Source organism: Vipera ursinii, assembly GCF_947247035.1.
Source record: "Vipera ursinii genome assembly, chromosome: 1".
NCBI lineage: Eukaryota > Metazoa > Chordata > Lepidosauria > Squamata > Viperidae > Vipera > Vipera ursinii.
In genome coordinates, this window is record NC_139512.1 from 15514788 (window position 1) to 15768425 (window position 253638).

General features: G+C 46.5%; 5 protein-coding genes across 6 annotated transcripts in view; 1 reads left to right on the forward strand and 4 right to left on the reverse strand.

Annotated features, from left to right (window-relative positions):
- The window catches only part of PIAS4 (protein inhibitor of activated STAT 4), a gene marked incomplete at its 3' end in the record, with an annotated part of 46286 nt that extends 18137 nt beyond the window's left edge, over window positions 1–28149 (reverse strand). The window contains exons 1-3 of the mRNA XM_083350352.1: window positions 28112–28149; window positions 11525–11990; window positions 235–319 (exon numbers count right to left, since the gene is read on the reverse strand). Of these exons, the coding sequence (XP_083206478.1) occupies window positions 235–319; window positions 11525–11990; window positions 28112–28138 (578 nt within the window). The 5' untranslated portion in view covers window positions 28139–28149. The remainder of the gene's footprint in view (window positions 1–234; window positions 320–11524; window positions 11991–28111) is intronic.
- Window positions 28150–75608: 47459 nt separating this feature from the next.
- ZBTB7A (zinc finger and BTB domain containing 7A) lies at window positions 75609–146029 on the reverse strand. Of its 2 annotated transcripts, XM_083363853.1 has the most exons (4): window positions 145701–146029; window positions 144478–144608; window positions 83959–85157; window positions 75609–76199 (listed from the first exon to the last, which is right to left on the reverse strand). In XM_083363853.1, the coding sequence occupies exons 3-4, from the start codon at window positions 85140–85142 to the stop codon at window positions 75761–75763; spliced, it is 1623 nt and encodes a 540-aa protein (XP_083219979.1). In that variant the 5' UTR covers window positions 85143–85157; window positions 144478–144608; window positions 145701–146029; the 3' UTR covers window positions 75609–75760. The 2 variants fall into 2 exon arrangements, with proteins under 2 accessions (XP_083219979.1, XP_083219980.1); XM_083363854.1 differs by lacking the exon at window positions 145701–146029 and having other exon boundaries at window positions 144478–144633.
- An 18097-nt stretch (window positions 146030–164126) lies between these two features.
- Window positions 164127–207507, reverse strand: MAP2K2 (mitogen-activated protein kinase kinase 2). The gene is made up of 11 exons (XM_083364291.1): window positions 207214–207507; window positions 197899–198109; window positions 191421–191567; window positions 184020–184097; window positions 183494–183545; window positions 180825–180949; window positions 177394–177607; window positions 173921–173985; window positions 170666–170727; window positions 169462–169507; window positions 164127–165716 (listed from the first exon to the last, which is right to left on the reverse strand). Exons 1-11 carry the CDS (start codon window positions 207312–207314, stop codon window positions 165606–165608), a joined length of 1212 nt encoding a protein of 403 aa, XP_083220417.1. The 5' UTR covers window positions 207315–207507; the 3' UTR covers window positions 164127–165605.
- Window positions 207508–224389: 16882 nt separating this feature from the next.
- CREB3L3 (cAMP responsive element binding protein 3 like 3) lies at window positions 224390–243227 on the forward strand (the record flags this gene model as incomplete). The annotated part of the gene is made up of 9 exons (XM_083364165.1): window positions 224390–224512; window positions 225878–226181; window positions 231374–231492; window positions 233416–233550; window positions 234704–234810; window positions 235797–235865; window positions 237437–237521; window positions 240056–240152; window positions 242908–243227. 9 exons carry the CDS (start codon window positions 224390–224392, stop codon window positions 243225–243227), a joined length of 1359 nt encoding a protein of 452 aa, XP_083220291.1.
- Window positions 243228–252531: 9304 nt separating this feature from the next.
- On the reverse strand, window positions 252532–253430 carry LOC310632381 (NAD-dependent protein deacylase sirtuin-6-like; the record flags this gene model as incomplete). The annotated part of the gene is made up of 1 exon (XM_083349581.1): window positions 252532–253430. One exon carries the CDS (start codon window positions 253428–253430, stop codon window positions 253071–253073), a length of 360 nt encoding a protein of 119 aa, XP_083205707.1. The 3' UTR covers window positions 252532–253070.
- Between the last annotated feature and the right edge of the window lie 208 nt (window positions 253431–253638).

The following is a 253638-nucleotide window of genomic DNA, read 5'->3' on the forward strand; positions in this document are numbered from 1 at the left end:
TGAGCCATGCTGGCTCAGGAATTCTGGGAGTTGGAGTCCACGAGTCATAAAAGAGCCGAGGTTGCCAAAGATGGTATTTTTAAAACAAGGCCGGACTTTCCGCCGCTGGATTGGCTAGCCTGCCACAAGACCTGCCAAGAAAAAAGAATTTTTTTCTCTCTCTTCATTTTGCCATTCACCACTCCAACGGGGGGGGGGCCTTCAATCTGGCATGGGACTCGCAAGGATATTTACCTGGAATTCCTGATCAGCTCGACCTGTCGTGGCGTCAGGGCAAAGACACAGGGACTCTCTTGAAGTTTCTCGTTGTTCTGCGGGACTGGACAGGGAAGGCAAAAAGATCGTCAGGAGAGCAATTCGAAGGGAGACAGGCAGCTGCCAAATCTCATCAAAACGTCACTGCCACGGATGACACGAGACCAAGGAGATCTGGCTGAAAGCCCGACTACTGGAAGCGGAAGCAAGAAAATTTATTTTTATTTATTTATTTATTTTAATCCCATTTATATCCCGCCCTTCTCCGAAGACTCAGGGCGGCTTACAATCTAAGAAGCACAAATCAACGTGCTTAGCAATAGCCTTCATTCTATGTATATGCCTGCTTATTAGGGCTTTTGCCCACCCCCCAAGCGGCATTATTACAAAGTCAGCTTATTGCCCCCAACAATCTGGGTCCTCATTTTACCTACCTCGGAAGGACGGAAGGCTGAGTCAACCTTGAGCCTGGTGGGACTCGAACCTGCACTAATGGCAGGCAGCTGGTGTTACGTAAGGAGGCATTAGCCCACTGCTCCACCAAGGCTCTTAAAATGGATTAGAGGTTCCTCTGCGGGATCCTATAGCAACACCTGCCCTGCAGAGGGACTTCCCAAGCCAAGAAAAACTTTCATCGGTCAAAGAGAGTAATAGCAGTAGTAGTAATAATAACAACAACAATAATAGAGGAGAAAGAACTGGAGAAGGTAACAAAATACAAAGGCCTACAAATAGAAATAGAAAGACTGTGGCAAAGGCAAGCAAGGGTAGTACCAATAGTTACAGGCGCCTTGGGTGCAATCCCAAAACAACTGGAGTGCCACTTGAACACCATCATCGGCATTGACAAATTTGCCATTAGTCACTTGCAAAAGGCGGCCTTGCTAGGAACTGCTTCCATCCTGAGACGAGATCTGTAATACCATCCAACATCCACATCTGCCTATCCCGGGTGCTTGGTAAGGACTCGAGAGGTAGACAAAAATGCCAAATCCAGTCTGAACATCTGGCTGACTGCGCGATGATTAATAATAATAATAATAATAATAATAATAATAATAATAATAATAATAATAATAATAATAGGAAGGGATCTTGGAAGTCATCTAGTCCAACCCCCTGCTCAGGCAGGAGAACCTATACCATTTCAGGCAAATGGCTGTCCAGTTTCCTCTTAAAAACTTCCAGTGTTGGAGCATCCACAACTTCTGGAGGCTTCTGGGGTCTGTAGTTCATGGTTGAACTGTGGGGGTGCTTGGCGCTCTCTGAGCTTGGTGGACCCAACTAGGTCACATCTTCAGCACATGGCCCTGCCTACTTCGGGCAGGCTAGGGCCTGGGCAGTGTCGCGCTTCTCTTCGGATTCATGCCACCCGGCTCAGCCTCTTGGCACTGTGTGGAGAGCACCCCGCTGCCTGCCAAAATCGGGCAGGCTGGGGGCTGGGCAGCATTGCGCAGATAACATTAACTCTCATGCTGTTCATGGCCACTTCCAGGCGATGGTGCATTTCTTCATTCCTCACCAAGGATGACACTTCCCTAGCTGCGTTTCTTACTTGTTATTCTCTCTCAACTCAAATATTTTCCCACTACTCTTGGAAGGAAGGAAGGAAGGAAGGAAGGAAGGAAGGAAGGAAGGAAGGAAGGAAGGAAGGAAGGAGAGGAAAGGTCTGAGGGAAGTCCTGCCTTAGTCCTTCCCTGCTGCCCTTTCACCATCCCCTTGCCCCCTCCTCCTGGCCTATCCTGGGGGGGGTCTCCCATCCTATTGCTTAGGAAGCTTTGGATACAAAGCCAGGTCTCCTCACATGGAGAAGGAGTGGGCTTCCCTCTTGACTTTGCCCTCATACCCATCATGAGCAACCTGGCTAAGGAGAGCAAGCACAGCAGCAGCAGCCTTGAGGAGAAAGGGGAAAGTGGGGCTGGGCTTAGTGCCGCGGGTGCTTGAGGGCTGGGCTGGGCATTTGATCTCCATGCCACCATCCAGGCCCCCCCACCACCACCATAGCCTGAGGAACAATGAGGCTCCTCCAGTGGACCATGCCTTGGCACTTGCCCCGGTCCCATCTCCTTCTGCCAGAGACCCTCAGATCTGTCCCACTCCTGCCCAGGCCCCCACAGGCACCCTTGAAACGAACAATGTAGAGCTGGCCACGCCCACCCAGTAGGCCACACCCACTCACCACGCCCACCCAGTAGGGCACACCCACCCTGGCCACACCCACCCGGCCCTCCAAGGGCAACCGCAATGCTGATGTGGCCCTCAATGAAATTGCGTTTGACACCCCTGCCTTATTCTATTTTGTAATTCTATTCTATCCTAGTCTATTCTAGTCTAGTCTAGTCTAGTCTAGTCTATTCCTATTTATTCTCTATTCTATTCTATTCCTATTTATTCTCTATTCTATTCTATTCTATTCTATTCTATTCTAGTCTATTCCTATTTATTCTCTATTCTATTCTATTCTATTCCTATTTATTCTCTATTCTATTCTAGTCTATTCCTATTTATTCTCTATTCTATTCTATTCTATTCCTATTTATTCTCTATTCTATTCTATTCGTCTATTCCTATTTATTCTCTATTCTCTTCTCTTCTGTTCTATTCTATTCTATTCCTATTTATTCTCTATTCTATTCTATTCTATTCTATTCTATTCTATCCTGTAATTCAATTCAGTTCAGTTCAGTTCAGTTCAGTTCTATCCTATCCTATCCTATCCTATCCTATCCTATCTTATCCTATCCTATCCTATCCTATCCTATCCTGTAATTCAATTCAATTCAATTCCATTCCATTCCATTCCATTCCATTCCATTCCATTCCATTCCATTCCATTCCTCAGTGTGCAAGGAGGCCGTTCTCCTACCTATGGAAAATATTCAAACCTTCAAAATGCAGCTGGAGCACAAATGGTGCTGCATGTTATTTACCGTCAGTTTTTCATCGGCTGTTCCCGTGCCCAGAGCCTCCCCTGAGCGGCTGGAGAGATTTGGGAAAGAAGAAGAAAATCAATAGAGCCGAGTAGAAAAAGGATTGTAAATGGAAGGGAAGCAGCTGCATGACACAGCCGCCGAAGTGGGGCAGGCATCATTTCTTTTTATTTTTTAATGGCCCTTCCTTTCCGCCACGGCTGCGTGGCCTCCGTAGCAGACCAGCCCAAGAGGAGAGAACTTTTAAGGTCCAAACCTGGCAATCCGTTTCTCATCTAGGAGTCTCTGCGTTCAACGTCTGTTCGGTTTTAGATTTGCCAAAACACGTTCTTACTTTGTGCATTTGCAGGTAGCCGCTGCCTTACGGCCACAATTCAACCCAAATGTCTATGGAGATTCTCAGTCATCCAGACTACGGTCGTCCCAAAGTTGCTTTTTCAACTGGACTTTCTCTTGTTTTTCCTTTGAAGAGGTTTCGCTTCTCCTCCAGGAAGCTTCTTCCGCTCTGACTGGATGGTGGGGGAAATGGAAGGATTCACACTCCTTGCAGACAGCCGGTCATTTGCCTTGTTGTCGTGCAGGGGGTCTTCAAACGTGGCCCCTTTTTGACTCGTGGACTTCAACTCCCAGAATTCCTGAGCCAGCATGGCTCAGCTTGGAAACCTCTCCATTTCTCCTCAGCGGGGCTGGCTCAGGAATTCTGGGAGTTGAAGTCCACGAGTCATAAAAGAGCCAAGGTGGCCTACCCTGGATAGGGTTTCCTGCCTGAGCAGACGGTTGGACTAGATGACCTCCAAGGTCCCCTCCAACTACCCCTGGCCTAGGCCTAGGCCCCTTCATGACTCGTGGACTTCAACTCCCAGAATTCCTGAGCCAGCCACGCTGAGGGGAAAGGGAGAGATTTCCAAGCTGAGCCATGCTGGCTCAGGAATTCTGGGAGTTGAAGCCCACGAGGCATAAAAGGGCCAAGGTTGCCCACCCCTGCTGTAGACCAACTACATCCGGTGGAACTACTGGTTTGTACCTTTAGAGGAGGGGGTCTCCAAACGTGGCCCTTTTATGGCTCGTGGACTTTAACTCCCAGAATTCCTGAGCCAGCCATGCTGAAGGGAAAGGGAGGTTTCCAAGCTGAGCTATCCCTCGCTTTAGTTCAATCAGGGTTGTTTCCAGGTTAATGCTGAGCCCAGCTGTTTTTTAAATGTCTCAAGGCTCTGATTTAAAAGTTTAAAAAGTAAGGAAGTGAACAGCACCAGAAACTAATCTTGCCAACATCCACCACCCCCTTCCCACCCCCACCCCCCGAGTACAGGTAATCCTCGATTTACAACCATTTGTTTTGTGACCGTTGCAGCATCCCCGCGGTCACACTATCCAAATTTAGACTTTCTCTAAGGGGGTTACTGAGTCAGCACACTGCACGCACACACACACACACACACACACACACACACACACACACACACACACACCAACAATCTGGGTCCTCATTTTACTGACCTCGGAAGGATGGACGGTTGAGACAACCTCGAGACGGTCAGGATCGAACATCTGGCAGTCGGCAGAATTTGAGGGAAGGAGGGCAATAACAATAGCACTTATATACTGCTTCACAGTGCTTTATATCCCCCTCTAAGCGGTTTACAGAGTCAGCCTGTTGCTCCCAAAGATCTGGGTCCTCATTTTATCCACCTTGGAAGGATGGAAGGCTGAGTCCACCTTGAACGGGTCGAAGTGCTGGCAAAGAGTAGAGTCAGCCTGCAATGCTGCATTCTAACCACTGGGAAGGAAGAAAGGAAGGAAGGGGAGAAAGGGAGCTAAAGGAAGGGAGGGAGGGGAAAAATGAAGAGGAGGAGATGGGAAGAGAGAGAAGGAAGGAAGGAAGGAGGGAGAATGGTGGATAGAAAAGGAAGGGAGAGAGAGAAAGGGAGGAAGAAGGAAAAAATGAGGAAAGATGCAGGGATAAGAGAAAAGGAAGGAAGGAAGGAAGGAAGGAAGGAAGGAAGGAAAGAAAATGATGATAGAAAAGGAAGGAAGAGAAAGAGACGAAGGAAAGAAGGAAGGAAGGGAGCAAAAGGAAGGGAGGGAGGGGAAAAAGTGAAGAGGAGAGGACAGGAAGGAAGGAAGGAAGGAAAAGGAAGGGAAGGAAGGAAGGAAGGGCAATAGCAATAGCACTTAGACTTATACACCGCTTTACAGCCCTCTCTAAATAGTTTACCGAGTCAGCCTATTGCCCCTCATTTAATCCACCTCAGAAGGCTGAGTCAACCTCAAGCTGATTGGGATCGAACTGCCGGCAGTTGGCAGAGTCAGCCTGCAATACCGCGTCTAACCACTGCGCCACCGTGGTTCCAATGGAGCAAGATTTGGTTTAACAACTATCTGGCTTAGCAACAGTAATCTGGAGCTCACTGGGGGTCGTACGCCGAGGACTACCGGTGCCGAGGACCTTGAAAGGAGACCGTTTCGACACAACAGCTCATCCCTCTCAAGCCGAAAAGATTTTAAACCCAGGGGCTTTAGACGGCGAGGAAAACAGTCCAGGCCTCTTTGCCACGGGAAGATCGCAATAAACGCAAGCTTCCTGCCTACGTTCCCCACTTCGCCCGCCGTTGCTGTCCTGGCATTTTGCTAAATTTAATTATGCTAATTATGAGGTGTTAATTCACAGCAGGGTTTGCCAAGGCCTCTGCAGCTGAAGGGGAGACGTTAATCTGAGCGGATCTAGAAGGAGGGGAGGCATCTCTCCGAGCTCGCTAAGAGCGCCCAGGAAAGTGGAAACGTTGGCCAGCCCCAAATGGCAAGCTTTTGATTTCCACCTTTTTAAACACAGCTCATCCTCAAGATACGATCACAGCTGAGTCCGACCTTTCTGTTGCTAAGCCGAGAGACGTTTGCGAACGAGAATTTTGCCCCCCATTTTATGAACACTCGAGTCACGGGTTGTCAAGGGAACTAACCCCTGCGGTTGTTAAGTTAGGGACACGGTTGCTAAGCGAATCTGGCTTCCCCCATTGACTTTGCTTGCGTCAGACGGTCGCAAAAGGGGATCGCGCCGAAAGCGTCATCAATAGGAGCGTCTCAACTTTGATCATGTGACCATGGGGGGGGCGGGGCGGGGTGTAAGGTCGGTAAGCGTGAAAAATGGTCACGAGTCACTTTTTTTGGGGGGGTGGGGAAACTTTGAACGGTCACTAAATGAAGTGTTGTCAGTCAAGAGCTACCTCTAAGGATTGAGGTATTTATTTAAAGAGCTTAGATGAGGTTGTCCCAAAAGTGCTTTTTTCAAGAGGCAACTGGAGTTTCTGGCTTATTCCCGGGAAAACAAAAACGAGGGCTTCACAAAGGCAGGGCACAACACAGGACAACAAAATCCATCAGGAGGAGATTCAGCCGCCCATCTGCATTGGAAAGACAGAGGCCGCTCTTTCGAGGACAGCCGAGTCCACATTTTGGACAGAGAGGACCGCTGGTTTGAAAGAGGGGTCTGTTGTGATTCAGGGTCAGCCTGTGGGTTCGGCAGTTGGGTCGGACGACGACTCAGAGGAGGAGGGGGGTGTTGAAGATCTTGCTGATGATAGCCCTCAGGCAGGCCCCTCCCACTTGGTCACCACGGAGACCCAGCTGTGTGAGCCTGACAGCGTGGATGAAGAGGACCCACAGCTGGCCCTGTTCAAGGACGCCCGACGCAGGAGGCAGTCAATCAGGAGTAAACAGAGGAAGGCAATGGGGCACCTCGGAAGGAGGCAAAGAGAGGCCACGCCCTGAACTCTTTATAAAGGGAATGTTTGGGGAGGGCTGGTTTGCTGAAAGCAACCGCTCAGATAGTGTTTCAAAGCTCCTGTATCTTGGTACGTGTCTTGTTTGTTTTTGTAATAAATTTGGCAGACGTATTCCAGCCTCTTGCCGTTTATAAAGGGGTTGCCTTTTCTGCAAGGCCGGTAGCAGGCTGGTACAGAACAGGGTCAAAGAGGCCATCTAGGTCAAAACTGAACAGCCCTCTCTCAACCTAGAACTAAGGAGAAACTTCCTGACAGTCAGAACAATTAACCAGTGGAACCACCTACCTCCAGAAGCGGTGAATGCTCCAACACTGGAGGTTTTCAAGAAGAGACTGGCCAGCCAATTTGTCTGAAATGGAATAGGGTTTCCTGCCCGAGCAGGGGGTTGGACTAGATGAACTCCAAGGTCCCTTCCAAGTTTATTATTATTATTAATTATTATTAACAGAAAGGGATGCGGTGGCTCAGTGGGTTAGGACGCTGAGCTTGTCGATCAGAAGGTCGGCAGTTTGGCGGGTCGAATCCCGAGTGCCGCGTAGCAGAGTGAGCGCCTGTGACTCGTCCCAGCTTCTGCCAACCTAGCAGTTCGGAAGCACGTCAAAATGCAAGGAGAAAAATAGGGACCGCTACGGTGGGAAGGTAACGGCGTTCCGTGCGCCTTTGGCGTCTAGTCATGGCGGCCACATGACCACGGAGACATCCTCGGACAAGCGCTGGCTCTTCGGATTTGAAACGGAGATGACTACCAGCCCCTAGAGTCGGAAACGACTAGCACGCATGTGCAAGGGAACCTTTACCTTTACCTTTTTATTATTAACAGAAGGGGAGGGACATGACATGCTTCACCTCCTGTCTACAACACGGTCCTTTCGGCAGCTCCAACAAGGCTCCACGGCCATTTGCCCCACTCAGGTGACCCTGAGGACACAGATAAGCCTCCAAGTGGCCTCAAGGACTCTCTCAAAGGATGCAAATGACCAGCTGTCTGCAAGGAGTATAAATCCTTCGCTTCCCCACCATCCGGTCAGAGCTGAAGAAGATTCTTGTTTGTGCGGACCGGTTGCTAGCATGCCGTGGCCCGGTACCAGTCCACGGACCAGGGGTTGGGGACCATCACCCCCCCCATTACAAACTAACAAACAAACAAACTGAAGCCCAGGTCTTAAAACATCCTGCCCAACTACGAAACTGCCAAACCACGGCTCGGAAACTGCCACGGCTGAGTCCGCACAGGGCACGAAGTCAAAACAAACCACAGATTGGCTGAATGCGACCTGCAAACCAGGCCAGAGAATCTTGGGAGCTGTAGGCTGGTTTCGGAGGCCAACTTTGGCCGGATGCTAGAAAACAGGAGCTTATAGCGGAGAAGGACGGAGTAAAAAAATAAAAAATGAAGTAGATCAAATTGAAGTACAGGTAGTACCCGACTTACGACAGTTTAAGTGACCGCTCGAAGTTACAACGGCGCCGGAAAAAGTGACTTAAGACCATTTTTGACACTTTACGACCGTTGGAGCATCCCCCCCATGGTCATGGTGGAGCAGTGGGCTAATGCCTCCTTAAGTAACACCAGCTGCCTGCAATTAGTGCAGGTTCGAGTCCCACCAGGCTCAAGGTTGACTCAGCCTTCCATCCTTCCAAGGTAGGTAAAATGAGGACCCAGATTGTTGGGGGCAATTAAGCTGACTTTGTAATAATGCCGCTTGGGGGCCCCCGAAAGCCCTAATAAGCAGGCATATACATAGAATGAAGGCTATTGCTAAGCACGTTGATTTGTGCTTCTTAGATTGTAAGCCGCCCTGAGTCTTCGGAGAAGGGCGGGATATAAATGGGATTAAAATAAAAAAAAATTCAGACCCTTGGCAACTGACTCATATTTATGACGGCTTCAGTGTCCTGTGCTGACGTGGTCCCTAGCTGCCAAACAGTGAGGAGAATTAACCAGTGGAACAGCTTGCCACCAGAAGTTGTGGATGCTTCATCACTGGAGGTTTTTAAGACGGGAGTGGACAGCCAGTTGTCTGAAAAAGTATAAGGTCTCCTGCCTGAGCAGGGGGTTGGACTAGAAGACCTCCAAGGTCCCTAACCCTGTTATTCTTTAAATGAGGAAGGAAGGAAGGAAGGAAGGAAGGAAGGAATTTCCTGACAGTGAGAACAATTAACCAGTGGAACCACCTGCCTTCAGAAGTTGTGGATGCTTAAACACTGGAGGTTTTTAACAATAGACTGGACATAGGATCTCCTGCTTGAGCAAGGGGTTGGACTAGAAGATCTCCAAGGTCCCTTCCAGTTTCTACCCTGATTCTGAAATCCTGGTCCTTCTAGATTTGAGAAGGCCAACCTCTCCTGTCCCACCTTGGTTTTCTCTTTCAATTTATCTGCATAAGCCTTGCGATCCTTCCTTCCCACCTCGTTCCGAAGCTTTGCTACCGAGAACTGGATCTAGCACCCTAGGTGCGGTTTGACAAACACACAATAAAAATGCCCCTTCACTGTTAGTCCTCGCGACTTGGGAATAACAACAACAACAACCCACAGTTCTATTAATACAATCGTAAAGAAGAGGGGACATTTTCCTCCCCCCATAGCGGCAACCTGTGAAAATGCGGCCGCCACGCGATGCTCTCGTTCGGTTTGCTCGTATGAAACACCGCAGCAGCAGCAGCATTGGCTCATAAAAAGCCTCCATCTCCATCCACCCTGGTCTAAAACAATCGGCAGCAGCGTAAAAACATTTGGAGAATGTTTGGATTTGGAATTTCTCAAGAGGACACACCGGAGCGGCCTCTTAAATCATCTTGCAATCAAAACACAGAGATTGCCTCAGCCGGTTCGCCAAAGAAGATTCCACCGAGCTATGCGCAAACAACAGATCCACTTCCCAACAATACCCCTTGGGAGGTAAAGACAAGCCAAGCAGAAGCCAGGAGTCCCTGTTACAAATTCACCGGTCACTCAGTCCCAATCGGTTTACTCAAAGGATCCCTCAAGGACAGCAAGACGATTGTCGGAATGGGACAACTCGTTGCGGCCAGCTCGCCACGGCCAACTTGCTATGGCCGACTTGCCACGGTCACCTCGCCATGGCCAGCTCGCCACGGCCAGCTCGTCACGGCCAGTTCGTCACGGCCAGCTCGCCACGGCCGACTCACCATGGTCACCTTATCACGGCCAGCTCGGCATGGCCAGCTTGCCCCCGGGACAAGTCACTGAGAAGCCATTCAACCATTCAGTTATTTAAAATAATTTGGGGGGAAAAATTATGTTAATTTTTGTCATTCGCATTTTATTTTCTCCCTCCTTTGGCATCTTTCCCTTAATGATTCCATTAGACCAGGGGTGTCAAACTCGCAACGTCGCGTGACGTGTCGCGACCTATCGCAACTTTCCCCCCCCCCCCCTTGCCGGCAATGAGGTGTCCGCGCTTTCGCCCTGACGCGTCCGGCCCGCAGGCCGGCAGTATTAGACTAATACTATCCCGGTATTAGACTATCTCTTCCAAATTTGCACAACTCTTGTCCTGCAATGAGCTGTCCCACAGCAATTGGCCAGGGCGAGTTTGTCTTGCGAGGAATTGAGCCGTGGCGAGTGGGCCGCGGCGAGTTGTCAAAGACCTCCACATTTATACGCAGTCCTCCAGATACAGGACTGCAAGGAGCCTCGGGACCCCCAGTTAGGAAAAAAAGAAAATGTTCGCTTTTCTTTGACCTCTCCCAAAGTGGACGGCATCTGCTAAAGAACTGGCCAACTTTTAAGCAGGACCCAAAGCTTTCCAGTCCTCTCTGCCCACAACTCTTGTTTTCTGGGCCACGATAGTTCCAAGCCAAAGCTGCTTTTTCAGGAGGCAACCGGACTCTCTGGTTTTTCTCTGATCCTCTTTGCAGTCAGCTGGTCGTTTGCATCCTTTTAGAGAAAGATGTTGGGGCCAGGTGGGGTCACCTGAGTCTTGCAAATGAGTGTGGAGGATGTTTTCTGCCCTGGGTCCCTTCACTGTCGAAGAGGGCCACAGGCTGTTGGGGATGAGTCTGTGTTGTCTGAATCTCACTCGTGCTTCAGCAGACTCATCCTGCACCCCATTTGCCCCACTCAGGTGACCCTGAGGACACAGGCAAACCTCCAAATGGGCCCAACGACTCTCCGAAAGGATGCAAAAGACCGGCTGTCTGCAAGCAGTATAAATCCTTCCATTCCCCCACCATACAGTCAGAACTGAAGAAGCTTCTTGGAGGAGAAGCAAAACATCTTCAAAGGAAAAACCAGAAAGTCCAGTTTAAGCACCTTGGGGATAACCATGAGCTGGACGGCCGAGAATCTCCACAGACAATTGTTCCAAGCCACCTTGGGATCCAGCCAGCCGGATCCACCCATCGGTCCATCCCACAAGAGGCAAACCACAGCTCGGAAGAGAAGCAAGGGAAAGAGCTCTGAGGCTCAGGCAAAAGAGGCCCGGCCGCTGGATTTCTCCTCCAGGCCTCATCGGTGGTCCGTCCCCACCTCCGTCCGTGAGGCCCGGAAGGCCAGAGCTCCAAGGCCGCCAGCGATCGTCCGGGCCCAACTCACCGAGTTCTGTGGGCTTCAACAGTTCGTCCAGGATCGTGTAGAAGGGAAGTTTCACCAATCGGACCTCAGGCTTCACAGGTTTGACTGGCAACCGTCCAAGTCCGTTTAAATATTTTCCGTAGAGGGAGGGGTAGTCTATGTTGGGGTTAGAAAGACCAGTCCTGGCTACCGTGCTGTTGCGGTCGTAAGAAGGATGGATGGAAAGGGCTTCGGAAGGAGATCGGTGCTGCGGGGGTGGCGGGAGCGGCGTTTGCTGCTGCTGCTGGGGAGTTTGTCCCGGATCGGAGATCTTGGCGTATCGAGTCTCGTAAATCTCTTTGATCTTCTTGAACAGTTCCGGGCTACAGTCAAACTGGACTAGCTGCAAGGCCCGCGTTACCAGTTCGTGTTTGAGTCCGCTCTTGCTCCGACCCACAAATCCCAGCAACATCTGCAAGTCGGAGACCCGGAAGCTCATCACCATGTTCTGCGAACGAGATGGGAGGGCAGAGAGAAGACAGACAAGCCTTGAGGTCAAAAACAAAAGAAGCAATCAGAGAAGGATCGAACTAGCCCAGGGGTAGGCAACCTCGGCTCTTTTATGACTCGTGGACTTCAACTCCCAGAATTCCTGAGTCAGCATAGCATAGCTGACTCAGGAATTCTGGGAGTTGAAGTCCACGAGTCATAAAAGAGCCGAGGTCACCTACCCCTGAACTAGCCCAAGGATCTCTACGACCATCAACGAGTTGCCCACCCCCAGCTGCAAAATTTTAGACTCACCCAGGTAGTCCTTGACTTGCAACAGTTCGTTTAGTGACTGTCTGAAGTCGCAACGGCCCGGAAGAAAGTGGCTTATGGCCGTTCTTCACGCTTACGACCGTTGCAGCCTCCCCACGATCATTCACTGAGACACTGGACCCTTGACTCACGATTTGTGACCGTTGCGGCGTCCCGGGGATCACGCGATGGCCTTTTGTGACCTTCCGACAAGCGAAGTCAACGGGAAAGGCAGATTTACTTAACAACCGTGTTACTAACTTAACAACTGCAGTCATTCACTTAACAATTATGGCGAGGGAGGTCGTAAAACGGGGCAAAAACGCACTGAACAAATGTCTCACTCAGCAACAGAAATTTGGGGGTTGAATTGTGGCCGTAAGTCGAGGACTACCTGTTTTATGGAAGGTGGCCTGTTCGGAGTTTCTTCTTAATAACTCTGAAGTTTTATTCTGTGTATGACACATACATGTCACCGGAAGACATCTCTGCCCAAGGAGCCTAGAATTCAGGACTGATCAAACTTTTATTATTATTATTATTCAAATAGGGTTGGTCAAAGTCAACACTTAGCTCTACCCTTATACCAGTTTCCTGGGCAACTCTAGCTTTTAAAAAAAAACAAAACACAGTTCTGGAAGCCAACATCCTTCTGCTTCATTTCCCCCATCCTGCTTTTCAAAATATCTCCAAAGGCAGCTGACGCCTAAATAAATAAATACGGTATCTCTGGATCACAGCAAAGGACAGGACAGGACAGAATAGATTTTTTTTAAAAAAATGGAATGGAACAGAACAGAATATAGAACAGAACTAGAACAGAACAGAACAGAGTAGAAGCTGGAAGGGACCTTGGAGGTCTTCCAGTCCAGCCCCCCACTCAAGCAGGGGACCCTATACCATTTCAGATAAGTTACTGTCTACTCTCTTCTTAAAAACCTCCAGTGATGGAGCGCCCACGATTTCTGGAGGCAAGGAGTTCCACTGGTTAATTGTCCTCACTGTCAGGAAGTTTCTCCTTAATTCCAGGTTGCTTCTCTCCTTGATGAGTTTCCAACCATTGTTTCTCATCCTGCCCTCTGGTGCTTTGGGGAATAATTTGACCCCCTCCTTTTCTTTGTGGCAACCCCTCAAATACTGGAACGCTGCTATCATGTCTCCCCTAGTTCTTCTTTTCTTTAGACTAGCCCAGGAGTAGGCAACCTCGGCTCTTTTGTGACTCATGGACTTCAACTCCCAGAATTCCTGAGTCAGGGAGATGAAGTCCATGAGTCACAAAAGAGCCGAGGTTGCCTACCCCTGGACTAGCCAAACCCAAGTCCTGCAGACGTTCTTCTTTAGAGCGCTCTTCAAAGGTGGCCAGATGTGTAGCAGACCTGGGCATTTTACAGCTCCCAGACCACATACTGAACCCTTAAATGTCCCTGTCCGGCCTGCGGGAGGTCACTTAGATATCAAATGTAACAAGAGGCTGTCTTTGAGTTACAACCATTTGTTTAGTGACCATTTGAAGCTGCAATGGCACTGAAAAATATTCACTTAGGGACTGTTTATTCCTTACTTATGACCAGCGCAGCCCCCCCAGTGGTCAGGTGAAGAAAATTCGGACACTTGGCAACCGGTTCCTATTTACGACGGTTGCAGTGTCCCGGGAGTCACGTGAACACAAAGGTGCCAAAGTGCATTTGCGAAAGCAACGTGCACACACGCAAAACCGTTCCTTGTAACCCCGGAGCTGCTGCTACCGTCGCCGCTATCGCCGCTCCGCCACGCCGGAAAGGTTGGAGATCACTGACCAAGATCTCCCGGGCTAGGACTACGGGCAAAACGGGCGCCGGGAAGGTACTAAGGCAAAAGCCCAGGGTGTCACCTGCTCTTCAAGGTGGATCCAGGAATTGTCCCGCCAGGTAAAGTTAAAGATGGAAAAATCTCCACGGATTGGGAGAGGGGAGGGAGGGAGGGAGGGAGGGACCAGGAGCAACTCAAAAGCCACAGCCACTCTAGGCCTGCTAGGGTTTAGCGGAAGCCCGGTTGCGGCTAAAAAAAAATAAAAACAAATAGGAACGCACAAAGCTGCCTTGTTCTAGGGAGCTGAGTCAACCTATAAATAACTCCACAATCCAGGTTAGGACTTGTAGCAACTCTGCAGTTGGTTCTTTAGGCCGGGGACTAAATAGGAGAGATTCAACAGGCAACGAAAAGCGCTAATGTGCTTGTCTGACAACCGCAGGCAATCCTTGACTTACGACAGTCCAGACACCGTTCAAAGTTACGACGGCGCTGGGCAAAAAAACCCGACTTAGGACCGTTCTTCACACTTACTTGACCACTGCGGTATATTCCCCAGGGACACGTGATCAAAATTCAGACCCTTGTCAACTGACTCATTTTATGACGGTTGCGAAGTCCCCCCGGGGGGTCACGTGATCCCCTTTTGTGGCCTTCTGACAAAGTCACTGGGAGAGCCGGATTTGTTTAACGACGGTATTACTAATTAACAGCTGCGGTGATTCACTTAACAACGGTGGCAAGAAAAGTTGTAAAACAGGGCAAAACTCACATAAAAAAATGTTTCACTTAGCCACAAAAAATTTGGGGCTCAATCGCGGTCGTAAGTCAAGGACTAGCTGCAGTTCAGATTTGTGGTTGTTGCGGACTTTCTCAAGCCACAGCAAAAGGGATTTCTTTCCCCATTTCTGTCAAATGATCCTCTATAGCCGTGTTTCAGAAGTCGGGGATGACAAGTACAGGTAATCCTCGACTTACAACCATTTACTTAACGACGGCAGTTACAGCAGCACTGAGAAAAAGGAACTTGCGAAGAGTCCACACACTTTCGACCGTTGCGGGAGCACCATCCCCAGGGACGCACAATCAAAATTGGGCCACTGGCACGTATTTACGACGGTTGCAGTCTCCCGGGGGTTACGTGATCCCCATTCGTCAGCAGCTTCCACCAGGTCAGCAGAGGAAGGCGGACTCCCTTAATGACCCCATGACTCACTTAACCACTGCAGTGGTTCGCTTAATTATGGCACACAAAAAAATGGTTCTAAAATCAGGTGTGGCTCACTTAGCTGCCTTGCTTAGCAATGGAAAATCGGCTGTCAATTAGACTGACAGACAGACAGACATATACGTACATACATGCCTTGGTGGAGCAATGGGCTAATAATGCCTCCTTAAGTAACACCAGCTGCCTGCAATTAGTGCAGGTTCGAGTCCCACCAGGCTCAAGGTTGACTCAGCCTTCCATCCTTCCGAGGTGGGTAAAATGAGGACCCAGATTGTTGGGGGCAATTAAGCTGACTTTGTAATAATGCCGCTTGGGGGGGGGTGGCTGAAAGCCCTAATAAGCAGGCAATGTGCGAAGCACATTGATTTGTGCTTTAGATTGTAAGCCACCCTGAGTCTTCGGAGAAGGGCGGGATATAAATGGGATTAAAATAAAATAAAATAAATAAATAAATAAATAAATAAATAAATAAATAAATAAATAAATAAATAAATACAGAGGTAGATAATAGAGATATTATAAATAATGATAGATAGATGATAGATAGATAGATAGATAGATAGATAGATAGATAGATAGGACAGACAGACAGACATGATAGAGGTAGATGATAGATAGATAGATAGATAGATAGATAGATAGATAGGACAGACAGACAGACATGATAGAGGTAGATGATAGATAGATAGATAGATAGATAGATAGATAGATAGATAGATAGATAGGACAGACAGATATGACAGAGGTAGATGATAGATATAGATATATAAATATAGATATAGAGCAACTATTGTCAATTAGAACAGGCAGGCCCATTCATTACACGATCAATGAGTAGGGCGCGAAGTCAATTGGGTTTATAAGTAAAGTCCCCACCCCTAATGCCTACTCTGATGACGCTGACAGTGGATCAGCGAAAGCTAAGACAGTCGATTTTTAGATTTTATAAATGGTCAATTTTATTGTTTTATGGTTCTTAAACAATAAACAGCTGTTTTACAATTATCCCAGAGTTCAAGGAATTTATAAAAGGTAAAGGTAAAGGTTCCCCCACACATGCGTGCTAGTCGTTTCCGACTCTAGGGGCCGGTGCTCATCTCCGTTTCAAAGCCGAAGAGCCAGCGCTTGTCCAAGGACGTCTCTGTGGTCAGGTGGCCGGCATGACTAGACGCCAAAGGCGCACGGAACGCTGTTACCTTCCCACCGGAGTGGTCCCTATTTTTCTCCTTGCATTTTTACGTGCTTTCGAACTGCTAGGTTGGCAGAAGCTGGGATGAGTAACAGGCGCTCACTCTGTTACCATTGCACAATTTATACCATTGCACAAATATGCTTGGAATTTGTATTTTTAGAGTTATTAGGGACAGATAATAGATAGATACGATAGAAAGATAACAGAGATAGATAACCTTTATTGTCATTTTTTACTGGGGTCACACTGGCACACATTAAAGATGAAATTTAGTTCCTTGCTCTCAAAGTGCACACATACACAACACACATTTAAACATCCTATATACAACATTTGTATAGACTTCCTACACCCTTACATATAAGTAACATATAAACGATAGTCCTAAATCGAGGAATAACTGTGAAAGCAAAATCTGAAATTACCACCTAGCCCGCCCCCATCCCAGACCTCTCTTATCTCTAACATGGTTTGTGTCCCGGTAAATCTGATTCAGACCAACTAGCTCTGGCCTCTCAACCAGCAGCCCCCTCGTTTTGCGGTCTGTATCTGGCAGAGTGCCCCCCCCCAATCTGCCAGCCACGGTTGGTGAGCAGGGTTGGACTTGCTGAGTCACAATCCGGACAGGCTTGCCATAAACCCAGCGGCGGAACTGGAGACAGCCCAGAAGCCGTGATGGCCCAGGAACAAAACAATCCAGCATCACCACCCGCAGTCCCTAAAATAGAGGCTGAGAAACCTTGTCAAACCTTTTCAGTGCCAGGTACGAGATCTTAAAACACCCGGTGCTAGCTCCTAAAAAAAAAACGCGGGGTTGCTAACTTGAAGCCCGAAGCACACTACAAGCAGGGGAGAGAAAATCAAGCGTGTTTGCCGAGAATATTCAGAAAGACAGCATAATCTGGAAAGCTGTAAATAAACCTTCATCCAGCATAAGAACAACAATGAGGAGGAAGGAGAATAAGAGGAAGAATAGGAGAGGGAAGGAAGGAAGGAAGGAAGGAAGGAAGGAAGGAAGGAAGGAAGGAAGGAAGGAAGGAAGGAAGGAAGGGGGAGGGAGGGAGGGAGGGAGGGAGGGAGGAAGAAAGGAAGGAAAAGTTAAAGAAAGGAAGGAAGGAAGGAAGGAAGGAAGGAAAAGTTAAAGAAAGAAAGGAAGGAAGGAAGGAAGGAAGGAAGGAAGGAAGGAAAAGTTAAAGAAAGGAAGGAAGGAAGGAAGGAAGGAAGGAAGGAAGGAAGGAGGGAGAAGGAAGGGAGGGAGGGAGGGAGGGAAGAAAAAAAAAAGAAAGAAAGAAAGAAAGAAAGAAAGAAAGAAAGAAAGAAAGAAAAAAAGAAAGAAAGAAAGAAAAAAGAAAGAAAAAAGAAAGAAAGAAAGAAAGAAAGAAAGAAAGAAAGAAAGAAAGAAAGAAAGAAAGAAAGAAAGAAAGAATGAATGAATGAATGAATGATGGAAAAGCCTGGGACAATACAACAGCTAAATTTCCAATTCAGACTTCAACTTTGCCACCAAACTGTGTGGCTCTCTAAGCATGAATAAGGAAAGGTGGTGATCAATCCTTCTATATAGAAATAAAACTACAGGTAGTCCTCAAAATACAACAGTTCATTTAGCGACTGTTCAAAGTTACAACGGCACTGGGAAAAAATGAGTTGGGAAAATGAGTTTTTTTCAGGCGTACAACCGCTGCAGCGTCCCCACAAAATTCAGACGCCTGGCAACTGGTTCATATTTATAACGGTCGTGTGTCCCCGGGGGGGGGGGGGTGTCACATGATCCCCTTTTGGGACCTTCTGCCAGATTCCCTGAACAACCGTGTCATTAACAACTGCAGTGATTCACTTAGCAACAGTGACAAGGAAGGTCGTAAAATGAGTCAAAGTTCACTTAACAAATATTTCACTTAGGCGCATAAATTTGGGGCTCCACTGTGGTCATAAGTTGAGGATGAACTGTATACAGCCAGTCCTCGACGTACGACCATAATTAATCCAGGAATTGCAGCCGTAAATCACGACGATGGGTAAAATCAAAGGACCCACATTATTAGAACTAAATTTCTGGCCTTTTTTTCACAGTAATGGTTAAGCAAGCCCAGCGGTCGTTACGCCAGTGCAGCGGTCTTTATGTGAACGGGCATTTTTTGCGGAAAGCCAGTGGGGGAAAAAAAACAAAAACCCACACTTGCAAATCGCAGTCGTACCTGACTGCAGAATGCGTGACGGGTCGTAAAGCTGACCTGCCCGAATATGCAGCCGCATGACCGCTGGGTGAGCAGCGCGAGGGTTTATGATGTCTGGGAGTGCTTGATGGGCCATGAAGGTGTTCCAGGGACTTTGTAACTTTCCTGATAAAATGAGAGGTTGTTAAGCAAAGTCGGCCTGCTTTTCTTTTACAAATCCCTTCAAATCTTTGCTAGTAACCACGTCTAGGTCCTCAGGCAAGAAACCACGGAAACAACAACGCTCCTGCAAGACCTTAAGAACTGCAGAGGGACGGATGGATAGATAGATTGATATAGATTGATAGATGGATGGATGGATACATGGATGGATATAGGTAGGTAGGTAGGTAGATAGGTAGGTAGGCAGGTAGGCAGGCAGGCAGGCAGATATGCCAGATAGCTAGATATATAGATAGATCGATACAGATTGATTTAGATGATAGATGGAAGGATGGATACATGGATGCAGATAGATAGATAGATAGATAGATAGATAGATAGATAGATAGATATGGATGGATAGATAGCTAGATACATAGATCGATATAGATGATGGATGGATACATGAATGGATGGATGGATATAGGTAGGTAGGATATAGATAGATGATAGATAGATAGATAGATAGATAGATAGATAGATAGATAGATAGATAGATAGTCAGAGATGGATGGATGGATGGATAGATAATGCCAGATAGCTAGATATATAGATTGATATAGATTGATCAATATAGATGATGGATGGATGGATACATGGATGCATATACGTAGATATAATTAGATAGATAGATAGATAGATAGATAGATAGATAGATAGATAGATAGATAGATATAGATAGATAGATAGATATGGATGGATAGATACATACATAAATCGATATAGATGATAGATGGATGGATACATAAATGGATGGATGGATATAGGTAGGTAGGATAGAGATAGATAGATAGATAGATAGATAGATAGATAGATAGATAGATAGATAGATAGATAGATAGATAGATTGGATGGATAGATAGAGAGAGAGATAAGCAGTCAGAGATGGATGGATGGATGGATGGATAGATAATGGCAGATAGCTAGATATATAGATAGATCGATATAGATGATGGATGGATACATGAATGGATGGATGGATATAGGTAGGTAAGATAGATAGATAGATAGATAGATAGATAGATAGATAGATAGATAGATGCCAGATAGCTAGAGATATATAGATCGATATAGATGATAGCTAGAGATATAGATTGATCAATAAAGATAGCTGAGAGATCAATATGGATAGATCAATATAGATGATAGCTAGATAAATACAGATTGATCGATAAATATAGATGATAGCTAGAGATATAGATTGATATAGATGATAGCTAGAGATAGAGATATAAATAGATGGATTGATCGATAAAGATAGATGACAGACAGATGTCCACATGACTAGACCGAGGGCAAAATTTGTCAAGGAAACGGGCAAAATAACCAGCCAGCTTACAATACAGGCAGTCCTCGACTTAGCATCAGAACTGAGCCCCAAATTTCCGTTGCTAAGTGAGACATTTGTGAGTTCTGCCCCATTTTCTTGCCCTAGTTGTTATGTCAATCACCAGTCCTTAAGCGAGTCACACTGTTGTTCAGTGAATCTGGCTTCCCCCGATGATTTTGCCTGTCGGAAGGTCGCAAAAGGCGATCACGATGTGACGCCCCCCCCGGGGATGCTGCGACCGTCATAAATATGAGTCAGTTGCGCAGCATCTGAATTTTTGATCACGTGACCACAGGGACACTGCAACGGTTGGTCGCACCTTTGAAAAACGGTCCCCAGTCGCTTTTTTCCCCCAGTGCCATTGTGACTTTGAATGGTCACTAAATGAACCGCTGTTAAGCCTGTACAGAATTTAGCCGCAAGCGAAACAAACACAAACGATTGCTGGGGATAAGCGCCGATTCCTAGTATCGCTTAGGCAACCTTGGCCCTTTTATGACTGGTGGACTTCAACTGCCAGAATTCCTGAGCCAGCCTGGCTCAGCTTGGAAACCTCTCCCTTTCCCCTCAGCATGGCTGGCTCAGGAATTCTGGGAATTGAAGTCCACAAATCTTACTAGACCAGGGGTAGGCAAACTCGGCTCTTTGATGACTGGTGGACTTCAACTCCCAGAATTCCTGAGCCAGCTACGCTGAGGGGAAAGGGAGAGGTTTCCAAGCTGAGCCATGCTGGCTCAGGAATTCTGGGAGTTGAAGTCCACCAGTCATAAAGGAGCCAAGGTTCCCCACCCTTGCTATAGACCAACTCTACATCCGGTGGAATTACTCGTTTGTACTTTTAGAGCAGGGGTCTTCAAACTTGGCCCTTTTATGACTCGTGGACTTCAACTCCCAGAATTCCTGAGCCAGCCATGCTGAGGGGAAAGGGAGAAGTTTCCAAACTCAGCCACGCTGGGTCAGGAATTCTGGGAGTTCATTTCATTTCATTTCATTTATTATATTTGTACACCGCCCTTCTCCTGAAGGACTCAGGGCGGTGAACAGGGCACATATAAAAGTACAGAATACAAAAATTAAAAAAGAATTAAATAAGAGCTCGAGCTAAAACAGTAAAATAATATAAAAATCCCCAATAAAAAGTTGAAGTCCACGAGTCATCAAAGAGCCAAGGTTGCCTACCCCTGGCTTAGCTCATCTTTCTTCAGTTAAATGGGATGGAAAACTTTCATTCTCCAGTGAAGGAAGCAGTTTGTGACAAGCCTTCTATTTTATTTTATTTTTTTAAAAAAACTTCACGAGATTGCAGGTACGTCCTCGACCACGACGGAGCCCCGAATTTCCGTTGCTAAGCGAGACGTTCGTTTAGGGAGTTTTGCCCCATTTTACGACCTTTCCTGTCGCAGGGCTTAAGCGAATCACTGCAGTTAAGTTAGTAGTAACACAGCCGCTAAGCGAACGTGTCTTCCCCCTTGACTTTGCCGGTCAGGAAAGGTCGCAAAAGGGGATCACGTGGGCCCCCCACCCGGGGACACCACAACCGTCATAAATGTGAGTCAGTTGGCAAGCGTTGGAATTTTGATCACGGGGAGGCGGCAACGATTGTGTGAAAAAAACGTCGCTACCCGTTGTAACTTCAAACAGTCACTCAATGGCTGCAAGTCAAAGATCACCTTACTGACCTAGAAGGCGTTACAACGGGGCCCTGACTTTACGCATTCCCTTTCCGAATATTTTCTTTGAAATCACACACACACACACAAAACACAAAACCCCACAAAGCAGCTTCGTTCCTTCGTGTGGAGAATCAAAACAGTGGCTCCATTGATGAAAGGAAGAAAGAAGATTAGCCGTTAGGTGAAGCTTTTTATCTTCATCGATAGGAAAGGATGTTTTTTTAAGAATAAAAACAAAAACAAATCAAAACCAGACATCGAGTTTATTAAAGAGCTTGCTTGGAAAAAAAAACTGCTTTTGTACGAGAGGGTCTCCGAACACAGAAATGTTGTGAAACGCAGAGAGCACCAAATACAAACACACAACCCCCAAAGAAAAACGACCAAGGCTTTACGCAGAAATAGACAGAAGAAACCAGACCGAGGTTAAAGGAATTCTGCTGGTGTTTTTTGCCCACCTTTGGAAAGAATTATAACTAATACTGACGGTCTCAAACGCCTGTGGATTTTTCCACAGGAGAACAGGTAATCCTCGGCTTACGACTCACAACTGAGTCCAAAATTTCCATAGCTAAGCGAAACAGTTGTTAAACAGCGAGAGCGCAGACTTATATACCGCTTCACCGCACCTTTATAGCCCTCTCTCAATCGGTTTACAGTCAGCATATTGCCCCCCACACACACCAACAATCTGGGTTCCTCATGACTTTTGTTGTCACCGTCGTTAAATGAATCACTGCAGTTGTTACTAACACGGTTATTAAGCGAGTCTGGCTTCCCCACTGACTTTGCTCGTCAGAAGGTCGCAAAAGGGGATCTCGTGACCCCGAGACGCTGCAGCCATCATAAATACATGCCAAGTGCCAAGCTTTTGAATTTTGATCACGGGACCCTGGGGGACGCTGCAACGGTCGTGTGAAAAACGGCCGCAAGTCCATTTTTTTACGTGGCTGCTGCAACTCTGAACGGTCACGAAACGAATCCTTCTAAGCAAAAGGACTACCTGTCTGAAACGCAAGGCTGCTTGAACAAACGTGTCACCCGCAACTTTCAAGATTTCACAAAAGCACCCCTTCGGGCTGTGTTCTTAGCCTCTTTCCGAACCGATTCAAACTTGAAATCCCAATAATTTCAATCCACTTTTAACCAACCTTGAAACCACCACGCTGCTTTTCCCTCAGTATCTTCCCTATTTTAAAAACCTGGTTTATGACCTGTAGTACCAATCATGATGGCTGGATCCTCTCACTTTACTCTAGAATCCAGTTAAGCCTCCATCTACTCTAGAGGGGGGAAGGGGGGGGAGAAGACACCCACGCACCCACCCACACCCCAAACCACTCTGAGCCGCTTGGAGTCAAAGGTGTTACGACACGTAGCTTATCGAGTCAGCTTCCAAAGACCAGGAACATACTGTAAAGTTTTGAGATCACTCGTGTATTTTATTATAACTTAAGTCTGCCTTAATTAGGAGCAAGCAATTGCATGGAAATAAATACCAAAGAGAAGAAATAAAGCCGGCTAATCAAAATAGGCATTTAAAAAAAAAACAAAAAACCCGCTCTGAAGCCGCGTGAATAATGAAGTATTTGTTCTCACCTCCTCCTAAGAAGATTTAGTCCTAAGTATGTGGATAAGCAGCTGAGCCTCTATATTTTACTTTATGCATTACAGACACACAATTATTCTAACCAGATATAGCTTGATGACAAGAATAAATTCGATATAGCCAACGAGCTAAAGATGATGCATGCTGAAGTTGTTCAGTTAATACAGGTAGTTCTCAACTTACAACCATTCGTTTAGAGAGGGTTCAAAGTCACAACGGCCGTGGATAAAGCGACACGACCGTTTTTTCAGGCTTGCAACCGTTGCAGCACTCCCCGAGGTCAAAACTGACCGCTGGCATGTATTTATGACAATTGCAGGGTCCCACGATCACGTGATCCCCTTCTGCGATCTTCCGACAAGCAAAGCCAATGGGGGAAGTAAGATTCACTTAAAACAACCGTGTTTGTTAACTTCCCTTAACTGTGTGGCAAGAAAGGTCGTAAAATCGGACACTTGACAACTGTCTTGCTTAGCAATGGATATATATATATATATATATTATTCCATTTATATCCCGCCCTTCTCCGAAGACTCAGGGCGGCTTACAAGCTTAGCGGTAGCCTTCATTCTATGTATATGCCTGCTTATTAGGGCTTTCGGGCCGCCCCAAGTGGCATTTTTTTTTACAAAGTCAGCTTATTGCCCCCCAACAATCTGGGTCCTCGTTTTACCTACCTCGGAAGGATGGAAGGCTGAGTCAACCTTGAGCCTGGTGGGACTCGAACCTGCACTAATGGCAGGCAGCTGGTGTTACTTAAGGAGGCCTTAGCCCACTGCTCCACCAAGCCTCAGTTGTGGTCATTAAGGTGAGGACTAGCTCTGAGGGCAAAGGCATTTTTAGCACTCACTTTTCATAGGGCCCTCTCCCCCCCCGAAACATTTAATATTTGCCTTGGGACACATCTAGGAAAAAACAGTGCACAACATTTGCTTTCAGGAGACACCACAAAGCCATTCCAGGAGCTTTTGTCACTGTTAAATTACGGGTAAAGCAGCAATCAAAAGGCGGTCTATAAATACAAGGTCCCAAAGATGCTTTTTTCCCCAAAAGGCAACTGGACTTTTTTGTTTTTCCCCCTTTGGAAACATTTTGCTTCTCATCCCAAAAGCTTGAGCAGGGGGCTAGACAAGAAGACCTCCAAAGCCCCTTCCAATTCTGTTATTCTGCTTCTTCAAGTTCTAAGTGTTCTTACTTAGAAGAGGCTTCTTGCCCGAGAAGCAAAAGGTTTTCAAAGGAGAAACGACCAAGAAAGTCCAGCCGCCTTTTGGGAAAAGCACCCTTGGGACAACCATAACTTGGATGACTGAGAATCTCTGTAGACATTATAAAAACGAGGGACTGAATCTGGCAGGTTGCTTTCGGCTCCAGATAATAATACTTTTTTTGACATTAAAGCTGTCCATTTGTCATCCTCCTCTCAAACAGATGGGTTTCTTCTGCCTTCATGAGGAACACAGATGGGATGCCACAGGAGCATGTAAACTCATACACACATATACACATACACAGGTAGTCCTCGACTTACGACAATTGAGCCCAAAATTGCTGCTGCTAAGTGAGACGTTTGTGAGTTTTGCTCCATTTCAAAACCTTTCTTGCCACAGTTGTTCAGGGAATCACTGCAGCTGTTAAGTTAGTAGCGGGGTTGTTAAGCGAATCTGTTTTCCCCATTGACTTTGCTGATGAAAAGCTCACAAAAAGCTCACATAACCCCCGGACATTGCATCTGTGATATATATACACCAGTCAGTTGCCCAGTGTCTGAATTTTGATCCCCTAACGTGGGGATGCTGCAACGGTCGTGTGAAAAACGGTCTAAGTCGTTTTGTTCAGCGCCACTGTAAGTTCAAACGGTCACTAAGCAAATGGTTGTTAAGTCAAGGACTGCCTGTATTTAGATTTCTAATTTCCAACTGACCTCCCACAGGCCGGATAGGGAATTCTAGTCACATGACCACAAGGATGCTGCAAGAGTTGGAAGTGCGAAAAACGGTCCTAAGTCACTTTGCTTGTGGTGCTGTTGTAACTTCGAATGGTCACTAAATAAACTGCTGTAAGTTGAGGACTCACTCTCTCTATATATATATATATGTGTGTGTGTGTGTGTGTGTATGTGTGTGTGTATCCACATATAAGATAACCTTTGTCATTTTTTTACTGTGGGCACAGTGGCACGCATTAAAAATGAAATTCTGTTGCCTGCTCTCAAGTTACATACATAACACACCCAAAAGACATGCTATCTACATACATATGTATATACCTACACCCTGACATATACAAATATTCATCAGTATACATGCACACACAGAGACATGTAAACACACATACACTGTCCACACACACACACACACACACACACACACACACACGCCTGTATATGTGTATAGACCAGGGGTAGGCAACCTCGGCTCTTTTATGACTCATGGACTTCAACTCCCCGAATTCCTGAGTCAGCATAGCTGACTCAGGAATTCTGGGAGTTGAAGTCCATGAGTCATAAAAGAGCCGAGGTTGCCTACCCCTGGTATAGACGAATATGTATGTGTATATACGTACTGGTATGTATATGTATATGTGTGTATACAGATCGATATCTATACACACACACACACACACACACGTCTGTATATGTGTATATACGAATATGTATGTGTATATATGTACCGGTATGTATATGTATATGTGTGTATACAGATCGATATCTATACACACACACACACACACAAACATCTGTATATATGTATATACAAATATGTATGTGTATATATGTACTGGTATGTATATGTATATGTGTGTATACAGATCGATATCTATACACACACACACACAAACGCCTGTATATGTGTATATACGAATATGTATGTGTATATATGTACTGGTATGTATATGTATATGTGTGTATACAGATCGATATCTATACACACACACACACACACACAAACATCTGTATATATGTATATACGAATATGTATGTGTATATATGTACTGGTATGTATACGTATATGTGTATACAGATCGATATCTATACACACACACACACGTCTGTATATGTGTATATACGAATATGTATGTGTATACATGTACTGGTATGTATATGTATATGTGTGTATACAGATCGATATCTATACACACACACACACACGCCTGTATATGTGTATATACGAATAGGTATGTGTATATATGTACTGGTATGTATATGTATATGTGTGTATACAGATCGATATCTACACACACACACACGTCTGTATATGTGTATATACAAATATGTATGTGTATATATGTACTGGTATGTATATGTGTGTATACAGATCGATATCTATACACACACACACACACATCTGTATATATGTATATACGAATATGTATGTGTATATATGTACTGGTATGTATATGTATATGTGTGTATACAGATCGATATCTATACACACACACACACACACACACACCTGTATATGTGTATAGACGAATATGTATGTGTATATATGTACTGGTATGTATATGTGTGTATACAGATCGATATCTATACACACACACACACACATCTGTATATATGTATATACGAATATGTATGTGTATATATGTACTGGTATGTATATGTATATGTGTGTATACAGATCGATATCTATACACACACACACACACACACCCCTGTATATGTGTATAGACGAATATGTATGTGTATATATGTACTGGTATGTATATGTGTGTATACAGATCGATATCTATACACACACACACACACATCTGTATATATGTATATACGAATATGTATGTGTATATATGTACTGGTATGTATATGTATATGTGTGTATACAGATCGATATCTATACACACACACACACACACACCTGTATGTGTGTATAGACGAATATGTATGTGTATATATGTACTGGTATGTATATGTGTGTATACAGATCGCTATCTATACACACATACACACACACACACATGTACGTGTATGTGCAAACACACACGGATATTACTATCCCTTTGAGGCCCCTGGCACAGTCATCATACTACTGCTAAGCTTGTAAGCCGCCCTGAGTCTTCGGAGAAGGGCGGGATATAAATGGAATTAAAATTAAAAATCAATCAATCTCCAGCCTGGGAGCCCCGCTTCCTCCTTCCTAGGGCCGGGCATCCCTCTCCCTCCCAGGCTGGCATCCCCCCCTGTGCCCCACCAGGCGCCCCCCCCCCACTCCTGGCCCTGCCTGCCCCAGAGAGACCCTTCCCCACTGGGCTCTCCAGTTTCCCGGGACCCCCACCCCCCCAGCGCCCTGGGAGGGGAGGGGGCCGCCTTGGGCCAAGGCTCCCCCCCCACCGAAAAGTGGTAAGGGTCCGTGCCCGGAAGGGGGGGAGGGGGAGCCTGAGGAAAGGGAGGGGGAGGGGGGGGGCTTGCCTCCCTCGGGGTCAGGGGGCGGGGCCTGCAGCGCCCTCCCCTTTGGCCCCGCCCCTCCCCTCCCAGATTGAGGGGGGGCTCTCTGACAGAAAAAACGCAGCGCGGCTCCCCCCCCTCCCTCACGCCCCCGTCGGGGTGGGGGTGGGGGTCGAAGGAAGGGCGCCCTTTTTCGGCCCGCTCCCCGCCTCCTGCCCGGTCCCTTCCGTCTCTTTTTCACTCACTCACTTTCGCCTCCACCAGCTCCGCCGCCATCTTGGCTTCCAGCGTCCAACGCGCCGGGGACAGGTGGAGGGAGGGGGGCAGAGAAAAGAGAAGAGCCGCCGCGGTCACGTGACGAGGCGAGGGGGAGGGGAGGGGGAAGGAGGGCGCAGCCGGCCCCGGCCGCCAGCCAATCCCGGGGAGCGCCGGCTTTTGGCGCCGGCGCAAAGCGAAGGCGAGGCGGCCGGCGCTTAGCACCGCTCGCAAACGTTCGCAAGCGCATGCGCGGGGGCCGCCGCGGCGCTTTAACCCGTCCGGACTTTGCCCGCTTCACTCCCTCGCCCGAACTGGGGCAAAAAACGCGCATGCGTCTATGGAAAGCGGAGCTGGGAGGGGGGGGAAGAGTCCCGGCTGGCTGCTTCCCCCAGTGTGGGGGGGGAGGGAAAACGTATGCGCAAGGAAACTTTGAGGGGAAAGCGCGACGCATGCGCGTGGAGGCTGTCATCAATCCACCAGCGTCGGGCTCTGTGCTTCCCTCAGGATTCGTTGGATCCCGTGGCCACGCCCCTCCCTTTGAGCTCTTAAAGGGCCATAAGTCCTTAATTTGGAAAAGGGAAATAGGAGGGTTTGGGGTGGGAGTTTATTTATAACGCTTTTGTATCATCTGCGTTTGCTTCAGCTTGGCAGGGAACTATGGAAAGACCTCGATGCAGGGAAAACCCCCCCCCCCATTCCTCGGTGAAGCAGACCTACCCAGCTTGGGTGCAAAACTGCGGAGGATCGATAGGGGGCGACAAAGACAGAGAGAAAGGGGAAAAAACTCTCCTGCCATCTAGCGGCCATTCTGCGGTTTGCAGCCTAGATCTGACAGCCACAAGCTAAGAGCTTTCCAGCGTCTGCTAGAGCCATAAAGTTGGAAGGTGATCTCTGAGGTCATCTAGTCAAGCTCTCTGCACAGGGCAAGACTTGAAATCACTTGGCATGTCCATTTAAACTTTAAACTGCGAAAGTATCCAGCCGCCTCTTATTTGGAGACCTAAAGGGAATCCTGGCTGGGGAATTCTGGGAGTTGAAGTCCACAAGTCTTAAAAGTTGCCAAGTTGGGAGACACCTGTTTTAACCCATTGCTCCTGTTTAAATATTCCTCATTAAATGATGGGTAACAATGTGGTTACCTAATGAGAAGGAAGGACTCACTGGAGAAGAGCCTAATACTGGGAGAGATTGAGGGCAATAGAAGAAGGGGACGACAGAGAATGAGGTGGCTGGATGGAGCCACTGAAGCAGTAGGCGTGAGCTTAAGTGGACTCCAGAAGATGGTAGAGGACAGGAAGGCCTGGAGGAACATTGTCCATAGGGTCGTGATGGGTCGGACACGACTTCGCAACTAACAACAACAACAACAACAATGTGGTAGCGGTTATCAACACATAACATGAATTTATCAAGAAAAGGATCTTGCCAGACTACTTTTTGTTAAATTAGATAACTTGTTGAGTAGACTGTGGGAATTCTGGAGATGTAATATATCTTGAGTTTGGAAAAACTCAAAAACAGCACTTTGGCAAATTAAGTAAAAGTTGGGACAACTAGGAGATATACACGTGGTCCTTGGCTTACGACCACAATGTGGTAGTCCAGAGTTTCTCACCATCAGCCACATCAAGATATGTGGACTTCGACTCCCAGAATCCCCCAACTAGCATGGATTGAAGTCCACATACTTGGAAGTGGCTGAGGTTTGGAAACACCGATCTAATCCTCTGTCCTGCCCAATGTAGGGATACACTAGACCACAAATGGAGCATTATATGGAGGATTATCCTCTTTGGAGCCACTGTTGCATGACAAAGGTAGAACATGTGAAAAATACGCAAATATTAAAAGGCCATGACATGAAAAGACAATTGAGGCAGTGATGGCTTAGCCACAGGGACTCTATGACAAACTGTTATTGACTGGATAATCATTTATAAAGTTAATACTTAATCAATCCCCTTCATGGATTACTGCCTTGTCCTGGTGAAGGGGCTTGCGTAATTCAATGAAGCTATGAGCTATGCTGTGCAGGGCCACCCAAGATGGACAGGTCATAGCAGAGAGTTCTGACAAAACGTGATCCTCTGGAGAAGGAAATGGCAACCCACTCCAGTATCTTTGCCATGAAAACCCTATGGACAGTACCAAAAGGCAAAACGATATGACGCTGGAAGATGAGCCCCTCAGGTCAGAAGGCGTCCAATATGCTACTGGGGAAGAGCAGAGGGCTAGTACTAGTAGCACCAGAAAGAATGAAGCGACTGGGCCAAAGCCAAAAGGACGCTCAGCTGTGGATGTGTCTGGTGGTGAAAGGAAAGTCCGATGCTGTAAAGATTTTTTCTCCATAGAAACCTGGAAAGTAAGATCCATGAATCAAGGAAAGCTGGACGTGGTCAAACAAGAGATGACAAGACTGAACATCAACATCTTAGGTATCAGCGAACTAAAATGGACAGGAATGGGTGAATTTAATTCAGATGACCATCAGGTATACTACTGTGGGCAAGAATCCCTCAGAAGAAATGGAGTAGCCTTCATAGTCAATGAAAGAGTAGGAAAAGCAATACTGGGATACAATCCTCAAAATGACAGAATGATCTCAGTTCGAATCCAAGGCAAACCATTCAATATCACAGTAGTCCAAGTCTATCCCCCAACCACCACTGCTGAAGATAATGAAATTGACCTGTTCTATGAAGCCCTGCAGCACCTTATAGAACTAACACCCAAAAATGATGTCCTTATCATCATGGGGGATTGGAATGCTAAAGTAGGAAGCCAAAAGATAACTGGAATAACAGGCAAGTTTGGCCTTGGAGTACAAAATGAAGCAGGGCATAGGCTGATAGAATTTTGTCAAGAGAATACGATGGTCATAGGAAACACTCTTTTCCAACAACCCAAGAGACGGCTCTACACATGGACATCACCAGACGGTCAACACAGAAATCAGATTGACTATATGCTCTGCAACCAAAGATGGAGAAGCTCTATACAGTCAGTAAAAACAAGACCAGGAGCTGACTGTGGCTCAGACCATGAGCTTCTCATTGCAAAGTTTAGGCTTAAACTGAAGAAATTAAGGAAAAGCACTAGGCCACTCAGGTATGAATTAAATCATATCCCTGTTGAATATACAGTAGAGGTGACAAATAGATTTAAGGAATTAGATCTGATAGACAGAGTGCCTGAAGAACTATGGACAGAGGTTCGCGACATTGTACAACAGGTAGCAACCAAAACCATCCCAAAGAAAAAGAAATGCAAGAAAGCAAAATGGCTGTCTGAGGAAGCTTTGCAAATAGCTGAGGAAAGGAGGGAAGTGAAAGGCAAGGGAGAAAAAGAAAGATACACCCAATTGAATGCAGAATTCCAGAGAATAGCTAGAAGAGATAAGAATGCCTTCTTAAATGAACAGTGCAAAGAAATAGAAGAAAACAATAGAATAGGGAGGACCAGAGATCTTTTCAAGAAAATTGGAGAGATGAAGGGAACGTTTCATGCAAAAATGGGCATGATAAAGGACCAAAATGGCAGGGACCTAACAGAGGCAGAAGAGATTAAGAAGAGGTGGCAAAATTACACAGAAGAACTATACAAGAATGAGCTTAACGTCCCTGATAATCACAATGAGGTGGTCACTGACCTTGAGCCAGACATCCTAGAATGTGAAGTGGGCCTTAGAAAAGCTGAGCAACAACAAAGCTAGTGGAGGTGACAGTATTCCAGCTAAGCTATTCAAAATCTTAAAAGACAATGCAGTAAAAGTAGTACATTCAATTTGCCAGCAAATTTGGAAAACTCAACAGTAGTCACAGGATTGGAAAAGATCACTTTACATTCCAATTCCAAAGAAAGGCAGTGCCAAAGAATGTTCAAACTATCGCACCATTGCACTCATTTCTCATGCTAGTAAAGTTATGCTTAAAATCCTACAAGCTAGACTCCAGCAGTATGTGGATCGAGAACTACCAGAAGTACAGGCAGGATTTCAAAGAGGCAGAGGAACTAGAGATCAAATTGCCAACATACACTGGATCATGGAGGAAGCTAGAGAGTTCCAGAAAAACATCTACTTCTGCTTCATTGACTATACTAAAGCCTTTGATTGTGTGGATCATAACAAACTGTGGCAAGTTCTTAAAGTGATGGGCATACCAGACCATCTTATTTGTCTCTTGAGAAACCTATATGCGGGCCACGAGGCAACAGTGAGAACTGGACACGGAACCACTGATTGGTTCAAAATTGGAAAAGGAGTCCAGCAAGGCTGTATACTGTCGCCCTACCTATTTAACTTATATGCAGAGCACATCATGAGAAAGGCAGGGCTAGATGAATCAAAAGTTAGAATTAAGATTGCCGGAAGAAACATCAACAACCTAAGATATGCAGATGATACCACTCTAATGGCAGAAAGTGAAGAAGAACTAAAGAGCCTCTTGTTGCGGGTGAAGAAGGAGAGTGCAAAACTTGGGTTGAAACTTAACATTAAGAAAACCAAGATTGTGGCATCTGGCCCTCTCAATTCCTGGCAAATAGATGGGGGAAGAAATGGAGGTAGTGACAGATTTTATTTTCCTGGTCTCCAAGATCACTGTAGATGGGGACTCTAGCCAAGAAATTAAAAGACGCTTGCTCCTTGGGAGGAAAGCCATGGCAAATCTAGACAGCACATGAAAAAGCAGAGACATCACTCTGCCAACAAAAGTGCGTATAGTCAAGGCTATGGTCTTCCCAGTTGCAATGTATGGCAGTGAAAGTTGGACCATAAAAAAGGCTGAGCGCCAAAGAATTGAAGCCTTTGAGCTCTGGTGCTGGAGAAGACTCCTGCAAGTCCCTTGGACTGCAAGGCGATCAAACTGGTCAGTCCTAGAGGAGATTAACCCTGACTGCTCTTTAGAAGGCCAGATCCTGAAGCTAAAACTCAAATACTTTGGCCACCTAATGAGAAGGAAGGACTCACTGGAGAAGAGCCGAATGCTGGGAAAGATTGAGGGCAATAGAAGAAGGGGACGACAGAGAAGGAGGTGGCTGGATGGAGTCACTGAAGCAGTAGGCATGAGCTTAAATGAACTCCAGAAGATGGTAGAGGACAGGAAGGCCTGGAGGAACATTGTCCATGGGGTTGCGATGGGTCGGACACGACTTCGCAGCTAACAACAACTTAATCAAAATCACATAAATTATTAGTAATGCTTTATAAATCCTTAGTAAGACCACACTTAGAATACTGCATCCAGTTTTGGTCCCCATATTATAAAATAAGATGTGGAGATTCTGGAAAGAGTGCAGAAAAGAGCAACAAAGATGGTTAGGGAATGAATAGAATAGAATAGAATGAATAGAATAGAATAGAATAGAATAGAATAGAATAGAATAGAATAGAATAGAATAGAATAGAATAGAATAGAATGCTAAAACATATGAAGAACGGTCGCAGGAATTGGGTATGTTTAGTCTAAGAAAGAGATGGACCAGGGGTCAAATGATAGCAGTCTTCCGATATTTGAGGGGATGCCCCAGTGGAAGAGGGGGGGGTCAATTATATATTTAATCCTTTTTTAATTTTTGTAACTTTGTATTTTTTATTCTTGCCCTGTTCACCGCCCTGAGTCCTTCGGGAGAAGGGCGGTATATAAATATTATTAAATTAGAAATTAGAAATTATTCTGCAAAGGACCAGAATGCCGGACAAGAAGCAACGGATGGAAACTACTCAAGGAGAGAAGCAGCCAAGAACTAAGGAGAAATTTCCTAAGAGTTAGAACAATTAAGGAGTGGAATGGCTTTCCTCCAGAAGTTGTGGGTGCCCCATCACTGGAGGTTTTTAAGAAGAGATTTGACAGCCATTTGGAATGGTATACAGTTTCCTGCTTGAGCAGGAGGTTGGACTGGAAGATCTCCAGGGTCCCTTTCAGCTCTTGTATTCTGGATTGAGAGAACCAACTAATGCCAAACCAAAGGCAGCTGTTTAGGACACAGAGTGACATGTGGATTTGGGCTACACTCAGCAGCCAACCCATCCGTGTCCATTTGATACCCAAGTCCAGAAGCATTGGAAGGGTGGGTCCAAAACACATCAAGAGAGCGGTCACCACAAGGTGATCAAAGCCCTGCCTCTTTGTATGTGGGTATACTGTTGGTGTTGCAGAAGGCTCCTGCGTATTCTTTGGACAGCAGACAACAGACCAACAAGCAAGCACTGGAGCGCATCACACCAGACGTGTCACCGGAAGGCAAAATCACGAAATTGTGTCTCATTCTGGCCATGCCAAGCAGGGGGAATTTACTGGAGGAAGCAGTTGTCTTGGGAACAATTAGCAGCAAAAGGAAACCAGGACAGCAAAGATGATGGCTGGACACAATCAAAGCTGACACCAGCCAGAGCATGGAACAATTCAAAGAAGTACCACAAGATTGGAAGAAGTGGAGAGAGACCAGCTGGCAAAGAGAATCGCCAAGAGTCAGACATGACTGAATGGAGAACATGGTCATCAGTCATAGAATAACAGAGTTGGAAGGGACCTTGGAAGTCATCTAGTCCACCCCCCTGCGTCAGCCGAACCACCATCTAGTGGCTGATGGTGAGAAACTCTGGACTACCACGTGGTGGTCATGCTTGAGCAAGGGACCCTTACCATTGCAGACAAACGGTGGTCCAGTCTCTTCCTAAAAACCTCCACTGGTGGAGAATCCACAACTTCTGGAGGCAAGTCGTTCCACAGGTTAACTGTTCTCCCTGTCGAAAAATGTATCCTTAATTCTACGTTGAGTTCTCTGCTGGATTAGTTTCCAACCGTTGCTTCTTGTCTTGCTTTCTAGGGCTTTGGAGGATGGGTGGAGCAGCTCTTTAACAGAATAACAGAATAGGAAGGGACCCTGGAGGCCTTCTAGTCCAGCCCCCTGCTCAAGCAGGAGACTCTATACCATTTCAGACAAATGGTTGTCCAGTCTCTTCTTAAAAACTTCCAGTGTTGGAGCATTCACCACTTCTGGAGGCAGGTTGTTCCACTGGTTAATTGTTGCTTCTCTCTTTAATGATCTCCCACCCATTCTTTCCTGAAAAGTGGTTTCTGTAGGGGGGGGGGAAGAAGTCGGCTAAACCAATTAGAATAGAATAGAGCTGGAGGGGACCTTAGAGGTCTTCTAGTCCAGCCCCCTGCTCAAGCAGGAGAACCTATACCATCTCAGACAGGTGATTGTCCAGTCTCTTCTTGAAAATTTCCATTGCTTAACCTGCATAGAAAAAAAAGGTCCTGTAAGGTTTTCAATGGTTGCCTAAGTTTGAGGTGGTCACCATTTCAAGGAAGAGTCGCCTGCCCATATCAAGATGACAATCTGGGGGCCTTGGTGCAAGATAACAGTAGACAATCACTTCAATATGAGCCAGCCGTGTGCTGCAGCTGCCAAAAAAGCCAACACAGTGCTGGGCTGCATTAACAGAGGGATAGAATCAAGATCACGTGAAGTGTTAATACCACTTTACAATGCCTTGGTAAGGCCACACCTGGAATACTGCATCCAGTTTTGGTCACCACGATGTAAAAAAGATGTCGAGACTCTAGAAAGAGTGCAGAGAAGAGCAACAAAGATGATTAGGGGGCTGGAGGCTAAAACATATCGGGAACAGTTGCTGGAATTGGGTATGTGTAGTTTAATGAAGAGAAGAGTGAGGGGTGACATGATAGCAGCCTTCCAGTATCTCAGGGGCTGCCCCAAAGAAGAGGGAGTCAAGCTATTCTCCAAAGCGCCTGAAAGCAGGACAAGCAGAAATGGATGGAAACTCATCAAGGAGAGAAGCAACCTGGAACTAAGGAGAAACTTCCTGACAGTTAGAACAATTAACCAGTGGAACAACCTGCCTCCAGAAGTGGTGAATGCTCCAACACTGGAGGTTTTTAAGAAGAGACTGGACAGCCATTTGTCTGAAATGGTATAGGGTTTCCTGCCTGAGCAGGGGGTTGGACTAGATGACCTCCAAGGTCCCTTCCAACTTTATATTATTATTATTATTATTATTAACAGAATAACAGGGTGGGAAGGGACCCTGGAGCTCATCTAGTCCAACCCCCAGCACAAACAGGAGAGTCTGTATCATTTCAGACAAATGGCTATCCAGTCTCTTCTTGAAAATCTCCAGCGATGGAGCAGCTACAAATTGTGCTGTTGCTGCATGTATAGAAGAGGGGAAACCTCAATTGTGGAGGCACCATCGTCAACTTGACTTTTTTTTTGACTCTCCTCATGGTCCTGGATGGACCTGTTAACAGGCAAGGAGAACACATAATCCTCCTGAGGTTGGTCAACTACAATTCCTAGCATCCCCATTGTTGGCCCTGCTGACTGGAGCTGTTGTAGCTTAGCTACTTCTGAAGGGTTCCTACAGAGTTATAATAGTTATTATCTGGGTAATTACAAGTTTATGGCCAAACAAGCAATCATCCCCCACACCCGGTCATCGTTCCCCCACTCAACCGATTGGGCTTAGAAAGTGGTCCCGCTGAGTTTTTATTTAAAAAAAATGGAATTAAAAAACATGTTGCATGCAATTAAAAGGAAAGAAAATCCTGGGAACCAATAGCTTTTAATCATGTGGGCAAAAGGCTTCAGCCATCACAATAAGCAATTTAATTGCTGGTAAACAAGCCATTTTCGTTGCTTAGAGGTTAAATGAGACAATCTGTTAATTGCCAGTTGAATGCTCATTAATCACTGGACAATTATTAAATCAGATTTAACAGTAGTGTTCCAGCCACATATTTACGTAAATAAAAGGAGAGCAATTGATTATTCCATATTACGCTGACGCAGTCATACAGACTGGAGTCTATTTCTACTTTTTAGAAATTTGGGCCGCGAGTTAAAATCAAAGATTAGCAACCAGTTCTTCTCCTTAAACTTATAATTATCTTCCTTCATGCTGTTTGTCAAATCTTAAACTTATTTTACTTCTATATCACTGGAAGAGTCTTTGCCACAATAAGCAAATTATACCAAGAAAGGAGAATATTTGTACACTAGCATTGATGATGTTACCTAGCTGGGTAACGTAATGTCTTCAAGAAAATAACCCAGCTCAGAGAGCACCTTAATACGCAAATTATAATTAAGCAAAAGGAGGGCTTTTCCGAAAAAGTGTGTACTTTTTCAATCCACCTACCTTAGATCCATCCAACTTGTTGAATGGTATATAGGTTCTCTTGCTTGAGCAGGGGGTTGGACTAGAAGACCTCCAAGGTCCCTTTCAGCTCTATTCTGTTGTACCCTACCTTACCCTACCGTATCCTATGCTATCCTATCCTATTCTATCCTATCCTATTCTATTATTCTACTCGATTATTCTATTCTACTATTCTATTCAATTATTCTATTCTATTCTATTCTGTTCTATTCTATTCTATTCTATTCTATTATTATTCTATTCAATTATTCTATTCTATTCTATTCTATTCTATTCTATTCTATTCTATTCTATTCTATTCTATTCTATTCTGTTATTATTCCATTCCATATTTTCTATTCTATTCTACTCTATTCTTCCATTCCTTATTCTATTCTATTCTATTCTATTCTATTCTATTCTATTCTATTCTATTCTATTCTATTCTATTCTATTCTATTCTATTCTTCTATTCTACTCTAGTATTATTCTATTCTGCTCTGCTCTGCTTTGCTCTACTCTGCTCTATCATTCTATTCAGTTATCCTATTTTATTCTACTCTATTATTTTTCTATTCAATTATTCTGTTCTGTTCTGTTCTGTTCTGTTCTATCAGGAAACACTATACCATTTCAGACAGATGGTTGTCCAATCTTTTCTTGAAAACCTGCAGTGTTGGAGCAACCACCACCTCTGGAAGCCAGTCGTTCCACTGATTAATTGTTTTAACTCTCATGAAGTTTCTCCTTGGTTCCAGGTTGCTTCTCTCCTTAGTTAATTCCCATCCATTGCTGGTTATTCTTCAGGTGCTTTAGAGAGTAGGTTGACCCCCAACCCCTCTTCTTTGTGGCAGCAGCCCCTGAGATGTTAGAAGACGTTTTATTCCTTTTTACATTGTACATATGGATATGGATGGCTGCGCTCTTGACCACTGCAGGGGCAAAGAAAGTACAGGAGATGCATGTAGAATAGTATATCAGAGCTGGAAGGGACCTTGTGGGTCATCTAGTCCAACCCCCCCCCCGTCCAAGCAGGACCCTACCATTTCTGACAGATGGCTGTCCAGTCTCTTCTTGAAAGCTTCCAGTGATAAAGCTCCCACAACCTCTGGAGGCAGGTTGTTCCACTGTTTCATTGTCCTCGCTGTTAGGAAGTTTCTCCTTAGTTCCAGGTTGCTTCTCTCCTTGATGAGTTTCCATCCATTGCTTCTTGTCCTGCCTTCAGGGGCTTCGGAAAATGACCCCCTCCTCTTCTTTGGAGCAGCCCTTCAAATACTGGAAGACCCCTATCATGTCCTTCTTTTCTATAGACTGGCCAAACCCAAACCCCTGCAACTGTTTTGTCATATGTTTTAATCTCCAGGGCCTTTAATCATCTTAGTGGCTCCTCTTTGCACTTTTTCTAGAATCCCAACGTCCTTTTTTTTAATAGCCTGGTGACCAAAAAGTGGTTGCGGTATGCTAGCCGTGGTCTTATGGGGGGGGGGTGCTGTTAGTACCTCAGGTGATCTTGATTGAATCCCTCTGTTAATTGCAACGTAGGACGGCATTTTTTTACACCCTCATCAGGCCGGCGATTTCCACCCCACCCACCCCCAACTAACCATCGCCAGATGCCACCAAGCTGGAGGCTCGCCCCCTTCCAAGCCCCCACCTCCCACCCCTCGAGGGGATTCATTAATATATATGTGGCTTAAGCGCCCAATCCTGCTAAAATCCAAGATGTGGCTGGATAAGCCGGCGGCTTTGCAAGCCAGCCCCTCTTGTGAGAAGGCAATTAAGGGAACTGCCAGTCTTGGGCCTGCAAGCTGGCCTGTAGGAGGTGCTTTCAGTTGTCCAACGTGGTGGGTGCTGCTGCTGGAGCCAGCCAAGAGGAGCTAAGGTCAAGAGAGTCCTACTCGCAGGGACGATGGAGGCAGCTAAGGCTGAAAGGCAGGGGCGCCCCGGAGCCTCCTTCACCATCGATTGCCTTCTCTTCAATCAAGGCAAGCCACCTTCTCAAGCTCCAGAGCTGGTGGCTTTCCAGAAGGAAGCTGGAGAGAAGCCCGAGACCCCAAGACGTGAAGCACCCGAAGCTCCAGGGTCCGCCGATCTGTCAGATAAGCCAAATCAGTCTTACATCGCTCTGATTTCTAACGCCATCCTCTCCTCCCCCCGGAAAAAGTTGCTGCTTTCCGACATCTACCAGTGGATTATGGACCGCTACCCCTACTTCAAAAACAAGGTGAGTCCCACAGAGATGTTGAGGTGTCGGTCCATGTCGGTGGAGATTCCCCGTCCTCCAGCTCGCGGTTATCCGAAAGGCGCTCTTTCAGGAGGCAACTGGACTTGTTTGGTCTTCTTTGAAGATGGCTTTCTGGAAGGATCAAAGAGGGGAACCTGCAACAGATCTTGTTTGATTTTTTTCCTGGGTGGAGAAGTATTTCTTTAGAATGGAATGCAATGCAATGGAATGGAATAGAATAGAATAGAATAGAATAGAATAGAATAGAATAGAATAGAATAGAATAGAATATAGAATGGAATGGAATGGAATGGAATAGAATATAGAATGGAATGGAATGGAATGGAATAGAGAATAAATAGGAATGGAATGGAATAGAATAGAGAATAAATAGGAATGGAATGGAATGGAATGGAATGGAATGGAATAGAATAGAATAGAATAGAATAGAATAGAATAGAATAGAATAGAATAGAATAGAATAGAATAGAATAGAATATAGAATGGAATGGAATAGAATATAGAATGGAATGGAATGGAATGGAATAGAGAATAAATAGGAATGGAATGGAATAGAATAGAGAATAAATAGGAATGGAATGGAATGGAATGGAATGGAATGGAATAGAATAGAATAGAATAGAATAGAATAGAATAGAATAGAATAGAATAGAATAGAATAGAATAGAATAGTTGGAAGGGACCTTAGAGGTCTTCTAGTCCAACCCCAACCACAATGTAAAAAAGATGTTGAGACTCTGGAAAGAGTGCAGAGAAGAGCAACAAAGAAGATCAGGAGACTGGAGGCTAAAACATACAAGGAACGGTTGCTGGAATTGGGGGTGTTTAGTTTAATGAAGAGAAGGACGATGGGGGACATGATAGCAGTGTTCCAATATCTCAGGGGCTGCCCCAAAGAAGAGGGAGTCAAGCTATTTTCCAAAGCACCTGAAGGCAGGACAAGAAGCAAAAGATGGAAACTAACCAAGGAGAGGAGCAACCTAGAACTAAGGAGAAACTTAGAACAATTAACAGTTAGAACAATTAACCAGTGGAACTACCTGCCTCCAGAAGTTGGGAATGATCCAACACTGGAAGTTTCTAAGAAGAGATCAGATAACCATTTGTCTGAAATGGTATAGGGTTTCCTGTCTGAGCAGGGGTCTGGACTAGAAGACCTCCAAGGTCCCTTCCAGCTTCTATTCTATTCTGTTCTGTTCTGTTCTGTTCTGTTCTGTTCTATTCTATTCCTAGTCTAGTCTAGTCTAGTCTAGTCTATATAGACTCTAAGATCACCGGATTCTGCAGCTGAAAGGGAATATGAAGATCCAACTGTCTGAATTCTGCACCGAAGACCAATTCAACTGGGACTGGCTAGTCTCTTCTTACAAGCCTCCAGAAATGGAGGACCCACCACCCCTGTAGTGAGGCCATTCCTTTCTTCTTCCTGATCCTACCATGAGGAAGTTCCTCCTTAGTGCTTCAACAACAATCTAGGTTTAAAAATAGGCTGGAAAACCATTTGACCGAGACGGTACAGTATAACATCTCCTGTTCTTTTTTTATTGAAAAGTTTTACAATACTTTTTTTTAAAATAAAACAAAACCCCTCCCCACCCCCTCCCCTCTCCCCAGCCCTCCCCAACACCTCCCTCCCTTCCCCCACCCCCCTCCCCGACTTCCCAGAGCTCAATACAGGGTATAAAAATACAAGCAGTCATAGTCTACCTTATGCAAACAACAATAAAATATTAAATCTATCGCACTTTGACTCTTATAAAATAACTACAAGCAATATAAATGTCCTATCAATACTTATTCAAATGCTAAATGAAACTTTTTAGTCCCATATTTATTCTGGATGTAATCAATCCATCTTCTCCACTCCACAACGTATCTCTGTTGCGACTGGTCTTTCAAGTACGCTGAAATCTTTGCCATTTCCGCCAGGTTGGAAACTTTTAAAGTCCATTCTTCTATAGTCGGCAGTTCTTCCTTCTTCCAATATTGCCCTACTAAAAGTCTCGCTGCCACATCTCCTGTTCTGGGCAGGGGTTTGGACCAGAGGACCTCTGAGGTTGCTTCCGGCTCTATGATTCTACGTTCTATATACTAGGTAGCTGTAATTTGCACCTGCTATTTCTGGTGCTGTTTTTCTTTTTTTGGTGGCCATTGAACACAATTCTAGCTGTCTTCTCTGTAGCTACTTTTATGGAGCTGCCCCTGGTTTTCACACCTTCCTTCCATCTTTCCTTTGACCAGACTGAGCATCCCAAGTTACTCTCTGGGTGTTCTGAAACGTTCATGCATTTTTAGAGGCATGGGATCCTAGAACAAACAAGATGTTGAGACATTGGGGGAAAAGTGCAAAGAAGAGCAACGAAGGTCATCCAGGGCCTGGAGACTGAAATGTCTGAAGAAGGGTTGCAGGATTTGGGTTTGGCTAGTCTAGAGAGAAGAAAGACTAGGGGGTGACAGGATAGCACTCTTCCAATGTTTGTGGGGCTGCCACAAAGAAGAGGTGTGTGTGGGGGGCAACCTAGTCTCCAAAGCACCAGGAGGCAGGACAAGAAGCAACGGATGGAAACGAATCCAGGAGAGAAGCAACCTGGAATTAAGGAGAAACTTCCTAACAGTGTGGAGAATTAAACAGCGGAACAGCTTGCCACCAGACGTTGTGGGTGCTTCATCACTGGAACTTTTTAAGAAGAGACTGGACAGTCAACTTGTCTGAAATGGTATATATAGGGCAAGGGTAGGCAACCTTGGCTCTTTTATGACGCGTGGACTTCAACTCCCAGAATTCCTGAGCCAGCATGGCTCAGCTTGGAAACCTCCCCCTTTCCCCTCAGCGTGGCTGGCTCAGGAATTCTGGGAGTTGAAGTCCACGAGTCATAAAGCGGCCTAGGCCTAGGACAGGGGTAGGCAACCTCGGCTCTTTTACGACTCATGGACTTCAACTCCCAGAATTCCTCAGCCAGCATGGCTCAGCTTGGAAATCTCTCCCTTTCCCCTCAGCATGGCTGGCTCAGGAATTCTGGGAGTTGAAGTCCACACGTCATAAAAGGGCCAAGGTTGCCTACCCTTGGTATAGGTCTCCTGCTTGAGCCGAGGGCTGGACTAGAAGACCTCCAAGGTCCCTTCCAGCCCGGTTCTGATTCTGATTCTGAACTGTAGGGTTGAGAGGGATCACATGGAACCAACTCTTATAGGGTTCAGGAGAATCCATTCCATCAGACTTGAGAGCTGGTTTTCCAGCTTCTTCTTAAAAGCCTCCACAGATAGAGACCTCACCCCTTCCCTCAAGAGATTGTCCACCATTGAACAGAGCTTGCCTTTAAATGAGATCTAAGAGGGTGCTAGTAATACCTGTTAGGATTAAGATGGATTAAAATGCTCTTAACTAGACAAATACCAAGGTTGGGGTAATGGTTAGAAAGATTGCTACTTTTTGAGCACCGCACCCGAGCTGCAGGTGTCAGCTCTACAAGATAAACCAGATCAGGAATCCAGCTCTGTCAGAACACTAGCGGTGGACGTTGTCCTTGACTTAAAACCACAGCTGAGCTAAACATTTCTGTTCCTAAGCGAGGCAGTTGTTAAGTCAGCTGCACCTCATTTTTATGACCTTCCCACCACAATGCATTGGAGATGCTAGTACATTCTATTAGATCAGCGTTTCTCAACCTTGCAACTTGAAGACGGGTGGACTTTGACTCCCAGAATTCCCCAGCCAGCATGCTTTAAGATGGGTGGGTTTCAACTCCCAGAATCCCCCAGACAGCATGCTTTAAAAGGGGTGGACCTCAACTCCCAGAATTCCCAAGCCAGCATGCTTTAAGATGGGTCGACTTCAACTCCCAGAATTCCCAAGCCAGCATGCTTTAAGATGGGTCGACTTCAATTCCCAGAATCCCCTAGCCAGATTGACTGGGAATTCATCCATCTTGAAGTTACCAAGATTGAGAAGTGCTGTACTAGATTTATTTTTATCCCATCTTTATTGTTTCTTATAATGAAGGCACTGTGGCAGAAAGGCTACTAATATAGGCGCAACCCCACTTAATAACTGCTTCGCTTAGCAACAGAAAATTTGGACTCAATTGCGGTTGTAAGTTATAATTTACAACCATTTGTTTAGTGGTCATTCAAAGTTACAGTTAGGGATGTGGTGGCTCAGTGGGTTAGGGCACTGAGCTTGTCGATCAGAAATTCAGCAGTTTGGCGGGTCGAATCCTGAGTGCCGTGTAGCAGAGTGAGCGCCTGTTACTCGTCCCAGCTTCTGCCAATCTAGCAGTTCGAAAGAACGTAAAAATGCAAGTAGAAAAATAGGGACCACTACGGTGGGACGGTAACAGCGTTCCGTGCGCCTTTGGCGTCTAGTCACGCCGGCCACATGACCACGGAGACGTCCTCGGACAAGCGCTGGCTCTTCGGCTTTGAAACGGAGATGAGCACCGGCCCCTAGAGTCGGAAACGACTAGCACGCATGTGTGGGGGAAACTTTACCTTTACAAAGTTACAATGGCAGTGAAAAAAATGGCTTATGACCAGTCCTCACACTTATGACTGTCTCAGCGTTCCCCATGATCATGTGATCAAGATTCACCTGGCAGCAGCATTAATTTACTACTGTTGCAGCATCCTGGATCATGTGATCATGTGCCATTTGCGACCTTCCCAGCTGTTTTCTGACAAGACAGTTAATGAGGGAAGTCGGATTTCCTTAGTGACTGCGTGATTCACTTAACAATTGTTGAAGGAAAAGTTTTCATCAGGGTTCAGTCCAAGCCGGGAATAAACAACATGATGACTGCTTTAGAAAGAAGGTTGCAGAGGAGAGCCAGACAGGAAGATGGCTGTGGAAGAAAAGAGAGGGAGCACATGTAGGGAGTGGGTTTTTATACCCTCTAGAGCCTTTTGTTTGGAGTTGTTTCCTGTTCCTGTTTGAGGCTTTGTATTTCCTGTGTCATGTATTCTGACCTGTGTCCCTTTGGCATCTGTGGATTAATCCTATTACGTTCTGTTTTAGAGTTTGGGTGGGGTATGTAGATTTTAGGTGTCTTTGTCTTCTTAATCTTCTATCTGGAGGCCTCTAACCTTCCTGAATGGATTATCACATCTGCATTTCTACAGAGCTGGTTCCTGCTTGGGGGAGGGAGACTTGGGGCTATTAAAAAAAAAACTGGGCATGCTTTTCTGCCTCTTTAAAATCCTTTAGGGAAACATATTCTGCCTTTTAAATATTTCCTTTTCTAGTGGGGGCTGACTTCCTACACAGCCATGGCAAAAAGTTTGTAGAATTAGGCACAACTCATTTAACAAACACCTGGCTGAACGATGGGAAATTCTGCTCCCAGATATGGTGCTAAGTCAAAGACTTAGTTGGGTCTGTGCTCAGTTCGCTGGGCTCAGTGAAATAAAAGGAATTTGTTTATTGATGAGATTTGTTATAGCTACTCTACTTGATGTTACGAAATCTTGATTCCAGAGCCAAGAAGGGAATTCTCTCTGTTGCTTCTCTCCCCCTCCCCTCCCCCCCTGCTCAGTTGATGTAGGGGAAGGAGTGGCAGAACCTGGGGTCAGAGTCAAGAGAGGGATCAGCCTAGAATCCCTCCATAGCCACAAGTGAACTAAGTCGAACTCCCCTTGAATTCCCTTGACCCTTATCAATCCTCTAGCCGTGTTAACAATGAGCTGGGAAGATTCCTATGCGTACACATCAAATCAAATCAAATCACATCAACCTTTATTGTCAGAGTACAACATATGTACAATGAGATTAGCTGAGCCTCCCTTCGTGCACCCCGCCCCCAACACAATGAATCCTACTAACAAACACACAGTCTTATTGCACTGTGCGTGAACTTATTGCACAACACACCGGCCCCAGTAGTCTATCATACTATGTTGATATAAAGTTATTTCCCGTTCAAGAGCCTGATGGCCCACGGATAGAAGCTGTTCTTCAGCCTGTTGGTATGGCTGGCTATACTCCTGTATCTCCTACCTGATAGTAGGAGGGTAAAGAGGTACCGACCAGGGTGCGAGTTGTCCCTGAGGGTTTTCCTCACTCTTCTGAGGCAGAGGGCCCTGGCGAGGTCATCCAGTGGTGTCAGGGAACAGCCCCCGATGTTTTGTGCTGTGCTCACCACCTGTTGTGATTCAGGGTCAGCCTGTGGGTTCAGCAGTTGGGTCGGACGACTCAGAGGAGGAGGAGGGGGGTGTTGAAGACCTTGCTGAGGGGGTTGAAGATCTTGCTGATGAGAGCCCTCAGCCAGGCCCCTCCCACTTGGTCACCACGGAGACCCAGCTGTGTGAGCCTGACAGCGTGGATGAAGATGACCCACAGCTGGCCCTGTTCAAGGACGCCTGACGCAGGAGGCAGTCAATTAGGAGTAAACAGAGGAAGGCAATGGGGCTCCTCGGAAGGAGGCAGAGAGAAGCCACGCCCTGAACTCTATATAAGGGGAATGTGTGGGAGGGCTGGTTTTCTGAAGGCAACCGCTTGGATAGTTCCTGTTTCTTAAAGCTCCTGTTTCTTGGTTTGTCTTGTTCCGTTTGTTTTTGTAGCAATAAATTTGGCAGGTGTAATTCCAGCCTCTTGCCTTCTTGTAAAAGGGGTTGTCCCTGCCTTTTCTGCAGGGCCGGTAGCAGGCTGGTACAGAACACCACCCTCTGTAGTGTCTTTTTATCCACGGCTGTCAAGCCAGCATACCACACCGTAATGCAATGTGAGAGGACGTTTTCTATAGTGGACTGGTAAAAGGAGGTCATCAGTCGTCGTTTCACTTTGTTCTTTCGCAAGGCCCTAAGGAAGTGGAGTCTCTGTTGGGCCTTTCTGGCCACCTGGGTTGTGTTGAATTCCCAGGTGAGATCTTCGCTGAGGTAGACTCCCAGGAATTTAAAGGAGGAGACTCTCTCCACACAGCACCCCTCAATGTAAAGTGGGGTGGGTTCCTCTCTTTTCTTCCGGAAGTCTAACACCATCTCCTTTGTCTTGCCAATGTTCAGGTGCAGGTTGTTTTCTAGGCACCATGAGGATATTTTTTGAACCTCCCCCCGTACGCTATTTTGTCTCCACCTGTAATGAGACCCACTACGGTGGTATCATCTGCGAACTTAACGATCGCAGTGGATGGGTCGGACGATACACAATCGTGTGTGTAGGGACCGAGCACACAGCCCCGTGGCGAGCCAGTGCAAAGCTTCAGGGGGCGGGGTGGATGAGACAGACCCGGCTCTCTATGTTTGCAGCCGGTCCCCCAGTCTCTGATCCAGTCGCAGGTGGAAGAGGGAAAATCCGAGTCAGTCAGCTTTTCGATAAGGATGCTCGGCCGAGCTGTAGTCAGTGAAAAGGATCCTGACATAGTTTCCGGGTTTCTCCAAATGGCTCGCTACTACAGAACGTAAAGCAGTATTTATTTATTTATTAAATTTTTATACTGTCCTTCTCCCGAAGGACTCAGGGCGGTGTAAAGGTAAAGGTAAAGGTTCCCCCGCACATGCGTGCTAGTCGTTTCCGACTCTAGGGGCCGGTGCTCATCTCCGTTTCAAAGCCGAAGAGCCAGCGCTTGTCCGAGGACGTCTCCGTGGTCATGTGGCCGGCGTGACTAGACGCCAAAGGCGCACGGAACGCTGTTACCTTCCCACCGTAGTGGTCCCTATTTTTCTACTTGCATTTTTACGTGCTTTCGAACTGCTAGGTGGGCAGGGCAATAAATATAAAAACGAAATACAAAAGTTAAAAAACAATTAAATATTATGCCCAATATAAACAATAATTAAAAACCATGTTAAAACCCCAACCCTTAACCCATCAAACCAGGCTGGATTGCTCAAATAAATAAGTTTTTAGATCCCGCCGGAAGGAGCGAAGGTCGGGGGCCATCCGGAGCTCGACCGGCAAGCGGTTCCACAGGTCTGGCGCGCCCACAGAGAACGCTCTCCCCCTGGGGGCCACCAATCGGCATTCTTTGATCGGAGGCACCCTGAGGAGGCCCTCTCTATGGGAACGCACGGGGCGGAGGGAAGTTGACGCCGGCCGCAGGTGTTGCCGTAGGCAATCCGGATCCATGCCATGAAGGGCTTTGTAAGTCATTACCAACACTTTGAATCTCACCCGACTATGGCGTCGTCTGTTGACCTATTTCCCCCTGTAGGCAAACTGATGTTTGTCAAAGTCCGGCGGGAGGCATGTCCTAAGGTTGTTGGAGAAGCATTTTTGAAGCACCGCAGACGTTCATTTGATAGGTCTGTAGTCGTTTAGGCAGTTATTTGCGGTTTTCTTCGGGACTGGGACAATAGAGGCCACTTTCAGACATGATGGAACACAGGCCGTTTGCAGGGAGATGTTAAAAAGATCCTTGTCAGGATCCCTGCTAATCGATCGGCACAATTCTTTACCACTATCCCCAGCACCCCATCTGGGCCTGCAGCTTTGCTGGGATTCACAGCCTTCAATAGAGCTTTCACTTGATGTTCATACAGGGTGAGTGGCTGAGAGTCAGAAGGCCGGCCAGCTGAGGCTACATACGAGGGTCTGGTTTTTTCACCTCGTAGCGAGTGAAGAAGATATTCAGCTCCTGTGCCAACGTGGCATCGGTATTAACCACGTTTCTCGTGTTACCCTTGTAGTTGGTTAAATGCTGCAGTCCCTGCCACACGTGCTTCGGCTGAATAGCAATAGATCAGTGTGAGACCTTCAGCTGTGGACCCGATCTTTAGTAAGGCCACACTTGGAATCCTGCATCCAGTTTTGGTCGCCACGATATAAAAAAAGATGCTGGGACTCTAGAAAGCGTGCAGAGAAGAGCCACAAAGATGATTGGGAGACCGGAGGCTAAAACATACAAGGAACGGTTGCTGGGATTGGGGATGTCTAGTTTAATGAAGAGAAGGATTAAGGGGGGGACATGATAACAAGTCTTCCAGTATCTCAGGGGCTGCCCCAAAGAAGAGGCAGTCAAGCTATTCTCCAAAGCCCCTGAAGGCAGGAGGAGAAGCAACGGATGGAAACTAATCAAGGAGAGAAGCAACCTGGAACTAAGGAGGAATGTCATAACAGAGAGCAATTGACCAGTGGAACTCCTTGCCTCCAGAAGTTGTGGATACTCCATCACTGGAGGCTTTTAAGAAGAGCTTTGTCTCAAATGGGATAGGGTCTCCTGCTGGGACATGAAGACTTCCAAGGCCTTCCACCTCTGTTGTTCTGTTGTGTTATTTCACACCTGGCCATTAATGTGGTTTGGTTTCCACGCAGGAGAAAAGTTGGCGCAACAGCGTGAGACACAACCTCTCCCTGAACGAGTGTTTCGTCAAGGCGGGCCACAGCAACAACGGGAAAGGACATTTCTGGGCCATTCACCCGGACAACCTGGAGGATTTCTCCAAGGGCATCTATCACCGTCGGGCAGCTCGGCGAGGGATCCGGAGGTGAGAAGTGAGGTTGGCTGCTGCCACCTGGGGGAGGGGGGGACAAAGGGCAAGATGGTGGGTTGGGTGTGGCCTTGTGATGCAAGCCCCCAATTTTGACCTTTTTTGACCCACTTCCCCCTCCAAAGTCCCTGGCGTGCTCCTCAATCTATTCTCTTCTCTTCTCTTCTCTTCTCTTCTCTTCTCTTCTCTTCTCTTCTCTTCTCTTCTCTTCTCTTCTATTCTATTCTATTCTATTCTATTCTATTCTATTTATTCCATATTCTGTTCTGTTCTGTTCTGTTCCGTTCTGTTCCATTCTATTTATTCCATATTCTATTCTATTCTGTTTTTCTCTGTTCTGTTCTGTTCTGTTCCATTCCATTCCATTGCATTCCGCTCCGTTCCATTCTATTCTATTCTATTTATTCCATATTCTGTTCTATTCTATTCAATTCCGTTCCGTTCCGTTCCGTTCCATTCCATTCCATTCCATTCCATTCCATTCCATTCTATTCTATACTATTCTATTCTATTCTATTCTATTCTATTCTATTCTATTCTATTCTATTCTATTCTATTCTATTCTATTCTATTCTATTCTATTCTATTCTATTCTATTCTATTCTATTCTATTCTTTCCATATTCTGTTCTGTTCTGTTCTGTTCCATTCTGTTTTGTTCTGTTCTGTTCTATTCTATTTATTCCATATTCTATTCTGTTCTTTTCTGTTCTGTTCTGTTCTGTTCCATTCCATTCCATTGCATTCCGTTCCGTTCTGTTCTATTCTATTTATTCCATATTCTGTTCTATTCTGTTCTATTCTATTCTGTTCCATTCCGTTCCGTTCCATTCCGTTCCGTTCCATTCCATTCCGTTTCATTCCGTTCTATTCCGTTCCATTCCATTCCATTCCATTCCATTCCATTCCATTCCATTCCATTCCATTCCATTCCATTCTATTCCATTCTATTCTATTCTATTCTATTCTATTCTATTCTATTCTATTCTATTCTATTCTATTCTTTCCATATTCTGTTCTGTTCTGTTCTTTTCCATTCTGTTTTGTTCTGTTCTGTTCTATTCTATTTATTCCATATTCTATTCTGTTCTTTTCTGTTCTGTTCTGTTCTCTTCCATTCCATTCCATTGCATTCCGTTCCGTTCTGTTCTATTCTATTTATTCCATATTCTGTTCTATTCTATTCTGTTCCATTCCGTTCCATTCCGTTCCGTTCCGTTCCGTTCCATTCCATTCCGTTTCATTCCGTTCTATTCTGTTCTGTTCCGTTCCATTCCATTCCATTCCATTCCATTCCATTCCATTCCATTCCATTCCATTCCATTCCATTCCATTCCATTCCATTCTATTCTATTCTATTCTATTCTATTCTATTCTGTTCTGTAATTCTATTCTATTCCATTTCTATTCTCTTCATTAAACTAGACATACCCAATTCCAGCAACCGTTCCTTAGATCCTTTAGCCTCCAGTCCCCTGATCATCTTTGTTGCTCTTCTCTGCACTCTTTCCAGAGACTCAACATCTTTGTTTACATCGTGGTGACCCAAACTGGATGCCGTATTCCAAGTGTGGCCTTACCAAGGCCTTGTAAAGTGGTATTTTATCCCATTTTTTAAGGAAAGATGGGACAGCCACTTGTCCAAAATGGTCTAGAGTCTCCTGCTTGTCCAAGAGGTTGGACTAGAAGACCTCCAAGGTCCCTTCTAGCTCCGTGATTCTATTATTCCGTTATTCTCCAGTTCTGCATCCCCCACTGGGTGCAACCGGGCTTTCAGAATTGCCTGCCAAATTGGCAGCAAAGAAAGTTAGTGGAGGATTGTCTGCAGTTCTCCAAGATGTTGGAAAAAGAGTGGCAGAACCTGGGGGGGTGGCGTTAAAAGAGGGATCAGCCTGGAATCCCTAGGTAGCCGCAAGCGAACTAAGTCCCGCCTCCCCTGAATTCTGTTGCCCCTTATCTAAATCCTAGCAGGTACTAACCATGAGTTGAGAAGATTGCTGTGCATAGGTTGATTAGCAATAAATCAGTTTGATCGGACCTCCACGTGTGGCCTGACCTCACAAAGGGAAGGTGATCATCACTAGCTACTTTTCTCCGTCGTTCTAACCCACCGTATCTTGGAGGACCTTGGCTCAAAAAATCTAAGTTCTTTTTGTTGTTTCTTTTTCTTGACTTGAAATCAGATGGATCTGTTCAGTGGACTTTTTTCAGATTAGCGTATTTTATTAAAAGGCTTAACCTTACCAACCACAGGGGACCCAGTGGCTCAGTGGGTTAGGACGCTGAGCTTGTCGATCAGAAGTTCGGCAGTTTGGCGGGTCAAATCCCGAGTGCCGCGTAACAGAGTGAGCGCCTGTTACTCATCCCAGCTTCTGCCAACCTAGCAGTTTGAAAGCACGTAAAAATGCAAGTAGAAAAACAGGGACCGCTACGGTGGGAAGGTAACAGCGTTCCGTGCGCCTTTGGCGTCTAGTCACGCCGGCCACATGACCACGGAGACGTCCTCAGACAAGCGCTGTCTCTTCGGCTTTGAAACGGAGATGAGCACCGGCCCCTAGAGTCGGAAACGACTAGCACACATGTGCGGGGGAACCTTTACCAACCACAACCTTTTTTTAACCTGAAAAATATGTATCTGGGTTTTTTGAACTCTCAGAGATTAAAACAACTCTCCCGCTGTTTTCTTGCTTGTCTTCCCCAGGACGGCAGTGAATTTGAGTTCCCACCATCCCTACAGGCACGGACTCTCTTGCAACCTTCTGGGCCGGTGGTGTCTTTCCTGCTCTTCGTTCCCCAGCTCCCCGCATCTCAACCTTCCTGGACCAAACCGGCCTCTCTTCCTGTTGCCCTCTTCGGTCTCTCGCCTTCAGCCCTTCCTCGCTGGGGGAAGTGGAGAGAAAGCCCAAGCCGAAAAGACGTTCAGTTGCTGGGGCAGCAGCTCCGGTCTACAAATCACACCTCCATCTTGGACCATCCCAGGTCATCCAGCCTCAATCCTTGGACTTCTTCCACCCTAGAGGCCCTCATCCTTTTGTGGCGACTTATTTGACGGTGCGTGAGAAAGAAGGTGGGAGGTGGGTGAAGTTGTCTCTTGGGTAAGAGGCATCTGAGCCCACAGCTACCTAACGGATGGAGAAAGAAGCTTCGAAGGAGCTCCCCTTGTTTCCTAGGTTGTAAAGGAGATAGCGGGAGAATTGGACTTTCAGACCTGCAAGACTAATGTCAGCCTTCTGAGCATCTTCCTCTACCCATTATGCAGCTTCGGGCTAGGCTATCTTTTACCTGACCATTTTCTTAGCATCATTTCTTTTTCCCGTCTCCTTTACATCCCAAGAAACTAGGGAGGGTCCCTTCTAAGCTTTTTTTTTCTCTACCCGTTATACAGTTGTGGGCTCAGCACTCCCTTATTGTATAGGCAACATCTCTTCATCCGTCTCCCAAGGTCTTTCCTACAGACCATTGTAATTTTGGTGGAAAGATCTTCCCTGTAGGGATGGTCTGTTAGAAGGCTTGGAGAAGGCTTGGTTCAGCCCTTCAGTGGAAGAAACACCACAGATTGAAGGCAGGATCTTCCCGGTCCTTTGCTCCTGAGCTACATTGCAGGATCAAAGGACACCCGAGGACACCCATACCTCATTTGGCAAGCTACCTTGCGCACATTTTGAGCCCTTCTTCCTGTGTTTTCTATTCCTGACTCCACCAGCTTTCAAATCCCCCCCCCAATTGGCAGGGAAGGAAATTGGTTGACGATCTCTCTGTGTTTCTCCAAAGGATGGAGATCTTCTCCAGTCCTTTCTGAAAAGCAGGACATGGTCTTCATGGAGACAGCATTCCTTTGAGGTCTTCTGGAGACCGAGCTGAAGCATGCAAAGGCAGAGAGAGAGAGAGAGAGAGAGAGAGAGAGAGAGAGAGAGAGAGAGAGAGAGAGAGAGAGAGAGAGAGAGAGGGAGGATTATGGGAGAGAGAGCAGAGCTGGGGAAAGCAGGGTGATCACGCACTCGTGAACTGCAAGCTCTCTTCTCCTCACAAGCTTTAAAGCTGGGTTTCTCAACCTTGATCACTGGAAGATGCCTGGACATCAGCTCCCAGAACGGGTAATTCTGCGAGTTGAAGCCCAAGCACCTTCCAGTTGGCTAAGGTTGAGAAACATTGCCGTAAAATTTGCAAAACCAACATTTCCTTCATGAGCTTGAATGAGAACCAAGAGCAGAAAGATTCAGATGGTGGTCCACTTGAGTGAGCAAGGTTGGTGAGCCTTGGGTTGGCTAAATGACCCCTTGCTCCATCATTCCAGTTTTCCGCTGAGATGGGATGAAGAAGGGAAAAGAACAAACAGAATAGGCTGTAAAGATCTCCCAGGAAGATTCAAGCCTCAGTTCATCAGACGAGGAAGACTGAAATGCTTTCAGAATAACTTCTGAAGGTTATTCTGCAACTCCTTCTCCCATGCAACTCCATCCTCTCCTTCCCCATCTCTCTTCTCTTCTCTTCTCTTCTCTTCTCTTCTCTTCTCTTCTCTTCTCTTCTCTTCTCTTCTCTTCTCTCCTTCCTTCCTTCCTTCCTTCCTTCCTTCCTTCCTTCCTTCCTTCCTTCCTTCCTTCCTTCCTTCCTTCCTCTCATTCCCATCTCCTTCCTCTCATTTCCACACGTGGAGGTCCAATCAAACTGATTTATTGCTAAACAACCTATGCACAGCAATTAACTCATGGTTAGTACCTGCTAGGATTTAGATAAGGGGCAACAGAATTCAGGGGAGGCGGGACTTAGTTCGCTTGCGGCTACCTAGGGATTCCAGGCTGATCCCTCTTTTAACGCCACCCCCCCAGGTTCTGCCACTCTTTTTCCAACATCTTGGAGAACTGCAGACAATCCTCCACTAACCTTCTTTGCTGCCAATTTGGCAGGCAATTCTGAAAGCCCGGTTGCACCCAGTGGGGGATGCAGAACTGGAGAATAACGGAATATTAGAATCACGGAGCTAGAAGGGGCCTTGGAGGTCTTCTAGTCCAACCCCCTGCTCAAGCAAAAACCCTACACCATTTCAGACAAGCGGCTGTTCAATCTGTCCTTCAAATCTTCCAGTGATGGAGCACCCGCAGCTTCTGAAAGCAAGTCGTTCCATTGTTTGTTCTCACGGTCTGGAAATTGGCCGTTAATTCCAGGTTGCTTCTCTCCTTGATTGGTTTCCATCCGTTGCTTCTTCTCCTGCCTTCTGGCGCTTTGGAGAATACAGGTCACCATGATGTTGAAGTTGCCCTAAAGGAGAATTTCTCCTTGCCTCTCCTCCCTCAATAAAGGTAGTTCTCAAACCTATGAGCGATTGCTTAACGACGGTTCAAAATTACGACGAAGCACCCAGAACGGGTGTTTTACGGCCCCTAAACCCCTTCTGATTCTGCGGTAGTAAAACGTGGGTGTCATCCAACCCCAATTCCTGCAGTCACATGACCACATTTTGAACGCCTGGCAACCAGTTTGCATTGATGACCAGTTGTAACGTTCTGTGGTCATGTGACCACAATTTCCAATGTGGTGTTTGGTTTCGTTTTTGTCGGTTCCCAGCAGGTTTTTTTTCCCCAAATATTGGCAAAAACTGGCAGTTTGGAAGAATGGGTTCACACTTACAACTACAGCGTTTGCTTAGCGACCGACACAAAAATGTTGTCAAATTGGGGTCCGGTCACGCAGGTGCCTTAACCTTTGACCCCAAGAACCTGGCTGTAAATTGAGGACTCATGTGTTTTTCCAAAAATAACAACAGGGCAGTAAAGGGGCTTATTACGGATGATAATGATAATGATAATGATAATGATAATGATAATAATAATAATAATAATAATAATAATAATAATAATAATAATTATTGAGTCCTTCGGGAAAGGGTGGTATATAAATCCAATAAAATAAATAAAAACAAATAATAATAATAATAATAATAATAATAATAATAATAATAATAATAAGAAGAAGAAGAAGAAGAAGAAGAAGAAGAAGTTGGAAGGGACCTTGGAGGTCATCTAGTCCAACCCCCTGCTCGGGCAGGAAACCCTATACCATTTCAGGCAAATGGCTGTCCAGTCTCTTCTTAAAAACTTCCAGCGTTGGAGCATTCACAGCTTTCGGAGGCAGGTAGTTCCACTGGTTAAGTCCTTGACTTACGACGGGTTGAAGACACGCTGGAAACCCCCCCCCCCACACACACACACACTCTCCAAAAAAAGCTACTTATGACTCAGTTTTGAAATTACAGCGGCTGCGATTCCCACCCCCCTGCAGTCACGTGACTTCAATTTTCAACTTTGTTGTTGTTGTTTGTTGTTGTCAGTTTTTGGTATTTGCTTCCGGTTCCTGGCACAAACCGGGTAAAATTGGGCAAAATGGATTCACGGCACAACTGTGACATTTGCGTTCCCTTAACAACCGCTGTGAAGTGTCTCTTAAAATTGGGACCTGTTACATCGCGACCTGCTTAATGGCCACAAGGACTTACGGCCATAATTCCAGGCTCAATGATGGTCGTGAGTGTGTGTGTGTGTGTGTGTGTGTGTGTGTGTGTGTACTCCCTGGGTTAATATTTATCTTGCATATGTTTGAGGCGTTGGCCTTTCACGATCAATCCTCAAAGCTATTGGAGAATCAAGCAGGCATTCGGTCAAGCTACCTCAGCCTAGAAACCAAACCAGGTTAGAGGTTACGCATCCGATTCTTCACGTACAGGTCGCCCTGACTTGCAATGGTTCATCTGATGACCGTTCAAAGTTAAAACTGCGCCGGGAAAAAAAAAGGGATGGGGACTCAGGACCGTTTTTTCACACTTACGACCGTTGCCGCACGCCCACGATCACGTGACCTACAATTCCAGGACACCCATGTTCTTTGCCACCCCCCAGCAGTCCTCTGGGTGTTTTTTTTTTTTTTTTGCACTCCAGATATGGCAGGAGCAGTTATTTATCTTTTTTGCAAACTCTACGTCCGACTTAGCTCAGTCTGTGAACGACGCCAGTGGTATGGCTTGTTCAGACAACCAGGTCCTACAGGAGGGCAAGGTAAAAATGCAGGGATGGTGGCTTATTTGTCGTTCAATTTATAGTTAGCTATAGCTGCGGATGCCGTGGATTTCCTCAACCCAAACTGAATCTCAGGTTGAAATCACCCAACTTAGTGTGAGATTCTGTGAAGCTGGCCAAGGGAGATTTAATCGATAAACCCTGATTAAGCAAACACAATCCCCCTATAACAAATACAGGGAGTCCTTGGCCAAGGGAGATTTAATCAATAAACCCTGATTAGGCAAACACCATCCCCCTATAATAGGGGTAGGCAACCTTGGCTCTTTTATGATCTTGGACTTCAACTCCCAGAATTCCTGGGCCAGCATGGGGGAAACTATGGCCCTTTCATGACTGGTGGACTTCAACTCCCAGAATTCTTGGGCCAGCATGGGGGAACTATGGCCCCCTTTAGGACTCATGGACTTCAACTCCCAGAATTCCTGAGCTAGCATGGCTCAGTTTGGAAACCTCTCCCTTTTCGCTCAGAATGGCTGGCTCAGGAATTCTGGGAGTTGAAGTCCACGAGTCATAAAAGAGCCAAGGTTGCCTACCCTTGCCCTATAACAAGTACAGGGAGTCCTTGACTTACAACCGTTCTTTTAGCGACTGTTAGAAGTGACAGAGGCACTGAAAAATGACTTGCGACCCTTTTTCACACTTAACGACCGTTGCAGCCTCCCCAAGGTCACACGATCAACATTCAGACGCTTGGCAACTGACTCACATTTGTGACGGTGGCCATGTCCCTGGGGTCACACAATCCCCTTCTGTGACCGTCCGACAAGCAAAGTCAAGGGGGAAGCCAGATTCACTTAACAGCCGGGTTGCTAACTTTAAAAAAACGCAGTGATTCGCTTAACGACTGTGGCTAGAAAGGTCGTCAAATGGGGCAAAACTCACTTAGCAACTGTCTCTCTCGGCAACAGAAGTTTGGGGCTCGGCTGTGGTCGTAGCGCGAGGACCAGCTGTACACACGGTTTCACAGTCATCTTTCCAAGTGATCGTTAATGAAATTGTACCCATAAGCCAGATAGGTAAATAGAGCTACAGAATTGAAAAGGAATCTCTTTTAGGACAAACTGCATCCCGACTGCCTGTTTTCGTGTTGACGCTGAAACCTTGAACGTCCAAAGTCCTTCCCTGTAAAGGCGATTTAGGGACATAACTTAAGAAAGAGGCTCGCTGCCACGGGCTGTCGTGCACTCTTCTCTCCAGAGAGTCAGAATTCAGCCTGACACCAAAAGCAGGTGTTGGGGCTCAGCTCTAATGAGCTTTATCTCCAATAAAGCCCTTCTTAATTCCTGTTAATTATATTATTCCGTGGGGAGATTTCCTTAAGGCACTTCTGGGAAACCTTCTTTGGCACCCAACAAGGAAGGAAGGAAGGAAGGAAGGAAGGAAGGAAGGAAGGAAGGAAGGAAGGAAGAAAGAAAGAAAGAAAGAAAGAAAGAAAGAAAGTTGAGAGAGGAAGGAAGAAAGGAAGGAAGGAGAAATGGAGGGAGAGAAGGGAGGGAGGGAGGAAGAAATGGAAGGAGAGAAGGAAGGAAATTGTGAGGAAGACAGGAAGGAAGGAAGGAAGGAAGGAAGGAAAGAAATTGAGGCAGGGAGGGAGGAAGGAAGGAAGGAAATTGAGAGAGGAAGGAAGAAAGGAAGGAAGGAGAAATGGAGGGAGAGAAGGGAGGGAGGGAGGGAGGGAGGAAGAAATGGAAGGAGAGAAGGAAAGAAATTGTGAGGAAGACAGGAAGGAAGGAAGGAAGGAAGGATGGATGGAAGGAAGGAAGGAAAGAAAGAAATTGAGGCAGGGAGGAAGGAAAAATGGAGGGAGAGAAGGAACGAAATTGAGGAAGGAAAGAAAGAAGAAAGGAAGGAAATTGAGGGAGGGAGGGAGGGAGGGAGGAAGGAAGGAAGGAAGGAAGGAAAGAAATTGAGGCAGGGAGGAAGGAAAAATGGAGGGAGAGAAGGAAGGAAATTGAGGAAGGAAGGAAGGAAATTGAGAGAGGAAGGAAGAAAGGAAGGAAGGAGAAATGGAGGGAGAGAAGGGAGGGAGGGAGGAAGAAATGGAAGGAGATAAGGAAGGAAATTGTGAGGAAGACAGGAAGGAAGGAAAGAAATTGAGGTAGGAAGAAAGGAAAAATGGAGGGAGAGAAGGAAGGAAATTGAGGAAGGAAAGAAGGAAGGAAGGAAAGAAAGAAAGATTGAGGCAGGAAGGAAAAATGGAGGGAGAGAAGGAAGGAAATTGAGGAAGGAAGGAAGGAAGGAAGGAAAGAAATGGAGGCAGGGAGGAAGGAAAAATGGAGGGAGAGAAGGAAGGAAATTGAGGAAGGAAATTGAGGAAGGAAAGAAGGAAGGAAGGAAGGAAGGAAGGAAGGTCCATTCACTCTGCAAAGTGAAGTTTCCAGACACCTTTTAAGAAAAAATGCTGCAACTTTCTATGAATTCCAGGAGACGGGATATTTGCAGCCTTGTCCTTTGTTTGGAATCGGAGCCAACAGTTATCTGAATGCCTCGATATTCAGTCCAACCGACAATGGGGTCCCACTTGTGCCATTGTGTGTGTGTGTGTGTGTGTGTGTGTGTGTGTGTGTGTGGCAAGCCAACCCAAAATGGGTCACGTTCTGCCCCAAGACCATCCTAAACTGTGACTTTTAATGGTGGTGGTGGTGGGGGGGGGTGAGTTGCACCTTGGAATGCCTCCTCTGGAGTTTGCAAAGACAAAGGATCAGCAAAAATGAATTTTCTGCCAACCATTTTGGATTTTTTCTTCTGACACCGGTGTGGATGCATTGCAAGATGAGTGGCACACAAATCTGATAAATTAGATGATAGATGATAGATAGATAGATAGATAGATAGATAGATAGATAGATAGATAGATAGATAGATAGACAGACAGACAGACAGACAGACAGACAGACAGACAGATAGATGATACATTATAGCTAAAAGAATAGCAGAGTTAAAAGGGAACTTGGAGGTCTTCTAGTCCAGCCCTTCCTCAGACAGGAGACCCTATATACCATTTCAGACAAATGGTTCTCCAATCTCTCCTTAGAAATTTCCAGTGTTGGAGCATTCACCACTTCTGGAGGCAGGGAGTTCCACCGGTTAATTGTCCTCCCTGTCAGGAAGTTCCTCCTTAATTCCTGGTTGCGTCTGTCCTTCGTGAGTTTCCATCTGTAGCTTCTTTCCTGCCTTCAGCTGCTTTGGAGAATAATTTGACCCCCCCCCTCTTCTTTGGGGCAGCCCCTCAAATATTGGAAAACTGCTATCATGTCACCCCTCGTCCTTCTCTTCATTAAACAAGATAGATGAGAGGGAGGGATGATGGGGGTGGAAGATGCCACTCAGAAACACTTGCACAAACGCACACGCACGCACACACGTGCTCTCACACACACACACACACCACTGACCCCCACCCCCTTCCAAAAGCTGGGCTTGTGGGGGCTAATTGTTCCTGAGGCCCTTAATGAAAAACAGGGATTGCGGTCCTAAGTGGCCTTAGAGACGTGGCTACAGTCCTTTAATCCCCGGGGATCAGCTCCTTTATCTCTCCCAGGAGCTTGGAAAAAATAGGAGGCTTATGACACAAGCTACTTTAAAATAATAATAATAATATGGTTGCCTTTTCTGTCAAAGGAACGGTGGGAGGGTGAAGGCTAGGCAACATCTTCAGCGGATCTTAGGGGGTGTCTGTGTTCTTCTGCTTACCAAGGCTTTAGGGGCGTGTGTGTGTGTGTGTGTGTGTGTGTGTGTGTGTGTGTGTGTGTGAAGTGAGGGTCTTGTGATGGGTCCTGTGATGGGTCAAGTAATAAAGATACATGAGAGAGAGAGAGAGAGAGAGAGAGAGAGAGAGAGAGAGAGAGAGAGAGAGAAATGGATGGATAGATAGATAGATAGATAGATAGATAGATAGATAGATAGATAGATAGATAGATAGATAGATAGATAGATAGATATAGAGATGGATGGATGGATGGATGGATGGATGGATGATGGATGGAGAGATAGAGATGAATGGAAGACAGACATAGATAAAGGTAAAGGTAAAGGTTCCCCCGCACATGCGTGCTAGTCGTTTCCGACTCTAGGGGCCGGTGCTCATCTCCGTTTCCAAGCCGAAGAGCCAGCGCTTGTCCGAGGACGTCTCCGTGGTCATGTGGCCGGCATGACTAGACGCCAAAGGCGCACGGAACGCTGTTACCTTCCCACCGTAGTGGTCCCTATTTTTCTACTTGCATTTTTACGTGCTTTCGAACTGCTAGGTTGGCAGAAGAGACATAGATAGATAGATAGATAAATAGATAGATAGATAGATAGATAGATAGATAGATAGATAGATAGGAGGATAAAGAGAAAGAAGATGGTAGATAGATAGATAGATAGATAGATAGATAGATAGATAGATAGAGATAGATAGATAGATAGATAGATAGATAGATAGATAGATAGATAGAGATGGATGGATAGATTAGATAGATAGATTAGATAGACAGACAGACAGACAGACAGATAGAGATGGATGGATGAATGGAAGACAGACATAGATAGATAGATAGATAGATAGATAGATAGATAGATAGATAGATAGATAGGAGGATAAAGAGAAAGAAGATGGTAGATAGATAGATAGATAGATAGATAGATAGATAGATAGATAGATAGATAGATAGATAGATAGACAGATAGAGATGGATGGATAGATAGAAGACAGACAGACAGATTAGATAGATAGATAGATAGATAGATAGATAGATAGATAGATAGATAGATAGATAGATAGATAGGTGAAGGTTGGTTCTCTGAGCTTGTGGGTTGGTTTGCAAACGTTTCATTACCAGGCTCACTAACATCTTCAGGGCTTTTCAACCGGTAGTACGCACACCACCTGGCAGCTGGTGGGCGGCCCTGCCCTGCCCAGCCAAGTCTTAGTGGAGGGGGCAGCAGCACAGGACTTGCCCTGAGGGATTCCTGAGGAGCTGCAGGGCTGCTGGGGGAGACAAAGGCCTGCTGGGTGAAGAGTGTGTGTGTATGTGTGTGTGTGTGTGTGTGTGTGTGTGTGTGTGTGTGAGAGAGAGAGAGAGAGAGAGAGAGAGGAAAGGCTTTTGGGAGGAATGTGCGTGTGTGTGTGTGAGGCAAAGGCTTTTGGGGGAAGTGTGTGTGTGTGTGTGTTTGTGAGTGTGAGGTAGAGAGGAAAGGCTTTTGAGGGGGGAATGTGACTGCACTTTGGCTGCTCAGCAACCAGGCCCTATTTACGGCCTTTTGCAGCGTCCCATGGTCAGGTGGCCATGTTTTGTGAGGGGTTTTGGTGAAAGTCGGCATTTACTTCCTGATTTTGGCCAAACAGCATCCATAGCAAACCATTAGTTTACTTAATGACCGTGGCAAAAAGAGATGGTAGAAAGATTTACAGCTGTCATGATTTACGACCTCATTTGCCAGGCTCAATTATGGCCATACGTTGAGCTCTCCGTGGTGCTGAACTTTGAATTGGCCTCCAGCATCTACAACTTCTGGTGGCCAGCCCTTCCAGTGGTTAATTGTTCTGTTAGAAGTTTCTCCTTAATTCCAGGTTGCTTCTCTCCTTGATTAGCTTCTCTCCGTTGTCTCTTGTCTTGCCCTCAGGTGCTTTGGAGAATAAATTGTCCCCCTCTTCTTTGGGGCAGCCCCTCAAATACTGGAAGACTGCTATCATGTCCCCCCTACTCCTTCTTTTCTCTAAACTGGCCATGTCCAATTCCTGCAACCGTTCTTCATATGTTTTAGTCTCCAGACGTTTGATCATCTTAGTTGCTCTTCTCTGCACTTTTTCCAAAGACTCAACATCTTTTTTTTTTGTAACATGGTGACCCAAAACTGGATGCACTTTTAGCCTTTAGCTCCCTAGTCACTTATGTTGCTTCTTCTCTGAAGACATTAGCTTCCAGATAGTTTCCAAGGGCAGCCCCATCTAGAACCCATTGCAGTAGTCAAATCTGCAGATGTCTCAAAGCTAGAAGGGAGAGGAAACATTTTAATTTTTTTTTATTTTTATTTTAATTCCATTTATATCCCGCCCTTCTCCGAAGACTCAGGGCGGCTTTACAAACTTAGCAGGATAATTTTGTTCTCGTTGTGAACCACCCAATGTTGTGTTTTAACGTGGGCGGCCACACAAATCTTTTGAAGAAACATGGCGTTTTATCATTGTTTTTATCCCGTGTTTGCACTCTGATTAGACATACGTGCATGAGAAGTAAATTTAATATGACCACCATTTGTGGTCCTTATCATGGGACAGTGGTGGGGGAACAATCAGAATGAAATCTTGAGGCGGACAAAACTTGGGAATATTTTGTTCAAACTTGGGCTGGGTCAAAATTGCCCTTTGGGGGTCAAAGGCAGCCCCTTCACACTGTCCCCATTGCTCAGGTTTTGCCTCTGGATATCTGTGCCTGCATGTAGGAACTGCCTCTGATGTGAACAGAAGGAAAACCCTTCATCTATGGAGATTCTCAGTCCTCCAGATCATGGTTGTCCCAAAGGTGCTTTTTCAGGAGACAACTGGACTTGTTTTGTTTTTGCTTGAAGATGTTTCACTTGTCAACCAAGAAGCTTCTTCAGTTCTGACTGAATGGTGGAGAATGGAAGGATTTATACTCCTTGCAGACAGTTGGTCATTAGCCACAAAGAAGAGGGGTGGGTGTGTGTCAAACTGTTCTCCAAATCACCTCAAGGCAGAACAAGAAGCAACGAATGGAAACTAATCAAGGAGAGAAGCAATCTAGAACTAAGGAGAAATTTCCTGACAGCCAGAACAATTAACCAGCGGAACTCTTTGCCTCCAGAAGTTGTGGGTGCTCCAGCATTGGAAGTTTTTAAGAAGAGATTGGACAACCATTTGTCTGAAATGGTATAGAGTTTCCTGCCTGAGCAAGGGGTTGGACTAGAAGACCTCCAAGGTCTCTTCCAACTATGTCTGTTCTATTCTGTTCTGTTCTGTTCTATTCCTGAGTCATTGAGGCCACTTGATGCCCCAAGGTAGATAACCTCCAAGTGGCCTCAACGACTCTCAGAGAGAGTACTAACGACCAGATGACTGCAAGGAATACAAATCCTTCCATTCCCCACCATTCAGCCAGAACTGAAGAAGCTTCTTGGTTGAGAAGTGACATGTCTTCAAGGAAAAACAAAGTCCAGTTTTCTCTCTTGTAAAAACACATGTAGGACTTTGAGTATTTGGAATGTATGGACCAATATATCCCATTATGATATTGATGATGATGATGATTTATTGCACAATCAGACTGAATTTGACATTTTTGTCCGCAATACAAAAACAAGTAAATGAAGACACAGCCAAGATTCGAGAGAAAGGAAATCTATTAGTGCAAAAAAATTAACAGTTCTCTAGTACAGTACAATAAATGGAAGGAAAAAAAAAGAAGAACATACAATTGATTTGATTTTAGTCAACAACCAATTCTGAACAAGAAGAGAAAATCAATGCAACTTTGCTTGTATTTTTAAATTTCTGCATGAAGTCTTATCTTTTGCATTTTTCTGGGTTTTTTTTTAGAAAACAAACACAAAATAGCCAGGGTGAGGGGAGAAAACACCTTCTCTCACCCCTGAATGTGAAGTTAGTGTTGGGTACCACAGCCTGGGTGTCCATAAAAATAATCTGATTTTTTTTTTAATATATATATATACGAAAGAGTTTCCCAAAGCTTCCCAACCAACCTCAGGCTTTCCTGAATTCACTATTCTCAAATTTAAAACAACGGCGGGCAAATCTTAAGCGAAAAAGTTCAGTTGCTGATTTAGGATGGAGAAGAAAGAGAAAAAAAAATTAAGCCATTAAGAGATGTGTTTATTTCCCCATTCAGGAGGGGAGGAAGTTTAAGAGAAAGGAAGAATAATATCTGGGCCCAATCCTGCGCGCATCGGATTCATTGCTACTTTGGGGGGAAAAAAGACAACGAAGGAAGAAAGAAAAAAAGAAGAAAAGCTTTGCAACAAAATGATTTTAGGAAACAGATTTCCCGAAGAATTAACGCTGAAAGACCACACAGTTAACAGACGGTCTGCTTTTTTCTGAACTATTTTGCTTGTCATTATCGGGAAAGAGATTTTTTTTAATTTTTTCATTGTTTCTGAAAAACAGTTACCTCCCTTTCCCGAGAGTTTGCCAAAATAAAATAAAGTAAGATAAAAGTAAAAAAAAATAAGCGTGGGATATTTGCAATATTAACTGACAAGGTGCTGAATACAAGGCAGAAACTAGAGACAGACCTAAGGCGTAATTTACACTCTGAAGCACGGGTGCTGGAGAACTCTCTCCAAGAAAATTTGGATGGCGTGTCTACGCAGCCACACGTTACACCAGTTTTTGAGAAAGTCACACAGTCACACACACAGAAAAACCCCTGAGACTAATCCATCTGCGGAAAGAAGAATCTGCAACCAAACTGCACTTCCTAGGAAATTCTGCAGAGACCCTGGGCAGCTAAGCCAAATTTAAGCCAGGTTACATTTGGAGGAGAGATGGGCTCTCAAGTCACGTTAAGAGTGCGGGCCTTCGCCCAGTGTGGAACTACAATTCCCATGAATCCTTGAGAGAAGCAAGAATAAAGCCAGGAAGGTCAAGCTCTACGTGCAAATTAAGAGTTCCGAAATTAGTTTCCTGAACATCGAACAAATGTACTTTGAATGGGGTGAGAAAAATCCCATTTTAATTGAGGTGGTTGCTCAGTTTTGATCGTTTGCGTACAGAAAGGACTTAAGACTTCTCCTTTATGACTTGTATTTATTCCTTGTCTCACGGATGAGTCCAAAAGCAAAGCTTTGGAGAACTGGGACAATTACGTTTGTAAATAAGCCAAAATCTCTCTGTACTGATACCATTCATTTCCAGAACCACGGACAGGCTTCTTCAAAACTTTGTCTTGGGCCTTGTTAAACCACAGTTGTTGCGATTAGACCCGTGTTCGTCTTCCACGCTCAAGGATTCATTTTGGCTGAATACCTGAAAGTATGAGGCTCAACATCTCAAGACATCAAGATGTCACCGATTCCAAATCAGGAGAAAAGAAACTGGTCAGATAGCACCATCATGAAGATAGTCCAACTCTGATTCCCAAGTAACCTGCCTGGTAAGGGGCAAGGGCTGGAGTAGATTCTAGGCACCATGGAATTGGGTGAACATGGCTTCCTTCTTCCTTGTCGCTCAAAGGAGCGTATCTGGAAGAACCTAATGGCTTGGTTATATTTTGGAAAGGAACTTTCCAAGTTAAGAAGGGTGGGTCCTTTGTCCCAGAGTTGAAAAAAAATGGTAGTAGAAGCTGGTCAGTAGCTTCAGCTCAATTTACGATCCCCATCAGCTTTCCCTTCCTCAGCAATCAAACACACAACTGAGAAAACTCTTAGTGGGCTCAGAGGCCCAATCTAAAGGGACAGCCCAACGAGATATCTCTGTTTCCCCTGATGTTCTGCTACACTTTTAACGTCCTTCAAATCCGCTCGGTCCAAAGTTGGCCACTGCTCGACGATCTGGAGGCTATCTCCTTCTCTTTTCGTCAAAAGTGAACACGACAAATCTCACACTGAGGGGATGACATCTCCCAGGATTGGGAGAGGAACACAGGTCTCCAGTGGAAGGCCATCAACACTATCCTGCCGCAAAACCAAAATGGCATCCATCGGGGAAGAAACTGGTGCGGGGAGGTTTACAGGCCCAAGAGACGAAGAAGAAAATGGAAGTCACTCCCTTACCCCACCTATGGAAGACTACCTGATGCACATGGGTTGTGTGGTTAATGATTCTCAAGCTCCTGCACTGTCTTCCTGGATCCCGAAGGCCAACGCTGTTGGCAATCTTGACTTTGAACGGATGCCAAAAGAGAACCTCACAGGCAAATGGTTAAGTCTAAAGCTTTCATGTGATGGGTTACGACAGACCTTGTGGGAAGTAAGTGACAACACTAACAGGGAACACAAAGTTAAGGCCATGGTGTGCTAAATTTCACTGAGTTCGGGGAGGGGGGGGGAAAGTTGCTCTTAAACAAGCATGCAAAAGGTTCAAGCTCTTTCTGGATTTCAAACGTATTCAAAAGCCAGCTCAGGTTGAGCTGGGCCGTTTGAGCATCCCAAATCACATATTCTGAGAAACTTTGTTTCGAAATCAGCACAAAACCCGTTTCGACAAATCTCAGAGGTTCCTATTGGCAGAAGTGCATCTGGCCATAGATAAGGAGGACAAATAAGATCATTGGAAACCACGGTTTGCTTTTTTCCATAATCCTGGCCACTTTTAAGATAGGTAAGACTTCAACCCCCAGCATTCCTGCCGGCGGAGGGATTCTGGGAGTTGAAGTCCATCACGTTTAAAGGGGCCAAGGTTGAAAAAAAAAAACACACCCCCACAGTTTAGTTTTGTTTCAACTTTGAAACAGGACAAATTCCGTTTGATGAAGTCCTCGGGATGTCTCTAATTTTGTCCTAGCAGCAGGCAGCTCAACAGAACGTTTTTGAGTTGGGCTATTTTATTCCAAGTGGAAAACTATTATTATTATTATTATTATTATTATTATTATTATTATTATTATTGCCCCCCCCCATCTCTTCGGGAAACAGTCAAAATATTTTGGTCTCGTCCTGTGAGTTTCTATCCAAACTTCCCCAGCTCTATTTTCTCACAAAGGCTCAGCTGCTCCACAAATGAAAATTCATGATGTTGGGTTAAATTCCCTCCCCTTAACTTCCCTCTAAAAATTTGTGAGCCAACCAATGACGTATCGCCATAGGGGCGGGCAAATAAATAAATAAATAAATAAATAAATAAAAATTCTATTCTCATTCTCTCTCTCTCTTTTTTTTTTTGAAAGAATTTTATAGGATATTTCTCCAATACCTCGGACTGTCTCAAAGGCACCTCTGGATGCGACAACCCTGTTCGATTGCTATTGGCTGCTTATTTTATTTTATTTTTTTTGAAATAAAAGTGCTTAGGAATTTTTGAATTATTATTATTTATTTTTTTTTAAAAAAAACCATGTTAAAGAATTGGGCCCTCCGGGGCAGATGGGAAGCAGATAAACCCTGCGGGGTTCTCAATTTGGGGTTCTGAAAATGGCATTTTTTTAAAAAAAATGGCATTTTTTTAAAAAAAAAAGAAAAAAAGAAAGAAATTGCAGTCATTCCTAAACGGTCCCTGGAGTCATCTGCTGAATGGCCCCATGGGCGAATGCTGACAATATAAATAACGTGAATTCATCTATTGGGATACGTGGGGAAAGGAGAGGGTTATAATATCTGGGAGAGGGGAAAAAAATGTCCACTTTGCCTGGTTATGATAAGAAAGCAAATTTATAACCGAAGGTTCAAAGTTGGCTTCTATGAAGGGACCCAGTTAGTTTATAGATTATTTGGCAAGTCCCATAAGTTTCTGCAACTATTTAAAAAACCCCACAGTGATGTAGACAGACAACAATTGACAGTCATTCCCTAGGTTGGCCTTTTGATCCTTCACCTGTTTCCCCCCCCCCTTTCATATTTTCAACCAGAAGATCAACATTTCAGAGCTCTTTATTTATTTATTTATTTTTAAAAAATTAAGATATCAAAAAATAGGCAATTAAAATTAGCATTTATTACATTAGCTTTTCAAGGGGGGGTAATCTTATGTACAAGAACAAAAGAGCAACTGCATTTTAAATTTTAGATATATATATATATATATATTAAGCCCCCTCCCTCTGCAAAAAGTGCATTTAATGTTTTTTATATATATCCACTCTGTATTTATCTCCCAAAATTTTATTTATTTATTTATTTTCTAAGAAAGAAAACCCTATCCAACAAACACGGAATGTCTTCTCTGTGCTTTTTCTCTCTCTTTTTTTTTTGCTCACTCAACAACAGTAAATTAGTCATTTAAAGTCGGTTTATTATTATTATTTTTACAAGACAACGAACATTTAGAATGCTCTGAATAATAACAACAGTAATAATAGGATTTAAGAAAATTGGCTTTTTAGCTGACGGAATCATCACTTTATCTTCCCTGTAGCTAAACGACATTTTTATTTTATTTTATTTTTATTTGGTAAAGGGAAAAAGAGAGTTCTAGAACCAGCTCTCAGAAAAAAACCCTCAAACTCTCTTTTTGTGTGTGTGTGTGTGTATATTTCATATATCATAATATATATTTCTTAAGAACACATAGCTTTAATAAAGCATTTTATTAAAGTTCTCCATAGGCTTAAAATAAAAAAGGGATACTTTAAATGGACACCCACCTAGGAAACTAATCTCACATGGACAGTTAGAAGAAAAGCTTTTTTTTTAAAAAAAAAAAATTGGGGTGGGGGCAGAAAAACCCTACAAAGAACAAAAACCCAGAGTTTACATTGAAAAGGTTCCTTTCAACTTCAGCAATGATCCTGGATGGCCAAGAGATTAGAAGAGAAAGAAGCCACGATGAAAGAACTGGACGTAACTTGACATTAAACAAGATACTCTCTAAGCACAGAGGAGAACCTGATTTAGCCTCTGCCTTATTGAAGACCTCAACGAGACACAGTGGAAGAAGGGAACCACCGCCGCCACCAACCCAGAAGAAGCGGAAGCTGTCCAAAGGATGAGCATCTCCTTTTACATTGGGGTGATGATGGTAAGGATGGGACGAGGGGAGAGAAGGAAGCGTGAAAAGCATCAGATTTCAAAGAGAAGAAGCAATCCATTCCAACCCGGGGGCGGGGGATGGGGCGAAGAGTTCTCACTCTACGTCAACTTGCATCCGGAAGTGTCCCCAAGTCCTTGCTTCATGTTTTCATGTTTCTCAACCGGGGCAATTTTTTTAAAGACCTGGGGACTTCGATCCCTGGAATTCCCCAGCCATCTATGCTGGCTGGGGAATTCTGGGAGTTGAAGTCCACCCATTTTTCAGCGGGCCAGGTTGAGAACTCCTGTTTTTCAGCACATCCTCAAAAGCATTTCCCCCTCCCCCCATTTCGTTTCATTTTTTTTTTGTTGTTCGAAAAGTGCAACAGAATCGGCCCACGGAATCCAATGGGTCAACATTAGTGCAAAGAAGAAAAAAGTCCTTGACCATTTAAAGATGCCGTGTTCTTTTTATTCTTAGCGACTATGCTTAAGGCTTTGGGTAGGTGAAGTTGGGTTGAGCTAGAGAAGGAGGGGGAGGAAAAGCAGGACCAACACAGCCTCCTCTCATCAAGACCCGACGGGGAAGTAATTGGGGGAGGGGGGAAGGAAGTTGGTCAACTGGTGTGGCTGCTGGAGGGTGGGCTGTCCCCGTGCCGCCATCTTGCTAGCGTCATGTGATCCTTCTCCACTTTATCCCTGCCGGGGTCCTCGCTACAAGCTGTAATGGAGACCAGTCACGTTTCCAAGGGTCTTACAAATCGAGAGTCTCGGAAGAACGCAACCAACGTTGGGTGAAGAGGAGGAGAAGATGTAAGAAGTGGTAGAACGTTGAATGAGTTGGGGGTCCTCTCTCTACAACAGGCTTTAATGGAGACCAGTCACGTTTCCAAGATGCTTACAAATCGAGAGTCTCGGAAGAACTCAACCAACGTTGGGTGAAGAGGAGGAGAAGATGTAAGAAGTGGTAGAACGTTGAATGAGTTGGGGGTCCTCTCTCTACAACAGGCTTTAATGGAGACCAGTCACGTTTCAAAGGTGCTTACAAATCAACAGTCCCGGAAGAGATTCTTCCAACTCAACCAACGTTGGGTGAATAGAAGATGTAAGAAGCGATAGAACGTGAGAACATGGAACTGGTTGGCTTTCCCATAAAAAAACCCCCATTCCTGGATGCTACAAATGATGCTGGTCCAACCCCTGACAGATAAGCTCCCTTCCCACCACAGGAGACAATTATATCTGGCAAAACGTTTACCCCGTTTGCCATTTTGGATCTGATCCAAATGGGCCAACCTTCTTGGTGTTCCTCAACGTTGGCAAGTCACCTTTTTGTTCCAGCTTGGGTGATCATCTCTCCCAAGTTCATTCACACCACAGCGAGGACAGTCCCTGAGAACAGCTAAGGGTGTCAACAAGACAGTGTGTGTGTGTGTGTCCTTCTCGGTCGGGGACAAAAGAAGAATTTTTGGGGTTCTCTCCTATGGTTGTCATGTTTCTTCAGATCAAACTCTTACACCCATGTTAAGCACAACAGTATTTTGGAGGGAGCAAAGAGGCAATTCCTGCTTATTTTTCAACGGAATCAATCCCAAAAGCTCCCAGGTGTATTTGAAGCACCACAATATCCAGCGCCCCCCCCAAAAAAAGTCATTCCTAATTTTCGGAAACCAATCAGTGGCCGTCGAATTCAGTGCCCCGCATCCCTGCCAAATGTACGAAAGCAAACAACGGGAAAGACACACACAAACTTGGACCACTTCAAGCACCTCGTTGAAATCCACAATTAAATCTACCCCAGGAAAAAAACACATTCTATCAGTGAACACCCTTCGAAGCGAGAAACGCTTCTTCCTGAAATGTGGTTAAAAAAGAAATCAGCAAGTTTCTTTGGCAACACTTTACCACAACCTTAATATATATATATATATATATATATGGATTGGAGGAGAACGCTGCATGCAGTCATTTTTATCATCGCTCGTACAAAGAGGATTTGAGATGAATTTAAGGCAGAACAGAGAGGCCAGCGCAGGACCGAATGCAAGACAGAAATGCAATTCTTTTTTTTTTAAAGTGCAAACGCATCAAAGCTTATGTTAAAGTGTTGCCGTCACACACAGCTCGCTCCCGATTCCATGACCTCCAATTTGGGATTTCGTTCCGGTCCCGCTGACTTTCAATGGGAGAAACACCAGTCCAATCGGTACAAACTCTTTGAAGGGAATATTGCGACCACAAAGGGACACCAAGGACAGACACAGCTAGAACTGTGCTCTGGATTGGTTTTGAACCAGGGTAATCTTCCCTCCAAGTAGCGCTGGAGTTACGACTGGTGAGGTCAAGGTGGGTGGGAGGGGACAGTATGCATTTTCATTTTGCTTTTTTTTTTTTTGGCTAGTTCCTCATTATAAAACGAAACACAATTCCTCGCACTCTCTCTAGGGAGCAGGGATAACCCAGATTAAAATTGGATTAAGCACCCTTGGCCAGTCTTGCAGACAATGATACAGGAAAGGGGGCACTAAGGAAGTGGGGGCACCGGCTGTGTTTGGGGTTGGGCAGCAGGGTTGAGTTGCACCCAAGATCAAACTTTGGTTCGCCGTCTTGCAGAGAATTGGGGAAGAGACCTTCGGTGTCCCTCGGCAAGGGGAAAAAAAGAGAAACTTGAACAACAGCGACCAAGAGTTTAAATATATATATATATATATATATATATATATATCCCTATAAAATGCTAAATTGTGCTCATACCAAAACGACATCCTGCCAAGTCTTCTGATGTTTCTTTAGCCAAAGAGTACCCTCGGGTCTAGTGGAAAGTAGAAGCTGGATTTAAGAGAAGAAGGCATCAAACAGGCAAAAGAAAAACGTGGTGGGATTTATCAATTGTGAGGAGACTTCGGAAGGGGGGAGAGAGAGAGAGAGAGAGAGAGAGAGAGAGAGAGAGGAGAGAGAGAGAAAGAAAGAAGGACACACAAACAGTCATGGAGACGGGTGTAAAAACAACCTGGGAGAGAAACCACAACTTTTGGTTACAATAAGGAATCTCATGTATCTACTACCTATTTACAAAGTCCACGCTAATTTTTGCATATGCAATCATTGAAAATCAGTGCGAAGCCGAGGATCTCCGTGGAAGAGAAGGTGGAGGACGGGGCGGGGGGGGGGAGAGGGGAACATGTCCATCTAGGCCCCGCCCGGGCCGTCTTTGGCTCCCCTTCCCCTCAAGTGGACAACAATGGTACAGAAGAAAGGAAACCAACAAACAAGAGGACAAAATGGAGCCCGGGAACTTGACATGTCCAAAAACTTAAAAAACGGATTACCCTTTCCCCGTTTACCCCTTTGTCTTTTTTTTTTTTTTAAGAAACTAGGTCAGGGGTCACCGAACTTGGTCAATTTAAGACTTGTGGATTTCCAACTGCCAGAATGCCCCAGCCGAAGGAATTCTGGAAGTCGAACTTCACAAGTCTGAAAGTGGTCAGCTTTGGCGGCCCCTGGCCTAGGTGGGTCAGTAGGACGAGTCGGAAGATGCTCCACTGGCCGCTGAAAAGCGGTTTTCGGATTTGTGCTTAGTGTGAATTTTTAGGGTGAAGCGGTCATTCCTGCAAAAAAATTCATCATTTGCGGGGGGGGGGATATTTTTTTTTTTGGTGGAGGCAGGTTTCCCCCCCCTCTGGCTCTGGGTTCGAGAGAGAGCGGGTGAGAGAGACTTTCAATTTTGCAGGTTACCAATTTTTCCCCCATCTTGTACGAGTCGGAAAGGAAAATCGGTGGATGGTAACTCTACCGTCCCAGTGGAAAGAGGAAGATTATGCTGATCTGGATTTATGGGACAAACCCGCCCCCCCCCCCACTCCCGAAAAGATTAGAAGGCTTGGACATTTAATCTTGGCCTTACTCCACTCCGCAGCGGCCAGCAAGGACATCTGTTTGGTCAGCCCTGCCGCCGAGACGGTCCTAAGACCCACGTTGTGGTTGGGGAACGCACAGCCCAGCACCAGCAATGAGACATGTATACAAAACCAGAACGACAACAAAACAGGAGGGAGGAAAAAAAAATAAACATACACAAGAAAAAAACAACACCCCATGATTCCTGCTTAAAAATTCAAGCTTCCATTTTTATATATATATATATATATATATATATATATATATATATATATATATATATATATATATATATATATATATATATATATATATATATATATATATATATATATATATTTCTGAAGTGCAATCCACTTTCGAGGGTTGCTTTAGATATCTGCCTAAATTTTGCAACGTGTCACAGAATCTAATTAAATCCAATCCTCCCCTTTTTTTAAATTTATTTCTATTTCCCTATCAAGCCAACAAACCAAAATGGTAAATTCCATTTGAGTCTTTTTCTTCTTTCTTTCTCTCTCTCTCTCTCTCTCTCCCTCTCTTTGCAAATATATAGACATATATATATATATATATATATGTACATATTTGTTTTTTTTCTCTTACAAAAATAAATTCAATTTTAGGAATTATTTTAATAAAAACAATAGACAACAATAAATTTTTCTCCGTAGAAGATGGTTTCGACGTGTAAACATATTCGTTTCTTTGTTTTTTTTTATATAGATATATAGATATATATTTTCTTTTAAATTAAGATAAAGTGATTTTTTTTAAAGTACCCGTTCCATTTCAAAGTGCTAAGACTTCTTTGTTTCTAATCTCTTTTTTTGTGTGGTTTTTATTGCTTTTTTTTGTATTAAATAAAATATCCATCTTGTTCTGCTTATTTTATATATATATATATAAATCCTCTCTCAGTACACACATGCTCCCCTATTTAATTACATTCGGCCAAACAGTTCACCTTTTTTTAATATATATTTATATTAAAAAGGAAATCTAAAAAGTGCTTGTCAAAGGAAAAAAAAGAACAAAAAAAGGAAATGACTAAAATTCATATATATATATATATATATATATATATATATATATATATATATATATACATATATATATATATATATATATATATATATATATACATACATACATACATACATACATATATATATATATATATATATATATATATATATATATATATATATATATATATTCTTTAAACTGTGCATTTAAAAAATTCTGAAATAGCTAAAGGTGCCCTTATTTATTTTTTTAGCTTAGAGGGAGCTGTGTCTTTAAATTTATTTATTTTTTGATACAGCTACTTACTTACCGACAGGAGAGGATAAATAGGAAGAGATTTGGTAAATCACCCCGAAAGACAATTTTGGACCCCAAACCTTATCACGATCCAAACAGACACCCTTAAGCATAAATCTGGCTATCTTAAGACTTCCAAACGAGGGAACATACTAAAAAAAAAAAGGAAGATTACATAATGGGGGGGTGGGGGTGGGAAATGTAAACCCTGAATTAACTAGGGTTTAATTTATGCCAGGAACAAATCATTTTTCCTACAAAGCCATCGCTGGGCATGTATTTAGGGCTTGTTTTGTGCCAAATGAGGTACAGACAAGGTCTTTAGGAAAAGCTGGAGGCAGAGATACATCTGGACGATTTGCTGGCACCTCTGATGTTGGGAGTGTCTCGCATCGGCGTCCCTGGCACGCCGGCTAATTAAAGGACAATATTCCCACATGTACAACAAGGCTGGGATATTTGTACCAGCCCGAGAGGAGTGTGTGTCGGAAAGTGAGGAATAGCGGATGAAGCCAGCACGTAGCTCATGCAAGCGAGCCATGCCGCGAGATCTTTTCTTCCGCAGATCTCGGTGAGGGGGAAAAAAACCCGATGCCCTTTGAGGAGAGGGAAGAATAACTTGTACTGCAACTTTCAGTACCATTTAAAACAGGGCTTCGCTTGGTCACCTCCGGGGAGGAGGGAAACGAAGAATGAGATTTTAATGACTACTATTAAAATCCTCGCTGGAGCATTGAACAAAGCACCAAAGATCTCAAGAAGTTTATCTGGTTTGGGAGGGTGGGGGGAAAAAAGCGATTCAGACTGAAACGGATGCAAATCAACTCCAGAAGGAAAAACTAATAAGCCGAGATGTAGCCTTGCTTGCAACGCAACAGTCTTGGCCTCAGCCAGCTTTGGAAATGGTGGCTTGGTATAACGGTTGAGGGCGTTGTGGTTTGTCTGATCACAAATAATCCCCCCCCAAAAAAAAGCTAGCACTTGTAATCCTTTGGCCCACGTAACACTATGTGGGTTTCTCCCCCCCCCCCCCCGGGTTTGGAAGAAACTCAGGACACCAACTTGAGTTTTCCCTGCTCGACAGGCCAACATCCTATCCCAGAACCTGACATTGGGGAATTGTGCCCAACGAATGTCAAATCCCCTTTTTGCCCTTCACCAAACTTTTAAAAACAGGCCTGAAATTCTCTGCCAACAGCCTTAAGAACTACGATTTGACTTAAAAGGAAAGCTCTTCCAAGAAGCTTTGTAGAAAAAAAATGAGAATTTTAGAACAGGGGAGGAGGGGAGGGGAAGGGTGATTGGGAAGAAACAAGATATATTCCCCCCCCCCAAAAAAAAGCTTCCTCTTTTTTCTTTGCTTTTTTAAGTCAGCCAACTCACTGACCACCCTCATTGTGTCCCTTTGGAACAGCAGCTTCTAAAATACTTACAAAAAAAGGCCATTATAATATATATGTCTTTATGTCTGTATGTATATATATATATATATATATATATAGTTTTAAAACTTAAAAACTAAAATTCTGGAAGCTTCGTTTCATGTTTTGCAGACCTCTTCTCTTCCACACGTACTCCCCGCCCCGCCCACGACCCCTGGCTCAAAACCTTGATCACTGGGTGGTCTCCTTTCATCCATGGCTAACAAGAGTTTATAAATCGAACGGGAAGATCATAAACAGAGATACATTATACACCTATAAGGCTATTCTGACTTTTTTGTGGGTTTTCTTTTGTTTTTGTCCCCCCCCCCCAAAAGGTGAGGAAACCATATATATATATATATAATATTTTTTTTATCAAGAGGAACCGGAGGAAAGTTATAACTAGATTTTGTGACACTTTTTTTTTCTTTTTGGTTTAGGAAAGTCCTTGTGGTTTTTTTTTTTAATACCCTCAGACAATTCCCCCAGCTACATTCAAACTTCCCGACGCCTCGTTGGCGTTCGAACTCTCTTCAAAGTGCTGTTCTAACTCGTCCTGGGGCGCGGCGGGCCCCTGCGTCTCCTCGGCCTCCTCTCCCCCCGCCAGGCTGCTGCTGTCATCGGGATTCGAACTCGGGACCGGGGCGACGACAGCCGCTTCTCTCACCCGGGGTTTGCGCCCCCTGCGGGAAGGGATGCCGTTGCAGCCATCTTTCTTAAGGTGCCGATGCAAGTGGTCGGATCGGACAAAAGTCTTGAAGCAGCTCTCGCACTGGTACGGGCGCAGACCCGTGTGAACGCGCATGTGGTTTTTCAGATCGTAATTGTGGGCGAAGGCGGCGCCGCATTGCTGGCACAAGTAGGGCTTCTCCCCAGTGTGTTTCCTCATGTGGACCTTCAGCTTGTCTTGCCTGCGGGAAAGCGGGGGGGAGAAAAACAAAAACAAAAAGGGAGTCAGGGCGAATTGGCTCGCTGACTGAGCTCGCTCTTTTTCTCATCTTGGCTCAGCTAGGTTATCTGCTGAGATGCAAGCAGTGTTTTTCAAACTCGGCCATTTGAAGGTGGACGGACTCCCAGAATTCCCCAGGAACCGTCATGCTGGCTAGGGAATTCTGGGAACTGAAAATTGCCCCCTGGGTATATCCACATATTGCGATAGCCATTTTCAACTTCCATGATAGCTGGGGAACTCTGGGCATTGCAGTCCATGCTTGAGGAGAGCATCTATATTGGAAAGGCACTAACTTCTTCCTGGGGCAAAGCTCACTTAACAACTATCCCACTTAGCAACAGAAATGTCAGCCCCCCCGTCTTGGTCGTAAGTCGAGGACCTCTAATCTTTTGGGACTCGATCCTGGACAGATTCGGTTCTATCCTGAATCTCTTACACTGTTCTGGATATAAAGCAAGATATGGGGCTGTGGAGCTGTGGTGGCGCGGTGGTTAGAATGCAGCGTTGCAGGTTGACTCTGCTCAGAGTCTGCAGTTCGACCCTGATGGGGCTCAAGGTTGACCCAGCCTTCCATCCTTCCGAGGTTGGTAAAATGAGGACCCGGATTGTTGGGGGGCAAGAAGCTGACTCTGTAAACCGCTTAGAGGGCTGTAAAACACTGTGAAGCGGTAGATAAGTCTGCGCTAGTGCTACCGTATCTATCATCTATCTATCTATCTATCTATCTATCTATCTATCTATCTATCTATCTATCTATCTATCTATCTATCTCTATTTATAACTATCTATCTATCTATCTCTATTCATATCTATCTATCTATCTATCTATCTATCTATCTATCTATCTATCTATCTATCTATCTATCTAATCTATCTACCATCTTATTTCTCTCTCTATCCTCTCATCTGTCTGTCTATCTATCTTCTATCATCTATCTATCTATCTATCTATCTATCTAACTATCTATCTATCTATCTATCTCTATTCATATCTATCTATCTATCTATCTATCTATCTATCTATCTATCTATCTATCTATCTATCTATCTATCTCTATCCACCATCTTATCTCTCTCTCTATCCTCTCATCTGTCTGTCTGTCTATCTTCTATCTATCTATCTATCTATCTATCTATCTATCTATCTATCTATCTATCTATCTATCTCTATCCACCATCTTATCTCTCTCTCTATCCTCTCATCTGTCTGTCTATCTATCTGTCTATCTATCTGTCTATCTATCTGTCTATCTATCTGTCTATCTATCTGTCTATCTATCTATCTATCTATCTATCTATCTATCTATCTATCTATCTATCTATCTCTCTATTCATATCTATCTATCTATCTATCTATCTATCTATCTATCTATCTATCTATCTATCTATCTATCTATCTATCTATCTATCATCTTATCTCTATCTTCTCATCTGTCTCTCTCTGTCTGTCTGCCTATCTATCCTATCCATCCATCCATCCATCCATCCATCCATCCATCCATCCATCCATCCATCTATATTATCTCTCCCTCTCTCTGTCTATCTATCTCAAGAGATCTGGTGCAGTGGTTAGACTGCAGCATTGCATTTGGCACTTAATTGTGATCGTAAGTCGAGGACTTCAGGACTGCCATTCGGAAACTTTTTCCTGGCTGGCACAGCCAGAGGGATGGGAAAGAAATGTCCAGCAATGCCACCCTGATGTTGTGTTCTGGAGGCAGTCAGGGCTTTGGGTAGCTCTCCAGAGTCCCAGAGGGGGGGTGGCGCTGATTGGATGTTCCAGTTTTTGTAACCATCTTATGTCGTTCCAGGCTTCAAAAACCTTTTAATGGACTCCGGATGGCTCAGACAATTCCCCTGACTGGACAAGCTAAAAGCATCATCAACCAAAGCCAGGACAAAGGAGTGGAAGTTCCTTCTCCCTGTTAAGTTTATGAGGCCTGTTGGTCGAGCTGCATATTAGAATAGAACAGAATTTAACAGAGTAGGAAGGAACCGTGGAGGTTGTCTAGTCTAACCCCCTGCTCAAGCAGGAAACCCTATAACATTTCAGACAAAATGGCTGTCCAGTCTCTTCTGAAAAACTTCCAGTGTTGGAGCATTCACAGCTTCTGGAGGCAGGTTGTTCCACTGGTTAATTGTTCTATCTATCAGAAAAATTTCTCCTTAGTTCTAGGTTGTTTCTAGTTCTAGGCCAGGGGTAGGACACCTTGGCTCTTTTATGACTTGTGGACTTCAACTCCCAGAATTCCTGAGCCAGCCATGCTGAGGGGAAAGGGAGAGGTTTCCAAGCTGAGCCATGCTGGCTCAGGAATTCTGGGAGTTGAAGTCCACGAGTCATCAAAGAGCCAAGGTTACCTAGCCCTGGTCTAGGCCTGGGCCGCTTTATGACTCGTGGACTTCAACTCCCAGAATTCCTGAGCCAGCCATGCTGAGGGGAAAGGGAGAGGTTTCCAAGCTGAGCCAGGCTGGCTCAGGAATTCTGGGAGTTGAAGTCCACCAGTCATAAAAGAGCCAAGGTTACCTAGCCCTGGTCTAGGCCTGGGCCGCTTTATGACTCGTGGACTTCAACTCCCAGAATTCCTGAGCCAGCCATGCTGAGGGGAAAGGGAGAGGTTTCCAAGCTGAGCCAGGCTGGCTCAGGAATTCTGGGAGTTGAAGTCCACCAGTCATAAAAGAGCCAAGGTTACCTAGCCCTGGTCTAGGCCTGGGCCGCTTTATGACTCCTGGACTTCAACTCCCAGAATTCCTGAGCCAGCCATGCTGAGGGGAAAGGGAGAGGTTTCCAAGCTGAGCCAGGCTGGCTCAGGAATTCTGGGAGTTGAAGTCCACGAGTCATAAAAGAGCCAAGGTTGCCTGCCCCTGTTCTAGGCCAAGGTAGAGAAACAGTGGCCCAGACAATTTCCAAATAACCAATGAAGTCCGTGGCAGCATAGTAGGAATACAGAAGGTGGGAAAGAAAATTAGAAGCTCCCTGAGTGAAAAGCCTCACCACTTATGGTGGTCAAACTGGAAAAGCTGGATCTGCAATTCTCCTTGGCAGGCAGTGGGAGACGGAAGGTAAGAGTCCGAAAAAGGCTTTGTCATCATAGCCTATGACTGTCTTAACAAACCTTCAAATCTTTAAGGTTGAAGAGGATGAACCCCACAAAAAGAGGGGGGGTCCACCTATTCTCCAAAGCATCTGAAGGCAGGACAAGAAGCAACGGATGGAAATTGACCAAAGAGAGAAGCAACTTGGAACTAAGGAGGAATTTCCTGACAATGGGAACAATTAACCAGCGGAACTCCCTGCCTCCAGAAGCGGTGAATGCTCCAACACTGGAAGTTTTTAAGAGGAGACTGGACAGCCATTTGCCTGAAATGGTATAGGGTTTCCTGCCTTAGCAGGGGGTTGGACTAGATGACCTCCAAGGTCCCTTCCAACTCTGGTATTCTGTTCTGTTCTCTCCTGGATGCAATGTCTGGAGTGGAACAAGAGACCAGCTTTGGGGGTCAGGGGGTGGGATGGTGTAAGAGGACAAAGCATCTCCCATCCTCTTCCGGTTCTCCCCCCCCCCAAAAAAAGAAGGTCTTTTGCCAAAGGAAAAGAATTCACTTTGTCCTCAGCTTACAACCACTGCGTTTAGCGAAGCTAGAATGGTACTGCCCAAAGTGATATGTCGCACATTAAGTCACAAAAGTGACGTTTGATCGCTTTTCACACCCCCGTGGCAGCATCGGGTCGTAAATTTTGCTCGACGGGATTCAAAATTCGGGATGTTGGGCAACCGGTTCGTACTTATGACGGTCGCAGGGTCCTCTGTGTGTGTGCGCGCGTGCGTCACGTGATTTCCCCCTTTGGTGACTTTTTTTTTGACTAACAGAGTCAATCGGGAAGCTGTGTATTCTCTTGAACCGCCTTGCCAGACTAGGTTAAGAACTGTTAAGGGATTCGCTTAATCACGGTGGCCAGAAAGCAGGGCAAAACTCACGGAGCGACCGTCTCGCTTAGCCACGGAAATGTTGGGATCGTTAAGTCAAGGCACAGTCTGTATTGTGCCAAGCTTTTCACTCTCCCTCAGGTGTTGTACAGTAGATTTCCAAAACTTGGCTTCTTGGTGTGTGTGTGTGTGTGTGTAATCCCTACCCTCTTCCCTTTTTTTTGCCCCCCTCGCCCCGAAAAGATTTGGCAAATGGGTTTAGGGCACCAACTTCATCCTGCTTGGAAGCAGTCCCACTGTCCATTCTCATAATGCACTGCACGGCATGGAAGAACAATTTTAATGCAAAGAGACACACGGACACACACACACACACGAGGGAGAATGGTTCTAAAAACATTAAAAGTGGGGGAAAAAAATAATTTGCATTCTCTACAAGGTCCCGAAGAACCAACCCAGAAGATCCTTCTGGAAAATACGAAACAAAACCGAGGCTGCATCGCTTACTCCAAAACTCACTTAGTGACCAAGTGAATCCAGTTCCTGGATTTGCACAAGGAGCAGACTTGCGGAGTGAGCTGGGTTGGCCCAACCCGCTCAGTCTCTCTCTCTCTCTCTCTCTCTCTCTCTCTCTCTCTCTCTCACACACACACACACACACACACACACACAAAACCACAGCACAACCCTCCTCCCCAGGAGTGAAAACTGGTCCAACTTGTGTTGGGTACGGATGGAGAGGCGAGATTTTAACCGAGTCCCGATGGCTTTAAAATGGGTCTAACAACTCCAATCCATCTATCCCAAGTCTCTTTCTCAGACTCGGCAACTTTGAAAGGCCTGGACTTCAACTCCCAGAATTCTAGGTGGCTGAGGGAGGGGGGGTGGATTCTGGGAGTTGAAGTCCAGGCATCTCACAAAAGGTTCTTAAGTTGAGAAACACTGCCGTAGATTCTCAACTGAGAATAATGGTTAGAGGGGAAGGGGAAAAAAAAACTATTACTTTTCTTTCTACTTAGAAACCGCTTCTGGATTTTGTGCTCGAGGTGGGGGGGGGGGGCGAAATGAAACTTCGATTTGGGGTTTTACTGATGAATAGGTTCGTTGTTACAGAAATGGCTGGTTTACATTATTATGGAAAAGTAAAAAGTTGAGGCTATTGCCTTATTTTTACTGCACCAAAGGGAGTTGAAGTCAATGCCTTTTCTTTCTCCTTTCCCCCCTTCTTCTTGCACTTTTTCCTCCCTTATTTCCCTCTTTTTTTGGGTGGTATTTTTGTATTTTATAAACTAATTTTAAAAAAAAAGAGAATAGTGGTTACAGTCCCTCCAGGAGGAGGCAGGCTGGCCCCACGGATATATCTGGGGCTCTATCCCGCCTCAATTTCAGCAGGCCTGACCATCAGTAAAAAGTCTGTGAAATTTGGAGGTGCAAACATCTGGAAAAGGCTTGTCTCCAGAACAGCTGGAGTTGGGGGTTATTGGAGATCAACTATCCTGTTCAGTTGGGGTCCTCACGATTCAACAAACACCCATGGGTTACCTTCTGCTCAGCTTGTGATCCGCCACCTCTGCTTATAGGTAGTCCTCGATTTACGACTGTTTGTGTAACGACAGATCAGGGTGACAACGGGCTCACAAAAAGTGACTTATGACCCATCCTAAAAGTTAAAACCACTGCACCACCCGTCATATCATCGCCATTTGGGTGCCACCTTGTAATTTGTGACGACTGCAGCATCTTACAGCCGTGTGATCACAACGGGCCCCCTTCCAATCAATCAGTCAATCGGGGAGAGAAGCTGGCTTCCCTTAGCGACCGTGTGATTTGCCTAACAACTGCAGTAAAAAAAAGAAAAAGAAAAAGGGTTTCAAAACAGGATGTGGTCAGATCACGGCTCACTTAGCTACAGAAATCCCATTTCTAATTGTGTCGTAAGCCGAGGACTACCTGTAGACCGCCCGTTTATCAGCCAGAGGAGTCTTCGCCGTGCAGCAGCCAAAAATATGAACAAGCACATTCTGATCTTGAAAAGGGGGCCCAGTCAAATTTGGGAACGTCTTCCGACAACCAAATTGTTGGAAGGAAGTGTAGGAAGAGCAAATTAAACAACCATCTTCAAAATCAGACTGAAAATGGCCTGGGATTCTCCATATGGAGGGGCAAATGTATAAGGTAAAGATTAAAAAAAAATCCCTGTTCTGACTCTAGAGGGCGCTGCTCACTTCTGTTTCTTGGCCGAGGGAGCTGGCATTGTCCAAAGACATTTAAGACACACTGAACACTGTTACCTTCCCACTGAAGTGGTACCTATTGATCTACTCGCATTTTCATGCTTTCGAACTGCTACCGTGTTTCTCCAAAAGTAAGGCCTACACCAAGGGTAGGCAACCTTGGCTCTTTTACGACTCGTGGACTTCAACTCCCAGAATTCCTGAGCCAGGATGGCTCAGCTTGGAAACCTCAGCTGGCTCAGGAATTCTGGGAGTTGAAGTCCACGAGTCGTAAAAGAGCCAAGGTTGCCTACCCCTGGTCTGCACCAACAATAAGCCCTAGCTTGATTTTGGGGGGTGGGCCTAATATAAGCCCTACCCTAAAAATAAGCCCTAGTTTTGGGGTGAGGCACACACCCAAAAATCAACCTAGGGTGGGAGCAAGGGTGTGGAGATGCGGCCAGGCCTCTCCTCGCTGGCCCACTTCTTCTTCTGAGGCCTCTTCTGCAGCCAGGCCTGCATTTCTCAGTCACGGGGCTTTCCGGAAGGCCTCTGCAGCTGAGACCCGAGCTATGGCTTCCATCCGTAGCTCAGTTCTGCAAAGATCTCAGCAGCCAAGCACCAAGCAAGCTATTGAATCCATAGCTCGGTACTCAGCTGCTTAGGCTTTCTGGAAAGGCCTGACTGCAAAATACAGGCCCGAATGCAGCTGCACAATTTCGGCTCCAGAAGAAGTGGATCGGCTGGGTGGGCCTGTTGGTGCCGGAGGTGAGGTAAGGCCTACCCCAAAAATAAGATCTGGTGCCTCTTTTGGAGGCAAAAAATAAAATAAAATAGGACCCGGTGTTAATTTTCGGGGAAACACGGTAGGTGGGCAGGAGCTGGAATAAGAAATGGGAGCTCACCCTGTCCAGCAACACTCAGGTCTCAAATCCAGGCTAGAAAGCTGACAAGCTCGGTGTCTTTACCTGCTGAGCCATTGTGCCCTAGCAAATGAGCATCATGAGGGTATAACCAAAAAGCTAAAAAAAGAAAGCAAAGTGGAAGAACAGCCAATCTCAGTCAAATTCTAGGAATTTTAGCTACGTTTTCCCTGGGATTGGTTTAAATACGGGCCGTCCTCGACTTATAGCCGTTCATTTAGTGACCATTCAAAGTTACAACGGCACTGGAAAAAGTGCCTGATGACCATTTTTCACACCACCATTGCACCATCCCTCCTGGTCACGTGATCAAAATCCGGACACTTGACGAATGGCATGTATTTATGACAGTCGCGGTGTCCCGGGATCACGTGATCTCCTTTTGCGACCTTCTGACCAGCCGAGTCAATGGGGGAGCCAGATGCATTTAACAACCGTGTTGCTAATTTAAGAACTGCAGTGATTCACTTAACGACTGTGGCAAGAAAGGTTGTAAAACGGGGCAACATTCACTTAACCGCTGCCTTGATTAGCAACGGAAATTTTGCACTCATCCGTGGTCGTAAGTCGAGGACTACCTGAAATTTCTTGGCAAGGGAAAACTCCCCCCCCCTTCCTCTGGCGGCTTCTTCCCCCTTCTCTGCGGTTCCCCCTCTTACCTTGTAAACCGAACTTTGCAAATGTTACACTCGTACGGCTTCTCTCCGGTGTGGGTTCGAATATGGCGGGGGAGCTTGCCGGCTCCCTGGATGACTTTCTCGCAGATGGGACATTTCTGGAATGCTTTTGCACGGATTTTCTTCTCCACCTTCTGAGACCAGGACGGATATTCGCCGCCCTCCTGGGAAGTGCTAAAATAATTCAAGTAATAATCCATGACTCCGTCGTCGTCCTTGCGGTCCTCGTCGGCCAACTGCTGCCGTCCCACCGAATTGATCATTTGCTGCAGGAGCGCGCTGGCGGCCAAGCCGTCCACTTCCTGCGAGTCTTCCTCCCGCTCGGCTCCCCTGGAAGCAAACGCCGGAGAATCGCCCGCCTCCTGCTGGTCCAACTGAATGCTGGCTGGCCCGTCATCCTCCCCCATAGACACCGGCAGGCCACGTCCACCGAATTGTCCATTTTGAGCGGCGGGGAACAAGGACGCCTGGCCCTTCACCTCGTCCTCGTCCCACATGGCGTGCTTGGCATCGGGATCACAGTCATTTGCCTTTGGTCTGTCACTGAGAGCGGCCTGCGAGTAGAAGTCCATGCCGTTGCATTCCGGCTCTTCATCCTCCTCTCGGCCACGGAAGGTGAGCCTCTGAAGGTCTCTAAAGTCTTGGTTGGTCCATGAAAAGGTGCCCTGTTGGCCGTTGATGGGATTACTCTGGAAAAACTCCAGGTATTCTTTTGCTCGGAGATGGTTCCTTTGATCAATTTGATCTACTGTATCCATCTGGTCCGTTTTGGCCAGAATCTTCCTGTCCAGGAGATCCGTGCAGACGTCCCTCACCGCCTGGATCTCTAGCAGCTTGGCGGCGTTGAGGATCTCGCCGACGTTCGAAGTGCTGACGGTCAGAGTGGCGGTGTAGGCGAATTCCAGCAAGGCCGAGAGGGCGTCCCCGCTCACAAAGTCTATCTCGTACACGTTCTGCTGGTCAACCACCAGCCCTGAGGTGAAAAGCTTCTTGAAGTATTGGCTGCAGGCCGCCAAGACTGAGCGATGGGTGGGGAACTCCTGCCCGTCCACCAGGATCACCACGTCGCAGAGCAGCCCGTTGTTTCTCTGTTCGTTCAGGCTGCTCAAGATGTCGCTGCTGTGGTCGGGGAAGGGGATGCCAATGGGGCCATCTACACCCTCCATGCTGGCACCAGAGGGCTGTCAAGAGAGACAAGACACATGCGGTCAATTAAGGAAGTCGGTCGGGAGTGGTTTCCCCAATCCTCCATTTTGTACAGCCACACCGATTATTCCCCCCGCACAACCAATCAGAGTCACTACTCACATTTCCCTGAAAATAAGACCGGGTCTTCTATTAATGTTTTGCTCCGAAAAAGACGCATTAGGGCTTATTTTGCAGTTAGGTCTCATTTTCAGAGAAATACGGTACTACTGTATGTCCCCAAAAATGAGACCTAACCACAAAATACCATATTTCCCTGAAAATAAGTCAGAGTCTTCTATTAATTTTTGCTCCGGGCTTATTTATTTATTTTCGGGGAAACAGGACTAGTATCCTATTTTCCCCCAAATAAGACCCAGTCTTATGTTAATTTTTGCTTCAAAAGACATTTTAGGGCTTATTTTCCCGTCAGCTCTTATTTTCGGGGAAATACGGTACTATTTCCCCCAAAATAAGACCGTTCAGGATGCTTGTAATATAAGCCCCACCCCCAAAATAAGCCCGTTAAGATCCGTCAGCCAGACAGACGCATTTAGTACCGTATTTCCTGGAAAATAAGACCTAAGCACAAAATAAGTCTAATGCGTCCTTTGGAGCAAAAACTGATATAAGACCCAGTCTTATTTTCAGGGAAATATTGGTAAATGTGTCCCTCTGGCTGATGATCTTAACTCGGACTTATTTTTCAGGGGTAGGGTTTACATTACGAGCATGCTGAAAAAAAAATCATGCTAGGACAGTTAGGTCTTATTTTCAGGAAACCAGGGTAGCTCCAGTTAAAAAGGTAAAGGTAAAGGTTCACCCGCACACGCGTGCTCGTCGTTTCCGACTCTAGGGGCCGGTGCTCATCTCCGTTTCAAAGCCGAAGAGCCGGCGCTTGTCCAAGGACGTCTCCGTGGTCATGTGGCCGGCATGACTAGACGCCAAAGGCGCACGGAACGCTGTTACCTTCCCACCGGAGTGGTCCCTATTTTTCTACTTGCATTTTTACGTGCTTTCAAACTGCTAGGTTGGCAGAAGCTGGGACGAGTAACAGGCGCTCACTCTGTTAAGCGGCACTCGGGATTTGACCCGCCAAACTGCCGACCTTCTGATCGACAAGCTCAGCGTCCCAACCCACTGAGCCACCAGTTAATTAGGGTCTCCAAATCTGGCCACTTTTAAGATTTGTGGATTTCAACTCCCATGCATGGCCGGCTGGGGAATTCTGGGAGTTGAAGTCCACCGTACTAAAGGTGCCAAGTTTGGAGAAGACACCACCCCCACCCCCCGGACTAAAAAAATAAAATAACCAGAAGATCCTTCAATCTTTAATCGGCGACGGGGAGATGCCGCTTGGGGACATTTACAAAATGGTTGCCAAGGTCTTTCTGGGCAAATGGTGTGGTATTGCCGAGAAAGCTGTTTCCTTTGTTATTGTAGCTTGACTAATAGAATATTTGAAGCTCAGGGTTGAACTGTGGGATCCCTGGTGCTCTCTGAGCTGGGTGGTTTCCTTGTAGACGTTTCATGACCCAACTGGGTAACGTCATCAGGGATAGAAAGCAGTGGGGTTTGTTATACTGTTTATATACTAGCAGTCTAATGGCCCAATCAAGGAACCATCCAGAACACTCGGACCAAGACTGACAGTATAGTATATAAAATGAGAGCAAACCCCACACCCTTCAAGCAGTGATGAGGTTACCTAGTTGGGTAATGAAACGTCTGCAAGGAAACAACCAAGCTCAGAGCGCACCAAGACTCCCTCCCTCCCTCCCTCCCTCCCTCCCTCCCTCTTCCTTCCTTCCTTCCTTCCTTCCTTCCTTCCTTCCTTCCTTCCTTCCTTCCTTCCTTCCTTCCTTCCTTCTCCCCCCTACAAACCCCACTTCCTTTTTGCACTGATCAGGTTGCCTAGTTGGGTCATGAGACGTCTGCAAGAAAACCACCCAGCTCGGAGAGCACCCAGGAGTCCACAGCCCTCTTCCTCCTCCTCCACAACTCCCCCTCCCTTGTAGCACTGATAATGTTACGTAGTTGGGTCGTGAGACGTCTGCAAGGAAACCACCCGGCTCAGAGAGCACCCAGGATCCTCACAGTCTTTTAACTTTGTTATAACTGCCGACTCCTGTACACCCTGGGTGGCTTTATACTGTAAATGCCAAGCCAGAAAACTAGTTAAAAACACGCAAACCTTTCGGGGTTAAACCCAAAGAAATCAAGCCAAACTGACTAAAATAATCAAGCCACAACAAAGGAGAGACACCCCTCCCCCAAACACATTATTCTCCTAGTCAAGGAGAGAAGCGACCTAGAACTAAGGAGAAACTTCCTGATAGCGAGAACAATTAACCAGTGGAACAATCTGCCTCCAGAGGTGGTGGATGCTCCAACACTGGAAGTTTTTAAGAAGGACTGGGGAGCCATTTTGTCTGAAATAGGATAGGGTTTCCTGCCTGAGCAGGGGGTTGGACTAGATGACCTCCAAGGTCCCTTCCAACTTCCTCTTATCATCATCATCATCATCATCATCATATATTATTATTATCTATCTGGTGGCATCTATCTATCTATCTATCTATCTATCTATCTATCTATCTATCTATCTATCTATCTATCTATCCATCCATCATCCTATCTATCTATCTATCTATCTATCTATCTATCTATCTATCTATCTATCTATCATCTATCTATCCATCATCTTATCTATCTATCTATCTATCTATCTATCTATCTATCTATCTATCTATCTATCCATCCATCATCTAATCTATCTATCTATCTATCTATCTATCTATCTATCTATCTATCTATCTATCTATCTATCTATCTATCTATCTATCTATCTATCTATCTATCTATCTATCTGAATTAACAGAAGAACAGAGTTGGGAGGGACCTTGGAGGTCTTCTAGTCCCACCCCCTGCTCAAGGCAGAAGACCTTATATCATCCCAGTCAAATGGCTGTCCAGTCTCTTCTTAAAAACTTCCAGTGTTGGTTCACCCACGATTTTGGGTGGCAAGCTGTTCCACTGGTCGATTGTTCTCTCTGTCAGGAAAGAACAGGTTGCTTTTCAGTCTCTCCGTGGTCACATGATCAAAATTTGGGCACTGGGTCCCTGGCAGGTATTTATGACACTGGCAGCGTCCTGGGATCACGTGATCACCATTTGTAACATTCGCAGGTGGCTTCCAGCAAGCCAAGCCAATGGGCGAAGCCAGATTCACTTAATGACTGCATGAATCAGTTAACAACTGCAGGGATTGGCTTAGCAACCAGAGAAGAAAAAGTTGCAAAATTAGGGGCGTCTCGCTTAACGTGGACATTTCAGGCCCAAATGTGGTCGTAAGTTGAGGATGTTTTGCCTACATTGTTTGGATTTGTGCTGTGATTGACAGCAATGACATCCAAACCCCGAAGGGGAAACCTGACTTGCTGTCCTTCTAAAGATTTACACGGGCATCTTCAAAAGCCTACAGGACTAGCAACTTATATTTCAGGCTTTTCACAAATCCTAAGAAGCATACAGGAAGTCCTCGAGTTATGACCACAACTGAGCCTAGAACTGGAACAGGCAACCTCGGCTCTTTTATGACTCATGGACTTCAACTCCCAGAATTCCTCAGTCAGCATAGCTGACTGAGGAATTCTGGGAGTTGAAGTCCATGAGTCATAAAAGAGCCGAGGTTGCCTACCCCGGCCTAGAATATCTAAGCCAGGCGGTTGTTAAGTCAGCTTTGCCCCACTTTATGACTTTTCTTGCCGCAGTGATTAAGTGAACCACTGAAGCTGATCATTACTAACGCGGTCATTAAGTGAATCTGGCTTACCCCATTGACTTTCCTTCTCAGAAGTTCATAAAAGGGGACTACGTGATCCCGGGTCACTGCGACCGCCGTAAATATGAGTCAGTTGCCGAACGTCTGAATTTGGATCAGGCGACCGCAGGGACGCTGCCACGGCCGTAAGGGTGAAAAACGGCCGTTAAGTGCCAATGTAACTTCAAACGGACGCTAAATGGACAGTGGTAAGTCGAGGACTTCATTCTGGGGTCCCAGACATAAAAGCCAAGCCCAGACAGTTTGGAAGCGAAGCTGCCTTGTGGTACACAAATCCCTTCAGCATCCTTGTCGTGTGGCTAAACACCACAATCCTACAATAAAGCAGCACCCCAACAGGAAAATCGGGCTCCCCACTCACCACACGCAGATGCAGGAACGAAGAAAAAAACAACTCTGATTTCCCTAACCACAGTTTGTGGAATACAACCCTCCCAGGATGCTGCGGAGGCTGCTAAAAAACCCGTCAACAAGTCAGCTGCTTGAAAAATGAGCCCCTCCCGTAACAATTGTGTTTTAAGCAACCCTGTTAAACATTTCATGCTGCTAGTCACCATGTATATCTGTGTACACACACACATAATACATATATATACATACACACACCATATATATATATATATCTACTGTATATCTATATCTATCTATCTATCTATCTATCTATCTATCTATCTATCTATCTATCTATCTATCATATCTGTCTATCTGTCTATCTGTCTATCTGTCTATCTGTCTATCTATCTATCTATCTATCTATCTATCTATCTATCTATCTATCTTATCTATCATATCTATCTATCTATCTATCTATCTATCTATCTATCTATCTATCTATCTATCTATCTGTCTATCTGTCTATCTGTCTATCTGTCTATCTGTCTATCTATCTATCTATCTATCTATCTATCTATCTATCTATCTATCTATCTATCTATCTATCTATCTATCATATCTGTCTATCTATCTATCTATCTATCTATCTATCTATCTATCTATCTATCTTATCTATCATATCTATCTATCTATCTATCTATCTATCTATCTATCTATCTGTCTATCTGTCTATCTGTCTATCTGTCTATCTATCTATCTATCTATCTATCTATCTATCTATCTATCTATCTATCTATCTATCTATCTATCTATCTATCATATCTGTCTATCTATCTATCTATCTATCTATCTATCTATCTATCTATCTATCTATCTATCTATCTATCTATCTATCATCTATGAAGTTGTTGAGACTTTGGAAAGAGTGCAGAAGAGAGCAACGAAGGTGATTAAGGGATAGAGGCTAAAACATATGAAGAAGGATTGCAGGAATTGGATAGGTCTAGTCTAGACAAAAGAAAGACCAGGGGTGACATGATAGCAGTGCTCATATTTGAGGGGTTCCTAGAAAGACAAGTGGGGTCAAACTATCCTCCAAAGCCCCGGAAGGCAGGACAAGAAGCAACGGATGGAAACTCATCAAGGAGAGAAGCAACCTGGAACTAAGGAGGAAACTTCCTAACAGTGAGGACAATCAACCAGTGGAACTACCTGCCTCCAGAAGTTGTGGGTGCTTCATCACTGGAGGCTTTCAAGAAGAGACTGGATGGCCATTTTGTCCAGAATAGAATCTCCGGCTTGAGTAGGGGGTTGGAGAAGAAGACCACCTCCAAGGTCCCTTCCAACTATGTTATTCTGTTGTTGTTGTTGTTGTTGTTGTTGTTGTTGTTAAACTTCAGAGACCCTCAAACGCCCAGCCTGAATCCCAGGGTCTCAGAATAAAGGCATCTTTATTCCATTCTGGTCTTCACAAGACCGTTCAACCCCCATCTTTTCTCCAAGGAAGGGGTGTGGAAGAAATGGGGCTGACCACCATCCCTCTCGTCCTCCAAACAAACCGCAGGAGGGGGAGGCCGCCGCCAGGCAAACCAGCTCCTGAATTTTGCAAGCCCCGGCACTTGGCACAGGGCTCCACACCGCCTGGAATGCTTCCAACATCTGTCAGAAACTAACCACTGGAGAGGGATGACACCTTGTGACCAGAGGGGGGAAACTATCCACGTGGTGTGAGAAGTAAACAGCGAGGGTCACGGGATGGGGTGGGAAAATGGGCCGTTGGGTGTGCAAATTGCACGCCCTCTAATGCGTGACTGCGGGCGAAGGCACCAACTCCTTCCATCCCAAAGTGCCCGTTTTGCTGCACTCAAGGCACGGAAATGCCATCCCCACCCGGGGTTTGTGCCTGCCACAAAGAAGAGCTGTGTGTGTGTGTGTGTGTGTGTGTGTGTGTGTGTGTGTGTGTGTGTGTGAATTCTCCAAAGCATCTAAGGGCAGGACCAGAAGCAATGGGTGGGAACTCATCAAGGAGAGAAGCAACTCAGAACTAACTGAAGGGATGTAAATCCTTCCTTTTCCCCCACCAGTCCGGTCAGAAGCTGAAGAAGCTTCCTCGGATGAGAAGCGAAACCTCTTCAAAGGAAAAACAAGAAAGTCCAGTTGCCTCTTGGAAAAACAAGCGCAACCAGGACCTGGATGGTGGAGAATCTCCAGAAGACAAACCTGGAACTTAGGAGGGATTTCCTGACAGTGAGAACAATCAATCAGTGGAACGACTTGACTTCAGAAGTTGCGGGTTGAGACTGGACAGCCATTCGTCCAGAGCAGGGGGCTGGATTGGAAGACCTCCAAGGTCCCTTCCATTTGTTTCTCTATTCTAGATTCTGCTCTGTATTCTGTTTCCTATCCTATCCTACCCGATATTCTGTTCTACAGGATATTCTATCCTATGCTGTCCTATTTATTCTCTATTCTATTTTATTCTCAATAAAGATTCTATTCTATTCTAATTCTATTCTATTCCAATATCTATTCTATTCTATTCATTCCATTCTATTCTATATACTGTTCTATTTTATTCTATTCATTCCATTCTATTCTCTATTCTCTATTCTACATTATATATTCTATTCTATTCTACTCTATTCTATTCTTCCATTCCATTACTCTATTCTCTATTCTACATTCTCTTCTCTTCTTCCATTACTTATTCTATTCTATTCATTCTATTCTCTATTCTATTCTACATTCTATTTCTATTCCATTCCATTCCATTCTACATTCTCTTCTCTTGTCTTCTTCCATTACTTCTTCTATTCTATTCTATTCATTCTATTCTACATTCTAATTCCATTCCATTCCATTCTATTCTTCCATTCTTCATTCTATTCCATTCTATTCTATATTCTGTTCTATTCTATTTTATTCTGTTCATTCCATTCCATTCTATTCTATTCTAATTCTATTCTAATTCTATTCTATTCTCTATTCTACATTCTACATTCTACATTATATATTCTATTCTATTCTATTCTATTCTATTCTATTCCATTCCATTCCATTCCATTCCTTATTCTATTCTATTCTATTCTATTCTATTCCATTCCATTCTATACCATTCCTTATTCTATTCTATTCTATTCTATTCATTCTATTCTCTATTCTACATTCTCTTCTCTTGTCTTCTTCCATTACTTCTTCTATTCTATTCTATTCATTCTATTCTACATTCTATTTCTATTCCATTCCATTCCATTCTATTCTTCCATTCCTCATTCTATTCCATTCTATTCTATATTCTGTTCTATTCTATTTTATTCTGTTCATTCCATTCCATTCCATTCTATTCTATTCTAATTCTATTCTATTCTCTATTCTACACTCTACATTATATATTCTATTCTATTCTATTCTATTCTATTCTATTCTATTCTATTCTATTCTATTCCATTCCATTCTATACCATTCCTTATTCTATTCTATTCTATTCTATTCTATTCTATTCTATTCTATTCTATTCTATTCTATTCTATTCATTCTATTCTCTATTCTATTCTACATTCTCTTCTCTTGTCTTCTTCCATTACTTCTTCTATTCTATTCTATTCATTCTATTCTCTATTCTATTCTACATTCTATTTCTATTTCCATTTCTATTCCATTCCATTCCTTATTCCATTCCATTCCATTCTATTCTATAGCATATTATATTCTAAATTATTCTACATTATATTGTATTCTACACTCTACACCAGAGGACCCCAACCTTTCGGGCACCAGGGACCAGTTCCGTGGAGAGAGGTTTTTCCGTGGACTGGGAGGGGGGGGAACTGGTTTCACAGGATACCTGCATCCCATGGATGGGGCTTTGCTTGTTCACACGGACCAGTTTCTGGCATGCCGCGGCCCGGTGCTAGTCCACAGCCCGGGGACTGGGGACCCCTGCTCTACACTACTCTACCTCCCACTACATAAGTTCCAAATGAACGTTGTGGCTTTGCTGAGAAGGCGGCAGCTACGGCACTTAAGACTAATCCTGGTTTGTGGGGAGCAGCAGCCCCCAAGGCTTTTCTTTTAATGGGTTTATTTGTACCAGTAGGCTTGGCAACCAGCACGTATTTATGATGGTCGCCGTGTCCCGTGTCCCTTTTGTGACCTTCTGACAAGCAAAGTCAGATTCACTTAACAACCGTGTGACTCGCTTAGCCACTGCACTGATTCCCTTAACAGCCGTGGGAAGAAAGGTCATAAAGTGGGACAAAATTCACTCTGTCTTGTTTAGCGACAGAAATTTCGGGTTCAATTGTGGTCTGAAGTCGAAGTCTATCTGTACAGTAAATTACAAATATAGCCAAAAGTGGAAACAGAAATATGGGATGTTGTAGACCAAGGACTAGGCAACCTTGGCTCTTTTGTGACTTGTGGACTTCAACTCCCAGAATTCCTGAGCCAGCCATGCTGAGGGGAAAGGGAGAGGTTTCCAAGCTGAGCCATGCTGGCTCAGGAATTCTGGGAGTTGAAGTCCACGTCATAAAAGAGCCAAGGTTGCCTGCCCCTGTGACATACAATTTCTCTACTCGCTACTAGGACTGGGGCCAAAAAGCATTGTGGATGGGATTTATGGGGTTTGTAGCCCACCATCTCTGCAAGGGGAAATGGTGGATATAGGCAATCCTGAGGGACAAGGGACTTATGGGACCTGTAGTCCACCCTCTCCACAGGGAGAAAAACACCTAGGGGATCTGCAGGGGATAGGGGACTTATGGGACCTATAGTCCACCCTCTCCACAGGGTGAAATGGTGGACCTAGGGTATGTGCAGGAGTGGGGGACTTATGGGGCCTGTAGTCCACCATCTCTGCAGGGAGAAAAACGGGATCTGCAGGGGTTTGGGGACTTATGGGACCTGTAGTCCACCCTCTCCACAGGGCTAAATGGTGAACCTAGGATACGTGCAGGAGTGGGAGCTTATGGGACCTGTAGTCCACCCTCTCCACAGGGAGAAAAAAAAACTTACGGGATCTACAAGGGACAGGAGACTTATGGGACCTGTAGTCCACCATCTCCCCAGGGGGAAATGCTGGACTCAGGGGATCTAAGACAATTCGCCGTGGCCATCTGACCAAGGGATGAGAGCGACGCCAATATCAAAGAAATAATGGAACAGAGTCATCAAAGAAAGGATGCCAAAGGAGGGGCAGAATAAACAAAAATTTAAAAAAACAATGCTTTCGTTATTTTAAACAATTAGATTGAATTGCTCCGCTGCGAGTTATCCCAGTTGGCTGCAGAGAATCCGGGGACGTGCAGCTGGCCATCTCTGCACGGGAGTGCTGGTGGCTGATGGGCCCTGTAGTCCACCCTCTCCGCAAAGCACCAAGCCCACCCTTTCGGCATCACACTGGCAAGGCGGTCCGTGAGCTGGTGGAGGCGAGGGGAGGCTAGCCACAGCTGGATACCAGGAGCCGGACAGAGTTCTCCGCTGGGTCCTGCAATAGGTTTGCTACCTCCAACATCTGGAAACCTTCAAAGACCCAGGGGGACCCCAGTGAGGGCCCAAGCCTTCAGCCCAGCTGAAGCCGAGGGGGGGGTGCTGTTCCAGGCCTCCTCCTCTACCCCCCACCCCCCACATCTCTGCCTGCCAAGGGGAAGGTTGGCCATGCCTACCACTATCCGCCATGGCACCAACATGTCTGAACAAGTTGCTTTCTGCTTGGGCACTCGTCCCCGTGTTCGGCTGGCAGGCTGAGAGCCGCGGCGGAAGGAGGCCGCTCAGCAACTTTAATCTGCCCGCTAAGCAAAGGTGAGACGGGTCTGGGTGTGTGTGTCCACGTTTTTTTTTCAAGTCAGGAGCGGCAGCCAGCCAGTCGGAGGGAGCCCCTGTTCTCCGACTCCATTCCCTCCCTGAAATCGCAGCACCTTGCCGAACAAGACAGGCCACATGCTGACATGATAGCAGCCTTCTAATGTCTTGGGGGCTGCCCCAAAGAAGAGGGGGTTCAACCTCCCCTCCAAAGCAGCTGAAGGCAGGAGAAGAAGCAACGGATAGAAATTAAATCAAGGAGAGAAGCAGCCTGGAACTAAGGAGGAATTTCCTGACAGCCAGAACAATTAACCAGCGGAACTACCTGCCTCCAGAAACTGAATGCTCCAACACTGGAAGTTTTTAAGAAGAGACTGGACAGCCATTTAATTAATTTAATTTATTGAGATTTCTATACCGCCCTTCTCCCTAGGGGACTCAGGGCGGTTCACAGGGCATATATAAATAACAATACAAAAATTAAAAGACAATTAAACCAATGCCCAAATTAAAACAAGAATGATAAAATAATAACAAACCTATAAAAACCCATATACCCCCATCAGGCCAGACCCGCTAGTTCAAATAAATGGGTCTTCAACCCGCGACGGAAGGATCGGAGGTCCGATGCCGTCCGGAGCTCAACCGGCAGTTGGTTCCATAATGCCGGAGCACCCACAGAGAAGGCCCTCCCCCTGGGGGCCACCAGTCGACATTCCTTGACCGGAGGCACCCTGAGGAGGTCCTCTCTGTGGGAACGCACTCTAATGGGTACATTTGTCTGAAAGGGTATAGGGTTTCCAGCCTGAGCAGGGGGTTGGACTAGATGACCTCCAAGGTCCCTTCCAACTCTGATTCTATTTTATTCTATCCATTCCATTCCATTCCATTCCATTCTATTCTATTCTATTCTGTAATTCTATTCTATTCTATTCTATTCCATTCCATTCCATTCCACTCCACTCCATTCTATTCTCAATAAAGAATTCTATTCTGTTCTGTTCTGTTCTATTCTATTCTATTCTATTTTTTATTCTATTCTATTCTATTCTATTTTTTATTCTATTCTATTCTATTCTATTCTATTCTATTCTATTTTTTATTCTATTCTATTTTTTATTCTATACTATTCTATTCTATTCTATTCTATTCTATTTTTTATTCTATTCTATTCTATTCTATTTTTTATTCTATTCTATTCTATTCTATTCTATTTTTTATTCTATTCTATTCTATTCCATTCTATTCTATTCTATTCTATTTTTTATTCTATTCTATTCTATTCTATTCTATTCTATTTTTTATTCTATTCTATTTTTTATTCTATTCTATTCTATTCTATTTTTTATTCTATTCTATTCTATTCTATTTTTTATTCTATTCTATTTTTTATTCTATTCTATTCTATTCTGTTCTGTTCTGTTCTGTTCTATTTTTTATTCTATTCTATTCTATTCTATTCTATTTTTTATTCTATTCTATTCTATTCTATTCTATTTTATTTTTTATTCTATTCTATTCTATTCTATTCTATTTTTTATTCTATTCTATTCTATTCTATTTTTTATTCTATTCTATTCTATTCTGTTCTGTTCTATTCTATTCTATTTTTTATTCTATTCTATTCTATTCTATTCTATTCTATTCTATTCTATTCTATTCTATTCTATTCTATTCTATTCTATTCTATATTCCATTTTATATTCCATTCCATTCCATTATTTCTATTCTATTCTATTCTATTCTATTCTATTCTATTCTATTCTATTCTATTCTATTCTATTCTATTCTATTCTATTTTTTATTCTATTCTATTCTATTCTATTTTTTATTCTATTCTATTTTTTATTCTATTCTATTCTATTCTGTTCTGTTCTGTTCTATTCTATTCTATTTTTTATTCTATTCTATTCTATTCTATTCTATTTTTTATTCTATTCTATTCTATTCTATTCTATTCTATTCTATATTCCATTTTATATTCCATTCCATTCCATTCCATAATTTCTATTCTATTCTATTCTATTCTATTCTATTCTATTCTATTCTATTCTATTTTTTATTCTATTCTATTCTATTCTATTCTATTCTATTTTTTATTCTATTCTATTTTTTATTCTATTCTATTCTATTCTGTTCTGTTCTGTTCTATTCTATTCTATTCTATTTTTTATTCTATTCTATTCTATTCTATTTTTTATTCTATTCTATTCTATTCTATTTTTTATTCTATTCTATTCTATTCTATTCTATTTTTTTCTATTCTATTTTTTATTCTATTCTATTCTATTCTATTCTATTCTATTCTATTCTATTTTTTATTCTGTTCTATTCTATTCTATTCTATTTTTTATTCTATTCTATTTTTTATTCTATTCTATTCTATTCTATTCTATTCTATTCTATTCTATTTTTTATTCTATTCTATTCTATTCTATTCTATTCTATTTTTATTCTATTCTATTCTATTCTATTCTATTTTTTATTCTATTCTATTTTTTATTCTATTCTATTCTATTCTATTCTATTCTATTCTATTCTATTCTATTCTATTCTATTCTATTCTATTCTATTCTATTCTATTCTAAATATTGCAACAGCCCTGGAAAAAATGACTGCTTTTCAGAGTTCACAGGCATTGGAACATCCCCGTGATCACATAATCAAAATTCGGACACTGGGTAACTGACTCATATTTGTGATGGTCGCAGCGTCCTGGAGTCCTTTGATCCCCTTTGGCGACCTTTTGGCAAGCAAAGTCAATGAAGAGGCTGGATTCACTTAACAACCAGGTTACTTAAGAGGTTCACTGATTCACTTAACAACTGTGGCAAAAAAAATGTCATAAAATGGGGCAAAACTCACTTAACCGTTTTGCTTAGAAATTTTAGGCTACAGGAACTATCTCTAATGGGTACATTTTACCTTAGGATATGGAGTGCTTTGAACGTCTAGAAACGATGGAAAAATTGTGCAGAGAGCCATTTTCTTCAGAATGGAATGGAATGGAATGGAATGGAATAGAATAGAATAGAATAGAATATAGAATAGAATAGAATAGAATAGAATAGAATAGAATAGAATAGAATTTAGAATATGGAATAGAATAGAATAGAATAGAATAGAATAGAATAGAATAGAATAGAATTTAGAATATGGAATAGAATAGAATAGAATAGAATAGAATAGAATAGAATAGAATAGAATAGAATAGAACTATAGAATTGAATTGAATTGAATTGAATTACAGAATAGAGTAGAGTAGAGTAGAGTAGAGTAGATTGGAGTGGAGTGGAGTGGAGTGGAGTGGAGTGGAATGGAATGGAATAGAAAAGAAAAGAATATACCAGAATAGAATAAACTACAGAATATAGAATAGAATAGAATAGAATAGAATAGAATATAGAATATAGAATATAGAATATAGAATGGAATGGACTGGACTGGACTAGAATAGAAAAGAAAATAGGGAACAGAACAGAATAGCAGAAGTGGAAGGGACCCTGGAGGTCTTCTAGCCCAACCCACTGCTCAGGCAGGACATCCTATTCCATTTCAGACAAGACCATTTTAAGTACCGATAGCATTGAGAAAAAGAGACACAACCTGTCCTCGCACTTACGACCGCTGCAACATCTCCAGGGTCACATGATCAGAACTGGGAGGCTTGTATTTTTGACGATTGTAGCATCTCAAGGTCACGTGGTCCCCATTTTGTGACCTGGCCCAGCTGCTTTCTGACCAGCAAAGTCAACAGGAAGAATCTGGATTTGATTAACAACCAAACAATTCACTTAACAACCACATAATCCACTTAACAACTGCAGCAATTCACACCACGACCGTGGCCATAAAAAGGCCATAAAATCAGGAACTCACTGAGGGGTCAGGGATACTCTCTAGCAGTCAGAAGACCCTTTGATTTCACACCATATAGACAGATGTAGCCATAGCTGCAATGGGGAAAATGTGACCGTCCTAGAACCAGGCCAAGTCCAAAAATGCCAGGGAATTTTCTAGAAGCCTGGCACTCTGACCGATCAGCCATCGACGGGCACGTAGGCGTTAACCACACCTACAGACGATGCGAAAGAGGCAATCAACCAGCCCCCCAAAGGGAGCAGAAAGACTCCAGCACTTCTCCGCCACCAGCAATCAGCACCCGGATCAGCAGAGGTTAACTCCAAGGTCACCTTCGGACCGAGTAAGCAACACCCCAGTGAAGATACGGCCAAGGAGCTCTTAGTCAACGGCCCAACTGAAGAATCCCTAAGACCGCCCCCCCACCCCCACCCCCCGACAGACAGGCAAGACACCAGAATATAAAGTGACAGCAAAGCCCACTCCTTGCTTGCACTGATGACGTTACCTAGTTGGGTCATGAGACGTCTGCAAGAAAACAAGCAAGCTCCGAGAACACCAAGGACCCCACAGTCATTGTTTTCTTCCTCCTCTTCCTCTTCCTCCTCCTCCTCCTCCTCTCCACACACCCGTCTCCCTTCTAGCACTGATAATGTTCCCTAGTTGGGTCATGAGACGTCTGCAAGAAAACAAGCAAGCTCAGAGAGCACCAAGGACCCCACAGTCTTTCTCCTCCATCTCCTCCTCCTCCCCACACACCCGTCTCCCTTCTAGCACTGATGACGTTACCTAGTTGGGTCATGAGACGTCTGCAAGCAAACAAGCAAGCTCCGAGAACACCAAGCATCCCACAGTCATTGAATCCTCCTCCTGCTCCTCCTCTCCACAAACCCCACTCCTTACTAGCACTGAAGATGTTACTTAGTTGGGTCATGAGACGTCTGCAAGAAAACAAGCAAGCTCAGAGAGCACCAAGGACCCCACAGTCATTGTTTTCTTCCTCCTCTTCCTCTTCCTCCTCCTCCTCCTCCTCCTCTCTACACACCCGTCTCCCTTCTAGCACTGATGACGTTACCTAGTTGGGTCATGAGACGTCTGCAAGAAAACAAGCAAGCTCAGAGAACACCAAGCACCCCACAGTCATTGAATCCTCCTCCTCCTCCTCCTCCTCTCCACAAACCCCACTCCTTACTAGCACTGATGATGTTACCTAGTTGGGTCACGAGACGTCTGCAAGAAAACAAGCAAGCTCAGAGAACACCAAGCACCCCACAGTCATTGAATCCTCTTCCTCCTCCTCCTCTCCACAAACCCCACTCCTTACTAGCACTGATGATGTTACTTAGTTGGGTCATGAGACGTCTGCAAGAAAACAAGCAAGCTCAAGAGGGCACCAGGGAACCCCCTCAGGCCAACCCCGAGCTACAAATATTCCCCTTTATGAGGAACTTACTTAAGCCGCTTGTTCAGCTTTGGAAAAATACCAATTGGGATCATAAGTCGCAAACTACCTATATATATATATATCTTCTACCCAACTCCAATCAATTCTTTTCCACATTTGGACAGAAAACCTGAAGAAACGGCGATGTCGAGGAAAGCAGGAGATCCAGGCAGTTCAAAAGGGTATAAAGATTTATTGCAAATTTATTCAGCTCTCCACAAGGACCCGAACGGGCAACGCAACTTGTTGGTAAAGAATGACTTCCCAGTGAGTTGGATTTATGTCCCTTCTGGGCAGAAAAGGCATCAATTCTGATGATGATATATTTGGCCCCTCTCTTGGTTTCTGCCTGGTTACCTCCTGCAGGCTACTTAAAGATTTTTGCAACCTGCTTCAGAAAACCTACACCCTAAAATAAAGGGAAGAAAAAAAGAAGGAAGCTTAAAACAACAAAAAAAAAGTCTGCCCATTCTTCTCAATAATGCAAGTCCACTAATTTGTCTGTTAGGCCAGGGGTTTCCAAACGTGGCCACTTTTTAAGACTCGTGGACTTCGACTCCCAGATTTCCTCAGCCAGCTACTTTTAAAACGTGTGGGCTTCAAGCCCCAGAATTCCTCAGCCAGCCACATTTCAGACTTGTGGACTTCAACGCCCAGAATTCCTCAGCCGGCCAAGAATGGCCGGCTGAGGAATTCTGGGAGTTGAAGTCCGTAAGCCTTAAAAGTGGCCAGGATTGGAGACCCAGCCCTGGGTTAGGCTGATTAAGCGGATTAAATGCCAGTCAGTGAGTTCATCTATGAACGACACCGCAGCCATTTCCTCAGCTTAACGCCTCTCCCAGATGGGATGCCGTTCCATCTGCCGTGAAAGGAAATCCTCTTTCCAGCCTGCCAGCTTCGCAAATACATCTGTGTCAGGTGGGTTTCCCCCCTGTGGCAGCAAGACACAAGTGGGACAGCCCTTTCGACCTCCTCCTGCTGGATCACTTATTCTGGCTTCGCTTCCCGATCTAAACGAAGGCTTCTAGATCTCCTGGTGGTCTCCCATCCAAGGGACATCTAAACAAGAGTGACCTCTATTGGCATCTCCAGGAGCTGCACCCTCTGAAGCATGAGAGTAAGAGAGCTTTAAAGCAACTGCCGGAGACCCCTATCTCATAGACGCCCCCATCTGGGGGAAGGGGGAAGTGCAAGGGGGGGCTAGAATGATTAGCAGATGATGTCAGAAACCAATCTGATGAATTCTGGGTGGGCTGGGGCAAGTTCCTGCATTTCTTTTAACTCCTGAGGACTAGAAACTTGATCAGATGGATGGGGAAACAGGATCCACCAGTGGGATACAGGTAGTTCTCGACTCGCACCCATTCGTTTAGCGACTATCCGGAATTACGACGACACTGAGAAAAAAAGTGGCCTGCGATCATTTTTCACACTGAATGATCGTTGCGGCGTCTCCAGGGTGACGTGGTCAAAATATGGACACTTAGCAACTGATTCATACTGATGACGTGACCCCCCATTTGCGACCTTCTGGCAAGCAAAGTCAATGGGGAAGCCAGATTCGCTTAACCACCGTGCTGCTTGCTTATTGACTGCAGTGATTCACTTAACGACGATGGCAAGAAAGGTCGTAAGCTAGGGCAAACCTCACTGAAAAACTGCCTTGCTTAACAATGGAAATTTTGGGGTCCATTGTGGTCGTAAGTTGAGGACTCCCTGTATTACAGTCACATGAGAAATGTGCTGTCTCCCCAGCATTGTCTCACTTAGCAACGGAAATTTTGCAGTCCATTGGACCATAGGTTCTTGCAGTTCTAGTGGACAATCCCTTAGATATGAGCCAGCCGTGTGCTGCAGCTGCCAAAAAAGCCAACACAGTTCTAGGCTGCATTAACAGAGGGAGAGAATCAAGATCATGTGAAGTGTTAATACCACTTTACAAGGCCTTGGTAAGGCCACACTAGGAATACTGCATCCAGTTTTGGTCACCACGATGTAAAAAAAGATGTTGAGACTCTAGAAAGAGTGCAGAGAAGTGCAACAAAGATGATCAGGGGACTGGAGGCTAAAACATACAAGGAACGGTTGCTGGAATTGGGTATGTCTAGTTTAATGAAGAGAAGGACGAGGGGGGACATGATAGCAGTGTTCCAGTATCTCAGGGGCTGCCCCAAAGAAGAGGGAGTCAAGCTATTCTCCAAAGCACCTGAAAGCAGGACAAGAAGCAACAGATGGAAACTAGTTAAGGAGAGAAGCAACGTAGAACTAAGCAGAAATTTCCTGACAGTCAGAACAACTAACCAGTGGAACTCCTTGCCTCCAGAAGCGGTGAATGCTCTAATATTGGAAGTTTTTAAGAAGAGACTGGACAGCCAATTTGTCTGAAATGGTATAGGGTTTCCTGCCTGAGCAGGGGGTTGGACTAGATGACCTCCAAGTTCCCTTCCAGGTATTCTATTCTATTCTGTAATTCTTTTTCTTTTTTCTATTCTATTCATTCCTCTTTTCTATTTCTTTTGTAATTCTAATTCTAAATCTAATTCTTTCCTATCCTATCCTATCATTATATATTCTATTCTATTCTATTCTGTAATTCTTTTTCTATTCTATTCATTCCTCTTTATTTCTTTTCTAATTCTTTCCTATCCTATCATTCTATATTCTATTCTATTCTATTCCATTCCATTCATTATTCCATATTCTATTCTGTAATTCTTTTTTTCTTTTCTATTCTATTCATTCCTCTTTTCTATTTTTTTTGTAATTCTAATTCTAAATCTAATTCTATCCTATCCTATCATTATCTATTCTATTCTATTCTTCTCTATTCTGTAATTCTATTCTGTAATTCTTTTTCTATTCTATTCATTCCTCTTTTCTATTTCTTTTCTAATTCAAATTAATTCTAATTCTTTCCTATCCTATCCTTATATATTCTATTCTATTCCATCCCCATCCCTAATTCTCTTTTAATCGCAACCCAAGGACGAACTCTACCCGGTTCAGAGGGGGGGGCTCTTTGAAAGAGGCCCCAATCCCTTCCCGGCCCCCCTGGGGGTTTAAGAAGGGTCAGCAGAGAATACCACCCTGGTAAATCCAATGAGAGAGCGGCTTCTTCTCCTAATCCCTGCCGTGGGTGATGGACAAGGTGACAGGCCGTGGCCGGAGATAAGCTTTCCGGCTCTCAGGACACAAAGTTACGCAAGCCCCCTTGTCCCCGTGGGGGCTCCTCCAGGCCTTCCCTTTTGCTGAGAGGAAAGGAGGAGGAGGAGGACGGACGGACTCTCAGCGGAAGAGCAAGGGGTGGGCCCACACGCATTTTGAGGAAGTGAAGAGTTGCACAACGCCAGCTGCAAGCTTGCCGGTGGGTTGAAGAGACGGAAACAGGACTTCAAGATGGTGGCAGATGGAGAGCTGGAGACAAACAAGCAGAGCCAACAATGGACCGTCTGCAAAGGCTAATGAATAAAATAGGAATGGGAATGGGAATAAATAGGGATAGGGATAGAGGAAGAATAGAATGGAATGGAGTAAGAAATTTGAAATACAGAATTGGAAGGGACCTTGGAGGTCATCTAGTCCAGCCCCCTGCTCAAGCAGGAGAACCCAAACCATTTCAGACAAATGGCTGTCCAGTCTCTTCTTAAAAACTTCCAGTGTTGGAGCATTCACCGCTTCTGGAGGCAGGTTGTTCCACTGGTGAATTGTTCTCACTGTCAGGAAGTTTCTCCTTAATTCCAGGTTGCTTCTCTCCTTGGTCAGTTTCCATCCGTTGCTTCTTGTCCTGCTTTCAGGTGCTTTGGAGAATAGCTTGACTGCCTCTTCTTTGGGGCAGCCCCTGAGATATTGGACCACTGCTATCATGTCCCCCCTGGTCCTTCTCTTCCTTAAACTGGACAGACCCAATTCCAGCAGCCGTTCCTTATATGTTTTATCCTCCAGTCCCCCGATCATCTTCGTTGCTCTTCTCTGCACTCTTTCCAGAGTCTCAACATCTTTTTTACATCGTGGTGAGCAAAACTGGATGCAGTAATGAGGAGGGGGCCGTTCCTCGCACCATCCAAGGGCTGCGGAAAATTTGTGAATTGCACAAGTTTGGATTGACCCATGAAGGTTCCTCAAACAGGCCTCTCCAGCAACAAGCCTAGAATCTCGGTTTGATTGCAGAGCAATGCCACCAGGAAAACTGTAGCTCTGGGCTGGCTGCACGTCGATTGCTCTGCTTGTACTCCAGAACGACGAATTGGTTTTGGATGGTTCTGATGCAAAAAAAAAAGGCTGAGAAGTGTCTGGTTTTCTGTACCTTTTACTATCGTGGATTTTTTTAAGGGTCTCTCGTCAGCCCTGCTAGGTAGGCCAGGTGGAGCAGTGGGCTAATGCCTCCTTAAGTAACACCAGCTGCCTGCAATTAGTGCAGGTTCGAGTCCCGCCAGGCTCAAGGTTGACTCAGCCTTCCATCCTTCCCAGGTAGGTAAAATGAGGACCCAGATTGTTGGGGGCAATTAAGCTGACTTTGTAACAATGCCGCTTGGGGTGTGTGTGAAAGCCCTAATAAGCAGGCATATACATAGAATGAAGGCTACTGCTAAGCTTGTAAGCCGCCCTGAGTCTTCGGAGAAGGGCGTCCTCCTGGATTCACGGCTCAATTTTGAAGACCATATAGGAGCCGTGACCAGGGGGGCTTTTGCCCAGGTTCGCCTGGTGCGCCAGTTGCGTCCCTATCTGGACCGAGACGCCCTACGCACAGTTACTCATGCGCTTGTGACCTCCCGTTTGGACTACTGTAACGCTCTCTACATGGGGCTGCCCTTGAAGACAACTCGGAGGCTTCAACTGGTGCAGAATGCGGCCGCGCGAGTTGTAATGGGGGTTTCCCGATACTCCCATGTAACACCTCTACTCCGTGAGCTGCATTGGCTTCCGGTTGCCCTCCGGGTGAAATTCAAGGTGCTGGTTATCACCTATAAAGCCCTACATGGCCTGGGTCCGGGATATCTGAGGGAACATCTGCTGCCGGCATCAAATGCCCTTCGCCCAGTGCGCTCCCACAGGGAGGGTCTGCTCAGGGTCCCGCCGGTAAGAGACTGCCGGCGGGTGACACCCAGGGATAGGGCCTTCTCGGTGGGAGCGCCTGCCCTCTGGAACCAGCTGCCGGTGGAGCTGAGAACTGCCCCCGACCTTCGATCATTCCGCCGGGGCCTGAAGACCTGGCTCTTCGAGCTCTCGGGCCCAGACTGAGGAGGAATTTTTAATTTGGGGTTCTTTTTAACTGACTACAGGGTTAATTTAATATTTTTTAATTTGGTTCTTAATTTTTGTATTCTGGATTTTTAATTCCCTGTAAACCGCCCTGAGTCCTCAGGGAATAGGGCGGTATATAAATATAACTAAATAAATAAATAAATAAATAAATGGAATTAAAATAAAAAATAAATAAATAAACAGAATCTTCCAGGCCTGAAAGTACAAGTCTCCTGCCGTCTCTTTTACAGCCTGAGGAACTAGGGGCCACGGCCCACTACCGGGCCATGGCCTCTTGACCACTGGGCCGCGAGTGGCTGGTCAATGCACGCGTGTGTGCACACTCACTCCTCCTTGCACCGGCACTAGGCGAGCCGTGAGCCAAGCGCCAAGGCTAGCCAAGCCACAAGACTTGTGCCGGCACTAGCCAAGCCGCGAGCCTGATGCCAGCGCATTTGCAGATGGAAGGCTGAGTCAATCCTGAGCCGGTCAAGATCGAACTGCTGGCAGCGGGCAGAGGCAGTCTGCAATATCATACGCTAACCACTGAGAGGGAAGGACGTGGTGGCTCAGTGGGTTAGGACGCTGAGCTTGTCGATCAGAAGGTCGGCAGTTTGGCGGGTCGAATCCCGAGCGCCGCGTAGCAGAGTGAGCGCCTGTTACTCGTCCCAGCTTCTGCCAACCTAGCAGTTCGAAAGCATATAAAAATGCAAGTAGAAAAATAGGGACCACTCCGGTGGGAAGGTAACAGCGTTCCGTGAGCCTTTGGCGTCCAGTCATGCCGGCCACATGACCACGGAGACGTCCTCGGACAAGCGCCGGCTCTTCGGCTTTGAAACGGAGATGAGCACCGGCCCCTAGAGTCGGAAACGACTAGCACGCATGTGCGGGGGAACCTTTACCTTTACCTTTAAGTGTTTTACAGCCCTCCTTAAGCGGTTTGCAAAGTCAGCCTATTTCCCCCAAACAATCTGCGTGATCCCCTTTTGCGACTTTTTTTTTTAAATAAGTTTGTTTTATCATAGAGAATAAAAATACAGAACAGTAAAATAAACAAAATGAAACAAAAAAAACATACATTCAACCTTAACCACAAAAAAAAAGAAAAGAAAAAAAATCATGTACAAAAAAAAGGGTTCAATTAAATTTAACATTTAATGTGTAGGATCCACCCTGGCTGAGTGCTGAAAGAAAAGAAAAAGCAATAAATTCTCCTCCCCTTTTACACGTGTGTGTGTGTGTGTGTCTGTCTGTCTGTCTGTCTGTCTGTCTATCCATCCGTCCATTTGTAAAAGGGGAGGAGAATTTATTGCTGTTATATACGTATATATTATAATACATATAAAAGAGGAAAAAGCCAGGCAACTGACTCGCATTTATGACCGTCGCAATATCCCAGAGTCACCTCATCTCTTTTTTTTTCGCCACCTTGTGACCGGAAAGTCAAGGGGGGGGGGGGGGAGAGCCAGGTTCATTTACCAACCGTACGGCCAGTTTAACGACGGCAGTGATGCCGCTTCGCAAACCGTGGCCAGAAAAGGTGGCACGAACGGGGCAAGGCTCTCACCGGACGGCCGTCTCGCTCAGCAAGAGCGGAGTTGAGGCTCGGTTGTGTCGCAAGTCGAGGACCAGGTGTTAAAATGAAAGGCGTTTCATTAAAAAAAAAAAAAACCCAACAACCCAGGGCAGCGTGCCAGCAGGGCGTCTTGTCTGCGCACTAACCATGTTTGAGCCTGTTTGCTTTGGGATGCCGGTGGTGGCACCCCCCCCTCCCCAAGAACGGGCATCTCTCCCTCGACGGGCAGGTGTTTAGGCAGGGCTGTGAGAACGAGTCGGGCAACTTCGCCGAGCGCCAGGCTGCTTCCCCAAATCAACACATGCCAACATGAAAGGCAGGCCGTGCCAGGCGCTGGGCGAAATCCAGACGAGCCGGCTAGTCTGCTTAGTGGGCACTCGGATTGGGGCGGGGATCTCTCTCTCTCTCTCCCCCCCAGCTTTGCCACCAACGTTTTCTTTCAAAAGTAGGTTACGGTTGGGTGTCGCAACGTGGCTGTTGCCCAAAAACAGGTTACTCCACCCAAAGCCCGCTGTGCCAACACGCCCCCGGTGTGTCAAAAGGGAGACCACACGGATCTGCCTGGGAAACGCAGTGCCAGCTGTTGAGAATTCAGACTGCTCTGGTGGGTTGGGTTTGTTCTGGAGCCCCCCGTGTCTCATCGGACACGCGTGCAGGGCCGGAGACGGGCACATGCAAGCCAGAGGCGGGCCTTGCCTTAAGCCTTTAAAAGGGGGCGTTTTTTTTGCCCGGTGGGCTGTTCCATGGCTTGGTTGTCGAGATGCCGGCTGATTGCAGTTGACTGAACAAACCATGGTTAGGTCAGACACACTCTGCCCGAACCGAGCTGCAGTCCCGATTCTGCCTCCAGAAGCGGTGAATGTTCCAACACTGGAAGTTTTTACGAAGAGATTGGACAACCATTTGTCTGAAATGGCATAGGGTTTCCTGCCTGAGCAGGGGGTTGGACTAGATGACCTCCAGGGTACCTTCCAACTTTGATTCTATTCTATTCTATTCTATTCTATTCTATTCTATTCTATTCTATTCTATTCTATTCTATTCTATTCTATTCTATTCTATTCCATTCCATTCCATTCTATTCTATTCATCTGCTTGACATGTGGTCCTTGACTTATGACTACAACTGAATCCCAAATTCTGGTTGCTGAGCAAGACATGGTTGTTAAGCAAATTTTGCCCCATTCCACAGTACAATTCGCATCATTTACAAGGTCTCTCAGATAGCGTTGGAGCTTCTGATATGACATCTACAGCGGCAAATAAATGTGAAATACGGGAAGTCCTTGACTTACAACCATGACTGTGTTCAGAACTGCTAAGGAAGACAGTCGTTAAGCGGGTTTTGCCCCATTTTATGTGCTTAAGTTCTTAAGCGAATCACAGCCGTCGTTCACTTAGGAACACGGTTGTTAAGGGAATCTGTCTTCCCCACTGCTTGTCAGGTCGCAAAAGGGGAACCACGTGAACCTGGGACACTGCCGCCGTCATAAATATGAGTCAGTTGACAAGCATCTGAATTTCGGTCACATGACCGTGGGGGGGGGAATGCTCCAATGGTCACGTGACAACTGGACCAGTCACTTTTTACAGTGGCCAGTGTTACACTGAACGGTCACTAAACAAAACGGTCATAAGTCGAGGACTACCGTATTTGTACAATTGGAATCTCATGCATCGACAGGATTTCCTTGAGAGAGAGAATAGGGTGTCTCTGGCACCTGTCATCGGCGTCAGAGCCATTTTCATTCATGGAGGGTCAAAATCTGCTGGCCAAAATCTCCCACTAAATCGGGAAAAGGACTAGCTGGATTAAGAATAGAATAGAGCTGGAAGGGGCCTTGGAGGTCTTCTAGTCCAGCCCCCTGCTCAAGCAGGAGATCCTGTAACATTGTGGACAAATGGCTGTCCAGTCTCTTCTTTAAAAAATTCCAGTGATGGAGCACCCACAACTTCTGGTGACAGGCCGTTCCACTGATTAATTGTCCTGTCAGGAAATTTCTCCTGAATTCCAGGTTGATTCTCTCCCGGGATCATGGGATTCCCTTTTGGGATCTTCTTGCGACAAGCAGTCAATGGAGAAGCCGGATTCGTTTAGTGCAGGAGTAGGCAACCTTGGCCCTTTTATGACTCATGGACTTCAACTCCCAGAATTCCTCAGCCAGCATGGCTCAGCTTGGAAACCTCTCCCTTTCCCCTCAGCGTGGCTGGCTCAGGAATTCTGGGAGTTGAAGTCCACCAGTCATAAAGCAGCCTAGGCCTAGGCCAGGGGTAGGCAACCTTGGCTCTCTTATGACTCGTGGACTTCAACTCCCAGAATTCCTGAGCCAGTCTGGCTCAGCTTGGAAACCTCTCCATTTCCCCTCATCATCACTGGCTCAGGAATTCTGGGAGTTGAAGTCCACGAGTCATAAAAGGGCCAAGGTTGCCTACCCGTTTTAGTGACTGCAGTGATTCGCTTAACAACCCCGACAAAACATAAAATCGGCCATGACCCACTTAATAACCACTTTGCTACAGAACGTCTGATCCCAGTTGCAATCATAAACCAAGGATCACCTGTATGCCTAAACTAAGATTCTCTTCATGCCTTCAATCCCTCTTTAGAAATGAGGCTGTTCTTGACAAGAGAAACACAGAAAACCCACAGCAGAAAAAGACCCAGGGGCCCATCAAATCCGAGTTTATTTGCATTTTGTTTCCTTTTTAATTAATTTGTGTGTGTTTGTGTTTGTGTGTGTGTGTGTGTGTATAAACTCCCAGATGAAGGGCATGTGTTTATCATCAAACATGTTTGTTTCGTTCGTCTCCCAGTCTCTCCCAGTTTCTCTGAAATGAGAGACAAATGCCAGAAATTTTTGTCAGGTTACTCCTCGACTTACAACAATGCATTTAGTGACCATTCAAAGTTACAATGGTGACTTGGCACCGTTTTCACACTCTGCTGCGTCCCCAGGGTCAGGTGATCAAAATTCAGACGCTGGGCAAACGGCTCGCATTTACGACGGTCAGTGTGTCCCCGGGGGGAGGGATCACGTGATCCCTTTTGCGACCTTCCGACAAGCAAAGTCGATGGGGGGGGGGGGGGAAGCTGAATTTGCTTAATGACCGTGCGAATAACTTAACAACCGCAGGGATTCACTTAACGCCTGTGTCAAGGAAGGTCGTAAAAGGGGGCAAAACTCGCTTAACACCTGCCTTGATTAGCAACGGAAATTTTGGGCTCAACTGCGGTCGTAAGTCGAGGACTCTCTATAGCTTAACACAACAGGCAGGGCCTTCTTGAGCTCCATAGGCTCATGGGGCAACCCGAGCGGGTAATAAAAAGGTAGAAGGAACCCCAAATGGGGCAAAAACCCGCTTAGCCTATGTCTCATTTAGCGACTGGGCTCGATTTTGTCGTAAGGCGAGGACTGGGAACTTTCCGGGAATTGTTTACAGAGCTGAATGGCTAAGTAAGCACTACTAGGAGGAGGAAAATGGTGGTTGGTCGTTGTAGTTTTGTAGTCTGTCCGGATTCTTTTTCCCGCCCACAGGCAGGGCTGAGTAGGAAGTGACTTCAATGGTTTTACAAACAGCCCAGGAAAGCAGCAACCGCGTGGATCCAATTCCAGGGAAATAATTATGCTAAAAAGCCCAGGTTTCACAATTTTGGCAACCTACAAAAAACCCGCCCGTCTTCCAGTTGTGTTAAGGTTGAGAAACTCTGTGCTGAGGTCTCTCAGTACGACGGATTTAACCCCGGCGTCGCCACCGGTTCTTCTAAGAAAGCGTTTGGATTAAGCTTGTGTGTTTTTTTCTTCTTTTCTATTGCTTTCTGCGCAAGGGTGTCCCTCGAACTCAGCGCCACCAATAAAAACGGCATGGTCCAATCCAATACAATCAGTACCTCCACTTACAAAACTAAGGAGGAATTTCCTGACGATGAGAACAATTCACCAGTGGAACAACCTGCCTCCAGAAGCTGTGAATGCTCCAACACTGGAAGTTTTTCAGAAGAGACTGGACAGCCATTTGCCTGAAATGGTACAGGGTTTCCTGCCTGAGCAAGGGGTTGGACTAGATGACCTCCAAGGTCCCTTCCAACTCTATTATTATTATTATTATTACTATTATTACTATTATTACTATTATTACTATTATTATTACTATTACTATTACTATTACTATTACTATTATTATTACTATTACTATTATTATTATTATTATTATTATTATTAAGTGGCCGTTCGAAGTTACGACTATTGCCGTCGTCCCTGTGGTCTCGTGATCAAAATTCGGACGTTTGGCCACTGACTCGTAGTTGTGTCCCAAAACTAACGACCAAAATTAACGGGGAAGCCGCATTCACTTAACGACCAGGGTTACTAACCAATCAGCTGCAGTGGTTCACTGAACATTTGGGGCAAGGGAGGTCATGAAACGGGGCAAAACGCATTTAACAAATGTCTCACTTAACAATGGGAATTTGAGACTCCGTTGTCTTCGAGGGCTATCTTGTAGGCGGTGCCAAAATAGGGAAAATTGGGGGAAAAAAAAGAATGGAAGGAAACGAAAGCCGAGGCAGTCCTCGGCTTACAAACACTCGTTTAGTGACCATTCAAAGTTACAACGGTGCTGGAAAAAGTGGCTTACAACCGCGTTTCACCCTTACAGTGGCTGAAGCATCTCCGTGATCACCTGATCAAAATTCAAGTGCTTGGCAACTGGCTCGTATTTATGACGGTCGCAGCGTCCCAGGGTCACGTGATCCCCTTTTGCGACCTTCTGACAAGCAAAGTCGTTAGGGCAAGCCGGCTTCACTTAACAGCCGCGTGACTAAGTTAACAATTGCAGTGATTCGCTTAACAACTGTGGCCCCCCCCAAAAAGGTTGTAAAACGGGACGCAACACACTCAACTGCTTGGCTTAGCAGCAGGAATTTGGGGCTCCACTGGGGTTGTTGAGGATCACCTGTACGGGTGGTGGTGCTTGACTTACAATGGTTTGCTTAGTGACCGCTTAAAGCTATAAGCAAAAATGACAATACAGGAAGTCCTCAGCTTACAACCGTTCATTTAGTGACCATAAAAAGTTACAACGGCACTGAAAAAAGCGGCTTGCGGCCTTGTTTTCACATTTACGACCACTTACAACAGCTCGTTTAGGGAACATGCAAGGTTACAACGGGAGTGAAAAAAGCGACTTATGACCACGTTTCACGCTTACGACCGTTGCAGCATCCCCAGGGTCACATGATCAAAATTCAGGCACTTGGCAACTGACTCATATTTATGACGGTCGCAGTGTTCCGGGGACTGTGTGATCCTCTTTCGTTGGTCTTCTGCCCGGCAAAGTCAATTCTCTTAACAACCGTGTGACTTAACAAGCGCAGTGATTCACTTAACAAAGGTGCCGAGTCAGGTCGTAAAAAGGGACAAAACTCGCTTAACAAATGTCTCACTTAGCAACCTAAATTCTGGATTTAAATTCTGGGCCGCCCACACTGAACTCTTAAGACTGGCACGATGTGTTAAGATCTTCAACAGACAGAGATCTGTTTCAACCCCATCACGTTAAACCATGGTTTGTTCAACCAGGAATCCCACACCTTCCGACAGAGGCAGACACATCCTGCAGTCACATGACCCAATTTTGGGTGCTTCGCAACTGTCTCACCTTGATAGCCGGTTCCGCGGTCACATGACTGTGATTGAAAACACCCCCCCCATCACATCCATTTGCTTAACGACTGTCGCAATTTTTTGTTTTGTAAAAAAAAATAAAAAATCAAGTCCAGTCATGTGAGTGCCTCGACTTACGACGGACATTCCAGCCTCCTTTGCGGTCTTAGGTCGAGGACCCCCTGTAGTTTTCCGACGGGCTGGACTTCAACTCCCAGAATCCCCAAATACAGGTAGGAGTAGATGAAAGAAGTCACAATCGATAAGCCCAATGGCCCCACTTCAAACCAGATTCTAAGCCATGGAGGAGAAAGTGGCATTCTGCATTGTGTAATCTTGGAACCCAGTTGCAGAGTCCTGACACACATAAGAGGATGTCCGGGGCCAAAACCCCCAGAAATTGAGGGGTGGGTGGGAATCATAAGTTTCCCTCCTCTTGGATGACCTTTTGGATGACCTTTTGGGTCATCCCTACGGATGGAGGAGGCTGGAGGCTAAAACATATGAAGAACGGTTGCAGAATTTGGGTATGGCGAGTCTAGAGAAAAGAAGGATTTGGGGGGGAGACGATAGCAGTCTTCCAGTATTTGAGGGGCTCCCCCAAAGAAGAGGGGGGGTCAAGCTCTTCTCCAAAGCGCCTGAAGGCAGGACAAGAAGCAACGGATGGAAACTCATCAAGGAGAGAAGCAACCTGGAACTAAGGAGAAACTTCCTATCAGTGAGACTGATTAACCAGTGGAGCACCCTGCCACTAGAAGTTGTGCTTCATCACTGGAGGTTTTTAAGAAGAGATTGGGCAGTCTCAAATTGTCTAGGGCAGGGGTCGGCAACCTCGGCTCTTTTATGACTCGTGGACTTCAAGTCCCAGAATTCCTGAGCCAGCATAGCTGGCTCAGGAATTCTGGGACTTGAAGTCCACGAGTCATAAAAGAGCCGAGGTTGCCGACCCCTGGTCTAGGGGGTCTCCTGCTGGAGCAGGAGGTTGGACTAGAACAGGGCTTTTCAACCAGTGGTACGGGTACCACCTGTGGTACATTGGCACCTGACAGGTGGTACGTGACCATCCTAGAGAAGTGGTAGCGGGGGAGGGGAATGAGCTGAACCGGTGGCAGCACCGCGCAAGCCTGAGCGAGAGACGGCTGGAGGTGCGGGGCTGTCGGGGCTCAGCGGAAGCACCAGGATCAGCGCCAGTCTCCAGCTGGAGCTCAGCACCGATCCTGGCCCTTCTGCTGAGCCCAAAAGAAGCGCCGATCAGCTGGAATGTTGCAGCATCTGCAGGGTCTTGTGGTTTACATTCAGATGCATGGCAAATGATTCGTATTTATGACGGTCACAGTATCCCAGGGTCATGGGAAGTGACCAAAACCTGCTGCAACCACCTAGTAGAGGGTGGGGGGGGGAATAAAAACCAAACACCCCCCCCACCCCCGCTGCCAATCCTCAACAGAAATGCTCACAACGATGAAAACCTCGGACTGGAGGAAGAGCGACGCCGGGCAGGCAGGCAGGCGTCTTGCTTGGCTGTGGCTTGGGGGGGCCCACTTTTTTCAGTGCTGTCGTAACTTCGAACAGCCACTAAGTGAACTGTTGTAAGTTGAGGACTACCTGTACTTCATCACTTTTTTTCCTTTTTTTGGTCATCAGGTTTTTGACCCCTTGCTAGGCGAATGGTGGTACTCCGATGTTGCCCTATCCTAAAAGTGGTACAATGGGTGAAAAGGTTGAAAAGCCCTGCTCTAGAGTCTCAACACCTTTTTTACCTCGTGGTGACCAAAACTGGATGCAGTATTCTGAGTTCAAAGCAGCGGGTGCTTCTTTAGAAAGGCCCCCTTCTGGCTTTGCCATTGTGGTTCTAACTTCCGGGAAAGGTGTCTGGAACATTCCAGAAACACGTCCAGCTCCAAACATCTGCTTCACATCAGGCACTTCCGGAAAGCTTTTGAGAAATGGCCGTAAGGGCCCTAACGGGGAAAGATGCCACCACTTCTTCCTCCAAACGCAACTTTCTCTAGCGCAGGGGTCCCCAACTCCCCAGGCCCGTGGACCTGTCCCGGTCCGTGGCATGCCAGCAACCGGCCTGCAAAAAACAAGCAAAGCCCCATCTGCGGGATGCAGGCAGCACACAAAGCCGCGCAACCCTCCGATCTGCGGGATAAAAAAACCTCTCTCCACGGAACCAGTGGTCCCTGGTGCCCCAAAAAGGTTGGGGACCTCTGGACTAGCGTGAAGAACCTGGAAGAGTCCCTGATTCTCCTTCACGGCCCCCTTCGGGACTGTCTTCAAGGGCAGTCTCGTGAGGGGGAGCACTGCGGTAGTCCAGCTCTTCCCTCACTAAAATCCAACAGGCCTGGAGAGAGGAAAGGAAAGCCAAAGCATCCTGGGAGCAAGCAGCCGGCTCTTCCCGTTCGGCAACCCTCCCTTGCCGAGAACGTAAGGGAGAGATTCGCACTCGGCATCCAAGGATCGACGGGACCGCTGGCTTGCGGTGTTCACGCGCCTGTGCGGTTGCTCTCCTCTTCCTCCTCCTTAAAAAATGTACTTAACCCACTTTGGGGCAAATTTGGGCCTGTGTCTCCCACCCCGCCCCGCCCGCCCCCATAGCGTGTTTCCCACAAAAACAAAACTAATTTTTTTTAAAAAACCACAAACCCCGCCCGTTTGGCAGCTGCGATGCCAACCGGCTCCCCAGCCAGTTGCCAGCCTGGCTGGCAAGGATTCACCGAGGGACTTTTGGTATGCACCGGAGGGAGGGCGGGGGGGGGGGGGAGAGAGAAGAGAAACGGATCCCAGAGCTGTAAGTTTCCACTGGAGTCGAAAAACCAGGCTTATGAATCACAAGTGATGGGCTGTGTTGCATTTGGTGTTTGTGTGTGTGTGTGTGTGTGTGTGTGTGTGTGTGTGTGTGTTTCAACCCCCTGGCACCAGGAGGAAGAAAAACCAGTTTGCTTCGCTCCTCTTCCAGCGTACCATTTTGGACTGAATATAAACCGGGCTTGGGTTATAATTTGAGGAAGAGTCTTCCGGCGTGAATTCGCACAAGCCAGCGCGTAATTTCCCAAGCCCCAAAACTTGGGGCTAGCCAATCAGAGCGCTTGGAATGGAGGAGAGTCGACATTCCAACTCCCAGCATATATATATATATATGGGGAACTCCCTGCCACTGCTTACACGATGCCGGCGTCGCTTGCGGAGACAGGATGCCTCCTTAACAAAAAAAATGATCGATTCTCTTTTTCGGGTCAGATTCTCACCTGGGGTTAGCCAATTTCCATTTGTTCCGCTGCATTGGCTTAGCAGATTTTCCTATCCCGGGCCAAACTGTGGCTTATTTCACAAACCCTGGTTCAAATAAACTGCATATAGGTCATCCTTGACTTACAACAGTTCGTTCAGTGACCGTCCAGCGTTACAACGGCCCATGGGAAAAGTCACACGATTGTTTTTACGTTTGCAGCGTCCCTGTGGTCAAAATTCAGGCTCTTGGTAGTTGACTCACAGTTTCGACGGCGGCAGGGTCCCGGGATCACGGGATCCCCTTTTGCGATCTTCTGACAACGAAGCCAATGGGGAAGCCCGGTCTACCTAACAGCTGTGTGACTAACTTAATATTATTACTGCATTGATTCGCTTAACAGTGGTGTGAAAGGTCGTAAAATGGAGCAAAACTCAACCCCTGTCCCGCTTAGAAACGCAAACTGTGGACTCAATGGTGTGGTCGTTAAGTCAAGGTCTGTCTGTAGCTTAACACAACAGGCAGGGCCCGTCCTAGCTTCACAAGCTCATTGGGCAAACAAAGCAGGTTTATTTCACAGCAAGGTAAATGTCACATAAATAATACAATTAAAAATGCTGCTTGGCAGCTGATTTAAAAAGCAAGCAGCTGGGAAATCTCGCTCTGCTTTGCCAATCACTTTTCTGTACATTAACACACAACACACATTTCTAGAAGCCTCCGTCGTTATTCTTTAAAGGGACTGTTTGAAATTGGACTAACTTCGAACTATCCCTTTGTATCCGTCTTCTATCAGAGGCACAAGGATGGACCAGTTGTGTCCAATCCAGGTGGTCCTCGACTTACGGAGCCCAAAATTTCTGTTACTAAGCGAGACACTTTTTAAAGTGAGTTTCCCCTCCATTTTACGACCTTTCTTGCCACAGTGGTTAAGGGAAGCACTGCAGTTGTGAAGTTAGTAACACGGTTGTTAAGTGATTTTGGCTTCCCCATTGACTCTGGAATTGAATATTGAATGGAATGGAATGGAATGGAATGGAATAGAAAATAGAATAGAATGGAACGGAACGGAACGGAACAGAATAAAATAATAGAATAGAATAGAATAGAATAGAATAGAATAATAAATAGAACAGAACGGAACAGAACAGAACAGAATAATAAATAGAACGGAACGGAACGGAACGGAACAGAACAGAAAAATAAATAGAACAGAACGGAACGGAACAGAATATTATAGAATAGAATAGAATAGAATAGAATAGAATAGAATAGAATAGAATAGAATAGAATAGAATATTATAGAATATTATAGAATATTATAGAATAGAATAGAATAGAATAGAATAGAATAGAATAGAATAGAATAGAATAGAATAGAATAGAATAGAATAGAAAATAAATAGAACAGAACAGACCGGAACAGACCGGAACAGAACAGAATATTATAGAATATTATAGAATATTATAGAATATTATAGAATAGAATAGAATAGAATAGAATAGAATAGAATAGAATAGAATAGAATAGAATAGAATAGAATAGAATAGAATAGAAAAATAAATAGAACAGAACGGACTGGAACAGAACAGAACAGAATAGAACAAAATATTATAGAATAGAATAGAAAAATAAATAGAACAGAACGGAACGGAACGGAACAGAACAGAATAGAATAATAAATAGAACAGAATGGAACAGAACAGAACAGAATAGAACAGAATATTATAGAATAGAATAGAAAAATAAATAGAACAGAACAGAACGGACCGGACCGGCCCAGAACAGAACAGAACAGAATGGAACATTATAGAAGAGAAGAGAAGAGAAGAGAAGAAAAAAGAAGAGAAGAATTGGAAGGGACTCTGGAGGTCTTCTAGTCCAACCCCCTGCTCAGGCAGGGAACCCTATCAGACTTTGCTCATCAGTTGGTTGCGAAAGGGGATCATGTGACCCCAGGACACCGCAACCGTCATGAATATGAGTCAGTTGCCAAGCGGCTGAATTTTGATCATGTGAGCGCGGGGATGCTGCAACGGTCATAAGTGTGGAAAAACCCAGCGCTGTTGTAACTCCCAACAGTCACTAAACGAACGGCTGTAAGTCAAGGGCTACCCGTACCAACAGAGGGACGAGGCTGGACCGGGTTTTTACAACGTGTACGTCCACACAAGCGCGCCTCCTCAATGCACAAGGCAATAATTTAACCCAAGTCTGCCGTGCCCACTGCATTTAACCCGGTTTCCTGAATTAACCCCTCTTTTCCGGGTTGACCCCACGCCCTGCGCGGTCATCTTAACGAGACAGGCTGTGGATTATCAATTCCTTCCTCCAAACAGATTAGGATGACGTGTGCCGTTGATTTAACCTAGTTAAGGCCGTTGCCCAAAGGAAGCCAGACAGTGAAACCTAAACGCTGAATCTTTCTTTTTTTTTTTAAAGGAAGGTCAGCCGAGTTCAAGGAAGTGACCCAAACAGAAGTCTCGTCTGTCTGAAATCGGCCTCCGCTTCTTTCTATCTTGGTTGAGAAATCGGCCCCATTGAGTCAACTGGATTGAGCCCCACATCACCCCCCCCCAGAACCCTGAGCGGAGGGGGCTGGACTAGAGGACCTCCAGAGGTCCCTTCCAACTCTTTGTTATTCTGTTCCAACCCCACCGGCTTAACCAGAGTCGATTTCCAGAGTTAAGACGACACACACACCTTTCCTCAACAAGACAAACAAATCACTCAGTCGCTGGGCTTTGAATTAATCACAGGCAGTCCTCGACTTACGGCCACAATTTCGGTTGTTCAGTGGGTTTTGCCCCGTTTTATGACTTCGCTTGCCACCGTTAAGGGGATCGTGGCGGGGAGGGGGGGGTTCAGTTAGGGACCCGGTTGCGAAATCAACCCGGCTTCCCCCGTGGAGCTTGCTGGCCAGAAGGTCACAAAAGGGGATTGCGTGAACCCCCCCCGGGACGCTGCAGCTGTCATAAATAGGAGACGAGTGCCAAGTGTCCGAACGTTGATCACGCAACGATGGGGATGTTCCAGCGGTTGTGTGAAAAAGGGTCCTAGAGAATTTTTTTTTTCAGTGCTGTTGTAAATTTGGTCACTAAATGATTAGTCGTAAGTCAAGGACTACCTGCAACTCCCCTTCCCCAAAGGCTTGTTCCCACCTTCGCGGTTATTGTGAAGCGCGTCACTGGATCCATTTTACAGAGCGTGCAAAAGAAGGAAGGGAAACAGAATGATAGAAGAACAGAGTTGGGACCTTGGAGGTCTTCTAGTCCAACCCCCTGCTCAGGAAACCTTCCTTCCTTCCTTCCTAATAACAGACTTGAAAGGGACCTTGGAGGTCTTGTAGACCAACCCTCCTGCTCAAGAAGGAGAACCTCTACCATTTCAGACCAACGGCTGTCTAGGGATGGAGCACCCACAGCTTCTGGTGGCAGGCCGTTCCACTGGTTAATTCTTCTCACTGTTAGGAAATATCACCTTAGTTCTACACTATTCAACATCATTCCCCCACATTATTAGGTGCCCCAAGTCTATTTCAAACAGCAACTTTATTTCTTAAAAAAATAAATAAAAATAAAAAGCCAATCCAAGAAGTAGGCTTCCTCAGGGCAGACACTTCCGATATTCAGAGAGACTGCTCCTATCCAAGGAGGATCCTAATTTCTCAAAAAGCACTTAAAAGAGTTACAGGCTAAATGGACGCCTCCCTGCCTTTCTCCCCATAGCCAATCCAACTCAACTGGCAGCCGGAGGGGGACTGGATCGGAGAATGACCCACCCAAACACAGCTAGTCCTTGACTTACAAGCATTCGTTTAGTGACCATCCCAAGTTACAACGGCGCTGGGAAAAGCGACTGACGGCCGTGTTTTCACACTCACAACGGCTGCGGCATCCCCCAGGGCGATGTGATCAAAATTCAGACGCTGGGCCACGGACTCATCTTTATGATGGTCACAGTGTTCGGGGGGGGGGAGATGGGGGTGTCACGTGATTTCCCCCCCCCCCTTTGGCAACCTTTTGATAAGCAAAGCCAATGGGGGAAGGCAGATTCGCTTAACAAACGCGCTTGTAACTTAACAACTGCAGCGATTCATTTAATAACGGTGGAAAGAAAATCTAACAACTGTCTCACTTAACAGAAACTTTGGGCTCATTTGAACAAAATGGAATAGAAAGAATGGGAAGGGAATGGGAATAAATAGGGATAGGGATAGGGATAGGGCAGGGGTCGGCAACCTAAAAAAGAAAAAGAGCCACTGGGAACCGGTTCCATCACAAATTAAAAAAAGAGGGAGCCGCGTGCGTGTGTCCATGCACGCGCATGCGCAAAAAGGTTTTTTTGCGCATGCGCGGACGCACGCGGCTGCCATTTTTTAAAAAATGAGATGGAACCGGTTCCCGGTTGCCCGATGGCGACGGCCCGTCTGCAAAGCTGCCGCTTTCGGCAGCTTTGCAGACGGGCCGTGGCAGCTTCCTCAAAGAGTGGCGCCCCTGCCCATTCCGAGAGGTGCGCGCGCACCTCTCCGAACGACCGGAGTTGCGCGCGCACCTCCCCAAACCTTTGGGGAGGTGCGCGCGTACCTCCGTGCGAAGGGGCAGCGGCGCCGCTCTTTGAGGAAGCTGCCGAAAGCGGCAGCTTCCTCAAAGAGCGGCACCGCTGCCCGTTCGCGCGGAGGTACGCGCGCACCTCCGGTCGTTCGGAGAGGTGCGCGCGCACCTCTCGGAATGGGCAGGGGCGCCGCTCTTTGAGGAAGCTGCTGCGGCCCGTCTGCTAAGCTTCCTCAAAGAGCGGCACCGCTGCCCATTCGCGCGGAGGTACGCGCGCACCTCTCCAAAGGTTCGGGGAGGTGCGCGTACACCTCTCCAAACGGGCGGTGCCACTCTCCATTTGGAGAGGTGCACGCGCACCACTGCCCGTTGGAAGAGGTGCGCGCGCACCGGGCGGCTGGTTGCTGACCTGTGGGATAGGGATAGGGATAGGGATAGGGATAGGGATAGGGATAGAATGGAATAGAATAGAATAGAACAGAACAGAACAGAATAGAATAGAATAGAAAATATGAAATGGAAGAATAGAATAGAATAGAATAGAATAGAATAGAATAGAATAGAATAGAATAGAATAGAATAGAATATAGAATAGAAAATAGAATAGAATAGAATAGAAAATAGAATAGAATAGAATAGAATATAGAATAGAAAATAGAATAGAATAGAATAGAAAATAGAATAGAATAGAAAATAGAATATAGAACAATAGAAAATAGAATATAGAACAGAAGAATAGGAATAGAATAGAATAGAATAGGAATATAGAATAGAATATAGAACAGAAGAATAGAATATAGAATAACGTGCCACTTTAAATGTACATTAATAAATTGAGATTTCGTTGCATACAGCTCTCAAAGGGTAAGCACCTCCAATATACACTACATAAACATGACCATGACAACAACAACATGTGAATCATGTGGATAAATCAAGGATTGCCTGGACTTTCAGCCCATCACCAGCCTTTGATTAATTAAAAAAAAAGGAAAAAATAAAAGGAAAGGGAAAAAGGACTGACGGGTGGGTAGACGGGCATGCTGCATGTCGGGGACCCCATTTGACGCCGTTCCCGCTTGGCTGCAACGAGAAAGTTTGGACTTTGCAAGGCTCCCCACATGACGTGAAGCTTTCCAGAGGGGCAGGGGGAAAAATAAATAAATCAATAAATAAAAAAGCGAATTGCAATTTGGGCAGGAAGCCAGGCCAGCACGAAATTCCTAGGAACTGGGCCCTCTTCTCAGGCGTCTCTCCTCTCTCCTCCTTCCTGTGCGAGGCAAAAATCGGGAAAGGGAGCAAGGCCAGAGACCAGATTTATTTATTTATTTTACTTGTTTGGACAGGAGGAGAAAAACAGAGGTTGGGCTGGGGGGGGGGCGGGAAGGAGGGAGAGAAATGACTCGTTAAGTACGGAAAAAATTAAATTCCGTGCAACTTTGGGGTTGGGAGAGGTCCCTTCAGCACCGAAGGAGCAGCAATTTTCCGCTGCTTGGCCAAGTGCCAAGCTTTCCCAACTTTCTCTTTCACGGAGACTCTTCCGCAGGAGACGGGGCGGGGGAGGGGAAAAAAGCCCCACCTTTCCCAAAATGTGGAATTGCGGTTTGGATATGGCGTTTTTTTATAAGCCAAGGCCACCCACTAACAGGGAAGCCGGGCGGGAAGAGGATTACGGCAACAGGCAACTCACTATTATGCCCCCCAGCAAATGTGACCGTTTAGGGTAATATGTCGGAGGTGTTGGGCTTAGAAACCAGGCGACGCAGAGTTCTAGTTCTTGCCTTAGATGTGAGAGCCAGCTGGGTGACTTTGGGCTAATCGGCAGGAGAGGGCGAGTTCTAGTCCCGCCTTAAGAAAGAAAGCCGGCCTGGGTGACTTTGAGACAATCACAAGGAGACAGCGAGTTCTAGTTCTACTTCCATCTTAGGCGTGAGAGCCGGCTAGGTGACTTTGGGCCAATCACTAGGAGATGGTGAGTTCTAGTCCTGCCTTAGAAGTGAAAGCTGGCACAGTGACTTTGGGCCAGTCACCAGGAGATGGTGACTTCTAGTCCTGCCTTAGGGCACAAAAGCAACTGGGTGACTTTTGGCCAATCACCAGGAGGCGATGAGTTCTAGTTCCACCTTAAGGAGGAAAGCTGGCTGGGTGACTCCGCCAATCAGCAGGAGACTGTGAGTTCTAGTTCCCTCTTACGGAAGAAAGCCAGCTGGGTATCTTGGGGCCAATCACCGGGCTATGAGTTCTAGTCCCAACTTTTGGCTTGAAAACGACTGGGCAAACTTGGGGCAGCCTCTCCCAGCCTTACATATACATATACATATACATATACATATACATATACATATACATATACATATACACACACACACACACACACACACACACATATATATATATATATATATATATATATATATATATATATATATATATATATATATATATATATATGTATGTATATGTAGGGATGCGGTGGCTCAGTGGGTTAGGACGCTGAGCTTGTCAAGCAGTAGGTCGGCAGTTAGGCGGGTCGAATCCCAAGTAGAAAAATAGGGACCACTCCGGTGGGAAGGTAAGAGTGTTCCGTGCGCCTTTGGCGTCTAGTCATGCCGGCCACGTGACCACGGAGACGTCCTCAGACAAACACTGGCTCTTCGGCTTTGAAACGGAGATGAGCACCAGCCCCTAGAGTCGGAAACGACTAGCACGCATGTGCGGGGGAACCTTTACCTTTTTATATGTATATGTATAATATGCATATACATATATATATATATATATATATATATATATATATATATATATATATATATATATATATATATATATGTAGATCTAGAGTCTCAGGTTTCTTCCCGCGTTCCTTTCATCTTCAGAAAGTTGTGGCGACGTTTCGACGAAATCCCATCCGCCATCATCAGGCCGGAGTGTTTCTCCTGCTGCAGGAGAAACACTCCGGCCTGATGATGACGGATGGGATTTCGTCGAAACGTCGCCACAACTTTCTGAAGATGAAAGGAACGCGGGAAGAAACCCGAGACTCTAGATCTACACATACAGACACCCGCGAGAATCTACGAAAACATACATACATATATATATATATAAATATATATATATATATATATATATATATATATATATATATATATATATATATAGTTATATAGTTATAGTTTTAACAGCTCTGCTTCTTTTCAGAAAAAGAACCTCATCCTGTTAATTTAAGTTAGGGGCAAGTTCTTCCTTTATGTTGCAAAAAAAACCCAACAAGGAAGCCTTTTTCTAATGCAACTTATCCGGGTCTGCCGAGAAGTAAATCCACCATGACTCAAGAGGGTTTTCACAGAAGTGATCACGGAGTTGCTGCTTGTAAGAGACTGGACAACCGTTTCTCTGACATGGTAGAGGGTTTACTGCCTGAGCAGGGGGATGGACTAGATGACCTCCAAGAATCCTTCCAACTCTTTTATTCCATTCCATTCCATTCTAAAATATTTATTCTATTTCTTATTCTATCTATTCCATTCCATTCCATTCCCTAAATTCTGGTCTCTATTCTGTTCTATTCTACTCTATATTCAATCCTATCCTATCCCATTCCATATTCTATTCTATTCTAAATTCTATTCTATTCTAAATTCTATTCTATTCTATATTTTATTCTCTGTTCTCTTTCTGTTCTATTCTGTATTCTATTCTATTCTATTCTATTCTATTCTATTCTATTCTATTCTATTCTGTATTCTATTCTATTCTATATTTTATTCTATTATTCTACTCCATTCCATTTTCCATTCCATTAACCTAATTTCAATGGACACCACCTATCTCCAGTGGCTCAGTGGGTTAGGACGCTGAGCTTGTCGATCAGAAGGTCGGCAGTTTGACGGTTCAAATCCCGAGTGCCGCGTAACAGAGTGAGTGCCTGTTACTCGTCCCAGCTTCTGCCAACCTAGCAGTTCAAAAGCACGTCAAAATGCAAGTAGAAAAATAGGGACCACTATGGTGGAAAGGTAACAGCGTTCCGTGCGCCTTTGGCGTCTAGTCATGCCAACCACGTGACCACGGAGACGTCCTCGGACAAGCGCCGGCTCTTCGGCTTTGAAACGGAGATGAGCACCGGCCCCTAGAGTCGGAAACGACTAGCACGCATGTGCGGGGGAACCTTTACCTTTACCTTTATCTCCAGTCTACCACACAATTCTTTCCGCAGCTCCAAGAAGGCTCCATGCCCATTTGCCCCACTCAGGTGATCCTGATGACACAGATAAACCTCCAGGTGGCCTCAACGACTCTCTAAAAGGATGCAAATGACCAGCGGTCTGCAAAGAGTATAAATCCTTCCATTCCCCACCAGCCAGGCAGAGCTGAAGAAGCTTCTCGGAGGAGAAGCCAAACCTCTTCAGAGAAAAACAAGAAAATCCAGTGGCCTCCTGAAAAAAAGCACCTTTGGGCCAACCAGGACCTGGAGGACTTGACAATCTCCATAGACATTTAAGACTTGTGGACTTCAACTTCCAGAATTCCCCAGCCACCCATACTGGGGAATTCTGGGGGCTGAAGTCCACACGCCTTGAAAGTTCTAGCAAATAACCAGCTAGGCCCTTTGCTGCGTCTCCAGATGTTTTGACTTTCGAGTTGAGGTCCACAAGCCTTAATAGTTCTAGCAAATCACCAGCCAGGCCCTTTGCTGCTTTTCCAGATATTTGGACTTTCACAAAAACTCACCCAGAGTTGTTACTCATTGCATTTCATCACTGCCTACATATGAGACCAGCCCTTGAACTTCCGTACAGGACATTCCAGAGGGAATTTCGCCCCCCCCCCCGCCCCTCACTCGTTATACCAGTCCTGAAATCAAGTTAAACCACTGCGGGAAATCTAAATAATTGCATTATGGAAGAGACATGTTCATGCCGAGCCGAGATACTTATGGCTTTGCTGAACCCCCAAAAAGTATTTCTAGCTACAAAACTGTGGGACTGTTTCTGCTACAGAATGGGGGTGGGGGGGGTGTCTCTGTCTAAATCGTACACGCGGTCCTGAACTGGGTTTTTAAGGCTTCGGGAATGGTTTCCTTTCTCGTTAAGTTTCAAAATCTGGAAATGCTAAGGAACATTTAAGGAGGTCTGAAATGGTGTAGGGCAGGAGTCTTCAAACTTGGCCCTTGTATGACTCGTGGACTTCAACTTCCAGAATTCCTCAGCCAGGCGTGCCTGGCTGAGGAATTCTGGGATTTGAAGTCCACAACTCATAAAAGGGCCAAGATTGAAGACCCCTGGTATAAAGTCTCCTGCTTGAGCAGAGGTTGGACTAGAAGACCTCCAAGGTCCCTTTCTGTTCTGTTCTATTCTATTCTAATCTAATCTATTGTTTATTCGAATCAATTGTTTATTCTATTCTAATCGTTTATTCTATTGTTCTGTTCTATTCTAATCTATTGTTTATTCTATTCTATTCTATTTATTCTATTCTATTTATTATACTGTAATTCTAGTCTATTCTAATATTATTCTGTAATTCTATAGTCTATTCTAAATATTCTGTAATTCTAGTCTACTCTATTCTAATATTATTCCGTAATTGTATTGTATTGTATTTTGATCTGATCTGATCTGAACTAATCTATTGTCACGTTTGGAGTCTTAAAGAATGAATAACAGAGTAACAAGAGTTGGAAGGGACCTTGAAAGTCTTTTTAGTCCAACCTCTTGGTCAAGTAGGAAATCCTATAACCATTCTGGACAAGTTTTTGTCCAGTCTCTTCTTAAAAACTTCCAGTGTTGGAGCATTCACCACTTCCGGAGGCAGGTTGTTCCACTGGTGAATTGTTCTCACTGTCAGGAAGTTTCTCCTTAGTTCTAGGTTGCTTCTCTCCTTGGTCAGTTTCTTGTCCTGCCTTCATGTGCTTTGGGGAATAGGTGGACACCCCCCCCCCTCCACCGCCCCCTTTGTGGCAGCCCTTCAAATATTGGAAGAGTGCTGTCATGTCAGATCTAGTCCTTCTTTTCATTAAACTAAACATATCCAATTCCCAAGTTTGGGGGGGGGGGGGAAACAGCCAGGATTGCTGGATTTTTAACCAGAACATCAGTATGTCCCCATTCTTACGTAAAGTGGACATCAGAAGCAAGGGGAGAAAACTCAAAATCAGTGGAAAAGGAACTCCACATTACTCACTAGAGCAAACCAAAGAACCTCATCCTAGAATTCAGGCCCGGGTTGTTGGTTTGTTTTTTTTTTTTGCCCCTTTTCTTATGGTCCGCGTTCTACCTATAAAGCAGAAGACCTAGACAAAAATCCTTCTGTGGGGTCCTTGGTGCCCTGTGAGCTGGGTGGTTTCCTTGCAGACGTTTCATGACCCAACTAGGGAATACCATCAGTGCTAGAAGGAGGTGGGGTTTGCGAGGAGGAGGAGGAGGAAGAGGAAGAAAAGGACTGTGGGGTCCTTGATGCTGTCTGAGCTGAGTGGGATTTTTTTAAAAAAAAAAAACAAAAACATTTCATTACCCAACTAGGTCATGAAACGTCTGCAAGGAAACCACCCAGCTCAGAGAGCAGCAAGGACCCCACAGTCATTGTCCTCCTCCTCCTCTCCACAAACCCCATTGACTCCCTTCTAGCATTAATGACATTAGCTAGCTGGGTCATGAAACGTCTGCAAGAAAACCACCCAGCTCAGAGAGCATCAAGGACCCCACAGTCGTCGTCCTCCTCCTCCTCCTCAAACCCCTCTGCCTTCCAACCCTGATGACGTTAGCTAGCTGGGTCATGAAACGCCTGCAAGAAAACCACCCAGCTCAGAGAGCATCAAGGACCCCACAGTCGTCGTCCTCCTCCTCCTCCTCAAACCCCTCTGCCTTCCAACCCTGATGATGTTAGCTAGCTGGGTCATGAAATGCCTGCAAGAAAACCACCCAGCTCAGGGAGCACCAAAGACCCCACAGTCGTCGTCCTCCTCCTCCTCGTCCTCCTCCTCCTCACAAACCCCTCTGCCTTCCAACCCTGATGACGTTAGCTAGCTGGGTCATGAAACGTCTGCAAGAAAACCACCCAGCTCAGAGAGCTCCAAGGGCCCCACAGTCATTGTTCTCCTCCTCCTCCCCACAAACCCCATTGACTCCTTTCTAGCACTGATGATGTTACCTAGTTGGGTCCTGAAACGTCTGCAAGAAAACCACCCAGCTCAGAGAGCATCAAGGACCCCACAGTCATTGTCCTCCTCCTCCTCCTCCTCCTCCCCACAAACCCCACCTCCCTCTAGCACTGATGACATTCCCTCCTAGGGTAATGAAATGTCTGAGAGAAAGCCACCCAGCTCAGAGTGTTTCAGCCCGAGTAGCAAATATTCTCTTCTCTTGGTTCAAGAAAAAAAGGGGAAAAAATATTAGTTCCTCCTGCCACAGTATAAATCTGGAAGGCAGCGTGACACTCTGTTTCGTGGCCGCGACACCTTTGCACCTGCCGTGGCCCCATTATTCCTGCGCACACCCACCACTCCCCACCCAGCTTTTTTGGGGGCTAAGATAACCAGGTTTTCTGGGCCATCCGAGGTGACGCTGACCTCGAGCAATTGTTACCTAAAGGGCCCTTAACAGAAAAGACGCTTGACGTACCGCCAGGTGAGATTCCTGATTGGAAAGCTCGGATTTTTTGTGGGTTTTTTTTTTAGCTAAAAGTGGTTTTTGGCAACCTGGGGTGGGAAACTGCAAACAGCACACACACACCCCCAGAGTCCCAGAGCAAAGGGGGGGGGGAAATCATATTTTCTAACTTGCAATCAAAAAGAGCACCGTTTATTTTCTGCGCAGGGCCTGTTCACAACACCCTGGTGTGCAATGCGCAACTGAAAGAGGACGGCTATCCCAGCCCATCTTCTTAAACTTCCTTGGTGGAGCTGCCCGGTTTCTCTCCCATTTCCCAGAAAGGAGCTGAGCGGCAGCCAAGACGGTTATTAAACAGGCAACGCTCTTTCCCCCCCAAGCGGTGGCCAAGCCACTTCCCCAATACACATAGGCGGTCCTTGACTTACAACGGCCTGTCTGGATCCCCTTTGGCGACCTTCCTGGTGAGCAAGGCCAACGGGGAACCCAGATTCGTTTAACAACCGGGTCACCAGCTGAACAACCGCAGCAGTCCATTTAATAAGGCTGGCAGGGAAGGTCGTAAAAAGAGGCACGGCTCACTGAACCACTGTCTGGCTTAGCCACGGAAATTTGAGGCTTGATTGTGGTCATTAAGTTGAATACGAATAGGAATAGAATAAGATAGAATACAGAATAATGAATAAAAGAGAAGAGAAGAGAAGAGAAGAGAAGAGAAGAGAAGAGAATTACAGAACAGAATTACAGAACAGAACGGAACACAATAGAATAGAATATGGAATAATGAATAGAATATGGAAAAATGAATAGAATATGGAATAATGAATAGAATAGAATATGGGATAATGAATAGAATATGGAATAATGAATAGAATATGGAATAATGAATAGAATAGAATAGAATAGAATAGAATATGGAATAATGAATAGAATATGGAATAATGAATAGAATAGAATATGGAATAATGAATAGAATATGGAATAATGAATAGAATATGGAATAATGCATAGAATAGAATAGAATAGAATAGAATAGAATAGAATAGAATAGAATATGGAATAATGAATAGAATATGGAATAATGAATAGAATAGAATATGGAATAATGAATAGAATAGAATATGGAATAATGAATAGAATATGGAATAAAGAATAGAATAGAATAGAATAGAATAGAATAGAATAGAATATGGAATAATGAATAGAATAGAATAGAATAGAATAGAATAGAATAGAATAGAATAGAATAGAATAGAATGGAATGGAATGGAATAAGGAATGGAATGGAATGGAATAGAATATGGAATAATGAATAGAACAGGATAGGATAGGATAATGTGTAGTGGAGTGGAATAAAATGGAATATATGGAATGGAATAGAATAGAATGGAATAGACTAGAATAGAGCTGGCAGGGACCTTGGAGATCTTCTAGTCCAGCCCCCTGCTCAAGCAGGAGAACCTAAACCATCTCAGACAAGTGACTGTCCAGTCTCTTCTTAAAAACCTCCGGTTGAGGTACTCACTTCACCGTCTGGCTCAGCAATGGAAACTTTGGGCTCATTTCTGGTTAGAAGTCAAAGTCTTCCCGAAATGCAGGATGCTGTTAGGGTCTCCGCAGGTCGAGGGTGGGATTCACTGCAATGGGCACTTGGAAAGCCACACTGATTAGCCACAACAAGGGATGTTCGGGGGCTAATTACGCATCCCCGCACAGAAACGCAGGGCCTCGTGAACTTACGACAGCTCACTTAGTGACCGTTCAAAGTCACAGCGGCACTGAACAAAGTGACCTGTGACCCTTTTTCACACTTAACGATCACTGCGGCATCCCCAGGGTCAAAACTCTGATCAAAATTCAGACGCTTGGCAACTGACTAGTACTTATGACGGTTGCAGTGTCCCAGGCTCCTGTGAATCCCCTTTTGTGACCTTCTGGTGAAAGCCAAGCCAATGGGGAAGCCGGATTCCCTTCGCAACCGCGTTCCTAACAGCCACTGCAGTGATTCATTTAACAACACCGGCAAGGGAGGTCGTAAAACGGGGCAAAACTCACTTAACAAATGTCTCGCTTAGGAACAGAGGAGCGCCAGGGCAACAATGAGAAACTGTTTTGACAATGGATCCTCATAACTGATGGGATCTGATATTTATCCTGGTTTAGGTTTGGTCAACTCAAGTTGGCATAAAGAACTAAGGCTGCCGCCTCCTGTTTTCCCCATGACGACAACCCTTTGAGGTGGGTTGGGCAAGGGAGAGGGACTGGCCCAAGGTCACCCAGGTGGCTTTCATAGCGAAAGGGGGACTATAACTCACTGACTCCTAGTGATTGATCTGAAGGTACACAGCTGGTTTTGGCACTTAAGGTTGGACTACAACTCCCAGTCTCCTGGTGACTGCCCCAAAGTCACCAAGCCACCTTTGTGCCTAAGACAGAACTAGAACTCCCCATCTCCTGGTGTCTGCCCCAAAGGCAACCAGCCAACTTTCATGCCAAGGCAGAACTAGAACTCCCCACCTCCTGGTGCCTGGCCCAAAGTCACCCAGCCAGCTTTCATGCCCAAGGCAGAACTAGAACTCACCATCTTCTGGTGATTGGCCCAAAGTCACCCAGCCACATTTTGTGCCTAATGCGAAACTCCTCACCTCCTGGTGCCTGGCCCAAAGTCACCCAGCCGGCTCTCATGCCCAAGGCAGAACTAGAACTCCTCACCTCCTGGTGCCCGGCCCAAAGTCATCCAGCTGGCTTTCGTGCCCAAGGCAGAACTAGAACTCGCCATCTCCTGGTGATTGGCGCGAAGTCACCCAGCCACCTTTCGTGCCTAATGCGGAACTAGAATTCAACGTCTCCTGGTGACTGGCCCAAAGGTCACCCAGCCGGCTTTTGTGCCCAAGGCAGAACTAGAACTCACCATCTCCTGGAGACTGGGCCCAAAGTCACCCAGCCACCTTTCGCGCCTAAGGCAGAACTAGAACTCACAATCTTCCAGTTTGTAGCCCAGCACTGCAGCCTCCACGAATGAGCCCCCCCGCCACACAATTTGGGGGCCGACCCACAACCCTTCCCAGCCGAAGCACAGATCGTAATTTTGTTTTACCTAAATCCGGCTGCATTTCAACCAAAAGACGTCCATTTTGTCTACAAAGGACGGTCTCCGAAAGAGCTGTCAGCTCGCCTTGTGAGGTAACGTACACTTCCTTTTGCCACACAGCTGGAGATTTCGAGAAACACCCCCAGGCTGGCGGTTTACAAGCCTGCCAACTCCAGCCAAGAGCCATTCAGCGTTTTTTTGGAAGATGGAGCTCCACTACTATGCTCAGGAGCCCAGTTGCAAAATATTTTCCCGACGAGGATGGGGTGGGGGAGAAAAAACAATGGGTTTTTTTTCAGGGGTGGCCACTAAGAAGAGCCTGCAAAGCCCCTGAAGGCAGGACAAGAAGCAACGGATGGAAACTCATCAAGGAGAGAAGCAACCTGGAACTAAGGAGGAAACTTCCTGACAGCGTAGAACAATTAACCGGTGGAACAGCTGGCCACCGGAAGTTGTGAACGCTCCCAACGCTGGAGGTTTTTTAAGAAGAGACCGGACGGCCACTCGTCTGAAATGGTTGAGGGTCTGCTGCTCGAGCAGGGGGTTGGACTAGATGACCTCCAAGGTCCCTTCCAAAGGCGATGTTTTGTTATTCTGATAGCAGTCTTCCAATATTTGAGGGGCTGCCACGAAGAAGATGGGTGTGTGTGTGTGTGTGTGTGTGTGTGTGTGTGTGTGTGCGTGGTGGCAACCTGTTTTCCGAAGCACCAGAAGGCAAGACAAGACGCAAGGGATGCACGCTAACCAAGGAGAGAAGCAACCTGGAATTAAGGAGAAATTTCCTAACCGTGAGGGTGATTTAAGCAGTGGAGCAGCTTGCCACCGGAAGTTCTGGAGGTTTTCAAGAAGAGACTGGACAATCGCTTGTCTGAAATGGCACAGGGTTTCCTGCCTGAGCAGGGGGTTGGCCTAGACTAGATGATCTCCAAGGTCCCTTCCAACTCTTGTTATCCTATTCCAGGGGTCTTCAAACTTGGCCCTTTTACGACTCGTGGACTTCAACTCCCAGCATTCTAGTCCCCATTACGGTGATAACTCGGGGACGGTGTATCAGGTTGCTTAAAGACTCGCCCGTATGGGGCCGTAAGCGCCATCAAGTCTTCCTTCACATTATGGTCCGTAGTTTATTTACCGACGGAAACTCCGGCTCCCTCTGTGGTCGTAAGTAGAGGACCCCCTGTGTGTACTGGAGACACAGCAATCTTAAATGTTTGGGATTTCCACCAAGGCAACGGAGAGCATTTAGGGACAGCTTAGCCGTGTCTGGCTGAACTGGGTCACCGGAGAAGGAGGGCCCAATTCCCCAACTGCCTTCTTCCGCCTTTCGGAGATTGTGTACAGGTAGTTCTCAACTTACGACCGTTCGCTTGGTGCAGGGGTCTTCAAACACGGCCCTTTTATGACTGGTGGACTTCCAACTCCCAGAATTCCTCAGCCAATTTGATTAGTTTCCAATTCCTTGATTGGAAACTCATCAAGGAGGAAAGCAACCTGAAACCAAGGAGGAATTTCCTGACAGTGAGAACAATTCACCGGTGGAACTCCTTGCCACCGGAAGTTGTGAACGCTCCCAACACTGGAGGTTTTTAAGAAGAGACTGGACAGCCACTGGTCTGAAATGGTGTAGGGCAGGGGTCTTCAAACTTGGCCCTTTTATGACTTGTGGACTTCCAGAATTCCTCAGCCAGCGTGCCTGGCTGAGGAATTCTGGGATTTGAAGTCCACAAGTCATAAAAGGGCCAAGTTTGAAGACCCCTGTTGTAGGGTCTCCTGCCTGAGCAGGGGGTTGGACTAGAAGATCTCCAAGGGCCCTTCCAACTTTGTTATTCTATTCCAGGGGGTCTTCAAACGTGGCCCTTGTATGACTTGTGGACTTCAACTCCCAGAATTCCTCAGCCAGGCACGCAAATTCTGGGAGTCGAAGTCCACAAGTCATACAAGGGCCACGTTTGAAGACCCCCTTGGCTAAGCGACTATTATCACGGCACGGAAAAAAAGTTAAGCCATGCCCCGTTTTCCACACTTAAAGACCGTTGCTGCATTCCCCCCCCCCCCCGTCGTGCGATCGAGACCCAGATGCTTGGGAGGTGGACTCTGCAGGCACTCCTCGGTTTACGACAGTTCGTTTAATGACCGTTCAAAGTTACAACGGTACGGAAAAAAGGGTCTTACAACCTTTTTTCCCCCCCCACATTTACGACCGCTGCAGCGTCCCCACTTTCCCCGGAACAAAATTGGGACGCTTGGCAAACAGACTCGTCTTTGTGACGGTTGCAAGTGTCCCAGGCTCATGCGGTCCTCTTTAACGACCTTCTGACAAGCAAAGTCAATGGAGGGGGGAGCCAGGTTCCGCTTAACAACCGTTTTTACTCACTTATCAACTGCAGCGAGTCACACTAAACAACTGCCGTGGCGAGAAAGGTCGTAAAACGGGGCCCAGTCCACTTGTCAAACGTTTCGCTTAGCCACAGAAATGCGGTCGTTAAGGGAGGACTGCCTGTTCTTGATGACCCTTGCAATGATTCCCCCCCCCCTTTTGTGACTTTCCGACGTGCAAAGTCAGTGGGGAAGCCACTTAACAAGCGTGTTTGCCAAACTTAACAACTCTCTTAACTGTGGCAAGAAAGCCGGTCAAACGGGACCAAAGCTCCTTTTAACAACTGCCTCGCTTAACGACAGAAATGTGGGATTCCATTGCGGTCGTTAAGTCGAGGACTCCGTGTATTTCTCTGGGACCTGGATTACCTGTTCAGACGCAGCCCCCCCCACCCCACCCCACCCCCAAATCGAAAAACCTACCAGCTCCGGTTTGCATCTTCGCGGCATTTACTGCGGAAAAGGTGAGAGAAATGCAGGCTGAAGGCCAAGAATCGGGACGAAGAGGTTGGGGTTCCCCACGTCAGACAAGTGGGGGGGGGGGCTGCCCCACACAGCCACTATCTCGGGGGTGGGGGGGGCTTCTGGCTGCAGTGGAGAAGCTGAAGAGGCCGGCTTTTCTGAACAGAGCAGAATAAAAGTGCCGGAAGGGACCTTGGAGGTCATCTAGTCCAACCCCCTGCTCAGGGCAGGAAGCCCCCTATACCATTTCAGAAAAATCGGTTATCCAATCTCTTCTTTAAAACTTCCAGCGTTGGGAGCACTCACAACGTCTGGTGGCAAGGAGTTCCGCTGATTGATCGTTCTCGCTGTTGGGAAATTTCTCCTTAGTTCCAGGTTGCTTCTCTCCTTGATTCGTTTCCATCCGTTGCTTCTTCTCCTTTCCTTTGCTGCTTTGGAAAATAAATTGACAAACCCCCCACCCCTTTTTTTTTGTGGCAGCCCCTCAAATATTGGAAGACTGCTAAGGGGTTGCTAAGCTTGTAAGCCGCCCTGAGTCTTCGGAGAAGGGCGGGATATAAATGTAATAAAAAATAAAAAATAAAATAAAATAAATAAGGGTGGTGGTGGGGGAACAACCAAGCACAAGAAGCAACGGATGGAAAGGAATCAAGGAGAAAAGCAACCAAGAAGAACTAAGGCAGGGGTCTTCAAACTTGGCAACTTCAAGGCTTGTGGACTTCCAACTCCCAGAATTCCTCAGCCAGCCTTGGGCTGGCTGAGGAATTCTGGGAGTTGGAAGTCCACAAGCCTTGAAAGTTGCCAAGTTTGAAGACCTCTGAACTAAGGAGAAACTTCCCGACAGTTAGAACAATTAACCAGATGTTGTGAATGCTCCAACACTGGAAGTTTGTTGTTGTTGTTGTGTTAAAGAAGATTCTGCAAGGAGGAGAAGCCACCCCGGGCCAATCTCAGGAGCAGGATTGTGGTGTGTGTGTGTGTTTTTTTAGTGGCCCTGCCATCCTTTTGCAAAGCTGGAGAAAATGGAAGGGTGGAGATGGTGTGTGTGTGTGTAGGGGGGAAGAAACCCTTAACAATCACTCTTTGAGCTGACTCCTCCACTCTTGGCTTGCATGCCAAGGAAAAGCAGGGTGGGGAGAGGGCTCCAGTACAAATTTGCATGTTCCCCACCCTCCGTCTCTCTGTCTCTCTCTCTCTCTTTTTCTCTCTTGCTGAAATCCACCAAGTGGGCATTAATTAAAAAAAAATTAAATTAAAAAAATTAAAATTAAATTTTTTTTAAAAAAAAAACACCTCTCCGGGGTTTAAAGGGAGGGGGAGGGAGGGGGACCCCACCCAAATCCCCTCCCTCCGAAGGGGCCCGTGAGGCAGACAAGACCAAGCAGATCAGCCGCTCACCTTGCACAAGGGGAGCCGAAAGATCCCATGATCCGAGGAACCTCGGATCCTCCCAGGGCTTTGCGCCACACCTCCGCTCTCTCTCTGGGCCTCGTTCCCCCCCCTTATATATATAAGGTAAAGGTTCCCCCGCACATGCGTGCTAGTCGTTTCCGACTCTAGGGGCCGGTGCTCATCTCCGTTTCAAAGCCGAAGAGCCAGCGCTTGTCCGAGGACGTCTCCGTGGTCCTGTGGCCGGCATGACTAGACGCCAAAGGTTCACGGAACGCCGTTACCTTCCCACCGGAGTGGTCCCCATTTTCGTACTTGCATTTTTTACGTGCTTTCGAACTGCTAGGCTGGCAGAAGCTGGGACGAGTCACAGGCGCTCACTCTGTTACACGGCACTCGGGATTCGACCTGCCAAACCGCCGACCTTCTGATCGACAAGCTCAGCGTCCTAACCCACTGAGCCACTGCATCAAGGACCGCATCAAGCAGTACCACTTCAGCATGTCATCAAGCTCAAGAGCTCCAGAAGGTTCAAGGACCTGGATGGATGGGTGGGTGGGTGGGTGGGTGAATGGAAGAGGCGCCATTTCAGCCTCGACGGCCAGCCAAATAATCTTCTTACTCTCTTGTAAGGTCTAGCCACGGCCAAGGAGGCCGTTTCTACAGCTAGCCCAGGCAGGGCAAAAGGGTTCGCCATCGGTTGAGAGAAGGATTCGTAATCCCGTTTTCCTCGTTTCGGGAAATGATCGCCCGGCCCTTCGTGAAAGCAGAAATCCGCCCTGCCCTTGGGAAATCCCAGGGGACCTTTTTACCGCTGGGGGCACCCGCGGGCTGTCCTCAACTTACAACTGTTCGTTTAGTGACCCTTCAGAGTCGCGACGGCACTGGGGGAAAAAAGTGACACAGCCTCCATTTTTCAGACCTACGAGCGTCGCAGCTTCTCTGCGGTCAAGGGATCAAACTTCAGACGCCCGGGCCACTGACTCGCATTTATGACGGTTGCAGGGTCCCCGGCGAGGGGGGGGGGGAAATCACGGGATCCCCTTTTGTGACCTTCTGAGAAGCAAAGTCAATGGGGGGAAGCCGGATTCCCTCAGCAGCTGCGCTACTAACTGTGGCAAGACAAGTGGTAAAAATGGGGCAAAATTCACTTAACAAATGTCTCGCTGAACAACAGAAATATTGGGCTCCGTTTGTGCACGTAACTCGAGGACTACCTGTACTCACCCGCAAATATTTCAAAGGGGAGAAAACCAGTATTTAACTGGAGCATAAATGTTAGTTGCCGGTGGATGCTGCAGGAATAGCTTTGAACTCACTTTCCTGAGCACTGCACAAAAATCACGTCTTGGAATGGGAAAAACTCCCCAGAGAGAAATTTTGCCATGTCAAAAGACAGATGCAGGACGGTGTCCGCGCCCCCCCCCCATCGATCTTCCCAGCCCCAAGACACATACACCTCCGACTCCTGGACGAACTTTTTTAGATTGCCCATTGTTCCTTCAATTTCCCTCTCCTCCTTCTCCTGAGTGCCAGAGTCCGAGAAAGAGGGAGGGAGGGAGGGAGGGAGGGAGGGAAGGAAGGAAGGAAGGAAAGAGAGAGAGGAGAAAGGAAGGAAGGAAGGAAAAGAAAGAAAAAAGGAAAGGAGGAAGGAAGGGAAAGAAAAAGAAAAGAAGGAAGGAAGGAAGGAAGGAAGGAAGGAAGGAAGGAAGGAAAGAAAGAAAGAAAGAAAGAAAGAAAGAAAGAAAGAAAGAAAGAAAGACGAGGGAGGGAGGGAGAGAGAAAGAAAGAAAGAAAGAAAGAAAGAAAGAAAGAAAGAAAGAAAGAAAGAAAGAAAGAAAGAAGGGAGGGAGGGAAGGAAGGAAGGAAGAAAGAAAGGGAGGAAAGAAAGAAAAGGAAAAAACAGAAAGAGAAAGAGAAAGAAAGAAAGAAAGAAAGAAAGAAAGAAAGAAAGAAAGAAAGGGAGGAAAGAAAGAAAAGGAAAAAACAGAAAGAGAAAGAAAGAAAGAAAGAAAGAAAGAAAGAAAGAAAGAAAGAAAGAAAGGAGGAAAGAAAGAAAGAAAGAAAGAAAGAAAGAAAGAAAGAAAGGGAGGAAAGAAAGAAAAGGAAAAAACAGAAAGAGAAAGAAAGAAAGAAAGAAAGAAAGAAAGAAAGAAAGAAAGAAAGAAAGGAAAAGAAAAGGAAAAAAGAACAGAAAGAAAGAAAGAAAGAAAGAAAGAAAGAAAGGAGGGAGGAAAGAAAAAAAGAAAGAAAGAAAGAGAGAAAGAAAGAAAGAAAGAAAGAAAGAAAGAAAGATAGATAGATCCACACTCTTGTGATCAGCCAGTTCCACATCATCCTACTCTAGCTTCAAATTCACTTTTATTTCACACTGAACTTTCTCTCTCTCGATTCTTGATTGCTTACAAGTCAGCCAGGAAAAATTCCCAGTTTCAATGAGGACCACAAAAGAATTCCAACCAGCCATTCAAGCTAAGTACGATACAGGTCATCCTCGACTTACGACCATTCGCTTAGTGACCCTTTGAAATTACGACGGCACTGAAAAAAGTGACTTATGTGACCTCCTCTCACACTTACGACCGTCGCAGCATCCCCAGAATCAGGTGATTGAAATGGGGAGGCTTGGCAACTGACTCCTATTTATGACGGTCGCAGCGTCCTGGGGGGAGGGGGTGTCACGGGATCCCCTTTTGCAAACCTCCGACAAGGAAAATCAACGGGGGAAGCTGGATTCACTTAACATCACTTACAGTAGGTTCGCTTCACGGGTGGCGCAAGAAAGGTCGTAAAACGGGGCAAAACTCATCTAACGGCTGTCTCGCTTAGCAATGGAAATTTTGGAGTCAACTGTGGTCAGTACGGCGAGGGCCACCTGTGCGTTCTGCCGACAGCATGGACCAATCAGAGACTGAGTCCACAGAGGGCCCCCAAACTGTAATTTAGCTTAATCGTGGCTTGCTGAATAAGCACCTAACCTAAAAACGCTGGGCTCCTTTCAACAGGCTAAGTTCAAACCGAGCCAACTAATTATGGTTTATGTCAATGCATTTCAAACAGCGGGCTGTGTGTCCGGCCTGCTTTTTAGAAGGTTCACGGAGCAAAAATAGGCTTTATTGTAGGGCACGGGCTACAAACTCAGATGCACAGCAGTTCTTCCATCAAGCAGAAAGTCCCAGATTCGATTCAGTTTTCAGGTCTCCGTCTGAGGTCTGGAATTCCCCAGCCCGGAACCATCATCTCAGCCGCCTTACAGTCATTTCAAACCATTATGAGCTAAGCAAGCCCCCGTTTGGGGCATACGCCCAAGAGGCCCAGATGTTCTTCTTAACTTCTCTACAAATAGCACCGGCATCCTTGCTTTCCTGTATCCCTCTGGATCTCTCTCCAAAGCCATCGTGTCCTCTTTGGCGGTCACAAATCCTGCTCGACGATATATTTTTTTTCTCCCCTTGCGATAATCTTGGACCGGAAGCCAGCACTGTCCCAAAGAAGCTTCTTCAGGAGGCGACTGGGACTTTTTTTTTTCTTTGAAAACGTTTCACTTCTCATCCAGGAAGCTTCTTCAGCTCTTCTTCAGAAGCTTCTGAGATGAGAAGCGAAACGTCTTCTGAGATAAACAAGACAAGTCCAGTTGCCTCCTGAAAAAGCATCTTCTGCACAGCCACGACCTGGATGACTTGAGAATCTCCGTTAAGACATTAAACCAGCATTAGCAGCCTTGGATTTCATAGGTAAGGTAAAAGGTAAAGGTTCCCCCCCACATGCGTGCTAGTCGTTTCCGACTCTAGGGGCCGGTGCTCATCTCCGTTTCAAAGCCGAAGAGCCAGCGCTTGTCCGAGGACGTCTCCGTGGTCATGTGGCCGGCATGACTAGATGCCAAAGGCGCACGGAACGCTGTTACCTTCCCACTGGAGTGGTCCCTATTGGTCTACTTGCATTTTTACGTGCTTTCGAACTACTAGGTTGGCAGAAGCTGGGACGAGTAACAGGCGCTCACTCTGCTACGCGGCACTCGGGATTCGACCCGCCAAACTGCCGACCTTCCAATCGACAACTTCAGCGTCCTAACCCACTGAGCCACCGCGTCCCTGGATTTCATACCTACAAACATATGCACGCAGGGAAGCTGAAGTCAACTGTCCTAAAGTCTTCCAGAAACATCACCATCATTGCACTAAACCCAGATTCTGAGACAGTTGACCTGGGCATTTTATGATCCCTGGGTCACATCCAGCCCTTTGGCTGTTCCCTATCCAGCCCGCATGAGATCAACTGGAAATTAGAAACCAAACGTAAATATCTATACGCCACGCACCGTTTCTACATTAAAGGCAACTCTTTTATTTTTCAATTGACATAGGTGCTCTTGCATGTATCTTCACAGCCTTATTGGATCAAACTTCTCCACAAGAGTGACAAGTTTCTCGTTCGGCCCCTCAGGAAAATGAATTGCCATAAAAATTCTTGAAGCTGCGTTTTCTTGCACTTTCAGCCCTCTGGGCCTTGTAAAATATAGCCCATTCCTTTCAGAAAAAGCCCAATAAAGACAATGTTATCAGGAAACGGTTGGGCCAAAACTGATTAGATTCAATGTCATTTCTGAGCTGTGGTGGCACAGTGGTTAGAAGGGCAATATAGCAGGCAGACTCTGCCCACTGCAAGCAGTTCGATCCTGATCGGATAAAGGTCGACTCAGCCCTCCATCCTTCCGAGGTCGGTAAAATGAGGACCCAGATTGTTGGGGGCAAGATGCTCTGTAAACTGCTGAGAGGGGTGTAAAGCACAGTGAAGTAGTATATAAGTCCAAGTACTATTGCCATCATCTAAGTTTGCTAAGTTTGTAAGCCGCCCTGAGTCTTTGGAGCAGGGCGGGATATAAATGGAATTAAAATAAAATAAATAATCTATCTATATTATCAATCATATCTACCTGTCTGTCTGTCTCTCTCTCTCTCTAATGTCTATCAACAGTCTCTGTCTTTCGCCCGCGCAGAGTGCTTAGAATGCAGTATTGCAGCTGACTCTGCCCACTGCCAGGAGTTCGATCCTGGACCGGCTCAAGGTTGACTCAGCTTTCCATCATTCTGAGATCAATAAAATGAGGACCCAGATTGTTGGGGGCAACAGGCTGACTCTGTAAACCGCTTAGAGAGGGCTGTAATGCACAGTAAAGCGGTATATAAGTCCAAGTGCTATTGCTATTTCTCAGGGACTAAATAGGGATAAAGTTTTTGGGTTGCGCAGCCCACCTGAACACAATGGCATAAGGTGACTTATGACTGTTTTTCACACTTAACGACCCTTGCAATGTCCCCGGGGTCATGTGATCAAAATTCGGATGACTCATGGTTATGACGGTCACAATGATCCCCTCTCGCGACCTTCTACCAAGCAACAGCAGTGGGGAAGGCAGATTCACTTAACCACCCTGTTACTAACTTAACAAAGGCGGCGGTTCACTTAACTGTGGCAAGAAAGGTCACAAAACTCACGTAACAACCGTCTTGCTTAGCAACGTAAATTTTGGACTCAATTGTGGTCCTACGGCAAGGACCACCTGTAGTTTTTGAACCCCACGGTGCCTGGGTTTGGTTTTTTACAACCATCATCCTCTGAGCCAAGCAGTTTTGCCACAACACCTTTTTTCACTGTCTTTCACACCCCACAACAGCTCTCTGTTGTATCCTTTCTCGGCAGTATACTCTCCACATAGGCTCTAACACACCTGATAAAAGTTCACAGATCATAGTCCACCCTGCCATAAATGGCTTCATCTTCAAACAACACACTTTCCTTTCCCTCCGGCAACTAATTTCCCTTTCTGCCCCTCCAAACTCTTCCCATAGCTATCACCCTTGGCTGGAAAACGACCAATGGGAGGCCAGATCCGAGGTCTGGATTCAAATCCTGAACACAGCTTCACTTTTCTACTCCCCCCCCCCCCCGAGCCTAAAATCTGCTACCCGGCGAGGGTCCCAGAAGAAATCGTGGGCGCTCCATCACTGGAAATTTTCAAGAAAAGAGTGGACAATCACCCGTCTGAGATGGTATAAGTTCTCCTGCTTGAGCAGGGGGCTGGACTAGAAGACCTCCAAGGTCCCTTCCAGCTCTCTATTCTATTCTATTCTAAAAATAAAGTTATCCAAGGGAGGGTTTTTAAAAAGTACTTAAATTCCTTCTTAGTACCAAAATAAACCTGTTTCTCTTGCCCCTGCACGCTGGAAAAACCACTGAAAGGTGGGAAGAACTTGGTTTTGGAACCTCGTCTGTGTCTTTGCAGGTGCCAACCAGGGAAACGCAAATAATAGTAGTCCTTGACTGACAACCATTCATTTCGGTGACCTTTCAAAGTTACAACAGCCCTGAAAAAAGGGGACTTTACGATAGCTTTTCACACTTAGGACCCTTGCACACACACACACACCTGCCGCCACGGTCCCGTGTTCAAAATTCAGACGCTGAGCAACTGGCTCATCTTTATGACGGTCGCAGTAGTATCCCCCCGGATGACGTGATCCCCTTTTTACGACTTCTGACAAGCCAAGTCCACTGAACAACTGAACAACCCCAGGGATGCGCACTCAACCCCGCGTGGCATGCAAGGTCATTAACTGGAGCAAAACTCGCTTAACAAGCGCCTCGCTTAGCGAATGGAAACTTTGGGCTCCACTGTGGTCGTTAAGTCGAGGACTACCCTGTACAGCCCGGTGGCTTTGCAGGGCAAAGATTTAGATTTTAGATTTTATTAGATTGATATACCGTCCTTTCCCGAAGGACTCAGGGCGGTTTACAGGACATTTTAAAATCATACTAATACAAAAATAAAAAGTTAAAAGACAAATAAAAGATTAGATTAAAACCCAGTTAAAATTCTCAGCCTGGGTCAGAGAGCTCAAAGAGCCAAAAAGCAGGAGGGGCCTGCCGACACAGAGCCGCCGGACTACAAAACCCCTGGTGCCAGTCCCATCAGCCGGGCTTCCTCCCACCAGGCAGGGTGGCAGCAGAGGTCTCCCTTTGGATCCGGCCCGGGGCCTCTTCCAAGGGCTGGAGGAAAGGGAGGCCCGAGGCCTGCAGGACTCCAGGCCAGGCACTTCCTGGTTGGCCACCTGGCCGCTTACCTGTCCTGCAGGTGCCTGCAACCTGCCTCACCTGAACGGGCTAAGCCTGGGGGAAGAGACAGGCCACGTTTCTGGAGTTCCAAGGGGGGGTTCCCCATGGGCCTGACCAGTTTTGGAGCCCCCCCCCGCCTTGCCACCCCTAAAAAGTTTGAACCCCAAGTTTGGGAGTCCCTGAATGACTATTATCCCCACATGGGATGCTCAGGAAAACTCTCCAGGTATTTGCCCCCCCCCTCCAAAAAAAAAACCCCTCTTCCTCCCGACCCAGCCGGCTTCCCCAGAGCTTGGAGGCCCCGAAAGGCCCGTCTGGGAGTCCGCTTCCCCCTGGGCGCGGGCCTGGCGCTAGGCCTCGCATCCCCGGTCTTGCCTAGCCGGCGCGGCCGGGGACCCCCACCTCTCTCCCGGGGGAGGGGGTTGACGTGGGTCCCGCTCGAGCGCTCGGCCGCCTTCCCTTCCCCCCCTCCCCCGCCTCCCTCCCGCTCCTCGGCCGCCATTGGCCGAAGCGGAGGCCCGAGGGGGAAAGGGGGGGGGAGGAAAAGAAGGAAAAAAAAAAGGCGCAGGCGCGCTGGCCATTGGCCGCCGCCGCCGCCTGTCAACACGCCTCCCGCGGCAGGCAGGCCGGCCCGCCCGCGGGGCATGTCGGGAGACGTAGTCGCCGGCCTCCTTTGCACCTGCAGGCCGAAGCGGCCGGGAAGACTACAACTCCCAAGCAGCCGCCCCCTCCTCTCGCTCGCTCTTCTCCCTCTCTCTCTCTCTCTCCCCTCCCCGGGGCTTGCAAAGCCCCCCTCCCTTAAAAAAAAAACAACACATATCCTGTCCCCCCCCCATCAGCCCGAGCAAGTACAACGTAGGCAAGGCAGCGCGGAATACTTGCAAGGGGGGTCGGGCAAGGCGAAAGCCAGGCCAGGCCAGGCGAGAGGAGGGGGCGGAAAGTTCTGCCCCGCTTCCCTGCCCTTCCCTTCCCTTCCTCCCCCGCGCGATTGCAAGGCCCCCCCCTCTCTCTCTCCCTCTCCCGCCCCGCGCTCTCCCTTCTCCCCCGCCCCTCTTTGCAAAGGGGGCAACCCGGGACACCCGAATCCCCGTCGCCCCTTTGAAGCATCGATCACTTTCCCTTTTTTTTGGGGGGGGGGGTCTTTTCCCTTTTTGGCTTTGCAAAGCGCTCGGGCTTCCTTCCAACTGCGGGGGTCGCCCCCCCCTGCTCTCTTTCCCTGTCGCCCTCCCCCACCCCCACCCGAGACCCGCACACGCGCGCGCACATACACACGCGCGCGCGCGCACACGCGTCGATCCACCCCGTGCGGGGGGACACCTGGGGACTTTTCAGCCCAAGTCTCCAAAAAAAAAAAACCAAAAAAAAAACACCCACCCCTCCTCCTCCTCCTCCTCTTCCTCCTTTTCCCTCCGTCCCCCCCACTTTGCAAACCTCCCCCCCCCCTGCAAGCCTCCCCCCCCCCACGCGCGCGCAGGTGATCCGGAACGAAGGAGGAAAGTTGAGCTGGCCCGAAAGTGGCCGAAAGGACTCCAACCCCCCCCCCCTTCCAACCCCCCCTCCCCGCCTCCAACCCCCAGCCAGCTTAGTCAGCCAGCCAAAACCCCCCCCCCCGGAAAAAAAAAGTCCCCTTCCCTCCTCCCCTCCCCACCCAGCTTCCCCCACCCACCCACCCACCCACCCCTATGGGAATGGCAAGCAACCCGGCCAGGCCGGCTGGCTGTGTCCCCTTACCTTCTTGGTCCGGGCGGGGGTCTCGGGTGGCGGCAGCAGCAGCCAGGCGCGTCCGGCCTCCCCGCTCTGGCTGGCTCGGCTCGGCTCGGCTCGGCTTGGCTTGGCTGTGCCGTGCTCGCCTCTCCCCCAGCCTGTAACAGTAGATGCAAAGCCCCGTATGATGCCGTGAACTCCCTTCCTGGTTGCTCTCCGGGCGAAAGAGGGGACCCTCCCTTCTCTTAAAGGTGCAGCCGCCGCGCGCTCCGCTGGGGAGGGGGGGAGGGAGGGGGGACAGCCCAAAAAAAAAAGAAAGAAAGAAAGAAAGAAGAAAGGAAAGAGAAAAGAAAAAAGAGCGACTTGCAAAAAATAAGAGGGGGGGGGAGAACCCGTCCGGGGATGATGGGCCCGGCTGGGGAGGATGGGAGCAAGCCCGCGCAAAAGCCAGATCTAGGAGAGACGAGACCCCCAACACACACACACACACACACACAACACACACACACAAACCCGGGGGGCGGAGAGACCCCCAACACACACACATACAAACCCGGGGAGGGGAAAAAGAAGCGACTTGCAAAAAAAAATAAAATAAGAGGGGGGGGGGAACCCGGTCCGGGGATGATGGGCCCGGCTGGGGAGGATGGGAGAAAGCCCGCGCAAAAGCCAGATCCAGGAGACGAGACCCCTAACACACACACACACACACACACAACACACACACACAAACCCGGGGGGCGGAGAGACCCCCAACACACACACAACACACACACATACAAACCCGGGGAGGGGAAAAAGAAGCGACTTGCAAAAAAAAAAATAAGAGGGGGGGGGAACCCGGTCCGGGGATGATGGGCCCGGCTGGGGAGGATGGGAGCAAGCCCGCGCAAAAGCCAGATCCAGGAGACGAGACCCCCAACACACACACACACAACACACACAACGCACACACACACAAACCCGGGGGGGAAGAGAGACCCCCAACACACACACAACACACACACATACAAACCCGGGGAGGGGAAAAACAAGCGACTTGCAAAAAAAAAAAAGAGGGGGGGATCCCGTCCGGGGATGATGGGCCCGGCTGGGGAGGATGGGAGCAAGCCCGCGCAAAAGCCAGATCTAGGAGAGACGAGACCCCCAACACACACACACACACACACACAACACACACACCCGGGGGGGAGAGACCTACAACACACACACCACACACACACACACACACACAACACACACACACAAACCCGGAGAGGGGAGAGGTCCGCAAGTTGCAAGTCACCCGCTTCTTGCCACGTCTCCGCCGCCGCCGCTGGCGCCCGGGCTCCCGCCGCGCTCCGTGCCAAGGGCGCCCGCCTGGCCAAGGGGGGCTGCTTGGCTGCTTTTGCCCTCCCCTGCCCTGCCCCGCCTCGCCTCCCTTGCCCTCCCCTCCAGCCATCGGCGGCGGAGCCCCCCCTCCCTCCCTCCCTCTCCCTCCCACGAGGAGGCGAGGCGGAGGGCTCGGCGGGGTTATCTCCAGCCCGACAGGCCGGGGCAGGCGGGCGGGCTGTGCCCGAGAAGAGAAAAGAAAGAGAGAGAGAGAGAGAGAGAAAAACCGGAGGAACCCCGAGCCGCTTTCTTCCTTCCTTCCTTCCTTTTTTTTTTCTTTTTGCACGCCCGTCCGCCTTTGGCTTTTGCACGCGCTTTTTCCACGCGCGTCCGCGCTCGCCTGCTGCGCTTCCGAGCGCGCGGCGGGAAAGGGGGGGGATGGAGATGGGGAGCGTGAGCTTTGGGGGAGCCGGGTGGGAGAGAGACGCGCACGACACAGACACACACAGACACACGCACACACACACCAGACACACACACACACACAGAGACAGACACACGCGCGCACACACACACCAGACACACACACACACACACACAGAGACAGACACACGCACACACACACCAGACACACACAGACACAGACACGACCCACGGACAAACGCGCCCGCGCGCACGGCGATGAACGGACCCCCACGCGCGCGCTTTTGCACCGTGCGCGAAGTTGGAGAACCGGGGGGCCGCACCGTTTTTGGGCGGCCGCCGGTTCCGGCGGGGGGACTACAAAGCCCGTGCGCCGCGCCCGGCGGCCCAGCCCGCCTTGTCAAGAAGGGGACGCGGCGATCCGGCCGATCCCCGGGAGGAGTGGGGAAGGGAGGGAGAGAAAAGGAAGGGAAGATGGTTCGCTTGGGTCCGCTACCGTCGGTCGGTCGGTCGGGTGGTTTCCCCTCCTTTCCCCCCCCTCCAAAAAAAAAAAGTTGCGTTGTAAAGGAGAATCGGGTGGGCTGGATCGGGTCCTTTTGGCTGGCCAAGGCGCCGTTTGGCTTGCTTAAGGCGCGTTCAGACGTGCAAGGCGGCGGAGCGGATCCTCGCAAAGCATGAACGCCCGGCCGGTGAAAGTGACAGCTCGGGTGGCTTGGATCTCATCAGAGGTTGGGAAAGAAACCTATTGGGGTTTTTGCTTGGAAGGATTGCACGCTGGCTCAGCCAAGAGCCCTGCAAGGTAGGCCAGTCCTATCTCCCTTCTACAGATGGGGCGGGGTTGGTTTGGGGGGGGGGATGGAGCCTCTTAAAGCACTGGGGGGAGGCGTTTGGAGGGGGAAGAGAAAGAGAGAGAAGACTTGAAGATGTCCAAATATTAATAATAATAATAATAATAATAATAATAATAATAATAATAATAATAATAATAATAATAATAATAATTATTATTTTATTTATATACCGCCCTTCTCCCGAAGGACTCACCCTGCTCTTTTAAGGTGAATTTCTGGAGGGGAAAAAATGGAGCAGGGGGTAGGACTAGAAGACCTCCCAAGCCCCTCCCAACTCTTGTTATTCTGACACTTTTATGCCAGGGAGGTAGGCCACTAGAGAGGCCCAGGCTGGAGCCCAACATTTTTGTTTCCTGAGCAAGACGGGTCGTTAAGTGGCTTTTGCCCCGTGTTACGACCTTTCTTGCCACGTTGGTTAAATGTTGCAGTCGTTAAGTGAGTAACGTGGTCGTTAAGTGAATCAGGCTTCCCCCATCGACTTTGCTTGTCGGAAGGTCGCAAAAGGGGACCCCGGGACACACACACCCCCCACGGGGACAACGCAACCATCATAAATAGGAGCCTCTGAATTTTGATCAGGTGGCCATGGGGAGGATGCTGCAGTGGTCGTTAAGTCTGGAAAAACGGTTGTGAAGTTGCTGTTTTTACTGCCGTTGTAACTTTGAACGGTCACTGAATGAATGGTTCTACCTGCACTGCGGGCCTCCTCGGGAGGATGCCGGAAATTAAAAATAGTGGACGGAAGGAGAGAGAAATCGAGGTGGGGCTGGACTAGAAGACCTCCAAGGTCCCTTCCAGCCCCATTTTTCCCTGTTCTGCATTCTAGATTCGGCCTCCTTTGAATTCCTCAAGCAAATTTAATGGAATTAAATAAATAAATTGAAATAATTGTTTTGGAATTTCCTCTGGACTATTTTCCTTTCAGTCAGAAAGTAATTTTAATAGGAGGAGCGTGATTTAATTGAAAGCCTTAAAGCCTTTAGTAAGCTTCCGTCGGCTAGTTCCAAGAAGTACTCGGCTTAACGACCACAACTGAGCCCCCAAATTTCCGTTGGTAAGTGAGACCTTGGTTAAGTGAATTTTCCCGTTTTATGACCTTTCTGGCCACAGTTGTTAAGTGAATCACTGCAGTTTGATAAAGTTAGTTCCCCTGTTGACTTTGCTCGTCAGAAGGCCGCACGGCCTTGGAACGTTGCAAACTGTCATAAGTGTGAGTCCTTGGCCAGGCGTCCGCATTTTGATCATGTGACCACGGGGATGCTGCAATGGTCGTAAGTGTGAGTCGGTTGTCCAGCACCCGAATGTAAAAAATGTGGCCAAGGGGATGCTGCAACGGTCGTAAGTGTGAGCCGGCTGTCAAGCACCCAAAGGTAAATCACGTCGCCAAGGGGATGCTGCAATGGTCGTAAGTGTGAGTCGGTTGTCCAGCACCCGAATGTAAAAAATGTGGCCAAGGGGATGCTGCAACGGTCGTAAGTGTGAGCCGGCTGTCAAGCACCCAAAGGTAAATCACGTCGCCAAGGGGATGCTGCAATGGTCATAAGTGTGAGTCGGGCGTCAAGCAACGTAAATCATGTGGCAAAGGGGATGCTGCACTGGTCGTAAGTGTGAGTCGGCTGTCAAACATCTAAATGTAAATCACTTAGCCAAGGGGATGGTGCACTGGTCGTAACTGTGAGTCGGTTGTCAAGCACCCGAAGGTAAATCACGTGGCCAAGGCGATGCTGCAGCTGTCATAAGTGTGAGCTACCTCCAGCGATTCACTTAACAACCGTGGGTAAGAAAGCTCATAAAACGGGGCAAAACTCACTTGTTCTCTTAGCAACAGAAATTTGAGGCTCAATTGCGGTCGTAAGTCGAAGAGCACCTGTGTATAATTTTATCACAGAGATTTTAGCAAGGTAAAACCCATATGGATATTTGGAAGAAATTAAGTAATGCCTCTACCAGGGGTAGGCCACCTTGGCTCTTTTATGACTCGTGGACTTCAACTCCCAGAATTCCTGAGCCAGCCATGCTGAGGGGAAAGGGAGAGGTTTCCAAGCTGAGCCATGCTGGATCAGGAATTCTGGGAGTTGAAGTCCACAAATCAGAGATGCCAAAGTTGGCCTAGGGCAGGGGTAGGCAACCTTGGCTTTTTATGACTGGTGGACTTCAACTCCCAGAATTCCTGAGCCAGCCACGCTGAGGGGAAAGGCAGAGGTTTCCAAGCTGAGCCATGCTGGATCAGGAATTCTGGGAGTTGAAGTCTACGAGTCATAAAAGAGCCAAGGTTGCTGAGGTGATAATAACTAACTGATAAGGTGGCTTGGGATGGAGAGGGGAATAGAATAGAATAACAGAGTTGGAAGGAACCTTGGAGGTCTTCTAGTCCAACCCCCAAACCCACATTCAAAGACACGAAGCTGGGCCACGGGGGTGGGGGGTGGGTTTGAAGAGATGATATTAAAACGAAATTACATGTAGTCCTTGACCGTCTGAATGGGTTAGCGACTGTTCAAAGTTACGAAAGTGATGAAAAAAAGTGAATGAACGGCCGGTCCTCACACTTGTGACTGGTCCTCACCGTCACAGTGGCCACAGCATTCCCATGGTTACAAAATGGCAATCGGGGCGCTTGCATACATTTACAACAACTGCAGCATCCCGGGGTCACCGAACGGCCCTTTTCGACCTTGCCTGTCAATGGGGAAAAAGTTGAATTCGCTTAATGACCATGTGATTCACTTAATGACAATGGCAAAAAATGTGATAAAATCAGGCACGTTCGTGTTTATTGCTTTATCCGCCAAATTTATTGGTCGCCCATCTTGCAGGGCTTTCCAACCTTTTCACCCACTGTACCACTTTTAGGATACGGTAACATCCGAGGAACACCAGTCGCCTAGCAAGTTGTCAAAAACCTGATGACCCCCCCCCCCAAAAAGGGGAAAAAGTGATGAAGTACAGGTAGTCCTCGACTTACAACAGTTCGCTTAGTGACTGTTCGAAGTTACAGTGGCACTGAAAAATGTGCCCCCCCCCAAGCCACATCCGAGCAAGACACCCGCCTGCCCGCCCGGCGGCGCTCTTCCTCCTGTCCGAGGTTTTCATTGTTGTGAGGATTTCTGTGGAGGATTGGCAGCGGGGGTGGGGTGGGGGGGTGTTTGGTTTTTATTCCCCCCCGTCTGCCAGGTAGTTGAAGCAGGTTTTGGTCACTTCACGTGACTCTGGGACACTGTGACCGTCATAAATAGGAATCAGTTGCCAAGCATCTGAATGTAAATCACAAGACCCTGGAGATTTATTTATTTATTTATTTATTTATGGGACTTATATGCCGCCCTATCTCCCGAAGGACTCAGGGCGGCTAACAACAATAAAAACAACAATACAAAAGTTAAAAGAAATTAAATAAACAGCCCCAAAATAAATTAACTAAACAATTAAAAATTAAAACATTTTAAAAACCCGTCGTCAATCCAGGTCAGCCTGATGAAAAAAAAATGCTGCAACATTCCAACTGATCGGCGCTTCTTCTGGGCTCAACAGAAGCGCTGGGATCAGCGCTGAGCTCCAGCTGGAGCCTGGCGCTTCCGCTGAGCCCTGACAGACCCAAAGAAGCGCTGATCCTGCGCTTCCGCTGAGCCCCGACAGCCCTGCAGCTCCAGCCGTCTCTCGCTCCGGCTTGCGCGGTGCTGCCACCGGTTCAGCTCATTCCCCTCCCCCGCTACCAGTTTTCTAGGATGGTCGCGTACCACCTGCCAGGTGCCGATGTACCACAGGTGGTACCCGAACCACTGGTTGAAAAGCCCTGCCATAGGGTAACGCACGGTGACTCACTTAACAACTGCCTCGTTTAGCGATAGATGTTTTGGTCCCAGGTGTGGTCCTAAACCGAGGACTACCTGTAAACCAAGTTGTAGATGAAACCAATTACAGTAGCCCATCAGCCTTGGAAAAAATACTTCATGAATCTTCCACACATTGCTATACTTAGGTTAGGTGTAGAGAGTTGATAAATAAGTAAATATTTGGACGGGAGACCACCAAGAGTTTCTAAACCAGTAGATTAGATGCAGAAGAGCAAGTCACTTTTTCACAACCTGCAAGAAAGTTGCAGAGTTGTTCATATACCTGGAGCCCTAGTGGACAGTCACTTCAATATGAGCCAGCCGTGTGCTGCAGCTGCCAAAAAAGTCAACACAGTGCTAGGCTGCATTATCAGAGGGATGGAATCAAGGTCACGTGAAGTGTTAATACCACTTTACAAGGCCTTGGTAAGGCCACACTTGGAATCCGGCATCCAGTTTTGATCACCACGATGTAAAAAAGATGTGAAGACTCTGGAAAGAGTGCAGAGAAGAGCAACAAAGATAATCGGGGGGACCAGAGGCTAAAGCATAAAATACAGTTGCATTAATAGCGGGATAGAATCAAGATCACATGAAGTGTTAATACCACTTTATAACACCTTGGTAAGATCACACTTGGAATGCTGCATCCACATTTGGTTACCACATTATAAAAAAGAAGTTGAGACTCAAGGAGAGAAGCAACCTGGAATTAAGGAGAAATTTCCTAACAGTTGGAACAATTTATCAGTGGAGCAACCTGCCTCCAGAAGTTGTGAATGCTCCAACAATGGAAGTTTTAAAGAAGAGATTGGGCAATCATTTGTCTGAAATGCTACAGGGTTTCCTGCCTGAGCAGGGGGTTGGACTAGATGACCTCCAAGGTCCCATCCAACTCTTTGTTATTCTATATTTTATACTCTAGAACCAGTACAGAGAAGAACAAAAAAAAAGACAATTAGGCTGGGACAGGAGGCTAAAATATGAAGAATGCTTACAGGGATTGGTTATGTCTACTTTAATGAAAAGTAGGGGTGACAGGATCGCAGTGTTCCGGTATTTGAGGGGCTGTCGCAAAGAAGAAGCAGGGCAAAAAAAAATAATGAGTGAAAACTACTCAAGGAGAGAAGCAAACTGGAATTAAGGAGACACTTCCTGGCAGTGAGAACAGTTAACCAGTGGAACAACCTGCCTCCAGAAGTGGTGAATGCTCCAACACTGGAGGTTTTTAAGAAGAGACTGGACAGCCATTTGTCCTGAACACTACAGGGTCTCCTACCTGAGCAGGGGGTTGGACTAGAAGACCTCTAAGGCGACTAATTAAGTTCAACAGTCACTAAACGAATAACTGTAAGTCAAGGACTACCCCTAATGCGTGCCCACTTGGGAGTTGATACCGGAAATTAAAAATGGGGGAGGGGGAGAGAGAGAAATATATTCTACTTGAGCAAGGAGTTGGACTAGAAGATCTCTAAGGTCCCTCCCAATTCTGTTATTTTTACAAGAAGTTACCTTCGCTTGTTGTTGTTAGTCGCAAAGTCGTGTCCGACCCATCGCAACCCTATGGACAATGTTCCTTCAGGCCTTCCTGTCCTCTACCATCTTCTGGAGTCCATTTAGGCTCACACCTACTGCTTCAGTGACTCCATCCAGCCACCTCCTTCTCTGTCGTCCCCTTCTTCTCTTGCCCTCCACCTTTCCCAGCATTAGGCTCTTCTCCAGTGAGTCCTTCCTTCTCATTAGGTGGCCAAAGGATTTGAGTTTCCACTTCAGGATCTGGCCTTCTAAAGAGCAGTCAGGGTTGATCTCCTCTAGGACCGACCGGTTTGATCGCCTTGCAGTCCAAGGGACTCACAGGAGTCTTCTCCAGCACCATAGTTCAAAGGCCTCCATTCTTTGGCACTCAGCCTTTCTTATGGTCCAGCTTTCACAGCCATACATTGCAACTGGGAATACCATAGCCTTGGCTATACGCACTTTTGTTGGCAGGGTGACGTCTCTGCTTTTTAGTGTGCTGTCTAGGTTTGCCATGGCTTTCCTCCCCAGGAGCAAGCGTCTTTTTGGCAATTTCCCAAGTGGATCCAAAGCGAAACCCCAGGCTGAATACTTTGGGCTGACCCAATACAATTTTTTTAACCTCTGTCCCCTTCTTGTCTGTTTGTCAGCTGTGTTGACAGTTGTCCTTTGCATCCAAAAATGGAGTTTGTGTTTGTTTTTAACGGATTTGGCGATAGAAAAAAAAGCGCCTTGTTCCATTTCAAGAAACCCAGGAGAAAGGTCCAAAAAAGCAGAATAACAAAATAAACGAGTTGGGAGGGATCTTGGAGGTCATCTAGTCCAGGGCTTTTCAACCTTTTCACCCACTGTACCGCTTTTAGGATATGGAAACATCCGAGTACCACCAGTCGCCTAGGAAAGGGTCAAAAACTTGATGACCAAAAAAAAAAAAGAGAGAAAAAAAGTGAAGTACAGGTAGTCCTCGACTTACAACAGTTCGGTTAGTGACTGTTCGAAGTTACAATGGCACTGAAAAAGTGCCCCCCAAGCCACAGCCGAGCAAGACACCTGCCCGCCCGATGGCGCTCTTCCTCCTGTCCGAGGTTTTCATCGTTGTGAGCATTTCTGTTGAGGATTGGCAGTGGGGATGGGGTGGGGGGTGTTTGGTTTTTATTTCCCCCCCCCCTCCCCGTCTGCTGGGTGGTTGCAGCAGGTTTTGGTCACTTCACATGACCCTGGGACACTGTGACCCTCATAAATATGAATCAGTTGCCAAGCGTCTGAATGTAAACCACAAGACCCTGGAGATGCTGCAACATTCCAGCTGATCGGCGCTTCTTCTGGGCTCAGCAGAAGCACTGGGGTCGGTGCCGAGCTCCAGCTGGATCCTGGCGCTGATCCTGGCGCTTCTGCTCAGCCCTGACAGCCCTGCAGCTCCAGCCGTCTCTCGCTCAGCCTTGTGCGGTGCTGCCACCGGTTTATTTATTATTTATTTATTATTTATTAATTTAATTTATATACCGCCCTTCTCCCTAGGGACTCAGGGCGGTGAACAGGGCAATACATAAAAAACTAGATACAAAAATTAAGATTATTAAAACATAATTAAACAATGCCCATAAAATTAATACAAATTTAAGATTAAAATTCATTAATTAAAAATCCCACCCCGTCCCATCAGGCCAGGCCAGCTTGTTTAAAGAGATGGGTTTTAAGATCGCGCCGGAAGGAGCGGAGATCGGGCGCCATCCGGAGCTCAACCGGAAGATGGTTCCATAAATCCGGTGCACCCACAGAGAAGGCCCTCCCCCTGGGGGCCACCAGTCGGCATTCTTTGACCGGTGGCACCCTGAGGAGGCCCTCTCTGTGGGAGCGTACTGGGCGGAGGGAAGTTGACGCCAGCTGCAGGTGCTCCCCAAGGTATTCCGGACCCATGCCATGAAGGGCTTTGTAGGTCATAACCAACACCTTGAACCTCACCCGGAAGACAACTGGTAGCCAATGCAGCTCGCGGAGCAAAGATGTAACATGGGAGTATCGGGAAACTCCCAGTACAACTCTCGCGGCTGCATTCTGTACCAGTTGGAGCCTCCGAGTGGTCTTCAAGGGTAGCCCCATGTAGAGAGCGTTGCAGTAATCAAGATGAGAGGTCACGAGCGCATGAGTGACCGTACGTAAGGCATCCCGGTCTAGATAGGGCCGCAACTGGCGCACCAGGCAAACCTGGGCGAAGGCCCCCCTAGTCACAGCTACAATATGGTCTTCTAAGGAGAGTTGTGAATCTAGGAGGACTCCCAAGTTGCGAGCCCTATCTACAGGAGGTAATGACTCACCCCCCATAGTGAGGGGTGGGATATCCTGAATATCCCGAGATGCCGGTACGCACAGCCACTCAGTCTTGTCAGGGTTGAGTCGAAGCCTGTTCCTCCCCTCCCCCGCTGCTACTTTTCTGGGATGGTTGCATACCACCTGCCAGGTGCCAATGTACCACAGGTGGTACCCGTACCACTGGTTGAAAAGCCTTGATCTAGTCCAGCTTCTGCTCAAGCGGGACACCCTATACCAATTCAGACAAATGGTTGTCCAGTCTCTTCTTGAAAACCTCCAGTGATGGAGCACCCACAACTTCTGGAGGCAGGTTGTCCCATGGGTTAATTGTTCTAACTGTCAGAAATTTTCTTTTCCTTTCCGGCAGTCAGTCCCTAAACAAAATGTTGTCTTGTGCTTGCGTTTTTCTTCCCCCCCCCCAAATCCCAGTTGATCTAGTTTTTAGAAACACAATAAAAGAGTTGGAAGGGAACTTGGAGGTCATCTAGTCCAACCCCCTGCTCAGGGTTCTGGGGCAGATCTGGGGCTAAATCCCGTTGACTCAATGGGGCCGATTTCTCAAACAGGATAGAATAGAATAGAATTATAGAAGAGAAGAGAAGAGCTGGAAGGGAACTAGGTGGTCATCTAGTCCAACCCCCTGCTCAGGGTTTTGGGGATGATGGGCTAAATCCAGTTGACTCGATGGGGCCGATTTCTTAGCTAGGACAGAATAAAATAGAATTACAGAAGAGAAGAGAAGACCTGGAAGGGAACTTGGAGGTCATCTAGTCAACCCCCTTCTCAAGCAGGAGACCCTATCCCATTCCAGACAAACGGCTGTCCAGTCTCTTCTTCTTTTTTTTATTGAAAAGTTTTATCATACATTTTATCTTTAACAATCCCCCCTAGCCCTCCCCTATCCCTCCCTCCCTACCCCTCCCCCCCCTCCCCCCCCCGACTTCCCAGAGCTAAGTACAAGGTATAAAAAACCAAAAAAAAACCAATCATAAACATTCATATGCTAACAACCATAAACTCTAAGATCCATCTCTCTCTAGCTCATATAGGATAACTACAAACACTATTAATATAAGATATATAAAAAAAGAAAAGAAAAAAAAAGAGGAGAAAAAAAGGAAGACTTATTCAAATGCTACATGAAACTGTCCAGTCTCTTCTTAAAAACGTCCAGTTTTGGAGCACCCACACCTTCGGAAGCCAAATTGTTTCCCTGCTTCATTGCTCTCTCACTGTTAGGAAATTTTCTCTTCAGTTCTAGGTTGCTTCTAAATCCCCCGTTAACCTGGTTTTTTGAAACCCCCATCAGAATAACAGAGTTGGAAGGGACTTCGGAGGTCTTCTAGTCCAACCCCCTGCTCAGGCAGGAGACCCCCCCTCCCCCCGCACCGTTTCAGACAAACGGCTGTCCAGTCTCTTCTTAAAAACCTCCACTGTTGGAGCAGCCACAATTTCTGGAGCCAAGCCGTTCCACCGATTATTTTTATTTATTTATTTTAATTCCCATTTATATCCCGCCCTTTCTCCGAAGACTCAGGGCGGCTTACAAGCTTAGCAGTAGCCTTCATTCTATGTATATGCCTGCTTTATTAGGGCTTTCACGCCCCCCCCCAGCAGCATTATTACAAAGTCAGCTTAATTGCCCCCAACAATCTGGGTCCTCGTTTTACCTACCTCGGAAGGATGGAAGGCTGAGTCAACCTTGAGCCTGGTGGGACTCCAACCTGCACTAATTGCAGGCAGCTGGTGTTACTTAAGGAGGCATTAGCCCACTGCTCCACCAAGGCTTTCCTTTCCTTTCCTTTTCCTTTTCCTTTTCCTTTCCTTCCTTTTCCTTTCCCTTTTCCTTTTCCTTTCCTTCCTTTTCCTTTTCCTTTTCCTTTCCTTCCTTATCCTTTTCCTTTCCTTCCTTTTCCTTTTCCTTTTCCTTTTCCTTTCCTTCCTTTTCCTTTTCCTTTCCTTCCCTTTTCCTTTTCCTTTCCTTCCTTTTCATTTTCCTTTCCTTTTCTTTCCTTTCCTTCCTTTTCCTTTTCCTTTCCTTCCTTTTCCTTTTCCTTTCCTTCCTTTTCCTTTTCCTTTTCCTTTCCTTTCCTTCCTTTTCCTTTTCCTTTTCTTCCTTTTCTTCCTTTTCCTTTTCCTTTTCTTCCCTTCCCTTCCCTTTCCTTTCCTTTCCTTTCCTTTCCTTCCTTTTCCTTTTCCTTTCCTTTCCTTTCCTTTTTTTCCTTTTCCTTTTCCTTTTCCTCCCTTTCCTTTCCTTTCCTTTCCTTTCCTTTCCTTTCCTTTCCTTTCCTTTCCTTTCCTTCCTTTCCTTTCCTTTCCTTTCCTTCCTTTTCCTTTTCCTTTCCTTTCTTTCCTTTTCCTTTCCTTCCTTTTCCTTTTCCTTTCCTTCCTTTTCCTTTTCCTTTTCCTTTTTTTCCTTTTCCTTTCCTTTCCTTCCTTTTCCTTTCCCTTTCTTTCCTTTTCCTTTTCCTTTCCTTCCTTTTCCTTTTCCTTTTCTCAAGGCTGAGTCGACCTTGAGCCTGGTGGGACTCCCACGGTTAGGAAACTTCTTAGTTCCAGGCTGCTTCTAAATCCCAGTTCACCTTGGTCTGTGTTTTTCCCCCAGAAACTGGCTGGTAGGCAGATTACAGCAAGACGTGGATGAGTGAAACGTCCCTTTAGCAGCCCCCCCACCCCGCCACACAGTGATCAGGGGTTTCTTGAGGACATTTAATTTTTTTCCGCCGTCCCACCCTCCTTGCCTCGTTCAGGAAGTGGCAGATGGGAAAAGTAAGAGAGGGAGGGAGGGCAAAGCAGGACAGGCAGTTGTTGACGTCGGCTGACCTTGTGCGTTCTCAAGCCAACTTTTATCGCTTCCCTTGGCTGTGAGACCCTGACAATTTTATCAGGATTTGTTAAATGTCCACCGGCAGAACCGAAGGAAGGCTTGGGATTTGGGGCTGCCTCCCACCAACCCTTTTTTTTTTTTGGGAGGGGGGAAGGGAGGCAAAACTTCAGCCGTTTGTACATCACGTGCATCCATTTTATTTTATAGTTGGGTTTTTTATTTATTTTTATCTGCTGGGTTTAGGGTCACCCAGCCTGACGGGGATGAGACGGGGCAGCTCTGCAAATCAATTTAAGAAATAACTCAAATAACCCTTTATAAATGCACAGTAGCAGCCGTTCTCGACTTACAACCACGACGCAGCCCCAAATGTAGGTGGCTCAGCAAGAAATTTGTTCAGCGGGTTTTGCCCCATTTGATGACAGACAGCAATCCAGTCTCTTCTTGAAAGCCTCCAGTGATGTAGCACCAACAAGATTTGAAGACAACTTCTGTTCCATTGGCTAATTGTTCTGTCAGCAAATTTCTCCTTATTTCCAGGTTGAATCTCTCCTTGATCAATTCCCATCCATTATTCCTTGTCTGGAGGAACGCTGTCCATAGGGTCCCGATGGGTCGGACACGACTTCCGCAGCTAACAACAACATTCCTTGTCTGGTCTTTGGAAAATAAGTTGACCCCCTCCTCTCTGGGGCAGCCCCTCCAGTATTGGAAGGCTGCTATCACGTCTCCCCCGGTCCTTCTCCTCACTAGACTAGCCGTGCCCAGTTCTTCATGTGTTTTAGCCTCCAGTCCCCTAATCATCTTTGTTGCTCTTCTGTGCACTTTTTCTAGAGTCACAACATCTTTTTTATAGCGTGGGGACGAAAATTGGTTGCAGTATTCTAGGTGTGGTCTTACTAAGGCTTTATAGAGTGGTGTTAAGTTCCTCACATGATCTTGATTGAATCCCTGTTAATGAAACTTAGGATTGCATTGGCTTTTTTTGGCTGCCGCCGCACCCTGTTGGCTCTTATTTAATTGATTGTCCACTGTTTCACCCAATCTCTGTCTGTGTCCTGTGTCTGTTTTTTCTTGCCTAAGTGTAAGACTTTATTTTTCTCTCCTACACTGAATTTCATTTTGTTGTGTTCCAAGTCTACCAAGATCCCTCTGGATCTTGAGGCCCGTCATTTAGGGTGTTGGCCATTCCTGCTAGCTTAATTTGGACTACATAGGAGTTGTTGCTCTTTGGTGTGCAGCCTGAACTCAGTCACTCACGAGTCCTCCTAAGAGTAGGCAGCATTTGTGTCCCGGAAGACCATCGGCATTGGGAGCTACTAAGCTGGTTACCAGTTCTTGGAAGTGCTGGTTGTCCCTATTCCAGATACAGGACCAGCCTGTTTACTGTAGCTGAGAATGGCCGAAAGGATCATTGGCAGTTCCCTCCCTCCCATCCGGGACATAGCACAGGAGCGTTGTTTGAACTCGGTCCGTATGAGTATCTGGGAAACTACACATCCTCTTCACAACCTGTTTTCCTTGTTCCCTTCTGGGAGGAGGGGGGCTTTGTGGTATCCGCAGCAGAACATCCAGATTCAGCCATAGTTTGATTCCATACAGCAATTTACCTTGTGAATTCTCAGGATTCCTCCTTCTGTTATATATTCAAGATGGACAGTGTTTAAGAGTTATTTGTTATGTATATGTAGGGGTGTGGGTCTATACATATGTTTTACGTAGTATGTTTCAGCTGTGTGTCATGTATGTTACACTTTGAGAGCGGGCACCTAACTTTCACGTTTGACGTGAGCCGTCACGCCCGCAGTAAAAAAAAAAAGACAATAAAGGTTATCTTATCTACTTTCTTCCGTTTTGCTTAATCAGGCAAGTATTTTGGGTCCGGTCAGAGCGGCAGGGTGGCCTAGTGGTGAACACGCTCGCCTCCCATTCGGAAGGTTGAGAGTTCAATCCTAGGTAGCGGCAGGGCGCAGAGAGAAAATATCTGCTGTGCACCCCGCGTAGGCATCAGGAAGGGCAACTGGCCAGCAAACGCTCGGCTCCAGTCGCACTCCAAATTAAGGGATTACAGGGACCCAAACGAAACAAAGATTCTGAGTCCTGTCAATTAAAATGTCACTTGACGGGACTTACAAAGCGGGCCTCTCTGCAGGACATCATCAGAGACCCATATGAAACCAGCCTCCTCCTGAATTTTGCTTAAATGAGTTCTTAAACCTGCCTTTTTTTTTCCTTCTATAGTCCTGACAGAATTGGCCTTAAAAATATAAATAACATGGAACAAGACTAAAAAAAAAAATGGAGGGGCGATTGGTTTGCCATTTTTTCCCAGGATGTTTTTCTGGGTCCCTGTAACGCCTAGACTCTGCATTACATGGTGGTCTCCCACCCCTGCTTGGTTTTGCAGCCCAGCCTAGTCTTACCATTAAAAACCTAAAATTCTCCTTCAAAGGCATCCTAATATAATGAACTTAACCAGAGCCACTTGGCTGAGTTGGGAGGCTGTAAAAATCGAATGAACGAATAAATGAACAAATGACTTGAAGATGCGTAAACATATCTTTACGGCGATGGAATCACTGGAGGAGGATTTCTTTGTCCCAATAGAAACCATTTTATGCCTTTTTTTTAAGCTTTACAATTTACAGCATTGGACAGGTAGCCTTCGACCTAGGAAGACAAAGGAGTCCAAAATTTCTATTGTTAAGTGAGGTGGGCTTTGCTTCATTTTATGACTTTACTTGCAGTTAAGTGATTTAGTACGGTTGTTAAGCAAAGCTGGCTTCCCCATTTAACTATGCTGGTCAAATCGCAAAAGGGGATCACATGCATGCACACGCACACACACACACACGGGACATGCAACCTTTGTAAATATGAGTTACGTTGCCAAGTGTCTGAATTTTGATCACATGACCACGGGGATGCCGCAGCAGTCGTTAAGTGTGAGACGTGGTCACTTTTTCCGGTGTCATTTTAACTTTGGTCACTAAATGAACTGTTGTAAGTTGAGGACCACCTGCCATGATTCGTGGGAATAAACTGAGCTATTGAGACCCATAAGGGTGCCTTTGCAAAGCTTTCTTGGAAACGAGAGAGGAAATAATTCATCCCCCACGATGACCTGGTTACACTTTAAAAAAAAAAAAGGAAGCACAATGCTGTAATGTAAAGTGCCATTTATTTTATCTCCCCATGATGAAAATATTTCCTTAAAAAAAATTGCACCATCATAATGCTGAACACATTCTCCTTAAAACACCCCTAAACAACTAAAGCCAAAAAAACAAAATACCCCCAAACAAATTTTAAAAAAACAAAACTAGAGCAAAAACATACTGAACTGTCAAACATTTTACTAAGTTAAATTTTTTTTTCTTGTTTAAAAATAGTTTAAATAGAGGCAGAGAAACAAAGAAGACATCCTTGGGTGCACGAAACCCGTTTCCCTCCCGTCCCAGCTAAAAGCTTCACTGTTTCAAATATGGGTTCTGTCGAAAATAATAATAATTAAAAAGAAAAAAAAAAGAAAGCAGTGCCATTTTGGACCGAGTGATCCCGGGACCGCTTTGCAACTCAAAACGCCGAATAGGGTACATTCAAATCTGCAGGAGTTCCCTCCCCCCCAATCGGAGCAAAGTGCGTTTGCACAGGGGAGCCAGAGAGAATTACAGTAGCAGCTGGGGGGGGAGGGGGGGAGAAAAGGGGGAGAACCAGACAAGAGAGCCATGCGCCACAGAGCCTCCTGCCGTCACGCTGCGAATTCTTACGGGCCACCTCGCAGGGGTGTAGGGTCCAAAATGTCAAGCTGTTGTGTCGCAATAGGAGAATTGACGCTCTGGGGGGTTGATTTGCAGAGAGACCCGCATAAAAATGGACAGAGCTGGTAATTCACCACCTCAAACTGTTGGAGAACCCAACCCGGCCTGCCAGGATTACCTAAAAAGATTTTAAAGTTTTCTTTGCATTTTTTTTTTACTGTTCCTGGGGAGAATCCACCTTCTCTCTCTCTCATCGCTCTCCAGCAGGGTAAGGAAAAAAAAGAGGAATGAAAACGCCCGCAACGATGCACATACGCACACACACACACATGCGTCATGCTCCATATTCCAGGCGCTCTTAGCTGCAACAGAGGAGGACAGCAGCCATGGGCCTGGATGCCTTTGAAGCATTCAAATGCAGCTAGGGCCTCCAAACCTGGGCTGGTTATAAAGACTTGTGGACTTCCGATTCCCAGAATTCTCCAGCTGGATATTCTGGGAGTTGAAGTCCACAAGTCTTAAAGAGTGACCAAGTTTGGAGACCCCTGCAATAAGCTTTAAAAGGGAGACCTTTACTTTGATTGACTTTGATATAGCTGAAACACCCCCTCCCTTTTTTTTTTTTACAATACAATCATTTATTTTATTTTTTACTTGGGACACCCAGCACATCCGAAACTCAAACCAGCAGCGCAAGAGAGAAATGTGAATTTCCCGCCAGGCCCTGAATCGTTCCTCCCGACTTCCTTCTCCGAGTTGGCCGCTAGCCACTGTTGCATCCTTTTTCCCTCCAAAGTCAGCCCAAATTTAGCTAGCCAGGCCAACCCCCCCCCCCCCCGTGCTCCCTTTCCTTCCTCAAAATGAAATGTTGAAAGGGGAGGGTGGGGTGGGCTGCAGGTTCCACCAGAAAAAGCTTCAACCTGAGCGACAAGAAACGAAACCCTTTTCCCACCTTGGATTTCCTGGGAGCGGGATGTATAGCAGCTTAAGCAGGAGGCAGGTCCTGCAAATTTGACCTCTTGGGGCTTGTGGGTAGCTCCATAATAATAATAGAATTGGAAGGGATCTTAGAGGTCTTCTAGTCCAACCCTCTGCTCAGGCAGGAAACCCTATACCATTTCAGACAAATGGCTGTCCAGTCTCTTCTTAAAAACTTCCTGTGTTGGAGCATTCACCGCTTTTGGAGGCAGGTAGTTCCACTGGTGAATTGTCCTCACTGTCAGGAAGTTTCTCCTTAGTTCCAGGTTGCTTCTCTCCTTGACTAGTTTCCATCCGTTGCTTCTTGTCCTGCCTTCGGGCGCTTTGGAGAAGAGCTTGACTCCCTCTTCTTTGGGGCAGCCCCTGACAGGTTAAAACAAACAAAACAAAACACCCAGACCGGACAATAATTTTACCTGGGTGGTTACAAGATCTCCTGCCTTGAGCAGCTAGAAGACCAACCGAGGTCCCTTCCAATCCCATTACTCTCGGCTCTATCCAACTTCAGCCGCGGTTGTGGGACCCGGCCTCCTTTTCCGCAGATATGAGCCACGTTCAACGGGGACTGATACGGAACTCGTAGGGAAGGGAAGGCTTCCGTTTGGCTATGAATTTGGGGGTTGGTGGTGGTAAGAGCGAGCTGGGAGATTCTGAGGTGGTCTTCTGTACGACCCCGCTGGAACTGTACCGACGGCTGGACAAAACCGCCAGTTAAGACAGCTTTTTTTTTTTAAAGTGTGTGTCTTGCTCCAGAAGACTGGGTAGGATTCAGCCCGGCACCTCTGGGTGGTGGTGGCTGCTGCTGCCGCCGCCATTTTAGGGCAGTGGCCAATGAGGTCAGGTGAGGTTGCTCCACGTTCAACGGAGATCAGGTGGCTTCCAGCAAGCCGTGGGCTTGAATTTCTGAGGTGGGAACCCGCTGCAAGGCCCAGGGCTCCTGGTCTGCCAGCCTCGATGGGCCTTGGCTTTGTGGACACCAGGACGGCTCTGCCTGGCTCGGACGCTCGCTGGGATCTCCTCCCGACCGGAGGACCAAGGGACGGATGGACCAAGGAGAGGAGCGTCATCTCCAAGGGGCCACGGAGGGAGGGGGGAAGGGGCGGGGGGCAACCGCTGAGCGGGGCGTCTTATTTAAAGTCATCCCCCCCCCCTCTTGGTCCTGCAGGACTCTTAACTGGGTTTTTTTTGGGCGGGGGGAACTAACGTGTGGACGCTGACAATTCAAAGTATGCCTTCGGCCCACATGGGAATTTCAAAGATAGGGAAATGGAAGTAAAACGAAAGAAAGTTAAGCAGATGAAAAGGGAAGGAGAGAGAAAGTTAAGAGGAGGGGGAAGGGAGGCAGGGATAGAATGGGAAGAAGGAAGGTAGGAAGAAAGAAAGGGAGGGAGGGAAGATGGAAAGACAGGAAGGAAAGATGGATGGAAGGAAGGAAAGGAGAGGACTGAGGCAAGGGGGCTGAAGACAGAGCCTCCCCATCAATCATGGCCCAGCCAAGGAAACTTTGAGCAACCTCCTCCTCCTCCTCCTCCGCTGCAGTGGCTGCCTCTCCTCTGAGCCAGGCGGGCCAGAAGAGCCGCAGGTGTGCAGCCCCGCTGCCAGGATGGCACTGTGGCCTCCTGGGACAGCGGTGCAGAGGCGGCAGAGCCCAAAGCAAAGGAAAACAGCAGCCGGGCGAGCGATGCCACCCTCGGGCAGCCCGGCTGTATCCAAGCAGCAGCCCAAGATAACAAAACACCGGGGAGAGAGAGTGAGAGGGAGGGAGGGGGAGAGAGGGAGGGAGAGAGAGAGGGAGAGAGGGAGGGAGGGGGGGAGGGAGAGAGAGGGAGAGGGAGGGAGAGAGAGAGTGGGAGGGAGGGAGGGAGAGAGGGAGGGAGGGGGAGAGAGAGAGAGAGGGGGAAGGAGGGAGAGGGAGGGAGGGGGAGAGAGAGGGAGAGAGCAGCGTTTGCTGGCATCACACGGCCCTGAAAACAGGGACGTACACACGGTCCTCACACTTACAACCGTTGCGGGGGCGCCTGGACAGGGGAGGTCCTTCAAGGGCAGGAGACGCCCTGCCCGCTTCCCCACCCCCAGGCCCCAATTCCTGCCCCCTCCCCTTCAAAGGAAGGGCAAAGGTCCCAGGAGACAAAAATACCCCACAGGCAGGCAAGAGGGTAAGAAGAAAGAGAGGGTGAGCTTGGCCAGAGACACCTTCCCTTCATCCGGCCACCTCTTGTGCTCCCGGCTTCCAGGAAGTCAACAGGCCACGGGTCTCTTCCACTCCGCTGCTGTGGGTCCAAAAGCCCTCTGACTGGGTAATCTCTCCCCTTCCCCTTGGCTCCCACAGGCAGTGACCGTCGGCAGGAGCCCATCCTTAAGATTCACCCAGAAAAAAAAAGGGAGAAAAAGAGAGGCAGAAAAGGAGGGAAAGGGAGTAAAGTAGATGGGGAAGGGAAGGGAGAAAGAGAGAGGAAGAGAGGGAGAGAAGAGAAGAGAGAAGAGAGAAGAAGAAGAACAAGAAAGAAAGAAAGAAAGAAAGAAAGAAAGAGAAAGAAAGAAAGAAAGAGAAAGAAAGAAAGAAAGAAAGAAAGAAAGAAAGAAAGAAAGAAAGAAAGAAAGAAAAAGAAAGGAAGGAAGGAAGGAAGGGAGATGATCTCAAGAGGTCTTCTAGTTCAACCCTCTACTCAGGTAGGAAACCCGATACCATTTCAGACAAATGGTTGTCCAAAAATAAAGAGACAGAAAAAAGAAAGGAAAGAGAAATAGAGAGAGGAAGAGAGAAAGAAAGGGAGAGAGACACAGGAAGGAAAAGAAAGAAAGAAAGAAAGAAAGAAAGAAAGAAAGAAAGAAAGAGAAAGAAAGAAAAAGAAAGAAAAAAGAAAAAAAGAAAGAAAGAAAGAAAGAAAGAAAGAAAGAAAGAAAGAAAGAAAGAAAGAAAGAAAGAGGGAGAGAGATGCATCCAGCCTATCCTGGCAGCTCTTTCCTCCTGTCCTCCCCAAAGCAAAGGGAGGTCTCAGCCGGACCCCCACCCACCCAGAGTCCCACCCAGAGTGGAGAGCTCCAGAGAGCGAGGGATTCTCCCACCACAGGAAGAGAAACTAAACCAAACTCAAGAACAGGAGGGGAGAAGCCAAGGCCTTCCGCTCTCGGGCCGCACAAGAAAGAGAGAGAGAGGGGGGGGGGGGCGGAGCCCCTTTCTTGAAAAGGTGCCAAGAGCGAGGGAGGAGAGGCGAGGATGGGGCTTCTTCCTTCTGCCGGGAGGGCAGCGAACAGCAGCAGACAAGCAGGTGCACGAGAGAGAAGGGGGGGGGGGAGGGAAAGAGGATGAGGAGGACGAGGAAGGAGAAGGCAGCTGGCGTGGCGGTCACATGGCCGTGCGGGTGGGAGTGCTGGGCTGCTTCAACCGCAGCGTCTTGCATAGCCAGCCGGCAAAATCCACCTCTTCCACCTCGGCACGCTTGATGAAGGTGTGATTCTGAAAGCAGATGGGGAGGAGGAGGAGGAGGAGAAAGAAAACAAAAAAAGAAGAGAAGAGTTAGCACCATAGAGATCGTCATCAGATCCAAGAACGGACAGGAAGTGATGGGATTCCAGAGGCCACGGAAAACAAGGGTCAAAGGGAACCCACCGTGGTCAAAACCGGGTTGATGGGGAGGCCTTTGGTCCAACTTCCCTTCCCTGAAAAGGGTGGGGCAGATGTGCCCAACCTTGGCCCCTTTAAGACCAGTGGACTTCAACTCCCAGAATCCCCCAACCAGGTCAGGGGTCAAAGGGAAAACACTGTGGTTGAAAGCCGGTAGATGTTGAGGCATTTGGTCCAACTTCCCTTCCCTGAAAAAGGGTGGGGCAGAAGTATCCGACCTTGGCTACCCTTTAAGACAACTAGCTGGGGGATTCTGGGAGTTGAAGTCCAACAGCCTTAAAGGGGCCAAGGTTGGAGACTCCTGGGTGTGGGGTTTTTCGAAAAAAAAAAAAAAAAAAGGACACAAAGAACGTCCGCCACAGTACAGGTTATCCTCAATTTACAACCGTCTGAAGTTACAAAACAGCAACCTACGGCTGGCAGTCCTTGCACTTACGGCCGTCACAGCACATTGAAGTCCATGGGTCATAAAAGGGCCGGGTTTGAAGACCCCTGGCATAGACAGTGACGAGGAATGCCAAAAGTTGCAGCTCCCCAGCATTTTTAAAGAGACATGGGGCTCTTTGACCTTAATGCAAAACAGTATCAAGTAGCAAAAAAAGCAGATTTTAATTTCCTGTCTATCTATCTATCTATCTATCTATCTATCTATCTATCTATCTATCTATCTATCTATCTATCATCTATCTATCTATCTATCTATCATCTATCTATCTATCATCTATCTATCTATCTATCTATCATCTATCTATCTATCTATCTATTATCTATCTATCTATCATCTATCTATCATCTATCTATCTATCATCTATCTATCTATCATCTATCTATCTATCTATCTATCTATCTATTATCTATCTATCTATCATCTATCTATCATCTATCTATCTATCATCTATCTATCTATCATCTATCTATCTATCTATCTATCTATCTATCATCTATCTATCTATCTATCTATCTATCATCTATCTATCTATCTATCTATCTATCTATCTATCTATCTATCATCTATCTATCTATCTATCTATCATCTATCTATCTATCTATCTATCTATCTATTATCTATCTATCTATCATCTATCTATCATCTATCTATCTATCATCTATCTATCTATCATCTATCTATCTATCTATCTATCTATCTATCTATCTATCTATCTATCTATCTATCTATTATCTATCTATCTATCTATCATCTATCTATCATCTATCTATCTATCATCTATCTATCTATCATCTATCTATCTATCTATCTATTATCTATCTATCTATCATCTATCTATCATCTATCTATCATCTATCTATCTATCATCTATCTATCATCTATCTATCTATCTATCTATCTATCTATCTATCTATCTATCTATCTATCTATCTATCTATCTATCTATCTATCTCGATCGATATCCAAACTAAATGTTTTTCAATTTAGGGTGGATTTCCACCCGTTTTCTTCTTATTTATTCGGTTCTTTTTTTTGATAAGTTTGCTAGGAGTGGAAACCCCATCCCGAAGGCCTCCTGGAGAGTCAGCAATTCCCCTCTCTGTTCTTTGTAGATAGCGGATCCCTCCTTCCAGCCCCACACGGCTTTCGAAGGAAGTCAACCAAGCCCAGTCTGGAGTTTTGCACCACACTTTTGCCGCCCGTGCTTCTTCTAGCATTCTCCAGATGATATTCAGAGCGAGAAATGCCAAGCGGAGGAAAAACGGGGAGACTATCTCAACAGTGCAGAGCTGGATCCAATTCTCCTGTCTGGGAGATAAGCGGACAGACAAGTCCTATGTGGAGCCCGCTTTCTGTTTCTGTAGACAAAGCCGTGTCTTTCAGCCTCGGCAACGCTACGTTGTGTGGGCTCCAACTCCCAGAATCCCCCGCTTCCCGGCAGAGTTTTCCCCTCTTCCTGAAGCCTTTAAAAGGATTTGGGGCAAGGGAATTCCAAAGAGACTGCGTTTCTGACCTCTTAACAGTTTGGGATAAGGAATGAAAAATGGCACCTAGTCAGCCCTCGGGGTCGGTCAATTAAAAGAAGAAAGGCAAAGGGAAAAATTCTTCAGATTCAGTTGGCCATTGGGGGGGAGGACCTCGGACCCTGGGGGTGTGGGTGTGCCCCCGGCCACTGGGGGTGTGGGAGGACCTCGGTCACTGGGGGTGTGGGGGTGCCCCCAGTCACTGGGGGTGTGGGAAGACCTCGGCCCCTGGGGGTGTGGGAGGACCTCGGTCACTGGGGGTGTGGGGGTGCCCCCAGTCACTGGGGGTGTGGGAAGACCTCGGCCCCTGGGGGTGTGGGAGGACCCCGGCCCCTGGGGGTGTGGGGGTGCCCCCAGTCACTGGGGGTGTGGGAAGACCTCGGCCCCTGGGGGTGTGGGAGGACCCCGGCCCCTGGGGGTGTGGGAGGACCCCGGCCCCTGGGGGTGTGGGGGTGCCCCCAGTCACTGGGGGTGTGGGAAGACCTCGGCCCCTGGGGGTGTGGGAGGACCCCGGCCCCTGGGGGTGTGGGAGGACCCCGGCCCCTGGGGGTGTGGGGGTGCCCCCAGTCACTGGGGGTGTGGGAAGACCTCGGCCCCTGGGGGTGTGGGAGGACCCTGGCCCCTGGGGGTGTGGGAGGACCTCGGCCCCTGGGGGTGTGGGGGTGCCCCCAGTCACTGGGGGTGTGGGAAGACCTCGGCCCCTGGGGGTGTGGCGGTGCCCACAGTAACTGGGGGTGTGGGAGGACCTCGGCCCCTGGGGGTGTGGGAGGACCTAGGTCACTGGGGGTGTGGGAAGACCTCAGCCCCTGGGGGTGTGGGGGTGCCCCCAGTCACTGGGGGTGTGGGAGGACCTCGGCCCCTGGGGGTGTGAGAAGACCTCGGCCCCTGGGGGTGTGAGAAGACCTCGGCCCCTGGGGGTGTGGGAGGACCTCGGCCCCTGGGGGTGTGGGAGGACCTCGGCCCCTGGGGGTGTGGCGGTGCCCACAGTAACTGGGGGTGTGGGAGGACCTCGGCCCCTGGGGGTGTGGCGGTGCGCACAGTCACTGGGGGTGTGGGAAGACCTCGGCCCCTGGGGGTGTGGGAGGACCCTGGCCCCTGGGGGTGTGGGAGGACCTCGGCCCCTGGGGGTGTGGGAGGACCTCGGCCCCTGGGGGTGTGGGAAGACCTCGGCCCCTGGGGGTGTGGGAGGACCCTGGCCCCTGGGGGTGTGGGAGGACCTCGGCCCCTGGGGGTGTGGGAGGACCCCGGCCCCTGGGGGCGTGGAACCTGCAGCTCCTCAGTCTGAGACCACCCGCCTCTCTGTCGCAAAAGGGGCCTGGAAGGAAAGTATAGTCTACCCAGTTCAGGGCTTTTCCCTAGACAATCTACACAATCGTCGTGCAATTCTCAGGACTTTTTGCACTTGGCCCCGTAGCCCCAAGTGGAGGACAGGGCTGCAATGCCTGAAAGAACACACCAGTGGAACACACATGCTCACACTGGGAAGGGAGTAAAGAGTAAAAGAAGACGGAGGGGGACCAATTTGCCTTGGGGAAGCGAGCGAGCATCTGGATCTCCTCAGTGAGGGAAATTCGGTATTTTGAGCACACAAACTGACAATTCTTACCATCAGCATCTTTAGGTCTGCCCGTTCAGCAGGGTTTTTAATTAAGCTAGGAGAAGGGAAAAAAAAAAAGGATGGTCAATTATGGCCACTGCAAAACGCGCAGAAATATATTCGGCCCCCGTGTTTGGGGGATGCTAGACGCACAAAGCTCTCCTCAGCTGTTCTAACCTAAGCCCATCCACCTGGCTTAGTTATAGACAAGGTCATACCAAGAGCACAGGTAGCCCTCGACTTACAACGGTTCCTTTAGTGGCTGTTTGAAGTTACAGCGGCACTGAAAAACAGCGATTTACGACCGCTTCCCACCCTTACGACCGTTGCAAGCATCCCCACGGCCACGTGATCGAAACCTGGACGCTTGGCGACTTGGCTCACATTTATGATGGCCGTCGTGTCCCCGGGGTCACGCATTCCCCTTTGGCGACTTTCTAGCCAGCAACGTCAGTGGGGAAGCCAGATGCCTTTAACAGCCGGGTGACTCACTCGGCAGCCGCGGCGATTCGTTTAACAACCGTGGGCGAGAAAAGTTGCAAAGCGGAGCAAAAATGCACTGAACAGATGCCTCACGTAGCAACAACAAAAAAAAGTGGGGCTCCGTTGTGACTGTAAGTCGAGGGTTGGGGTCACTACCCGTATAGAGAAACCTCATCCCCACGGTGGGAGAGGAACCAACAGCCTTGCCCACAGCGATCAGAAGTTATGTTTTTCTAGAGTTTTCTAGTAAAAATAATCTACGGTTTATTTTTATTTTAATCCCATTTATATCCCGCCCTTCTCCGAAGACTCAGGGCGGCTTACAAGCTTAGCAGTAGCCTTCATTCTATGTATATGCCTGCTTATTAGGGCTTTCACACACACCCCAAGCGGCATTATTACAAAGTCAGCTTGATTGCCCCCAACAATCTGGGTCCTCATTTTACCTACCTGGGAAGGATGGAAGGCTGAGTCAACCTTGAGCCTGGTGGGACTCGAACCTGCACTAATTGCAGGCAGCTGGTGTTACTTAAGGAGGCATTAGCCCACTGCTCCACCAAGGCTGGAGCTGTAGCCCTGGCACTCAAGGTCACCGTTTGCAGGCCTGGCACCCAAGAGGGTGAAGCCCTCATCCTGACTCTCCATGTTTCCAGGAGTTGCATTCACACAGACTCCCTGACCCTAATCCCAAGGTTTTACATTTCCCACTGACAAGCGCAAGACGCCTTACCATTTATTTACAAACTCCTGGAATTCCTGGGTGAAAACCCCGTTGGGCAGTTTTGGAGGTGGCTGAAATAAAACAGGGGAAAAAAAAATTCAGGTGAGGAACTTTGGGATTCGGGAAACAGCCTTCGGCCAATGGGTTCCACTTAACAACAGTGGCATTTGCTTAGCGACCACTGCAAAGTCATACATTCGAGTCAGTTATATGGGTAGCCACTTTATACAACCGCCGTGACAGGCTGCATTATGGTCGTAAGTTGAAGTCTTCCCATATATTTGGAGAGATTTGAACACATTTACAGCAGTGGCCAAAATTGTGGAAACCTTTTTGGGAAAAGTGTACAGAAGAAATACCACCTTTGGTTAAGTTTCCACCCATTTTTCTTCTGATTTCCTTATAACTGTAGCCTTGTTCACTTAATAATACTATTTTGCATCGCTTTCTGGGCGACCGGTGGACTCTTTGCACCATGACTTTAATTTCATTACCTTTTTACAAGCTCACTAAATGAAAGAACGCAAAAAAAACCCCTAACCAACTTGATAGGGATCACATAACACACTGACAAATGTCCTCCTCTCAGCTTCAATCCACGACATCAATAACCGAATCCTGTGATCTGATTGGCTCACTGCCAAAACAAGATAACACCCGATTGGCTCTCTAAACACTCGCGCTCGTTGGCTACAACCACATGAAGGGAAGCTAGCTGATATCCACCTAAGCAAGTGGCGCTTCCTTTTTCTGGTTATTTGGCTATGTAACTTTTTCACAGAATACAACACAGATAATTGAACAAACTTGGTTGCATGACATTCTCGATTAAATTATCTTTCCACTGATATATAATTTTATGGTGCTGCTGCAAAAGAAGGGGTGCTATTAGCCATCAAACCTCAAAAATACACTTTTCCCAAAAGGTTTCCACAATATGTGACAAGCATGCAATCAAATCAAACAGGTCCTTGGCTGATTCTACGGTAACACCATCCTGCCTTGGCAGAGAGTAAACATTAAGGGATAAACACTGAGGACGCCACCTTGTTGGTTTATGAAATGTCTGCAAGAAAAGAGCCAAACGGAGAGATCACCAAGGACCCCACAGTCCTCCTCCTTTTCCTCCCCTCCCAAACCCTTTTAGCACAGATGATGTTACCTAGTTGGGTCATGAAACGTCTGCAAGGAAACCACCAAGGACCCCAACAGCTCAATCTTAAAACTACAAACAACCTGTTTGGATAAAAGCTCCTCAGTCCTCATTGGTCAGGAAGAAAAGCCACAACTGACAGGGATGGAGAAAAGTCATCGTGGTTGGGGGCCCTAGGCCAGGGGTAGGCAACCTTGGCTCTTTTTTTGACTCGTGGATTTCAACTCCCAGAATTCCTTTAGCCGGCCATGATGAGGGGAAAGGGGGAGGTTTCCAAGCTGAGCCATGCGCGCTGAGGAATTCTGGGAGTTGAAGTTCACCGGTCATAAAGCGGCCTAGGCCTAGACCAGGGGGAGGCAACCTTGGCTCTTTTATGACTGGTGGACTTCAACTCCCAGAATTCCTCAGCCAGCCTGGCTCAGCTTGGAAACCTCTCCCTTTCCCCTCAGCGTGGCTGGCTCAGGAATTCTGGGAGTTGAAGTTCACCGGTCATAAAGCGGCCTAGGCCTAGGTCAGGGGCAGGCAATCTTGGCTTTTTTATGACTCGTGGACTTCAACTCCCAGAATTCCTGAGCCAGCATGGCTCAGCTTGGAAACCACTCCCTTTCCTCTCAGCATGGCTGGCTCAGGAATTCTGGGAGTTGAAGTCCACGAGCCATAAAAGGGCCACGTTTGAAGACCCCTCCTCTAAAGGTACAAACCAGTAGTTCCACCATATGTAGAGTTGGTCTATAGCAGGGGTGGGCAACCTTGGCTCTTTTGTGACTCGTGGACTTCAACTCCCAGAATTCCTCAGCCAGCCTGGCTCAGCTTGGAAACCTCTCCCTTTCCCCTCAGCGTGGCTAGCTCAGGGATTCTGGGAGTTGAAGTCCACGAGTCGTGCGGCCTCTCCACAGTATGAGAACGGGGGGTGGGTGGGCCACGCTTGCTCTCTGCGCTGAACGGAAATAGTCCCGAAGGAGCCGCCCAGTTCTTCCTTAGCCTCCGATGTATTTATTTCCGTCTGCACCCTCGTCGTTCTCCTTTTGTTTTCTTGCTCTCCCGCCAGGTCCAAACAGAACCCTTCATCTCTGTGACGCTCCCTTTTTTTAATCTCTCGTTGCTGCACAGAGGAGAAACTCAGGGCTTTCATTTCAAAAGGCAAGACGACGGACACAAAGGCCCAGCCCATCTCCATTCGTTCTTCCTTCCTTTCTCTGTATTTTTACCGAGACTGAGGACATACACCCACCCGTGTGGGCTTGCGTTGTTCCCGTTTTATAGGCAGGACTGTAGTCAAGACCTGAACGACAACGTGCTGGACGGCGGGTGCCCACACTTGTGTGCACAACTCTTTACACAGCAGGAGCAGGTGCTCACACAGGCCACTCATGATCCCAATTGGTATTTTTCCAAAGCTGAACAAGCGGCTTAAGTAAGTTCCTCATAAAGGGGAATATTTGTAGCTCGGGGTTGGCCTGAGGGGGTTCCCTGGTGCTCTCTGAGCTTGCTTGTTTTCTTGCAGACGTCTCATGACCCAACTAAGGTAACATCATCAGTGCTAGCAAGGAGTGGGGTTTGTGGAGAGGAGGAAGAAGAAGAAAACAATGACTGTGGGATCCTTGGTGTTCTCGGAGCTTGCTTGTTTGCTTGCAGACGTCTCATGACCCAACTAGGTAACGTCATCAGTGCAAGCAAGGAGTGGGCTTTGCTGTCACTTTAGCCAGGCTTCTAGAAAATTCCCCGGCATTTTTGGACTTGGCCTGGTTCTAGGACAGTCACATTTTCCCAATTGAAACTATGGCTACATCTGTCTATATGGTGTGAAATCAAAGGGTTTTCGTCAGGCCTTTTGACAGCCAGTTGGTGTTCATGGATGCTTAAAACTGGTCGGGAGCTCATATTTATTAAATAGATGTTGACAAGAGAAGGAAAGAGAAGGCTCACAACACAAACCAGGCTGACCAGCAAAGGCACCTCACCAGAAACACAAAAAGCCAAATATTCCACCGGGTGTTTAATCCACCCGCCGTATCGTTTTAATCCCACGCCTCCAGGGACACGATCGAGAGGCATTAAGCAAACGGTCAGTCCACAGCAGAGCCAAAAAATCTCTTCTCCGGGCCACTCACCTCATTCACAATGTAGTCAAGCAATTCAAAAATGGCCATGGCAGGGCGACTGTCGATCCCGTGACCTGCAGGGTTCAAAAAGAGCAAAGGGTGGATGAAAAACTGTGTGCGCAGAACACGTCAAGAAGCGTGTCACCCCCTCTTCTCCCCCCCCTAGCACAATGTCCATTTTCAAGAAACCACGAGAATATTTCAGGAGATCAGGATCCAACACCAACTGAAAATATCTGGCTGGTTGGCTTGGAGCCTGAGGCAGGGGTCCCCAACCTCTTGGCCAGTGGGCCGCGGAAATGGCTGGCCTGGGCGCGCATTCCCCCCGTTTGCCCATGTGCGCGAACAGGGATGCTTAGCCCCAGGTGAGCGGGTGCAGCTGTTCGCCCATGTGCAGGGGTCAGCAACCTGAAATAGTGAAAGAGCCACTCGGAACCGGTTCCCTCACAAAAGGAAAAGCTGGGAGCCGCAAAAAATGTGTGCGCATTTGCGTACATGCGCGCATGCGCACAACAGGGTTTGACTGAAGAGTGGAGCCAAGGCGAGATAGGCACCTACCCTGCATATTTGAATTGATTGGTTGAACTTTTTTAGTCCCACTTTTTTTTTTGGACTGCACATGGCAGAGGACTAGGAGTCGCAGGAGTCAGCTGAAAGAGCCACGGGTTGCAGACCTGTGCCCATGTGCATGGCCCCAGCGCAGGCCGCGTGCGCAAATGGTGCTGCTAGTGCCACGCCAGTGCGTGTGGCCCTGTTTGCATGGGCACGCACCAGTTTGGAAGCTGCTCTCCTTTCCTCTGTTCCGCGAGCCAGGAAAGGTCAGAGACCTCTGACCTAAAGTACGCCCAAAGCAGTAGCAACAGGCTCCCGAGATACAGGTAGTCCTCGACTTATGGCCACAATGGAGCCTTAAAATTTCGGTTGTTGAAGTGAGACATTTGTCAAGTGAGTTTTGCCCCGTTTTATGACCTTCCTTGCCACCATGGGTAAGTGAATCGTCGCAATTGATAAGTTAGTTCCCCGGTTGTTTAAGTGAACCTGGCATCCCCATTGTGTCTGCTTGTCTGAAGGTCGCCAAAGGGTGATCCTGTGACCCCCGGGGACGCAGCAATGGTCATAAACAGGAACCAGTTGCCAAGAGTAGAATAGAATATAGAATAGAATAGAATTAGAAGAATGGAATGGGGTAGGGTAGAATAGAATAGAATAGGAGAGTAGAATGGAATATAGAATAGAATAGAACAGGGGTGTCAAACTCAATTTCATTGAGGGCCGCATCAGCATTGTGGTTGCCCTCAGGGGGTCGGGTGGATATGGCCAGGGTGGGTGTGGCCTACTGGGTGGGCGTGGCTAGAGTGCGTATGGCCTACTGGGTGGGCGTGGCCAGCTCTACATCGTTGGCATCAAGGGTGCCTATGGGGGCCTGGGCAGGGGTGGGACAGATCTAGGGGTCTCTGGCCGAAGGAGGGTCTCTGGGCCAGGGCCAAGGCAGCGGGGGCCGTTCCCTCACTGTTTCCAGGATGGCTTCGCGGGCCGCATGAAACCACTTCGCGGGCCGGATCCAGCCCCCGGGCCTTGTGTTTGACATGTCTAGAAAAGAATATAGAATAGGACTAACAGAGTTGGAAGGGACCTTGGAGGTCTTCTAGTCCAACCCCCTGCTCAGGCAGGAAACCATTTCAGACAAATGGTTGTCCAGTCTCTTCTGAAAAACTTCCAGTGTTTTTAGATAAAAGAGAAGCTGTGCAGGCCTGAACATCTTTATCTATGGGGGGAAAGCATGAGCGAGACAGGCTAACTGGCACCCAAGAAGAAGCAATCGTCTTCTTTCCATTCTGGATACCGGACATTTTTATTCATTGATTCCTTGAGTTTGTGGATCCTTGGGGCTTGAAGACCACCTCCTCTTCGTTCTCCCAATCTTCACCATGCTGACAACCAAATCTTGCTCCAACACCGCCTACCCCTTTCCCTCAGTGTATGCCATGCTCAACTTTAGCACGGCCGGTCAGCACAACTGTGCCGGCTAGGCATAACGTAGCTACAGTCTAGCCTATCTATCCGGAGGGCTTCCCATCAAGAAGGATGGCTGAGCAATCTTGAAAAGAAACGCACTGCAGATTTCCCAGCCAGCGTCTTTCATTTCAGAGCATATTTAAAGCAAGCTGATGAACCAAGGAGGGTTAAAAAAAATAATAATAAAAAAAGAGAGAATCAGTTAAGTAGTCCTGGACTTACAACCGTTCGTTTGGTGGCCGTCTGAAGTTACAACGGCAGTGAAAAATTGACTTAAGACCGTTTTTCACACTTTACGACCGTTGCAGCATCGGCAAGGTCAAGAGACCAAAATACTTGGAAACTGGCATGTATTTACGACGGCTTCAGCATCCCGGGGTGGGGGGGGGTTCACGTTATCCCTTCTTGGGACCTTCTGACAAGCAGTCAGTGGGGAAAGCAGATTAGCAACAACCACGTAACTAACGACTGCACAGGTTTCCTTAGCCACTGAGGTAAGAAAGGTCATAATATGGAGCGAGACTTACTTAACAATTATCCTGCTTAGCCACGGAAATTTTGGGCTCAGCTGTGGTCGTAAAGTCGAGTTACCACCTGTAACTCCTTATTCTTAAAATTTACACTGAATTTCTACAATCGAATGGCTATCAGTATTTCTTGAAATGCGTCACAGGCATGAGTATTAATAAATCAGTGTAATTCTGCTGGTGCCAGTCTTTCACACCTGACACGCAGGCAGGAAAGCCGGCTGGGTGACTTTGGGCCAATCAGCAGGAGACGTTGAGTTCTAGTCCCGCCTTAAGCATGAAAGCCAGCTGGGTGACTTTGGGCCAATCAGCAGGAGCCTTTGAGTTCTAGACCTGCCTTAGGCAGGAAAGCTGGCTGGGTGACTTTGGCCCAATCACCAAGAGACGTTGAGTTTTAGTCCCGCCTTTGGCATGAAAGCCAGCTGGGTGACTTTGGGCCAATCACCAGGAGCCTTTGAGTTCTAGACCTGCCTTAGGCAGGAAATCCGGCTGGGTGACTTTGGCCCAATCACCAAGAGACGTTGAGTTCTAGTCCCGCCTTTGGCATGAAAGCCAGCTGGGTGACTTTGGGCCAATCACCAGGAGCCTTTGAGTTCTAGACCCGCCTTAGGCATGAAATCCGGCTGGGTGACTTTGGGCCAATCACCAGGAGACGGTGAGTTCTAGTCCCACCTTAGGCATGAAAGCTGGCTGGGTGACTTTAAACCAGCCAATCTCTGTCTGCCTACCACGTCAAGCCGGTTGGTCAACGCTTCATAGCCAACGGATCAACACTCATTGGAAAATGACAGGAGGAAGAATTAACCACAGTCCAGCTACGAAGCTTTGTGCTTCCTCCCAACATACAAAAATAATAAAATAAATAAAATAAAATAATAAAATAAAATTGGTGATATAATTTCAATTGCCAGCAACTTCGCAAGGAGTAGCAGCTCCTACCGCTAACGGGACGTCCTGGTGGCTTGGGCCGCGGAGAGATGCTGTGGGGTTCCCCTTCGGCCCCGTCGACCACGGGACGACCGAAAATCACTTCCAGTTCCTTGCCATCTGGCGGGGGAATGGGATACCGTCCAATCGACAGCTCCACCAGGGAGAGGCCCATGCTCCAGATGTCCGACTGCACGGAATAATGAGTGCCTTGTAAACGTTCAGGCTGCAAGCAATCAGAAGAGAGGCGGGTGAGGGCCCGTCTTGCAAAACACACCTGCCGATCCCAGTGGCTCCTTCAACATCCGGGCACACGCCTAGGTGAGAAATTTATGGCCAGCCAGCAGGAACAGGAAGGCTGGATTTGAAAGAGGTTTTCGCTGTCAGGATAGATCCTCAAGTTAATTACCAGAAAAGCTCTTCAGAAGCCAGGCCAAGAGTTGTAATAATCTACCTGGAGAACTTTTTGTTTGCTGGAGCATATGCAAATAAATAAAAGAAGCAGAAAATAGCGATGAGTTTAACACAGAGCCTAAGGCGCGTTCCTTCGCCTCCAGTTGCAAAAAGCTGCCTCGGTGCCACCTTTGCTGTCCCAACAGACTGAGAAGGGAAGCTAAGGCTGGAAGTTACTTACGATTTAATTTATAGGCTGCACCAGTTCCTAAATGACTCGTTTCTGCTTCCTGATGGAAAACCTCCATTCAAAACCACCTATCGTCACCCAGACTGGCTGAGGGGGGGCAAAGAATCCAACTGATAGGTTGATTACTTCCCAGAAAGACAGATTCAGATTAATATGAAACAGCAACTCGTTTGAACTATGCTCTTTCCAGTGCTGCAGTCAAGATTACCCTTCTGAAAATCACCGTGTCTTCATACCCCATCTGCTTTAATACCTGTGGAGTTAGTAATCTAGTTGTTACACAACCTCCCTTGACAAACACACCGGTCCAGTTAGGCGTAGGAAGCGCACAGATGCGGACAGTCCTTGGAGGCCCCTCGGCTTTCACATGTAACACTGCTGCTGCGTGGAGTTGAACTGGTTGCCAATTTGCTTCCGGGTCCCATTTGAGAAGTTGACCATTATCTTCAAAGCTATTTAGGGCACGGGTTCAAGGAATCCCAGGAGCCATGTCACCCCAAAGGGACTAGCCCACCCTGCTCACTCCAGCAGAAGAGGTCCACTTTGGATTCTCTTTGCCCAATGTTTTCAGCTGGCGGGGTCCAGGAGAAGAATCTTCTCTGCTGTGGCCTCCGCCCTCGGGAATATTCTCCTGCTGGAGATGAGGTCGGGCCCCACGCTCCTGGCTTTCCGGAAAAGCCTGGCTCTGCCAACTGGTCTGGGCCCCCAAAAGGAGAGCGCTATGTTGGGGGCGGCTGACGGGCTAGAGCAGACATGTCAAACTCGCGACGTCACGTGACGTCGCACAACGTATCGGACTTTTTTTCCGTTGCTGGCAATGGGATGGGTGCGGTTTTGGGATGACGCATCCGGCCCGCGGGCCGGCAGTTTGACACCCCTGGGCTAGAAAGATTCCCACCCTCGTGTAGCCTGCCCCCCGTGGTTTTTTTTAAGTCTCTTATTTACGCCTCCTAATTTTAATCGCTTTGCATAACCATTTTCATCTATTTTTCATACTGTCAGTCGCCTAGAGTTAGTGTAACAGCGAGGTGGGTGTCACAGAAACTTAATGTATAAATTAAAAAAACGGAACAGGATTCCAACTGATTGTCCTCGAGTGTAAGATTGGGCCTTCGCTCCCCATCTCGTTCCTGCTGAACAAAATGAATCACTTGTCCATTTTGTATCCCTTAGGTCTGTACTTTCGATTTTGTTCCTTTAACACAACAGCATCGGAAGTCAGCTTCTGTCTTTCAAGCTTACTGGGAGATCAAACTAGGGCGCAGGAGAAGCTTCCTTAATGTCTGCGGAAATTCTTCAATCATCCAGGTCGTGGTTGTTTTTCCCCCCCGCCCCCAAAAGGAGCTGTGGTGAATGCAATTGTTAAGAGTGCAGTGTTGCAGGTTAATTCTGCCCACTGCCTGGAGTTTGATCCTGACACGCTCAAGCTCGACTCAGCCTTCCATTCTTCCGAGGTCAGATGGGCTGTGAAGCACCGTGAAGAGGTATATGAGTCTAAGCGCTACGCCTAAAAGGCAACTGGACCACCGTGTTCTCTTTGCAAAATGTTTCATTTCTCACCTAACGAAGTTCTTCAGTTCTAACTCTTCTTCTCACTAGCCACAGGAGCCCAGTGGAAGTAACCAAATGGCTCGCCAGTCAAGCATACACACCCACACCCAGAGAAAGAATTGTAGAGAATTCTGGCTTTGTAGTCCGTGGCTTTCACTGTTTATATCGGGGATCCCCAACCTACGGGCCATGACCCACTACTGGGCTGTGGCCTATTCACAACTGGGTCGGCCGCATGAGTGCTGGGCTGGCGCAGACCCACACGCTCACAGCCCCATGTTGTGCCAGTGGCATCCCAAAGGCTTCCCTGTCATGTGAGTGGAGTTCTGTGTGCGTGCACACCGGCCCACTTCCCCTCTCCCCCCCACTAGCCGGGCCGCCAAGCCACCTGCTCTGGGCAGAGCGGTGAGAGCAGAGGCCGAGTGGGACGAGCACGCCCTGACTCACCGAGGTTGTTTTCACAGGACAGCTGATCTGCTTTTGGGGTGTCGGGCAGCCTCGGTGAGCAGGAGACTGTGCCCCCAACGGCACGTCTCTTTCTCTGAGCCAAAAGGCTTCGAGGAGCGATCTTGCGCTGCTTTTGTCCCTTTGCAAAAGTTTTTGGCGCGGAGAAGCCTGAAGGAGCCAAGACCACCGCCCACCCCCAAAGGCTTCTCTTCTCTCTCGCATGAGTGGAGCTGCTCGTGTTCTCACGTGGCCCTGTTCCCCTCTCCTGCCTCCCCCCACCTTCCAGGCTGGGCTGCCAAGCCGCAAAAGTTGGGGACCCACTGGCTTATATGGAATTCTTATATCCGATACAAATGTTTGAGCTTCCTCTACACCAGATAGGATTAAGTAAAGCCTTGGGGAAGACCTGTTACTGCTGAAAAAACGAAGGCACTCGTAGCTGAAAGGTATTTGGGGTCAGGAAAAAAAAAATCCAGCTTAAAGGAAGGCGGTGTTTTAAGGCAACGTTCCCAACTTTGGGGACTTTTTAAGATGTGTGAACGTCAACTCCCAGAAGTCTGGGAGTTGAAGTCCTCACATCTTAAAAGTTCTCAAGGTTGGGAAAACACGGGTCTAAGGCGAGGCAGCTGCAACGCAACCCAATCCATCACGAGAGAGGCAGAAAGAAGTCAGCCAATCTTCCGTTACAACATTCCCCCACCCCGGCTGTTATACGGTAGCAATCCTTCCCCCACAGGGACCACCTTTACGCTGTCTTAGCTCCGTTGTTAGAAACGGCACGTCAGAAAGCAAGAGGACGTACAGACATGTAGGATCGGGTCCCCACAAAGGAGTTGGCCATGGAGTCGATGAGCTGCCCGCTGACTCCAAAATCACACAGCTTAATCTCGCCCCGGGAATTCACCAAGATGTTAGAAGGCTTCACATCTGGAAACGAGAAATTGTTTTAGGGACAAAGGAAGGAAGGAGAGAAAAACGCGTCCAAACGCTAAAAAGGAATTCTAGTTGCGAACGGTTCTGAGTAAAAGCTCTATGGACACCCAACTCTCTCTCTCCGCACCCCCCCTTCCCTACCCCTCCCCTCCCCGATGAAGACAAGAAAGAACCCTGCAAAGGGTCGGTTAGTCTGCTAGGCCGTGGCCAGAATCTTGGATTAGATCAACATGGCTGGCTGGGGGTTTCTAGGAGTTGAGGTCCACATAACTTACAGCTGCTGACGTTAAAAAAAACCCACTGAATTAGGTGGCAAAAAAGAATAGATCAACTACTCATACTAATAAAACAATAAATACAGGCAGCCCTCGACTTAACCACCATTTGGTTCCGTCACCATTCCAAGTCACAACGGCGCTGGAAAAATAAAAGCACCTTGAGCCCGTTTTTCAAACCGATCACCAACGCATCATTGCCATAGTCAGGCGATGAAAAATTTGGACGCTTGGCAACGGGTTCATACTTACGACGGTCGCTGCATCCCGGAGTCACGTGATCCCCTTTTTGCAACCAGCTGGGGAAGCCAGGTTCACGTCATAACCCGTGTTACCAACTTAATGGTGGCAGTGATTCACTTAACAACGGTGCCAAGAAAAGATCACAAAATGGATTGAAGCGAAACCGTCTTGGTCAGCGACAGAAATCCTGGGCTCAATTGTGGCCATAAATCGAGGACTACCTGTATTCTCAATGGCTGTACTGTGGGCCCAGTGGACCTGTGACTTTGGGCTGGTGTCATGTAGGCCAGGGGGAGGCAACCTTGGCTCTTTGACGACTCGTGGACTTCAACTCCCAGAATTCCTGAGCCAGCCTGGCTCAGCTTGGAAACCTCTCCCTTTCCCCTCAGCACGGCTGGCTCAGGAATTCTGGGAGTTGAAGTCCACCAGTCGTAAAAGGGCCAAGGTACCCCTGATGTAGGCCAAGATCTTGTGCCTCCCCTGGTGGTCTTCAGAGACCACCTTGCAATCCCTTCCCCTGCGTGCATGCAGGGGGATATAGCTGCACAAAGACAGGAAAAGCTGGGCAGTTCCATAAATCCTACCCACGGCTGGCATGGCTCCCCCCAAAACTCTGCCGAGACTCAGGAAACCCAGAATGGAAATGACCCCCTGCCCAAATTCTCCTTACACTGAGGGGTCCTTGGTGCTCTCTGCTTGTTTTCTTGCAGACGTTTCATTACCCTAACGTTACCCCTAGGCGACATCCTCGGTGCTAGCAATTTCACGACGTATAGACAGATGTAGCCATAGTTTCAATGGGGGAAAGGTGACCGTCCTAGACCGGGCCAAGTCCAAAAATGCCAGGGAATTTCTAGGAGCCTGACCGATCAGCCATCAACGGAGACGTAGGTGTTAACCACATCTATAGATTACGCAAAAGAGACCATGAACTAGCCCAGGGGTCAGCAAACTTAAACACCCAAAGAGCCATTTGGGCTCGTCTGCCAAAGAAAACACGGGGGACCACAAAACCCTTCTGACATCTAAAATGAAGATAACGCTGCATATATCGTTGTGGGGTTTTTTTACCTTTATGCTATGTATTAAAAAAACTATAGCGTGTTGCATTTATGAAATCAATGAAGCCGCCTTTCACAAACAAACGAAGTTCAATCAATCAATTCCAACTAAGGGAGATTTTTTTTTCTTTGGGTGAGAGGTTGGAATTGATTGATTGAACTCCCCCCCTTTTTTTTTGGGTGGGACTGCCAATGGGGGAGGAGGACTGGGGGCTGCAGCAGGCGGCTCCAGAGCCGCGGGTTGCCGACCCGTGAACTAGCCCAAAAGAGGAACAGACTCCAGCACCTCTCCACCAGTAACCAGCACTCAGATTAGCATAGGTTTAACTCCAAGGTCACCTTCAGACCAGCAGTCAAGCAAGCGACACCCCAATCAAGAGACAGCCCAATCAAAGAATTCCTAAGACCGGCAAGACACCAGAGTGTAAGTGGACAGCAAACAGCACTCCTTACTAGCACTGATGACGTTCCCTAGTTAGGGTGATGAAACGTTGGCAAGAAAACAACCATGCTCAGAAAGGCACCCGGGAACCTTCATTTCAACCCTGAGCTACAAATGTTCTCCTTTCACTGTTGGAAAGCAAGAGTTAAAACTGCAAGGGATGAATTTCAGAACTGCAAAGGGCTTCTCTTAAGGAGCAACTTTTCTTCTTTTTCAGCTCCAAGATGAAGACACAGAAGAGGCCGCCCTCAAGAGGCAAGGGTCTGTGTGGAGGTGTCGGGCAATATAGGACACGACGACACAATTTCCAGATTTTTGCAACCCTGACAAGGTTGCAAAAAAAAAATCCACAAACTAGGCGGTGTGCCGTACAGCCACAATATAGGTAATGCTCCTGGTTAAACAATGTGTGGAATTAAGCCTTGGAATGAGAACGATGTCCAGCAGAGATCTACACAGATCTATCCCAGTTCACTTACATATGCAGACTCCTCCTTCTATTACAAATAACTCTCACCTCGGTGCATAATTTGGTGCTTCTCTCGTAAATAAGCCAATCCTCGCAGAACCTGAAGAGAAGAAAAATGAAGAGAAGAGAAGAGAAGAGGAGGAGAGGAGACGAGAAAAGAGAAATCAAGATTTGTGGGATGGAGCCTGATTGAGCCGTGGTGGCACAGTGGTTAGGATGCAGTATTGCAGGCTAATTCTGCTGACTACTAGCAGTTCGATCCCGACTGGCTCAAGGTTGACTCATCCTTCCGAGGTGGATAAAATGAGGACCCAGTGGGCAAGGAGGCTGACTCTGTAAACTGCTTAGAGAGGGCTGTAAAGCGGTATATAAGTCTAAGTGCTGGTGCTAATGCTATTTTATAGATGGGAGGCTAAAAAGTAAAGGCTCACACATCTGTGTGACAGAACAGAGGGTGGCCGTCTCTGACTAAAGGGACAATTCACTGCTCAAACCCTTGTAGGAGGCTACGGATGAGACTCTGTCTCACAAACCCTTGTGTGGGGGAGTCAAAAGGAGGCAGTTGCATACTCACTGCTATACTGACTTTGCCCAAGATTTCTTCAGGAATCCTCTTGGCTTCTTTCAAAACCTGATCCAAGGAACCTCCATCCTAAAACCAGTGGAAAGGTAGTTATGTTTATTTATTCACTGGATTTTTATCCCGCCTTTATTACTTCATAGGTTACTCAAGGTGGAAAACATATATACTCCCTTCCTGCTCCTAACGTCCCCACCACAACCCTGTGAGGTGAGCTGGGCTAAGAGAAAGCAAGTGGCCCAAAGTCACCCAACTGTCTTTCATGCCTAAAGTGGGACTGTAACTCACCGTCTCCTGGTGACTGGCCCAAAGTCAGCCCGCCAGGTTTCATGCCTAACACACTACTAGAACTCACCATCTTCTGGTGATTGGCTCAGTTACCCAGCTAGCTTTCGTGTCTCAGGTGGGACTAGAACTCGCCATCTCCTGGTGATTGATCCAAAGTCATCCAGATGGCTTTCATGCCTAAGACGGTACTAGAACTCACCATCTCCTGGTGACTGGCCCAAAGTCAGCCAGCCTGCTTTCAGGCCGAAGGTGGAACTAGGACTTCCAGTCTCCTAGTTTCTAGGCCAGCAGCAGCCTACATTATCTTAAAATTTAGAATTAGAAATCATCCCAGCCAACCAAGCGAATAATGAGAAACCAGATTTAAGTAAGAAATGGCACAAAGGATACCTTACAATCTCTTGAAAGATACAAGCTACATAAAAGTTTCAACACCATGCTTGAAATTAGACAAAGAAGGGACAGGCTACCTTCAAGGAGCATTCTGCAAATGGGGGGGGGGGGTTGTTAGAGAAGACACAACCCCACCTTGCCCCAACCAACTCTTTAATATCGAATTCTACAGAAAAGTTGATTGACAGAGCTGACGATTCTCAACAGCTCCGGTTCACTCAGTCAGGAAGCGAAATATTAAACACTTTGTTGTTAACCGTTCTCCGTCTGCTTTAATCAGCTATAGTTCTGGAAGACTAACGAAACAGCCTCTCCTTTTTAGAAATCTATTTATCAAATAGATAAGAGATAAGAGATTGCCGGCGGGTAACACCCAGGGATAGGGCCTTCTCAGTGGGGGTGCCTGCCCTTTGGAACCAGCTGCCAGTGGAGTTGAGGACTGCCCCCGACCTACGTTCATTCCGCCAGGGCCTGAAGACCTGGCTCTTCGAGCTCTCTGGCCCAGGCTGAGGATTAATTTATTTTAATTGGGGTTTTATTTATACAGGGATAAATTTAATCTTTTTTAAACTTGGTTTTTAACTTTTGTATTTTTGGTTTTTAATTACCCTGTAAACCGCCCTGAGTCCTCCAGGAAAGGGCGGTATATAAATGTAATAAAATAAAATAAATAAAATAAATAAATTTATATAGCTGCCCATCCATCGCATAAAAAGCCAGAGTTTTCTTGGAGATGCTTAGTATATTTTTGTAACTCAAGGTACCTTCCTCCTTGACAGAACATACATCTGGGTTACTTGAGACAATATATGGCTTGGCTAAGGCACCCCATTCACTAGAGAAAGCAATTATGTTTGGAAGAGATTAGCGATAAAAGGAAACCAGGCCATCAAAGAACACGGTGGCTGACACCGGCCAGATCACAGAAAAACGCACTAGTAGTGAAAAAACAGATGTGGGGGAGGCCTGGCCCACAGGATTGCCAAAAGTCGGATATGACTGGTTATTTTCATCATCCTCATCCTCATCATGGCACCCCCGTAAGCCTATGCAGCACATCTACTGTTCTTTTACCACAGAAAGTTGACATCTCTGCATGGAAAATATTCTGCCCGGAAAGGGCAGAAGCTGCAATGCTGTAACCAATCCCAACCGTGGCTTCTCTAGCCGATGCCACGGGCGGGCTGGAACGGGATCAGAAAGGCTCGTGTTCGTGTCCTCACATGAACCCACCGGCCTCCGTATCTGTCACCCGCGATCAATCTCACAGGACGGTTGCTAGGAGAGCAAAATGGATGAGGGAGTATTACGTGCATCACCTTGACCTACTGGGATGCAAGATGAATACACGAGACACCGGCTGAATTTAGAAAGGCGAGGAGAATGTTCCAAGACCAAAGTACTGGAGGACCTGGTAGAAGCCAAGGTGAAAGGAGAAAATGAATGCCCATCCTATCTCTGGGACAAATTGGTTTAATCAGAAAAAAACCTCTTCCTCCTCCAGTGCTACTACAGGGTTATCCCTTTTTTTTATTTATTTACATGCTGTAGCGGCTTTAATATGGCAGCCTAAATGATACCAAAGGTGGGTTCCTTGTTGTGAGAAACTTAAAAATACCGCAAAAGGAGAAAGGACAGAGGAGGGAGAAGTGTGTGTGGAAGGACAGTTAAAACGGGGAAATTCAATTTGTTTATATGGTGTATCTATGCTTAGGGACGCGGTGGCTCAGTGGGTTAGGACGCTGAGCTTGTCGATCAGAAGGTCGGCAGTTTGGCGGGTCGAATCCCGAGTGCCGCGTAACAGAGTGAGCGCCTGTTACTCGTCCCAGCTTCTGCCAACCTAGCAGTTCGAAAGCACGTAAAAAATGCAAGTAGAAAAATAGGGACCGCTACAGTGGGAAGGTAACGGCGTTCCGTGCGCCTTTGGCATCTAGTCACGCTGGCCACATGACCACGGAGACGGCCTCGGACAAGCGCTGGCTCTTCGGCTTTGAAACGGAGATGAGCACCGGCCCCTAGAGTCGGAAACGACTAGCACGCATGTATGTGCGGGGGAACCTTAGACCTGTGATACAGGCAGTCCTTGACTTAAGAATGGTGAAAATTACAACAGGTTTCCCCCCAAAGCTACTCACAACCTTACAACCAAAGATCCAGCAGCTCCTTCGGTCATGTGACTGCATTTCGGGCACCTGGCAACCAGCCCACATTTTATGGCCATTTGTATTGTCCTGCAGTACCATGACTGCAAGTTACGATTTTTTTTGGGGGGGGTGCGCAAAAACTGGCATTTACAGCTAGTCCTCAACCACAACTGAACCCAGAATTTCTGTTGCTAAGCAAGAGGTTGGTTAAGTGAGTTTTGCCCCAGGTTACAATCTTTCTCGTCAGAGTTGTTAAGTGAATTATTGCCGTTGTTAAAAGTTTAGTAACCTCGCTGTTAAGTGAATCTGGCTTCCTCCAAGGACTTTCCTGGTCCGAAGGTCGCAAAAGAGGATCACGCAAATCCGGGACACGGCAAACTGTCATAAACACAAGTCAGTCGCCAAGCGTTTCAATTCTGATCACATGACCGTGGGGGGTGGTGTGTGTGCCCCAAGGGTCGTTAAGGTGGGAAAAATGATCGTAAGTCACTTTTTGCAGTGCCGATGTAACTTTGAACGGCCACTAAACAGACTATTGTTAAGCCGAGGACTACCCGTACTTCCGGTTGTCTACAAAAATGCCCCACAACGAGTTCACTCAACAACCGCAGCATTTGCTAAATGACCATTGTAAACAAAGTAGCAAAATCAGGCCAACTGCATGGGTGACCTGCTTTATAACCATCATGACTGATTTATTTTTCGTATTTTTGAAAAAAAAATCCATGTATCTCAGATGTACAATAAAATGTTATCTATATGGGCTCATGACCACAGTGGGAAGGCTTCATTATGGTTATAAGTTGAGGACTGCCTGCATGCGCCAGTTTGGTCTTAGACAAGGAGGTCTAATCCTGCTTTAGCCACGAAAGCCGGCTGGGTTACTTTGGGCCTGTCCCTCTCTCCCAGTCCAATCCACCCCACAGGGCTGTGGGTTGTGGGGGGAAAAGGAGGAGGAAGATGTGGAGGTGCCCACCGACTTGAATTACTTGTAAAAATAATAGAAGTGGGGAATGAATGAATTTGCCATCAGGTGTCCCTTTATATAGCATTATCTAAGGCAGGAGTCCCCAACCTTTCTGGATTGGTGGCCCAGGGCAGGGGTGGAGTGGAGGCACCTTTATGTATGCATGAACAGGCCGTGATTGTGTGTGCGACACAAACGGGGCCACAAGTGCCTGTGTGATGCTCAAGCAACGCCAGCGCCCGCCCAATGCTGCGATGCTAGCGCGAGTGGGGAGGAGTGTGTGCTCGCCGTGATGCTAGCGTGAGTGGGGGGTTGCGCTTGTGGCAATGCTAGCGCAAGTGGGGGAGGGGGTGCAGCATGCGCACACGTGTGCACTAGCCAGCCACGCACGGAGCCCAGTGGGCCAACGGTAGTGGGCTGCGGCCCACAAGTCAGGGACCCCGATCTAAGGGCCGCTTCTAATCCCCCACGTTCACCATAAAGGCCACTTCTTCCCAGTCCTTTGGTCCTGAAAAATGCCTTTCAATCATTTACTCCGTCCAAGCCACACGCGGGACGATCTCTGTTTAGCCGCACAAATACGGAAGGAATGTCAAGGGGTTAAAATCTTTCCCCAGAGCGACATTCAGATTGTCAGGATTTGAGCGCCAGCTTCCAGGAGAGCACCCCGGAGAGGCAGCCACAGAAATGGTCTCGAGACACAGGAAGTGTCATTTCTGGGCATCGTAAAAGAAGCTGGCAAGGCCGCCTACAGTTGGGTACTCGTCGTCGTCACGTACAGTGTATCCCTTGACCTGCAACAGTGTTTTGGGTGACCACTCAGCTACCACGGCACTGGAAAAAAGGGACCCGTAGCCCTTTTTCACACGGCCGTGGAGGCATCCCCCCCGGTCATGTGACCAAAATTCAGAAGCTTGGCAGCTGACTCATATTTACGACGGTTGCCGCGTCCCAGTATTCCATGATCCCCTTTTGCGCCCTTCTGACAAGCCAAGTCCATGGGGAGATTCAGATTCACCTCACAACCGTGTTAGATGTCAGACACACCCCCCCCCAGCAAACCCCTCGCCTATTCTCTTTTGCTTTCTCTTCTTTTGGGCCTTGCCCTTGGGGGGGGGGGGGAAGGGGTGCCTGGGGGATTATGCTGGTAACTTTCGCTTTCCTCTTTCTTTGTCTGGCCTCCTGCCTTTGAGTGTGCAACGGGTCTCCTTATCTAGGAGCCGGTTGCAAGGAAACGAAAGCTGGAGGCGGCCTTGAGACGCACACCCCACCGGGCGGGTCAGCCGCCCATCAAGCCACCTGTGGATTGGCTGGAGTTCAAACGGACATTATGACTTTGGTGGGGGGGGGGGGCATGTTGCTTGCTTCCATTATATCCCTCGCACAGACTTGTCTTCAGATCTCGCCTCCCCACCGTCACGTTTCCCTAATAAAAGTTCCTTTGGAGACGGGTGCCCGTTTTGAGAGTTCTGCTTTTTCGGGTGGTGAGTTGAAGTGGGTCCCGACGTTGCTCAATCAACAACGGAAGCGACTCACTGAAGAGATGTGGCAAAGAGAGGTCGCAAAACGAGGCCAAAAATTGACTCCACAAATGTTTCGCTCAGCAACGGAAAACGCCGGGCTCAGTTTGGGTCGTTAAGTCGAGGACTACCCTGCATTTGGGTGGCTTTGCTTTCGAAAAAGTAAAACTCCACGGGATTTTTTTTTAATATACTATAATTGCGTCAACAGATGGCAGCACCGACTCTGTGATAGAGAGAGGGAGGACATGTTCTGTGTTGGGTAGATTCCTTGCGCAGAGACCCCAGCCTCGCCGAGAAGTCGATTTAGATCAACCTGCTTGTTCTCGATCCTTTGAAGCGAACGTTTAACCCGTTTCTCAAAATGGCTGGTCGAGGCAGCCACCCTAACCCTAACCCTTGGTGGAGCAGTGGGCTAAGGCCTCCTTAAGTAACACCAGCTGCCTGCAATTAGTGCAGAGCCTCAGCCTTCCATCCTTCCGAGGTAGGTAAAATGAGGACCCAGATTGTTGGGGGCAATTAAGCTGACTTTGTAATAATGCCGCTTGGGGTGTGTGTGTGAAAGCCCTAATAAGCAGGCATATACATAGAATGAAGGCTACTGCTAAGCTTGTAAGCCGCCCTGAGTCTTCGGAGAAGGGCGGGATATAAATGGAATTAAAATTAAAAAAAAATTAAAAAACCCCCTAGGCTTTACGACCACCACTCAGCCCAAAATTTCTGCCGCTAAGCGAGACACTTGTTCGGTGAGCTTTGCCCTGCTTTACGACCCTGCCTGCCACGACTGTTCAGCGAATCACTGCGGTTGTTAAGTTGGTAACACGGCTGTTAAGTGAATCCGGCTCCCCCCGCTGACTTTGCTCGTCGGAAAGAGGATTCCTATGACCCTGGGTGTGTGTGTGTGTGTCAGGGCAACCGTCACAAATATGAACCAGTCGCCGAGTGTCTGAATTTTGACCGTGGGGAGGGGGTGTTTACTGCAATGGTGGTGTGAAAAACAGTCAATTTTCCCCCCCAGCACTGCTGTGACTTTAAATGGTCACTAAATGAATGGTTGTGAGTCAAGGACTGCCTGCACTTCATGTGCCTTTTCCTGTTGTAATACTCAGGCAGGCCTGACACCCAGGTTATTGTCCAAGGGCAGAAAGCTGTTGTCTTCCAAGCTAATAGAACAGAGGAATGAAGAGACTCTGCCACTGCAGATTCCTTTTGAGGTGCTGGCCTAGGCGACTGCGAGTTATAGTCCTTAATTAAGGCATGAAAAACCAGCTGGGTGACTTTGAGCCAGTCCCCTCCTCTCCCTCTCTCAGCCGAACCCACCTCACAGGGTTGTTGTGGAGAGAATGGGAAGAAGGGAGAAGTACAGTATTAGGCATGATTCTCTGCCTCGAGTTATTTATAAACAATAATACAAGGCGGGATCAAAATCAAATAAACACAGATACACATTCATTTATACCAGGGGTAGGCCGGCCACCTTGGCCCTTTTATGACTGGTGGACTTCAACTCCCAGAATTCCCGAGCCAGCCCACAAGTCATAAAAGAGCCACGGTTGCCTACCCCTGATTTATACAAACACCCCCACCCCCACACACATTTTAAGGGAATAAATACCATCTTGGCTGGCATCTCAGTCCATCCCACCGACCACTCATATTTTCCAAAGAAGGAAACAACGAAGCAGCCATCGGCCTTCTCACATAGGCTGAACTGCCTCTCTCTGTAATATCCAATGTCATGATTAAGCAAATATTAAGGGGAAGGCTTAACAAACCATGGTATCTCAGCCCATAGTCTGCTTGCTTTCTGGAACGGAATTCTGTCTCGTTCTCCCGATAATGCCAATATCGGAAACAATTTGGCAGCAAGATCGGGACAATTAGCCAGTCCCAATAGATCCAAGATTTTCCCTCACACTGTGGAAGGAAGTGGATCGTTATGAGTAACAGAGACCTTTAAGCTGAGGCAAAGCAGAAACAGAAAACATTTTAGAAGGATCAAAGCTCACTAAGCTCCACGAAAGCCTTTGATGCTGACTAAGGCACCTGTCCCCGTTCTGCACAGGGAACACGACGCCCTCACCATGTGCTCCATGCAAATGCTGATCTCCCCATCGCTGTAGAAGGCGCCGTAGAAGCCGACAATGTACGGAGAATTGCACTCGTGAAGCACTTGGAGCTCCCGGATGATCTGGTTCCGTACGGCAGGCTTGATCTCCAAGTGAATCAGCTGTTGACGGAAACAGGAGAGAGACATCAGAGGAGGAAGACAGCGCAGAACAGCTCCAAGAGCAATTCTACCTTGATTCCCAAGGCGGCTTTTTTCAAGAAGCAACTGGCCTTCCTTGTTTTTTCTCTGAAGACCTTTCGCTTCTCCTCCAAGAAGCTTCTCCAGCTCTGCATGGCTGGTGGGGAATGGAGGGATTGATACCCCTAGAAGACCACTGGTCATTTGCCTTCTTTTAGAGTCGTTGAGGCCGCTTGGGGGTCCTTTCGGCAGCTCCGAGAAGGCTCCACGCCCATTTGCACCACTCAGGTGACCCTGAGGACACAGATAAGCCTCCAAGTAGCCTCAACATCTCTCTAAAAGGATGCAAACGACAGGCTGTCTGCAAGGAGTATAAATCCTCCAATTCCCCAACATCCGGTCAGAGCTGAAGAAGCTTCCTGGATGAGAAGCGAAGCATCTTCAAAGAGAAACAAGGAAGCCCAGTTGCCTCCTGAAAAAGCACCTTTGGCATAGAGCACCTACGACTCATTGGGTCATCTTTTATCAACATTCATTTACCTAGAGAGACCAACAGAATGACTCAGGGCAAGCAAAAATGCAGTGGGAACAGGAACAACCTCTGACTTCCCAATTGACTTTGCATGAGGGTAGGTGGCAGGGATCACAATCATGTGGAGTGCAGCTGGTCTGGAGATCCCTGAAATTTCAATTCCATAGAAGTAACGAAACCCATATTTTGCGCGTATTCTTTAAGTTAACACATTTCAGGTACCTTGATTCAAAATTTGTTTGGCTAACTGAAGGTAAAGGTTCCCCGGCACATGTGTGCTAGTCGTTTCCGACTCTAGGGGCCGGTGCTCATCTCCGTTTCAAAGCCGAAGAGGCAGCGCTTGTCCGAGGACGTCTCCGTGGTCATGTGGCCGGCATGACTAGACGCCAAAGCCGCACGGAACACTGTTACCTTCCCACCGGAGTGGTCCCTATTTTTCTACTTGCATTTTTACGTGCTTTCGAACTGCTAGGTTGGCAGAAGCTGGGACGAGTAACAGGTGCTCACTCTGTTACGTGGCACTCGGGAATCGACCCGCCAAGCTGCCGACCTTCTGATCGACAAGCTCAGCGTCCCAACCCACTGAGCCACCGCGTCCGTAACTGAAGGTTACAAACTGAAAAAAATATTTCAGTGGTGTATAGATAACAGCCAGGCAACGTATGGATAGACTGTAAGATTTGACATTCTCTATTTGCACAACGAGAAAAAGCTACTTGTGATTTTTAACATAGATTAGGTTTATTTGAATCTCTACTGGGATTCTAAAACACTGATATTGATTCAATGTTTCTTTTTGCATTTTTTCCAGCTTGCTTAAAGAATTTTTAAAAAAAAGCATCTTCCATTTTGTTAACATTACAAAATTTAAAAGATCAGACAACAAACCCTCAGAATCTGACTATTTCCTGAAAGTCATTTTTGCAACTGAGTAAGTCATTTGCAATTTAAATAGAATTTTATGTTCTACCGACCGTCTGGGCAATTTCTGTTAATCGTAACTAACACATTTACTTATAACTTATAATTAACTGTAAGTCTTTCTTTTCATTTTTAACAGTGTTTTCATTTTTGTAATCTGTTCTACTCGAGCCGTTGTCCATACATCGAGGCAGGTCACCGCATAGTGAAAGAAAGAAATAACACACACTCCTTTAAAATCCTAGAAAAAGGAATATGCAAGACGCAAAAGATGCAAGTTTAGAAATACGGCTTCGCAACAGACAATTCATTCACGGAAGAGACCAGGTTGTACTGTGTTATGATTGCACGTTCAGCCATGAGAGGTGCTTCTGGCCCTTTTAAAAGCTATTGGCAGACACCCTTGCTCAATAACTTGAGAGCCATGGGACTGCAATTATAGCTCTATATTTGCTAATGGTTCTGCATCCAGGAAGGCACGCAGTATAACCTACTTAGCGGTGCAAAAAAAAAAAAAAAAGCAGCAGCAGAAGAAAAGTGGGAAGTAAAGCAGTCACCATAGGAACGCTTGCAAGGCTCAGGAATGGAACACGGAAACCAATTATGGAAGACTGTGCCCAGAAGACTTCAAGCCTTACGGTGCGCAAATGTTGTTTCCAGAAATACAATTTTCCAAAGGAGGGCAAACTTCTTAGCCACCCAACCTGGTATCGTTACCTTCCATAGGAAAAAGGTATAAGATACACCCTGGCAAACTGCGACTGTCATAAATAGGATAGTTATTGATGTCTATCGAGATTCTCAGTCATCCAGGTCACGGTTGGTCCCAAAGGTGCGTTTTTTTCAGGAGGCAACTGGACTTCCTTTGTTTTTCCTTTGAAGATGTTTCGCATCTCCTCCGAGAAGCTTCTTCAGCTCAGACTGGATGGTGGGGAAGGGAAGGATTTATACTCCTTGCAGACAGCTGGTCACTTGCATTCTTTTAGAGCAGGGCTTTTCAACCTTTTCACCCATTGTACCACTTTTAGGATATGGCAACATCCACGTACCAACAGTCGGCTAGAAAGGTGTCAAAAATGTGATGACCAAAAAAAAAAAGTGATAAAGTACAGGTAGTCCTCGACTTACAACAGTTGGCTTAGTGACTGTTCGAAGTTACGATGGCACTGAAAAAAGTGCCCCCCAAGCCACAGCTGAGCAAGACACCTGCCTGCCCGCCCGGCGGCGCTCTTCCTCCTGTCCGAGGTTTTCATTGTTGTGAGCATTTCTGTTGAGGATTGGCAGCGGGGGTGGGGTGGGGGGGTGTTTGGTTCTTATCCCCCCCGTCTGCCAGGTAGTTGAAGCAGGTTTTGGACACTTCACATGACCCTGGGACACTGTGACCGTCATAAATATGAATCAGTTGCCAAGCGTCTGAATGTAAATCACAAGACCCTGCAGATGCTGCAACATTCCAGCTGATCGGCGCTTCTTCTGGGCTCAGCAGAAGCACCGGGATCGGCGCTGAGCTCCAGCTGGATCCTGGCGCTGATCCTGGTGCTTCTGCTGAGCCCTGACAGCCCTGCAGTTCCAGCCGTCTCTTGCTCAGGCTTGTGCGGTGCTGCCACCGGTTCAGCTCATTCCCCTCCCCTGCTACCACTTTTCTAGGATGGTCGCGTACCACTTGTCAGGTGCCGATGTACCACAGGTGGTACCCATACCACTGCTTGAAAAGCCCTGTTTTAGGGAGTTGTTGAGGCCATCTGGAGGTTTGTCTGTGTCTTCAGGGTCACCTGAGTGGTGCAAATGGGTGCGGAGCCTTCTTGGAACTGTTGAAAGGACTGTGTTGCAGACTGGATGTGGATGATGTCATATCCCACTAAGTCATGTCTGACCCTTTGCGACCCCGTGGACCACAGCATACCTGGCCCTTCTCCCCTCCACCGTCTCCTGGACTCTGCCCAAATACATGTTCCTTGCGTCAACGACCTTATCTAACCATCTCATCCTCTGCTGTCCCCTTCTCCTTTTGCCTTCGGTCTTTCCTGACATCAGAGTCTTCTCTAATAAGTCCTCTCTTCTCATTTGGTGGCCAATATATTTGAGCTTCAGCGTCAGGATCTGTCCTTCCAAAGAGCAGCCAGACGAAATCTTTTAGGATTGGTTGGATCTCCTTGCCGGGTCCAAGGGACTCCCGAGCGTCTTCTCCAGCACCACAATTTGTAAGCATCAATTCTTTGGCACTCAACCTTCCTTACGGTCCAACTCTCACAGCCATACATCACTACTGGGAAGACCATAAGCTTTGACTATCATATCCATATCCTACCAATCATCCAACTTTCTCTCCCCACTGAAGCAGGAGATAGAAGAAGCAAAACTCAAAAAGGGGCTGCTAAGTCCCTACTAGGGCCCCTTACCGTCTTTTTTTTTCTCTTTGATCTTTGTGCTCATTCACATTAGAACAGGTCACATAAGCCAAATCAGACGACGATGGCCAAAATTACAGATCAATTTCGGCTTCTCTTGTTGCAGTGCTTCGGAGACGGGAGAAGGCCATCTAAGCGCTTTCCATCATCTCAGAAAAGCAGCACCTATTAATTAATTTATTTTTTTACAATTATGGATGGACATGGACTGAAAGTCACTACAGGCAGTCCTCAACTTCCAACCACAATTGGAACTTCAGGCAGCTGTTAAGCAAATCGCACCTCATTTTACAACTTTTGTGCCACGATTGTTAAATGAAGCACGGCAATTGTTAAGTGACTCACGGGGTCATTAAGCAAATGCGGCCTCCCACATTGACTTCTCTTGTCTGAAACCAGTTGGGAAGATCGCAAAGGGCAATCACATCTCGCAAGATGTTGCAACTATTGTAAATACATGCCAGTTGCCAAGCACCCAAATTTTCATCACATGACTATGAGGATGCTGGGATGGTCACTAGCTGTGAGAACTGGTTCCCAAGTCAATTTTTTCAGTGCCTCCGTAACTTTGAAGGGTCGCAAAATGAATGTTTATGAGTCAAGGACTAGCTGCAGTTAGAAGCCAAAGGAACTTCACCTTTGCTGTTTAAACAGGTATCAATACAGTATCAAAAAGAAGAGCCTTGGTGGAGCAGTGGGCTAATGCCTCCTTAAGTAACACCAGCTGCCTGCAATTAGTGCAGGTTCGCGTCCCACCAGGCTCAAGGTTGACTCAGCCTTCCATCCTTCCCAGGTAGGTAAAATGAGGACCCAGATTGTTGGGGGGCAATAAGCTGACTTTGTAATAATGCCGCTTGGGGGGGGGCAGGGTGAAAGCCCTAATAAGCAGGCATATACATAGAATGAAGGCTATTGCTAAGCACATTGGTTTTTGCTTAAAATTGTAAGCCGCCCTGAGTCTTTGGAGAAGGGCGGGATATAAATGGGATTAAAAAAAAAAAGGCAATCTTGCACCAAAAAAGATGATTGCATAAATTTACATGGCTGCCCATCTCACGTTTAGTGGCTCTAGGCTGTGTACAAATATTAAAATCAGCAATTAAAAATAAGAACACATGACACCTTAATCATAGGACCACATCACCAGCAGAGCTCGCCTAACCTCCTGGCCCAAATTCCTGTGGAAACAGTCAGGCCTTCAGAGTTTTATGAAAGGCTAACAGGGTCAGATCTAGATCCAGATAACTGTGAAGTCATAGCAGGCGATAACTTCTAGCCAAACTTGGATGATTGTGAAAAGCTAAACAGGATTAGACCTGGTGAGTACCTGGGTGGGGAACTGCCAGGATATTTCAGAGTAGCAGACTACATTAGAAAAGGTGGGGGGAAAAACACTCTGAAGCTGCCATAAAAGTCACATCATCATCAAGTGAAGTCATCTCTAGTAAAAGGTGAAGCAAATCCTTAAATAAAATTCTGTAGATATCACAAGAAATCTAGGAACCTAGATCTATTGTCTAGACCGGGGGTAGGCAACCTCGGCTCTTCCATGAGTCATAAAAGAGCCGAGGTTGCCTACCCCTGGTCTAGACAGTCCAGAAAATTGGACTAAAAATATTTGCAGCAGTGAGGCTCTAAACTGTTGCAATATTTTAGTATTCATGCTGTTTATTAAGTAGGAGACAAGTTGGAGATTACAGGTAACTCTCAACTTACAATCGATCGTTTAGTGACTGTTCGAAGTTACAACAGCCTGGAAAAAGCAACCTATGAACATTTTTCACACTTTTAACAATTCGCCATGGCCAACTCACCGTAGGACAAGAGTTACACTAATATTGAAGAAATAGTATCATTAAAGAAAGGATGCCAAAGGAGTGACAAAATGAAATGTGAATGATTAAAAATCAAAATAATTTAGCTATTTTAAATAAATTGAATGGTTGAATTGTCCCACAGCACATTGGCGGTAGCAAGTTGTCCCATTCCAGTTGCTGGGGTAGGTCTCCACCCACCCTCCTCCTGTGCTTACGCTATGCCAGTCAATGCACACTCTCACTGTGTTCCCCCTCACCCCCTTCCCGGACCTACACCTGCCTGCCTGCCTGCCTGCCTGCCTGCCAATTTGAAATGTGCAACTTCCTGCTAACTTTGGTTATGAGAAGCAGGAAGTTGTCACTTCTAACCACTGTGAGATTTTAGTTAACAGCAGCAAACCAGGATGGCTTTAGGACCACACACAGCTTAGCAATGGAAATTCCGGTCGCAACGGCCATGTATGCAGAGGACTACCTGCCTGTTTTCTGAAAACTCAACTCAAGAGTTGCAATTTGCCTTGTTATCACTTTGTAAAGTTTATTGCGCTGATGGTGTCACTCCTTGACGTCTTTGGCTGACCTTCAGGCCCACGTTTGGAAAGTGGCTTGCCTTCCCCCCCCCCCCCAGGTCTCACCTTCCGTGCCATAATTAGCCCTGAGGGTTTGTGTTGTACTTTGGTGACCACCCCACCGTTGCCAGCTCCTAGTTCCGAGATCCTCTCGAAATCGTCGTCTTTCAGTTCACCCACTTTGGCCTTCTGGGTGAGGAAAGCTTCCAAACGTTTCTTCTGCTGCTCGTCCAGCTCCAGTTCTTCCAGTTTTTTCTGGAGGTCCACAAGTTGAGCTCTAAAGGAAAAGAGGGCGAGAGCCATCAGACCTGTGTAACACATCACTGTGTATGCAACGGACTGGAGCAGCAGGGACATTGCGATATTTGCTAGTGAAGCCCGAAGGCTCTTAGAATGACTTGTAGGAAAATCACCTGGCCGCCACAATTTCCCACATTTATGTACAGGTAGCTCTTGACTTACAACCACTAAGTGATCATTCGAAGTTACAACAGCACCGGGAAAAATGAAGTATGACCATTTTTCACAGTTAGGACTGTTGCAGCGTCCCCGTGGTGAGATGATCAAAATTCAGAAGCTTGGCACCTGAATTATATTTGTGACAGCTGCAGTGCACTGGGATCACACCCTTTTGCGACCTTCTGACAAGCAGAGAAATAGGGAAGCCAGATTCACTTTACAGCCCTGTTATTAACAACGGATTCCCTGAACAACAGTGGTAAGAAAGGCCATAAAATGGGGCAAAACTCACTTAACAACTATCTTGCTTAGCAATGGAAATTTTAGGCTCAGTTGTGGTTGTAAGTCGAGGACTACCTGTATCGAAGATTGTAAACATTTGCTTAGTTCTGTGCCAGGCTGCGTTCTAACATTCCGCCTTGGCTACGAAGAACGTCTATTTTCTCAATCTAAACAAGACATTCTCCAAGCCGCCTAAACAAAAGCGTGGATAGAGATTTTCAAATATATTTTCTGCCAGTTGCCGTTATTTTCTCATTCTATTTGCTTTTTTAATGTACTGTACCTTTGGATTATTTTCCTTTCTATTCTTGGTGCTGTCACAATCCCCCTTCCTTTATTCTAAACGCCTCAATCTTGACTCTGCTAAGCTTGTAAGCCGCCCTGAGTCTTCGGAGAAGGGCGGGATATAAATGGAATTAAAATTTAAATTTTTTTAAAAAAAATTAATTCCCCCCATTGATAGCGGCTTCTTCCAAATCGGTTCTTTTGCTCAAGATAATTTCTCGCTCGCACAACCATTTACTAAACAAGCTCCTCAGCTTTCTCTCCCCGCTGCTAACCCATCCAGATGTCACTCCCGCTCTACACTTTGCTTCCATTTAGCAACATTCTATTTGTGGATATAATTGTGAATTCCAGAACCCTACGGTGTGGCATCTCCCAATTCCCTGAGCCTCTAACTCAGGTTAAGCAGTAGTGGGGGAAGGGGTAATTGTTGTGATCTGCACAATGGGTTTTCAGTTTGGTTATTTATTATTATTATTATTAATTATTATTATTATTTAAAAAAACCCTGTAAATAAAGAGAGTGTCACACTTCACAGGGATACAATTGAAAACCTCAAGTCTCTGGACGTTTAACCCTCCCTCCCTCCAACAGAAAGCTCACAGACAAAACTTGATCAAATTAACCTAGATAATAACAAAATCTTATATGCACAGAACATTTGGGTACTGTAGTACACAGGTATCAAAAACCTCTATAGGTCTATGTTCCGGGGTTTAAATTCTTATTTTTTTCCCCTCCCACGTTTCCATGTCAATGGTTATTTGAGGGGTCTCCTGAAAGATACTTAAGCTATGTTAACATGATTGTTCTCTTCAGCGTAGGAATCACGGGGTTAAGCTTTATTCCTGAAAATGAAACATCTTAATATTAGACCTCTCCTAAGTCTTAGGCTATAAATAATTAAGAGTTTCTCCTTTGCCATGCCCGCTTTGTGGAATCATCATTATCCTAGCTCAGTGCAAGTTTTAAATTTGCTGTAGCTGCAATTCTATGCATATTTATTCAAAATAAATCAAGCAAAATTCGGAGATGCTTATTTTTAAGTAGGAATCCACTGAACTGACATCTTAAAAAAACATATTTATTTTAGAAGGTAGAAGGACTTCATTTGGATAAAAGGAAAACATTTCTCAGGAAAAAAATAAAAAAATAAAAAAAGCTTTTTTAAAAATAAAAATTAAAACGGAAAGATGAGAAGATAGGCAGCAAATTCTGTATCTTGATGGTTCCCAGATTCCAGCTCTTAAAGTTACAAAGATTCCTCTCTTCCCATTTAAAATATGTCCTGTTTAAAGTATGTAAGTCCATAAGTACTTTTATAAAAGACTGGAAACCTTTTACAGACTTTTTGCTGAAAATGGACAGAAATAAACTGGGGGTTTGCCGATAAAAGGGATTAAATATAGGAAGAAGATCTATATAATAGATCTCTAAGGGTGGGAGACGATAAAAGTTTGCAACTGTTGTAATGAAGATTAGAAGTGGCTTTACATTTTCTTTCTCTCTCCTGTTTCTCTTTTATATTTTCTACCTTTTTATAATTTGTTCTTGGTTATCTTTTAATTACCGTAGGTAAAATCTTTCAACAAAAATGATAACCTGTCTAAAGCGGGCAGTTTTTCTTGTGCATTATTTCGCCTGTTTTTCCTTCCTCCCCCCCCCCCCACTACAGTTCTGATTCCTCCTCCATGCATAATTCCCCTTGCATTTCATTTGCACACTTTCAGCAAAGTCTTTGAACACTATGCTTCCTTTGATATGAACCCCAGTGCTTGTAGCAGTTCTTGGCTATATGATATTCTCCATTACAAATATGTAGATGTAATTTCCCGATCCATTTACACAGCTCTTGAAAGGACACATTATATGGTCAGCTGCCCTCCGTCAAACTGCTGCTTTTGTGCAAATCTGCAGCGTTTCCACCAAACTCACTTAGTTTCTTTTAAGTATCGCTGCTCCTTATCATAAGTCCCCTCTAAGCATTTCAGAACTGCCAACTTATCATTCATTTCTCCAAATATACTCAACAGACGCTACTTTTTTCACTATATAAACCTGAACAATTTAATTCCGAAGCACACATCATCTTTCCCACCATCAGCAACTCGCACATTCAACCCCCCTGCCCTTCTTTCCATACTGTACCCATTTTTATCGGCGTGCTTATAACGGTTAAAGAAGCCGAGCTGATCAGATGGAAAGCAGCCAGCCTGGGCTTGAAACCCGAGCGCTGTTAGACAGGATGAGCTCCTGTTCCTTGGCCCAGCTCCTGCCCACCTGGCAGTTCAAAAGCATGCAAATGCAAGTAGATCAATAGGTACCAATTTGGTAGGAAGGTAACAGCACCTCAGCATAATAGCCATGCTGGCCACATGAGCCAAGAAACATGTCAGGGCACGACTGGACAGGGAAACCTTTAGCTTTCACCAGCCTCCTTTAAATCAGATAAAAAGGTAAAGGTAAAGGTTCCCCCGCAGATGCGTGCTAGTCGTTTCCAACTCTAGGGGTCGGTGCTCATCTCCGTTTCAAAGCCGAAGAGCCAGCGCTTGTCCAAGGACGTCTCCGTTGTCATGTGGCCGGCATGACTAGACGCCAAAGGAGCATGGAACGCCATTACCTTCCCACCGGAGTGGTCCCTATTTTTCTACTTGCATTTTTACCTGCTTTCGAACTGCTAGGTTGGCAGAAGCTGGGACGAGTAACAGGCGCTCACTCTGTTACGCGGCACTCGGGATTCGACCCGCCAAGCTGTCGGGTTTCCCATGAAATTCAATCAGCACATTTTTTTAAGCAATCCCCAATCTATTAAATTTCCATCATATTTGCAGGAGATGGACCTCTGGCATACACCATTAGTCCCAGGTTCAAATCTCTATTCCAGCATGTATCTCACCATCAGATCACAGACCACGAGTCTCACGCTTTATTACAGATAGTCCTCAACTTACAACTGTTCGTTTAGTGACCCTTTGAAGTTACAACAGCACTGAAAAAATGACTACAGAGTGTTTTTCACACTTATGACGGCTGCAGCATTGCCACGGTCACATGATCAAAATTCAGTCGCTCATATTTATGACAGCTGCAGTGTGCCAGGATTCTGTGATTGCCTTTTGCAACTCCCTGATATGCAAAAACAACAGGGAAGCCAGATTTACTTAACTGCAGTGATTCACTTAACAACTGTGGCAAGAAAGGTCGTAAAATGGGGCATAACTCACAACAAATATCTTGTTTAACAACAGAAACGTTAGGGTCAATTGTGGTCCTAAGTTGAGGACTACCTGTACATTGCATGGTTCCAAGGTTGGGCAGATGTGACACTGAATGTGGTCAACATTACAAACAACAAAGAACACTATGAAAAACAAAGAACATTTTAAGCAAGTACGCTATGCAAATCCAGTGAGTATGGCTTTCTATGCTTCAGTGTGTCACTGAGTAATTCATGGTAGGAGCAGGTTATGCAAATACACCATAATTATACTTGACTGTATGGGTGAGTTATGTGAGACACACACACACACACGTTTTAAGCTCTTTGAACAGCGATTTCTATAATCAGTAAAATACTAAAATTAATGTACACAGTAAGACATATATATTGCAAATTTTTAGCTTAGATGACGTAAGATTTTTGTGAAAGTGTCATGTCTACCCTCACAAACTAACTGCCCTGAGGGATAACCAATTCACAAAATGGCTGCAGCTGGTTATAGACTGGGTTAAAAACAGCACTAGAATCTGAATACACGATGGTCCTGCCCGTAGTTACGCATTTCCATATTCCCAACTGTTCAAAGTTGTTACAGAAATAGCACTAGAGTGGAAACCAGGGGAGGGGGGGAGAGAGAGAATGCCATTACAGTTAATAGTACCCTAAACACCTTGGAAAAGACAGGATAAAACTATGTAATAAAAATAATTGCTATTCAGTTCTTTTATTATTGGCTTTAAACTACTGCTCATCTTTCCACACAATTTCTCTACTCAATATCCCCAATTCTTCCTAATTGCTGCTCCCTGCTACATTATGCATACTCCATTCTTAAAACATTTTATGGCACGCACTTTTATATTTTCTGAACTAATACTGATTCTCTCCCTCCAACATTCATTTCTAAATTATCAATAATATAGAAGCAGATTAATAATTTTAATTAGGTGGGTCACTACTATGCTAACAGAGATTATAAGAAAATCTTTGCTGTATCGAAGAGACCCCCTAAGTCTACGTGATTCAGGGGCCAACCACACATGTTCTGGAAACTAAAAATACAGGGAGGGTGGCTGTTCTCTTCCATTTTCATTCCTCGGCAGCTGGTAATTATTCAAGCCTGTGAATCTTGATATTATTTCCACTACCAAAATCAGCAGCTACCTACCGATAATTTGGACACGGTTTCATGTAGTCTATGGGTGTCCAACCTTGACAAGTTTAAGACTTATGGACTCCTCAGCCAGCACGGTTAAATCTGGGAATTAAAGCCCATAGGTCTTAAAGTTATCAAAGTTGGATGTCTCTGGTCTAGTCATTTTTAAAAATAATCTAAATTGGTGATTATCATGGTAAGTGATGTGATTAAAGCATATTTTAACTACATATATACGTATATGTGTGTGCATACATAGATACCCTTCTATTATTTATTTCAAATAACATTCTACATAAAATTTCATGCAGTTTCAAAGAATACCCCCTTTCTATCAATAAGAGGTCAAATGGCTTCTGTTTGTCAACACTTTCTAAAAATGTAGAAATCTACATCTATTAATGTAAATATGAAATGCTACTGTCTTTAAACACTGTATTTTAATAGCAGTTACAACAATTATTCAGTGGAACAACTTGCCTTCAGAAGTTGTGAAAGCTCCAACACTGGAAGCTTTTAAGAAGAGATTGGACAGCCATTTGTATGACATGGCATAGGGCTTCCTGCCTGAGCACGGGGTTGGACTAGATGACCTCCAAAGTCCCTTCCAACTCTGTTATTCTTTATTCTATTCTGTATTCATTCTTTTTGCTAATTGCCGACATTCCTATGTAGGCTTCATCCTTTATATGGCTAACATCTCTCATCACAATTTATGCCTTTCCAGGTCATTGACAGTTCCTCACCCCTATGACTAACAACACTTCAACTTATTTATGAAAACACAACATTTCAACACAAATCATTCTACATGTGAAAAGTCTTGAAATATCACTGCCCTGTCAGCCGAAGCTTCACTTCTATTCTTACAGACCTGTTCAGTTCCCCCCTAATCATGGACCTTTTCAAGACTAAAACCTTAAGTACAAATTCTTGGGAGTATGGCTCATTGGATTAAAAAGTCAGCTTCTAAGTAAATTTGCAAAAAGTATTATGTTTTAAATATCCAACATTCTCCTTCTTCTGTCTCCCCAGTCATTACTTTGCCAGTTCATTCTTCCTCTTATAGTGTATCAGTACTTCATCCTTAATAAATCATTTCCCCGATTCTTGTTTTGTAATATTGTAAAATGCATTTTACACATTGCTTGAATGCCTCATTTTATCTGAGCAAAAATGGTCTGGAGCAGGATTTCACTTATAAGGAGCCTGAAGGATAGCATGCCATATAAAATATGCTGAAAGAAAATGAAAACATCTTTTAAAACTCTATGTAAGTTGTTACAGACAGCTTTTCAGCTATTATAGAATGAACTATTGCTTCTCGCGCATAATATTCAATTGTAGTAATGAAACAAAGATTTATTTGGGCAGAATTTTCCCAAGATTATTTTAAGAGCAGACATACAAGCCTTTAAATTCTTCCCACCAGTGCTATAACCTGATTGACCGAATGAGGTCTTACAGTCTGGTTCTGTCTTGACATCTCTATTATCTGTCAAACATGACTGGAAGCATTCCATTCTCCAACGTTCATCAGGAATTACAACCTGACTTCACCCACTACTATGGTTGATCATACTGTAGACCGAGATAATAGGAAAAGTGGTGGCGACACTGTTTTCTTTCAAGAGATGTATCAAGCAAAATCTTCTTCCTCCCTTAATTACGGAACATTCGGCCAGCCAATATGAGGTGACAAAATAACCTGTTTCATTGGTTTCAAATGAACTGTTTTGCTGGTCTTTTCACCAGGTCTACGTGGCCACTGCATCTTTCCTCTCTGTTCAAGTTCTTCATAGAACACAGAATAGTTGGTTTGTGCTTAAATTGTAAGCTGCCCTGAGTCTTCGGAGAAGGGCGGGATATAAATGGGATTAAAATAAAATAAAAAAAATATGGCTGAAAGGGACCTTGGAGATCTTCTAGTCCAACCCCCTGCCTATGGCAGGAGATCCTAAACCTATAGGAGATGCTATACCATTTCAGACCCAGAGGGCTCCTTTGCTGTTTTCTTGCAGACGTTTCATGACCCAAACTAGGTATTATTATCATCATTGCTAGAAGGGAGTGAGTGGGGTTTGTGGAATGGAGATGGGGAGGACGACGATGGCTGTGGGGTCCTCGGTGCTGAGTTTGGTAGTTTTGTTGCCAGCATTTAATGACCCAACTAAATAACATCAGCAGTGCCAGAAGAGAGCTGGGTTTGTGGAGGAGGAGAGAGCCTGTGGGATCCTTGGTCCTCTCTGAGCTGGGTGGCTTTTCTTGTAGACGTTTCATGACCCAAGCTAGGTAACATCAGAAGTGCCAGAAGAGAGAGAGCAGGGTTTGTAGAGTGGAGAAGAGGAGGAAGGAGAAGGGCTGTGGGGTCCTTGGTGCTCTCTGAGCTGGGTGGCTTTTCTTGCAGACGTCTCATGACCCAAACTAGGTAACATCATCAGTGCCAGTTCACTTATTATCCCACTTTGGGTTCTGAAATGTCTGCAAGAAAACCACCAGACACCCCCACCTACCCACCCACCGCACAAGGACAACTCATTTCAACCCTGAGCCAGAAATATTCTCCTTGATTGGCATTCTGGTCCATCTCAGGGCAGAAGAAGAACTCGCCTGCCTGGCAGGACCTCATTCCTCTTTCCCATGGGGCGCATCCCAACACCCCCACCCACCCTTTCCTGGGCCCTTAAAGACCAGTAAAGTCTTCCAATATTTGAGGGGTTGCCAACAAAGAAGGTCAACTTAACTCTCCAAAGCGCCCGAAGGCAGGCCAAGAAGCAACAGATGGAAACTAGTCAAGGAGAGAAGCAACCTAGAACTAAGGAGAAACTTCCTGACAGGTGAGATCAATTAACCAGGGGAACTACCTGCCTCCAGAAGCTGTGGATGCTCCAACACTGGTGGAAGTTTTTAAGAAGAGACTGGACAGCCATTTGGCTGAAATGCTTCAGGGTTCTTCAAACTTGGCCCTTTTATGACTTGTGGACTTCAACTCCCAGAATTCCTCAGCCAGCGTGTCTGGCTGAGGAATTCTGGGAGTTGAAGTCCACAAGTCATAAAAGGGCCAAGTTTGAAGACCCCTGACAGCTATAGGGTTTCCTGCCCGAGCAGGGGGTTAGACTAGATGACCTCCAAGGTCACTTCCAACTTATTGCTATTATAACTAAGGAGAAACTTCCTGACAGTGAGAACAGTTCACCAGTGGAACAGCCTGCCTCCAGAAGTGGTGAATGCTCCAACACTGGGAAGTTTTTAAGGAGAGACAGGACAGCCATTCATCCGGAATGCTACATACAGAGGGTCTCCTGCTTGAGCAGGGGGTTGGACTAGAAGACCTCCAAGGTCCCTGCTTACTCTATTCTGCCCTGTCCACTTCTTTGAACTAGCTGGTCTGGCCTGATGGGGAGGGTCTTTTTAATGGTTTTTTTTATTATTTTTATTGTCATTGTATTTTAATTGGGCATTGGTTGAATCTCTTTTAATTTTTGTACTGTTATTTATTTATATATGCCCTGTTAACCGCCCTGAGTCCCTCGGGAGAAGGGCGGTATAGAAATTGAATAAAACCTAAAACCTAAACCTAAACCTAATGCTAATAATTCTAACGCTAATCATTCTAATGCTAATCATTCTATTCTATTCTCCACCACCAGCACCAGCCCGATTCCTCCGAGCTGCCCTACCTTCCTCTCGGGGCTTCACCTTGAGGCAGCCCCCCACCCCCGACCCCCCGTTCGTGGATCGATGCTCCTCCAAAGGCCGACCGCCTCCTCCCTCCCAGCGGCTCCCCCCGACCTTCCCTCGCCTCACAGCAGCTCCACACAACCCCGAAATACCTTCCAGGAGCAAATTTTCCTCCTTTTTTCCCCCCCTCCGGCCGCCCCTCAGAAATACCTCGCGTCCTTCGCCCGCTCCCCCTCAGACCCACAGCCGGCGCCCCACTCCGACCCTCGCGGGGTGGGGGGCTCGAGCCCAACTCACTCGGCGCTTTCGCCCTCGCCGCAGCCGGTGGGGCTGGGTCCCTCGGCGATGGTGGGGGTGATGTTGAGGGCCGGCGGCACCAGTTTCCTCTTGGCCGGCATGGCGGCGGAGGCTGGGGCTCGCGTTCCGCGGCGCCTAGCGAGGGACCCGCCTCAGAAGAAGAAGAAGCAGCCGCCGCGGTGGCGTCGTCATCGCCCGGCTTGGCTGCCCTAAGCGAGGCCGAGGCTGCGCGCGAGGCCTAAACCCCCTCAGCCCGGCCCTGAGGTAAAAAAAAAACGCGAAGAGGCGAGAGGAAGGGGGCGTGGCCGAAGCGCCAGGGAGAAACTGTGGAGGAGAGGGAGGAAAAAAAAAGTCTCCTCCCACCAATTCGCCGTCTCGCCATTGGCTGGGGGCTCTCGCGGGCCACCCACCCACCCACTCTTTACCTGGCGATTGGACGGCTTACCCTGGAGGTTGAGAGGCGCGCGCTCGCGAGCCCTGCTCTGGATTGGCCGGGGCGCTGGGAAAAGGGGGCCGCGCGCGCCAGCCGGCCGGCCGGCCAAGAAAGCGAGCGGGCGGGCGGGCGCGCGCGCGCCCGCCCAGGTGAGGAAGCCTTCCCCTCGCGATTAGTCGAATCTCTTTAAAGAAGCGAGAGAAGACGTCGAATTGAGAGAGGGGGAGGGGGAGGAGAGACGGAGGAGAAAGGAGGCAAGTCTCGCGAGAATAGACCCCTTCACTTGAGAGCAAAACTGTCCCCCAACCGCCGCAAGAAAGGTTGGCGCATGCGCTCGGCCAACTGGCGGGTGGTGGTGGTGGTGGTGGGAGAAAAAAAAGGCGGGAATCTTTTTTTTTTTTGGCACGCGGGCGGCTGCTCATCAGTTGAAGCCGAGCCTGAGGTGTGGTAACGGCTGGCTTCCCGTGCTGTGGGCGGTTTTACAGGACATTTCAAACGAGGGACTCTGCAAGAGCTTTTGTTTTTAACTTTTTCTCCGCCGAGTCGTCAAAACCAGGAGTTACACTCTACGCTCTCAGAGAAATGCCTCATGAGGAAATCTGAAAGTTGAGTCATGGCACTGGTCTATTTTTTTTTAGTTTGAAACATTTGGCTGATTACCCAAGTAGCTTCTTAATTATGAGGAAATGTTCCCAGGGAAGATGCTCCTTGCTGGGGTTCCGAGTGGGACCAGGTTGCATTCTCTCCCCTTTCTTATTCAACCTGGATGCTGAAATGGTCACGAGGAAGCTAGATCTTGAAGAATTGGGGGCAAGGTTGGTGGAACAAACATCAAATTTAATTTTAATTTAATTTTAATTTTATTAGATTTATATACCGCCCTTTCCCGAAGGACTTAGGGCGGTTTACAGGGCATTTTAAAATCACACCAATACAAAATACAAATGAATTTGATGTGCTGATGATCCAACTTGCTTCAGGAATCAAAACATCTGATCAAGAAAATCAAAGAAGTGAGAATTTTGGTTTCTTCCTGGACATCAAAAAGACCAAGGTCGTGGCCGTTGCAAGGAAAGGAAACTTCAAAATAGAAATGGTGGTGAAGAGAGAGAATGTGTGGAAAAATTTACTTTCTTTGCATCAGAATGGTGAATGGCAGTGTCATGTGATTGCCATTTTGTGATCTCAGGTGGCTTCCGACAAGCATAGTCCATGACTGAATTCACTTAACAATTGCAGTGATTTGCTTAACAATTGTGGCAAAAAAGGTCATAAAATATGTCATGACTTATTTAACTGCGTTGCTTAGCAACTGAAATTCTGGCCCCCAATTGTGATTGCAAGTCGGGGACTACCTGTATACTGAGTATGCTTATGACTGTTGTAAACCTCCAGTCCTAGCCAGTCAAATGATGCTCTTGAGGTACTGACCAGGTGCCTGGAAATGGTGACGCTCTAGATGAGGAATTGACTCCAGCTCAACCCTTGCAAGACAGAATGACTTTGGGTTCTTGCCCCCCTCTCCCTTTCTGGATATGTTGATCTTTGATCCTCCATGGATCTTGGAAGACAAAGGATATGCCATATGTTCAAGTAGGCTTTAGAAAAGGCCAAAGAAAAAGAGACATTATTGCTTGTGTGTGATGGATAATTCAGAAAGTCAAGAGTATCAAAAGTAATAATCTGATGTGACTGAATCAGAATTGGAATCATGCAGGCAGTGTTTATTTTAGTGACTTTATGAACACAAAAGCTGGAGTTAGAAAAAAGGGTAGAAAGTATATTGACACATTTGAATTTTAGTGTTGAACGACTTTTGAGAATATCATGGAACAAATCAATCCAGAGGTCTCAGATGCCCAGGCTCAAATTATTGAAACCTAGCTCTCTTGAACGTCAATAATAGTGGGGAAGGTGGAAAGGAAAACAAAGGAGAGAAGAACCAGCCAGAAGCTTGATGGACTTGATTATGGCAGTCCTGGGTGCACCATTGGAGAAGACCTGATGGCCCACTTAGGGACAGTTCATAGAACAGGTTTGTCAGCGGTCACTAAGTATTGACACCAACTAGATGGCACGCGGTGGCTCAGTGGGTTAGGACGCTGAGCTTGTCGAACAGAAGGCAGTTTGGCGGGTCGAATCCCGAGTGCTGCGTAACAGAGTGAGTGCCTGTTACTCGTCCCAGCTTCTGCCAACCTAGCAGTTCGAAAGCACGTAAAAATGCAAGTAGAAAAATAGGGACCACTACGGTGGGAAGGTAACAGCATTCCATGTGCCTTTGGCATCTAGTCATGCCGGCCACATGACCACAGAGACATCCTCGGACAAGCGCTGGCTCTTCGGCTTTGAAACGGAGATGAGCCCCTAGAGTTGGAAACGACTAGCATGCATGTGCGGGGGAATGTTTACCTTTACCTTTAGATGGCACATCATTTGTACAGCAAAACTAAGTATTTTTAAATGCTGTGTTACTTCTTTGTCACCCAGGCAGAAGCATCCCTGAGCAATCTGCCACAAGAGGCAGAAAGTATAAAGCCCACAGACCAAGCACAAATTGATCAGTCAATACAAGACCTTTTAAACAACAGTAGCAGGAAATTGGCAGTGTCTTCAATAAAAGCCTTTCTGTTAAAAACTGGGTGAAGCAGGAATCATTATTATGTTTGTTGAATGCTGAGATTAAAACACTTGGAAATGGCCCCTCAGGCTTCTACTGTGTCTTAGAACTGGAGTATGAAATATCACCTTCCAAACCAAGACAACAAGGCATCCCTCTTTCCTTCCACCTCGCCTTTATATTTGTCATTTTTTTTCTCAGCACTCTTAACAGAATGTCCATCTAACCATGCCACATGTCCATCTAACCATCCTAAAACAGCCAGGCATTCTGAGGAAAATGGCTGGGTACATGTGCTAGAAGAGGATTCACACCCGCAGTATTGTTCTGTTCCTTTCATTCTCACCCACTGTATTACCCTATCCATCTGCTGAGCCGCTCACATTGTTCTCCCCACATTCCCATGGCAGCCAAACACCTCTTAGTCACTTAAAAATAGAACAGAACAGATCTCTTCCAATAAAAGACAAATTGGGGTTTGCCAACAGGTTGAGTCGATGTGACACATACACATACAGGCGTTGCATTACACGTGCCTGGGTGAGAAACACGTTACATTACATAACTGAATCTATGAGCTCAGCCTGCTTTTCTATTTCTTATTTAATGTACATCCATATAAATGGATTTGTATTCATATACTTACAGTTCTGTATAAACAAAAGTGAGGATTTGCACAAGTACACCTTAGTTTAAAGCTATGCTATATTCACATTTGGGCAGTGATAGCTAAGACGTATTTATGCACTTAGGATATATGCATGAATATTAACATCCAGCTACAAAATGTCTTGTCCAAACTATTAACTTACAACTGGTGTCTTGAAATCTAAAGTAAGCAGCATGTGAATACTCTCAATAGAACAAAATCTTGGCTTTTATGCATCCAACTTCTATTTGTTTATTTTTTGTGCAAAAGCAGACACACCATATTTGTTTTGGAGTTAACTAAGCATGACTAGCATGGAGAACAAAAAAACTGGACAACGCTTTACATTTTTATTATGCTGTGATGCATTTCTTTCTTATGTTTCTGTTTTCCTGGTATCAATAATAATAATAAACCTTTATTGTCAAAGTACAACATGTGTACATTGAGATTAGCTGAGCCTCCCCCCTCCGTGCTCTCTCCCCCCAACACACAGTGACAACAAACCCTCCATCCTACCACACCATGTGAACCAACTACACCACACACCAGCCTCCCAAGTCAATTCTGCATAAGTTCACAGAGATTATGTCCCATTTAAAAGCCTAACAGCCCACAGATAAAAGCTATTTTTCAGCCTGTTGGTACGGCTGGCTATATTCCTGTATCTCCTACCGGATGGTAGGAGAGTAAAGAGATACCGTCCAGGGTGTGAGTCATCCCTGAGAATCTTCCTCACTCTTCCAAGGCAACGAGCCCTGGCGAGGTCATCCAGTGGTGTCAGGGAACAGCCCACAATGTCTTGTGCTGTGCTCACTACCCTCTGTAATACTTTCCTATCCGCGGCTGTCAGACCAGCATACAAAACCACAATACCATATGAGAGGACTCTCTCTATAGTAGACCGGTAAAAGAGGGTCTTTAGCCGTTGTTCTACCCTGTTCTTCCGCAAGACCCTAAGAAAGTGAAGCCTCTGTTGGGCCTTTCTAGCCACCTGGGTTGTGTTAACTTTCCAGGTCAGCTCTTCACAGAGGTAGACTCCCAGAAATTTAAAGGAGGAAACTCTTTACACAGTCCTCCCCGATGTAAAGTGGGGCAGGTTCCTCCTTTTTTCTCTGGAAGTCTAACACCATCTCTTTCGTCTTGCTGATGTTTAGGTGCAAGTTGTTGTTACTACACCATTTGGATAGTTTTTGTACCTCCGCCCTATATGCTGTCTCATCCCCACCTGTAATAAGACCCACCACAGTTGTATCATCTGCGAACTTGATTATCGCAGTGGATGGGTCAGATGATACACAATCATAGAATGAAAGACAGATTAAAACTACTTATGACCACAATTCAGCCCAAATATTTTGTTGCTAAGACATTTGTTAAGTTGAACTTTGCCCCATTTTACGACCTACCTTTCCACAGGAGTTAAGTGAATCACTGCAGTGATTAAGTTAGTAACACAGTTGTTAAGTGAATGTGGCTTCCCCATCGACTTTGTTAGAGAATAGCAAAAGGGGATTGTGTGACCCTGCGACACTGCAACCATCATAAATATGAGTCAGTTGCCAAGTGTCTGGATTTTAATCATGTGACCCTAGGGATGCTGCAATGGTCATAAGTGAAAAACGGTCATACGTCACTTTTTTCAGTACTGCTGTAACTTTGAACTGTTACTACAGGAAGTGTTATGTTATGAGTCAAGGACTACCTGTATTTAAAACAGCAAGAAATTACTTAAGAGTTAACTTATTAAACCAGTTTGCAATATAAATCAAGGGGTAATTTTTTTTAACCTTTTCCCCTTCTCACAATTTCTCACTGCGTATTTGGAAACATACACATTCAAAAGGATTGTAGTTATGTTTTGCCACATGACCGGAACTTGAACACTTTCAATAGTCGAAAAGCATGCACATGACCGGCCAGTTGTTCAAATCCAGGAGCAGTTTAACAAGGGCCTTGGCTTTGCTCTTTTTGCAAAAGACTAAAACAGCTACCCTACTAAAATAGATATGTAGGTGAAAGGTTTGTTATTGCACATCTTTGCACTGCAAACATCCCTCTAAATGAATATATAAACAAAGTAATCCACTTTATGGTGCTTTAGAGCAGTGCTTCTTAAGATTGTTCCTAGGATCCATGGGGGTATTGTGTTCCCAAGACCATCTCAGGGCTCCTTAAAATCAAAATTATTTACTAACCTATGTTGAAAAATAATACAATATTAAAATTCCATCAAACAATCATGAGAAGCCATAGCAGCAGTGAATGTGTCAGTCTTAAATTTTGATATGGTAAATGTTAATGTAATCAATATGAACAAAAGTTATAATTTTAAAAAAATAGGAATAGGTCCTGAGAGGGGAAAAAAACTTTTAAGAAACAGTTTTAGATCATTACTTTAGAAATATTAGGACTACTAACTGTAGCAACTCCTCAATAGTTCAGATGAAAAATCCTGAAGAAAATCAGATGAGCAAAAAGTAATTGTATAAAAGAAGGATTGTTTTAGATGTTGTTTTGGTGCTTTAGAAATAAGTAATGTTGGTTGCTTTTTTTGTCTGTGCACTTTAAAAATTTGTTCATGCTTGAACTGCTTTTTCTGAAAAGCAGGAAGTCTGGAGATAAAGACGCAAAAGCAAGGAGCTCTTTTCTCTCTCGCTCAGGGCTTTTCATCCAGTCGTACGGGTACCACCTGTGGTACATTGGCACCTGGCAAGTGGTATGCGACCATCCTAGAAAAGTGGCAGGGGAATGAGCTGAACCGGTGGCAGCACCGCACAAGCCCTAGCGAGAGATGGCTGGAGCTGCAGGGCTGTCGGGGCTTGGCGGAAGCGCCAGGATCAGCGCCAGGATCCAGCTGGAGCTCAGCGCTGATCCTGGCGCTTCTGAGCCCAGAAGAAGCGCCGATCAGCTGGAATGTTGCAGCATCTCCAGGGTCTTATGATTTACATTCTGATTCATCTTTATGACGGTCAGAGTGTCTCAGGGTCATGTGAAGTGACCAAAACCTGCTGCAACCACCCAGCAGAGGGGGAGGAATAAAAACCAAACACCAACCCACCCCACCCCTGCTGCCAATCCTCAACAGAAATGCTCACAACAATGAAAACCTCGGACAGGAGGAAGAGCGCTGCCGGACAGACAGGCAGGTGTCTTGCTGGGCCGTGGCTTGGGGGGCACTTTTTCAGTGCCATTGTAACTTCGAACAGTCACTAAGTGAACTGTTGTAAATTGAGGACTACCTGTACTTCATCACTTTTTTTATTTTTTGGTCATCAAGTTTTTGACACCTTGCTAGGCGACTGGTGATACTCAGTTGTTGCCATATCCTAAAAGTGGTAGAATGGGTGACAAGGTTGAAAAGCCCTGCGCTAGCTGCTGCTTCTCACAAGCAGTTGCTGATTTCTCTCTCTAAAGTAACCTTGGAGAACAGATGAGTAAAGCACTTATGATCAGGGTGAGGCTGAATAGGGCAAAGATTGGGGTGCAAGGGGCACTTCGACAAGTGTGCTGGCGCCGGCATGGTCTACTTATGTAATTATCTTTAGGAGTAAGCCAATGGATTGGTTATCCAAAGATAAGATTGATTTCTCTTTATCAACACATCTACTTTCTCCTTCCTCTGTCAGGGACTACTTCAAGTATACCTAATCAGCCAAGATGTAGGCAAAATCTTTGGTCAGAGCTCTTTCAGGCTCTGCCTTCAAAATCTGACAAAATTGATATTTTTGAAGTAGTTTAATTGTACAGCAATGGTGTCTCGGGGGCATATCTTATCATATCTGTCCTCAAGTCTACAGATTTTTCAGACTTTGTTTTCTGGGAAATTCTGGAAGTTCTTAGAAGCTTATCAGCTTGAAAATAGCAGTGATGTGCATTTTGTGTATACGGAAGACACCTCTCAATGCTGAAGTACTGTATACTTTAGAGGAATGTAGGTATATAGGCAGAGTGAGCGCCTGTTACTCGTCCCAGCTTCTGCCAACCTAGCAGTTTGAAAGCACGTAAAAATGCAAGTAGAAAAATAGGGACCACTACGGTGGGAAGGTAACAGCGTTCCGTGCGCCTTTGGCATCCAGTCATGCCGGCCACATGACCACGGAGACGTCCTCGGACAAGCGCTGGCTCTTTGGCTTTGAAATGGAGATGAGCACCGGCCCCTAGAGTCGGAAACAACTAGCACGCATGTGCGGGGGAACCTTTACCTTTACCTTTTGGGTATATAGGAAATGTAGGTTTGAAGGATTACCTTTATTTTAAGCTAGACTCTAAAGATCATCCAACTTGGGGCTTATATAAAGAATTCTGAACCCATTAATTATGAAGGTCAGAATTGAACAGAGTTGGCATTTTGTCCCTAGAAAAATCCATTCCTGATTAAGAAAAGAGAACTGTTTTGTTGTGTTTGCTATTAGCTGTTGACATCCTTGCTGATTTGTTTAGCGAACCAAAAGTAGATTCAAATCTACTGAATTCTACTGAACCCTATCTGAGCATCAGAAGGATAGACTTTTTGACCAACCAAGCCACGTGGGATGGAATTTTCGAAAACCTGTATTCGTTCCAGAAGCATATCTGTAAGTCTTAAATAGAGAATGAGTGCCTGAGAAATGTATAATAAATAGGACAGTACCCATTTTGGAACGTTCACTGTTCTTGGAAACAGGCTCTGAGACAAATGCTCGAGAGTCTTTCCTCACTGGCACCAAACACGATGCGAACCGGTAGCTTCCTTCTGCCTTGCCCTTCTTTCTGCTATGACGTTGGCTTTGCCCTGTCCTCAACCTACTGAGACAGACTTAAGCTTCCTTAGCTCTGCCTGCAAGAAAGTAGCCTTTCCCACTTGTTCCTACCCTATCTAATCTCAAGATACATAAAACTAGTTAGTATATCGCACGAATCTAGGTAAGGGACTTCCTGGCTGTAACAGTCACCTGCTTTGTGAAAGATCACCAGGCTGCCTGCCGCTTTGTCCTGAGAAAGGGGCCACTCCGTCCAGAACCTACAAGACCGAAACTCCACGGTACTAGAAGAAAAAAGGAGCACACAACCATTTGGACTTGTCGCGACTGGAGTTTAAGCCTGTCCCTCCCCATCCACAGCTTCCAAACACTGGGTCAAGTTCTTGAATGCCTAATAATAATAATAATAATAATAATAATAATAATAATAATAATAATAATAATAATAATAATAATAATAAGTTGGAAGGGACCTTGGAGGTCATCTAGTCCAACCCCCTGCTAAGGCAGGAAACCCTATACCATTTCAGACAAATGGCTGGCCAGTCTCTTCTTAAAAACTTCCAGTGTTGGAGCATTCACCACTTCTGTAGGCAGGTTGTTCCACTGGTTAATTGTTCTCACTGTCAGGAAGTTTCTCCTTAGTTCTAGGTTGCTTCTCTCCTTGACTAGTTTCCATCCGTTGCTTCTTGTCCTGCTTTCAGGTGCTTTGGAGAAGAGCTTGACTCCCTCTTCTTTGGGGCAGCCCCTGAGATATTGGAACACTGCTATCATGTCACCCCTCACCCTTCTCTTCATTAAACCACACATACCCAATTCCAGCATCCGTTCCCTATATGTTTTAGCCTTGCTGAACACAACCTGGGATTGAGATGTACAACTGGATCTCGTCGGCCTATTGAGAACACTTGACACTCTTGAGGGAACGGCCTTAAAAGGACAAGATAAAAGCGCCGAGCAATATGGCAATTCACAATCCCAGGCCATGGGCTCAGACCGCTCTATCTCACAAACAGCAGCTGGCTGCAGAGTAGAAGGGAACAACTGCAACACGATGTCTCCTATTATCAGACTGTAATGCTAAGCACGGGAAAAGAAATTATTGTTACAACTATGAGTAGCAGCAGGAACAGTAAGAGGAAACACATGGGTAGCGGATTCTTCTTCTCTTTCTCCACAGTTCTTGTTTGTCTCCAGCTTGTCTATGATTTGCCATCATTTGGCTTTTTATACTTCCTTGACTTTTCGTCAAAAATGTTCCATACCTTGTCTGATAATCCAGATTAGCAGCCTGACTTTTTCTGAACAAGCTAGTTTTGGAAATCTAAAACTATCAAAGAGACCATCCTCTGTTTGCAAAAACATATTTGACCCAGTTAACCAGTAACCTGGTAAGATCTCTTGATTTGCTCTGGCAGCACATAATTTTGCTAACAGGGAAATGAGAGAGCACTACTCATTTTCTCCAGACACTGACATTCTCTACCATCCCAGATTTGCAACAACAACAACAACAACAACAACAACAACAATAAGATGATGATGATGATGATGATGATGATGATGTTGATGTTGGAAGGGACCTTGGAGTCATCTAGTCCAACCCCCTGCTCAAGCAGGAAAACCTATACCATTTCAGACAAATGGCTCTCCAGTCTCTTCTTAAAAACTTCCAGTGTTGGAGCATTCACCACTTCTGGAGGCAGGTGGTTCCACTGGTTAATTGTTCTGTCATGAAATTTCTCCTTAGTTCCAGGTTGCTTCTCTCTTTGGTTAGTTTCCATCCATTGCTTCTTGTCCTGCCTTCAGGCGCTTTGGAGAATAGCTTGACTCCCTCTTCTTTGGGGTAGCCCCTGAGATGTTGGAAGACTGCTATCATGTCCCCCCTTGTCCTTCTCTTCATTAAACTAGACATTTTAAAGTGGCATTAAGACTGCATGATCTTGATATAAGGAACAGCTGCTGGAATTGGGTATGTCTAGTAGTTTAATGAAGAGAAGGACGAGGGGTGACAGGTTAGCAGTGTTCCAATATCTCAGGGTCTGCCCCAAAGAAGAGGGAGTCAAGCTATTCTCCAAAGCGCCTGAAGGCAGGACCAGAAGCAACAGATGGAAACTAATCAAGGAGAGAAGCAGCCTAGAACTAAGGAGAAATTTCCTGACAGTTAGAACAATTAACCAGTGGAACAACCTGCCTCCAGAAGCGGTGAATGCTCCAACACTGGAAGTTTTTAAGAAGAGACTGGCCAGCCATTTGTCTGAAATGGGATAGGGTTTCCTGCCTGAGGAGGGGGTTGGACTAGATGACCTCCAAGGTCCCTTCCAACTTTACGATTATGATTACGATTCTATCCCTCTGTTAATGCAGCCTAGCTCTGCGTTGGCTCTTTTGGCAGCTGCAGCACACGGCTGGCTCCTATTTAAGTGATTGTCCACTAGGACTCCGAGATCCCTCTCATTCATGGTGTTCAGCATCGTTTCTCTTTCCCAGCCTGGCTGCAGGAGGCAGAAGGCAAAGGACTAAAGAAATGGCAGAAAACTCACATGGAACCAGGTCTAGGACAACTTGCCTTGCCCAACTCACCCCGTCGACTCATTCCGGCCAACTCGACGTGGTCAACTTGCTGTAGGGATAACTCACCATGGGACAATTCAGCACAGGATAACTCAGGAGAGGGGCAAGTGAATTGTAGCAGGCCTTATGTCAAGTTTCCGACGTATGGGCTTTTCAAGTGACTGAGGCATTGTTTACCTTAAAAGTCCTTTATTAGCCTAATACACCGGCAAATGCTTGCTCGAAGGAAGCTGGAATCTGAAATCTCCGCCCCTTGCACAATATATTGAAACACAATTCTCCACCTTTCTAATTTTGTCATTCATCACATTCTCCAATTAATTTAAAGAATCAGTTTCCCTTTCATTAGAAAACCCGCCAAGGTCTTATCTTCTTTAGTTAGAGATGGCCTTGAAGGTACAATCCTCCTCTTTCCCCCTCCCAACTTTAAACTCAATCTCTTAAAGCAATACACAAGTTTAACATATGAAATGGCTACTTCTTCATCTCTTGTCAAGCAAGAACATTGGACGTTAGCAGCGTTCACATCTTATCTTGCTTTAGGTTTGAGCCTTCTCAAGTTAGAAGTCCTTGAGGGTGGGATGAGCTGCAGTTCTACTTGTCCCTTTCTTGAGTTATCCCACGCTGAACTGCCCCGCTACCAGTTGTCCCATGGCAAGTTGGCCATGGTGAGTTGTCCCATGATGAATTGGCCTGCAGCGAGACAGCCAGGGACAGTTGACCATAGCACTTGTCCCATTCCTCATGGAAATGATTGTCTCTGGAGCTAGAATCCCTGCAGACCCTCACCCTGTAGTGGAGACACAGTTCTCGACTCCCATCATCAACGTATCAAGGAGAGTGTTAAGGACAGACATACAAATGCAGTGTCCGAACAGAGTTGGGCTGCTCACAATGTACATTCGAAGAACGGCTGTGGGACTTGGGTTTGGCTAGTCTAAAGAAAATAAGAAATAGGGGAGACATGATAGCAGTCTTCCAGTATTTGAGGGGCTGCCCCAAAGAAGAGGGGGTCAAATTATTCTCCAGAGCACCAGAGGGAAGGACGAGAAACAACGGTTAGAAACTTATCAAGGAGAGAAGCAACCTGGAAATAAGGAGAAACTTCCTGACAGTAAGGAAAATCAACCAGCGGAAAAGCTTGCCACCAGAAATCAACTGCCCGAGATGGTGTAGGTTCTCCTGCTTGAGCAGTGGGCTGGACTAGAAGACCTCCAGGGTCCCTTTCAGTTCTATTCTATTCTATTCTATTCTATTCTGTTCTGTTCTGTTCTGTTCTATTCTATTCTATTCTATTCTATTCTATTCTATTCTATTCTATTCTATTCTATTCTATTCTATTCTATTCTATTCTATTCTATTCTATTCTATATTCCAATATCTATTCTATTCTATTCTATTCTATTCTATTCTATTCTATTCTATTCTATTCTATTCTATTATTATTATTTCTTTTTTCTTATTTCTTCTATTATTCTATTCTATTCTATTCTATTCTATTCTATTCTATTCTCTATTCTACTCTATTCTATTCTATTCTATTCTATTCTATTCTATTCTTATTTCTTATTTCTTTTTTCTTTTTTCTTCTATTATTCTATTCTATTCTATTCTATTCTATTCTATTCTATTCTATTCTATTCTATTCTATTGTCTATTCTATTCTATTGTCTATTCTATTCTATTGTCTATTCTATTCTATTGTCTATTCTATTCTATTGTCTATTCTATTCTATTGTCTATTCTATTCTATTCTATTCTATTCTATTCTATTCTATTCTATTCTATTCTATTCTATTCTATTCTATTCTATTATTTCCTACATGCAAAGATAATGCCAGGTTTTGGAAAGGATTTCTAACTAGGCCACCTCAGGAGAACTGAACGCACTGCCTGGAATAAGGAAGCTTCATACCGCTCACTTCTTTCCTCCGGTGAACTGTTTTGAGTTGGTTCCCCCTTCAGAAGCACTCGTTTCTTCGTCAGACAACTCTGATAACATTTTATATCATTTTTTTTCTTCTTCTTCCATTCAGTCATGTCCCATTCTCAAAAGACTTCCTGGAGAGGCCTCTGCCGTTTCCTTGAGAAGGTTTTTTCAGAAGCGGTTCGCCACTGCCTCCTTCCTAGGGCTGAGAGAAAGCGGCTGGCTTTGTGTCAGCCAGCTAGCTTTGTGCCTGAGGCGAGACTAGAACTTGTGCGCTCCTGGTTTCTAAGCCTGATGATTTAATCACCACCCCAAACTTTCATTTATACGGGAACGTGCCGAACCGGGTCGTTCCCCAGCCCGCCCAGGTGCGAGACCATAGAAAGTGGTGTCTCGATGTTGGAATGGAAGATTACCCCAAGGGATCCTATGGCTGCTTTGAGATGGGAAGGATTGGGCTCTTTCATCATTTTCATTCATTCATTCATTCATTCATTCATTCATTCATTCATTCATTCATTTCCACGCCAACCCCCCGACTGATAACAACTCTGCATCATGCAGGTGCATTAAACTGAGAAGACGAGAGCTCCGTGTAAACCAGAAGACTCCCTGTGCAGTTTTGCATTTTCCCCAGTAAATTTGCCATATGCAGTCTTTGGAAACGGCTGAGATCCACGGGCCGCTGTGATTAAAATCCAATTAACGAGCTTGGCTAGTGTTTTCTTTGAGGGAAGAGGGAGAGGCAATTATTTTCGAAAAGTAGGTGGAAGGTCGGGTCGGCACAGCCCAGCCGAAGACTTTGGACCTCTCAGCTCAGCGCCCACTCAAATTAGAGAGGCAGGATGGTCTGAAGTTATTTAGATAATGGTTACCCAATTTGTCCCAGTTATGATTGCTCGATTTCCTTTTTCTTCTCTGCCGGCTGAGCTGTCAGCCCTTTTCCCCATTGGAGAGCTGGACGAGGGGAGGGATTGAGCGACCCTGACACTATTTTTGTATTGTTGGAGTTTAAACTTTGCCACATAGTAGGGGAAAAAAAAGAGGTTTTGACCGGACAGAGGGACTGAAGACCGGAGAAGAAAATAACTACGGCTCAACTCTGCGGCAACGAAAACCTTTGGGATTAGAAACATTGGCCAAAACCGAATCGAGACTGGAGAACACTCTCACAAGTAAGTAAGGCGGTGCAATCTCATTTTCCCCCCCTCCAAATTAGTTCGCTAGGTTCCATTTTTGGAAACAAGCGCAGGACAAATAAGAGGTCAGAGGTCAGGACTGGGTGCAGAGAAGAGCAACAGGCGCTAAGCGAGGGCTACATGAAGATAAGTCTGCTAATCAGAAGGCGACAGACAAGCAAACAAACTTTGTAGCTTTCACAAAAGCTTCCTTGGATCAGAAGGACCCCCAAACTACTCACATTTCTACAGTGTTTTTATTACATTTTGTCCCCCCCCAAACCTGGAAATATCTTCCAAATTACTGGGTATAGTTGCTTTGTATTCGGGAGCAAACTGGAAGAATACATGTACAGAGGCTGTTAATCACGGGGTGTCTATTTTGCCAAGAATGCATTCGTTGCTATTTATTAACGGAATTGAACAGAATAACAAGAGTTGGAAGGGACCTTGGAGGTCTTCTAGTCCAACCTCCTGCTCAAGCAGAAGACCCTCTGCCATTCCAGACAAATAGCTGCCCAATCCCTTAAAGCAGGGGTCCCCAACCCCCAGTCCGTGGACCGGTATCGGGCCGCGGCATGCCAGCACAAACAAGCAAAGGCGCAGGCAGCACGCAAAACCACACAGTCTCCGGTCGGGGGAAAAGCCTTTCTCCACAGAACCGGTCCCTGGTGCCCAAAAGGTTGGGGGCCTCTGCCTTAAAGCCCGTAGTGATGGAGCACCCACAACTGGAGGCAAGGAGTTCCACTGGTTTATTGTTCTCACTGTCAGGAAGTTTCCCCTTAGTTCCAGGTTGCTTCTCTCCTTGATAAGTTTCCATCCGTTGCTTCTTGTCCTGCCTTTAGGGGCTTTGGAGAATAGCTTGACTGCCTCTTCTTTGGGGCAGCCTCTGAGATATTGGAAGAGTGCTCTCATGCCACTCCTCGTCCTTCTTTTCACTAGACTAGACCGTATATTTGAATTTATAACTTGAATTTGTAATTTGAATTTACAATTTGAATTTGTAATTTGGTTTTCGGCACACAGCTTTCCTCAAATCTTTGTGCCTGTTTCTGGAGAAAGAGAGAGCTACATCGCCGTCAAAATACAGATTCATTTCTTTACATAGACGTAGAACAGATCGGTCCGATTATCTCAGCAGGTTAGTTGACAGCGTTCTGTTTGTACAGAGCGTGTTTCTTGGTGAATCTGTCTCAGTTGCGACCGTTCCTCCATTTTTTTTAGAAACATTGTCATGTATAAACAGAGAACGGCTGCGGGACTTGGGTTTGGCTAGTCTAAAGAAAATAAGAAATAGGAGAGACATGATAGCAGCGTTCCGGCATCTGGGGGGCTGCCACAAAGACGAGGGGACCACGTTATTCTCCAAAGCACCTAAGGGCAGGACAAGAAACAATGGTTGGAAACTGATCAAAGAGAGAAGCAACCTGGAATTAAGGAGAAACTTCCTGACAGTGAGGACAATTAACCAGTGGAATAGAAGTTGCCTCCAGAAATCATGGGCGCTCCATCATTGGAGATTTTCAAGAAGAGACTAGACATTCACCTGTCTGAGATGGTATAGGTTCTCCTGCTTGAGCAGGGGGCTGGACTAGAAGACCTCCAAGGTCTATTGTATTGTATTGTATTGTATTGTATTGTATTGTATTGTATTGTATTGTATTGTATTCTATTCTATTCTATTCTATTCTATTCTATTCTATTCTATTCTATTCTATTCTATTCTATTCTATTCTATTCTATTCTATTCTATTCTATTCAGTAGTCCTCAGCTTACAATCATAATGGAGCTAGGAGTTTTCATGGTAAGTTAGGATAGTCATATGTTGAGACCAGACCTGATTTTATGACAGCTGCCTTTACAGTACTTTGTGAACACAGGGTAGAGCCAGATGCACCTCCTGGCACAGGTAAACTGGTAGAGGCAGAGCTTTCAAGGTTAGACATCCTTCATTGAAGACAAACTCTAGAATGCTGGTCCCCGTGATCAGAAATGAAGAGGCGGTTTAAAAAGGAACATGGGAATATATCTTTGAACAAATGACATTATCTGTTTGTCTTGATGGGCTTTATTTACATGAGCTGGTGAAGACTCTGCAGGATTTCAGGTGAGACTCTTCCCCCCTGCTGCCCGCCCCAAAGATGCTAACGTCTTCTGCCTGCAAAATAAAAGTAAAAAATCAGTCGGCGAGTTTTAGCTCTCCACTGTCTCTGAAAGATTTCCAAAAGATTCTGTATAAAGGAGTGGGAAGAACCTAGGTTAGGGGTAGGCAACCTTGGCAATTTTATGACTTGTGGACTTCAACTCCCAGAATTTCTGAGCCAGCATGAGGGAACTATGGCACCTTCATGACTTGTGGACTTCAACTCCCAGAATTCCTCAGCCAGCATGGGGGAACTATGGCACCCTCATGACTTGTGGACTTCAACTCCCAGAATTCCTCAGCCAGCATGGCTCAGCTTGGAAAACTCTCCCTTTTCCCTCAGCGTGGCTGGCTCAGGAATTCTGGGAGTTGAAGTCCACAAGTCATAAAAGAGCCAAGGTTGCCTACCCCTGTTCTAGGGACATATTTGAAAAACAGACATGGCACAGAGATGGAAGGAGATTTTGCCAGTCACATGATCACAAAAAGTGATCACATAACCCCGCGACATTGCGACCGTCATAAATTGGAGCCAGTTGCCAAGTGTCTGATTTTGATCACGTGACCTCGGGGAGGCTGCAACGGCCGTAAGTGTGAGAATGTGAAAACCGGTCATAAGTCACTTTTTCAGTGCCCTAGTCACTAAACAAATGCTTGTCCGTCAAGGACTACCTGTATACAATAAGCCTAGAGAAATAATTGTTCCTTTCCCATAACCTGCTTGGGTCAAACCAGTAAACCTCATCATGGTATAAAGTGATAACTGGGGTGATGGAACCAGTTAAGATGTTGACTTCGATTCTATTAACGGGTTCAACTAACTCCATGTTTAACAAGCTTGTTTGTTGGGTCCACCCAGTAGCAGTAGCTCATGAGCCAAACTCGTCCTCTTTCTCTCTCTCTCTTGCAGTTATGGCCTGCCCCAATCTTGATGGCGTGGAGTTATTGGATCTCCTCTTTGACGGCCATGATGGGGTCCTTCGCAATGTGGAGCTGGGATCCTCAGAGTCCCCTTGGATGGCGCAAGAAGGCAGAGTGAGCAGATGGCACCGGGTTGAGAACGGGGGCAAGAGCTGGGCAAGACCTAGGAACAGGGGTAGGCAACCTTGGCTCTTTCATGACTCGTAGATGTCAATACCCAGAATTCCTGAACCAGCCAGGCTGACTCAGGAATTTTGGGAGTTGAAGTCCACAAGTCATAAAAGAGCTAAGGTTGCCTACCCCTGACCTAGGAGAATAGAGTTAACTGCTCCATTCCAGCAAAAAGTATTGAAAATATCCAATGCTGAGTGCCAAACTTTATAGCCCGACACCTGGAGGTTAATATCACAAAGAAGAGGAAGTTAAACAATAGTGGTAGGATAGTTCTTTGCAGAAGAAGCACATTTACATCCCCTGAAAGGAGAAATACTGAAACGCTTCTTGTTGAAGAAATACAGAAACTTGCAACAAAACACAAATTAAGCCCAGAAAAGTGTTAGAAAGAAACTCAAAACTGCCCCATCTTGACTCTCCTTAGTATAAGAGGAAGACACGCTTTCAAGCTTTCAAAATTCAGCTATTATTGACTAAATTAGCAGAGCTCCGGTATCACTTGCAGAGTCTCTCTTTTCTTACCTGGCATATCTTGTGGGTCTGACAGTGCCCTTGACTAAAGCAATGGGTCAGTTCCCCACGGAAAATGATCTACTCATTATTTTTGCAAGCGTTAAACGGAACAGAAGTGGGGAGAAAGAGGGATACCAATCAAGGAGAATATTTGTAGCTTAGGGTTGAAATGAGGGATCATTGGTGCTCTCTGAGCTTGGTTGTTTCCTTGCAGACATTTCGTTACCCAACCTAGATAAAGCACTGATGATGTTAGCTAGTTTGTTGGAATGTATTTTTATGCAGCAACTACAATAGTAGTCAACCAGTAGATGGCAGCATTTACAAGTTTGGATCTATGCCAGTATTCTCTGCTTTTTTGTTCTGAGTAGAGTTCCCTGTTTCCTGTTACAGTTACATAGCTGAGCAGTAAAGCACATGGTGACAGTACTCTTTGTTTGCTGTATATGGTGCTATATATAAACAGAATTTCTAACAAAAACAAGCAAGTTCAGAGTACACCAAGGACGCCTCAGAGGGACACCAGCTTAATTCTGGTCTTCCATTTTACTAGATATTGTCCTTATCAGGTATTATTGCCCTCTCTGCTGTTAAGACAAAAATGGCTTATTTTTCAATGAATTGAAAACTCAGAATATCCTCTTTCTGGCCCTAGTTAAAATGGTTCAGAATGATACTAATGGCTTGTGTAACACCCAAGAGTTTTGAGTTTGCTCTGTGGAAGCTTTGCTGGTAAGAAGGTTGCTTTCTAAGGTGGCTTTTTCATGGAGAACCTCTATGTCCTGTCTGAAGGTGTTGCTGAACCCTCAAGAGAACGAGGACTTCATCAACTCCATCCTGGGAGCGGCAAACACCGTCCTAGATTCTCCAAGATGGTCTCCAGCTGCCAGTGACAGTGGCATATCTGAGGATCCACATTCCGACCAGCTGGACAGCCCTCCACATTATGTTCCAACTGGAAGCCCGGAGGCCTACTCTGATGGAAGCTCAGCCGCTGACCTGGCCTACGTCCCCTGCCAGGACTCCTGTCAAGCCTTACCGGCCCTAAACCGGCCAGCCGCCCAGCTGAGAGAGATGGATGTCTCTATAGACTTCAGTGAGTGCCCTGTTTTTTCCTTCCTGGAATGTCAAAACAAGTGAACCCCCATCGCTGGGCTGCTGGAGAGAAGGCCACACGGCGTCCACACAGGGAGAAACTTAAGCAGAGGAAACGAGTGCATAGACACCAGCTGGTCCATCGGTGTGAGCGCCAGTTTTCATCAGCCCCATTCAGTCCTTTGTCCCAAATGGCCTAGGGCACAGGTCCCCAACCTTTGGGGCATTAGGGACTGCTTCCACGGAGGGAGGCTTAAACACAGACCGGAGGGTGTGTGGTTTTGTGTGCTGCCTGCATCCCGTGGATGGGGCTTTGCGTGTTTGTGCGGACCGGTTGCAGGCATGCCACGGACCAGGGGTCAGGGACTCTGATCTAGGGTCTCCTGCTTGTGAAAGGGGGGGGGGGGAGGTTGGACTAGAACAGAGCTTTTCAACCTTGTCACCCATTCTACCACTTTTAGGATATGGCAACATCCGAGTACCACCAGTCACCTAGCAAGGTGTCAAAAACATGATGACCAAAAAAAAAAAAAAGGAAAAAAGTGATGAAGTACAGATAGTCCTTGATTTACAACAGTTCGCTTAGTGACTGTTCGAAGTTATGATGGTACTGAAAAAAGTGCCCCCCAAGCCACAGCCGAGCAAGACACCCGCCTGCCCGCCCGGTGGCGCTCTTCCTCCTGTCCGAGGTTTTCATTGTTGTGAGCATTTCTGTTGAGGATTGGCAGTGGGGGTGGGGGGGGTGGGGGATTGGTTTTTATTCCCCCCCCCCTCTGCTGGGTGGTTGCAGCAGGTTTTGGTCACTTCACATGACCCTGGGACACTGTGACCGTCATAAATATGAATCAGTTGCCAAGCATCTGAATGTAAATCATAAGACCCTGCAGATGCTGCAACATTCCAGCTGATCGGCGCTTCTTCTGGGCTCAGCGGAAGCGCCGGGATCAGCGCTGAGCTCCAGCTGGATCCTGGCGCTGATCCTGGCGCTTCCGCTGAGCCCCGACAGCCCTGCAGCTCCAGCTGTCTCTCGCTCAGGCTTGTGCGGTGCTGCCACCAGTTCAGCTCATTCCCCTCCCCCACTACCACTTTTCTAGGATGGTCGCGTACCACTTGCCAGGTGCCGATGTACCACAGGTGGTACCCGTACCACTGGTTGAAAAGCCCTGGACTAGAAGACCTCCAAGTTCCCTTCCAACTTTGTTCTGCTAAACAGAGAGAAGGAAAAACGAGAATGACAGCTCAAAACACACAGAGGGTATATGATAGCATTACATATGATATATATGTCGACAGATTACGGGCAGTTAGCCCAAAGAAACAAGATCTATAAATTGGCTTCTGCAGGATACATTTAGTCCTCGACTTACAGCCACAACTGAGCCCCAAATTTATGTTGCTAAGCGAAACAGTTGTTCAGCGAATTTTGCCCCAGTTTACGACTGTCCTTGCTACATTTGTGAAGCAAATCACTGCAGTTATTAAATTTGTAACGCCGTTGTCAAGGGAATATGGCTTTCCCATTGACTTTGCTGGTCAGAAGGTTGCAAAAGGGGATCACATGATTTCCCCCCCCCCCCCCGGGACACTGCGACCATCATAAATAGGATCCAGTTGCCAAGCATGTGAATGCTGCAATGGTCACAAGTGCGAAAAATAGTCATAAGTCACTTTTTTCAGTGCCGTGGTAACTTTGAGCAGTCACTAAACGAAATGTTGTAAGTTGAGGACTCCCTGACTTACAGATCCTTGATCCAACGATCCATACATTGGATTTAGTGTTAAAATAACTTTAACACTGCGATTTAACATTAAATCACCATCTAGTGGGCAGGCCGTGCATAGATATGGCTGCCCTCTCAAGAGTGAGGATAATAAACAACAACAACAACAACAACAACAACAATAATAATAATAATAATAATAATAATAATAATGATGATGATGTTGGAAGGGACCCTGGAGGTCATCTAGACCAACCCCCACTCAGACAGGAAACCCTATACAATTTTAGACAAATGGCTGTTCATTCTCTTCTTAAAAACCTCCAGTGTTGGAGCATTCACCACTTCTGGAGGCAGGTTGTTCCACTGGTTAATTGTTCTCACTGTCAGGAAGTTTCTCCTTAGTTCCAGGTTGCTTCTCTCTTTGATTAGTTTCCATCCGTTGCTTCTTGTCCTGCCTTCAGGTGCTTTGAAGAATAGCTTGACTCCCTCTTCTTTGGGGCAGCCCCTGAGATACTGGAAGACGGCTATCATGTCACACCAAGTCCTTCTCTTCATTAAACTAGACAGACCCAATTCCAGCAACCCTGTCAGGCATCCAGGTTTGAACCCCCAAAGGTCCTTCAGAGTGTACTGGAGCACAAAAATGGCCCATGTCTGTAACCCCTTAAAACATCCACCTCTTTTCCCTGAACTGCAAAAGCAGCTTCTGAGACGACAGAAGTGACATTTGATTTGCTGCCTTGAAAACAGTCCAGGAAACGGGCTGCCTCAGGACTTTCAAAATGATGGCATCCTCCATCAGATTGTAAACATATGAAGCAATATTCCCCCAAGTGAGGCTAAAATTAGGAAGAAATGGAACTTACCTTAAATGTCTTCTCCCTTTGATGGGGCAGAATCCATTGGTTGAAGTAGTGAGGTACAGATTAGCTGAAACTTGGCCCAACCGCAGCAGCTGCGAGGAGGATCTCGGCGTCCTAGTGGACCATCATGTAAACATGAGCCAGCCGTGTGCTGCAGCATCCAAAAAAGCTAATACAATCCCAGGCTGCATGAACAGAGGGATAGAATTGAGATCACGTGAAGTGTTAATACCACTTTACGATGCCTTGCTAAGATGAGACCTGTCCAGTTCTGGTCACCACATTATAAAAAAAAAAAGATGGTGAGATTCTGGAAAGAGTGCAGAGAAGAGCAACAAAGATGATCAGGGGGCGGGGCTAAAACATATGAAAAATGGTTGCAGGAATTGAGTTTGTCTAGTTTAGTGAAAAGAAGGATTAGGGGTGACATGACAGCAGTCTTCCAGTATTTGATAGGCTGCCATAGAGAAGAGGGAGTCAAGCTGTTCTCCAAAGCGCCTGAAGGCAGGACAAGAAGCAACGGATGGAAACTAGTCAAGGAGAGAAGCAACCTAGAACTAAGGAGAAATTTCCTGACTGTTAGAACAATTAATCAGTGTTACAGCTTATGTTCAGAGGTGGTGGGTGCACCATCACTGGACTTTTTAAAGAAGAGACTGGACAGCCACCAGTCTGAAATGGCATAGGGACTCATGCTTGAACAGGGTTTGGACTAGATCAGGGCTTTTCAACCAGTGGTACGGGTACCACCTGTGGTACTTTGGCACCTGGCAGGTGGTATGCGACCATCCTAGAAAAGTGGTAGCAGGGGAGGGGAATGAGCTGAACCGGTCGCAGCACCGCACAAGCCTGAGCGAGAGACGGCTGGAGCTGCAGGGCTGTCGGGGCTCAGCGGAAGAGCCAGGATCAGCGCCAGGATCCAGCTGGATCTCGGCGCTGATCCCGGCGCTTCTGCTGAGCCCAGAAGAAGCGCCGATCAGCTGGAACGTTGCAGCATCTCCAGGGTCTTGTGATTTACATTCAGACGCTTGGCAACTGATTCATCTTTATGACGGTCACAGTGTCCCAGGGTCATGTGAAATGACCAAAACCTGCTGCAAGCACCCAGCAAAGGGGGGGGGGAATAAAAACCAAACACCACCCCCCACCCCACCCCCACTGCCAATCCTCAACAGAAATGCTCACAACAATGAAAACCTCGGACAGGAGGAAGAGTGCCACCGGGCGGGCAGGCAGGCGTCTTGCTCGGCTGTGGCTTGGGGGAGGGGCATTTTTTTCAGTGCCATTGTAACTTCGAACAGTCACTAAGCGAGCTGTTGTAAGTCGAGGACTACCTGTACTTCATCACTTTTTTCCTTTTTTGTTTTGTTTTTGGGTCATCATGTTTTTGACACCTTGCTAGGCGACCGGTGTTCCTCGGATGTTGCCGTATCCTAAAAGCGGTACAGTGGGTGAAAAGGTTGAAAAGCCCTGGACTAGATGACCTCCGAGGTCCCTCCCAGTTCTGTTATTCTGTTATAAGTCAGCCAGTTGTATGGAGATTCTCCGTCATCCAGGTCACGGTTGTCCCCAAGATGCTTGTTTTTTTCATGAGGCAACTGGATTTTTGTTTCCCTTTGAAGACGTTTCGCTTCTCACCCAAGAAGCTTCTTCAGTTCTGCTCTTCCCCACCGTCCAGTTAAAGCTGAAGAAGCTTCTTGGGTGAGAAGCGAAACGTCTTCAAAGAAAAAAAGAAAAAAGTCCACTTGCCTGGTGGAAAAAAATTAGCCAGCGCTCCTCCGCCTGAGCAACTGTAAGACAAGCGGACTTCAGCTGCCCAGCATTCTCAGAGTTGAAGTCCATTCGTATTAAAGTGGCCGTGGCTGTGGCTGAGACTCCCTGGAGTAACCACTGCAACCCAGTAACCCCCCCCCAACTGCTAAGTGGAGTTTGGAACAATTAAGGTGGCCTCGGAAATGTGAGCGTGACATTTTCTTATCTTATAGACTTATCTATTCGAACAAGCCGGCCTGGTCTGATGGGTTTGGGGTTTTAACATTATTTTTTTTAACTAACTTACTACATTGGGCACAATCATTTAACTTTAAATCTTGTATCCTGTATTCTTATTTTTATTGCCCTGTACACCGCCCTGAGTCCTTCGGGAGAAGGGCGGTATATAAATCAAATAAATAAATAAATCAAATTAATTAATTAATTAATTAATTAATTAATTAATTAATTTTCATTAGACAGCAACGCGGAGCAGAAGAGCTTTTTTTTTTCCAGAATCCTAAGATCCTGATCGTTGCAAGATGGAAGCCGGGACACCAATCTAAAAAGTTTGGGCTTTTAGTGTAAAATTAACGTTTTCTTCCTCCAGGCGCGCACTGAGGTTAACTTTGTCGTTATCGAACCATCGCCGCCAGAACTCAGATTAGCGAGTAACCAGAAAAGCCTGAGTGACCTCTGAGGTGTGGCCGTCAGTCAGATAAGAGAATAATGTACTGGAAGAACAAACTTTTATCTGCTGCAAAGCAGTTCCCGTGTAGATTGAAAAGCTGGATTTTATTTTTATTTTTTTCCGTTCCCTAACCAGCACGTTCCTTCCTTAATTTCTTTTGCAGATATGTGGACTGCTGGGTTTTACCCAGAGGAGATGCAAGTAGCAGATGCCACCCATCAAAATCCACCCTCCTGCACGCTCACCATTAAGGACCTGCTTCTTTCAACCAACTCTGAAATGGCAAGTTTTTCGGTCGTAATGAGGACGATGGAGATTTTTTAAAAAAAAATTCCATTTATATCCCGCCCTTCTCCGAAGACTCAGGGCGGCTTACAAGCTTAGCAGTAGCCTTCATTCTATGTATATGCCTGCTTATTAGGGCTTTCACACACACCCCAAGCGGCATTATTACAAAGTCAGCTTAATTGCCCCCAACAATCTGGGTCCTCATTTTACCTACCTCGGAAGGATGGAAGGCTGAGTCAACCTTGAGCCTGGTGGGATGCGAACCTGTACTAATTGCCGGCAGCTGGTGTTACTTAAGGAGGCATTAGCCCACTGCTCCACCAAGAATCCACTGCTCCACCAAGATATGAGCCAGCCGTGTGCTGCAGCTGCCAAAAGAGCCAACGCAGAGCTAGGCTGCATTAACAGAGGGATAGAATCATAATCATAATAGTAAAGTTGGAAGGGACCTTGGAGGTCATCTAGTCCAACCCCCTGCTCAGGCAGGAAACCCTATCCCATTTCAGACAAATGGCTGTCCAGTCTCTTCTTAAAAACTTCCACTGTTGGAGCATTCCCAGCTTCTGGAGGCAGGTTGTTCCACTGGTTAATTGTTCTCACTGTCATGAAATTTCTCCTTAGTTCTAGGTTGTTTCTCTCCTTGGTTAGTTTCCATCTGTTGCTTCTGGTCCTGCCTTCAGGCGCTTTGGAGAATAGCTTGACTGCCTCTTCTTTGGGGCAGACCCTGAGATACTGGAAGACTGCTATCATGTCACCCCTCGTCCTTCTCTTCATTAAACTAGACCAGGGGTAGGCAACCTCAGCTCTTTTATGACTCATGGACTTATGACTCATGGACTTCAACTCCCAGAATTCCTGAGCCAGCTTGGCTGGCTCAGGAATTCTGGGAGTTGAAGTCCATGAGTCATAAAAGAGCCGAGGTTGCCTACCCCTGAACTAGACATGCCCAATTCCAGCAGCTGTTCCTTATATCAAGATCTTGTGAAGTGTTAATGCCACTTTAAAATGCCATGGTGAGACCACACTTGGAATACGGCATCCAGTTTTGGTCACCACGATGTAAAAAAGATGTTGAGACTCTAGGAAAAAAAAGTGCAGAGAAGAGCAACAAAGATGATAGGGGGAATGGAGGCTAAAACATACAAGGAACGGTTGCTGGAATTGGGGATGTCTAGTTTAATGAAGAGAAGGACCAGGGGGGACATGATAGCAGCCTTCCAGTATCTCAGGGGCTGCCCCAAAGAAGAGGGAGTCAAGCTATTCTCCGAAGCCACAAGAAGCAACAGATGGAAACTAATCAAGGAGAGAAGCAACCTGGAATTAAGGAGGAATTTCCTGACAGTGAGAACAATTAACCAGTGGGATGACTTGCCTCCAGAAGTTGTGGGTGCTCCATCACTGACAATTTTTTAAAAGAGACTAGACTACTGCCTGTCGGGCATGGTATAGTAAATAAATTTGGGCCTAGAGCACAGAAAACGAAGGCTTATAGCAGAGGTCTTCAAACTTGGCCCTTTGATGACTTGTGGACTTCAACTCCCAGAATTCCTCAGTTGGCCATTTTGATGAAACTGCAGGCTTGGATCCAGACCAGGGGTCTTCAAACTTGGCTCTTTGATGACTTGTGGACTTCAACTCCCAAAATTCCTCAGCCAGGCATGCCTGGCTGAGGAATTCTGGGAGTTGAAGTCCACAAGTCATCAAAGGGCCAAGTTTGAAGACCCCTGGTCCCGGGTCTCCTGCTTGAGCAGTGGGCTGGACTAGAGGACCTCCGAGGTCCCTTCCAACTCTGTTATTCCATATTCTTTGATGGGGATATCTAGAAACCCAGTTTATTTTTTATTTTTAATGGTTATTTCTAAGAACATTGAAGATGCTTCTTCCAGGTCAGATCATTCTTACCTTGTGCTGTTCTAGCACCAGCAGGCTGTCAACTCCGCAGGGATGAGGCAAACCCCCGGGACTTGCCAGGAGCTGATGCTGACAGAGGATGAGAAGAAATTGCTGACTAAGGAAGGTGTGACTCTTCCAAGCCAGCTCCCTCTCACCAAGGTAAGCAGCGCTGAGGCCGTGCTTTTTCTCAAATGCTATTGGGGATTACTAATTAATACAGGTAGTCCTCAGACCTACGACCGCAATCGAGCCCAAGGTTTGCATCGCTCAGCAAGAAAAGTTGTTCGGTCAGTTTGTCCCATTTCACGACATTTTTGCCACAGCTAGTAAGCGAGTCAGGCCGTCGTTAAGTGAATTAGGCCATCGTTAAGTGAATTAGGCTGTCGTTAAGCGAATTTGGCTTCCCCCCCTTGAGTTTTCCCAGCTGAGAAGGTTGCAGATGGTGATCATGTGACCGCTAGGTGCAACTACCATTTAAAAACTTGCCACCTGCCCAAATTAATGGTTCTTAAGTGAATCGGGCTTCCCCATCGGCTTTTTTTTATTTTTTAAATCCCATTTATATCCCGCCCTTCTCCGAAGACTCAGGGCGGCTTACAATCTAAAGCACAAATCAGTGTGCTTAGCAATAGCCTTCATTCTATGTATATGCCTGCTTGTTAGGGCTTTCACACACACCCCAAGCGGCATTATTACAAAGTCATCTTAATTGCCCCCAACAATCTGGGTCCTCATTTTACCTACCTGGGAAGGATGGAAGGCTGAGTCCACCTTGAGCCTGGTGGGACTCGAACCTGCACTAATTGCAGGCAGCTGGTGTTACTTAAGGAGGCATTAGCCCACTGCTCCACCAAGGGTCTTCGCTCTTTGCTTGTCAGAGGGTCACAAAGGGGGAAATCACATGACCCTAGGACACTGCAACCGTCATAAATATGAGTCAGGTGCCAAGTGTGTGAATTTCGAGCACGTGACCGTGGGGAAGCCGCAACAGCTGCAAGTGTGAAAAACAGCCATACATGACTTTTTCCCAGTGCTGTTGTAATTTTGAACAGACAAATTGTCGTAAGTCAAGGGCCACCTGTATCGCAACCGCTCTGAACCACACCGACTGGAAAAATACTGGTCCTCTTGTCCAGAATGAACACAATGAGAATGTCATGGATGTACTTTTTGAAATGAAGAGATTAAGTCATTGCACATTATCTCCCAAAGGGACCAAAAAAAAAAAAACCTCCTCGAATTTGATAGAAAAAGAAATGGATGTAGTTAAAAACAAAACGGCTAGCTAAGGTGGATCTCTTTGCACCGGCAGTACGAGGAACGCATTCTCAAGAAGATCCGTAGAAAGATCCGGAACAAGCAATCAGCTCAGGAAAGTCGCAAGAAACGGAAGGAATACATTGACGGTTTAGAAAGCCGGTATGTTATTTCCCCACTTTTCACCTCCCTTATCCTTTTGAGTTTGATCTTGCTGAAAGAAAAATCAGGTCCGGTTCCGAGTTGGGAATAAAATGGAGGCTGCTTTTGAAAGGTGGTTTCTGTTTGTCGACGAGCAGAACCAGCAACAGCCTGCAGTTCTGGGGCAGCTGACCAAATGGAGTGGAGAGTAGGCGGGTTTTTATGGGGATCTGAGACTTCGAAGTGGAAATGTGTCTGAGTCATGCAATGAGGGGGGGCTTTTGCATCTTTTGCTAGTCTAAATGCTGGTGGGTTAATCCTGTTATGTCCTAAAGGTCATGCCCTATCCTTAGAATTGGGGTGGGGGAACGTAAATTCTTAATCCCATCCACCGTGGGGGTTGAAGGCGTTTTCTTTACGAACAGGTTGGCCCCAGTCTTTCATAATAGGAACGAAATATCCATCTCTAAAGACTTGAGGCCTCTGGTTGAGGCTGTTAAGAAAGACTGGGGCTGCTTTCTGCCTTGGTTAAGACTTTTCTCCATTTCTCCTTTGGGGAAATATAATATTCTGCCCCTTTGTAATATTCCCCCCAAATATTTCATTCTCAGTGGTGTGTGTGTGTGTGCACGAGTGCATTCTTACCACAATCTGATCATCAACAAGCTAAACTGGAACATGGATCAAAGTTTCTTGGTTCTGAACACGCAGATGTTGTAAAAAAGAAACAAAAAAAATAATAATGACCAGAACTGCAGTTACCTAAGGAGAGGCTACGATGTTCCTCCTCCTGTTCTTGTGATGCTCAGGAATATCCCCACAGGCTCATTGCATCCATACGTTTAGAATTGGCGAGATCTTTAGTCACCATCCTACTCCAGCCTCTGGATCACTTTCTCCTTCTACTAAGCTACATCAGGCCGGAGAACTTTAAAAAAAGACGAATAAACCAGCTGGAAATTAAGTCGTTTCCTCTCTCTTCACCTCGGTTGCCCTTTTGATTTCAGGATGTCGGCTTGCACAGCCCAGAACCAGGAGCTCCAACGCAAAGTGGTTCACCTGGAGAAGCAGAACTTGTAAGTGGCGCAGTGGCCCCCGTTCCACGGGGTGCTCAGGCAATGTGGCAATTGGGTGAAGTTTCAAAACAAGCCTGAATAGAGGTAGTCCTCAATTGGCACAATTGGGAGCAGAATTTCCTTTGCTAAGCAAGGCCACTTTGTTCAGCGAGTTGCGCCCAACTTTACACACCCTTTTTCGCCACCGTTGATTGTAAGCCGAGGATTACCTATACTGGAATAGAATAGAATAGAATAGAATAGAATAGAATAGAATAGAATAGAATAGAATAGAATAGAATTTTTATTGAGAATTGGAATAGAATAGAATAGAATAGAATAGAATAGAATAGAATAGAATAGAATAGAATAGAATAGAATAGAATAGAATAGAATAGAAAATATGGGATGGAATGGAATGGAATGGAATGGAATAGAATAGAATAGAAAATATGGAATAGAACAGAATAGAATAGAATAGAATAGAATAGAATAGAATAGAATAGAATAGAATATGAAATAGAGTGGAATAGAAAATAGAATAGAATAGAGTAGAATATGAATAGAATAGAATAGAATAGAATAGAATAGAATAGAATAGAAGAATAGAATAGAATAGAAAATATGGAATGGAATGGAATGGAATGGAATAGAATAGAAAATATGGAATGGAATGGAATGGAATGGAATGGAATGGAATGGAATAGAATAGAAAATATGGAATGGAATGGAATGGAATGGAATGGAATAGAATAGAATAGAATAGAATATGAAATAGAGTGGAATAGAATAGAATAGAATAGAATAGAATAGAATAGAATAGAATAGAATAGAATAGAATAGAATAGAAAATATGGAATGGAATGGAATGGAATAGAATAGAAAATATGGAATGGAATGGAATAGAATAGAATAGAATAGAATAGAATAGAATAGAATAGAATAGAATAGAATAGAATAGAAAATATGGAGTGGAATGGAATGGAATAGAATAGAAAGAATGGAATGGAATGGAATAGAATAGAATAGAATAGAATAGAATAGAATAGAATAGAATAGAATAGAATAGAATAGAATAGAAAATATGTAATGGAATGGAATGGAATAGAATAGAATAGAAAATATGGAATGGAATGGAATGGAATAGAATAGAATAGAAAATATGGAATAGAATAGAATAGAATAGAATAGAATAGAATAGAATAGAATAGAAAATATGGAATAGAATAGAATAGACTAGACTAGAATAGAATAGAATAGAATAGAAAATATGGAATAGAATAGAATAGAATAGAATAGAATAGAATAGAATAGAATAGAATAGAATAGAATAGAAGCTGAAAGGGACCTTGGAGGTCTTCTAGTCCAGCCCCCTGCTCAAGCAGGAGAACCTATATCATTTCAGACAAGTCTAGTCTCTTCTTAAAAATCTCCAGGGATGGAGATGGGCCTCCCCTCCCCCAGTGTGCTTGGCATTCACTGAATCAGTAGAAGAAATTCTGGCCTGGTTAAATTTCCTGAATTTGCCCTCTCCTCCCCACAAAACCTGATCCTAATGGGGACCCTCGTTCTCCTCCTCCATTTTTCCCCAGGTCTCTCCTGCAGCAGCTGAAGAAACTCCAGACCATTGTGATGCAATCCAGCGGCAAGGCTGCCCAAACGAGCACCTGTGTGGCGGTACGTCGGGGATTGTGTACGCCCGTGCGTGGGCAGATTATGGCTAGTCCTTGATTTAGGGCCACAGTGGAGCCCAAAATTTATGTTGCCAAGGGAGACAGTCGTTAAGTGAGTTGTGCCCCACTTGACGGAGCTTTCTTGCCACAGTTGTTATGCGAATCCCTGCAGTTGTCAAGTCAGTAACGTGACTGTTCAGTGACTCTGGCTTCCCCATTGAGTGGAAGGTCGCAAAAGTGGATCGCGCGACCCTCCCCCCCCGGGGACACGGCGACGGTCATAAGTATGAGCCAGTTGCCAAGCGTCTGAATTTTGATCACGTGATCCCTATCGTAAGTGTGAAAAACGGTCCTATGTCACGTTTTTTTAATTTTAATTTTAATTTTAATTCCATTTATATCCCGCCCTTCTACGAAGACTCAGGGCGGCTTACAAGCTTAGCAGTAGCCTTCATCCTATGTATAGGCCTGCTTATTAGGGCTTTCACACACACCCCAAGCGGCATTATTACAAAGTCATCTTAATTGCCCCCAACAATCTGGGTCCTCATTTTACCTACCTGGGAAAGATGGAAGGCTGAGTCGACCTTGAGCCTGGTGGGACTCGAACCTGCACTAATTGCAGGCAGCTGGTGTTACGTAAGGAGGCATTAGCCCACTGCTCCACCAAGGCTCCTTTTTCAGGGCCGTTGTAACTTCGGTCACTAAACGTTGTAAATTGTAAGTTGAGAACTACCTGTACAGGAATAACGGTGCCTAACTAATTTTTTTTTCCTGGGCAATTTAGCACGAGAGAGACTGCAGTGGCTTTTGAAACCATGTGTTGTTGTTGTTTTTAAAAAAAATTGGCACCTTTCAGACATGTGGATTTCTTTCCAGTCATTTGCACGTATCCCTCAATAATTTACACCTTTTTTTGCTGGCTTCCAGTGTTTACGTAAGGTCCCCCCCCAAAAAAATGCCCATTGGGGAAAATAGACTGACTTAACGACTGATGCTCTTCACCTAACAACCACGCTGTGTGCTTATCGCTTGCCACAAAAATGTCCCCCCCAAAAATTGGATCTGGCCTCAATTTGGTGGAGCAGTGGGCTGATGCCTCCTTAAGTAACACCAGCTGCCTGCAATCAGTGCAGGTTCGAGTCCCACCAGGCTCAAGGTTGACTCAGCCTTCCATCCTTCCGAGGTAGGTAAAATGAGGACCCAGATTGTTGGGGGCAATTAAGCTGACTTTGTAATAATGCCGCTTGGGGTGTGTGTGAAAGCCCTAATAAGCAGGCATATACATAGAATGAAGGCTACTGCTAAGCTTGTAAGCCGCCCTGAGTCTTCGGAGAAGGGTGGGATATAAATGGAATTTTTAAAAAAATTTACAACTACAATGACTTCCAAGGGTAATTCCAGGCTGAGTCCCAGTCGTAAGTCGAGGACTATTCTACAGACTCTTGCCACCTTAACCCAGAGGACTGTAGCAACTGGGGTCAGAGGAAGAGGGATGGGAAGAGCAAGCCAGTGGGACGACGTGCCTCCAGACGTTGTAGATGGCTCCACAAACACTGAAGGGTTTTAAGAAGAGATTAGACAGCCGTTTGTCCAGAATACTATAGGGTTTCCTGCTTAGGCAGAGGGTTGGACTAGAAGACCTCCAAGGTCCCCTTCCAACTCTCTCATTCTGTTCTGATGCCTCTAGGATGGGTGGAGAGCGCTTCGCTTCCACAGTGGGGGAAGTCCCTAATTTAAGAGGCGATGGATCAAAAGTACCTCCAGCCCCATTTTCTATCCCCAGTGGGGCCAGGGGAACTCATCCATATAGGGTAGGGGTCTTCAAACATGGCCCTTTTATGACTCGTGGGCTTCAACTTCCAGAATTCCTCAGCCAGGCACACTGAGATTTGATCTTGATGGAAGAGTGGAATGGAGTGGAGTGGAGTGGAGTGGAGTGGAGTGGAGTGGAGTGGAGTGGAGTGGAGTGGAGTAGAGTAGAGTAGAGTAGAGTAGAGTAGAGTAGAGTAGAGTAGAATAACAGACTGGGAAGGGACCTTGGAGGTCTTCCAGTCCAACCCCCCCCCACTCAAGCAAGAAATCTATACAATTTCAGAGGCATAGTTGTCTAATCTCTTCTTAAAAACCTCCAGTGTTGCAGCATTCACCACTTCTGGAGGCAGGTTTTTCCACTGGTTAATTGTTCTGTCAGGAAGTTTCTCCTTAGTTCCAGGTTGCTTCTCTCCTTGACGAGTTTCCATCCGTTGCTTCTTGTCCTGCCTTCCGGCGCTTTGGAGAACAGCTTGACTGCCTCTTCTTTGGGGCAGCCCCTGAGATATTGGAAGGCTGCTATCATGTCCCCCCTGGTCCTTCTCCTCATTAAACTAGACATGCCCGATTCCTGCAACCCTTCTTCGCATGTTTTAGTATCCAGTCCCCTAAGGGGAGAACAACGGAATAAGAACAGACTGTCAAGAGTCGGAAGGGACCTTGGAGGTCTTCTAGTCCAACCCTCTGCTCAAGAAAGATACCAGCGTCTTTTTATTTGCTCCTCAGGTTTTGTTGCTTTCCTTTGCTCTGATCATCTTCCCGTCCATTGGCCCTTTCACCCGCAACAAGGCCGAGACTGGGGGCGACTTTGTACCTGTGCGAGGTGAGCAAGGAGGCTGTGTAGGTGGGCGGGCATCTGGGCAAGGAGGAGAGGAGACAGCGAAGTTAGCTGGAGCAGGCTGTCCCCTGGCCTAATTGGCAATGCTAGCAGGAAAGTTGATGATTAATCCTGACAAAGAGCCCAACGTTGATTAGGCTGATTCACGCAACCCCCCCCCCCGCTTCAAGTCAGAAGTCCGTGAGCTGCGCTGAGGAATTCAGCTCTACGTGGAGAGGAACGTGCTGAGGAACCAACCCACGCCGCCTCCGTCTCGTGAGCTTTAAGCCCAAATATACGAACCGATCTCCCAAGCGAGAGAAAGGAAAAGATGGACTCGCCACCAGATTCCCAAGGAGCCATCTTTGGATCCCAAGGATTTATAGAGGCGTAGATAACTTCTGGGGACACGGTGGCTCAGTAGGTTAGGACGCTGAGCTCGTCAATTAGAAGATTGGCAGTTTGGTGGGTCGAATACCGAGTGCCGCATAGCAGAGTGAGCGCCTGTTACTTGTCCCAGCTTCTGCCAACCTAGCAGTTCGAAAGCACGTAAAAAGGCAAGTAGAAAAATAGGGACCACTGTGGTGGGAAGGTAACAGCGTTCCGTGCGCCTTTGGCGTCTAGTCATGCCGGCCACATGACCACGGAGACGTCCTCGGACAAGCACTGGCTCTTCGGCTTTGAAACGGAGATGAGCACCGGCCCCTAGAGTCGGAAACGACTAGTACGCACGTGCGGGGGAACCTTTACCTTTACCTTTAAGATAACTTCTGCTTATATCACCGAGTCGAATCCGTGTGTTTGAAGTTCCTAGCTTAGGTGAGTTTTGCCCAGCCAGGAGACAGCCCAGACTTTTAACAGCTTAAAAGCAGCAATGTCTTAATTTTGGTGACTTTTAAGAATTCAGGGAATTGGAAGTCCACAGGTTTTAAAGTTGGCCCGGTCAGATAGCGCTGGCTTAAAGAGAGAAGAAAGTTCAGTCAGGTCAACTAAAAAATAAGATCAAAAGTTGGATTACCCAACTGAAAGATAACTTCTACTTATTTCTTAACTGCTGTGAGTTTTGCCCAGGCAGGATACATCGGGGGGGGGGGGGGAGCCCAGAATTTTAATAGCTTAAAACAGGGGTGTCCAACCTTTACAACTTTTAAGATTTGTGGAGTTCCCCAGGTGTGGCTGGAGAATTCTGGGAATTGAAGTCCACAGGTCTTAAAGTCACCAAGGTTGGCTTAAAAGGAGAAAATAGTTCAATCAGGTCAACTGAAAAACATGTTCAAAACTAGAATAGAGTAGAAAATAATAGAATAGAATAGAATAGAATAGAATAGAATAGAATAGAATAGAATAGAATAGAACAGAATAGAACAGAATAGAATAGAATAGAATAGAATTACAGGATAGAATAGAATAGAATAGAATAGAATAGAATTACAGAATAGAATAGAATTAGAATAGAAATAGAATAGAATAGAATAGAATAGAATAGAATTAGAATTAGAATAGAAATAGAATAGAATAGAATAGAATAGAATAGAATAGAATAGAATTACAGGATAGAATAGAATAGAATAGAATAGAATAGAATAGAATAGAATAGAATAGAATTACAGGATAGAATAGAATAGAATAGAATAGAATAGAATAGAATAGAATAGAATAGAATAGAATTACAGAATAGAATAGAATTAGAATAGAATAGAATTACAGAATAGAATAGAATTAGAATAGAATAGAATAGAATAGAATAGAATAGAATAGAATAGAATAGAATAGAATAGAATAGAATTACAGGATAGAATAGAATAGAATAGAATAGAATTACAGAATAGAATTACAGAATAGAATTAGAATAGAATAGAATAGAATAGAATTACAGAATAGAATTACAGAATAGAATTAGAATAGAATAGAATAGAATAGAATTACAAATAGAATAGAATAGAATAGAAATACAGAATAGAATAGAATAGAAATAAAGAATAGAATAGAATAGAAATACAGAATAGAATAGAATAGAATTAAAGAATAGAATAGAATAGAATAGAATAGAATAGAATAGAATAGAATAGAATAGAATAGAATAGAATAGAATAGAATAGAATTACAGGATAGAATAGAATAGAAATACAGAACAGAACACAATAGAATAGAACAGGACAGGACAGGATAGAATAGAATAGAAAAAGAGTTGGAAGGGACCAAGGAGGTCTTCTAGTCCAACCCCCTGCTGAGGCAGGAAACCCTACACCAGACATGTCAAACACAAGCCCCGGGGGCCGGATCCGGCCCGCGAAGTGGTTTCATGTGGCCCGCAAAGCCATCCTGGAAACAGTGAGGGAACGGCCCCCGCTGCCTTGGCCCTGGCCCAGAGACCCTCCTTCTGCCAGAGACCCTCAGATCTGTCCCACTCCTGCCCAGGCCCCCATAGGCACCCTTGATGCCAACGATGTAGAGCTGGCCATGCCCACCCAGTAGGCCATGCCCACTCTAGCCACGCCCACCCAGTAGGCCACACCCACCTTGGCCATACCCACCTGGCCCCTTGAGGGCAACCGCAATGCTCCATGAAATTGAGTTTGACACCCCTGCCCTACACCATTTGAGACTTCTACCAAGGCAAGTGGCGCAAGGCAAGGCAAGTGTAGAGATTAGTAGGGAAGGCAATGGACGGTCCCTTAAGAATCCATCCTTTGCCCTTCGCCCCATCCCTTGTGTGCAGCTGTCCTTCATGTTCTATGTCCCCCTCTCTTCCCCCCCCCAGTTTTTTCTAGGTCCCTCAACAACGACGCATCCTCTAGAATTGTCCACTCCCTGGGCAAAGAGGCCGAGCAGGGTGGGCAGGAAAGCCTCTGGAAGGAGCCAGCTCCCAGCACAGGCCACGCTCCCAGCACCTTCATCCGAGATCTCCTGAGGCTTCAGAAGGAGAGCAACCACACAGGGCTCTTCCCAGAAGGCAGAGCTGCATCTTTGGAAGGACTCAGGCCTGGCGTTCCCTATTCGGGCCCAAATTTGACCTCGGTGGCATGGACTGAATCGGAGCAGCCTGGAAAAGGGGTCTTGGAGCAGACGGAGGAGCTGTGACTTCCCATCGGGCTGCTTCCTCTCCCTCGCTGGGCCGGTGGGAACTAAACCAGGATGGGGGGGGATGGGGAGACTGTGTGTATGTGTGCGTGCGTGCGTGCATGCAGCAGTATTGTGTCTCTCCTATTCAGGGGGGACGGGGGACAAATGTGAAAGAGAGTCGCAGTGTGCGTGAGAGAGAGAGAGAGCAAGGCTTGGGGGCTGAATCCTCCTGGGTTATTTAGGGACCCCCTGAAAAAGACAGGACGTGCCCCGGTTCTCCTCTTCCATTTTTAAAACGGGGTGTGTGTGTGTGTGTGCGCGTGTGTGTTTCTCCAGGACGGGTTTCTCAGCAGATCTGTAGTCGTGGATCCTTAACTGCACTTACCGCAAAGCGTGTCACATCCCCACGTCCCTTGTAGAGCTAAGGGCTTCAGGTGTTTATTATAGGGAAGATGGAGTTTGAAATCTGATTATTATTATTATTATTATTATTTTGCTGAGCCTTTTTGGCTCCTGAGATTTCTGTTCATCTGGTGTGCAGTGATGATGAATGAAAAACGTGCTTTTCTTTCCTTTTTTTAGAAGGGGTGGGGGGAAAAGAGAGTCAAAGCTGAAATGTACAGTTACCCCTTACAGCTTTGCCCCCTCCGTTATGCCCACACCCGAGCCCCCAACTTTGTATTTCGAGTGAGTTTTGCCCCACCTTACGACTTTTCTTGCCGCGGTTGTTAAGTGAATCACTGCCGTTGTTAAAGAGAGCGACACGGTTGTGAAGCGAATCTGGCTTCCCCGTTGCCTTTGCTTGTCCGAAGCTTGCAAAAAGGGGATCATCACAGCCGTCGTAAATGCGAACCAGTGGCCAAGCATCTGAGATTTTTTGACCACGTTGAGTGTGGAAAAACAGGTCGCAAGTCACTTTTTTGTGACTTTGAACGGTCGCTAAATGAACGGCGGCTAAGTGGAGGGCCACCTGTATATAATTTTTCCGTTGAAAGGTTAAGAGTCCAGAAAGGGAACAACGCTTCATTCAATTCGGCCTCTGCTCTCTTTACTTTTTAAAAAACAACAACTTAAAAACAGGAATATAAAAATGCAACCTGCCTCTATAATAAACTGATAATGGAATGCAGAAAAGACGGGGGGGCCGCGTTTCTCCTCCTCTCCAGATGGCCGATGCTGTGAGTTGCACGTTTGATTATGTAATGGAAAACGGCTGGTGTTCCGGCAAGCTCAAAACAGCTTTGGGGAGGCGTCTGTTCAGATTATTTTCTTTTGCGTTTGGTGAACTGCCGCTTTTCGGCCCCCACGGTTTGGCGGCTTTCTCTTCTAAGAGCTCAAGCGTGGGGGCGGTTTGGTTCGACAGGTGACTCTGCATCTGCTAGGATGAAATCCAAGCACCAAAAGCTAGCTGGGAGCTTTTCGCCGTCTCAGATGTCCTTCTTGTTCCCAACATCCGGATTTATTTTCTCTCTGGGAAAGCAGCCGTGGATTTATTGGTGTAGTTATCTACATGCCAAGAAGGCCTTGGGAGAAGGTGAAAGACAAGATGCTGCCAAGGGAACAGCCAGATAAGAGAGGGCTTAGCCTCCAGCGGCCTAAAGGGTGGAGAACAAGCTCCGAAGAGACCCTCCCTAAACTCTCAGGCTTTAAAAGAGAGGAGGGAGGGGAGAAATGCTGCCAAGGGAACAGCCAGATAAGAGAAGGCTTAGCCTGCAGCTGCCTAAAGGATGGAGAACAAGCTCCGAAGAGACCTCCCTAAACTCTCAGGCTTTAAAAGAGAGGAGGGAGGGGAGAAATGCTGCCAAGGGAACAGCCAGATAAGAGAGGGCTTAGCCTCCAGCGGCCTAAAGGGTGGAGAACAAGCTCCGAAGAGACCCTCCCTAAACTCTCAGGCTTTAAAAGAGAGAAGGGAGGGGAGAAATGCTGCCAAGGGAACAGCCAGATAAGAGAAGGCTTAGCCTGCAGCTGCCTAAAGGATGGAGAACAAGCTCCGAAGAGACCTCCCTAAACTCTCAGGCTTTAAAAGAGAGGAGGGAGGGGAGAAATGCTGCCAAGGGAACAGCCAGATAAGAGAAGGCTTAGCCTGCAGCTGCCTAAAGGATGGAAAACAAGCTCAGGAGAGACCCTCCCTAAGTTCTCAGGCTTTAAAAGAGAGGAGGGAGGGGAGAAATGCTGTTTAGAGAATGGCCAGATAAGAGAAGGCTTAGCCTGCAGCAGCCTAAAGGGTGGAGAACAAGCTCTGAAGAGACCCTCCCTAAATTCTTAGGCTTTAAAAGAGAGGGGGGGGGGAAAATGCTGCTAAGGGAACAGCCAGATAAGAGAAGGCTTAGCCTGCAGCTGCCTAAAGGGTGGAGAACAAGCTCTGAAGAGACCCCCCCCCTAAATTCTTAGGCTTTAAAAGAGAGGAGGGAGGGGAGAAATGCTGCTTAGAGAACAGCCAGATAAGAGAAGGCTTAGCTTGCAGCTGCCTAAAGGGTGGAGAACAAGCTCCGAAGAGACCCCCCCCCCCCAAATTCTTAGGCTTTAAAAGAGAGGAGGGCTGGAAATGCTGCTAAGGGAACAGCCAGATAAGAGAAGGCTTAGCCTGCAGCTGCCTAAAGGGTGAACAAGCTCTGAAGAGACCCTGTAAAAGGGAGAGGGAGTGGGGAGAAAGGCTGCTTAGGAATCAGATAAGAGAGGGCTTAGCCTGTGGCTGCATAACAGGTCAAGAAAAAGGATCCCCCCCTAGTTCCTTGGGATGTAAAGCAAAGAGTTGCTGGTTAGGGAAGAGTCAAACAAGAGGCAGCCTAGCCCTCTGCTGCATAACGGGCTGAGAAAGGGACTCAGAAGGAGGGGAACACCCCCCACCCCCAGTTTCTCAGGCTGTGAAAGAGACAGCAGGAGATTGGTGCTTTCAGACTTGCACGATTCTGTTAATGTAGCTTTACATTGGAATAGAATTAGCTTGTCTGGTCAGTTTTTCCCATCTGGTTTGCCTGGTAAGATTGAAAGCCCTGGTTTCGCATGATCTAACAAAAGTAAGGGAAAGATGCCTAGTAACAGGAACGTGGGGACCCAGAGCCTTGATCCGGAAGACGTAGGAGCAGGGAGGTCCACAGGAAAGGTGGCTGGTGAATGGGTGGAGCTTTGTATACCATCATCCTCACCCTCTTGGTTTTTTATTTTTTGAGCCCATCCTGCAGTCAGCCCTGGGTACATATTGAGCGCTCCTGAGCTGATTTTGAAGGATTGGGGGACGGTCCGGGATGAGAACTTGCAACGTGTGTCCCTTTGCAGCCCTGAAAACGCTAGAAGCCGGAGAACAAAAGACCGGAGCTAACGTCTCGCCCGTCACATGTACAATAAATGATTTGAGTTAAAAGGAACGATTGGTCGTCTGATTGATTGGATTTCCCTTTATTATTTTTTTTGCCCCCCTTTAAAGGCTGCACTGGAAAAGTAGGTAGAAAAAAAAAAACGAACAGAACAGGTGGGAAGAAGGGAGAGACCCCAAGGAGAAAAGGGGGCGCAAATTAAGACTTAATGTCCCACGCGAACAAAATATTCTGGACTGGACGCTTAGGTAAAGGGGCTTGAAAGCTTCTCCCAGATTCATAAATCACGGGTCATCCTCGCCTTATGAACAAAACTCAGCCCCAGATTTCTCTTGCTAAGCGAGACAGTTGTTTGAGTGGGCTTTGCCCCATTTTACGAGGTGTCTTGCCACAGTTGTTAAGCGAACCACTGCGGTCGTCACATTAGGAACACCACTGTAAAGCAACTCTGGCTTCCCCGTTGACTTTGCATGTCAGAAGGTCGCAAAAAGGGGATCACGGGACCTTGAGGCACGGCAACCGACATAAATATGAGTCGCCCGGCGGCTGGATGTTGATCAGGTGACCTTGGGAAGGCCGCAACAGTTGCAAGTGTGAAAAACGGTCCTGAGTCACTTTTTTCCCAGTGCCGTCGTAACTTCAGATAGTCGCCAAATGAATGGTTGTAAGTCAAGGACTTACCTGCATAAGAGCAGCCAGCCTGGGGGCTGAAAACCACGGTTCTTTTCGAGCTGCAGATTTCCACCGGGAACAACCCGGCTGCCGCCTTATTGACAGAGACGGCACAATTTTGTTTCCTCGGCATGCGACAACCTCGGAGAGCCCCTTTAAGTGGCTTTAATGGGATAAGACCCCCGCCTTTTCCAAAGACCACCGACCTTGGCGGGTGGCTGTCAGTAGTCCCCCCTCCCCCCCAATCGCCAGCCTCTATTCCTGCCGTTCCCGGCCTCACTAACCCGAGCAGTCGGGCTGTCTCGACCATTTTATTTATTCTTTTTTTAATATCAAAAAAGCTGCCATCCGATTCCTGGCAACGTGAGGCGCTGATCACGCTGCGCGAAACCTGTTCCGGGGCCGGGAAGCGAGAAACGGATCGGCGCGGGCTCTCGCTTGCCAATTTGGCCCTCGTTCAAAAATAACGCGGCAGGTCACAGGGGAGGAAGCCCGGCAGAGCCAGGATCAAAACAGCGATGGAAGGAAAGAAGAGCAGAGATTTGTAAAGGAAAAGGGAGAAAGGACGATTTGCCCTCCCTCGCTGCGGCAATATATCCTTTGTCTTTTGCTCGGATTTGGAAACTGACTAGGAGCTGGAACCAGACACTCGAGACCAAGTGAAGCACTTGGTAAACCAACCTGCTCACGCCAGAAGGCAGATTGACGTGTTTTTGGATCAGGCAGAGAAGATTAATAGCACACAAAAATAACCGCTAACCCAGCTCCTTTCTAGCACTGATGCTGTTACCTAGTTTGGTAATGAAACGTCTCTAAGAAAACCACCACGCTCAGAGCGCACCTGGGACCCCACAGAGAAGGGGGGGGTTAGTCCTCGGCTTATGACACTTGTGATCAGAATGTATGTTGTTAATCGAGACAGTTGTTAAGTGAAGTCACAAACACACACCGGTTTTACTACCTTTTTGGACGGTCATTAAACAGATCACTGCAGTTGTTAAGAGAGACACGTGCTTGTTCAATGCATCTGGCTTCTCCCATTGATGGTGCTTGTCGGAAGCCAGCCTGGGAGGATCCACAAATGTGCGATCACACAACTCTGGGACGTTGCAACCACCATAAAAACACACCCGTTGCCAAGGGTCTGAATTTTGATTGTGTGCAAGTAGCCCTCCACTTTACGACCACAACTGAGCCCCAAATTTACGTTGCTAAGCGAGAAATTTGTTAAGGACCCTTTTACCCCATCTCTTACGACTGTTCGCCCCGTTTGTTAAGTGAATCGCTGCAGTGCTTAGTCACAAGGTTGTGACGCGAATCTGGTTCCCCCATTGACTTTGCTCGTCACAAGGTCGCAAAAGGGGACCGCGGGACCCTGCAAACCGTCATAAATGTGAGTCGGTTGTCAAGCATCCGAATGCTAAATCGCTTGACTGTGGGGATGCCGCAACGGTCACAAATGTGAAAAAATGGTCGTAAGGTCACTATTTTCAGTGCCATTCAACTCTGGTCAGTAAACGAACTGTTGTAAGTCAAGGATTCCCTGTACTGTGGGAATGCTACAACACTCAAGATGTGCGATGGCCCCTTGCAAGGCGCTCTTTCAAGGCTGTCGCACTTTGAGCAGTTACTAAGTGAATGGTTGTTAAGTGTAACTTGCAACTACTGTCTTGGGGCAATGAACAGGCTAGGCTAGAATTAGAATAATTAAAGAACGGAATAGAATAGGAAATATGGAATAGGATAGAACAGAATATTGGGAAAAAAAACATAGAATAGAATGTAGAACAGAACAGAATAACAGAGTTGGAAGGGACCTTGAGGTCTTCTAGTCCAACCCCTTGCCCCCTGTACCATTTCAGACAAATGGCCGTCCAGTCTCTCCTTAAAAACCTCCAGTGATGAAGCATCCACAACTTCTGGTGGCAAGCTGTTCCACGGATTAATTGTCCTCGCTGTCAGGAAGTTTCTCCTTAGTTTATCTCCTTGGCGAGTTTCCATCCGTCGCTTCTTGTCCTGCCTTCAGGCGCTTTGGAGAACAGCTTGACTCCCTCTTCTTTGGGGCAGCCCCTTGAGACGTAATTATCCCAGTTGCCTTTCAGACAAAGCCTGGGAGGCCCAAGGCCATTTAGACTAACCCCGACGCTTGTAGGAATCACATCCCACCTTTTTATATAGTCCTTATCATAAAATCCCATCGGGTCGTGAAAGCCAGCCCTACCGCAAGCCAAGTGAAGGCAGTCCTCGAATTACGACCCTAATTAAACCCAAAATTTAGAGGCGAAAGGAATGGATTAAAAAAAAAAGAACTACAGGACAAAAATCCCGTTGCTAAGCAAGGCAGTTAGGTGGGTCGCGGCCCCTTTGACGACTTTTCCCATGGTTGCTAAGCGAATCGCTGCAGTTGTTACCTGAATCACGGGGTCATTAAACGAATCCTCTTCCCTCCACCCCACCCCACCCTTGACTCCACTTGCTGGAAGCCGGCGGGGAAGGTCTCAAAAGGGGATCCCTGTGACCCCAGGATGCTACGACCGTCATAAATATATGCCCGTCGCCAAGCACCCGAATTTTGATTACCTGACTTGGGGGGAAATGCCGCAACGGTTTTAAGTGTGACAATTAGTCCTAAGTTGCTTTTCCAGTGTCATTTTAACTTTGGTCACTAAAGGAATGATGGTAAGTTCCCTCCCTCCGTGTTGTTTTAAACCAGGCCTGGTTCTCTGGCAAAATCCCCACATTAGATCATCGTAATCCTTATAAACTGTGTTTGCGAGGGATTTTCCTGGTAGGGAGGGAAGAATTACCTTCTTTTCCTAAGTATTTTTTTTAAAGTATTATTAAAGGTAAAGGTTCCCCCGCACATGCGTGCTAGTCGTTTCCGACTCTAGGGGCCGGTGCTCATCTCCGTTTCAAAGCCGAAGAGCCAGCGCTTGTCCGAGGACGTCTCCGTGGTCATGTGGCCGGCATGACTAGACGCCAAAGGCGCACGGAGCGCTGTTACCTTCCCACCGGAGTGGTCCCTATTTTTCTACTTGCATTTTTACATGCTTTCGAACTGCTAGGTTGGCAGAAGCTGGGACGAGTAACAGGCGCTCACTCTGCTACGCGGCACTCGGGATTCGACCCGCCAAACTGCCGACCTTCTGATCGACAAGCTCAGCGTCCTAACCCACTGAGCCACCGTGTCCCTTAAAGTATTATTAAGTATTATCAAAAGGAGATAACGTGTTCCCGTACGGACCAATATCGGATTAATCATTAAAAGAACAGCAAAAAAATAAAGATTAGTGGTGTTGATTGGAGAGTCAAGCTGGCAGCTGTCAACCCCCTTTGAAATGAGGCCTTCCGTCACATAGTCGTCCTCAACTTACAACCGTAATGGAGCCCAAACGCGTATGTGGTTGAGTGAGAAATTTTGTGAAGTGGGTTTTGCCCCACACTGCAACTTTTCTTGCCGCAGTTGTTAAGTTAAATCGCTGCGGGGGTGAAGTTAGTTAGGGCCACGGTCGTTAAGTGGATCTGGCTTTCCCCCACTGGCTTTGCTCGTCAGAAGGTCGCAAAGCGGATCACGTGACCCCGGGACGGTGCAACCGTCGTAAGTATGAGTCAGTTGCCAAGTGTCTGAACTTGGATCATGTGACTCTGGGATGCTTCATCTTGAGGCCTTTTATTGCCTCCCAGGATATGCAGGGAATCCTCGACTTACAATCCCAATCTAGCTCAAAACCTCCGTTGCTAAGTGAGACAGTTAAGTGCATCTTGCCCCATTTTACAACCCTCCTTGCCACAAGTGAATCGCTGCCGTTGTTAAGCGAGGAACACGGTTGTTAAGTGAACCAGGCTTCCCCACTGGATTGGCCAGTCAGGTGTAAGGAAAGGGGCGATCACGTGAACCCGGGACACTGCGACCGTCATAAATAGGAGTCGTTTGCCAAGCGTCCGAATTGCGAGCACGTGAATTTTGATGCTGTCCTGGCCGTTAAGCGTGAAAAACGTCACTTTTTTTCCCCCAGGGCCACTGTAACTTCGCTCGCTGAAAGGAGGGTTGCTAAGCTGAGGACCGCCTGGAGGGGGCTGTGCGGAAGGACCCCGCTGCTGTGTGTTTTGTGTTCAAACACGGAGGGGATGTCACACAGGCTTATAATTCTCATTTATTAACGAGCGAGCGCACACACTCACACACAACCATTCCTATGCCTGGAAAATTGCACTGGAAATGAGGAGGGGGGGGCTTCTCCAGGACGGAGAGAAAAAATCCTATGCATGACTTCATTTCCCACCCACCCCCACCCCAAAATAAAAATAATAAAAAAGGAAAGAAAGCAGCCCTGGCATCCGAGTGAGCGTCCAAGCTGTCAGCCAAAACCTCCAAAGGTGGGACCCCCCCCATTCCTAATTCCTGGGCTGGGCCGACCTGAGAAGTGAGGGGCACGGGCTGGAAGGAAGGGCCCATATAGAATATATATGACATTAATTCTATTATATGTATAAAAAGTGCCAGGAGATCAAGACTGGCCGAGAGAACCGTGATTTAAGGGACCCTATTTCCTATTCTAAGCGATTGGACAAAGGCAGCTCTTTAAAAAATGACTATCCTATTATTCTCCTTCTCTCCCTCCCTCCCTCCGCTGATTGATCAGGAAACGGAGGAGAGCTGGGGGGGGAGAGGTAGCAGCGAAACCCAGGGACCCATAGTGAGACCCTAGGGTCAGTGGAGTTGGGGAAGGGAAGGGGGAGGGAGAGGACTGCAGAGGAAGGGAAGGGAAGGAGAGGAGGAGGAAAGAGGGGAGGAAAGGGAATCAATGAATGAAAAGAAGGAAGGGGAGGGGAGGGGGAGGGAGGGAAAGGGAAGATGGCGGAGGAGGGGGAGAGAGGGGAGAGAGAAGGAGGAGAGAGGGGGAGAGAGGAGAGAGAGGAGAAAGGGAGAGAGGAGAGGGAGATGCAAGAAGGAGAGGGGAGGAGAGAGAGGGAGAGGGGAGAGAGGAGGAGAAAGGGAGAGAGGAGAGGGAGATGCAAGAGAGGGGAGAGGGGAGGAGGAGAGAGGGGAGAGAGGGAGGAGAAAGGGAGAGAGGAGAGGGAGATGCAAAAGAGGGGAGAGGGGAGGAGGAGAGAGGGGAGAGGGAGATGCAAGAGGGGAGAGGGGAGGAGAGAGGAGAGAGGAGGAGAAAGGGAGAGAGGAGAGGGAGATGCAAGAGAGGGGAGGAGGAGAGAGGGGGAGAGGGGAGAGAGGAGAAAGGGAGAGGAGAGGGAGATGCAAGAGGGGAAAGGGGAGGAGGAGGAGAGGGGGAGAGAGGAGAAAGGGAGAGAGGAGAGGGAGATGCAAGAGAGGGGAGAGGGGAGGAGGAGAGAGAGGGAGAGAGGAGAGAAGGGAAAGAGAAGATGACGCAGAGAGGAGGAGAGAGGAAAGAGAGAAGGAAGAGAGGAGAGAAGAGAGGGACAAGAGAGAAGGAAAAGAGGGAAAAGAGGAGAGGGGAGAAGGAAAAGAAGAGGGGAGAGAAGAGAGGGAAGAGGAGAGAGGGCAAAGAGGAGGGGGGGAGAGAGGGGAGGAAGAGTGAGAAGGGAAGGGACCCTAACCCTCAACAGCACCCAAGAGACATACAAAGAGGGCACAAGCCAGGATTTCCTGGCCTGGTCCCACAGAAAGAAGGATAAGTGTTACCTTCTTCCAGAAACGGAAAATCTGAGCTCGTCCGGAAAGCTTCAAAGTTTCGGGGGGGAAAAAAAGAACCCAAAAATTATCCACGGGACCCGAAAGGAAGACAATTCTTTAAAAAGTCAGGTAGGAACGCCAAGGCCAAGGTGGTTTTTCCGAGAGGAGACCCCGGCCAAACACCTGGGCCGACAGCCCCGCTGGGATGGGGGGGGCCCTCCATCAAGTCGGCAACGGCTCCAGCTTCGGCTGCTTCGCCGGGACCGAGCTGCCATCCAGCAGCCGGGATTCCTGCTTCAGGACCGCCGTGTGTCCCAGGCCCTCCCGGCCACCGTTCCAGCAGGGAGCCGGCTCTTCCTGGCTCAGGAACGGCAAGTCCGTGCCAGTCTGGGAGAGCGGTTTGGCCTCTTGCTGCTCCCCATGCTCCACCACCAGCGGACCGCTCCACTCGGGGATCTCCAGCCCGAGGAGCTTCATCAGCTTTGTCATGACCTCGTCCACGTAGCCGTGGATGCGCAGGTCCGCGTGCCTGTCCTGGAGGGGTGGGTGGGAAAAAAAGAGGGGGCAAAGAGATGAGGTCATGACGGAAGGTGTGTGAATTCCATAAGTTAAATAAAAGAAGCTTCGGAGAGGCGGAAGAACGTCGGAGCCCGAGGAGAGCCGAGGTAGGAGGTGACCAGGCTGAGCCCGAAGGTGGGGTCAAACGCGTCATCAGTCTGGAGTTGCGACGCTCCCACAAAAGCTCCCCGCGAATTCCGCTGACTCTTTTATCTGGGGCCAATTTGCCTGC

What these genes read in the sequence shown, in the direction of transcription:
- ZBTB7A (XM_083363853.1), bottom strand. Translation starts at nt 85,142, where the DNA reads ATGGAGGGTGTAGATGGCCCCATTGGCATCCCCTTCCCCGACCACAGC. An exon ending in TGCAAAGTTCGGTTTACAAG is followed by an intron (nt 76,200 to 83,958) that starts GTAAGAGGGGGA and finishes GCTTTCCCGCAG; the next exon opens with GCAAGACAAGCTGAAGGTCC.
- MAP2K2 (XM_083364291.1), bottom strand. Translation starts at nt 207,314, where the DNA reads ATGCCGGCCAAGAGGAAACTGGTGCCGCCGGCCCTCAACATCACCCCC. An exon ending in TGGGCAAAGTCAGTATAGCA is followed by an intron (nt 183,546 to 184,019) that starts GTGAGTATGCAA and finishes TCTTCTCTTCAG; the next exon opens with GTTCTGCGAGGATTGGCTTA. An exon ending in ACCAGGACGTCCCGTTAGCG is followed by an intron (nt 173,986 to 177,393) that starts GTAGGAGCTGCT and finishes TGAACCCTGCAG; the next exon opens with GTCACGGGATCGACAGTCGC.